Here is a 243,793-nt window from a genome sequence, read left to right on the forward strand (position 1 = left end):
AGGAGAGAGCACAGAGGAGTGCTATCAGTCAGGAGAGAGCACAGGGGAGTCCTATCAGAAAGGAGAGGGCACAGGGGAGTCCTTTCAGTCAGGAGAGAGCACAGGGGAGTCCTTTCAGTCAGGAGAGAGCACAGGGGAGTCCTATCAGAAAGGAGAGGGCACAGGGGAGTCCTGTCAGACAGGAAAGAGCACAGGGGAGTGCTGTCAGACAGGAGAGAGCACAGAGGAGTGCTGTCAGACAGGAGAGAGCACAGAGGAGTACTATCAGACAGGAGAGAGCACAGAGGAGTGCTATCAGACAGGAGAGAGCACAGAGGAGTGCTATCAGACAGGAAAGAGGACAGAGGAGTGCTATCAGACAGGAGAGAGCACAGAGGAGTGCTATCAGACAGGAGAGAGCACAGAGGAGTGCTATCAGTCAGGAGAGAGCACAGGGGAGTACTATCAGACAGGAGAGAGCACAGAGGAGTGCTATCAGACAGGAGAGAGCACAGAGGAGTGCTATTAGACAGGAGAGAGCACATAGGAGTGCTATAAGACAGGAGAGAGCACAGAGGAGTGCTATCAGACAGGAGAGAGCACAGAGGAGTGCTATCAGACAGGAAAGAGGACAGAGGAGTGCTATCAGACAGGAGAGAGCACAGAGGAGTGCTATCAGACAGGAGAGAGCACAGAGGAGTGCTATCAGTCAGGAGAGAGCACAGGGGAGTACTATCAGACAGGAGAGAGCACAGAGGAGTGCTATCAGACAGGAGAGAGCACAGAGGAGTGCTATTAGACAGGAGAGAGCACATAGGAGTGCTATAAGACAGGAGAGAGCACAGAGGAGTGCTATCAGACAGGAGAGAGCACAGAGGAGTCCTATCAGACAGGAGAGAGCACAGAGGAGTATTATCAGACAGGAGAGAGCACAGGGGAGTACTATCAGACAGGAGAGAGCACAGAGGAGTGCTATCAGACAGGAGAGAGCACAGAGGAGTGCTATCAGACAGGAGAGAGCACAGAGGAGTGCTATAAGACAGGAGAGAGCACAGAGGAATGATATAAGACAGGAGAGAGCACAGAGGAGTGCTATCAGACAGGAGAGAGCACAGAGGAGTACTATCAGACAGGAGAGAGCACAGAGGAGTGCTATCAGTCAGGAGAGAGCACAGGGGAGTCCTATCAGAAAGGAGAGAGCACAGGGGAGTCCTTTCAGTCAGGAGAGAGCACAGGGTGTCCTATCAGAAAGGAGAGGGCACAGGGGAGTCCTGTCAGACAGGAAAGAGCACAGGGGAGTGCTGTCAGACAGGAGAGAGCACAGAGGAGTGCTGTCAGACAGGAGAGAGCACAGAGGAGTACTTTCAGACAGTAGAGAGCACAGAGGAGTGCTATCAGACAGGAGAGAGCACAGAGGAGTGCTATAAGACAGGAGAGAGCATAGAGGAGTCCTATCAGACAGAAGAGAGCACAGGGGAGTCCTTTCAGACAGGAGAGAGCACAGGGGAGTTCTATCAGAAAGGAGAGGACACCGGGGAGTCCTGTCAGACAGGAAAGAGCACAGGGGAGTCCTGTCAGACAGGAGAGAGCACAGAGGAGTGCTGTCAGACAGGAGAGAGCACAGAGGAGGGCTATCAGATAGGAGAGAGCACAGAGGAGTGCTATCAGACAGGAGAGAGCACAGAGGAGTGCTATCAGACAGGAGAGAGCACAGAGGAGTGCTATCAGACAGGAGAGAGCACAGAGGAGTGCTATCAGACAGGAGAGAGCACAGAGGAGTCCTATCAGACAGGAGAGAGCACAGAGGAGTATTATCAGACAGGAGAGAGCACAGGGGAGTACTATCAGACAGGAGAGAGCACAGAGGAGTGCTATCAGACAGGAGAGAGCACAGAGGAGTGCTATCAGACAGGAGAGAGCACAGAGGAGTGCTATAAGACAGGAGAGAGCACAGAGGAATGATATAAGACAGGAGAGAGCACAGATGAGTGCTATCAGACAGAAGAGAGCACAGAGGAGTACTATCAGACAGGAGGGAGCACAGAGGAGTGCTATCAGTCAGGAGAGAGCACAGGGGAGTCCTATCAGAAAGGAGAGGGCACAGGGGAGTCCTTTCAGTCAGGAGAGAGCACAGGGGAGTCCTTTCAGTCAGGAGAGAGCACAGGGGAGTCCTATCAGAAAGGAGAGGGCACAGGGGAGTTCTATCAGAAAGGAGAGGACACCGGGGAGTCCTGTCAGACAGGAAAGAGCACAGGGGAGTCCTGTCAGACAGGAGAGAGCACAGAGGAGTGCTGTCAGACAGGAGAGAGCACAGAGGAGGGCTATCAGACAGGAGAGAGCACAGAGGAGTGCTATCAGACAGGAGAGAGCACAGAGGAGTGCTATCAGACAGGAGAGAGCACAGAGGAGTGCTATCAGACAGGAGAGAGCACAGAGGAGTGCTATCAGACAGGAGAGAGCACAGAGGAGTCCTATCAGACAGGAGAGAGCACAGAGGAGAATTATCAGACAGGAGAGAGTACAGGGGAGTACTATCAGACAGGAGAGAGCACAGAGGAGTGCTATCAGACAGGAGAGAGCACAGAGGAGTGTTATCAGACAGGAGAGAGCACAGAGGAGTGCTATAAGACAGGAGAGAGCACAGAGGAATGATATAAGACAGGAGAGAGCACAGAGGAGTGCTATCAGACAGGAGAGAGCACAGAGGAGTACTATCAGACAGGAGAGCACAGAGGAGTGCTATCAGTCCGGAGAGAGCACAGGGGAGTCCTATCAGAAAGGAGAGGGCACAGGGGAGTCCTTTCAGTCAGGAGAGAGCACAGGGGAGTCCTTTCAGTCAGGAGAGAGCACAGGGGAGTCCTATCAGAAAGAAGAGGGCACAGGGGAGTCCTGTCAGACAGGAAAGAGCACAGGGGAGTGCTGTCAGACAGGAGAGAGCACAGAGGAGTGCTGTCAGACAGGAGAGAGCACAGAGGAGTACTATCAGACAGTAGAGAGCACAGAGGAGTGCTATCAGACAGGAGAGAGCACAGATGAGTGCTATCAGACAGGAAAGAGGACAGAGGAGTGCTATCAGACAGGAGAGAGCACAGAGGAGTGCTATCAGTCAGGAGAGAGGACAGGGGAGTACTATCAGACAGGAGAGAGCACAGAGGAGTGCTATCAGACAGGAGAGAGCACAGAGGAGTGCTATTAGACAGGAGAGAGCACAGAGGAGTGCTATAAGACAGGAGAGAGCACAGAGGAATGATATAAGACAGGAGAGAGCACAGAGGAGTGCTATAAGATGGGAGAGAGCACAGAGGAGTGCTATCAGACAGGAGAGAGCACAGAGGAGTACTATCAGACAGGAGAGAGCACAGAGGAGTGCTATCAGTCAGGAGAGAGCACAGGGGAGTCCTATCAGAAAGGAGAGGGCACAGGGGAGTCCTTTCAGTCAGGAGAGAGCACAGGGGAGTCCTTTCAGTCAGGAGAGAGCACAGAGGAGTACTATCAGACAGGAGAGAGCACAGAGGAGTGCTATCAGACAGGAGAGAGCACAGAGGAGTGCTATAAGACAGGAGAGAGCATAGAGGAGTCCTATCAGACAGGAGAGAGCACAGGGGAGTCCTTTCAGACAGGAGAGAGCACAGGGGAGTTCTATCAGAAAGGAGAGGACACCGGGGAGTCCTGTCAGACAGGAAAGAGCACAGGGGAGTCCTGTCAGACATGAGAGAGCACAGAGGAGTGCTGTCAGACAGGAGAGAGCACAGAGGAGGGCTATCAGACAGGAGAGTGCACAGAGGAGTGCTATCAGACAGGAGAGAGCACAGATGAGTGCTATCAGACAGGAGAGAGCACAGAGGAGTGCTATCAGACAGGAGAGAGCACAGAGGAGTGCTATCAGACAGGAGAGAGCACAGAGGAGTCCTATCAGACAGGAGAGAGCACAGAGGAGTATTATCAGACAGGAGAGAGCACAGGGGAGTACTATCAGACAGGAGAGAGCACAGAGGAGTGCTATCAGACAGGAGAGGGCACAGAGGAGTGCTATCAGACAGGAGAGAGCACAGAGGATTGCTATAAGACAGGAGAGAGCACAGAGGAATGATATAAGACAGGAGAGAGCACAGAGGAGTGCTATCAGACAGGAGAGAGCACAGAGGAGTACTATCAGACAGGAGAGAGCACAGAGGAGTGCTATCAGTCAGGAGAGAGCACAGGGGAGTCCTATCAGAAAGGAGAGGGCACAGGGGAGTCCTTTCAGTCAGGAGAGAGCACAGGGGAGTCCTTTCAGTCAGGAGAGAGCACAGGGGAGTCCTATCAGAAAGGAGAGGGCACAGGGGAGTCCTGTCAGACAGGAAAGAGCACAGGGGAGTGCTGTCAGACAGGAGAGAGCACAGAGGAGTGCTGTCAGACAGGAGAGAGCACAGAGGAGTACTATCAGACAGGAGAGAGCACAGAGGAGTGCTATCAGACAGGAGAGAGCACAGAGGAGTGCTATCAGACAGGAAAGAGGACAGAGGAGTGCTATCAGACAGGAGAGAGCACAGAGGAGTGCTATCAGACAGGAGAGAGCACAGAGGAGTGCTATCAGTCAGGAGAGAGCACAGGGGAGTACTATCAGACAGGAGAGAGCACAGAGGAGTGCTATCAGACAGGAGAGAGCACAGAGGAGTGCTATTAGACAGGAGAGAGCACATAGGAGTGCTATAAGACAGGAGAGAGCACAGAGGAGTGCTATCAGACAGGAGAGAGCACAGAGGAGTCCTATCAGACAGGAGAGAGCACAGAGGAGTATTATCAGACAGGAGAGAGCACAGGGGAGTACTATCAGACAGGAGAGAGCACAGAGGAGTGCTATCAGACAGGAGAGAGCACAGAGGAGTGCTATCAGACAGGAGAGAGCACAGAGGAGTGCTATCAGACAGGAGAGAGCACAGAGGAGTCCTATCAGACAGGAGAGAGCACAGATGAGAATTATCAGACAGGAGAGAGTACAGGGGAGTACTATCAGACAGGAGAGAGCACAGAGGAGTGCTATCAGACAGGAGAGAGCACAGAGGAGTGTTATCAGACAGGAGAGAGCACAGAGGAGTGCTATAAGACAGGAGAGAGCACAGAGGAATGATATAAGACAGGAGAGAGCACAGAGGAGTGCTATCAGACAGGAGAGAGCACAGAGGAGTACTATCAGACAGGAGAGCACAGAGGAGTGCTATCAGTCCGGAGAGAGCACAGGGGAGTCCTATCAGAAAGGAGAGGGCACAGGGGAGTCCTTTCAGTCAGGAGAGAGCACAGGGGAGTCCTTTCAGTCAGGAGAGAGCACAGGGGAGTCCTATCAGAAAGAAGAGGGCACAGGGGAGTCCTGTCAGACAGGAAAGAGCACAGGGGAGTGCTGTCAGACAGGAGAGAGCACAGAGGAGTGCTGTCAGACAGGAGAGAGCACAGAGGAGTACTATCAGACAGTAGAGAGCACAGAGGAGTGCTATCAGACAGGAGAGAGCACAGATGAGTGCTATCAGACAGGAAAGAGGACAGAGGAGTGCTATCAGACAGGAGAGAGCACAGAGGAGTGCTATCAGTCAGGAGAGAGGACAGGGGAGTACTATCAGACAGGAGAGAGCACAGAGGAGTGCTATCAGACAGGAGAGAGCACAGAGGAGTGCTATTAGACAGGAGAGAGCACAGAGGAGTGCTATAAGACAGGAGAGAGCACAGAGGAATGATATAAGACAGGAGAGAGCACAGAGGAGTGCTATAAGATGGGAGAGAGCACAGAGGAGTGCTATCAGACAGGAGAGAGCACAGAGGAGTACTATCAGACAGGAGAGAGCACAGAGGAGTGCTATCAGTCAGGAGAGAGCACAGGGGAGTCCTATCAGAAAGGAGAGGGCACAGGGGAGTCCTTTCAGTCAGGAGAGAGCACAGGGGAGTCCTTTCAGTCAGGAGAGAGCACAGAGGAGTACTATCAGACAGGAGAGAGCACAGAGGAGTGCTATCAGACAGGAGAGAGCACAGAGGAGTGCTATAAGACAGGAGAGAGCATAGAGGAGTCCTATCAGACAGGAGAGAGCACAGGGGAGTCCTTTCAGACAGGAGAGAGCACAGGGGAGTTCTATCAGAAAGGAGAGGACACCGGGGAGTCCTGTCAGACAGGAAAGAGCACAGGGGAGTCCTGTCAGACATGAGAGAGCACAGAGGAGTGCTGTCAGACAGGAGAGAGCACAGAGGAGGGCTATCAGACAGGAGAGTGCACAGAGGAGTGCTATCAGACAGGAGAGAGCACAGATGAGTGCTATCAGACAGGAGAGAGCACAGAGGAGTGCTATCAGACAGGAGAGAGCACAGAGGAGTGCTATCAGACAGGAGAGAGCACAGAGGAGTCCTATCAGACAGGAGAGAGCACAGAGGAGTATTATCAGACAGGAGAGAGCACAGGGGAGTACTATCAGACAGGAGAGAGCACAGAGGAGTGCTATCAGACAGGAGAGGGCACAGAGGAGTGCTATCAGACAGGAGAGAGCACAGAGGATTGCTATAAGACAGGAGAGAGCACAGAGGAATGATATAAGACAGGAGAGAGCACAGAGGAGTGCTATCAGACAGGAGAGAGCACAGAGGAGTACTATCAGACAGGAGAGAGCACAGAGGAGTGCTATCAGTCAGGAGAGAGCACAGGGGAGTCCTATCAGAAAGGAGAGGGCACAGGGGAGTCCTTTCAGTCAGGAGAGAGCACAGGGGAGTCCTTTCAGTCAGGAGAGAGCACAGGGGAGTCCTATCAGAAAGGAGAGGGCACAGGGGAGTACTATCAGACAGGAGAGAGCACAGAGGAGTGCTATCAGACAGGAGAGAGCACAGAGGAGTGCTATCAGACAGGAGAGAGCACAGAGGAGTGCTATCAGACAGGAAAGAGGACAGAGGAGTGCTATCAGACAGGAGAGAGCACAGAGGAGTGCTATCAGACAGGAGAGAGCACAGAGGAGTGCTATCAGTCAGGAGAGAGCACAGGGGAGTACTATCAGACAGGAGAGAGCACAGAGGAGTGCTATCAGACAGGAGAGAGCACAGAGGAGTGCTATCAGACAGGAGAGAGCACAGAGGAGTCCTATCAGACAGGAGAGAGCACAGAGGAGTATTATCAGACAGGAGAGAGCACAGGGGAGTACTATCAGACAGGAGAGAGCACAGAGGAGTGCTATCAGACAGGAGAGAGCACAGAGGAGTGCTATCAGACAGGAGAGAGCACAGAGGAGTGCTATCAGACAGGAGAGAGCACAGAGGAGTGCTATCAGTCAGGAGAGAGCACAGGGGAGTACTATCAGACAGGAGAGAGCACAGAGGAGTGCTATCAGACAGGAGAGAGCACAGAGGAGTGCTATCAGACAGGAGAGAGCACAGAGGAGTCCTATCAGACAGGAGAGAGCACAGAGGAGTATTATCAGACAGGAGAGAGCACAGGGGAGTACTATCAGACAGGAGAGAGCACAGAGGAGTGCTATCAGACAGGAGAGAGCACAGAGGAGTGCTATCAGACAGGAGAGAGCACAGAGGAGTGCTATCAGACAGGAAAGAGGACAGAGGAGTGCTATCAGACAGGAGAGAGCACAGAGGAGTGCTATCAGACAGGAGAGAGCACAGAGGAGTGCTATCAGTCAGGAGAGAGCACAGGGGAGTACTATCAGACAGGAGAGAGCACAGAGGAGTGCTATCAGACAGGAGAGAGCACAGAGGAGTGCTATCAGACAGGAGAGAGCACAGAGGAGTCCTATCAGACAGGAGAGAGCACAGAGGAGTATTATCAGACAGGAGAGAGCACAGGGGAGTACTATCAGACAGGAGAGAGCACAGAGGAGTGCTATCAGACAGGAGAGAGCACAGAGGAGTGCTATCAGACAGGAGAGAGCACAGAGGAGTGCTATCAGACAGGAGAGAGCACAGAGGAGTGCTATCAGACAGGAGAGAGCACAGAGGAGTGCTATCAGTCAGGAGAGAGCACAGGGGAGTACTATCAGACAGGAGAGAGCACAGAGGAGTGCTATCAGACAGGAGAGAGCACAGAGGAGTGCTATTAGACAGGAGAGAGCACATAGGAGTGCTATAAGACAGGAGAGAGCACAGAGGAATGATATAAGACAGGAGAGAGCACAGAAGAGTGCTATAAGATGGGAGAGAGCACAGAGGAGTGCTATCAGACGGGAGAGAGCACAGAGGAGTACTATCAGACAGGAGAGAGCACAGAGGAGTGCTATCAGTCAGGAGAGAGCACAGGGGAGTCCTATCAGAAAGGAGAGGGCACAGGGGAGTCCTTTCAGTCAGGAGAGAGCACAGGGGAGTCCTTTCAGTCAGGAGAGAGCACAGGGGAGTCCTATCAGAAAGGAGAGGGCACAGGGGAGTCCTGTCAGACAGGAAAGAGCACAGGGGAGTGCTGTCAGACAGGAGAGAGCACAGAGGAGTGCTGTCAGACAGGAGAGAGCACAGAGGAGTACTATCAGACAGGAGAGAGCACAGAGGAGTGTTATCAGACAGGAGAGAGCACAGAGGAGTGCTATCACACAGGAAAGAGGACAGAGGAGTGCTATTAGACAGGAGAGAGCACAGAGGAGTGCTATCAGACAGGAGAGAGCACAGAGGAGTGATATGAGACTGGAGAGAGCACAGAGGAGTGCTATGAGATGGGAGAGAGCACAGAGGAGTGCTATCAGACAGGAGAGAGCACAGAGGAGTGCTATCAGACAGGAGAGAGCACAGAGGAATGCTATCAGACAGGAGAGAGCACAGAGGAGTCCTATCAGACAGGAGAGAGCACAGAGGAGTATTATCAGACAGGAGAGAGCACAGGGGAGTACTATCAGACAGGAGAGAGCACAGAAGAGTGCTACCAGACAGGAGAGAGCACAGAGGAGTGCTATCAGACAGGAGAGAGCACAGAGGAGTGCTATAAGACAGGAGAGAGCATAGAGGAATGCTATAAGACAGGAGAGGGCACAGAGGAGTGCTATGAGATGGGAGAGAGCACAGAGGAGTGCTATCCCACGGGAGAGATTCAAAGAGGAGTGCTATCAGACAGGAGAGAGCACAGAGGAGTGCTATCAGACAGGAGAGAGCACAGGGGAATCCTATCAGACAGGAGAGAGCACAGGGGAGTCCTTTCGGTCAGGAGAGAGCACAGGGGAGTCCTATCAGAAAGGAGAGGGCACAGGGGAGTCCTGTCAGACAGGAAAGAGCACAGGGGAGTGATTTCAGACAGGAGAGAGCACAGAGGAGTGCTGTCAGACAGGAGAGAGCAAAGAGGAGTACTATCAGACAGGAGAGAGCACAGAGGAGTGCTATCAGACAGGAGAGAGCACAGAGGAGTGCTATCAGACAGAAGAGAGCACATAGGAGTGCTATCAGACAGGAGAGAGCACAGAGGAGTCCTATCAGACAGGAGAGAGCACAGAGGAGTATTATCAGACTGGGGAGAGCACAGGGGAGTACTATCAGACCGGAGAGAGCACAGAGGTGTGCTAACCCACCCTTACTGACTTGACTTTGTCCATGCCTATTCTTCAGCTTGGACAAAGCCATGATTTTTTAAGCCATGATTTCTATAAAAAAGCAAATAAACTTTTCTTATGAAGTATATTAGAGAGGCTAATGTTTTGCCAAGATGTACAACATATAAAACGTTTTTGAATCAGACAGTGCCCATTTAAGGATAACATACAGTGGGGATCAAAAGTTTGGGCACCCCAGGTAAAAATTTGTATTAATGTGTATTAAGAAGCCAAGGAAAGATGGAAAATTCTCTGAAAGGCATCAAATTACAGATTAGACATTCTTATATGTCAACAAAAGTTAGATTTCATTTCCATCATTTCCACTTTCAAAATAGTAGAAAACAAAAAAATGGTGTCTGCAAAAGTTTGGACACCCTGCAGAATTTATAGCATGCACTGCCCCCTTTGACAGTGTCATGGATTGTTCTCAATCATCATCTAGGAAGACCAGGTGATGTCAATCTCAAAGGTTTCAAATGCCCAGACTCATCTGACCTTGCCCCAAAAATCAGCACCATGGGGTCTTCTAAGCAGTTGTCTAGCAAACTGAAAATAGTTGACACTCACAAAGCTGGATAAGGCTATAAGAAGATAGCAAAACATTTTCAGATGTCAATATCCTCTGTTCGGAATGTAATTAAGAAATGGCAGTCATCAGGAACAGTGGAAGTTAAATCAAGATCTGGAAGACCAAGAAAAATATCAGACAGAACAGCGCGCAGGATTGTGAGAAAAAATATTCAAAACCCACCTTTGACTGCACAATCCCTCCAGAAAGATCTGACAGACACTAGAGTTGTGGTACACTATTCCACTATAAAGAAATACTTGTACAAATATGGTCTTCATGGAAGAGTCATCAGAAGAAAACCTCTTCTATGTCCTCACCACAAAAATCAGCGTTTGAACTTTGCAAATGAACATATAGACAAGCCTGCTGCATTTTGGAAACAAGTTCTGTGGACCGATGAGGTTAAAATTGAACTTTTTGGCCGGAATGAGCAAAGGTGTGTTTGGAGAAGAAGGGGAACAGAATTTAATGAAAAGAATCTCTGTCCAACTGTTAAGCATGGGGTGGATCAATCATGCTTTGGGGTTGTATAGCAGCCATTGGCACCGAGAACATCTCACGAGTAAAAGGAAAAATTGATTCAATAAAATTTCAGCAAATTTTGGATGCCATAACTTGATGCCATCTGTGAAAAAGTTGAGGTTAAAGAGATGATAATTTCTACAAATGGATAATGATCCTAAACACACGTCGAAATCCACAGGGGATTACATCAAGAGGCGTAAACTGAAGGCTTTGCCATGGCCTTCACAATCTCCTGACCTCAACATAATTGAAAATCTATGGATAGACCTTAAAAGAGCAGTGCTTGTGTTACGCCGAGCGCTCCGGGTCCCCGCTCCTCCCCGGAGCGCTCGCTTCACTCTCCCCGCGGCAGCGCTCCGGTCACGTCCTCTGACCCGGGGCGCTGCGATTCCGCTGCCAGCCGGGATGCGATTCGCGATGCGGGTAGCGCCCGCTCGCGATGCGCACCCCGGCTCCCCTACCTGACTCGCTCTCCGTCTGTTCTGTCCCGGCGCGCGCGGCCCCGCTCCCTAGGGCGCGCGCGCGCCGGGTCTCTGCGATTTAAAGGGCCACTGCGCCGCTGATTGGCGCAGTGGTTCCAATTAGTGTGTTCACCTGTGCACTTCCCTATATCACCTCACTTCCCCTGCACTCCCTTGCCGGATCTTGTTGCCTTAGTGCCAGTGAAAGCGTTCCTTGTGTGTTCCTTGCCTGTGATTCCAGACCTTCTGCCGTTGCCCCTGACTACGATCCTTGCTGCCTGCCCCGACCTTCTGCTACGTCCGACCTTGCTTTTGCCTACTCCCTTGTACCGCGCCTATCTTCAGCAGCCAGAGAGGTGAGCCGTTGCTAGTGGATACGACCTGGTCACTACCGCCGCAGCAAGACCATCCCGCTTTGCGGCGGGCTCTGGTGAAAACCAGTAGTGGCTTAGAACCGGTCCACTAGCACGGTCCACGCCAATCCCTCTCTGGCACAGAGGATCCACTACCTGCCAGCCGGCATCGTGACAGGAGATCCGGCCATGGATCCCGCTGAAGTTCCTCTGCCAGTTGTCGCTGACCTCACCACGGTGGTCGCCCAGCAGTCACAACAGATAGCGCAACAAGGCCAACAGCTGTCTCAACTGACCGTTATGCTACAACAGTTACTACCACAGCTTCAGCAGTCATCTCCTCCGCCAGCTCCTGCACCTCCTCCGCAGCGAGTGGCCGCTCCTGGGATACGCTTATCCTTGCCGGATAAATTTGATGGGGACTCTAAGTTTTGCCGTGGATTTCTTTCCCAATGTTCCCTGCATCTGGAGATGATGTCGGACCTGTTTCCCACTGAAAGGTCTAAGGTGGCTTTCGTAGTCAGCCTTCTGTCCGGAAAAGCCCTGTCATGGGCCACACCGCTCTGGGACCGCAATGACCCCGTCACTGCCTCTGTACACTCCTTCTTCTCGGAAATCCGAAGTGTCTTTGAGGAACCTGCCCGAGCCTCTTCTGCTGAGACTGCCCTGTTGAACCTGGTCCAGGGTAATTCTTCCATTGGCGAGTATGCCGTACAATTCCGTACTCTTGCTTCAGAATTGTCCTGGAATAATGAGGCCCTCTGCGCGACCTTCAAAAAAGGCCTATCCAGCAACATTAAAGATGTTCTGGCCGCACGAGAAATTCCTGCTAATCTACATGAACTTATTCACCTAGCCACTCGCATTGACATGCGTTTTTCCGAAAGGCGTCAGGAACTCCGCCAAGATATGGACTCTGTTCGCACGAGGCGTTTCTTCTCCTCGGCTCCTCTCTCCTCTGGTCCCCTGCAATCTGTTCCTGTGCCTCCCGCCGTGGAGGCTATGCAGGTCGACCGGTCTCGCCTGACACCTCAAGAGAGGACACGACGCCGTATGGAGAACCTCTGCCTGTACTGTGCTAGTACGGAACACTTCCTGAGAGATTGTCCTATCCGTCCTCCCCGCCTGGAAAGACGTACGCTGACTCCGCACAAAGGTGAGACAGTCCTTGATGTCTACTCTGCTTCTCCACGTCTTACTGTGCCTGTGCGGATGTCTGCCTCTGCCTTCTCCTTCTCTACAGTGGCCTTCTTGGACTCTGGATCTGCAGGAAATTTTATTTTGGCCTCTCTCGTCAATAGGTTCAACATCCCGGTGACCAGTCTCGCCAGACCTCTCTACATCAATTGTGTAAATAATGAAAGATTGGACTGTACCATACGTTTCCGCACGGAGCCCCTTCTTATGAGCATCGGATCTCATCATGAGAGGATTGAACTTTTGGTCCTCCCCAATTGCACCTCGGAAATTCTCCTTGGACTTCCCTGGCTTCAACTTCATTCCCCTACCCTGGATTGGTCCACTGGGGAGATCAAGAGTTGGGGGTCCTCTTGTTCCAAGAACTGTCTAAAACCGGTTCCCAGTAACCCTTGCCGTAACTCTGTGGTTCCTCCAGTAACCGGTCTCCCTAAGGCCTATATGGACTTCGCGGATGTTTTCTGTAAAAAACAAGCTGAGACTCTACCTCCTCACAGGCCTTATGATTGCCCTATCGACCTCCTCCCGGGCACTACTCCACCCCGGGGCAGAATTTATCCTCTCTCTGCCCCAGAGACTCTTGCCATGTCCGAATACGTCCAGGAGAATCTAAAAAAGGGCTTTATCCGTAAATCCTCCTCTCCTGCCGGAGCCGGATTTTTCTTTGTGTCCAAAAAAGATGGCTCCCTACGTCCTTGCATTGACTACCGCGGTCTTAATAAAATCACGGTTAAGAACCGCTACCCCTTACCCCTCATCTCTGAACTCTTTGATCGCCTCCAAGGTGCCCACATCTTCACTAAATTGGACTTAAGAGGCGCCTATAACCTCATCCGCATCAGAGAGGGGGACGAGTGGAAAACGGCATTTAACACCAGAGATGGACACTTTGAGTATCTGGTCATGCCCTTTGGACTGTGCAACGCCCCTGCCGTCTTCCAAGACTTTGTCAATGAAATTTTTCGTGATCTGTTATACTCCTGTGTTGTTGTATATCTGGACGATATCCTAATTTTTTCTGCCAATCTAGAAGAACACCGCCAGCATGTCCGTATGGTTCTTCAGAGACTTCGTGACAACCAACTCTATGCCAAAATTGAGAAATGTCTGTTTGAATGCCAATCTCTTCCTTTTCTAGGATATTTGGTCTCTGGCCAGGGACTACAGATGGATCCAGACAAACTCTCTGCCGTCTTAGATTGGCCACGCCCCTCCGGACTCCGTGCTATCCAACGCTTTTTGGGGTTCGCCAATTATTACAGGCAATTTATTCCACATTTTTCTACCATTGTGGCTCCTATCGTGGCTTTAACCAAAAAAAATGCTGATCCCAAGTCCTGGCCTCCTCAAGCAGAAGACGCCTTTAAACGACTCAAGTCTGCCTTTTCTTCGGCTCCCGTCCTCTCCAGACCTGACCCTTCCAAACCCTTCCTATTGGAGGTTGATGCCTCCTCAGTGGGAGCTGGAGCTGTTCTTCTACAAAAAAATTCTTCCGGGCATGCTGTCACTTGTGGTTTTTTCTCTAGGACCTTCTCTCCAGCGGAGAGGAACTACTCCATCGGGGATCGAGAGCTTCTAGCCATTAAATTAGCACTTGAGGAATGGAGGCATCTGCTGGAGGGATCAAGTTCTCCTGTTATTATCTACACCGACCACAAGAACCTCTCCTACCTCCAGTCTGCCCAACGGCTGAATCCTCGCCAGGCCCGGTGGTCTCTGTTCTTTGCCCGATTTAATTTTGAGATTCACTTTCGTCCTGCCGATAAGAACATTAGGGCCGATGCTCTCTCTCGTTCCTCGGATGCCTCAGAAGTTGAACTCTCTCCGCAACACATCATTCCACCTGACTGCCTGATCTCCACTTCTCCTGCCTCCATCAGGCAGACTCCTCCAGGAAAGACCTTTGTTTCTCCTCGCCAACGCCTCGGAATCCTCAAATGGGGTCACTCCTCCCATCTCGCAGGTCATGCGGGTATCAAGAAATCTGTGCAACTCATCTCCCGCTTCTATTGGTGGCCGACTCTGGAGACGGATGTTGTGGACTTTGTGCGAGCCTGCACTATCTGTGCCCGGGATAAGACTCCTCGCCAGAAGCCCGCTGGTTTTCTTCATCCTCTGCCTGTCCCCGAACAGCCTTGGTCTCTGATTGGTATGGATTTTATTACTGATTTACCCCCTTCCCGTGGCAACACTGTTATTTGGGTGGTCGTTGATCGATTCTCCAAAATGGCACATTTCATCCCTCTTCCTGGTCTTCCTTCTGCGCCTCAGTTGGCTAAACAATTTTTTGTACACATTTTTCGTCTTCACGGGTTGCCTACGCAGATTGTCTCGGATAGAGGCGTCCAATTCGTGTCTAAATTCTGGAGGGCTCTCTGTAAACAACTCAAGATTAAATTAAATTTTTCTTCTGCATATCATCCCCAGTCCAATGGACAAGTAGAAAGGATTAACCAGATCTTGGGTGATTATTTGCGACATTTTGTTTCCTCCCGCCAGGATGACTGGGCAGATCTCCTCCCATGGGCCGAATTCTCGTATAACTTCAGGGTCTCTGAGTCTTCCTCCAAATCCCCATTTTTCGTGGTGTACGGCCGTCACCCTCTTCCCCCCCTCCCTACCCCCTTGCCCTCTGGTCTGCCCGCTGTGGATGAAATTTCTCGTGACCTTTCCATCATATGGAGAGAGACCCAAAATTCTCTCTTACAGGCTTCATCACGCATGAAGAAGTTCGCGGATAAGAAAAGAAGAGCTCCCCCCGTTTTTTCCCCTGGAGACAAGGTATGGCTCTCCGCTAAATATGTCCGCTTCCGTGTCCCTAGCTACAAGTTGGGACCACGCTATCTTGGTCCTTTCAAAATTTTGTGTCAAATTAATCCTGTCTCTTATAAACTTCTTCTTCCTCCCTCTCTTCGTATCCCTAACGCCTTTCACGTCTCTCTTCTCAAACCACTCATCCTCAACCGTTTTTCTCCCAAATCTGTTCCTCCCACTTCTGTTTCCGGCTCCTCGGACATCTTCTCGGTCAAAGAAATTTTAGCTGCCAAAAAGGTCAGAGGGAAAAATTTTTTTTTAGTGGACTGGGAGGGTTGTGGTCCTGAAGAGAGATCCTGGGAACCTGAGGACAACATCCTTGACAAAAGTCTGCTCCTCAGGTTCTCAGGCTCTAAGAAGAGGGGGAGACCCAAGGGGGGGGGTACTGTTACGCCGAGCGCTCCGGGTCCCCGCTCCTCCCCGGAGCGCTCGCTTCACTCTCCCCGCGGCAGCGCTCCGGTCACGTCCTCTGACCCGGGGCGCTGCGATTCCGCTGCCAGCCGGGATGCGATTCGCGATGCGGGTAGCGCCCGCTCGCGATGCGCACCCCGGCTCCCCTACCTGACTCGCTCTCCGTCTGTTCTGTCCCGGCGCGCGCGGCCCCGCTCCCTAGGGCGCGCGCGCGCCGGGTCTCTGCGATTTAAAGGGCCACTGCGCCGCTGATTGGCGCAGTGGTTCCAATTAGTGTGTTCACCTGTGCACTTCCCTATATCACCTCACTTCCCCTGCACTCCCTTGCCGGATCTTGTTGCCTTAGTGCCAGTGAAAGCGTTCCTTGTGTGTTCCTTGCCTGTGATTCCAGACCTTCTGCCGTTGCCCCTGACTACGATCCTTGCTGCCTGCCCCGACCTTCTGCTACGTCCGACCTTGCTTTTGCCTACTCCCTTGTACCGCGCCTATCTTCAGCAGCCAGAGAGGTGAGCCGTTGCTAGTGGATACGACCTGGTCACTACCGCCGCAGCAAGACCATCCCGCTTTGCGGCGGGCTCTGGTGAAAACCAGTAGTGGCTTAGAACCGGTCCACTAGCACGGTCCACGCCAATCCCTCTCTGGCACAGAGGATCCACTACCTGCCAGCCGGCATCGTGACAGCTTGACAGACAGCCCAGAAATCTCAAAGAACTGGAAGACTTTTGTAAGGAAGAATGGGCAAAGATACCTCAAACAAGAATCGAAAGACTCTTGGCTGGCTACAAAAAGCATTTACAAGCTGTGATACTTGCCAAAGGGAGAAGTACAAGATATTAACTCTGCAGGGTGCCCAAACTTTTGCAGACACCATTTTTTTGTTTTCTGTTATTTTGAAAGTGTAAATGATGGAAATAAAATCTAACTTTTGTTGAGATATTATAAGAATGTCTAATCTGTAATTTGATGCCTTTTGGAGACTTTTCCATCTTTCCTTGGCTTCTTTATGCACAGTTCACTACAGACTCGCAGATCCCTTTGTGTCTGCTCATAGCAGCGCATTGATGCTACAAGCAGACACGCAGGACACACGGGCACGGCAGAAACTCACTCTAGGGATGGTCATTGGCGCATCCACTGCATGAAATACGCTGTGGAGGCGCTAAGTGTTACCCTTCCCTTAGGATATATTCACACCTACAGTATGCTGCGTGTATGTGATGTGCAGGATTTGATGCTGCAGATTTCAATGTAAACTAATTGACTGGACACAGCTTTAAATCCTGTGCATCACATATGTGCAGGTGAATAAAAAATTTACACTTAAAAGGGTACTCCGGTGGAAAACTTTTTTTTTTTTTTTCTTATCAACTGGTGCCAGAAAGATAAACAGATTTGTAAATTACTTCTATTAAAAAATCTTAATCCTTCCAGTACTTATTAGCTACTGAATACTACAGAAGAAATTATTTTCTTTTTGGAACACAGAGCTCTCTGCTGACATCATGACCACAGTGCTCTCTGCTGACATCTCTGTCCAGAGTAGGAGAAAATCCCCATAGAAAACCTCTCCTGCACTGGACAGTTCCTAAAATGAACAGAGATGTCAGCATGTGGTCATGATGTCAGCAGGGAGCACTGTGTTCCAAAAAGAAAATAATTTCCTCTGTAGTATTCAGCAGCTAATAAGTACTGGAAGGATTACGATTTTTTAATAGAAGTCATTTACAAATCTGTTTAACTTTCTGGCACCAGTTGATAAAAAAAAAAAAAAAAGTTTCCACCGGAGTACCCCTTTAATGACGCAACTAAATTTGTACGAAAATCTGCTTGTGCAGGTCATATTGAGCAGACATTTAAACTCACTACCCGGTGGTATTACACACCAGCTAGGATAACTAAAATGTATCCTAATTGTACTTACAGGTGATGGAGGGGCAGCGGCGGTCGTGGAAACCTATTTCGTTTATTCTGGACATGTCCTAAATTATCACAACTAAAAAGTGATATGAGTTCCTTACTATCTATGCTCTCACAACAATCTATCACACTATCTCCTGAGCTATTCATACTCACAATTGGGTTAGATAAGATTAAAGGGGTACTCCCATGGAAAACTTTTATTTTTAAATCAACTGGTGCCAGAAAGTTAAACAGATTTGTAAACCACTTCTATTAAAAAATCTTAATCCTTCCAGTACTTTTTAGGGGCTTTATACTAAAGAGAAATCCAAAAAAGAAATGCATTTCCTCTGATGTCATGACCACAGTGCTCTCTGCTGACCTCTGCTGTCCATTTTAGGAACTGTCCAGAGCAGCATATGTTTGCTTTGGGGATTTTCTCCTGCTCTGGACAGTTCCTAAAATGTACAGCAGAGGTCAGCAGAGAGCACTGTGGTCATGACATCAGAGGAAAAATGCATTTCTTTTTTTGGATTTCTCTTTAGTATAAAGCCCCTAAAAAGTACTGGAAGGATTAAGATTTTTTAATAAAAGTGATTTACAAATCACTTTAACTTTCTGGCACCAGTTGATTTAAAAAAAAAAAAGTTTTCCACGGGAGTACCCCTTTAAACCGGACGTTAGAATCCCCATATGTCATGTTATTTTATCAACAGGATTAGCCATAGCAAGATGGAAGCCAGATGTCCCCACTATACAGGACATATATGCTGCCAACCTAATGTGGGGGGAACTATACTGCCAACTAATGTGGGGGAACATGCTGCCTACCTAATGTGGGGGGGAACTATACTGCCAACCTAATGTGGGGGGAACTATACTGCCAACCTAATGTGGGGGAACATGCTGCCAACTAAGGTGGGGGAACATGCTGCCTACCTAATGTGGGGGGAACTATACTGCCTACCTAATGTGGGGGGAACTACAAGGTACTGTACATTGCGGTAGAGGGGTAGTCTTATATGGCGAGTATATCCCAAACTCTACATTTTAAATGTAAAAGTTGGGGGTCGTCTTATACACGCAGTCGTCTTATACGCCGGCATATACGGTATGTGGGGGGGAGGGGTCCTACAGATACAACCGGCCCTTTGAGGGTGACCAAACTGCTGATGCGGCCCTTGATGAATTTGAGTTTGACACCCCTGCTTTAAATAGATGTGTAGCTTTATACATACACGTTGTACACATTGACTTATACACCAAAGGGAGTTCCTGGAGGAGCGAAAGCGACGACTGGACACAATCATACAAAGAAGCAAGTAGAAATAAGGTAACGTTAATTCACTAACTTTAAATTTTTTGGTCAATATTGATATGTTGGAGAAAACAAATGAAATAGAAGTCATACAGAAGATAAATGCACCGCTACTACTTTCAACTTTAACTAAAAGACAATCTACTCAAAAATTCTTTATGGATCCCCTTTCCCAAGATATATCTTACATTACATTATTGTTATGTTTATTCCCTTTGTTTTATGCACGGTTGTATGATTTTCTTAATAGTTAGGAGTGCATGAAGTAATGACACTCCTAATATTTGGGATTGTTTATTTGAAAAATTCAATAAAAATTACTTCAACTGCCACATATGTGCAGAATACTATTATGTGTGAATACACCCTGAGGGTACGTTCACACAGGTGGATTTATTTGCGGGTTTCCGCTACATATTTGAAAGTGGGCGGGCTCTTCTCGGCTGTCCGCAGCTGATTTTCCGTGCCGGTATTTCCGCTGCGGAAAATCCGCCGCAGACCCTACTGACTTCAATGGGGCTTGTGGCGGATTTTCCGCAGCGTAAATTCCGCCTCGGAAAATCTGCTGCGGAAAGCCGCGAAGCGCCTGCCCCCTTTCAAATACGCAGTGGGAAACCTGCAAATAAATCCGCCCATGTGAACGTACCCTCACGGTCTATTCACACGTACGGTATTCTGCACAGATTTAATGCGCAGGATTTCATGCTGTGTTCAGTCATTCAGTTTACACTGAAGTCTGCAGCAGAAAATCTGCGCAGAATTCTGTACATGTGAATACAACCTAAAGCTGAAATCACAATTAGTTTTGAGCAAGTCCTGGTCATGTGTGATAGATGACAAATCTCTATCATGGCCTAGGATTAAATTCACATGCTGCAGATTTCTTGTAGATAATTATATGACACAAGTATTTGGAGCTGTGTGTACACAATGGGACAGTCGCACCAGTTCCCGCACACTGCACCAAGTGAACACGATTTCAGGAAACAATCTACATTGCCCCATGGGCGGGGACCGAGCAGCAGGGGGCGGTGACTACCTAGATGCTTGTGGTCAGTGAGAAGGAGGAGCTAACCAGGGCACGCCTCTTATACACAGTCCAGCCTATAGCAGCAGCAGGAGGCGTGGTCCGCTGGCTGTCATGTGACCACGCCGTCCCGTGACCCGGTAGATGCAGTTGACAGCAATATGTTTCCGGGTACCGGCGCAGTGATGGGTGCGCGGCTTCTTCCAGTGTTCTGCCTTCTCGCCCTCTCCTCTCCCCGGTGCTGGGGTTACCTCTTGTCGGAAGGGGAGAACCCCTTGTATAGTAGTGCGCTGCTTCATGCGACAGCGGAGGAATCCCCGTACGGCTCCTTGTGGCCTTTACCGCAGGCGGTGCAGCAGTCCGCCGATGTCTACTACATCCCCCCGGTGGAGTTCAGCATCGTACACGGAGCCGGCTCCACCGCAGGGCCGCTGTGCTTCGTGCTGCAGGACGCCTTCCGGAGGTGAGTGCCGGGAAACCGACCCCTACCTGTAGTTTTTTTTCATTAACAGGTACACTTTACGGCAGTGGTGTCCAAACTGTCGACCTCCAGATATTGCAAAACTACAACTCCCAGCATGCCCGGACAGCCTTTGGCTGTCCGGGCATGCTGGGAGTTGTAGTTTTGCAACATCTTGTGCACTGATATATGGCAGCATTTTAAGGTGAAGTTCCACTTTTCTTTTTCAGCCTAAGAGGCCAAGTTATAATACAGTGTAATTAGCTTCTATTATGTCCGTGCGTTTCTTTGTCCCGTTTTCATGCACAGGAAGGACCCAAATGCAAAGTCTTTTTATTTTACTGTTGTCTCTGACCTTTCCCAGCATTCCATGCAGCCACAGACAATGTTAGAAGTTGCATGGTCACCAAGACATTGCAGTAGGTGGGTGGGAGGGTGAAAACTAGGGATCGACCGATCGATTTTTATTTTTTAGGGCCGATACCGATAATCTGTGGAGGTTAGGGCCGATAACTTATACCGATATTCCGGTATAAGTTATCGGCTATTTATCCCTCCCCCCCCCCCCCCCCCCCCAACACCCCCCAGACCCCCACCCAGGCGACGCTGCTGCAGATAGCGGGCGCTTTAAATCAATGAACTGCAGCGGCTTTTGCAGTCCCAGAGACCGCCGCCTGCTTCTCTCTCCCTGCCTGTCCTGGGGTCCTCCTGAGTCCTACCACCGCACCCCCCACCGCCCCGGCCAGAGACTGCTGCCGCCTGCTTCTCTCTCCCTGCCTGTCCTGGGGTCCTCCTGAGTCCTACCACCGCACCCCCCACCGCCCCGGCCAGAGACTGCCGTCGCCACAGCCCCATTGCCTCCCCCATTCCCAGCGTAACACAGGATGCCGCAGGAGCCAGAAGTAGTGCGGACCCCGGGAACAGGTAGTTTATAAAATCGGGGATGGGGGAGGCAATGGGGCAGCAGCGGTCTCTGGTGGGGGGGGTGCGGGGGGCATTATCGGATTATCGGCAAAGTAATTGCTGATACCGATAACATCCAAAATCGCGAATATCGGCCAAACCGATAATCAGCTGACCGCTAGTGAAAACCATTACTTCAGTAAGGCTATGTTCACACGGCGGAATTTCCGTGTGGAATTCTACATGGAGATTCCGCTGCAGCAGAGTCCCATTGAATTCAACTAGATTCTGCGGCGGCATTTCCACTCCAGATGATTCCTGTCCATTCTTTCTGCAGACTCCGCACGGAATGCATAGCTTTCTATGAGACGGCGCATTCCCGTGCGTTCTTAGCGTTTGCATGTTATTTTGGAATGTCCGACATGTGAACATAGGCTAAATCCTTTACACCCTGCTATTCACTGAGCCACGCCCCCTGGAGACCATGTGACTTATGACATTGTCTCTGGCCACATGGAAAGGTCAGTTAAAGGAAACCTGTAGAGGTATATAACTCATCTGAAGGATAGGGGATAGGTTTTAGAAGACGGGGTCCGAACTGGGGCATGTCTGTCCCCAGCATGACGCGTCGGCTGACCCCCCCCCCCCCCCCCCCCCAATATATCCTATAGAGATGCGTGTCAGCCGCCGTGTCGTACGGGGACAAAACGCTCCCTTCATGCGGACTCTCAGGCCCATATAGGAGATTGCGGGGGTCCCAGCCTTCGGATAGGGGTAAGGTATATACCACTACAGTTTTCCTCTAAATAAAAAACTGTCACTACAGCATTTCCTGTGCATGAAAATGGGACAAAGTGGTGCTCAGAGCGAATAGAAGCAAATGACACAGTATTATAAACTGGCATCGTGGGCTGAAACCTAGAGAAAAAATCTTAAATTCCCCCTTAATTTTCATATTATGGCTGCAATACCTGACCCCCTGATGGACACCTGAAGATCACATAGATCAATGGTCTATAAACTGTGCAGAACTACAACTCCTAGCATGCCCGAACAGTCTGGGAGTTGTACTGCAAGAGCTGGAGGTCCACAGTTTGGAGACCCCTGACTTAGACCGTATTATGGCCGCCATAAAGCCCATCCACAAAGCGCTTCCTTGTGACTTGCAGATCACGTCCTGGCTGTATTTATTTTTTATTTTCCTTCCAAAGCAGCCACACCCCGGCCACAGTGCATACAGCATAAAGACATGAGACAATTTTATGTGGTCTGAGGAAACCGTATCAACTACTGACTGAAAGAATAGGGAGGCATAGAGATTTCTTGTAATGTTTTTGTATTGTGTCCATGCCTTAAAGGGGTACTCCGCCCCTGGCATCTTATCCCCTATCCAGCCTGACATTGCATGCTATTCTGTAGTCTGTGATCTACAAGTACACCCAGATCCTTCTCTACCAGTGACTCTGCCAGTTTAATCCCCCCTAAGACATACGATGCATGCAGGTTATTAGTACCCAGATGCATAACTTTACATTTATCCACATTGAACCTCATTTGCCAAGTGGATGCCCAGACACTTAGTCTATCCAAGTCATCTTGTAACTTATGCACATCCTCTATAGACTGTACCGTGCTAGGTGTGTAGATGTCTAGGGGCGGAGTACCCCTTTAAATGGAAAGGGATTCCCATAAGGATGTATTATGTAATTGCCTCTTGTGTAATTCTGTGATATAGTAATGATTTGGTAAACGTGTACTTAATGCTGGCACACTTCAGGAATTATAATCTGCATATATTACCAACATTAGTGTAACAAAGCTTTCACGCCGCTTCTGACTTGTCATAGATACATGTGAGAAGCGATGGGGAACCAGTTGCCGAGACCTTCACCAATTTCTAGAACGAAAAGACAGAAGCACTCACCCGAACATAGTCTCTTTCGTGCTTGGAAAGCCTAATGCACATAATATGGACTGAGCCATAGTATCTTAGACACTGCACACTCAGCCTTCAGACTAAAACTGAGAGGAAAATGAGAACACAGCGCTTAGGTGAGTGCTCCTGTCTGTCCCTTCGTTCTAGATCAATAGGGGTCTCAGCAACTGGATCCCCATCGATCACAGCTCCTGACATGTCTTTATTAGGGTATGTTCACACTGAGGAATTTCCACGAGTAATTCTGCTTGCTTTTTCCTCTCCAAATCATTCAGCAGTGAAAATCCCCATAGAGCTGTGCAGAATTTCTGCCCCTCAGTTCACACTGAGGAATTTCCTCAAGCAGAATTCTGATGAGGAAGTCTATTCCACTTGAAGAAAGAACATGTTCTTTCTTTCAGGCGGAATCAGTGTCTTACTCCCATAGAGATCAATGTTAATTATTTTTTTTCAGTCAGAATAATTTCCATGCGGAAATGGCGCAGAATTGGCGCATGGGGGAAAAAAAAAGGAATATATATATTCATTTCCGCGTTTGGAATTCAACGCAAAATCTCTGAGTTCTTGTGGAAAAGTAACAATATTTTGAGGCAGAAAATTTCTGCTTGATTTCCGCCCCAATTCCTCAGTGTGAACATACCCTTACATGTCAGAAGGTGTGTGAAAGCTTAGGTACACTTGAATGCGTATCTTACTTTTTTTTTTTTTTTTTTTTTTTTTATTTGAAGGTTTTTGTTTTCAAACAATAAAAGGACTATGGGCAATGAGTCAGTCGTAGAAATAAAGCATACAAGTGGGCATAACCTGTCGACATAATGGTAATGGCTACCTCTGAGCTGCTCATTTATGTTTCAAAGGGGGATGTGTGGGAGGGAGGAAAATGGAATTGTGGGATCTGTAGTAAAAAAAAAAAAAAAAAAAAAAACAAGTCAAACAGGAAATACCAGTAAACAAAAAGCTAGCCACAATGTTATGGTTATCTCTCAACATAGCCATTTAGCCCCAAGACAAGTGCAGATCCTTCCTAAGCATGTCCATTACTGTCTGCCAGGTATGTACTAAAATCACCTTATGGTGGATAACCCCTTTAATTTCGTTTAACAGCTCCACGTCTGTTCCTAGGTTGTATGTGGTATGACAACTTGGCTCCATTCACTTCAATGGAACTGCAGAACCATGTCTGTCCTGGAGACAGATGGGGAGTGGTTTTTGAAAGAAATTACCTCTGTTTTATTGTTCCCGGATAACCCCTTTTAAGGGAATTACAAAAGCTTTAGGAATTGCGTAGGTTATCACATGAAGGGAATCTGTTAGAATCAACAGTGACCATTTAAAGGGGTACTCCGCTGCTCAGCGTTAGGAACAAACTGTTCCGAACGCTGGTACCGGCGGCGGGAGCTTGTGACGTCATAGCTACGCCCTGTGGGGTGTGATGTCATGAGGGGGCGTGGCTACCACGTCACGAGCTCCCGCACGTGTAAGTACACAAGGATGGTATAGTGAAACTGCGAATGGCTCATTAAATCAGTTATTTCTGTGTATTGCATGGACCAGACAAGTTTCCATGTATAAGAAGTCCTCTATACATTTTTAGTGACTGACACCCAAATGTTCATGTTTCTCCTATGTGGAGGGGTAAGCTGCAGTGGGACAGCATCTGGTGGTGAAAATCCAACACACCCGCCTCTTCTCCACCAACTTCATTTGCCAGTGGAGAGTCAGGAGGCTGCCATACACCACAGTTGGCAGAACCTGCAGACTTCTTTAGTCTAATCTGTATGGACACCTAAACAGAACTGGATTGTAAGTGGTTGACCCCTTTATTAGTATTTTTTTTATATATATATATATATATATATATATATTCATACAAGCAGGGGTTGTCAGTCTGATTGTCCCTAGGTAGGACCTTGTAAAGGGACTGTCATGTTTGCCTCTTTTACATCCCGTGTCACAGACTTCGGTCAACATGAGGTTTCTTTTTCTGGGTGTAATGTTATGGTGTAATTCTTTTGGATGTATAGTAGGGCTACTTTTTCCATACCTGTGACTATACTGAAGCAGAATGATAGTTGAGAAATAGTTCAGCTCAGTGCACAGTCTTGCGTCACATCCTACAAGAGAAAGACGTGACAAACCGCTCTCCCTGTAGAAAACCTGCTAGAAACCATGGAAGGAGGCCAGGTTTTTATTTTTCTTCAGTGTCGGCTTTATTACATATGATGAAATTGTCCGGGCTAATTTAATGACCTGTGGTGTGGCAATAAGACTCTGTTACTAGGTTTTAGAGGTATAAATAGCACTGGAATGGAGCTTTGAGCTCACAATTGATAACCTAGCGATACATATATGATAGCGGTTAGCCAGGCGTACATTCAGTCCCAATCTGTTCTGGTATTAGGAAGCAGTCCATGATATACTCAGTTTATCTTATCTTCTTACTACTTTTAAAAAATGTAATCCTTCCAGTACTTATCTGCTGCTGTATTCTCCACAGGAATTTATTTTCTTTTTGAATTTCTTTTCTGTATGACCACACTGCTCTCTGCTGACACCTCTGTCCATGGCAGGAACTGTCCAGAGCAGGAACGAATCCCCATAGCAAACCTATCCTGCTCTGGGCAGTTCCTGACACTTCAGATAGGTTAGAGGGAGATGAAACAAGTTATACCTGTCTCTTAGCTAATGGCTGTTTTTATAAAACCATGTTTTCTTTCCAAGCTCATGTGTCATAGAGCTGGTGCTGCCCTAAGTGATTGACCTAGAGGACTCTGAGCTAGAAGCCAAGCAAGAGGAGGTGGGGGAGGGAGCAGGCAGGCATGCATGCAGCAGCTCAGCTCGGCCTCTATGACACTTGATTTCAGAAGGAAGACGTAATTTTATAACTCTACAAACATCTTTCAGCGGAAATCATATATCTGCCCATGCCTGCAGCTCTGAGCATGGTAAAGAGCTGACAGATTCACTTGTAACACTTCTGGTGCCAAGAGGAAAGAGTGCACCTTACTGCACACTGCAGGGCTTCTGCAAAGAAGACCTGTTTGTTTTGCTTGTAGGAGAATATACAGGGTATGTCTAGCTGTTCAGGGGATTTCACGCAGCGCGAAATAAGCTGTGTATATGCTATGTGTGACCCTACCCTTAATGTTTAGAAAGGAATGGCATTCAGTAGCCTGGTAGAGCAGGGTGACGGCACCTTATTTCTGTAATCTGTAGAATTCATTTTTTATTTTTTTTTCTCTTTCTTACAGATATTACGATTATATGTTTGGATACAAACCATTCATAGACAGTGCTGTAAATGACATCGGTCCATCGGCCGGCCGGCTGGTCCAGCTACAGGTTATTCTAACTTCTGAACAGAATGAATGTTTTATATATCCCCACGTAAAATCAGATGAGTCGTGTAAGTATAATGTGTATGTTCTTCTGGCCTGATGGCGGTTGGTGGTAGGGGCGTAAAAAACACTGAATTGTAATTGAAGTTGCACTGTACAGACAATCCTTTATTAGAAATATTCTCCAGTCTTACGTACAGCTCCTGTGCAGACCGGTGTGTCTCCATGGTTAGGGCCTTAGTCAGCTGAACTGACCTGATGTGTAATACTGGACACTATACTGTAATAACGCAACCTTGTCCATGGCCTATGTTCTTGTGGTAAGCCTTGGGGGGTGTAGGGTAGTTGGGATGTTGTAGTAGATAAGGGGTTAATGTTAACCCTATAGTTCGTGACGCCAGGCTGAGGGCTAGTATGCTGAGGTAATTCTCTATCGCCGCCCTTCCCAGAAACGATAGGTGCGTGTAATAAAATGACTGAAGGTCCACAAGGAACTTGAACAAACTTTTACTTAAGTGCTTGCAGTACATCCAATGAACAATGACAGTCTCAGGCAAACAGTCTGTATATATCTCAATGACTGACAATTGTTGCGGACCTTGAATGATATTAAAAGTCTCTGAATTTAGGGTAGTTATTGCAGATCCGTCCCGATTTAGGGGATAGATAAGGTCCGGTGATCCTGCAGAGTGCGACGGGATTGATACACTCAGAAATTAGAAGTTATCGGCCGTCGCCGCAAGGTTCAGGCCTAGACTCACTGATCTCAGCAGCGCAGATGCTGCTTGCTTGCTTGCACAGGAACAAGAGAGCGAGAACATGGCCACCGCTCCCTTATATTGGCAGGGGGTGGGGTAATCTGATTGGTCCGAACATGTCATTCACTGTTACACAGTGTGATGGGATTGACTACGTCACAGGGACCTCCAAAGGTCCTCAAGCAGAAATACTATAGAGTTCACCTGACCACGTGACCCGCAGGTCCTGCTACGCTATGGGCAGGTAATTAACTATTTATTTACATTTATATAATCTTATACATCTAAATCCTAATTGGTTACTGCACAATTACCAACTGGATGAGAGGTGACTAGGGGTGAGCTAGACAATTGGGACCCCAACGTCCTAGGGACTCTGGCTATGGACACCCACAATAAAAGGTACCAGATAGGATACGGTACTGGGACACCACATTCTTTTCTTGTATAACTTTATTTTTGGTTCTTAACTTTCTCAGGCCCCTTTCACACTACCGTTATCACATGGTAGTGTGATGGCCGACAGAGAAAAAATACAACTTGTGTAGTCTTTGTCTCCCGCTGAAAAACAGCGGCGCCGTACGGACCCCATTGACTATAATGGGGTCCATCGGGACCTGCTGTTGCCTGTTGCCCCCAGTTTAGTCTGTCAATTCAATGAGATCCTGACTGACCCCTCATAAGTCAGGGGGGCTGTTGGGTGCAGGTGGATGTGAAGAGCTTAGGCCTTTCTCTGTAGTCCCTGCTGTACCCGCCATATTAAAGGGATTATCCAGGAAAAGAATTAGATAAACATCCCACACCTGTCCTCAGATTGTGTGTGGCATTAGAACTTGACTCCATTCTCTTCAATGGAACAGTGTTGCAATACCACACACAGCCTGAGGACAGGTGTGGCTCTATTTATTTATTTTTTTGAAGAAATCAGCTCTGTTTTTCTAATTCTGGATAAACCATAGATAGTCCAAGGATGTATGTCCTGCAGACCACTGCCTTTGTCCTGAACCTTGGAGTGTGACTTGTGGAGGAAGGGAACTGTTAGTTCAGTAACATCAAGCCGTCAGTCCATTAAGTGACCTCACATGGGCTTTCCTTGTTTTTTGCAGATAAACTGATAATCGATGATGATGGCGCTGTGTTACAGGCCAGTCAGGTCTGGGGTGCTCTGCGAGGTAAGTCCTTTCCCTAAATGTTTCATTGCTGATAAAAAAAATAAATAAAAAAGTGTCAAACCTGGAATCACTGATTGTTCTGTGTCGAGGGAAAGAAAAATATTACAAAAAATTATGGCCATGGCCTGATGAAGGGCTGTATATGTGCCCAAAAAACACATTGCCCTTGCACATTTTTAAGGTTTTTAACCCCTTAACGACCAAGGACGTATATTTATGTCCTTGGCCGGCTCCCGCGATATAACGTGGGGTCACGTGGTGACCCCGCGTCATATCTGGTCGGTCCCGGCATGTATCTGATGCTGGGACCCGGGGCTAATAGCGTGCGGCAGTGATCGCGGTGCCGCGTGTTATTAACCCTTTAGACGTGGCGTTCAAAGTTGAACGCCGCATCTAAACCGAAAGTAAAACCATCCCGGCTGCTCTGCGGTGCTGATCGGGACCACCGCAGTGAAAATGCGGTGTCCCGATCAGCTGGGACACGAGCGGAGGTCCACTTACTTGCGTGTCCCCTCGGCGATTGATTGCTCCAAGCCTGAGATTCAGGCTTGAGCAATCGACTGCCGATAACCCTGATTACTGCAAAGCTATGGTTTTGCAGGGATCAGGGTAAAAGATCAGTGTGTGCAGTGTTATAGGTCCCTATGGGACCTATAACACTGCAAAAAAAAGTAAAAATAAATAAATAAATAAGTTAATAAATGTGATTTAACCCTTTCCTTAAAAGTTCAAATCACCCCCTTTTCCTATAAAAAAAAATAAATAAAAATATATAAACATATGTGGTATCGCCGCGTGCGTAAATGTCCGAACTATAAAAATATATTGTTAATTAAACCGCACGGTCAATGGCGTGCGCGCAAAAAAATTCCAAAGTCCAAAATAACGTATTTTTGGTCGCTTTTTATATCATGAAAAATGAATAAAAAGCGATCAAAAAGTCCGATCAATACAAAAATGGTACCACTTAAAACTTCAGATCACGGCGCAAAAAATGAGCCCTCATACCGCCCATATATGTGGAAAAATAAGTTATAGGGGTCAGAAGATGCCAATTTTAAACGTATAAATTTTCCTGCATGTAGTTATGATTTTTTACAGAAGTACGACAAAATCAAACCTATATAAGTAGGGTATCATTTTAACCGTATGGACCTACAGAATAAAGATAAGGTGTCATATTTACCGGAAAATGTACTGCGTAGAAACGGAAGCCCCCAAAAATTACAAAATGGCGTTTTTTTTCTTCAATTTCGTCGCACAATGATTTTTTTTTTTCGTTTCGCCAAAGATTTTTGGGTAAAATGACTGATGTCACTGCAAAGTAGAATTGGTGGCGCAAAAAATAAGCCATCACATGGATTTTTAGGTGCAAAATTGAAAGGGTTATGATTTTTAAAAGGTGAGGAGGAAAAAATGAAACTGCAAAAAACTGAAACCCGTGGTCCTTAAGGGGTTAAGTGTTTTACTAATAAACCAACCTCAACTACAAACGCAAACGCCTTAAGAACCTTCTTTGGGTGAACTATGGTATTCCCCACTGCTGAAGAAAAGGACCTGAGTTAACCTGACGGGGAGGGGGGGGGGGGGTGTACCAATATATTATGCTTTGGTTCCCTCCAACTGAGCGCAAATACCTTTTTTATTTTTATGTTTTTGTATGTACTGGTTGTTCTGTTTAAGTTTTTGGCACTGTGATTTGCAAAGTTAGTGGATGGAAACTTATGATCACATACAAAATGATGGTTACACTTTCTTTTATAAAAGTTTTCCTCCAGGGGTCTCTCCTTCCAGATCTGACTTTAGGTATGGAGAGATGCAACAGCAGGTTGGCTGGTACACTTGTCAGGGCAGCTGTATGTCCTCAGCGAGTGTCATGCACAGGTCCTATTCTAATAAATTGTTGTGCTGACTGCTGACTTTTAACACCCTGGTTTTAGCTAGCTCCATACTTTTCACCCCCCCGACATATGATGGCCTTTTAATGACCATAGTAAGTTAAATACAGCATTTGGTTACAATGCTGCTAACTTTAGAATGTTGCGGCCATAAGAGTACAGAATAAGCTTTTCAGTGGAGCTGATTATTTTAACTGACCCGGAACTACTCTGTTGCCCCACTGTTGCGCACCACCCATTACAATGTGTAGTAGAGACACAGTGAGTGACAGTTTCTCACTGTGTCTCTAGATGTTTCCAAGTCTCCTGTCTGGTCAGCAGCTGCCCACCTCCTGGTGCAGCATCCTGCTGAGCCGACCGCCCAATTCTTGATTAGTCACTAGAGCAGACAAACTGAGTTCTATTGAATTCAATAGTATAACAGCTGTTTTGTTGGCAATATATATCATATAATTTTATGCATATTGTTCTTTATTCTTACTTTGAGTTGACATTACCATTTGTCTTCATATATATGGGCTGAATATACATTGGTTCCAACATAGAATGGTTGCCCCAGAACCAATAAATGTTGTATATTTTGGGACCACTGTACATGAAATGTCAGAATGTATTAAAAAAGGTAGTCCAGGTCACTTTTTTTTTTTTTTTTCACACAAAAAACACACCACCCTATATATGGGTTGTCCCTGCTATTGCAGTTTAGGCCCATATTTTTATATATATATATTTTTTTTCTCTAGGTGGGGAAAAAGCTGACCCCACTTTTCTAATTCCAGACAACTCCCTCAAATTAAGGATTAAAAACAGTGTGTGAACATGGACTTAATACTGTAGACAAGACATTAGTGTGTATGTGTGTGTGTGTATATATATATATATATATATATATATATATATATATATATATATATGTATGTATATATATATATATATATATATATATATATATATATATATATATATATATATATATTTATTATAATATAATATAATTTTTATTTTTATTTTTTTTCTTCTCTTAAAGGTTTGGAGACCTTCAGCCAACTGGTTTATGAGGACAGTGCTGGGGCGGTAAGTGATTTGATTATTTTGGACACTACTATTAGTAATCCCCTTTCCTATCTTTGCTAAAGGCAGTCTTTCCATTGAAACAATAATAAATGGGGCTGTCTTGTCGCCCTTTGATCCTTGTCACCACACCATGAAGTATGGTTGAAAATGTTACTGCAGTCTATTTCTTTTTATTTCAGTATTTTATAATTAGTTTAGATAATTAAAATGTATTTAAAAAGATAATGTACTAAATGTTTTGTGCCCTAGACTTGATTATGAAATATATATATTTCTTGTGTTTCCTTTTTAACTAGTTCCTTGTAAACAAAACCAAAATCGCAGATGCTCCTAGGTTTGCACACAGAGGAGTCCTGCTGGACACATCCAGGCACTACCTGCCTTTAAAAACTATTCTCTTGAACCTGGTGAGTCTTGTGTTTCTGTTATTCCAGGATACACATTGATTTATTGTCCATTGCTCTTTATGTATCATTTATCAGGCGGTATGTTTGGTGCTTTCATTATAGAAGCTATTGCAAAACTGGTAACATTTAAAGTATCACAGAAAAGTGGCCACACTAAGGGTGCATTCACACCACGATTCGGCTGGTAGATGTGAAAACCTGCATCTCATTCATTTGAGCCTATTGGATTCCGATAGTGACTCATTAATTGCCCCATATCCGGTTTTGTGACATGACTGAAAACCGTGGTATACTACTATTTTCAGTCTGGTTACAAAACTGGATACAGGGCAAAAATAAGCCTACAGGATTCACTATCTGTGCACAATGCACTGTATTAGTTATGACCTTGCCAAAATACGCAAGGTCGTAACCCAGTTCAAGGTCTTCAGTCTCCAGCGATTCCCTACTCTAACATAGACAAAAAATGACAGAAAACATTTAAAGTGTACCTGTTGCTTTAAAAAAAAAAACTTTTGACGTGTCCTAGAAACACAGACCACAAACAAAAATACAGACCTCAAAGACTTCACTAGAAAACTAGTCTGTGAAGTCTTTGAGGTCTGGATGATTGATTAGCACACCTTAGTGTATTGGTGAATATCCAGTGTAACCTTGGGCTTTGTAGTTGTGAGCTGCACACATACTTCTTTTTTACACATGTCCTAGAAACACGTCAAAAGTTTTGATTGGTGGAGTCTGAGTGTTAAGATCCCCCCCCCAGCCCATTAAGACCCCAGTTAGAATAAGGCAAAGAAATATGCAGTTGACCGGCACAATCCCATAGACTTACCTTGTAAGATTGTCCCTCTTAGCGTGCTCTTCTCTTTGCTAGGTCTAGGTATCGGTCGCATTTTGAACACTCATACCCAACTTATCAAAACATGTCTCTACAACATGCCGATGTTTTTTTTTTTTTTTTTAAGTGACCATACCCATTTAAAAGCAGTTGTATGTAGTTACTAATACAGCTAGAGCTCCACAATGACGAATCCATGTACAGCTGACATTGTAAAGAATGTTAAGGGTATGTTCACACATGAAGAGGAATTTCCACAAGTAATTCCGCTTGCTTATTCCTCTCCAATTCATTCAGCAGTGCCAAACCTTGTTGATTTGAATTGAATTCTGCTCCTCAGTTCACACTGAGGAATTTCCGCATGAAGACTGAACATATTCATTCTTCATGTGGAATTCGCATCTAAATTCCCATAGACTGTAATGTTAATACATTTTTCCGCCGAACGTGTTTTTGCGGGGAACTTGCGCAGAAATTCCACGCAAAAAAAGGGGTAATTCTAATTGGTTGTCGTCCAGCAAAAAAAAAAAATTACCGCCTATATTCCGTGCGGGAAAAAAAAAACAGTAATTCCGTGGCTGAATTTTTAAGCGAGGATACCTCGCCAATTCCTCAGTATGAACATACCCTTAAAGTTACAGAATGACACTGTCTAGACCAGTGGTCTCCAAACTGTAGCCCTCCAGTTGTTTTAAAACTACAACTCCCAGCATGCCTGTTTTGTCTGGGCGTGCTGGAAGTTGTAGTTTTGCAACAGCTGGAGGCACCCTGGTTGAGAAACGCTGCATTAGAGTCCTACAGTCTTAGTTCTAGTGGTGCTTTGCAGCCCTTCAATTACTGATAGTGTCCCAGCAGTACCGCTTGTAGCACCCAGACAGGTACTATACAGTAGAACATATATTTAATACAATCCACTATTTTCCTGAGTTAGAAAACTTCAAGTCCCAGCATGGTCTGACAGTTACAGAAGGTAAACAGCTGGTATTTGTAGTTTTCTTTTTTAAGCTATGTTTAAAAATTGTGCTGAATGGGCACAGTTTGGAGACCACTGGTCTAAAATAAAGCCACTTGCTGTGTTTGCAGGTATCATCTGATGGCCTGTTTAGGTAGGAATTTAATTGAAGAAAAACTCAACGACTCCCATTTTCTCCTATGGGAGTTATGGAAATGGAGTAATACGCTTTTTTATTTTTTAATCCCATCCACTGCAACCAGGCTGGATTGATCCATAGGAAGGCAAAAACACTTATGACTCTGTTGGTTGCCTCGTAACTCCGATAACTCCTTGGATCAGCATCCAACCTCTAGAATTCTAGTACCCATAGCTTATGTATATATATTTTTCATGGAAGGCATCCAATACACCCCCTCCTTGTGGAATAGGTTGTTTATCATACTGCATCTCCCAACTGTCTTACTAAGGCAGAGATCAGGAAAAAGAAGGAATCTGATGTTTTGGATTTGAAAATGTATGATGCTTTGTTCCTGAGAGAAATAAAGCACTTCCTTATTAGGCACATAAGCCGTTAGATTTCCTTTAAGGGTAGGGTCACACGTAACCGATCCGCAGCATATTTTACGTTGCAGATCCGCTTGTGACCCGACCCATATAGTGCCTCCTGCTGTTGCCAAACCCACCCGGCCCGCCCCCTTTCCTGTTCGCCCCGCCCCCTGGCCTGCTCGCAGCAGCAATCTGGCACTCCGAGCAGCCACACTGGGGGGCCTGCGAGTTGCCAAGTGCACTCAGACATCCTGGAGCAGCCAAGATGTCTGTGTACACTGCGGATGCACATGTGCAGTACACTCGTACATTGCGGCAACACCGCAATGTCTGAGTGCATTCGGCGACTCTCAGGCCCCCCAGTGTGGCTGCTCAGAGTGGCGGATTGCCGCTGTGAGCAGGCCGGGAGGCGGGGCTAGGGGGCAACAGCAGGACGCACAATATGGGTCGGGTGACCAGCGGATCCGCAGAGTAAAATATGCTGCGGATCCGCTACGTGTGACCCGACCCTAAAGGGGATTTTTTTTTTTCCATAATATCATGCTGTCTGGTCCTTGTGATTTCTCCCCGACCTGACTGCAGGGAGAAGCAATCTATCAATTAATCAATTAATGTTTAGAGGGGAGAAGCCACTAGAGACCACCGTGATGACTTGTGGTTATGGCAGCGCGAAAGTGATCGCATGTTCCTTTTAAGAATTTAACATATATTTTTTTTGTTTACATCTTGGGGATTTTTCTTTAATGGTTTTTGGTAATGGAAATCTTATTTATTTTCCAGAATGCTATGGCTTTCAACAAGATGAATGTTTTCCATTGGCATATTGTAGATGATCAATCCTTTCCCTACCAGAGCATCACCTTTCCAGAGCTAAGTAATAAGGTGGGTGAATTTAACAGGTTCTAAAGCCAAGAGAGATCTGCTGCTCATACTACACCTCTGTGTACAGTAATAGTCTAGTCCTATGGGATGGTAAAAGGTGGGATAGCCACAGTTGTCAAATAAGCAGGTAATGGGTACACTTACATGTACTTAATCTGCTGTGGATTTCAGGTGTTTAATCCACTGTGGATTTAATTTAAAGGGGTTGTCCAGTGAAAGAAACAACCTTTTTTGTATGGTGTCAAAAAGTATAATAAAGCAACTTACTAATATTATGTTGCTCATCATTTGAGCTGAGCTGTCTCCATTTGAGCTGAGCTGTCTGGCTTGTAGCTGTGATGTCTTGTCCCTACTCCCCTCTGTTTGCTGAAAACCAGACCATTTATGTGAAGAGGGGGAGCTCATATTTCCACTCCTTAGATTTTAAGGAAGCATGTAGTGTTTCTCGGTGAACCTGTTCTAATGTGACTGAAAGGCTTTCTTCTACCTTTAAAATCGAATGAACAGTAATATGAGCTCCACCCTCCATATTACTAATCTTTTTCTGAGCACATAGGGTGGGAGGGGATGCAGGGACAGTGTGACATGTTGTTACAGCTACAAGGTAGAGAGCAGAGCTGATAGGGGAGATCTGTGCCCTATGGCTAATATATTAGTAAGTTGCTTTATCATACTTTTTTACCACACAGAGCTCTTCTTTCAGATCAACATCAGAATAATATAACTATACATTGATATATAATTTTTAAACCACGGCCTGACATATTTGCTTTAAATCTAGGAGCCAGGAATTATATATTTTTTTTAATGACCAGTGTGAGATTTTTCAGTTTTTGCTCTGTGAGCTGCAGTTTATTGGTACCACTTGTGTAGTATTGACTTTGTTCACTTTTTATTAAATTTTGTTTCTGTGATGTGCGTTTGGAGGGTGTGTGACAGGAGGGGCAGCAGGTTGTAGGGCGACAGCAGTGACAGGAGGGGCAGCAGGAGGGAGAGTGACAGGTGGTGCTGCAGGGTCTTGGTGCTGGCTGGACAGAGCTGTAACATATGGCATGCTGCAGGACACCAGGCTGGGTATACAGTCCCACACATACATGACATCGCCCCCAGCACCCACCTGGTTGGCAGTGCTGGGTGTTCTTTTCCGGCCGCTTCCGGTTTCCCTTACCTACTGGTGACTCTGTCACAGACCCCTGAGAGGGTGGGAGGGAATCCCCGTTATTGCTCTGGCTCCTCTCCCAGTACATCACAGCCTCATGCATGCATTAGGGACACATAATCTGGAAGTATGAGGTTGCAAAGAAAGGCGGTGGTGGCACAGAAGCTTTTGTATGGAACGAGTTATCACTGGCAACCCCAGGGGCAGCACAGAGCAGCTGACAAAATGTAGGCGCCAGGAGGAAATTCTCAGTTGTCATGGTGTTGTGGTACTTAAGATTTGTCAAGCCATGGTGTAAATATATAATCACAGCTCAGCTTTCATTTTACTAGATCTTGTTAAGACATGAAAGCTGGGCTGTGATTGGTTGTTATGGGGAAATCTGACAGATCTGGACCATTGTGTTCATGTACAGGAAAAAGGGCTGTTACTTAGTTGGCCACAAATAAAAACAAAAACAATAGTCATGAACCTTTTGCTGCTGAGCAAAGTATAAAAGTACTTTCTCTATCGGCTCCATTGTGGGACACAGACCATGGGTGTATGCTGCTGTCTCTAGGAGTTATGACACTATGGCAACTAAGTCGGCTCCTCCCAGCAGGATATACCCGCCTCCAGGCCCTGAGCTAATCAGTTTAAGCTTGGTGTCGAAGGAGGTGGACATGGTCTGGAGTTCTCTCCAGACCAGGTATTATGTTTTATTATTTTCCTAGTTAGGGAATGTGTTAGATTTTTTATTCCATTTTCTTTCCTGTTTTCAGGTGGGGACTCAGGAACTGCGGCTCACTGTTTCCCCATTGCGATTGAGGGGGTACAGACATTGCGTATATGCGCTGTTAACCCCCTCTTGCCAACGGTCAGCGCCTGGGGTTGTACCTCATGGGTCCGGGGTCACCCTTTCTCCCTGCTCGCACATGGTAGCCTGGCATGATGCAGGTGATAAAAGCTGGCTGAAGACTTCATAGGAAGACTTCATGAGGTAAGTTCTTCTGACTGAGGTGAGTATATTTCCCTTTCTCCTTAGGTGCAGATTTGCAACATCTGGAGACCCTCAGTTTTTGGCCCACCTTTCTCATCGGTCTAATGGGGCTGGCCTGGACAGGGGGTCCTTTATTAAAAACTGGGGTGAGCAGTGGCAGTTTGAATGGGGCACAACTTTCTACACTTTATTCTTAAAATATATAATATAATATAGTGTGTGTGTGGAACGACTGTGTGTGTTTTTACATTGAAGCGGCTGACAGCCGCAGCGTTCTCTATGCGGGCACTCTGAGCGCCGGCTTACTTTCACTTTCGGCAGCGGCTGTTGCCGGCGGTATCTAGTCTGCTCAATTCCCCGCGAGCGCACATGCATTCACATGTGCGCTCGGGGCAAGGAGCGGGCACCATTACGGGACTTCTTGTTAATACTTTGGCGGCCCGGTGTGCTTTAGCTCCGCCCACCCAGGGCTGCCGAATCTTCTCTGGGCGCGTACTGTGCACCAATCAACGCTGTGCGCGCGATTATGGTGGCGGGTACAATCAGCGGTGCCCCCTGCTCCTAACACACCCCTCCCTTGCTATTGGCTGGCATTTCTCCTTTCTGACAGCCTGGAGACCACCACGGGTTTGAGTCCTGGGGTGGGACAGAGTGTTAGTGTTGTGGTTTAACTTTTAAAATAGGTCCATTGTGGTCTATGGTGATCTCAAGGCATGTGAAACAGTAAGATAAGCAGACTGTATCAGCAACACAGTGAAATGGAACACAGTCTTGGGTGAGAGAGGCCCAGAACGGCCTCCCTCTAAACAGTTAACTGGAGTGTTAATACTGTTAATGCTGTAACTCTAAACTGTCTGGTTCTGCTGAACCACTTGTTCTGCCTGCTCCACTGCTCCCCCAGACCCCCCTGCTACTCTACCCCGGTTGTTCTTCCAGACCCGGTGGGTTTGCCCGCCCCTCCAGCCTGGGTTCCCTCCCTCTCCCAGTCTATATCCCTCTTGGCTCAGGTCTCCCGTTGTGTGGGACTGCCTTGGAGAGTCCCTCCCTACACCAGCCCTCCAGAGGGTCCCGCTCTTCCCCTATTCTGACGCTCTTACAGCATCATAGGGGTGTGTCATCTGACTCATCCTCCGAGTCTTCTGGAAGGCACGGGTGCTTCCCTCGCAGGCATCGCCCCGTTACTCCGACCTGTAGCAAGAGTCACTCCTCTAGAGAATGCTCCCAGGGCGGTCGCTCTGGCTCTCCAGACCCGCGTACCAGGTCTCTCTTCCAGGGCCGCCTCACACGTTCCCATTCACCTGGAGAACTTGTGGAAGAAGTTTTGATTTGGTCTCCGACTCAGAGGACCGCACGGATGTGCCTAATGTGGTGTACTCAGTGGTTGCAGCCATAAGAGACACCTTCCACCTAAAGGACCCAGGAACTTCGGACGTGGTCCAGAAGTTTCCTTTCATCGTGTCCGACCTCTTCCAGGGCTGCCTCACCTCGTTCCCATTCACCTGGAGATCTTGTGGATGAGGTTTCTGATTCGGCCTCCGACTCAGAGGACTGCACGGATGTGCCTGATGTGGTGTACTCAGTGGTTGCAGCCATAAGAGACACCTTCCACCTAAAGGACCCAGGAACTTCGGACGTAGCTCCAGAAGTCCCCTTTCTTTGTGCCTGACTGGCACTCAAGACTTTCAGCTCTCACGCTGAATTTTACGCCCTGTGGGTATCCTCCTGAAGTCACCCTGACAAGAAGTTTCAGGAAATGAAGAAGGTTCAAGCGCGGTATTCCTTCGCCAAGGACCTCATTGCTCGGTGGACCTCCTCTCCAACTGTGGATCCGCCGGTCTCCCGCCTCTCTAAGGCGCCTACCCGGCCGTTGGCTGATGCGGCTGCCTTCAAGAATCCAGCGGACATGAAGGTGGATATTTTGGCAATCTCTTGAGGCAGCAGGTTCTTCCTGCTTTTGCTTCTGCCTGGGTGTCAAAGGCCCTTTTAGTATAGTCTTCCAACTCCGCCAGGGTAGTCTTCAAGATCCCTCCTGGAGGATTTATTTAATCTAGCTCTCCGATGCTCTGCAGCCGGAGATTTTTCTGTGTTCTACTTCCATGTGGAGTCACTGTGCTGCCTTTACCACAAGCTACCTGGTAGCCACCGTCCCTTCATGTGGCTTTAAGCCTGGAATGCGGACGCCACCTTCAGGAAGTGAGGCGACGGGCGGAAAAAGAGTTTATTACCTCTGGTAAGACTCACAGAACCGCTTTCCGTCGTAATTTCTCCTTCCAGTTTTGCGGACCTTTGGTACCAACAAAGGGTCCAGCCAGCCGCCTTCATGGGAAGAGGGCTCCTCTTTCCGATCCCATTCCTCCCGGAGGTCAGCTATCCATTCCGGCCGTTTGGTGGCCCCATCAGGCACCCGTAGGCCTTCCTTGGTCTGAAGGGTCGCCCCCACCCGCCGACCTCTCTCGGGTGGTTGGTCGCCTCTCACCCTCCGGAAAGCCTGGACATGCAGCTTCAGGCGAACGTTTTTCGAGGTTTATTCCAACCTCTCTGTGGTCTCCAAGAAAGGCGTTTCTGTTTGCCCAGTCTTGGTTCTCGAGTATCTCAGCCAGCCTCTTGCGTTCCCATCCCGAATGGAGTCTCTCAGTTCGGTGCTGGCGTCCATGGTTCAAGGGGAGTTTTCGTTCCTCGGTGGACATCAAGGATGCCTGCCTCCACTTCTCATTGTTTCCCGGTCATCAGCGGTACCTCCGCTCTGCAGTTCCAGACGGTCATTTTCTATTGTGGCTATCCATTTCGGTCTGGCGACTTCTCTGCGGACCTTTACCAAAGTCCCGGCGCCTGTGATAGCCTTTTTACGGACAACAGTTGTTTCCGTGATTCCTTATTTGGACTACCTCCTGATCTGAGCTCCAGCTAGGACCCAGATACTGGAGAGTCTTAGTCTCAACCTCCAGACCTTGTCTCACTTCGGTTGGATGGTCATTTGGGGCAAGCCCAACCACTCTCCTGGGGCTCCAGTTCGATGCGGCCTCTGCCCGCTTTCGACTCCGCCGACTCCTTTCAAGAGTCTGATGCCTTCGGCTCCCTGCTCCAGTTTCCATTCGCTTTTTTTTTGCATGGATGTCCTGGGTCGATTGGCGGCGGCCATGGAGGCCGTGCCATTTGCCCAGTTTAATCACCGACCTCTTCAACTGGTGACTTTCTTCCGGTGTGACAGGTCTCCATTGTCTCTCAGCCACAAGATCGTTCTTTCTCATCAGTCTTGTTGGTCCTATGGTGGCTTCGTTTTCCCCCTCATTTTTTTCGGGGGTGTTCCTTCCTGTCCATCCCTGCCAGTCTGTCAGGCTGGGGAGGTGTTTTCAGGGACAGCCCAGTCTGGGGTCCTGGGTCCCCCCGGAGAAGCTTTTTCCCCTTCAACATTTTGGGGCCTAGGGAAATTCTTTCTTTGCTTGCTTCTTGGGAATTTCCCTCCTGGGCGGAACTCAGGTTTCCGGCCATCTCTGTTATCTTCAGTCTGGCCGTCCCTGGGATGTGATCTTCTCGGCCGATCCTCAGTCGTCCAAGGCCACTGGTCCTTACATCCAGGGGTGTTTGCTGTGATCTGCAACCCCTGGGGTGCTCCAGGCGTGGACCTCTGCTTGTCCCGCCACAACCGAAGCGTTCCTCTCTTGGTTGAGCCTTGCCCTACCTTGTCTATTTGGTGGTCGGGCTTTGCCCTACCTTATCTGTTTCCTCCCTTTCTTCTCTTTTCGGGGTCTTGAGGAAACTCTCAGTGGGACGTTTCCGCCATTCTAGTGGCCCAGCCTGGGCCTGGTGGGCGTAGTACGTCGTCATGGTCAGGCTCCTGAACGACTTAATGTTACGCCTTCCCTATCGTCCAGACCTCCTATCTCAGGTCTCCTGTGCCACCCCTATTACAGTCTCTGCTTTGACGGCGTGGCAGTCGAGGCCGTGGTTTCTCTTCCCAAGTCATTCGCACCATGCTCAAGGCTCGTAAGTCCTCCTTGCCAAAAATTTACCTCTGTACCTGGCGGTCTTGTTTTAGTTGGTGTGAAGCTCAGGTCTTGTGTCCTGTTACCTTTTCGGCTTCCCGTCTTCTCTCTTTCTTGCAGTCGGGATTGGAACTGGGGTTGTCTCTTTTACCTTAAGGGTCAGGTTTCGGCCCTTTCTATTCTTTTCCAGCATCTTCTGGCTTCTAATTCTCATGTCCGGACCTTCCTTGCTGCCCCTCCTTATCGGTCACCTTCTCCCCCTTGGGACTTGAATCTGGTTCTGGTCCCTGCGCCTCCTTTCTTGGAAAGTGGTGTTTTCTTGTTGTTATCTCCTCCTTTCGGGGAGTGTCTAAATTGGCAGCTCTCTCCTGCCGTTCTCCGTTTCTGGTGCTTCACTAGGACAAGGTTGTCTTCCGGCCAGATCCTTCCTTTTTGCCTAAGGTTGTTTCGGCCTTTCATCTCAATGAGGACATTTTTTTTCTTCCGTCCTTTTGTCCCGCTCCTTCTCATTCTAGGGAGCATTTACTCCACAAACTGGATGTGGTTTGGGCTGTTAGGTATTACCTCTCTATCCCTTCTTCGTTTCGTCAGTGCGATTCCTTTTTCGTCCTTAAGGAAGGTCGTCGTAAGGGACAACCTGCTTCCAAGGCTACCACTTCTCGGTGGATCTGGTCTGCCATTTAGGTAGCCTATCGCTGTAGGGGGAAGATTCCTCCCTTCAGGGTTGTGGCTCATTCTACCCGTTTCTGTTGGGGCATCCTGGGCTCTCCAGAACAAAGCCTCGGCCTCGCAGATTTGCAAGGTGGCTACTTGGTCGTCTTTGCACACTTTCTCGAGGTTCTACCGGGTTAATACCGTCGCATCGGCTGATGCTAGTCTGGGCCGTAAACTGCTGCAGGCGGTAATGGAACAGTCGTCTGCCTATCTGCCCACCCAAGGGACGGCTTTGGTACGTCCCACGGTCTGTGTCCCCCAATGGAGCCGATAGAGAAAAGGAGATTTTTTAACACTTACCGTAAAATCTCTTTCTCGAAGGATCCATTGGGGGACACAGCTCCCGCCCTTTTGGGTTTCTCTTTGGTTCTCTGTCCGAGGGTGTGTTCAGTTATATATTTTCTTCTGGTTCTCGGACAGTTCGTGTTTTTTCCTTGACCTGTCGGTTCTCTCCTATTGCTCTGGTACTAAAACTGATTACCTCAGGGCCTGGAGGCGGGTATATCCTGCTGGGAGGAGCCGACTTCATTGTTGCCATAGTGTCATACCTCCTAGAGACAGCAGCATACACCCACGGTCTGTGTCCCCCAATGGATCCTTCGAGAAAGATAGAAATATCCTTTTTAGGTTAAAAAGATATAAACTCAATATGAACCTTCCATGTACACTGCACAATGTGAATACACTTGGGAAGCTTTTCAAATGTTTTGTTAAAGGGGTACTCAGGCCCTAAGACATCATATCCCCCTATCCAAAGGATAGGGGATAAGATGTCTGATTGTGGGGGTCCCATCGCTGGTGACACCCGCTATCTTGCATGCAGCACCCACCACTGGGAGCTGCACGCAGCGCTGCAGCCTCTGAGTCTGCCGGGTCAGGACTCGTGGGTGCTGCATGAGTGTGCGGGTCCCGAGCGGCAGGACCCCTGCTATCAGACATCTTATCCCCTATCCTTTGGATAGGGTGTCTTTGGGCCAGAGTACCCCTTTAATGCAACAATATACGAATACCACAATGAGGACACTTCTCTGGGAATGAGCTCTGGGAATGTCCCAGTTATGCTGAGTTAATGTGCAGAACTCTGTTATATTTGTGCTGCTTTTGCAGGGAGCTTACCATCCATCCACACACATCTACACTCTCACTGATGTCCGCATGGTGATCGAATATGCCCGACTCAGAGGCATTAGAGTTATACCAGAGTTTGACACTCCAGGACATACTAGCTCATGGGGTAAAGGTAAGTACTTTTCCTTGCTCTCTTTATTTTCTCAAATATTATATAAAAGGGAGCAGGGGGTGCAGTTGCAGGTGTTTTTTCTTTTATCTATCTCACTTATCCCATTAAAATAAAGGATTCTATTGGTTTAATGCCTGGGAGTGGGGCACCTGTATGCCCATCTTCACTATGTGGACAAAAGTATTGGGACACATACATGTTACATTGGCAGGAATTTTTGGACATCCTGCTCTAGTTCATTCCAAAGATGTTGGATGGGGTTGAGGTCAGGGCTCTGTTTGGGCCATTCAAGTTCTTCCACACCAGAATTACCTAGCCATGCCTTTATGGACCTTGCCTTGTGCACTGGGGTACAGTCATGCTGGAACAGAAAAGGGCTAAATCCAAATTGTTCGTACAAAGTTGGAAACAAACAATTGTCCAAAATGTCTTGGAAAGACTTCCCTTCTCTAAAATGAATAGGCCTAGTCCAGCCCATAACATTATTCCATTTACATCAACTATTACAGCTGGTACAGATCAGTTAGGCATGTAATGTCCTCCTGGCATTTGCCAAACTCAGACTCTGCCATCTCCCTCTTCATGTGACTGTTGGCATTGTGCTTGGTGATGGAAGGTTTTCATGCAGCTGGTTGGCCTTGGATACCCATACCATGAAGCTCCTGGCATGATGACACAGGTTTTTTGTTGTTTTTTTGAGCAAAGAAATGTCAAACTAAGTTGTTGTAGCGGTAGCATCCTATGACAGGACCACACTGACCTTCACTGAGCTCCGTATAAGGTCCTTTTCTATCACAACTTTTTGTAAAAGCAACTGCATTAGTAGGGGATGGATTTTATACACCTGTGGCAATGGGAGTGAAAGAAACATTTGACTTCAATGATTGAGGTGGAGCCAGATACCTTTGTCCAAATAGGGCATGTTCAAACGTACAGGCTCTGCTGCATATTTTCTGCAGCTGATTTTGCTACTCATTTAAGTTAATGGGTAGCAAAATTAGCTGCACAAAATATGCAGCAGATCCTGTACATGTGAAGGTACCCATTGTGCATGTTTAAAGGGGTACTCCGATGGAAAACTTTATTTTATTTTAATTTTATTTTTTTTTAAATCAACTGGTGCCAGAAAGTTAAACAGATTTGTAAATTACTTCTATCAAAAAATCTTAATCATTCTAGTACTTATTAGCTGCTGAATACTACAGAGAAAATTATTTTCTCTTTGGAACACAGAGCCGTCTGCTGACATCATGACCACAGTGCTCTCTGCTGCCATCTCTGTCCATTTTAAGAATTGTCCAGAGTAGGAGAAAATCCCCATAGCAAACATATGCTGCAATGGACAGATGTCAGCAGAGAGCTCTGTGTTCCAAAAAGAAAATTCTCTCTGTAGTATTCAGCGGCTAATAAGTACTAGAAGGATTAATATGTTTTAATAGAAGTAATTTACAAATCTGTTTAACTTTCTGGCACCAGTTGATTTTAAAAAAAAAAAAAAATTTCCACCGGTGTACCCCTTTAAGAAAATTATTATTTTTCACGGCCTTCTTACACTAGCTTGTAGCTAACAGGACATTGATGAATGTTTCTCAGTAGGTTTTTCTCATAAAATTGTCACTTAGCAAATATCTACATACACCTAACCTTTCACCAGAGAGGACTGCAGAGGTTAATATCTTGTATTCTTGCCTTTCAGGACAGAAAGACCTTTTGACACCATGCTACCAGGATGGGACACCCAGTGGAACGTTTGGGCCTATAGATCCAATAACAAATGAGACCTACAGCTTCATAGAGAAATTTTTCCATGAAGTCAGTAAAGTGTTTACCGACCATTATATCCATCTAGGAGGAGATGAGGTTGATTTCTCTTGCTGGTAAGTTCATTGATAGGGATAAATATGTAAAAATTCATCTTGTCAAGGAACAGGGGCTACAAGCCACCAGAATGGTTCCTGATGGATTTGCCCAGCCCCACCAGGGTTAATTGTCGGATCTGATTCTTTACACAGATTGGGAGATATAAATCGCAGTTTATGGTAATAAGGGAGCCAGTCTGTATCATGCTGCCTGTGATTAACAACTTTAATCCTCTTAAAATCTTAATGCATGTATGTTTGTAGACATTTATCAAAGGAATATTCCTTTTTAACCCCTTTAAGGACCCAGAGTTTTTCCTTATTTTTTTTTTCCTTTTTTTCTTTTTTGCATTTTTGTTTTTTCCTCCTTTCCTTTAAAAAAAAAAGATAACTTTTTCAATTTTGCACCTAAAGATCCATATGATGGTTTATTTTTTGCGCCACTAATTTTACTTTGTAATGACTTCAGTCATTTTACCCAAAAATATACGGCAAAACGGAAAAAAAATCATTTTGGGGGCTTCCGTTTCTACGCAGTACATTTTTTGGTAAAATTGACACCTTATCTTTATTCTGTAGGTCCATACGATTAAAATGATGCCATAATTATATAGGTTTGTTTTTGTCGTATTTCTGGAAAAAATCAGAACTACATGCAGGAAAATGTCTACGTTTAAAATTGTCATCTTCTGACCCCTATAACTTTTTTATTTTTCCACGTATGGGGCGGTATGAGGGCTCATTTTTTGCACTGTGATCTGAAGTTTTTAGCAGTACCATTTTTGTATTGACCGGACTTTTTCATCGCTTTTTATTCATTTTTTCACAATATAAAAAGTGACCAAAAATACACAATTTTGGACTTTGGAATTTTTTTGTGCGTACGCCATTGACCGTGCTGTTTAACAATATTTTTTTTATAATTCGGACATTTCCGCACGTGGCGATACCATTTTTTTTTTTATTTGCACAGTTTTTTTTTTTGTTTACACTTTTACTTTGATCAATGGTTTCTCATAGGAAACCATTGATCAATGATTCTGCCGCTTGACTGCAGTCATTTGGTGCAGTCATTTGGTGAATGGACACCAGGAGGCAAGGTAGGAGACCCTCCTGCTGTCCTACAGCTGTTCGGGATGCCACGATTTTGCCACGGACATCCCAAACAGCCGCGTCTAGAGGGTTAATAGCGCACGGTGCCGCGGCCCAGCATTATAGAACGGGAGCGGACTCAGGACGTACATTTACGTCTTGGGTCCTTAAGGGATTAAAGGGGTACTCAGGTGTAAAAAATTTTTTTTTTTTTTTTTTTTTTTTTTTCCCAAACCAACTGGTGCCAGAAAGTTAAACAAATTTGTGAATTACTACCCGTTTAAATGTCACCATTGTGAATAACAATTGAATCGATTCCTTTTGTATTTGTCACTAAAACAAAAAAAGTATACTATTGTAATTATTTTTAATATATTATTATAATATGTAAAACTCTTCCTCAGATTTCAAGATCTGGTTGATGTTTTCTGCTCATTTTATTGATAAGATTTATGAGTTGTTTAAGTTGGTTGCGGCTCTTTATGTTGAGGCTGATATTTGCCCAGTGCTGACAGCTCTGTGGAATATACAATCATATTGTGTTCTTACTCTTTGCAGGAAATCCAATCCCGATATCACCAAGTTCATGAGTGAACAAGGCTTTGGCACAGACTACTGTAAATTAGAATCTTACTATATTCAGAAGTAAGTTCTTTGTTATTTATTATTTATGATGTGCTGAGGAAGTTACTCCTTCTGCTCCGTGCTCTCTGCTTATTGCTGGGCCTTATGATTTGGGGGCTTAGAAAGTATTAGAGCATTCTGGATGTATATGACAGTACATGGACAGGTCTGAAGACCAACCCTTCATTGTAATGTAGATACATGTCAGGCATGCCCAGACATCACTTTATAGCTAAATTAAAGGGGTATTCCGGTGTAAAACTATTTTCCTCAACTGGCTCCAGAAAGTTAAACAGATTTGTAAATTACGTCGTCTGTTAAAAAATCTTAATCCTTCCAGTAGTTATCAGCAGCTGAAGTTGAGTTATTTTCTCTCTGATAACAGTGCTCTCTACTGACACCTCTGTTTCAGGAACTGTCCAGAGTAGGAGCAAATCCCCATAGCAAACCTCTCCTTCTCTGGACAGTTCCTGAAACAAGCAGAGATGTCAGCAGAGAGCACTGTTGTCAGATAGAAAATAACTCAACTTCAGCAGCTGATAATTACTGGAAGGATTAAGATTTATAAATCTGTTTAATTTTCTGGAGCCAGTTGATATGAGAGAAATAGTTTTTTACTGGAATACCCCTTTAAGCTTCTTTACCAGGCCAGTACAAACCTATGCTTTAAATCAAGTTTTTATGTTAACCTGTTCAGGACCCATGTCATACCGGTACGTCATGGGACCCTGGTAGTAATGGACCCATGACTTACATGTACGACTGTGGGAAAGCCACATACGGGGGCAAAAATGAGCTGACTGGAGTCAGCATCTCATTGAAATACATTACATAGGGGCCTCATACGGCAGGGATACGGGAGCGCCCGGTTTTAGCTCCCCCTGGCCGTATGCAGGCCAATATTGCCTAAAAGGGATGTGAACCCAGCCTAACTATGCCGAACAAAACCTTTATGCATGTCCAATAACATCTGGTGCTAATTTACACCTAAAATTTTTTTTTTTTTTTTTTTTTCCTTCTGCCATGCTCAAATTGTTGTGTTTGCAAATTAAGTGTATCTATACCCTGTTTCTAACTTTTTCAGAATATTAGACATAGTGTCAAAATACCAAAAGGGCTACATGGTCTGGCAAGAGGTGTTTGACAATCATGACAAGGTATGTTCTTCTAATAAGTCATGTATGTTACATTGTAATGGGGGGGTCCCCTTTCAGCTAGGATAAGCTATGTAGAGATTCTCTAGCTAGTTACATTGGGGGAGATTCATCAAAACCTCTCCAGAGGAAGAGTTGCTTAGTTGCCCATAGCAACCAGCCAGATCCCTACTTTCATTTCTCATAGGTGTTTTCAAAAATGCTATAGGCAACTCGGCAACTTTTCCTCTGGTCAGTTTTTGATAAATCTCCCTCTTTTATCTTTTTGAACCCCCCCCTTTCTGTTTTCTTTCACTAGGGATAAGAACATCTATAAATTTGTTGCTGGTCTAATTCAGTTCTTATTCTGACTAGAGAGTATGTACAGGAGCAGGGAAACTTGTCATAGACAGGAGTCCCTGCTCCTGTACACGGAGTACCAAAGGAGCAAGAAGTTCTGCACTTGACCAGACTCCCTGCCTTGTAATTCGCCCAAAGCAAATCCCCATAAAACTGGGAAATTTGAAGTGAATTCTATTCAGAGTTTGTTTAATGTAGTTTCGTAGTGGCTGCTGATAGACCAACCAATCCTATGTACACATACTAGTAATGGAATAACACACGAAATGTTGGCATTCTAAAATGGCGCTGCTTTGCTTTTTCTATCTGTTCGATATCCTGTAAACACTTCATCTAAATCAATGGTATTAACCTCTCTCCTGCCCTCATCATTTTATAAAGTGTGTTTAGGTTTTATGTAAAATACTTGTCATTTAGCCATGTGATCGGCTTCTAGACATAAAGATTTATCAACCTGTCTTAGGCCCCGTTCACACCATGCAGAATATCCTCCTGCTCAGTGGTCTCCAACCTGTGGACCTCCAAATGTTGCAAAACTACAACTCCCAGCATGCTCGGACAGCCGTTGGCTGTCCGGGCATGCTGGGAGTTGTAGTTTTGCAACAGCTGGAGGCCCCCTAGTTGGGGAAGCACTGCTCTACACAGTGACCATGTGTAGTCCTGGTCTGTGGCAGGTGTCCTTTCTATACAGGTGTCTATATTAGACTTGTGCCTTCTCGTTCCTATTAAAACTTTAATCTATTGCAATCTTTACAGATTAACCCTGACACTATAGTGGAGGTGTGGAAGGGAGAAAACTATCAGGAAGAACTGTACAAAGTGACAGATGCGGGCTTGTCTGCCATCCTCTCTTCCCCCTGGTACCTAGATTATATTAGCTATGGTCAGGACTGGCAGAAATACTACAAAGTTGAGCCACTAAATTTCAATGGTTGGTTAACATTTAAATCTTCATTTAATATCTTCTAATTTATTAATCATTTTGGCTTCCTTTAACAATTAACATCATTCTTGAGTTTATATTGTAATATACTTGGGCCACAAAGGTCACCAGATTTAGGACTGTCTATTTATTAACGCCTTCCTCGCATACATAAAGTAAATATACCACCAAGACGTCTTTTTCTCTAACATTAAATAATATAAAAAAATAAATAAAAAAAATTAGTTAAAGGGGTTATCCAGGAAAACTATATGTATGTGTATATGTATGTGTACGTGTATGTGTATATGTATATGTATATGTATATATATATGTATATATGTGTATATATATATATATATATATGTATGTGTATATATGTGTGTGTGTATATTTATTTATTTATTTATTTATTTATTTATTTATTTATTTATTTATTTATTTATTTATTCATTCATTCATTCATTCATTCATTCATTCATTCTCAACTGGCTCCAGAAAGTTAAACAGATTTGTAAATTACTTCTATAAAAAAAAAAAATCTTAATCCTTTCAGTACTTATGAGCTAATGAAGTTGAGTTGTTCTTTTCTGTCTAAGTGCTCTCTGACACCTGTCTCAGGAACCACCCAGTTTAGAAGCAAATCCCCATAGCAAACCTCTTCTACTCTGTGCAGTTCCCAAGACAAGCAGAGATGTCAGCAGAGTGCACTGTTGCCAGACAGAAAGGAACAACTCAGCTACAGCAGCTGATAATTATTGAAAGGATTAATATTTTTTAATAGAAGTAATTTACAAATCTGTTTTAACTTTCTGGTGCCAGTTGATATATATATATATATATATATAAAAAAAAGTTTTTTTCCTGGAATACCCCTTTAAGGTGGATTATGAAGAAAATTAACGAAGAAAAATTAATTTCAGGTTGACTTTTGGGTCACTTTTGTATGTCAGTATTATTGCAGCATTAGCCCATTTTCCTATGGAAAACAAGGTGATGGTCGCTCTTGCTGCTTCGTAGCCTAAGGTACAGATTCAACAGCTCACAGCTAAAACCGAAGGAGACAGACAGCAGGTTAGGTTCACACCACTGGTATTTGTTCTAGAACAAGAAACAAACGGCCATGTTGGGTTGGCTTCTCTATGAACATAATGGCACCCACTAGATCCAACTAACTTTAACCCCTTAAGGACCAGGCCAGTTAAATTTTTTGCATTTTCGTTTTTTTCCTCCTTGTCTTCTAAAAATCGTAACTTTTATATTTTCATCCACAGACTAGTATGAGGGCTTGATTTTTGCGCGACCAGTTGTCCTGCATATTAGCATCACTCATTTTACCATAAAATGTACGGCGCAACCAAAAAATACTATTTTTGTGTGGGAAAATTGAAAAAGAAAACCGCAACTTTGCAAATTTTGGAAGGTTTTGTTTTCACGCCGTACAATTTACGGTAAAAATGACATGTGTTCTTTACTCTCTGGGTCAATACGATTAAAATGATACCCATTATTATATACTTTTCTATTATTGTTGCGCTTTTAAAAAATCGCAAACTTTTTAACCAAATTAGTATGTTTAAAATCCTTCTATTTTTGACGACCTATAACTTTTTTTTTTTCTCTCCATATAAGCGGCGGTATGAGGGCTCCTTTTTTGCGCCATGATCTGTACTTTTTATTGATGCCACATTTGTGAATATAAAACTTTTTTTTTTTATTTTTTTTATTTTAATAAAATGTGACAAATCAGCAATTTTGTGTGTTTTACGTTCACGCCGTTCATTTTACGGGATCATTAACATTATATTTTAATAGTTCGGACATTTACGCACGCAGTGATACCAAATATGTGTATAAATATATATATTTTTTTTTACACTTTATGGGGGTAAAATGGGAAAAGGACATTTTACATTTTTTGGGGTGGAGGGGATTTTAAAAAAATGCACTTTTTTTTTTTTCTTTTTTTACTTTCATTTTTACACTTTAGTAGTTCCCATAGGGAACTATTTACAGCAATCCTTTGATTGCTAATACTGTTCAGTGCTATGCATAGGGCATAGCACTGATCAGTGTTATCGTGATCTTTTACTCTGGTCTGCTTGATGTCAGACCAGAGCAGAAGACCCTGGGAGACGGTCGGAGCCAGGTGAGTGGACCTCCGGCTGCCATACTGGATGATCGGACCCCCTGTGGCAGCGCTGCGGGCGATCCGATCATCCATTTAAAGTACCGCACTACCGCAGATGCCATGATCTGTATTGATCATGGCATCTGAGGGATTAATGACGGATGTCCGCCATTATCGGCGGGTCCCTGGCTGCTGATAGCAGCCGGGACCTGCCGTGCATGACGGGAGCCGGTGCTCGTGGTCATGGTGGAGCGTAAATGTACGTCATGGTGCGTTAAATACCATTGCACCATGACATACATTTACGTCCATTGTTAACAGGCCCTGTAAGGTCTCTGTCATGGCACCCTGCTTTTTGCCAGACATAATAGCATAGGTTGTTGTTAATGTCTATCATTTTTAGTGGAATCTATGATCGAGGCTTCTATTGCAGATGTAAACCTAGCCTAAAGTGAAATTGGGTTAAATCGCTATTCATAGCCTAGTGTTTGGAGACCATGCTGGGAGAAAGTATTGCAACATCTGGAGGTTTGTAGACCACTGGGATAGCCTATCGTATCGGATTGGGGGAGGCCTGACTTGTGACACCCCACATATCATCTGCCTGAAGAAGCACCCCATCCCGTTCACTGTTTACCAGCCACAATGCAATACATATGGTAGAAGCGGTGTCTGGTATAGCAGCTCATTCCTTTTGCCTTGACTAAGTGCTCGTTCACATTTGCATTGGAGATTATTGCAAGTACATTTTTTTTCCTTCTCAACTCCTGAAAACAACCCTTCGGCTCATCCTTGTCAGGATTCAATGCCCCTCCCCCAATAAAGATTTAAAGCCCCCCCTTTTGCCCATTTTAATAAAAATAAAAAAAAGCGTAAAAAATTATACATAATTAAACTTATTATATATCTCTGTATGCGTAAATGTCTGAACTATAAAAATATAATGTTAATGATCCTGTACGGTGAACTGTGTAAACGTAAAAAAAAAGTCCCAAATTTCTGCTTTCTGGTCATATCACATTGCAAAAAAAAATTATAAAAAGCGATCAAAAAGTCATACGCAAAAAGGATAATAAAAAAAAAAAATACAGATCATGGCGCAAAAATTAGCTCTCATACAGACCTGTATATGGAAAAGTTCGAAAGTTAGAGGTGGTCAAAATAGGGCAATTTTAATTTGAAAAGAAATTAAAAAAGAAAAGCACTTCCTCTGGAGCATACAGCAGCTAAGTACTGGAAGGATTAAGGTTTTTAAGTAGAAGTAATTTACTAATCTGTAACTTACTGGCACAGTTGATTTAAAAAAATAAAATAAAATTTCCACCGGAGTAACCCTTTACGTGTGGTACAGGCTCCTAACCACCCTATATGTTCTAGCTACACCGCAAATTATGCACTATAGCTACTGCCTTCTCTTCACTTTAGAATACAAATAAAAAATATGGCTGCCGGTATTGCAGCTGTGTAGAGGCGATATGACTAGATACCATCTATGGTTACAGTGGCGAAGTATATGTCATCATATGGTGTAAACTAACTTCATTCCATATGCTACTATATCGTCTCTCTGATGTCTGTGAGCCGAAATAAAGACGTTAAGCATTCATCCGAGCTGACCTCGCTGGACATTCCTTTCTTTATATGCTACTATTGTTTAGAAATATCTGGCTTTTCTAGCTTCTCTTCTTGGATGCCCTTGCCTTGTTGTCTTCGTTGAATTATTTTAGAATGTAATGTTTCCCTGTTACCCAGGTCCTCAGCAGCCACTCAAGGGCAGCGCTTTTTGTTCATTATGGGGATGATTTTTTCTGTTACCTGCAAAGTATTCCAGGGAAGTCTTTTCTTAAAGGGGTACTTCACCCCTAGACATCTTATCCCCTGGGGACCCCCGCAATATTGCATGTGGCACCCACCTGTTTCTTGTCCGGAAGCGCTGGAGGGTCTGGGTCACGACAACGGGAACGGAAGTCCGTGACGTCACGACTCCACCCCTGTGGGACGTCACGCTCCCTCTCATAGACTTGCATTGAGGGGACGGGCTGTGACTTTACACGGTGTCGTGACGTCACAGACTTCTGTTCCTGTGGTCGCGACCCAGACCCTCCAGCGCTTCCGGACAAGAAACAGGTGGGTGCCACATGCAATATTGCGGGGGTCCCCAGCGGCGGGACCCCCGCAATCAGACATCTTATGCCCTATCCTTTGGATAGGGGATGAGATGTCTAGGGGTGGAGTACCCCTTTTAACATCTCCATACTAGGTGTCTGGTTGAGATAGCAGAGGGTTTTTTGGGGCTTTGAGACCATACTCATATGTGTAGTCTTGCTTTCTTTGCAGGTGTAAGATACTTTATTAAATAAATGTTTAAATCCCTCAGTTGAAACCAGACACCGTTGTTGAAGTTTGGAAGGAAAGAGATTACCAACAGGAGATGTCGGCTGTTACGGCTGACGGGTTTCAGGTGCTTCTGACAGCTCCCTGGTACCTAAACCGTATTTCCTATGGTCAGGATTGGATTCAAGCCTACGGTGTTGAGCCAACAAACTTTAATGGTGTGTTCTGGTGCCTCTTTACTTCAACAAACCTTTCTGCATGTGACAGTTTTGAGAAATCAGTGGAGGAGCAGCAAGCTACGTGTTGTGAAACTATGGTTTATAATTTTGAGATTGTGCTACAACTTGGGAAGGGGAATCCTTAAAGGGCTATAGTGGCCATGAGGGCCCATGAAGGTATTGGGTGATTCCAGGTGACTGGTGCAGCCTTGTGGAATGGTCCAGGTGGGGTATTTGAAACTAGGACGAACAGTGGCTGGATATCACTTTGGTTCAACCTGATCTTGATGGGACCTTGGCTGTATATAAAAAGAAATATGGAAAGACAGCTCAGAGAAAGCTATGCCCCAGTTGTAAGGAAATAAAACAAAGTTCTTTATGGATGAAGAGCTATTAAGAGGGTGACCCTCTTGGGCTTCTTTCACACTGCCGTTAGTACATGGCAGTGTGATGGCCCGTTGGGAGAGCTGGGCAGAATATCTGGAGAAAAATTACCGTATATACTCGAGTATAAGCCGACCCGAATATAAGCCGAGGCCCCTAATTTCACCCCAAAAACCCAGGAAAAGTTATCGACTCGACTATAAGCCTAGGGTGGGAAATACATCATCCAGACCTCCGTTATTAACACCCTCATCATCATCCCCCCCCCTTCATCATCACCGCCTGTCATCATCCCCCTGTCATCATCCCACACCCCCCCTTCATCATCACCGCCTGTCATGATCCACCGGTCATCATCCCACACACCCCCCTTCATCATCACCGCTTGTCAATGTCTGAAGAGTGGTCTTCAACCTGCGGACCTCCAGATGTATCAAAACTACAGCTCCCAGCATGCCCGGACAGCCATCGGCTGTCCGGGCATGCTGGGAGTTGTAGTTTTGAAACATTTGGAGGTCCGCAGGTTGAAGACCACTGCGGCCTTTGTCATCATCCAGACCCCCCCCCCTTTAGTTTTGTACTCTCCTCCCCTCGGCGGGAAGTTGGGGTGAGCTGGTACGGGCCATCTGTGCTGCAGGGACCGTCCGGTGGGATAGTTGTTCCGGGCTGTCCATCTTCACCGGGGGGCCTCTTCTCCGCGCTTCGTCCCAGAATAGAGACTTTGCCTTGACTAAGACGCACAGGGACGTTGCGCATGAACGTCCCTGTGCATTGTCGTCAAGGCAACGTCACTATTCTGGGGCCAGGCCCGAAGCACGGAGAAGAGGCCCCCCCGGTGAAGATGGACAGCCCGGAACGACTATCCCTCCCCACCGGACGGTCCCTGCAGCACAGATGGCCTGGACCAGCTCACCCTAACTTCCCGCCGAGGGGAGGCGAGTACAAAACTAAAGGGGGGGGGGGGGGGGGGTTGGATGATGACCAAGGCCGCAGTGGTCTTCAACCTGCGGACCTCCAGAGGTTTCAAAACTCTGGACATGTCCGGGCATGCTGGGAGTTGTAGTTTTGAAACATCTGGAGGTCCGCAGGTTGGAGACAACTGATGGCGGATAGTTCACTCGAGTATAAGCCTAGGGGGGTGTTTTCAGCACGAAAAATCGTGCTGAAAAACTCTGCTTACACTCGAGTATATACGGTACTGCTTGTGCGGTCTTCTTCTCCTGCTATTCATAACTCTGCCTAGCAGCCCCCATAATAGTAAATGGGAGCCGGAGGGACCTGTTGCCTGCCCGTTGCTCCCAGTCATCCCGTCATGAGAATGGCCATTAATAGTCAGAGACAGAGACTTTTATGGCCGTTCTTGATGGGGAGCAACGGCAGTGTGAAAGTGGCCTTACATGTATTTTGAATTGCTCCATCTTCCATCACTGTGTAATTGTCATCTGTTCTATGGACACTGGCAATAGATGAACATTAAAGGGGTACTCCTGTGGAAAACTTTATATATATCTCTCCCTCAAAAAGACTACTTCTTTGAGAAGACCACCCCCTTATCCAGGCCAGATTTAGTGACCATTTTTTACTATGCTTTCTTTTAGCAGACCATCTCACTAGAAGAGCACTTTTATTTGTGCAATATTGGGTGTCATCTTAAAGGGGTACTCCGGTGAAAACCTTTTTTTTCTTTTAAATCAACTGGTGGCAGAAAGTTAAACATATTTGTGAATTACTTCTATTAAAAAAATCTTAATCCTTCCAGTACTTAGCTGCTGAATGATGGAGGAAATTATTTTCTTTTTGGAACACTGATGACATCACGAACACAGTGCTCTCTGCTGACATCTCTGTTCATTTTAGCAACCATGCATAGCAGATGTCTGTTAAGGGCAGCATGGTGGCTCAGTGGTTAGCACAGTGCTGGGGACTTGGGTTCAAATCCCACTAAGCACAACAATAAATAAAGCATTATTATTATAATAATGTCAGCAGAGAGAACTGTGTGATCGTGATGTCATCAGAGAGCCTTCCAAAAAGAAAAGAATTTCCTCTGTGGTATTCAGCAGCTAATAAGTACAAGAAGGATTAAGATTTTTTAATAGAAGTAATTTACAAATGTTTAACTTTCTGCCACCAGTTGATTTAAAAGAAAAAAGGTTTTCACTGGAGTACCCTTTTAAAGAGATGAGATATTCTCTATCATTTTCAAGACTTGGTTCAATAAAAGAAAACTATATATAGAGCCTTATTGTAACCTTAGAGAATTAGGCTGTGACTACAATCCTCTGTCTTGTGCATTTCATAGTACTGAGTATTTTATTATGGCCATGATGAGTCTGATCTACAAGTCTCTGCTTAGTTTACTGTGCACACAGGACCATGTATGTAAACTCTTTGTGAGGAAATATCTGCTTAGCTTGCTCTTGTATTCGGAATGTGAACCTTTGCACTAAGGACATGGGTGCCAATATGTACATGCTTTCTGCTATCCTTTTTTTGTGCTTTAGACTTGTCTTCAGTGCAGATTTAGTTTTTCTGTAAGGCCTCATGTACATATTATGACATATGTTTAATATGGTACACATTGAACAGTTGTCAACCTTTAGAGGCACTGTATGTACGTCCTATTTTACATGCTCCATACACAGCCCAAAAAATACCCAAACTGTCCTCGTATATGGTCTTGGAAACTCAAACTTATATAGGACCATTATTTGTGATAAATGTGATGTTTTATGTTATACCTGCTCTGTTTTGACTTTGTCGCCTTTTGCATGAGTAAAAACCATGGACACTGGGTTTGGGTGCACCATGTAAATATGGGAGAGGTGTATGTTTGCATGGACTAATGGATGACTCTTGGTGCCGCAGGGACCGCTCAGCAGAAGGAGCTTGTGATTGGCGGTGAAGCTTGTTTATGGGGAGAGTTTGTGGACGCTTCAAACCTCACTCCAAGATTGTGGTAAGTTGAGACCACATCTCTCTCCTTTTAAAGACTTAGTCAGTATAGGGTTACTAAAGTTCCATGATACAGCATTAATTGGCATTTTGGGGGAGATTTATCAAAATCTGTCCAGAGGAAAAGTTGCCCACAGCAACCAATCATCTTCCTTCTTTCATTTTGAAGAGGCCTTGTTAAAAATGAAAGAAGCAAGCTGGTTGCTATGGGCAACTTTTCCACTGCAGAGGTTTTTATAAATCTCCCCCTTTTAGGACTGAGTATGTAACAGAAGATAGTGAGAATTCCTCCTGCTTTTCTTGCCTTCTATATTTTCTTGACAAAATATCCAAAAATAATGTCTCCTGTTATATGTTGTAATGAAATCCACAACTACCCAAGAACCTGCAGTACTGATGCTGCTCTCGTTGCACAGGCCCAGAGCCAGCGCTGTTGCAGAAAGACTTTGGAGTAACAAGGATGTCACCTCGGTGGGAGATGCCTATAGCAGACTTATCAAGCATCGTTGCCGTATGGTCAGGTAAATCCACAGCTCTTCTCTACAAACTTCAGACATTATTGCCGTCATTATGATGATTACTACTTTATTGCCATGTGTATTATCTCCTAGAAAATGTTGCTTTAGATGATAGGCATTACATCATAGCACAATATATTTTTCTACCTTTTCTCTGAAGTTAAAAGTTCTAAGGTGGCACCCATAACAATCTTGCTGAACCTACAGTTGTGCTTAAATGTCTGCATACCCTTGGAGATTGGGATATATATAATATAATATATAATATAAAACATGAGCAAGCAGGCAAAACACTCTTATGGAATTGATATTTAAAATACATCTGCAGCGAAACCAACTTTTCTCGGTCACTCTTCATTTGGGGACACTTATACTGATGGGTATATGCTCTTGCCACTAGGAGGCGTTGACACTAGGAAAAAAAAAGTCGTCTGCGTCCTGGCAAGATATACCCGCCCACTGGAAGTGAGGTAATGAGTTTTAGCTATTGTCAGTAGGAGGCAAGACACAGGTCAGGGAGCTCCCCAGACCTGGTCTTTTTTGATTATTTTCTAGTAAGGGCAGTTTAGTTAGGTTTTTCCCTTTCTCAGGTGGGGGTTCAGGAGCATGGCGCTACCTGTTTCCCCATATGCGACAAAGGGGCATGGAACATAACAGTATGGGCCATTAACCCCTTATCTGCAGCGCCTGGAGGTTGTACCCTGGTTCCAGGTCCCCCACTGCCCCTGCTCGCCCCACTATCTTAGCCTGGTATGATGCAGCGTGGCCATAAGCTGGTTGAAGACGCCTGGGTGAGTATAAGAAGATGGCATTCGCAGGTGAGTAGATTACCCCCTCCCCATTCCTCCCCCCTTTCTCTTTAAAAAGGGACTCTGTCTTTTATTGGGAGCTTTATGTGTGGGGCTCACTCAGGTCCCTTGGGGGGGGGGGGGGGCTGTGTTTTCTGTGTACTAGGTTTTTTGGAGGACAGCCGCCGGCCCTTTGCAGCAGCTACCTCCGCAGGGGTTCTTCCCTGCTCACCTCTGAACTGCATTCTGCCAGCTATATTGGTTTTGCTTACCCCCCACTGTGGGGGTCAGCAGCACTCTGGGTGAGGGGGTTATGGCGGAACATGGCTCTGCCCTTCTTCTCCCCCCGAGCCAGCGCGTGATCTGGGAGGCCAGGCTGCTCCTCCTCTTCAGGATCAGGGGTTATGGCGACACGTGGCTCCGCCTTTCTTGTACCCCTGAGCCAGCGCGCGAACCGGGAGGCCAGACAGCCCCTCCCCTCCAGGTTCGCACACGCCACTGCTTCTTCTTACGACGGGTGCTTACGAGTGGGTGCGGCGGTTAAACACCTCTGTTCTGGCAGAGGGCCTGATGGGGCGACACAGTCAGTTCAGTCCCCCCCCCCCCATATGCCTCCAGGTATCTTTCCTGGGTTCTTGTGCAGGGTGGCTCAGGCACCTGCTCTGTTGCCTTAGTCTTTGCCCGGAATGGCTCTGAACATGGTTGGTTGTGTGTGCTTTTTACTTGCATTCGTAGTCACGTCTTGTATTTTGGCCAGCTCCAGTGTGCAGGATTCTGATCCCTCATGGGACACAAGTTGGCTCCTCCATACCGCAATGGGTTGTCACAGGGGCCCTGGGGGCTATGTCCACCCGGTACTTCGTCCCATGGCTGTGGGGCGGCATTGCCCTGCTCCTACAGTGCCTGGTGCACTTTGACATTCCCTCTTCCACAGGGGGTACAGGGATCAGGGAGCTTGGCATGGTCAGTACCTGAGTTTCATCTCTACCACCCCTTGTTTCCCCTCCACTAGGGGGACTATTTCGTTGAGCACTTTCTACTGCCAAGATGGAGCCATCTCTCTTTTCCCACTATATAGGTGGGGTACCTGACTGGGCCCTTGTTTTTTTTGTTGAGAGCAATCAACAGAGCTCTTTGCTGTAGAGCTGCAATGATTAATCAATAAAATCGATTAAATTCGATAACGGGAGTTGTTGTCGACGAGTCCCGTTATCGAATAATCGTCCGATTCGTTGTCCGCGGCGGCAGTGAATGAATGAAGCTAACATGTCCAGCATGTTGGCTTCATTCATTCACCGCCACCACCCAACATGTCCCTGCTGCTGCTCTTCTCCTAGCGCAATTAGCGCAGCGTCGGGACATGTCTATTCTTTGCTCACCTCTGTACCCGACAGAGATGAGCAGCAGATAATAGACCTGTCCCGGCGTTGCGTTAATTGCGCTAGGAGTAGAGCAGCAGAAGGGACATGTCGGGCGGCGGTGAATGGAAGTATCAGGCCAATACTAGCAATTTGCATGGTATCGGGGACTCGTTCAATGTCCCCGATACCAAAACCGATACCTGCTTCTCCCGTTCTCCCGTCCCATGGAGGAGCATGTGACACACACGTCACTCCACCTCCTCCCCCGCGACCCAGCGTAACTCTACGGAGGAAGCAGAGTGACGTGTGTCACATGCTCCTCCATAGGACGACATGATGCGGACGGGAGAACGGGGCAGAGGACCGCCGCAGGTGAGTGCTGTCTACAAGGGTGGGAGCTGCTGTCTACAAGGGTGGGAGCTGCCGTCTAAAGTGGGGTGGCTGCTACTAGTGTCTAAAGTGGGGTGGCCCTGCTGCCTAAAGGGAGGGGGGCGCCCTGCTGCCTAAAGGGGGGAAAAGGGTGCAATGCTCTGCACATACCCCCATCTTTATAGGAATACACTGCTATACACGGGGGGGGGGGGGGTGGGGGTGTGTATGTGCAGACTGCATAGCACCCTAGGTTCTGTAAAAGCACATACCCCCATGTGTATAGGAGTGCTATATGAAAAAAAAAAAGAAACAAAAAAAAGTAACTTGACCGCTCCCCCCCAATAAAAATTTGCTCCCCCTTTTCCTATTGCTATACAAAAAAGTAAAATAACTTTTTTTTCTTTTACAGATTTGATACTACCGTATGGCTAGCTGTCTGAACTATTAAAATATTAGTGAATCATTAAAATTTTATTTTAATAGTCCAGACAGTTACCCATGCGGCAATATCAAATTTATGCTGGGTTCTGTACAGGATCATTAATAATGATCTCCCTGCTGTTTTTCTGCCATGTCCCGTTGAATCGGTTTGCCTCTGGGTGGGGCTCTCTTGTGCCCTTTTCCATTCTTGTTTCCCAGCCACTTGGCCCTCTGTCTGGTTCTGTGTTCTTTGGTGTTGTTCCTATCTGCTGCTGGGATGGTTCTGGCCCATCTGGCTTCCTAGTCGACTTTTTCTTGTCTCTCTATATGCCCGGTGTGTCTTGAGTCTCTACAGAGGATGGTCCCTTCCTTTGGCATCCTAGTCCATCTCCTTGGACAGGGGATCTTCCGGGAGCTCAGTTCCTGGGCCTCGGCTGTCTCTGCCCAGAATCTCGTCCGCAGGCCTTGTGGACACGTGAGTTCGGTCTCTGGACTGATTCCCTTTCTCTGGTGGTTGTTTTTCCCAGAGCGACCAAGAAAAGGAGATTTTTCTGTACTCACCGTAAAATCTTTCTCATAGCCTTCGTTGGGGGGGACACCGCACCCACCCATTTCTTCAATTTTTGTCTGGATGATCTTTTCCGGTTGTGTGTTTTTTTTTTGTCTGGGATTCTTTTCTCTGGCCCTTCGGACTTGTTATTTGTTGGCTCCTCCGACTGGTTTGTGACAAAACTAATTACCTCACTTCCAGTGGGCGGGTATATCCTGCCAGGGAGGAGCTGACTTTTTTTTTGTTGTGCCAGCGCCTTCTATTGGCAAGAGCATATACCCATCAGTATAGGTGTCCCCCCCCCCCCCCCCCCCCCCCCCCCCCCCCCCCCCCAAATGAAGGCTACGAGAGATTTTACGGTGAGTACAAAAAAAATCTCGTTATCCACTATCCACAGGATAGTGGATGTGTCTGATTGTGGGGGGTTCGACCAATCTCCCAAATGGGGCCCCCGCATTGCTACTGAGGTCGACAGTACACCCCCTCCCCTTACAGCTCTATGGGAGAGGCGAGGAGGCACGGACGCTGCATCCCATGCGCAACGTTCGTGCAGAAGAATGCAAATGGTCTGGCAGCATATTCTGATAACATGTGAAAACTGATGGTCAGATGAATGCAGCAAGACTCTCTGTCTTTAGCGCTCACAAAGTTCTGAAATCTTTCTTGATTTACCTGACCTTGTGTTGGTATCAACAGCTTCTCAAATCTTCCACTTCTGATTGAGCAGTACTGACTTGCAAAGCCTCTAATGCCAATATTTGTGTATCCTTTTATCTTTTATGAAGTTCCGGAACCTTGTCACAGGTCTTTTCGGCTCCTCATGGCTCAGTTCAGTGCCTCTATTTAAGAACAGACTCAATTGGGGAGATCTATCAAAACCTGTGCAAAGGAAAAGATGACAGTTGCCCATAGCAACCAATCAGCTTTTTAAAATTTTTTAAAAGGCCCCTGGAAAAGAGAAGCAAGCGGATTGGTTGCTATGGGCAACTAGTCAGTTTCTTCCCTCAGCACAGGTTATAATAGGTCTCCTCAATTAACTACTTATACACAGACGCCAATTGCAATTTAAAAAGCCACAGATGTAGGAAATTCACCTTTGCCATTTTAACATGTTTGGCCAACTATGGGTTTATAAATGGCTTCATATGATCAATATCCTTAAAAGACAGGTGTCCTTTTATTTTTTATTATTATTATTTTTTTTGCATGTTCAGTCATCTGATCAAAAGTTGTCCCATATTTAACAATTGTGGAATATGCAAACAACTGTATGAACAACTTGAGCTACCATGTGCATGAACACTAATAAATGCTTATATTGTGATGTGTCCCTACAGCGGTCATAAAGTATTTCTTTACTAGAACTGATCAAAAGCCTGTGTGGTACTGGACCTTTAAGATAGTACCACTATGTGCAGGCACATGTCAGTTTAGTTTTACTGTTTGATTTATCACAGGCTATTGTTTTTGAAAGTCGATATATCTGCCAAACAGTTGACATTTTGATTGTGTTTTCTGTAGGCGTGGAATCGCTGCTGAGCCACTATATGTAGGATTCTGTGAACATGAGCCCAATCTTTAGATCCAGAAGACAGAAAGTGGAAGGAGGATGAATTGTGGACCAAATACAATGCACAAAGCTGTTCTGGGTGGCATTTTGTGATTACAGGGCACCAATCACAACATGGGATTTTTATTCTGTAAAGCTTTAAATCATTTGATTTCTTACTTTTTGAAAAAGTTGAATTGTAAACTTTATGTACAGTTTGATGTGATAAAGTCTTTACAGTAAACTGTGGTTTTAATGCTCATTTTACTAACAAACAACGATCAGCTTGAACAGTTTTGTGTCACCCTTAGGCTGGAATTCCATATTTTTTATTTATTTATTTTTTATCCTTTTGGCGTTTTTTCACTCTTTCAGCTCCTTGGCGGTTTTGCTAAATCGCAGCATGTTGAGCCTATGGCGTTTTTTCCCTGAAATCGTGGCATCTTACTCCCATAGAAGTCTATGGGAGTAAAGAAAAACGCCATGTAGATTTAAACTTTGGCGTTTTTTTTAGGTGGTTTTTTATTCTTTTTTGGACTTTTTTTGATCCAAAAAAGTGATGGAGATACTTTTATTTTTTTTATTTATTTATTTTTTAAATATTGTATTTAACGAAATGTATCTTTTTTCATAACAAAATTTTTAAACAGCGATCAATTTGTGTGCGGGCAGGGCACTAGAAATGTAGCAGACAATAATAAAAATGTAGTGTTTTTTACTTTTTTTTTTAATATATTTTTTTTATTAATTTTTTTTAAGGTAATACTAATACTCCCAGCATGGAACACACTGTACTAATTGCCTGTACTAATTGACAGATCGCCCCAAGTCTGTTGCAATCCTCCTGTATAATGTATAGATGCGGCCTGCACTCTTCTACTGTTGGAAATATGAATAGGTGTGTATATATGTCAGTGCAGGGGACCATAGAAGTGCGGCCGGCCGCATCTATACATTATACAGTAGGATTGCAGCGGGTGTCAGAAGTGACACACGCTGTGATCTTTCCTTAACTGCAGGTACTACTGCTCCCAGCATGGAGCAGTGTGTGCTCCATGTTGGGAGCAGTAGTACCTGCAGATCGTCCTATCTATTGCAGAGATGGAGTGGCTTTCTTCTGCACTCCGCATCTCTGCGGCCAGTGATATGAATAGAACATCACTCATTCATATTTCCCTCTGAGAGCAGCAACCATCCAGCCAATCCCCACTCTGGGCAGAAAATATGATTGAGTGATGTGAATTTCTATTCTAGTACAGAGCAGAGATGCGAGCGCATCTCTGCAATAGATAGGACAATTGCATCGGGTGTCAGGAGTGATACCTGCTGTGATCTGTCTATTAGTACAGGTACTACTACTCCCAGCATGGAACAACCTAAAAAAAAGAGAAAAAAAAGTGAAACACACACTTTTAAAAATTAAATTAAAATGTTGTTATAAAAAAATAGTTAAATACATTTTTCCCATCCCTACTGCATTTTTAATTTATTTTTTTTGGTACCCAACAAATTTTGAAGAAAAAAAATAAATAAATAAAAAAAAAAAAAGGGGCCCAAAAGTGCAATTTCCACTCACATGCAAAAACGCAAGAAAAAAAAAAACATCAGACGCAAGAAATTGCACTGGTGTTTTTTTTTCTGGCTTTTTTTTTTTCAGTGAAAAAAAATGCAGGAAAAAAAGAGTGGAATCCTAGCCTTATTCAGACAGAAGACTTGGATCCTAGCTGTTACCTATCCTGAAGCATTAAAAAGCTATAGAGGAAGACGTAGGATATGTAAAAGGAAAAAAAAAAAAAAAAAAACAGAAAAGCCGCAAAAATAGAGACAGAAAGATTTACTGCCAAGGAGAGTAAAACTAACCCCAAAATGTTCTTTAATTGTATAAATAGCAAAAAGGTTAAAAATGAAAGTGTAGGCCCTTTACAAAGTGATGAGGGAGAAATTGTAAACTGAGATCAGGAAAAAGCTAATATAGTAAACAAATTCTTCTCCACTGTATTCACTGAGGAAAATGAAATGCCAGGTGAAATACAGTGTGATAAGGTAAACTCCCCAGTACAGGTCACCTGTCTAACCCAGTAAGAAGTACAGTGCTGCCTACAAAAAATCTAAATAGAACACGGGGGTGAAATCCATCTGGACCTGGTGATTTGTCTAAGGGAGTTAAGGAAAGTAATAGACAGGCCCCCATTTCTAATATTCAATGACTCTTTAGTGACAGGGTCTGTTCCCCAGGACTGGCGCATAGCAAATGTGGTGCCAATATTTAAAAGTGACCCCGGGAATTATAGGCCTATTAGTTTAACCTCCGTTGTATGTAAATAGTTTGAGGGTTTTCTAAGAGATGCTATTTTGGAATATTTTGATAGAAATAAATGTATGACCCCAGCATGGGTTTATGAGGGATCGGTCCTGTCAAACTAACCTGATCAGCTCCAGACTGGACCAGGGGCAATCGCTGGATGTCTTATATCTGGATTTTTCCAAAGCATTTGATAGGGTGCCACGTAAAAGATTGGTACATAAAATGAGAAGGATTGGGCTGGGGGGAGAATGTGTGTAAGTGGGTAAGTAACTGGCTCAGTGATAGGAAACAGGGTGGTTATTAATGGTACTTATTCTGATGGGGTAACTGTTACTAGTGGGGTACCACAGGGGTCAGTTTTCTAGCAGATAATACTAAACTATCTGAAGTGGTCAACACAATAGAGGACAGTGCACTGTTACAAATGGATCTGGATAGGTTGATGGTTTGGGCTGAGAGGTGGCAGATGAGGTTTAACACTGATAAATGTAAGGTAATGCACACGAGGAGGAAAAATCTGGGCTGGTATTATGTATTAAATGGGTAAACACTTGGGACGACTGACATGGAAAAGGATTTAGGAGTCTTAGTTAACAGTAAATTTAGCTGTAGTGACCAGTGTCAGGCAGCTGCTGCCAAGGCAAATAAAATCATGGGGTGCATCAATAGGGGCATAGATGCCCACGACAAGGAAATAATTCTACCGCTGTACAAATCACTAGTCAGACCACACATAGAATACTGTGTACAGTACTGGGCACCAGTGTACAAGAAAGATACAGTGGAGCTGGAGAGGGTTCAAAGACGGGCAACCAGAGTAATACGGGGAATGGGAGGACTACAGTACCCAGAAAGATTATCAGAATTGGGGTTATTTAGTTCAGAAAAAAGAAGGCTTAGGGGTGACCTAATAACTATGTATAAATATATCAGGGAACTGTACAGAGATCTCTCCCATGATCTATTAATACCCAGGACTGTATCTATAACAAGGGGGCATCCTCTGTCTTGAGGAAAGAAATTACCGGCTTTCCCATTGCCATGACCGCACCACCTGAGACAATACCAGAGACCAAGATAAGGGTGGGATAACAGTTTGGAGAACCTTACTAAAAAAAAAAAAAGGATAAATTGGAACAGCTCCCCACATCCAACCTATAGTGGCAAAAAAAAAAAAAAGGGTGGGGAGACTACCAGGTGGCCGCCTTACAGATTTGGTCTATCGAGGTCCCTCTCCTCTTTGCCCAAGAGGATGCAACTGCACAGGTAGAGTGAGCCTTGAGACCAACAGGAGGAGAAAGGCCAGAGGAGACATATGACAAACAAATAGCCTCCCTAATCCATCTAGTGTCACTTCTAACACTATTACCCTTATTCTGTAAAAAAACAAAAAAAAAAAACTGGCAGGCAGGAGATGCTCAACCCCAAATGCAGTTGTGCATATATACTGGGGGAGCAGATCCTGCCCTTGTAGTCTGTTGCTAGGGGCGATCCCCAGCATAAAAATGCATACAATGGGGGATGCCTACAACAGACTAAAAGTACCACAATGGCATCCTACACCAGATAAATGGTGTGGATGTGTAACAATTAGAATACAATACAAGAATTTGTATTGCGTTGGTGAGCGGGCTCGGGTATGTCCTTCATATAAGGGGAGATTTATCAAAACTTGTCTAGAGGAAAAGTTGCCCATAGCAACCAATCAGCTCGCTTCTTTCATTTTTGAAAAGGCCTTTGAAAAATAAGCGATCTGATTGGTTGCTATGAGCAACTCAGCAACTTCCCCCTGGACAGGTTTTGATAAATCTCCCCCATACTGGCTAATGTCTCAATTTTAACATCAGTAGTGAGGGTTAGCCAATGTCATTGTTTATATCTACCACAGTAGTGCACCTAAATTCCTGTATTGTACCCTTATTCTGTCCATGGAATTGCACAAATAGTCTATTTGATTTCCTAAAATCTTTAGTTCTTTCCAAATAAGAAAGAGCACACCTCCTTACCTCAAGCATATGAAAGGACTTTTCCCTATTTGTCAGATTGCTACAAAATTAGGGTAAGAGACTATCTCCTGAGATAAATGAAAATTTGACACCACTTTTGGCAAAAATGCTGGGTCAGTCCTAAGAACTATTCTGTCATCTAGGATACGAGTGTATGATTCAAGGCATGAAAATGTAGCCATTTCACCTACTCTACGAGAAGAGGTAACAGCTACCAGGAGAGCAGTCTTCAAAGTCAGGTGTCGATGGAGATGGAGGAAACTGGCTCAAATGGTTCACCACATAACATATTGGGGGATATTTATCAAAGCTGTCTATGTCCCGCATCAATATAGACCAAACTACAGAGGATTAGGCCAGTCTATTGTGCGCCTAATTTATCAAAAGTCACACGGCTCTTGATAAATTCTGCGCACTGCTTTAGACTGTATTTAAACCTGCTCCAGCATGGTCTGACATTTCGGCGTACTTTCAGCTTATGCGACTTGTCGCTGAAAAGTCACTTTTGATAAATTCAGCACCAATGCATTTTTTCATCTAAAATAGACTAGAATGCATCATGTTCTAAAAATCCTCTAAAGCAAAAGTCGCAGAAAAGTCGCACATATTTAGACTGCGACTTTCTGTGCGACAAATTTAGACTGGAAAAACCAGTCTAAATACTTTGATAAATATCCCCCATTGAGACCTAAAGTTAAATCCCAAAGAGGAGTTTTAGAATCTGGAGCCTTTTGGTTGCCTTAAAGAATCTTATAATCCATGGATGACTAGCTATAGACTGAGTGAACAAAGATCCTAGGGCTGACACTTGTACTTTGAGAGTGGCTAACGTAATACCTTTTTCTAAACCTTTCTGAAGAAAGTCCAGGATTGATGCAATATTGGGTTTGTTAAAGTCCACAAAGAATGGGTCTATAAAATAAAAGTAAGCCTTCCAGATCCTGCAGTATATTGCTGAGGTCACAGGCTTCCTACTTGATTGTAATGTAGAGATGACTGAATCGGATAAACCTTTGTTTCTCAGAACTACCCTTTCAAATTCCATGCAGTTAGGTGCAGACTGTGAGTATCTGGATGGAATATAGGACCCTGAAACAAAAGATCCGGTTGTTCCGGTCAGACCCCAAGGGTCTGTTAATGAAATCTCCTGAAGGCAGAGAGACAGATTAGATGAGGGCTCTTAGTTGTACCCTGTCTATTTATAAGGGCCACAGCAGTTGAATTATCTGTAAGAATAATCTTAACCTCTTTCTGAGAGAGAGTGTGTCCAATTGTCTGCAGGGCATGAAGGACTGACAGTAATTCTTTATAATTAGAGGACTTACACTGTAAAGAAGATTCCCAGGGCCCCTGAAAATCTTGGTTACCAACATGAGCTCCCCAAGGACTAGCATCAGTTGTAACAATAGTGGGGTGCATAATTCTCCAATCTAACCCCCTTGATACGTTTTTTCTATCCTGCCACCAAAGGCTGCCACATCAGTCTCAGGAAACAAAATAAAACTTCTATCAAGATCTTCAGGTGACCCAATCCAAACTTTTAGAAGCTCAGCCTGAAGGCAGCGGGAATGAAACTGAGCCCAGAGCACTGCAGGAAATGAGGCTGTAAATAAACCTAATAAAGACCTTCCTTTCCTAATGGTAATCTTAGGGGAACACATAACTTCTTCCACAAAATTTACAATTTTATCAATTTTACTCTGGGGAAGGAAGGATTTTTTCCTGTATATAAACCAAAATAATGCCCAAAAATACTTTCTGTTGGGTTGGGGATGGAGACTACTTCTCCCAATTTACTATTCAGCCTAGTTTTTCTATAATTTTTTAAAGGTGCGAGAAACAAGAGACTGTACCTTTTTGAAGCTGAGTCCGCCACCAGGAGAAAATTTTCCAGGTATGGGATGAATATTCCTTCCTCTTCCCTTATGTGCGCTGCCATCTCTGATACCACTTTTGTGAAGATCCTTGGAGCTACTGAGATCCCAAAGGGAAGGGCACAAAACTGAAGATGCATTAGGTTGGGGCCTAGGTGCACCGCAATTTTTAGGTATTTTTGAAAGTCTGGATGTATGGGTACATGGAAGTAGGCATCCTTTAAGTCGAGTGAGGCCACGAAGCAATTTTTTGTAAGCAGGTTTACAGTTGATCTCAGTGTTTCCATTTTGAATCTTTTGTATTTTATAAATCTGTTTAGAGGTTTTAAATTTATAACTACCCAAAAGGTGGTGGTGTTTTTTTTCACCAGGAATAGTGTGGAATTGAATCCCTGACACTCCTGACCTGACGGTACCTGTACTAGAACCCCATTTCCATTAACAGAAGGACTTCTTATTGCAATGAGATCTGAACTATTGACCCTAAGGGATATTTGGTTGTGAGAAAGCGAATGGGTGGAAGGCTGCAAAATTCCCAGCGCAGACCGTTCTGAATGATGTCCAGAAACTGAGAACTGCCTGCAATTTTTTGCCACGCTGGAAAGAAACCTTGCAGTCTGCCACCCACTCGCAGGACCCAGTCATTGAGACCCTGTTTTTTTTTTTTTTTTAGGAGGGTTGGTTGAACATGAGGCCACTATTCTTTTTGGAGAATTTCCTGCACCCCGACTGACCCCTTCCTCTATTCTGGCCTCCACCTCTCCCCATGGAATAAAAGGACTGGTTACATCTGCTAAAGTCAAAGGGAAAACCTTTCTTCCTATCATTTGCTTTCTTAAGTATATCAGAAAGGACAGACCCAAACAAATGCTCTCGTTCACATGGGATGGCACATAAATTATTTTTTGAGGATACTTCACCTGGCCAGTTTTTTAACCATAATGCCCTTCTAGCTGAATTTGATATCTGCCCATGCTGGGGCACTAACCTTTAGAGCATCTGAGGAGGAGTCAGCTAAGAAGGCTACCCCCTTATGGATAGTGGGGATGGAAGACAAGAGCTGTTCCCTTAGTACTTTATTTTGTATGTTAGAGGCCAACTGATCTAACCAAACTAGGACAGATCTGGCCACAGAAGTCCCGCTACATTAGGTTTCAAGGCTGACCCTGAAGCTTCCCATGTTCTTTTAAGAAACATGTCCATTCTTTAATTCATTGGATCCTTAAGGGTCCCAATGTCTTCAAAGGTAAGCGACCCCTTCCTAGGAGATTTTAGAAATGGACACGTCAATTTTTGGGGGGTGATCCCAAGTTTTAGTTTCAGTGTCAGCAAACTGATACTTTCTCTTTAGAACTTTTAGGCAAAAAAGTATTTTCTCTATCGGCTCCATAGGGGGACACAGACCATGGGTATATGCTGCTGTCTCTAGGAGGCTTGACACTATGGCAACAGAAAAGTTGGCTCCTCCCAGCAGGATATACCCGCCTCCAGGCCACTGAGCTAATCAGTTTTAGCTTAGTATCTTAAGGAGGTAGACACTGGTCTGGGTTCTCCCCAGACCAGGTCTCATTTTTTGTTTTCCTAGGTTAGGGAAGTGTTAGTTTTTTTTTTTTTATTCCTTTTTCTTTCTGTTTTCAGGTGGGAACATAGCGTTCACTGTTTCCCCATTTGCGATTGAGGGGGCACAGGCATCGTGGATGTATTGTCAACCCCCTCTCGCCAACGGTCCGCGCTTGGGGTTGTACCTCATGGGTCCGGGTCCCCCTACCTACCTGCTCGTCTTGCTGTTACAGCTTGGCATGATGCAGGTGACAAATGCTGACTTCATTAAGAAGACTTCATTAGGTACGTTTTTCAGAGTAAGGTGAGTATTTTCCCCCCTTTTTTCTTTAGGTGTAGAATTGCATCCTCTGGAGGCCCTAAGTTTTTTGCCCACTGTTCTTTGTACTGGCACTACTGGGGCTGGCCTGGAGGGATTTTCCCTCCCTTTTCACTACAGGGGGATATCTTTATTATCTGGGCTGATCAGTGGTTATGTGAGCAGGGGCATGTTACAGTGTTGGGGCACAGTTTCGCGCGGCGCGACTCTTTCATCACTGCGGGCGCACACTGTGCCGTCTTACTTTCACTTTCGGCGCCGGCGGCGTCTTCGCCCACTCTGTTCCCCCGCGGGCGCATATGCGCTCAGGGCCGGGAGCGGGTGCCATTACTGTCAGCTGTACTTACTCGGCGGCCTTGTGTGCATTAGCTCCGCCCACCCAGGGCCGCCGGAGCTTCTCCATGGGCGAGAACTGGCCACCAATCAGCGCTGTGCGCGCACATAAGGTGTTGCAAGGGCCAATCACAGCGCCCTTGTACCTAGCACGGCCCTCCCTTTCCATTGGTCGGCATTTTCTTCTCTCTTTGACTACCTCGGAGCGGAGTTCTCCTCACAGCAGCTGCTCTGGGGACACAGACTTGGGTGAGACTGTTCCTTTTTTACTATGTCCGTGCCCAGAACTGTTCCTCCCTCTAAACAGATAACTGGGTCATTAATTACTTATTACACCTGTAAAAGCTGTAACTCAAATGTCTGGTTCTGCTGAAGCCACTTGTTCTGCCTGCACCACTGCTCCCCCAGACCCCCCTGCTATTTCTACCCCGGATGCTCTTCCAGACCTGGTGGGTTCGGCCGCCCCTCCAGCCTGGGTTTCCTCCCTCTCCCAGTATATATCCGACTTGGCTCAGGTCTCCTGTTCTGTGGTGACGGCCTTGGAGAGGTCCACCCTACGCCGGCCCTTCAGAGGGACCCGCTCCCCTTATGCTCCCCGCTCTCACAAGCGTACTAGGGGCGTATCCTCTGACTCATCCCCTGTGTCTTCTGGTAGGCATTGGCGCTCCCCTCATAGGTCTCGCCCCGCTGCTCCAACTGGTCACAAACGTCGCTCCTCCAGAGGATGTTCCCGTGGTCTCCGCTCTGGCTCTCCAGAGCCGCGTACCCGGTCTGTGTCTCCCTCCTCCAGGGCGGCCTCCACTCGTTCACACTCACCTGGAGAACTTGTGGACGAGGTTTCCAAATCGGCATCTGACTCGGCAGGACCGCTCGGATATGGATGACACTGAACTCATTGGTTTTTGCCATAAGAAACACCTTTCATCTAGAAGACCCAGGAACTTCAGACGTAGCTCCAGAAGTATCCTTGCATCGTGCCCGCCCAGCACCCAAGGTGTTCAGCTCTCACGCTGAATTTGACGCCCTTCTGGAATCCGCCTGGAGCCATCCTGACAAGAGGTTTCAGGAAACGAAGAAGGTTCAAGCGCGGTATCCTTTCGCTAAGGACCTCCTCTCAAAGTGGACTCCCCCCGTGGACCCACCAGTCTCCTGCCTCTCTAAGGCTACTACGCTGGCGCTGGCGGATGCGGCTGCCTTCAAGGATCCGGCAGACAAGAAGGTGAAGACCTTGGCAAAGTTTGCCCTCAAAGTAGCGGGTTCCTCCCTGCTTCCTGCCTTCGCCTCTGCCTGGGTGTCGAATGCCCTTTCAGTTTGGTATTCCCAACTCCGTCAGAGTATTCTTTCAGAATCTCCTCCCCCCCCCCCCCTCCCGGGAGGAACTGTCTGAACTAGCTCTCCAATGCTCCAAAGCTGGAGACTTTCTGTGCTCTGCTTCCATGCAGACAGCCCGCTGAGCTGCCTTTGCCACTGGCAACCTGGTGGCCCTCCGTCGCTCCATGTGGCTCAAAGCTTGGGACCTGGATTCCGCCTCCAAGAATTCTCTCACCGAGCTTCCCTATGCTGGTTCCCGACTTTTTGCCAAACACCTTGATGAGATTATCTCAGAGGCGACGGGCGTCAAGAGTTCCTTATTGCCTCAGAATAAGGCACTACTTCCCGTAGGAAGTCCTCTTCTTTCCGTTCCTTTCGGACTTTTGGTCCCAATAAAGGGTCTGGGCAGGTGCCTTCGAGGGACAAAAAGGTTCCCTCCTTCCGGGCGCGCCCCTCTTGGAAGTCGGACAACCGTTCTGGCCGTTTTGCGGACAAATCGGGCACCTGCAAACCTACTTCTGCATGAAGGGACGCCCCCCACATGCAGATTTTTCTCGGGTGGGAGGTCGTTTCTTATTCTTCTGAGACGTCTGGACCGCGCACATTCAGGACTCCTGGGTCAGGGACGTGGTGTCCAACGGATACCGAATCGAATTTACCTCCCTTCCGAGGGATCGATTTTTTTTTTTTTCTGTCCCAGGCCCCCCCCTCCTTCGCTAGCAAAGGAGTTTCGGGGGGCACTCCAGTGCCTTCTCATCCAGGGAGTCATTGTCCCGGTTCCTTCCAGGGAACGCTTTTGGGGTTTCTATTCCAACATTTTCGTGGTACCCAAGAAAGGCAGTTCTATGCAGCCAATCTTGGATCTTAAGTAGAGATGAGCGAACTTACAGTAAATTCGATTCGTCACGAACTTCTCGGCTCGGCAGTTGATGACTTTTCCTGCATAAATTAGTTCAGCTTTCCGGTACTCCGGTGGGCTGGAAAAGGTGGATACAGTCCTAGGAGACTCTTTCCTAGGAATGTATCCACCTTTCCCAGCCCACCGGAGCACCTGAAGGCTGAACTAATTTACGCAGGAAAAGTCAACTGCCGAGCCGAGAAGTTCGTGACAAATCGAATTTACTGTAAGTTCGCTAATCTCAAGTGTCTCAACCAACATCTTTTGACCCGCCATTTCTAAATGGAATCTCTCCGTTCAGTGGTGGCGTCCATGGATCAAGGGGAGTTTCTTTTTTCGGTGGACATCAAGGTTGCCTACCTCCACGTTCCAATATTTCCTGGCCATCAGTGGTACCTCCACCTTGCAGTTCCGGAAGGTAATTTTCAATTTGTGGCACTTCCCTTCGGTCTGGCCACTGCTCCGCGGGTATTTACCAAGATCCTGGCACCCGTGATAGCCCTGCTATGGTCGAGGGGTGTCCCAGTGATTCCTTACTTGGACGACCTCCTCATCAAGGCTCCTACCAGAGCCCAGAATCTGGAGAATGTGGCTCTCACTCTCCGGGCCTTATCTCGTTTCGGGTGGATGGTCAACCAGGACAAGTCCGTCTTTTCCCCCACCCAGTCTCTGGTCTTCTTGGGACTCCAGTTCGACACGGCCTCTGCCCGAATTCATCTTCCGCCAGACAAACGACTGACTGTCAGGAGTCCGCTCCATTCGGATGCAGGCCCCAGTCTCCATCAGTCTTTGCATGGAAGTCCTGGGTCGGATGGTGGTGGCCATGGAGACTGTGCCCTTTGCTCAGTTCCATTACCGCCCTCTTCAACTGGCGATTCTCTCCCGGTGGGACAGGTCTCCTGTCTCTCGACCGCAAGATTGTTCTCCCTTGACGGTCTCGTCAGTCTCTTCTCTGGTGGCTCCGCTTTCCCCTGCTTTCTCAGGGGCGCTCATTCCTTCCCCTCCACTGGCAGGTTGTCACGACAGATGAAAATCTGTCCGGCTGGGGAAGTATTTTCAGGGACCGGACGGTTCAAGGCCTCTGGTCTCCCCGAGAAGCCCTTCTCCCCATAAACATCTTGGAACTGAGGGCAATCCATCTTAGTCTGCTTCATTGGGAGTCCCTGCTTCAGGGCCGCCCTGTCCGTGTCCAGTCTGACAACGCCACGGCCGTGGCGTACATCAATCTGCAGGGCAGCACTCGCAGCTCAGCAGCCATGGCCGAGGTGACAAAGATTCTCCTCTGGGCGGAACTCAAGGTTCCGGCCATTCACATTCCTGGAGTGCTCAACTGGGAAGCGGATTTTCTCAGCCGGTCCTCGGCCGACCCTGGCGAGTGGTCCCTGCATCCGGAGGTATTCGCACAGATCTGCAACCTCTGGGGCACTCCAGACGTGGACCTCTTTGCGTCTCGACACAACCGGAAGATTTCTCAGTTTGTGTCGAAGTCCCAGGACCCCCTGGCCCTAGCCGTGGATGCCCTGGTGATTCCGTGGTTGGGCTTTGCCCTGCCCTATCTGTTCCCTCTCCTTCCCAGGGTCCTGAGGAAGCTAAAAGCAGAGGGCGTCCCAGCCATTCTCGTGGCTCCAGACTGGCCCCCGAAGGGCGTGGTACGCCGACGTGGTCAGGCTCCTGGATGACATTCCGTTGCGCCTTCCACTTCATCCAGACCTACTGTCACCGGGTCCCCTTTGCCACCCCAGTTTACAGTCACTGCATTTGACGGCGTGGCGGGTGAGACCGCGGTTTTAAGGGCCTGCGGTTTCTCTTCCCATGTGATTCGCACCATACTCAGGGCTCGCAAGCCCTCCTCTGCGAAAATTTACCACCGTACCTGGCGGTCTTATTTTCGTTGGTGCAAAATTCAGGCTTTTTCTATTCTTTTTCAGCGTCCTCTGGCATCCAATTCTCATGTCTGGACCTTCCTCCAAGGAGTGGCACATGCGGCCCCTCCTCATCGGTCCCCTTGGGACTTGAACCTAGTTCTGGGTGCCCTACAAGGCGCCCCTTTTGATCCTCTCAGGGATGTTTCCCTTCGCCTCCTTTCCTGGAAGGTGGTGTTCCTTATGGCTATTACTTCCATTAGGAGAGTATCTGAACTGGCAGCTCTCTCCTACCGTTCTACTTTTCTGGTGATTCACCAGGACAAGGTTTTTTTCCGGCCAGATCCTTCCTTTTAACCTAAGGTCGTTTCGGCTTTTCATCTCAATGAGGACATCGTCCTTACGTCCTTTTGTCCCGCTCCTTCTAATCCCAGGGAGCGTTTACTCCACAAACTGGATGTAGTGCGGGCTGTTAGGACCTCTCTCTCTGTCACTTCTTCCTTTCGTCAGTGCGATTCCTTTTTCGTCCTTACGGAAGGTAGTCGTAAGGGACAACCTGCTTCCAAGGCCACCATTTCTCTGTGGATCCGATCTGCTATTTCGGAGAAGATCCCACCCTTCAGGGTTTTGGCTCATTCCACCCATTCTGTTGGGGCATCCTGGGCCCTCCGCAACAAGGCCTCGGCCTCGCAGATCTATAAAGCGGCCACCTGGTCGTCTTTGCACACTTTCTTGAGGTTCTAAGAGATTCATACCTTTGCATCGGTTGATGCTAGTCTGGGCCGTAAAGTGCTGCAGGCAGCGTTGGTACAGCAGTCTGCCTGACTCTCTGCCCACCTAAAGGACGGCTTTGGTACGTCCCATGGTCTGTGTCCCCCAATGGAGCCGATAGAGAAAAGGAGATTTTTATGCTTACCGTAAAATCTCTCTCTCTCGAAGGATCCATTGTGGGACACAGCTCCCACCCTTTTCTGGTGTTCCTATTCGGTTATCTGTCCGAGGGTGTGTTCAGTTATTTTTTCTTCTGGTTCTCGGACAGTTCGTGGTTTTTCTTTTGACCTGTCGGTCTTCTCCTATTGCTCTGGGACTAAAACTGATTAGCTCAGTGGCCTGGAGGCAGGTATATCCTGCTGGGAGGAGCAGACTTTTCTGTTGCCATAGTGTCAAGCCTCCTAGAGACAGCAGCATATACCCATTGTCTGTGCCCCCCAATGGATCCTTCTAGAGATTTTACGGTAAGCATAAAAATCTCCTTTTTGTCAGGGTTTTCACATTCCTTAAGAATAACTTTAGAGATAATCTTGTCTATAGGAAATACTCTGTATTTTTTTTTTAGAATCAAGACCATCAAACATGATATCTTGAATAGACCTTGGTTCCCTGGGCTCTTCCATATTTAGAACTGAACGTACAGCCTTCACTAATTGATCAATGTCCTTAAAGGAAAAAAATGCTTTCCCTGAGGAGTCTTCCTGTGACTCCTCTCCTGAGTCCGCATCTGGCACAATAATACCCTCTTCTACAGAATCAGATTGATTTGAGACCACTGGAGTAGTGTAAATCAGTGACTACAAGATTAGCAGCAGGAGCTGTTAAATTCTGAATGGATGACTGGATCTCCTTTCTAATAAAATCCTGCATTTGTGCCAGAAGAGACGGAACTAAGGCTGGAACCTCCGATGTAATCAGCTTATTAATACAAGACTGACATGAAGCTTTCCCACATTCAGGAGGTAGTATTTCTTTACACGTTACATTCACAATTTTTTTGCCTTTTTGGAAGATTTCCTAGGCGCATCATCACCGTGCTAAGACCATAACTTAGCAAAGAAGTTTGTAAACATAGAAAAAAAATACACACTCAGAAACTGCCGGTACCGAAGATGGCATCTTTGCAGATGAGTCAGATGGAGTACACCTCAGGTTATCACCGCTGGTACTCATGCTGGAACACAGGAAAAAATCCCCCACTCTAATGCTGGACAGGTATGAATGACTGGCCAGCTCACCGCAGAAGGAAGAATGGCAGAGTCTCCTTTTAAATCTGCTGCCTCCTGGGCGCCGGAGGCCTGGCGTGTGACATCACATCCGCCCCCTTTGACCTCCAGCTTCCTCTCACATTGTCACTTGCCAGCAGTGAGGATGCTAATCCCCCCCCCCCCCCCCCCCCCCCATGCCAGCCACAGCCATTCCACAGCCGTCCACGCGACCGTGCTCAGATGCCAAGATCCTCCGCCAGCAGCCCGCCGCAACCCGCCTGCATACCAACAGCGGCGGCCATAGTAAATCTGTAAGTTAACCACGGGCTGCCAATGGAGGAGAGTGGGGGAAGGGTGGGAGATTTGAAAACAGAGGATAGAAGGTGAGCCTAGCTAAGATCCCCAACCAGGGATCATAAGGGATTCTCAGCCACCTACACCGAGGGGCCCAGCATAAAGAAATCCCTCAGCCATTTCCTAAAGCCCCACTTGAGACCAGGGCTCCTCCAGGCTTCCCATAGGGACAGGAAACCACTGAGGATGGAGAGGACTACCTTTTATCCTCCAGGGTTTCCTGTCCCTAGGGGCGGAGTCCCTCTCTCAGGTGGTGCTGTCATGTTGATGGGAAAAGGTTTCTACACCAGCACAGATGGGGGGGTGTTCTTTACTGTAAGAGCAGTGAGACTATGGAGCTCTCTTCTGGAGATGGTGGTCATGGTGAACTCAATAAGAGTTCAAAAAGGGGCCTGGGTGCATTTCTGGAAAGTAATAACATTACAGGTTATGGATAATAAATTTATAGGGACAGAACGTTGATCCAGGGATTTATTCTGATGCCATATTTGGAGTCGGGAAGGAATTTTTTACCTCTAGTATGAGGATTTTTTGCATTCTTCTGGATCAACTCAGCAGGGACTCATTAGGGATATAGGTAGAATTTAATGGACTCTGGTCTTTTTCAACCTTATAAACTATGTAACTTGTGCCATTTCATCAGCCCCCTGTAGCATTTTTTTTGCGGAACCCACTGTATGGGCTCTGACCGCCTGCAAGAACCTTATTACTGTCAACAATTTTTTTTTGTTTTTTTGCATCCCAATCCCTATGCAGGGTTCTACCTCCTGCACATGTGTGCAGACTTTAAATGTGTACACGTGCAACTTGTCCTTTTATCCGTCTGACCAATTTGAAGTAGGCGTTGAATTACGAAAGACGATATCGTAAGATTTATCCATGAATATTAACAACAACCAGACTGGTAGACTGTAGTTCTTTTTATATTTAAACAATAAATACAGTATAAAGCAGGAAAGCCAAAAACACCCGTAATGTTTATACAAGGTTCTTTTTCCGAAGAAGAGAATGCTGGTCCTGGGAGTTCATGGCTTCATAGTTGGATAGTTCTAGAGTAAAGGTGGCGCTTCCTGATGTTACTGAGCGCAGATCCGTAGAATAGCCCTGAAAGACATGCTTATGATGTATTAGTGCAGTTTTAAGCTTTAGACTAGCAATATTGAATTGTATGATACACTGGGATATTTTAATTTATGATCTATTTACTCTTATATCCATTAGACATCACTGAAGCCATTGTGGGCAGGTAGGTTAAACTGTTGGGGCAAGTTGGAGGTTCACCTTTTTTTTTAAAAGGAAACCTTTCATACTGCCTGAACCCCAAGTTATCAGGGTGGTCTTTTGTGTCTTGATGGATAGATCTTTCTACACCCAGACAGGAAGAGGCCACAAGGGGACACTGGTCTGAACATAGAAAAATATTGACTATATTTACCATCAGTTCAGCAAGTGGAGCAAGGGCTAGTACAACTTTATTATCTAAGCGGTCCTGTATTTCCTGAACATTTCCTCTTCTCTGGGAAAGGTCGGCCAAGACCCGGCTCAGGTAATCTTCCCCAATTGTGATTTCCAACCTCATCATTGGTTCCAGAATTTGCTTTTCTGCTGCCTTTAGCGCCTATGAAGAAAACAATGCAGAAGTGTAATATGAAGCTACATGGCTGAGAGGCCGTTTAAAACCCTCCAGCATTGGAGTAAAGTGCATACGTACTTTCTGCATACAGCGTGATACACAAGCAGACACCACAGTCATTGAGGTACCAGGCAGAACATTAACTTCATGTACAATCACCCCAACATCCTGCAGGGGGGAACCAAGCAAAGGACCTGGGAAAAAAACAGAACTGCTTATGAGCCATCACGTAGTATCACGTATTCAGCACACAATGGAATATGTTTAACCCCTTAAGGACGCAGCCCTTTTTCGCAATTCTGACCACCGTCGCTTTATGAATTAATAACGCGAAAACGCTTTTACCAAATATTCTGATTCTGAGACTGTTTTTGCATGACATATTCTACTTTATTTTGGTGGTAATTTTTCGTCGCTACTTGCATCTTTTTTTGGTGAAAAATCCCAAAATGTCATGAAAATAAATGTTATTTTTCTTCACAAATACAATCTGTCCACTTTATTTTGGCATCATAAAATGGACATATTTTTACTTTTTGAAAAAATTTGAGGGCTTCAAAGTAGAGCAGCAATTTTCAAAAAATTCATGAAAATTGCTAAATCTGAAGGGACAGATGTTACAGAACTACAACTCCCAGCATGCCTGGGCAGTCCAGGCATGCTGAGAGTTGTAGTTTGGCAACATCTGGAGGGCTACCGTTTGGGCACCACTGTAACAGTGGTCTCCAAACTGTGACCCTCCAGATGTTGCAAAACTACAACTCCCAGCATGCCCAGACAAATGCTGGGAGTTGCAGTTTGGCCTTACTAGTGTTGCCACAGTAAAGATCGTTTTACTTTCACTTTCAACCCCCCCCCCCAACGACGATTCCCTACCGGATCCAGGAGTCTCCAGCGAAGATCCCGGGTCCCCAGGAATCTTTTCCTGCAGGTACGGCCTCCATCTTCTTCCCACAATCCCCTCGACATCCAGGGGTGGGCAGAACGGGGGGTTGCCATGGCAACCCCCTGTCCTGCGCTGCCATTGGTCAGAACTCCGTTCTGCTAATGGCAGGGTATAGGAGGAGATCGCAGCTCTGCGACCTCACTCCTATCCCTTAGGCTCATAGGGGCTGTCGCTGACAACTCCGATCAGCCCTATTTTCCGGGTGATCGGGTCACCAGAGACCCGATCAGCCCAGAATTGGAGAAAATCGCATGTCTGAATTGACATGCGATTTTCTCCGATCGCCGACATGGGGGGGGGGGGGGGGGGGGGGGTTCTCAGGACCCCCCTGGGCGATGTGCCGGGATGCCTGCTGAATGATTTAAGCAGGCATCCCGATCCGGTCCCCAACCGGCTAGCGGCGGGGACCGGAATTCCCACGGGCGTATCCATACGCCCTCAGTCCTTAAGGACTCGGGATGCAGGGCGTATGGATACGCCCTGTGTCCTGAACAGGTTAAAGAATCTATAAAAATACAAGTGAAATATATATTCCAATTTTTAAGGAAGCCCAAAAAGGGGGACAAAACTTTTCCATGGCTTGAAAATTTCCGAAGATTTTACATCTCTAGACACATACAAAGCTGTCTCACCTGTGAGGTAAGAGCTGTGAATGCCATTTTCTATTGCTTCTTTATAGCTGTTCACACTAGACGACAGATTACCAGAATATTCAATGACTGGACTGTCATCAGATAAGGGTTTTACTTCCAGCTCTACTGTCACCTGGTGTCGGGTGTCGCCCATCGTTCTATCCAAGGTATCTATAATCATTAACAGAACAATAAAAAGAAATGCAACAGAATAGCTGACTACAAAACATCAATGCTGTGACTGGTGCAGGTTCAGCCAAACAGGGCGTCATCTTCTGCACCAGTCAGAGTCAGATGTATGGATGACTGACCGGGATCTGATCCTCTTTTATCAATGATTAAGCTTCACGACTGTTCTATAAGAATTCTATTTTCCCCCTCACGGTGTACAATAAGAGATTTCCTTGGTTTCTGACATCAAAGAGCAATAGTTATATTTTAACATTAATATCTAGTTATTCATCCTGTTTTCTACAAAGGCAATACATGTGGATGATCACTCCCAGAAAAAGCCTCCCTCCAGGTACAGAATACTCTTTTATTCGGTAATCTGAAGTGTCATCACACCAGGCAGGACCGGACAGCCTCTCTCTTGTGCTACAGAAGTGTATCCACTGGGAAGCCTGCTGTGCTGTACACAGGTCCTCCTTATTACCAGGTCCACAATACCTATTGCTGTACGCTGCTTAGATGAGTGGCTCTACCCTCTGCCCTATAACAAAAACATTACAGTATTCTCTTGTTGCTTGTTGCACGCTCTCTCTCTCTCTCTGCTTTACCAATATCAGGCACCAAAGCTACCATAACACTCTGCATTAACCTTGCACTTCGTAATTCTTATTGTGGTCTCCCCATCCAACCCTTTGTGTAACTTTCCTACCTTACCTGCTACAATCATAGAGAGACTGTGCCCTGGCCTTGAGTTAAAGAGTACCTGTCACCAAATAAACTGTTCTCAAATACCTCAGGCTATGTTCCCTAACTACTCCTAACACCACTCCAGTCCTTAAAAAAAAATGTCAGAGCTTTAAAAAGCTGTGTACCTTACCTTTTCTTCTTGCTCACATAGTGCAATTTCCCAGCAGGAGAAAGTGGGCGTTTCCCAGCAGACATGACATCACTGAAGCCTGCTGGGGGACCACTTCCGCCCTCACATAGTTGCAGTGCTGTGATGAATAGAAGACCTTAGGCTCTGTGCATGTTTTAGTCTGTGTTGCTATCAGTGAGGCTCTCCTGCAGCTTTCAGTCTATGTGGCTTTCTATGAGAATCTGTGGAGTTTTCACTTTCTGTGCACCTGTCAGTCAAGCTCAATGCAGAGAAACACTTCCTAAGTTTGGTCTCCTGCCAGGCCGAGAGAAGACCGAACTCACTGTTTTAATTGTGGCAGGGAACAGAAAAGGGCAGCCTAGTGGCCGTTTTTTATATTACATTTTAAACATGAATGGGAAAATGTCTGCCAATTACACAAGGAACACTTTATTAAAAGTTTGATGACAGGTACTCTTAACATTTTTTGTTATTATACACCTAGAGTCCCATCTGTGGAGGACGATCCCAAGGAAGATTTTAATAGCTTGTTTTAAGAGCTCATAAAAGACATTTGTCAGATGCATATTGCCCCTAATATAGGAGGATGCGTGCCTGACAAATTCTAAGTAAAGAGCCACACAAACCATTCAGCAATTGTTCATACAGCCTTGCCCACCCAAAAACTGAGCCGTGTAGCTGTAGTTATAGAAAACATGTGACCTGTTCCTGGCTTTGTATTCAATAACTGCAATTAAAAAACAAAATGTGTGAACACACCCTAAAAGGTGTCAAAAAAAAAGTACAAAGCTATTTGGTGCTCACATTGGAAAGCCATTATCTAATCTAAAATGACCCTTAGGCTATCCTCTGATATGTGAAAAGCACATGTAAAATGTCTACTAAACTGTACCTGACACACGGGAGGCACTGAGAATGGTTTCTCTATAGGCAATCTGAAGGGGTCCTAAGAATGTTTCCAAACCGTACTCCCTCCGGATGCGATCATGTATTATCTCTATGTGAAGTTCCCCCATTCCACAGAGAATTAGCTGCAATTTAGAGAAAAAACAGACAATTTTCAAAAACATTTTTAGAAATAGCCCTTAAGTTTGATGTATGAAACTTAAAGTGCTGCAGGCAAACACTACATCTATTTAACAACTTCAAAAGAACAAATGTACAAATGCCATTCAGAAGACCAAGAGAAGCTGGATAAACTGGTTTATGTGCTAGCAATCTGGAAAAACAATAGTCCAGCATAAAATACAATAGCTAATGTTGTTAAAAGTTTGTGCATTGTAAGGTCATGAGAGTTTGTGTTCACATCTTTGAAACAGAAATGGGTCGATTGAAGTATCTTGGATCTGGAAAACATTCAATGACCATGCTTACTTGTCCAGAGTCAGGGTCTGTCTTCACATTGAGGCTTGGATCTTCTAACTGGAGACATCTTAGTGCATTTTCTAAATCTAAGTGCAAACATAAGACGCACATGTAAATAACCATAAACACAATACTTTGTAGGTATCCACAAGAAATGCCAGGACGGCGCCACTATGTTTCTCAGCAGACCATAAACCGATCAGAGGACATTCACCACTAGGACACCCATAGGGAGTCCAGCAGAGGTGATCGGAAGTAATTAAGGAGAGACTTGAATAGCTAGCATGTAAAGACACAATGATTAGCATCCTGCACTCACCACTAAGTATTGGACTCGACACTCTTACATGGAGATCACCGGAGGACCAGGCTTCAAAAGGTAGGAGGGCGCTCAGAGACGACAAAGTCACCTCTGAGTGCCCACGTACCTTCTGAAGCCTGGTACTCCGGTGATCTCCATATAAGAGTGCTGAGTGCGATACTTAGCGGAGAGTGCAGGATGCTAAGAATACTTTGTGTGCACAAACAGAACAGCATAAAGCATCCCCTTTCTTGTTACAGTCTTTTATTGTCCTTCGACCTCAGTGACCAAAACTAACCTTTACCTTTTGGAATGTCACATTCTGATTCTTAGTAAGGTCTACTGGGAAAAGTTTTCTTTGTATTCCTTTACAATCTGTAAACCATATATAGGGAAAAATTGATATAACTGAAAAAAAAAGATGTCTCTTGTTATCTCACTTTGCTTTAGTAGGGAGCGGGCACGCATCCTGCAGCTCAGTTCATCCTCTAAGACACTTGAGCTTAGAAGGAACAATAGGATTTTATTTTACCATAAAATCTCTTTCTTATAGTCTTCATTGGGGGATACAGGTACCAAGGGTATAAGCAGCTGCCACTGGGAGCCTGACACTAAAAAAATTAGTTGGTCCCACCCAGCAGACTATACCTGCGCATTGGCACTAATCTTTTTAGTTGCAGCATAGTGTAAGGAGGAGGCAGACACATGTCTGGTTGCTCAAGACCAGTTCCAGCTTTCAGTTTTACCTAGTTAGTAATTTTCTTTCTACAGGTTTTCGGGATGCCGCTGCTCAGCGCCTACTCTATGACACTAGAGTTTGGAAGGAAAATAGGATTTATAACTTTTCAAAAAGCCATCGGCTAAGGGAGAGATAATTATCTCTTATCAGCTATCTGCAGATCTAAGCAAAATTGTGTCAGCTGTAAGGATTTACCTGGTTGTTTGGCTACAGAGGGGGGTTCAATAGTACAGAAGAAGACTGGCTCTGGAACCTCCACTCCAGCTAACACCAGGTGGTCCTGTGACTTCTTGTCCTTGCTCTTCTCCCCAGCTCGACCCGCTCTGCGAGCAGCAGCTGATGCAGATGCTTTAGAGGATACAATCGTGTCTCCGGTTCCAGTCTATGAAAACCAAAAGGTAAACCTCTCAATATGATGGTCTGGAACATTGAGCTTTGTGCAATGGTGGTTTTCAATTCACTTCTTACAGGTCTGTGTAAAGTGCAGATAATAACAAACAGTGCACGTTCTGTAAGTCTACTGTTCCACCACCCTGCTTGGTTCAAGAAGAATGTACTTAGTTCATGATACGTCCACTGTCTCATTCTTTCTGGCACAGGAAGTTCTGGTGAAGCATATGACTACATGCTTCCTGCCCTTCATCAGTATAAAGGTGACCTCAAAAGGATCTACAAAAGGCTGCACAGATCCAGCATTGTTACAGGGTGGCCACATTGTTTGTCTGACTGACTATCCAATGAATAATTACAAAAAGAAGCTCCATTGTAATAGTGGAGTTTCCTTTGATACAAGCTTATTACAAAAGGAACATTCAAAATGTATATTTTGGTTTTTAGCCCCTTTTCACGCAATCTTTGAGCTAACGCAGAATTCAACTTCAAGTTACACCTGCTATAAAGTGTAAATTGTAGTAAATTTGGTCCATCAGGGGCGGATGCCCCCATCACTCTAATCCTCACCTTCTCGACGAGCAAAAGGTTAAAAAAAAATGAGAGCTTGTACAAAAAATTGCACCTTTTGCCACTCTGCGTCAGGCACAGCCCATGATAACTCCCCACCCCCCATGTAGTATGCCACTTTCATAACGTATCAGCTGTTTGTATACTATCCATACTCACATTGGTGAAAGAATAAACACTTACCTGCTTAAGTCCTACAGTTAGAGCAATATTTCCAGGGGGCAAGGAGGAGATTTCAACCTGTTGATCAGCAAAAGGCAGGAGCAATCGACTCATTCTTTCCCTGTGTGGCACATAAGTAAAGGAGCAACAATGTTAACTTGGTTGTCCATTTCTATGTAAATAACACTTGGGGTATGTTCACACGGGCAGATCCCCAGCGCGTATTATGCTGCGGATCCGCCGCTGAAGGACCACTGTACGCTGCCTTTACAGGTGCCTGCTCGGAGTGGCAATACGCCACTACGAGCAGACACACTGCGATGTGCGATATACTCGCACATTGCGGCCTAGCTCATAGAGCAAGGGTAGCGGCCGCAATGTGCGAGAGTATACAGCGCATGCGCAGCGACTCGCACATCGCTTCAGTGTGTCTGCTTGTAGTGGCGTATTGCCGCTCCAAACAGGCACCTGTAACGGCATTGCACAGCGGTCCTTCAGCAGCGGATCCGAAGCGTAATACGTGCTGGGGATCTGCTCATGTGAACGTACCCATAGGGTAACTATTAGTAAAACAAACTTCTGATGTGTCACAGAGATATGTCAAAAGTTTTGATTATTTGAGGTCCATGTGCTGAGATCGGTGGGAGTTTCAGCACTCGGACTCCAACTGATCAAGACTTCGGACACGTCTTTATGTTAAAACTATAGTTAACCTTTAACAATACTCATTTTTAATTTTTTTTACGTATTAGCCTATGCCACAGCCCTTTTAAATAATGAAAAAAGTGACAAAGATCAAGAAGACCATGCAGTAAGTTTACATAATCTCAGTTCTAATAATAAACCTGTACAGTACAGAACTAGAGTCCTACTTTCACACAACTGCAATTTGTAACTTTCATCAATGTATGTATATGCTACAAGCCTAGAGTATACATGAGGGGAAAGTGTTTTATGTATGTTCACATTGAGAATTGCTGCCCAAAAATTCAGCTTAAGCCCTTGATAATGCCACTGTCTGTGGTAAAATAGGGGGTTGGGGAATCTGTTTAGTTAAGTTTTAATAATAACCTGCTAAGTCTCTTGAGGAATAAGTGGTTGTGGACTGCAGCCATGACACCTAAGTATCATTGTTCCACTTGCTTTGCTTTTGCTTTAAATTCTCTGTTTATACCAATGAGACCAGAGCGGAATTTGTCCGGGTTGAAATTCTCTATGTGAAGTGGCCCTTAAGTTGTTCACAAAAACCTTGCCCATCTGCAGCCCTCTGAACTACACCAGTAAGGGACCCTGTCATTAAAATCAATGGGGGCATCCAAGCAGGACAATGAGAAAAAAAAAGGTGGATATCACCTTTTCTGCATGGCTCCATGTCTCCCTTTGAAATGAATGGGAGTCTGCATTCTACGATGTTGAAACTAAACCCAAGTGACAGGATGACTAGGTCTGTACCACATTTCAGCTAAAGAGTAAATCTGTTTACTTTTGACAGCAAACAGATCTATGATATAACTACATACATGTTTTAACTTTATTTACATGATACTGCAATAAACATTTACAATAATTTCACAAAGTTTTGCATGTATTGTGCTGACTATCTTATACAGTGTTCCATAGTCTGTCCTTGCCAACCCACAAACAGAGAAAGGCCCTCAATATTGAAATCCCAGAAAAACCCTATCTTTAGGCTCTGTACAACTGCGCGCCATACATACAGTAGGGCAGCCTTTTCTTATTCACTTGAATGGTACAAGGCTGCAATACCCTGCACAGCTGCTGGAGTATATACTACGTGCAAACGTACAAAGCAATCTAAACAATTAAGAGAATGCAGTACTGGCCCGAGAGCCATGGTCACTTTAAAAAGGAAAAAACTGTCAGCAAGTTCACCAACACTAAACCCAATAGACTGGGTTATAGTGTGGGTGAACAGGAGTTCATACAGGGGTCATTTACTTTTTTTTTGGTCCATCAGCCACCAAGTTATGCCCCTGTAAAGTTCCTTTCTTCAGTGTATGATTAGCGCTTTCAAGGTTGGACCCCCGCCAGCCTCATGCACTGAAGTTTCTAAGTTGTTTGAATATTCATTATCTTCAACTCCACTTCCTAGTGACATGGAGTCACATATCCCATGAGAGCAGCCATCTGTTTGCAGAGCGCATGCGCATAAAGATTTTACCCAGCACTCACATTCTGATGACATGAGAGCTCTGAATACTGCTCTCACTCTGCGCAGTGCCACTGCGCATGCGCCGGTCCCTTGATACAGCCATAAGTCGGGAGTAGCGTGGCTTCAGTATCGCCGTACACACAGCATAATGCACAGAGCGCTGCGCTCAGGGGATATGTGACTCCACGTCAATAGGACGTGGCATTGAACATAATGAATATTCAAACAACGGGGGCGGGCATAAAGACTTCAGTGCGGGAGGCCAAAGCAGACGACCGGCGGGGGTCCCGTCTTGAAAGCGCTAATCATACACTGAAGAAAGCATATTTACAGGGGCATATAGTTAGTACGGTCGAAAAGGCATATGTCCATCAAGAACTCGGCATAACTCGGTGGCTGATGGACCAAAAAAAGTACCGTATATACTCGAGTATAAGCCGACCCGAGTATAAGCCGAGACCCCTAATTTCAACCCAAAATCCCAGGAAAAGTTATTGACTCGAGTATAAGCCTAGGGTGGGAAATACCTCATCCCCCCCTGTCATCATCCAGACCCGTCATTAACATCCTCATCATCCCCTTGTCATCATCCCACACATCCCCCGTTCATCATCCCCTTGTCATCATCCCACACATCCCCTTATCATCCCACACATCCCCCCTTCATCATCCCCTTGTCATCATCCCACACATCCCCTTATCATCCCACACATCCCCCCTTCATCATCCCCTTGTCATCATCCCACACATCCCCCCTTCATCATCCCCTTGTCATCATCCCACACATCCCCTTATCCCACACATCCCCCCTTCATCATCCCCTTGTCATCATCCCACACATCCCCTTATCCCACACATCCCCCCTTCATCATCCCCTTGTTATCATCCCACACATCCCCCCTTCATCATCCCCTTGTCATCATCCCACACATCCCCTTATCATCCCACACATCCCCCCTTCATCATCCCCTTGTAATCATCCCACACCCCCCCCCTTCATCATCCCCACACCCCCCCCCCCCCTTCATCATCCTCTTCTCATCATTCGCCCTCAGTGGTCTTCAACCTGCGGACCTCCAGAGGTTTCAAAACTACAACTCCCAGCAAGCCCGGGCAGCCATCGGCTGTCCGGGCTTGCTGGGAGTTGTAGTTTTGAAACCTCCGGAGGTCCGCAGGTTGAAGACCACTGCGGCCTTCAACCTGCGGACCTCCAGAGGTTTCAAAACTACAACTCCCAGCAAGCCCGGGCAGCCATCGGCTGTCCGGGCTTGCTGGGAGTTGTAGTTTTGAAACCTCCGGAGGTCCGCAGGTTGAAGACCACTGCGGCCTTCAACATCATCCAGCCCCCTCTCACCCCCTTTAGTTCTGAGTACTCACCTCCGCTCGGCGCTGGTCCGGTCCTGCAGGGCTGTCCGGTAAGGAGGTGGTCCGGTGAGGAGGTGGTCCGGGCTGCTATCTTCACCGGGGGCGCCTCTTCTCCGCGCTTCCGGCCCGGAATAGAGCCGTTGCCTTGACAACGACGTATCTGCGTCGTTGTCAAGGCAACGTGACTATTCTGAGGCCGGGCCCGAAGCGCTTAGAAGAGGCCTCCCCGGTGAAGATAGCAGCCCGGACCACCTCCTCACCGGACCACCTCCTTACCGGACAGCCCTGCAGGACCGGACCAGCGCCGAGCGGAGGTGAGTACTCAGAACTAAAGGGGGTGAGAGGGGGCTGGATGATGTTGAAGGCCGCAGTGGTCTTCAACCTGCGGACCTCCGGAGGTTTCAAAACTACAACTCCCAGCAAGCCCGGACAGCCGATGGCTGCCCTGGCTTGCTGGGAGTTGTAGTTTTGAAACCTCTGGAAGTCCGCAGGTTGAAGACCACTGCGGGTGGGGGAGTTCACTCGAGTATAAGCCGAGGGGGGTGTTTTCAGCACGAAAAATCGTGCTGAAAAACTCGGCTTATACTCGAGTATATACGGTAAGTGACCCCTGTATGAACTACTGTTTACCCACACTATAACCCAGTGTATTGGGTTTAGTGTGGGTGAACTTGCTGACAGTTTTCCTTTAACCCCTTAAGGACTCAGGGTTTTTCCGTTTTTGCACTTTGGTTTTTTCCTCCTTACCTTTTAAAAATCATAACCCTTTCAATTTTCCACCTAAAAATCCATATTATGGCTTATTTTTTGCGTCGCCAATTCTACTTTGCAGTGACAGTCATTTTACCCAAAAATGCACGGCGAAACGGAAAAAAAAATCATTGTGCGACAAAATCGAAAAAAAAACGCAATTTTGTAACTTTTGGGGGCTTCTGTTTCTACGCAGTGCATATTTCGGTAAAAATTACACCTTATCATTATTCTGTAGGTCCATACGGTTAAAATGATACCCTACTTATATAGGTTTGATTTTGTCGCACTTCTGGAAAAAATCATAACTACATGCAGGAAAATTTATACGTTTAAAAATGTCATCTTCTGACCCCTATAACTTTTTTATTTTTCCACGTACGGGGCGGTATGAGGACTCAATTTTGCGCCGTGATCTGAAGTTTTTATTGGTATGATTTTTGTTTTGATCTGACTTTTTGATCACTTTTTATTCATTTTTTAATGTTATAAAAAGTTACCAAAATACGCTTTTTTGGACTTTGGAATTTTTTTGCGCGTACGCCATTGACCGTGCGGTTTAATTAATGATATATTTTTATAGTTCGGACATTTACGCATGCGGCGATACCACATATGTTTATTTTTATTTTTTTTTACACTGTTTTATTTTTTTTATGGGAAAAGGGGGGTGATTCAAACTTTTATTAGGGAAGGGGTTAAATGACCTTTACTAACACTTTTTTTTTACTTTTTTTTTTTGCAGTGTTATAGGTCCCATAGGGACCTATAACACTGCACACACTGATCTCTCATCCTGATCACAGGCGTGTATTAACACGCCTGTGATCAGCATTATCGGCGCTTGACTGCTCCTGCCTGGATCTCAGGCACGGAGCAGTCATTTGTCGATCGGACACCGAGGAGGCAGGTAAGAGCCCTCCCGGTGTCCGATCAGCTGTTCGGGACGCCGCGATTTCCCCGCGGCGGTCCCGAACAGCCCGACTGAGCAGCCGGGATACTTTCAGTTCCACTTTAGAAGCGGCGGTCAGCTTTGACCACCACTTCTAAAGGGTTAATACCGCAAATCGCCGCGATCGGCGATGTGAGGTATTAGCCGCGGGTCCCGGCTGTTGATTAGCGCCGGGACCCACGCGATATGATGCGGCGCGATCCCGCTTCATATGGCGGGAGCCGGCGCTGGGATTTTCAACACTTCCAGTTGTTTTGTAAATGAACAATACGTACGTGCAGTTTTTACTCACATTATATACTGCTGACTGTTTGTAAATGAACAATACATACGTGCAGTTTTTATTCACATTATACACTGCTGACTGTGCCTTCATCGCTCCAGAATAGATTCGGACAAAGACCATGGGTCCACGTTGCCTGTCATGAACAACCTTGAATGCCAGAGCACACAAGTCATCCTTGTACCAGGACCTATAAAAGGAAATACACAAAGTATCCATGATTTCCAATAAACTTTCATTTCATTTTATAGGGGGACTTGAAAGGGACTGAAAGTTCTCAATGTCAGAAATGATTATTATTAAGTCAAGAGGCCAGAAGTCAGTCAAGTGTTTCTTCTTTAACCATATATTACATGGTACAAAACATGGTCCAACCACTTTGTCCCCCCACGATCTCTTGTAATGGGCCCCGGCTACTTACCCATCCTCGGCCCGCTCCGGTCCCCACCTTCCTGGACAACAGAAAGTAACGACACGCTCAGCCAATCACAGTCTGAGGTTGGACATCACTGCAGCTGGTGATTGGCTTAGCAGGCTGTCATTTGCTTTTGTCCAGGATGGTGAGGGCCGGAGCACGCCAAGGATGGGCAAGTTGCCAGGGCCCCGTACAGAAGATCCTGTGGCCATGGAACAATTGTGTGATAAGTTCAGTTCCCTGGAGAACTCCTTTAGGTATACATCAAAACTTTGATTCAGCCTGAACACTCTGCAGATCATGGTAAATATTTCTGTATTTCAGTTGAATTTTCCCACTATGTTCATGTAAGTGTTCATGAGAGTACAGTGTGCAGATTTATAGAATGTCTATGGGGTAAGTTATCATGGGATTTGGACAGGTTTTTTGCATTGAAAAGACAGTGAGAAATCACTGTAGAAGGTGAAATCTGTCTTTGCAGATGCCATGGCCAGGAATTAATCATTGAGATTTTTTCTGAAAAATCACAGAAAAAGTCGCAACCCCTCCAAAACACTGCAAATCTACATCAGCCCAAATCTGGCTTTCAAAACTGCCTTTGAACACAACAGGTTAAAAAGACGCACAAAAAGTTGCAAAGGAGGCACCATATAAAGGGATGTACTGAAGTAAAAAAAAAAAAAAAAACATGTACCCCCATATTTATCACATGCCCTGCACTATGTAATACATTTGGTGCATGTGCAAGGTGTAACAAAAAGTAACTTTATGGTACACAACTACAACTCCCAGCACCTTCTGAGTTTTAATAAACGTGAATAAGCCTCCCCTTTTCCCATTTTACAAATAATAAAAATATATAAACATATTTGGTATCACCACAGGCAGAAATGTCCAAACTATTAAAATAAAATGTTAATGATCCTGGGCAATGAATTGCGTAAACGTTAAAAAAAATACTAAAGTCCAAAATTGCTGATTTTCTGGTCACATCAAATCCCAAAATAATGCCAAAAAAAAAAAAAAGACCATAACATCATATACGCAAAAGTGCTACCGTTAAAAACTACAGATCATGGCACAAAATAAGCCCCATGTATGGAAAAATTAAAAAAGTTAGCAGATGGTCAGCAATGCAATACAGCACTTATCACTACCACTTTTAAACGAAAATAAAAAGTGGCTGTGCTGAGGTCATTTCTCCTAGCTATGTATTGCTCAGACAAATTTATCATATGCTCTGCGCCATGTCATAAATTTGACGCACGTCAGCACATTCACAGCTAAACATTAATTATGGTAAAACACGTCTACCACAGACAACAATGATAAATTCCCCCCTATGAGTCTTAGTATAACACCATACAAGTTGTCCACAGTGCTGAGTGCGAAGGATTGGCAGAACGCTTAGAACCATGTTACCGATATATGGGGCCTGGGTGGTAAGACTCCCACAGACATGTCAGAAGGTTGTAAAAATTACGTCACCCTTTCAGTACTTTAATGGGGAGAACCACCAGTACATATAACCGGCACTCACCCTAATAATAAACTTTGTATTGGTTGACATGATGACATGCTGTCCCTTTGAATGGCATGCAGTACCAATACACAGGGAATTGGAGTACAAATGTAAGGCTATCTATATGGAGAAGGTTTTAATTTATAGTCTAATTTGTACCTTTTTATTATTCGCAGGGTTGTTTTGACCTTAATAACCAAGCCACATGTTTTAAATCTGACTTGTGTCTCTTTATGTAGTAATATCTTTGTAATGCTTTTAATGATCAAAGTGATTGAGTGTTTTCGTGACATATTGTACTTTTTATAGCAACTTTTTGTTGCTATATAAAGCTGTTATTTTGTGAAAACTCTGAAATATTGTGGAAAATTTGAAAAATATGCATTTTTCTAGATTTGAAATTCTGTAGATGGCATTTACAGCATTCACTGTATGGTAATTATGTTAATTTTATTCTGTGGGTCAGTAATTATGGTGATTCCCAATTTATATTTATACATTTTTTTATGTTTTTTTACTTTTCACAACAAAATCCTTTTCCCCCCTATTCTTTAGGTTGCCATATTCTGACAGCCATAAACTTTTTGCCTCTGGCGCTATTTGTGAGATACATGCTACCTTGTGATCATTTTTATTCCACTTTTTTTTTTTTTTTTATAGTACACATCTTTGCTATTGTGTATATGTATGGCATTTATTTTATTTTTACACTTTTTTCTATTTATTGAAAAAAAAAACATTTTATTTTAATACTTTTTATTTTTGATCGCTGTTATACTATACTGCAGCATATTATAACTGTAGGTATACACTGACAGTTCGCCTGTAAGACCCAGTCTATGGGTGGACCTCACAGGCTTCCGTATATGGCAGGAGAAGGCATTGCAGGGTAGCTGATGGGGGACAGGGGGAGCCCCCTGTCAATCCTATAGCAGCACTGACCATGACATCTTGGCAGCTTTGACAGACAGCTGGCTCCCACCACTGATCTCCTGCGTCTTGAAGAGCAGGTAATCGATATGATGTGTTGGTACATCTTTTTCGTGGGAATGTACCCATATGTCCTCGGGAGGGAAGGAACTAATGTAACACAAGAAGCTCTTTAACCTTTCGTTCCTACTCCACCGCTCGTTAAAAAGAACCAAGAAATCTGTCAGTAACCGTTTTGAAATATGTGAAGATTTTTAGAACTTGCCAAATAGTATAAAATGTACTTACATGAAGTCATGGGAACAGTCTTCTGGTGAGGGTAAGTACAATGTGATGGCATCTAGCAGAGGCTGAACACCTTTATTCTTCAAAGCACTGCCACATAGCACTGGAACTGCTGAGCGAGCCAGAGTAATCCTACGAATAGCAGCCTGGACCTGCATAATACAGTGAATGCTTAATTCCTAACATTCATAAAAAATCTAAGTTTTTCTTCAGTTTCATTTAGAATCAACCAGAAAAAAAAAAAGATTTTTTTTTACTTTCCGTAAAATCTCTTTATCGAATGATCCATTGGGGGACACAGACCGTGGGTGTATGCTGCTGTCTCTAGGAGGTGTGACACTATGGTAATAAAAAAAGTCGGCTCCTCCCAGCAGGATATACCCGCCTTCAGGCTCTGAGCTAATCAGTTTAAGTTCCAGAGCAATAGGAGGAGACCAACAGGTCAAAGAAAAACCCAAAACTGTCTGAGAACCAGAAGAAAAAGCATAATTGAACACACCCTTGGACAGAGAACCAAAGGAAAATCATAAAAAGGACAGGAGCTGTGTCCCCCAATGGATCCTTCGAGAAAGAGATTTTACGGTAAGTAAACAAAAATCTCCTTTTCTCTATCGGCTCCATTGGGGGACACAGACCGTGGGACGTACCAAAGCCGTCCCTTGGGTGGGCAGATAAGCAGTCAGGCAGACGGCCAATCCACTGCCGCCTGAAACACTTTACGACCCAGACTAGCATCAGCCGATGCGAAAGTATGAACTCGGTAAAACCTCGAGAAAGTGTGCAAAGACGACCAGGTAGCCGCCTTGCAAATCTGCGAGGCTGAGGCTCTATTCTGGAGAGCCCAGGATGCCCCAACAGAACGGGTAGAATGAGCCACAACCCTGAAAGGAGGAATCTTCCCCTTACAGCGATAGGCTTCCGAAATGGCGGACCAAATCCACAGAGAAATGGTGGCCTTGGAAGCAGGTTGTCCCTTGCGATGACCTTCCGTAAGGACGAAAAAGGAATCACACTGACGAAACGAAGAAGTGATGGAAAGATAAGACCGAACAGCCCGAACTACATCAAGCTTGTGTAGTAAGTGCTCCTTAGGATGAGTAGGAGCAGGACAAAAGGACGGGAGGACAATGTCCTCATTGAGGTGAAAGGTCGAGACCACTTTAGGCAAAAAGGAAGGATCTGGCCGGAAAAACAACCTTATCCTGGTGGATCACCAGAAACGGAGAACGGCAGGAAAGAGCTGCCAGTTCAGACACCCTCCAGATGGAGGTGATAGCAACAAGAAACGCCACTTCCCAAGAAAGGAGGCGGAGAGACACCTCTCTAAGGAGCTCAAAGGGTGCACCCTGGAGGGCACTCAGAACCCAATTCAAGTCCCAAGGGGGAGAGGGTGACCGATAAGGAGGAACAGCGTGCGCCACTCCTTGAAGGAAGGTCCGGACATGAGAATTAGAAGCCAGGGGCCGCTGAAAAAGAACAGCAAGGGCCGAAACCTGACCTTTAAGAGAACTGAGAGACGACCCCAGTTCCAACCCCGACTGCAAAAAGGAGAGAAGACGGGGAACCGAGAAGGTTACCGGGGAGAAGTCCTGAGCTTCACATCAACGAAAATAACACCGCCAAGTACGATGGTAAATTCTTGCGGAGGAGGGCTTACGAGCCTTGAGCATGGTGTGAATGACTTGGGAAGAGAACCCGTGGGCCCTCAAAACTGCGGTCTCAACCGCCACGCCGTCAAATGCAGCGACTGTAAATTGGGGGTGGCAAAGAGGACCCTGAGAGAGTAGGTCTGGGCGGAGCGGAAGGCGCAGTGGAGCGTCGTCCAGGAGCCTGACTACGTCGGCGTACCACGACCTTCGGGGCCAATCTGGAGCTACCAGAATGGCGGGGACGTCCTCTGCCTTGAGCTTCCTCAGCACCCTGGGAAGGAGCGGAAGAGGAGGGAACAGATAGGGTAGGGCAAACCCCGCCCAAGATATCACTAGGGCGTCCACAGCCAGAGCCTGAGGGTCCATGTCCGGAGTGCCCCAGAGGTCGCAGAGCTGTGCGAAGACCTCCGGATGTAGAGACCACTCGCCGGGGTCGGGTGAGGACCGACTGAGGAAGTCCGCTTCCCAGTTGAGCACTCCCGGAATGTGAATTGCCGAAATGGCCGGAACCTTGCTCTCCGCCCAGGTGAGAGTTTTGGTCACCTCGGCCATGGCTGCCGAGCTGAGAGTGCCGCCCAGTCGATTTATGTACGCCATGGCCGTGGCGTTGTCAGACTTGACCTGGACAGGACGGGACTGAAGACGGGACTCCCAATGAAGAAGACAAAGAAGAATCGCCCGTAATTCCAATATGTTTATCGGAATAAGGGTCTCCTGGGGAGACCAGAGTCCCTGAACCGTCCAATCCCTGAACACCCCGCCCCAGCCCGACAGGCTGGCATCCATTGTAACAACCTGCCAGTGAAGGGGAAGAAATGACCGCCCTTGGAGAAGAAGGGGGGAGCGGAGCCACCAGAGCAGAGACTGACGGACCCTGCGAGGGAGAACAATCTGACGATCGAGGGACAGAGGAGACCTGTTCCATCAAGAGAGAATCGCCAGTTGAAGGGGGTGGTAATGAAACTGGGCAAAGGGTACGGCCTCCATAGTTGCCACCATCCGACCCAGGACTTCCATACAAGTGCGGATGGAGACTGAGACCTGGGTCCGAAGGGAGCGGACCCCCGACCGAAGCGCCAGACGTTTGTCCGGCGGAAGACAAATTCGGGCAGAGGCCGTGTCAAATCGAAGTCCCGGGAAGGTTAGAGACTGGGTAGGATGTCCCGGTTGATCATCCACCCGAAGCGAGTGTGGAGAGTGACGTCCAGATTCTCCAGAGTCTGGTCTCTGGTTGGAGCCTTGATGAGAAGGTCGTCCAGATAGGGTATCACCAATATTCCCCTCGACCATAACAGGCCCATCACTGGCGTAAGGATCTTTGTAAAGACCCGAGGAGCCGTGGCTAGACCGAAGGGGAGGGCTACGAATTGAAAGTGCCCCTCCGGGACCGCAAAGCAGAGGTACCGATGAGGGCCCGGAAATATTGGCACATGGAGGTAGGCATCCTTGATGTCCACCGAGGAAAGGAACTCCCCTTGTTCCAGGGACGCCACCACCGAATTAAATTCGGTAACCGTTGGACACCACGTCCCTGACCCAAGAGTCCTGAATGTGAGAGGTCCAGATGTCTCGAAAAAGCAAGAGACGACCTCCCTCCTGAGAAGAAACCGCGGGTGGGGGCCTCACTTCATGCAGAAGTGGGTTTGCTATTGCCCGATTTGGGCGCAAAACGGCCGGACCGATTGGAGTCCGACTTCCAAGACGGGCGGGCCCGGAACGAAGGAGCCTTCTTGTCCCGCGAGGGCGCCTGCCCGGACCCTTTACTGGAGCCAGAGGTCCGAAAGGAAAAGGACTTCCTTTGGGAAGTAGGGCGAGCCTTATTTTGAGGTAACAAGGAACTCTTACCTCCCGTTACCTCAGAGATAATCTCATCAAGGCGTTTGCCTAAAAGACTGCCACCCGTAAAGGGAAGCTCAGTGAGAGACCTTTTGGAAGCGGCATCCGCATTCCAAGCTTTAAGCCACATAGAGCGGCGAAGAGCCGCTAAGTGACCCACAGCAAAGGCAGAACAACGGGCTGACTGCATGGAAGCTGCGCACAGAAAGTCCCCAGCTTTAGAGCATTGGAGAGCCAGAGCAGATAGATCCTCTTGGGGGGATCCCGCTAAGATATCCTGATGGAGCTTTTGGCACCATTCCGACAGGGCCTTGGATACCCATGTCGAGGCGAAGATGGGAAGAAGAGAAGAGCCAGCTGCTTCAGAAGCAAACTTCGCTAAGGATTCTACCTTCTTGTCCGTGGGATCCTTGAAGGCAGCGGCATCTGCCAGAGGCAGTGTAGTCGCCTTAGAGATCCGGGAGATTGGTGGATCCACTGAGGGAGGGGAAACCAGGTTAGCAACAAAGTCCTTGTCAAATGGATAACGTTCTTGAATTGTCTTGATTCCCGGGAACCTCTTGTCTGGATGTTTCCATGCAGATTCCAGAATGTCTTCAAAGTCAGCGTGAGAGCTGAACCTTTGAGGTGCTGGCTTAGCACGATGAAAGGATACTCCTGGATTGACATCTGAAGATCCTGGGTCCTCTAAGTGAAAGGTGTCTCTTATGGCTGTCACCAATGAGTTCACCGTTGCAATTGAGTCCGAGCGGTCCTCTGAGTCAGATGCCGGCTCGGAAGACTCGTCCACCAGTTCACCAGGGGAATGTGAATGAGTAGAGGCAGTCCTGGAGGGGGGCGACCCTGACCAGGTACGCGGCTCTGGCGTGGCAGAGCGGCGACTCCGAGAACATCCTCTGGAGGAGCGATGTGTGTGTCCAGATGACAGGGGGGGCGAGACCCCCGAGGGGAACGCTCACATCTATCTGAAGACTCAATAGAAGAGTCAGGCTAGGCACCCCTAGTACGCTTGTGAGAGCGTGAAGTATGTGGAGACGAGGAGCAGGCCCCTCTCAGAGGTCCTGCGCAGGGAAGACCCCTTCAAGGCGGACACCACTTCCCGGGAGGCCTCAGCCACCGAACGAGAGACCTGGGCCAAGTCAGCCATATACTGGGTCAGGGAAGAAACACAGGCTGGTGGAGTGGCTGAACCCACCGGGACCGAAAGGGCATCAGGGGGTACCAGGGGGTCTGGGGGAGCGGTGGAGCAGGCAGGGCAAGTGGGCTCAGCAGAGCCAGACATCTTGGTATTACAGTGCTTACAGACAAAATAAGACACTGAAGTTCCAGGTTTCTGTTTAGAGGGAGGAACAGCTCTGGGTACGGACATAATGTGGGAAAAAGACAGGAGCTTTCTCACCCTAGTCTGTGTCCCCTGTCAACTGTAGTGAGGAGAACTTGCTCCATGCAACTAGAGTGAAGGAACAGGCCAGCCAATTGGAAGAGAGGGGCGTGCCTGAAGCAAGGCACTAACTAACTGACCCCTTCTCACTGAAAATCGCGCCCACGGCGCCGATTGGAGGCTGCTTCGTGCCTCTGAGAGCTCCCAGCCCTGTGGGTGGAGCTATAGACCGGCCGAGAAGAACTGTCATGGCGCCCGCTCCTTGTCCAGAGCGCACATGTCAGCCGCATATGCGCTCGGGGGAATAGAGCGGGCGGCCCAACGCCAGCAGAGACTGCCAGAGAAAGTGAAAGTAAGCCGGCGCTGAAGCGCCCGGCTTGTAGCAGCGCCGCGGCTGACAGTCGCATATAAGGCGCTGAGGACGTAGTCCCAAACACACACACACACACACACACACACATAAAGTGCCCCAGATATCTCACACACACACACACACACACAAAGTGAAGTGCCCCAGATATTACATGCCCCCTCAGGTGCCACTGCTCCCCCAGAATAAAAGTGCAGCCCCTGTATAAGTCAGCCCTATAGTCTGAAGATGGGCCAAAACAGGGGATCTCCAGAGGTTGCCAGTCCGTACCTATGGAGAAAAAGGGCGGGAAAGTACTTACCTCAGTCAGAAGAACTTACCTAATGGAGTCTTCAGTGAAGTCTTCAGTCAGCTTTAGTTTACCTGCATCACGCCTGGCTGCTATGCGCGAGCGAGGAGAGAAGGGAAATAGGGAAAGAAAAAGGAATAAAAAACTAACACGTCCCTATACTAGGAAAATAAAAAAATCAGAAAACCTGGTCTGGAGAAATCTAGACCATGTCCACCTCCTTCAGACATTAAGCTTAAACTGATTAGCTCAGGGCCTGAAGGCGGGTATATCCTGCTGGGAAGAGCCAACTTTTTTTATTACCATAGTGTCACACCACCTAGAGACAGCAGCATACACCCACTGTCTGTGTCCCCAATAGAGCCGATAGAGAAAAAGCTACTAGTTTTGTATCTTTACAGTGTCTTGAAATATAAGTCTCCACCACTGATGTGCTGATTGACAGAGCCATGTACACATTTCAGGAGACATGTGGTTTCCCAGCACCCAATCGAATAAATGTTCATTCCAAGAGGCGCTTCCAAAATTTGGCAAGTGAGGGTCAGTTTCACATTAAATATGATCGTTTCTCTGATTCATGGACTTTTGTTATGCTCTTTTCCCCCCTTTTTGTTTTCTTCAAACTCAGCCATATCTTTTATTTTGTCTTGTTAAGATAACATTTATTAAATACGGAAGCTAATGATTGGGGGGGGGGGAGGTTATTTTTTGTCACTTCCAATAGGTACCATGTAATGCTGTGGAGGCACTGCAGATAAAATAACACTTGCTGGCAGGTTCCCCCACAGTAACAGCTCATCACTGAGGATCCTAGCTGCAGGAAACCATGTGACTGAATTATTTTAACAAAAACACTGTTGTTCAAATCAGACAATCCCTTTAAGGCTGGGCCCTGGTGCCCACAGGAACACAAGTTACAGCTGCAAGAAGCTGTGTAGTGAAGATGCCTCTCCATACATTAAAATCTCTTTGTGTTAGTTGTGTATTATGCAACTGCTTTATGCTATGTAAAAACACTTCATAATCCGATGCATTTTCCCAATTCGGCATACATTGTTCATATGTCATCTAAGTCTATAAACCAATTTTGGAAAATTCAATGATAATGGGATATATACAGCCATGGCTGTAAATGTTGGCACCCCTGGAGTTTTTCTAGAAAATGAAGCATTTCTCACAGAAAAGGATTGCAGTAACACGTTTTGCTATACACGTTTATTCCCTTTGTGTGTATTGGAACTAAACCAAAAAAGGGAGGAAATAAAAGAAAATTGGACATAATGTCACACCGAACTCTAATTTTGGAAGGTTTCGTTTTCACGCCGTACAATTTATGGTAAAAATGACGTGTGTTCTTTATTCTGAGGGTCAATACGATTAAAATGATACCCATTATTATATACTTTTATATTATTGTTGCGCTTAAAAAAAATCACAAACTTTTTAACCAAATTAGTACGTTTATAATCCCTTTATTTTGATGACCTATAACTTTTTTATTTTTCCGTATAAGCGGCGGTATGGGGGCTCATTTTTTGCGTCATGATCTGTACTTTTTTTTTTATACCATATTTGCATATAAAAAACTTTTAATACATTTTTTATAATTTTTTTTTTAATAAAATGTATTAAAAAAGTAGGAATTTTGGACTTTTTTATTTTTTTTCGTTCACGCCGTTAACCGTACGGGATCATTAACATTTTATTTTAATAGTTCGGACATTTACGCACGCGGCGATACCAAATATGTCTATAAAAAAAAATTTACGCTTTTTGGGGGTAAAATAGGAAAAAACGGACGTTTTACTTTTTTATTGGGGGAGGGGATTTTTCACTTTTTTTTTACTTTTACATTTTTTTACACTTGAATAGTCCCCATAGGGGACTATTCATAGCAATACCATGATTGCTAATACTGATCTGTTCTATGTATAGGACATAGAACAGATCAGTGTTTTCGGTCATCTTCTGCTCTGGTCTGCTCGATCACAGACCAGAGCAGGAGATGCCGGGAGCCGCACGGAGGAAGGAGAGGGGACCTCCGTGCGGCGTTATGAATGATCGGATCCCCGCAGCAGCGCTGCGGGCGATCCGATCGTTCATTTAAATCGCGAACTGCCACAGATGCCAGGATCTGTATTGATCCCGGCACCTGAGGGGTTAATGGCGGACGCCCGCGAGATCGCGGGCGTCGGCCATTGCCGGCGGGTCCCTGGCTGCGATCAGCAGCCGGGATCAGCCGCGCATGACACGGGCATCGCTCCGATGCACGCGGTTATGCTTAGGACGTAAATGTACGTCCTGGTGCGTTAAGTACCACCGCACCAGGACGTACATTTACGTCCTGCGTCCTTAAGGGGTTAAACTCACCTGGAGCAAGTAACAGGTGTGGGCAATATAAAAATCACACCTGAAAGCAGATAAAAAAGGAGAGAAGTTCACTTAGTCTTTGCATTGTGTTTCTGTGTATGCCACACTAAGCATGGACAACAGAAAGAGGCTAAGAGAACTGTCTGAGGACTTGAGAACCAAAATTGTGGAAAAATATCAACAATCTCAAGGTTACAAGTCCATCTCCAGAGATCTAGATTTGCCTTTGTCCACAGTGCGCAACATTATCACGAAGTTTGCAACCCATGGCATTGTAGCTAATCTCGCTGGGTGTGGACGGAAGAGTAAAATTGATGAAAGGTGTCAATGCAGGATAGTCTGGATGGTGGATAAGCAGCCCCAAACAAGTTCCAAAGAAACTTGAGCGGTGCTGCAGGCTCAGGGAGCATCAGTGTCAGCGCGAACTATCCGTCGACATTTAAATTAAAGAAACGCCATGGCAGGAGACCCAGGGGGACCCCACTGCTGACACAGAGACATAAAAAAGCAAGACAATATTTTGCCAAAATGAACTTGAGTAGAGAAGATAGAGCTTTTTGGTAAAGCACATCATTCTACTGTGTACCGAAAATGGAATGAGGCCTACAAAGAAAAGAACACAGTACCTACAGTGAAATGTGTTGGAGGTTCAATGATGTTTTGGGGTTGTTTTGCTGCCTCTGGCACAAGGTACCTTGAATGTGTGCAAGACATCATGAACTCTGAGGATTACCAACGGATTTTGGGTCGCACTGTACAGCCCAGTGTTAGAAAGCTGGGTTTGCATCTGAGATCTTGGGTCTTCCAGCAGGACAATGACCCCAAACATACATCATAAAGCACCCAGAAATGGATGGTAACAAAGTGCTGGAGAGTTCTGAAGTGGCCAGCAATGAGTCCAGATCTAAATCCCATTGAACACCTGTGGAGAGATCTTAAAATTGCTGTTGGGAAAAGGCGCCTTCCAATAAGAGAGACCTGAAGCAGTTTGCAAAGGAAGAGTGGTCCAACATTCCGGCTGAGAGGTGTAAGTAGCTTATTGATGGTTATAGGAAGCGACTGATTTCAGTTATTTTTTCCAAAGGGTTTGCAGCTAAATATTAAGTTAAGGATGCCAATAATTTTGTCCAGCCCATTTTTGGAGTATAGTGTGACATTATGTCTAATTTGCTTTTTTTTCCTCCCTTTTTTGGTTTAGTTCCAATACGCACAAAAGGAATAAACATGTGTATAGCAAAACATGCATTACCGCAATCATTTTCTGTAAGAAATACTTCATTTTCTAGAAAAATGTCAGGGGTGCCAACGTCTACGGCCATGACTGTACAGTTTGGTGGACAACACAGAAACACAGCATCTCCACTGAACATTCCATGAATAGTTACTGTACCTGTTCTGCTGGTATGAGATTAAAATCCTCACTGTATTCTTCAAGCATTATTGAAGCAAAATCATCATCTAAATCTGCAATCTGCAAGTGACAGTATTTCAGGCGTTAGAAACATACACACATGCAATTAAAAAACTCTTATATAAAAGTCACTAAGCCTGACTATAAATTAGGGCATCTATTGGAAGAGTAAGATTAGGGTCAGGAACCTAGAAGAGACACTGTGACCAGCATTAACCACTTTAAAAAGGAAGTGACATCACTTTCATGCTGCCTGAACCATGAGTCATTGGGGAGGTCCCCAGAGGGTAAATCTCTTTACCCAAATGAAGAGATCAAGACATCAGGGCAGTCCTTAGTGGCTTCTCTTGCCCCACCAGAAGCCACTGGGGACCACCCTGATGACTTATACTATATGGTTTATGCAGCAGGAAAGAGCCATTAAAGGTTTCCTTTAAGAAAGTTCTCTCAACTAAGTAAGATATGAAATTCTCCACCAAGCACTTTTACAGAGGCCTGAAGTCTAGACACATTTATTCCTGGTAAGAAGAGGCAATGTGCAGGTATCTTTGTGATCACATACAGTGGGGCAAAAAAGTATTTAGTCAGCTGCCAATTGTGCAAGTTCTCCCACTTAAAAAGATGAGAGAGGCCTGTAATTTTCATCATAGGTATACCTCAACTATGAGAGACATAATGAGAAAAAAAAAAATAATAATCAAATTGTCTGATTTTTTAAAGAATTTATTTGCAAATTATGGTGGAAAATAAGTATTTGGTCACCTACAAACAAGCAAGATTTCTGGCTCTCACAGACCTGTAACTTCTTCTTTAAGAGTCTCCTCTGTCCTCCACTCATGACCTGTATTAATGGCACCTGCTTGAGCTTATTATCAGTATAAAAGACACCTGTCCACAACCTCAAACAGTCACAATCCAAACTCCACTATGGCCTGTCGAAGGACACCAGAAACAAAATTGTAGACCTGCACCAGGCTGGGAAGACTGAATCTGCAATAGGCAAGCAGCTTGGTGTGAAGAAATCAACTGTGGGAGCAATTATTAGAAAATGGAAGACATAAAAGACCACTGATAATCTCCCTCAATCTGGGGCTCCACACAAGATCTCACCCCGTGGTGTCGAAAGGATCACAAGAATGGTGAGCAAAAATTCCAGAACCACACGGGAGGCCTAGTGAATGACCTGCAGAAAGCTGGGGTCAAAGTAAAAAAGGCTACCATCAGTAACACACTATGCCACCAGGGACTCAATCATACAGTGACAGACATGTCCCCCTGCTTAAGCCAGTACATGTCCGGGCCCGTCTGAAGTTTTCTAAAGAGCATTTGGATGATCCGAAAGAGTATTGGGAGAATGTCACATGGTCAGATGAAACCAAAGTAGAAATTTTTGGTAAAAACTCAACTCGTCATGTTTTGAGAAGAAAGAATGCCGAGTTGCATCCAAAGAACACCATACCTACTGTGAAGAAGTGGGGTGGAAACATCATGCTTTGGGGCTGTTTTTCTGCAAAGGGACTAGGACGACTGATCCGTGTAAAGGAAAGAATTAATGTATCGTGAGATTTTGAGTGAAAACCTCTTTCCATCAGCAAGGGCATTGAAGATGAAACATGGCTGGGTTTTCAGCATGTCAACGATCTCAAACACACCGCCCGGGCAACGAAGGAGTGGCTTCGTAAGAAGCATTTCAAGGTCCTGGAGGGGCCTAGCCAGTCTCCAGATCTCAACCCAATATAAAACCTTTGGAGGGAGTTGAAAGTCCATGTTGCCCAGCGACAGCCCCAAAACATCACTGCTCTAGAGGAGATTTGCATGGAGGAATGGGCCAAAATACCAGCAACAGTGTGTTAAAACCTTGTGAAGACTTACAGAAAATGTGACCTAGGTCATTGTCAACAAAGGGTATATAACAAAGTATTGAGATTAACTTTTGTTTTTGACCAAATACTTATTTTCCACTATAATTAGCAAATACATTCTTTAAAAATCAGACAATGTGATTTTATGGATTTTTTTTCTCTCAATATGTCTCTCATAATTGAGGCCTCTCATCTATTTAAGTGGGAGAACTTGCACAATTGGTAGCTGACTAAATATTTTTTGCCCCACTGTATATGGTTTACACATGAGGTTGGGGTTTTGGACGGACTGAGCAGTATTATCTGCCTACCATTTATGTACATGTGCCCTCTTGAGTGTGGTTATATCCTCCTCATGTTTTTGTAGGAGGTTGCTCTGGTTAAAGCAATTTTAATTGTTTTTAATTGTACTGTGTGTTTTTTGTATCCATGTATTTGTGTAAATGATTTGCTAATAAAGATTAATATTTTATATAGAATCTATTTTGTTATTGATAGGTGTGCACTGCACTTTAGTATATCTGCTGTTTTCTTTTGTTTTCTATATAGTATCCTTGTGATCATGATCAGTGAGGGTGCCTGTGGCCAAACCCCAAATAATTAGCAAGTGATGGCATATTCAAGTGATATACCATCACTTGCTTAGGCTGAAATGCCCCTATAATATATTAAAAAGCATCTCCCAGAGATATTATTTCTTAAATGTTTTCTGTTATAATGCAGCACAATATACAGAAGAGAAAACAAAGTATAGGCTCTCTCATAGGTTCCTGTATACAGTCAAGGAGTTTCACCCTGATCCATATAGGAATTAATAGACAGAGCCCACACCTTACTTTCTGTTCTGTATTATGTTGCATTGACATTGACCTGTCTGTGATGCATTGGTTCAGGAACAAAATGGAGAAAATAACATTGTGCGAGGGGCACATGTTGCTAAGCATACTGCAGATGCCCCTTTTTATTGAGTTTGAGGGCTTTTCTCTGGGTTCAACAGCATCTTTGGAGCACATCTGAGTAGATCCTCTTATATATAGGCTCTAGTTTACGAGGAACCTTTTCATGGCAGATACTCTACCTCTGCTACAGTTGTTTCTCTCATTGACATACTGTATATTTACTTTAAAACTTTACTTGTTCTAATAAGCAATTTCTGGCTTCTTTGGCTGACTGCAGAAGGTCAACATCCGTTAAGTCACTCAAAGGTTTCCTCTGAAATCTTCTTCCATCATCTTCATTGGATTGTGGGTTCCAGCTGAGGGATTCCATGGTTACTAAATCAATCAGACCCTGGAATGATTTTTCCTCCCCTATAGGAAGCTGTATATGGAAAAAAATATATAAAATAGAACACCTACAATACATATAAAGTTAACAAACTCAAAGAAATTGTGCAGACTGAGAATGTCAAAAGGAGTATCGCAGTGCAACATAACTTATCCCCTATCTAAAGGTTAGGGGAGAAGTTAGATTTCGGGGGAGGGGGTAGTCCGCCCGCTAGGACCCCCAACGATCTCCTGCATGTGGCCCCGGCAGTCTGCAAGAAGTAGCCGTTTCGACCTCCGCAGAAAGCCATGTATGACACACCCCCTCCATGTATCTCTATGGAATACATGGAGGGGGGTGTCGGCCGCTGCTCTCCGCAGGGGTCGGGCACGCTCCCTTCCAGCAGACTGCCGGAGACCACAGCGGACACCCCCCCACGATCTATAACTTATCCCCTATTCTTTGCATATGGGAAGAGTTATGTTTCACTACAGAACACCTTTAATACCACATTTGTCTGACAGACATTTGTACAAACCATATTTGAAAGGTTTACAATTTTTTTTTATTTAATACCAAATAGTAAGTGACTCAAATAATGTGGTAGTATAAAGCGTTGCACTTCCTGAATTGCGGTGCATCGTATCTATTGAAAGCAAATGGGGTCAAGTTGTGACCCACAAGTGGCTGCAGCTAAGGTTAAAGGGGTACTCTCATGGAAAACTTTTTTTTTTTTCTTTAAATCAACTGGTGCCAGAAAGTTAAACAGATTTGTAAATTACTTCTATTAAAAAATCTTAATCCTTCCAGTACTTATTAGCTGCTGAATACCACAGAGGAAATGGTTTTCTTTTTGGAACACAGAGCTCTCTGCTGACATCATGACCACAGTGCTCTCTGATGACACCTAATAGGAGAAAATCCCCATAACAAACATATGCTGCTCTGGACAGTTCCTAAAATGGACAGAGATGTCAGCAGAGAGCACTGTGGTCATGATGTCAGCAGAGAGCTCTGTGTTCCAAAAAGAAAACCATTTCCTCTGTAGTATTCAGCAGCTAATAAGTACTGGAAGCATTAAGATTTTTTAATAGAAGTAATTTACAAATCTGTTTAACTTTCTGGCACCAGTTGGTCTAAAAAAAAGTTTTTCACTGGAATACCCCTTTAACTTCTAGTATTCAGCCATTGACTTTCATTAGCTGCAATGCTGTAGCACAACACAGTAATATTTGGTTGTGCAACGTGTCACAGCCAATGACACCATGTAGCCATAGTCTAAGGGCTGGTGCACACAAGCCATTCTACAGCTCAAAACATATTTTTATTGATAGCTTTCATACAGGAAAATTTAAGTAAAAAATTGTTCTAGGCTAGTTGCTTCAAGCAATAATATCTACCTCAAATGCTTCTCTGCATTTGAGGTAGATATTACAGAGGTCTATTAGATGAATTTTATTAGTATACATCAGTCCTTCAGCCAAAGGGAAGTCCTGTGCAGAACAGGGTCAGGCTGTCAGTGTAAAAACTAGATCCAGACTCATGACATGAAGGTCATTTACCAATTTGATTGCTTTACCTGTAACAATAAAGGTCTGGCTTTCAACTTCTCTTTAATGCTTTCAATGGAATAAGTAAGACTAAAAGAGGAACAAAGAAATGATATAAAATTGTTTGAGTTCAAATATGCTGCATAACACAACTAAGGGAAGACAAACATGATTCCCACTGCTACCGACACTGTACATATGTTTAAACTGTACATTTGTTCACTGACATTTGAAACAGACTGGGTCTCAGGAGTTATAAGCTGTTGAAATGCAAGGCAACGTGCTCCACTGCCTCACCGACCACCAAATCAGACTTATTCACTTCATTATAGTCTATTGGGAATGAACCAGGTTTGAGTAACAGCAAAGGAGTGAGCCTCTCACTTCACACAGCTCTAACTTACGATCATAGCAGGTCTCAGTGCAGAGTCTCGATGCAATATAAACTTTTGACATGTCAAAATTTGTTCCGAATGACAGTGACACTGTAAGTCCATATTTCACACTATTACACCATAATCTGTGCTTACACTCTATTGGAGGAGAAAGCACTGTTAAAGGGGTTTTCCCTTCTCTAAAAAGCACAGGATAGAGTACGTGGAATCCCCAAGAGTGCGACGTTCCTTCTCTGTGAGGTTTCCAAACATCCTAAATGCAGAGTTCCTGAGTACCTGTAATCGTCAGGGACGGCAGCAGTTTAGACCAGGACTGAACAGCTTGTTGTCCTGTGCATAGGAGATAACTTTTTAAGATATAAATAGAAATAATAAAGTGTGAAAGTTTACACAAAGGATAGTGCATAAAAACATAGCTTTTATTATGGTAGTTTAAAATATCCACCAAACTCAACGTGAGTGCCTTCACCAAATAAAATCTAATGGTTGATTAGCAGCCGAACTATCCTTCTAGGGGGAACTGCGAAACGTACTAGCCGAAGTGTTACGGCTCCCTGCAAAGCATGCAGGTTCTGCTCAGCGCAGCATATGGACTAGGAACGCCGAATCGTTGTGCCCCATTCCTTGTATGAGCACCTTGGAGTCTTTGTGGACCAAATGATTAGTCTCTCTAAGGGCCTGGCTTTACATACTCCTGAATATATCTGGATTAGAGTGACTGCTCTTGTTTCCATTTAGGCTTTCTCATTAGGAGCCAAGATATTTTATTGGTGCCCTAAGCATGTACATGTGAACTCTGTATATCCCATGTCTTTTTGCAGGTTATATCTACACATGGATAAACACCTACAGTTGTTTCCTAGTTTGCTTTACAGGTTATAAGTCATATGAGGCACTATATACATATGTCTGCTTTTTCTATCTACAGGAATTACTTATAACAGCATTTACAGTATGATCTTAGTATTTCCTTTTGTATATGCCAACCTGAGGAAGTCAGTCAGAATGTACTGATAGAAACGCGTTGTTAGGCCATATCTAATTGGCAGCAACCTTGTCTTTTTGGATATATTATAATTATCTGCTATATCCTATTGTAAATCCTGATATCAATGGTTCAGGTAATTTGTACGTTTGGCATTTCCCCCTAGAAGGATAGTTCGGGTGCTCAACCATTAGATTTTATTTGGTGAAGGCACTAACGTTGAGTTTGGTGGATATTTTAAACAACCATAATAAAAGCTATGTTTTATGCACTATCCTTTGTGTAAACTTTCACACTTTATTATTTATATTGACTGCAGGATAGATACCACCTAGCGTGGTTAATGGGACCTCCACATAGCCATTGTCATCATTAGAAGATATAAATAGCCAAGAAATTCCTATGATATTACTAATGAAGTACCTGGCTCCATTCTTGTCCATCTTGTTTATAAAACACATTCGTGGTACGGAATGCTTGTCTGCTTGTCTCCACACTGTCAGCGTCTGAGCCTTGGGGGTGAGAAAGATCTTGTAATTATGCAGATATATTGTGCTCCCACACCATGACATAGGACTAAGGGGTATTGATTATACTTAAAGAGTAGCTCCCACCATCCTTTTTTTCTTTTTTTTTTTTCTTGTCCCTGCCTATTGCCCATATATCCCTAACCCCCTCCCTGCCTTAATTTATTATTTTTTTACTATCTGAGAAATGCCTTTTTGTCTACCTGGTACTGTGCTCACTTACCAGGTAGACGACTTCCCCAAGAAGGCGTGACGTCACTGATGCCTGCTGGGGGGGGGCTGACTTAGCTCATCTATACAGGGTGCCTCCAGCTGTTTCACCACTACAACTCCCAGCTTGCCCTGACATCTATTGGCTGTCAGGGCATGCTGGGAGTTGTAGTGGTGAAACAACTGGAGGCAGCCTGTGTTGAAAACAAAAACTTTATGCCCATGGCCGCGACGCTACCCCAAACCCCGCTCTCATTCCCTCCCGAACCCCGCTCTCAGTCCCCCCGAACCGCGCTCTCAGTACCCCCTGCCCCCCGAACCCCACTCTCAGTCTCCCCCCCTCAAACCCTGCTCCCTACTCTCAGTCCCCCGAACGAAGTGCAGGACGACAGCAGCAGTAGCAGTGTATAACCCGGGAGGCGGGGTCGGCATATGAGGCCAGGGAGCCAATGCGCACATCCTCTGTTCTCAGCGCTCGCTCCCAGACGAGCGAGCGCAGCCTGACTGAATTAGGACCGATTGCCCGGCCAGCATCGGTCCTAATTCACTAGTGACGTCATGTCAGGCTGCAGCCGGCCAATAGGAGGGAGACCCCTAGTGGCTGTTTTTTAAATGTAAAATACACTATTTTAATGATTAAAAAAAATAATGAAAGTATATTAGAGATATGTTGTAATACATAAGTACTACAACATATAAAAAAAAAAAAGTTTGGTGACAGTGCCCATTTAAGGAGAGAACCCAAAAGGTATGTGGAGTCCTATACGCCATTCATGCTCCACTGGGAAAAAAAGATTTGCAAAGTAGCTCTTCTCCAAAACTCAGAAAGCTAGCTCTCTGGTGCCACCTTTTGGAAGTAGCTTCTCTATAACTCAACGCTTCACCCTTAGCGGAGCCTTGGTAATTGGTGAGTTCAGCCATTCATGACCCAAATAGTATAGTTAGCTTAAAGAGGACCTGTGGCCAGCCCAAAAACTTATATTTTACTGTTATTAACCCCTTAAGGACCAGGCCAATTTTTGTTTTTGCACTTCTGTTTTTTCCTCCTCCCCTTATAAAAATCGTAATGCTTTCGATTTAGCACCTACAGACCCATATAAGGGCTTGTTTTTTTGCGTCACCAATTGTACTTTGTAATGACATCACTTATTTTATAACCTATTATGCAGCAAAACAAAAAAAACTTATTTGTGGGGTGAAAAAATAAAAGCAATTTTGTCACTTTTGGGGGCTTCCATTTCTACGCAGTGTACCTTTCAGTAAAAATGACACCTTATCTTTATTCTGTAGGCCCATACGGTTACAAAGCTACCCAATTCATGTAGGTTTTATTTTATTTTACAACTTAGAAAAACATACCTTAATATTTTAAAGGGTAGCTCCCACCATCCTCTTTTTTTTTTTTTTCTGTCCCTGCCTATTGCCCATCTATCCCTAACCCCCTCCCTGCCTTTTTTTTTTTTTTTTTTTTTTTTTTTTTATTATCTTAAAAATGGCATTTTGTCTGCTTGGTAGTGTGCTCACTACCAGGCAGACTTCCCAGCAGGCACCACGTCACTGATGCCTGCTGGGGCCGACTTCCGCCCTTAGTTCTCCTGACAGGGTGCCTCCAGCTGTTTCACCACTACAACTCCCAGCATGCCCTGACATCTATTTGCTGTCAGGGCATGCTGGGAGTTGTAGTCGTGAAACAACTGGAGGCACCCTGTGTTGGAAGACACCCAGCCTCCGACCAATATCGCCCCTCCCCCCCCCCCCCCCCCTTCCTCACCTGTGCCGGACCATGAGCGGGGGTCCGTAGCAATCAACAACCGTGTGCCTGGCTTCCTGTAATGCCCGCACACTCTGTAAACTGTCTCTATGTTTCTGAAGGATTGAAAGTCCTCCAGACCAGAACCATAGAGAGAGTTACCAGAGTGTAGGAGCATGACAGGAAGCCGGGCACACGCTTGTTGCTCAGTGTGTGATGGGCCCTCCTGTAAATGGCGCCCCCATCTCCGTATAACGCGCTCCCCCCGGTAATGACAGGACACAGCTGCGAGGAGCAGTGAGGAGGCGGCGTATCCCCACTGGAGCCGCGGGTGTAAGGAGAGGTAAGAGCCACGTGCCTCCCTGCTGCAGGGAGAATATGCAGCAGGGAGGCGGCCAGTGTGTGAGTCCAGGGAGCCAATGCGCAGCCCTAGATTTCACTGTGCACCGCAGTGACTGAATTTTGACTCACTTGCCAGGCTCAAATGAGACGAAATTCTGTAGTGAAGTCACTGCCGAATGCATTCGGACACTAGGAGGGCGACCTCTAGTGGCCGAATTTAAAAGTGATTTTAAACTGGTTTAAAATCACTTCTTTTAATTAAACTATATTAGAGATATGTTGTAGTACTTAAGTACTACAACATATCAATTTTTTGATTTCATGACAGTGCCCATTTAATAGTTAGGACATGTACGCACACGGCGGTACCACATATAATTATTTTGATTATTTTACAGTAAAGGGGGGATTCAAAGTTGTATTAGAAAGGGGTTGATTACATTTTTTTAACACTTTATTTTATTTTTATTTATTTTATCTTTTGATATACTGATCAATGCTATGCCATAACATAGCATTGATCAGTGTTATCAGTGCTTTGCTGCCCCAGCCTGCAGAGCCTGGCTGGAGCATCAGAGTACCGATCGGACGGCGAGGAGACAGGTAAGTGCCCCCCCCCCGCTGTCCTCTCAGCTAATCAGGACTGTGTGGTCTCACTGCGATGGTCCCGATCAGCTCCGCTGAGCTGCCGGGATACTTTTACTTTCCTTTTAGACACCGCAATCAACTTTGATCGGCCCGATCGGGGGTGCCCGGCATTAAAATTGGGTACAGGCTGCCGATAGCAGTTGGGACCTACCGGGTTTGAAGCGTGCTCAGCTCGTGAGCAAGCTTTAAACCACGGCAAGGGGACCAGGGCATACAGGTCCCCAAGAGGTTAAATAGCATAGGGTGCTATTCTTTTTACAGTTTCGGAAGGAATATTTCCCCTCGTATGGAGCAATTGGCATCAGTCTCATAAGGGTTTTTTACCTTCTTCTGGATCAACACAGTAGGGACAATATAGGGATATAGGTTGATCTTGATAGACTCTGGGTTTTTTTCAGCCTTAAAAACTATGAAATATAATTTATTTGACAGTTTAGGAAACCAGTCAGATGGGTGTGAACCTAATTTTGATAATGGAAGTGAATATCAGGTGATGGGTGAGATTTTATAGTCAGGGGGTGTATATTAGGCATACAGGCTCCTCAATGTACAACATTCAGACCCCCAGAATGTATAATCCTGCCCATCACCTGACATTCACTCCTATTATTACAATTAAGCCCCTCCCATTTGACTGATTCCCTGAATTGCCAGACAAACTATAAACCTGCATATGTATCGAAGGGCGTATTAAGAAACTGTAAAATGTGTGTGATCAGGACACCCTAAGCTATTTCATGAAAGTAAAATCTGTGGTTTTGGTTGGTCACAGGTCTTCTTGAAGGAAAGCCAAGATGGCTGCATGGCCAAAAAGCAGGAATTCCCTCCCTGGTTCAAAACATAGGCAGAAGTAATATTCCTCCACATGCTATTACAGAGAATATATTCACATCCAGATGAGAAAGTTGTCTAGACAACCATATGCACACCTCCACACCAGCCGAAGCGTCAAACACAGCGACTGCTCCATCCAACACCCTCAATGAGCGCTCCACTTCTACAGTGAAATCCACGTGTCCTGTAAAAAATATAGTACATTGTTCAGAAGATGGAAGTCCATAGAATTCTTGTACATGATGCAACAGAAGCAACTTAAAGACAACCTGGAGTGTCTATCAAGTTGATCCTATGTCCATTCCAGTCAAATGTGACAGCGGCAGACTGAATAGTGATCCCACGCTCCCGTTCCTGAACCATAAAATCTGTCACTGTGTCCCCATCATCAACATCTGTAAACAAGAAACAGAACAGAATTGTTCAATGATGAAGAAGCCAATTCATACTTGTAGATGTAGAGAAATAGACAGATACATAGATAAATGCACAATGGTGCAGCAATCTAAAGGTCCAAAAAATGGGATTTTATTCAACTAATGTCACAGCAGCAACATTTCAATTCACTATTAGATTCATTTTCAATGTTGAAACATTGCTGCTATGACAGGAGTTGAATAAACTCAAGTATTTTTGGACCTTTGGAGTGCTGCGCCATTGTGATCGGATCTTGGATGCTGGCACTGACATAACTTTTGAATAGCTCAGTAGTACAGTGGTCCCTCAACATACGATGGTAATCCGTTCCAAATGGACCATCGTTTGTTGAAACCATCGTATGTTGAGGGATCCGTGCAATGTAAAGTATAGGACAGTGGTCTACAACCTTCGGACCTCCAGATGTTGCAAAACTACAACACCCAGCATGCCCGGACAGCCGTTGGCTGTCCGGGCATGCTGGGAGTTGTAGTTTTGCAACATCTGGAGGTCCGCAGGTTGAAGACCACTGGCATAGGAAGTTGTACTTACCTGTCCCTGCCGCTCCAGACTGTCACCGCTCGTCACCGCTGCCCTGGATGTCGCCCTCCATCGCTGTCACCGCATCCCCGACGATCCAGCAAGGCCTCTTCTTCCCCGGCATCCCGTCGCTGTCATCACGTCGCTACGCACGCCACTCCTATTGGATGACAGGACGGCGTGTGCAGCGACGTGATGACGATGATGGAGAGTATCGACAATGCAGGGGATCCCGAAGAGGACGCGCCGGAGCCCCGAGGACAGGTAAGTGAACATCAGCGGACCACACGGGGCACCGTAAACGGCTATCCGGTGGCAGCTGAAGCAGTCTGCGCTGCCAGATAGCCATTTATGCGATGGCCCCGACATACAAAAGCATCGTATGTTGATGCTGCCTTCAACATGCGATGGCCTCTGAGAGGTCATCGTATGCTGAAATTATCGTATGTCGGGGCCATCGTAGGTCGGGGGGGGTCACTGTACTGCATTTAGATAGATAATGAAAGTCTTCATCTATCTTCTGACTATATCGTAGTCAGTGAATTTTTCTTACCTCCAAGAGCACGGGTATAACCAGAATAATACAACATCCTCTCTGTTGTTGTGGTTTTGCCAGCATCAATATGAGCCATAATTCCTATATTTCTGATCCTGTAGTGAAGATCATACAGGGAATTAATCAAAACTTGTGGAGAGGAAAACGTACAAGAAACTACAGCAACTAAACCAGTTCAATCTTAAAATTTTTCTACAGCCGTCTAACTGCTGACACACCTCCCCCATTATTTCCAGAACAAGGAACAGAGTCTTTTCCCCCTGTCAACAAGAACCAAAGACACCTCTGAAAATGGAGCGGTCTCCCTTGAGAATGGAGTGGTGGTCAAATTTGCACACTGCAGTTCTTTTCTCTGAATGCTTTGCTCTGCTATGTTCAGCAGTTCCCAAAGAGAATTAACGGAGCAGTGGTACTGTTAGTCTATTAGTTGGTCAGACAATTTCTAAAGTTCACATACACTTAGCGATTATCACTATGTATATATGTCACTGTGGCCCTCGGCAGTCTTTTTAGTGAAGAGGGAGCCCAACACACACCATCTTTTGCTTCCTGCGGCTCCTTTTTGCAGCTATCGTGAGTCCCCGGCTTTGCTAAAGGCCAGACTTGCAATAGTTGCAGAGAGAAGATGCAGGAAGTAGAAGCCTATGTGTGCTGGCCCACTTTTCACTAAATAGGCTGCTGGGGATACGGAGGATGGACAACCAGGGAATGTGCTGCCCCTCCTATCTGGCCACAGGTAAGAAACAGGGTGGGGGATTAGCCCTTACAAGGAAAAAAAACAATTATATTAAAAAAAATATATATATTAAACGGATTTAAATATAAGAAGCTCCTCCTCTCAGCCCATGCAAAGCTCAGCATCTAGCCAACCCCACAACATACAATGCATCCCTTACCTAAAACACAGAGGACCTTCAAGTCCCATCCGCTCCCCTCATTAACTCCCCCCCCCCCCCTAATCTAATTCACAAATTATCTTCTTCTCCACTATCGGCCAACTAATCCATCATGAAAACAATCATTAGTCGCAGTCCTACTACTACTAAACAAAAAAATAATCAAACATGTATTAATAGTATGTTCTTCTCTTACTTGGATACTGGAGGAGTGATGATACTCCGCAAAGATTTAACATCACCTGAAAAACAACAGCAGATGAAGTAACTATAAGCATTTATTCCTGCACGGCCAAAAGGCAAAAAGCTGTCAATCAGCATTGGGTGGACGGCAGGATGGGCTGCTTATAAATATCAAGGAATGCCAAAAGCATGCACATCATTTACAGGACTAGTGTGAAGAAGAGAACAATCAGCAATACAAGGCACATCCATACCTCCTGGCATGCTGTAGTTCCTGAAATGGCCATTATGACGTCTTGGTCTACTGCACGGTAAGCGTTGTCTCCTACAGCAATAAATACACTGTTGGAGGTAAGAGAAAGAGTTATTTGCAAAGTAATTACGGTTCATTTGGTCACTTACGGTACCAATAACACCATATTGCTGACCGCTACAATATCTATCAAGGTACTATGTTGGATTGAGCAGCAAGCTGGGAAAAGAAGCAAAGAGCTGGGCACTTCTTCCAGCTATATTCATCGATCAGTTGGGGTCTGAGCACCGAGACCCCTGACCAATCAAAACTTTTGCTATGTCTTTGCAATGTTTTTGTAATGACAATAATGCTTTAAAATTGAGCTATGTAAGAACAAAGGGCCGTTTGTTCACTGAGATCAACTGAACTGCATTCACACCTAGTAATCTTTCCATTATGGTTTTCCTGACAAAAATACAGTATTTATCGGCGTAAAACACGCACCTTCATTTTCACAGGGAAATTTGAGAAAAAAAATGAATGTAAAATAAATTACTTGGAAGCTCTGCACTATATGCCTCATCATCCCCCCAACTTTGATTCCCCCCCGGCTCCTCAGATTAGTCCCCCCTCAGTGCCACATCATTCCTCCTCTTTTATGACCCCTGTGCCACATGTATCTCCCCCCTCTGATCCCGTGTGCCTCCTTTCCCCTGTGATTCCCCCTGCTCATCATTTCCCCCCTGCTCGTTAGCCTCCCTCTGCTCATTTCCCCCTGCTCATTAGCCCCCCTGCTCGCTATCCTCCCTGCTCGCTATCCCCCCCCCCCTGCTCGCTATCCCCCTGCTTGTTATTCCCCGCACAGCCTAGCAAGATCCGCCGCCTGACTTGAGCCTCCAGAGCGCAGCCAGGTAATGGAAAATAATAAATATAAAATGCAGAGCAGGGGAGAAGTGTTGGGCCGCAACAGCCGCTGCTGGTCACTGTTTTAAAGTGGCTGCGGCCGGGATGCTGATCTTTAACAAGCAGTCTGCACTTTGAATCAGTGACCAGAACATTTAATGGCGTATAACACGCAGGGAGGGTTTTTGCCATAAATAGAAGTTTTAAAAGTGCGTGTTATATGCCGATAAATACGGTACTGTGTGTACCACCAAAAGAGAAAAATATGGATAGTTTCTGGTTTATTTTTCATCCCAAATAACAGCCCAAAAACGTGTGTGTGCACATAGCATTATACCATACTAGCACTTACCTCTGGGTAAATAGAAGATTTTCCAAGCACAAATTTCAACACTGCTAACATCCTTTCTTCTATGTCTTTTACGTACACAGCATAACAGACTAGGAAACACAGAGTTCATCAGTAGAACCCTACAATATTTTCAGTGTATGTACAAAGCATATGTGCCAGCAAACCTCCCAGTGCAATATATTTGTGACGTTCTGGAAAGAAAAAAAGAATGATATATAGTTAGCCATTAATCCTGACTAAAGAAACACTGCACTCCTTTACATGAGAAAATAATTTAAATGGCCTGCCAGATAGGCAAGAACGGCCCGCATATGATTCTGATGTATGTACCCTCCCTGGTCTATGTAAATGTACTCTAAGGGTTGGGTCACACGTGTTGTATTTTGCGGAAAAATTTCTCCAGCTGATTTTGCTACCCATTGACTTCAATAGGTAGGAAAATATGCAGCAGAAAAATACGGCACATGTGACCCAACCCTCAGGCTGTGTTTACACTGTGATTTTTATTTTTGCACTTTTAACATATCACTTATGTTTTGATTGGTCATCTCATTTAAAGACAATCAAAACACAAATTGCAAGTTAAAAAGCAACAAAAAAGCACACTGTACTCTCCCTAGGATCTCCGCTAGCTGATTTTGTTAGCAGAGAAAGACAAAAATCACGTCATGGTTTTTTTTCTCTGCTAAAATCCTGCAAAGTCAATGGGAACTGTTGGGGATCCGTTGTGACAGACTCCATCCAGCCCCCTTATCAGCGCTGATAACGGAGCTGCCGAACCCGGATGTGAACAAGGCCTAGGGGAAAAAAAAAAGAGAGGGTTTTATTGCTAGAGAAACCAATGATGACAACTAAAACCACTGAAGAGGGCTTTAACCTAGAACAGTTAAAGAGTAGCTGCCACAAAATAAAACTTTTAACAGAGTGTTCCTAGTGTAATTAGCAGACACTTTCCCATTCACTTGCTTTTAAAATTGTCAACATAAATAAATATGTTTAGAATGTAATAGAAAAAAAAAACGGCCACTAAGTGGCTCTGTTCTGGTCCCTGCCACGATTAATACAGTGAGTTTGGTCTCCTCCAGGCCTGGCAGGAGACCAAACTCAGGAAGTGCTTCTCTGCACAGAGCTTGATTGACAGCTGCACAGGAAGTGAAAGCTCCACAGATTCTCACAGAAAGCTACACAGACTGACAGCTGAAGGAGAGCTTCACTGCAACACAGACTGGAACATGCACAGAGCTTGAGGTCTTCTATTCATCATCATGCTGCAACGAAATGAGGGTGGAAGTGGTCCCCCAGCAGGCTTCAGTGATGTCATGTCTGCTGGGAAACGGCCACTTTCTCCTGCTGGGAGATAGCACTATCTGAGTAAGAATAAAGGTAAGATACACAGCTTTTTAAAGCTCTGAAAACATTTGTAAGGACTGGAGGGGTGTTAGGAGTAGTTAGGGAACATAGGCTGAGTTAGTTTAGAACAGTTTATTTGGTGACAGGTACTTTTCAAGTTATATTCACACATCAAATTCCCTATGTTTAATAGTTTTTTTTTTCCCCAACGCAGATTTGTAAAACCTGGACTCTATTTAGCCCCATCCAAGAGTGACACCATAGATTAGTGGTCTCCAAAGTGTGGACCTCCAGATGTTGCAAAACTACAACTTCCAGTATGCCCGGACAGCCAACGGCTGTCCGGGCATGCTGGAAGTTGTAGTTTTGCAACAGCTGGAGGTACAATGATTGGGAAATACTGCCATAGACCTCCGCAAAGATTTTTCAATGGAAAAATCAATTTTCCTGAAATAATGTTCCATAGCTAGATTGGGGATGGTCTGAATTGGTCCCACTAGTGTGACCCCACAGATTAACATAAAGGAGACCCCAGCCCACTCTTTCACCCCATGTACGCTGCCCCTCCATACAGCTCTATGGACGGGGGGGGGGGGGGGGGGGTCCTGTTATAGCAACGTCTGAGGGCACCAGAGGTCAGACCATAATGATGTGGAAGTATGTGACAGTAATAAGTATAAGGTATTGTTACATTCTGTCACTCACTCCCAATAATACTGAACGGCTATTAGGACTGTGCGTCAAAGCTGAACGATCCTGACACACTGTAACGAACAACTAGACTGCACGTCTCACCTGTCAGGATAGCAGCGGCGTGTAGCTCGTACACCACGTGACCTTCATGCCCCGGACTGCTTTCCATCCCATGTGACGATGGGGACTGGAATGCGCAATGACGTCATTACGCAACCATAACAACGTTTTGGACCTTCTTCCCAGAATTCCAACCAGAGACTCTACCAATACCGCGTACCCTATTACTTGGTCCTATACAGGGATAATATAAGGTAAAGATTGAATATCGGTGTAATTCTTGTCACCACAGCGGACGTTATGGTCGTTGCTGTAGTTGGTATTACCCGGAAGTGACGTCACTTCCAGTCTGTGGGCGGCGCTTTCTTTTCACACTCTGCCATCTTGCTCGGTGGCCGTCGTCTCGGCCTCTGGGTCCCCGAATTACCATCTACTGATCCTCCTCGGGGGATAGAGGCCGATCCAGAAGCCGCACAAGAACCGCAACAGCCCAGAAGTAAAGAACCGCGGAGCCGCCATGGTAAGGACACTGCTGTGTATAGCCTGATGCCGGGGTGTTTACTCCATGTGCCTGCTCTGTATACAGACGGGAGACCTGCCTGTTGCTGCCTTATTTCTTTAGAGGATTATTACTACTTAGTGATTTTTACATCAGTGTTCCCCAACCTGTGGTTCTCCAGCTGCTGTGAAATGCCTTGTCAGTCAATGCTGTGGAACTACATCTCCCATCAAGCCCTCAAACCTGCTGCTGTGGAACTACAACTCCCATCGTGCCCTCAAACCTGGTGCTGTGAAACTACATCTCCCATCGTGCCCTCAAACCTGGTGCTGTGAAACTACATCTCCCCTCGTGTCCCCACAGAGGTTTCTATGAAATAACTCCCATAGTGCCCAGAAAGCTGACGCTATAAAACTACAACTCCCATCGTGCTCACAGCTGATGCTGTAAAACGACAACTGCGATCATGCCTTGACAGCCCATGCTGCTAAACTACAACTCCTATTGTGCCTTCCGCTGTCAGGGCATGATGGGAGTTGCAGTTTCGTAGCAGCCGGATAGTAACAGGTTGGGGACCCTGATTACTTGTACTTTGCAGATTGATTATGAAAATGTATCCAGTGTTTATAAATATTGGATCAGATCCTTGGTGTGAAGGAATATATAACATCCTCTGCTTATGTGGAACATCACGCAGTGCTTCGTTGTGAATTGTTCTTTTTGGTTAGTTTTGTTTTTCAAAAATTCTCCAAGTTATTAAATATTCATCCTCTTCTTATATTGAAGCCACCAGGCGCATAATGCAGGATGATGATTTCTTATTCACAGGGATTACAGTTTTGGTTTTTTACTTTTTGTTAATGAAGAGAATTAAAGATGGGTGAATAAATTCTGTCTGAGAGAAATTTGTTTTGAATTTCCCAAAGATGTGATTTATAAAAAAAAAATTATACCATAGAGCAAGTCTCCCAAAATGGTGGGTACTACTAGCCCTACAGAGCCACACTTAAAGGGTGACTCTCATTAAAACAATTTTTTGCTATTGCACTCCTTATGTTAAATAAAAAATATTTCTAATATACTTTGTTTAAAAATGTTCTGTTTTATTTGTGCTCAAAAAAGCTCAAGAGCACATATGCACTGAATGTAACACGGACACACACACACACACACACGCACTGCGCCCTCTGAATGTAACACGGCCACACGCACTGCGCCCTCTGAATGTAACACGGCCACACACACTGCGCCCTCTGAATGTAACACGGCCACACACTCACACACACACACTGCGCCCTCTGAATGTAACGCGGCCACACACACACACTGCGCCCTCTGAATGTAACACGGCCACACACACACACACACACTGCGCCCTCTGAATGTAACACGGCCACACACACACACACACACTGCGCCCTCTGTAACACGGACACACACACACACACACTGCGCCCTCTGAATGTAACATGGCCACACACACACACACACACACTGCGCCCTCTGTAACACGGACACACACACACACACACACACACACACACACACACACACACTGCGCCCTCTGAATGTAACATGGCCACACACACACACACACACACACTGCGCCCTCTGAATGTAACATGGCCACACACACACACACACACACTGCGCCCTCTGAATGTAACATGGCCACACACACACACACACTGCGCCCTCTGAATGTAACATGGCCACACACACACACACACACACACAGCGCCCTCTGAATGTAACATGGACACACACACACACACACACTGCGCCCTCTGAATGTAACACGGCCACACACACACACACACACACACACACACACGCACACACACACTGCGCCCTCTGAATGTAACACGGACACACACACACACACACACACGCACTGCGCCCTCTGAATGTAACACGGCCACACACACTGCGCCCTCTGAATGTAACACGGCCACACACTCACACACACACACTGCGCCCTCTGAATGTAACGCGGCCACACACACACACTGCGCCCTCTGAATGTAACACGGCCACACACACACACACACACACACTGCGCCCTCTGAATGTAACACGGCCACACACACACACACACACTGCGCCCTCTGTAACACGGACACACACACACACACACACACACTGCGCCCTCTGAATGTAACATGGCCACACACACACACACACACTGCGCCCTCTGTAACACGGACACACACACACACACACACACACACACTGCGCCCTCTGAATGTAACATGGCCACACACACACACACACACTGCGCCCTCTGAATGTAACATGGCCACACACACACACACACTGCGCCCTCTGAATGTAACATGGCCACACACACACACACACTGCGCCCTCTGAATGTAACATGGCCACACACACACACACACACACACACAGCGCCCTCTGAATGTAACATGGACACACACACACACACACACACACTGCGCCCTCTGAATGTAACACGGCCACACACTCACACACACTGCGCCCTCTGAATGTAACACGGCCACACACACACACTGCGCCCTCTGAATGTAACACGGCCACACACACACACACACACACACACTGCGCCCTCTGAATGTAACACGGCCACACACACACACACACACACACACTGCGCCCTCTGAATGTAACACGGCCACACACACACACACACACTGCGCCCTCTGAATGTAACACGGCCACACACACGCACACACTGCGCCCTCTGAATGTAACACGGCCACACACACGCACACACTGTGCCCTCTGAATGTAACACGGCCACACACACGCACACACTGTGCCCTCTGAATGTAACACGGCCACACACACGCACACACTGTGCCCTCTGAATGTAACACGGCCACACACACGCACACACTGCGCCCTCTGAATGTAACACGGCCACACACACACACACACTGCGCCCTCTGAATGTAACACGGCCACACACACTGCGCCCTCTGAATAGAGCTGGGCGGTATGACCAAAAATGTGTATCACTGTATTTTTGTAAGTTATGGCGGTTCCACAGTATTTAATGGTATTCCCCCCCCCTCCCCAATCATGTGACCCGTGGGCACTGCTTCTCTAACAACCCCTGAACCGGTATACCGCCCAGCACTACCTCTGAATATAATTCTACTATATACTTTAACCCCTTGACGACCACGGACGCAAATGTACATCTTGGTTTGGCGGTACTTCGCACACCAGGACGTACATTTATGTTCTGTGTATGACTGCTCGCATCGGAGTGGTCCTCGCATCATACACTGCAGGTTCCGGCTGCTATCAGCAGCCGGGGACCCGCCGGTAATGGCAGACATCCGCGATCACGCAAATGTCCGCCATTAACCCCTCAGATGCCGTGATCTGTACAGATCACAGCATCTGCGGCAATGCGCACGTTAAAATAGATGATCGGATCATCTGCAGCACTGCCGCGGGGATCCTATCATCTGTAATGGCGGACGGAGGTCCCTTCACCTGTCTCTGTCCGTCTCCCGGCGTCTCCTGCTCTGGTCTGAGATCGAGCAGACAAGAGAGGAAGATCACCAATAATACTGATCAGTGCTATGTCCTATGCATAGCACTGAACAGCATTAGCAATCAAATGATTGCTATAGATAGTCCCCTATGGGGACATAACAAGTTGAAAAATGTGGGGGGGAAAGGGGGAAAATCCCCTCCCCCAATAAAAATGAAGTTTTTCCCCATTTTACCCCCAAAAAGCGTTAAACCCTCGCATCCTCGCTCTCACATCGCCACCATCACGTCACTACGCACGCCGCTCCTATTGGATGACAGGACGGCGTGCACGGCGACGTGATGACAACGATGGAGAGCGCCGGCGATGCAGGGAATCCCGAAGAGGACGGTCCGGAGCCCCGAGGACCGGTAGGAGACAATCAACGGGGCACCGTAAACGGCTATCCGGCGGCAGCTGAAGCAGTCTGAGCTGCCGGATAGCCGTTTATGCGATGACCCCGACATACAAAAACATTGTATGTTGATGCTGCCTTCAACATGCGATGGCCTCTGAGAGGCCATCGCATGTTGAAATTATCTTATTTTGGGTGCCATGGTAGGTCAGGGAGTCACTGTATTTGGTATCTCCGCGTGCATAAATGTCCGAACTATCAAAATATAATGTTAATGATCCTGTACGGTAAACAGCGTAAACGTAAAAAAAAATTTAAAAGTCCACAAATGCTTCTTTTTTGTCACATTTTATTAGAAGAATAAGAAATTAAATAAAAGTTTAATATATGCAAATGTGGTATTGATAAAAAGTACAAATGACGGCGCAAAAAATGAGCCTCATACCGCCCTATATACGGAAAAATGAAAAAGTTATAGGTGGTCAAAATAGGGCGATTTTTTGATTACTGATTTTGTACAAAGTTTGAGATTTTTTTTTTTTTTTTAAAGCGGTACAAAAATATAAAAGTATCTAGCCATGGGTGTCATTTTAATCGTATTGACCCACAGAATAAAGAACACGTCATTTTTACCATAAATTGTACAGTGTGAAAACAAAACCCTCCAAAATGTGCAAAATTTTGGTTTTCATTTAAATTTCCTCCCTAAATGATGGTAGCCAACGCTTACTCCTCTGAAGCGAGCACAGCTCCCGTGCTCGCTTTAAAGCCACTTAAGGCATTGGGGCGTACAGGTACACTCTGCGTTCTTAACCACTTAAGGACTCAGGGTTTACCTGTTCGGCTGCATCATAGCGGGTCGGGCCCGGACCCATGGCTAATAGTACGCGGCATTGATCGTGGTGCCGCACACTATTAACCCTTTAGACACGGGCATTCAAAGTTGATCGCCGCATCTAAAGTGAAAGTTAAGTACTGCCGGTTAGCTCAGTGGGCTGTTCGGGGCCGCCGCAGTGAAATCGCGGTGCCCCGAACAGCTGGCAGACACAAGGAGGGTCCCTTTACCTACCTCCTGCATCGCCGATCACCGAATGACTGCTCAGTGCCTGAGATCCAGGCATGAGCAGTCAAGCGGCAGAATCATTCATCAGTGGTTTCCTATGAGAAACCATTAATCAATGTAAAATTTCCGAATTTTAAAAATATATAGTTAATTACACCGCACGGTCAATGGTGTAAGCACAAAAAAATTCCAAAGTCCAAAATAGCGTATTTTTGGTCACTTTTTATTTCATGAAAAAATTGATAAAAAACGATAGTCAGAGCAATACAAAAATTGTACTGCTAAAAACTTCAGATCACAGCGCAAAAAATGAGCCCTCATACTGGCCCATATGTGGAATAATAAAAGTTATAGGGGTCAGAAGATGACAATTTTAAACCTATACATTTTCCTGCATGTAGTTATGATTTTTTCCAGAAGTGCGACAAAATCAAACCTATATAAGTAGGGTATCATTTTAACCGTATGGACCTACAGAATAAAGATAAGGTGTCATTTTTACCGAAAAATGTTCTGTATAGAAACGGAAACCCCCAAATTTACAAAATTGCGTTTTTTTTATCTATTTTGTCACACAATGATATATATATATTTTTCCGTTTTGCCATTACAAAGTAGGATTGGTGGCGCAAAAAATAAACAATCATATGGATATTTATATGGATATTTTTATGCAAAATTTAAAGAATTGTGATTTTTTAACCCCTTAAGGACACATGACGTTCTCATACGTCTCCATTTCCGAGTCCTTAAGGACACATGACGTATGAGAACGTCATGTGTTTTACCGGCCCCCCGCAACCATCTGGAGCGGAGCCGGTCCCCGATGCCTGCTGAAATCGTTCAGCAGGCATCGGGGCATATCGCCCAGGGGGGTCATTATGACCCCCCATGTCGGCGATGGCCGCAGATCGCTGTACAATTCAGTCCAGCGATCTGCGGCGGATTCCGGGTCAATCGGGTCTCCGGTGACCCGGAATTATTGGCTGATCGGGGCTGTCAGAGACGGCCCCGATCAGCCAGAGCCAGCAGGGGTGAGGTGGCACTGGTGCCACCTCACGATCGCCCTGATTCGTCGGCCGGATTACTCCCGCAACCCGCTCCGCCCCTCTTCCGGAGGACGTGAGCGGGTGCGGGACGTGCACCCCTGGTGCTGGGGACCCCGATCCCCGGCGCCCCTGTTGGGATCGGGGCCCCAGGAGCAGCGGCGGAGACGACGAGGGACTGATGTGATGCGGCTGGATCGTTGGAGGTGAGTGACAGCCTCCTGCTGTTGCTTAGCAACAGCTCCCAGCATGCAACAAGGGCATGCTGGGAGCTGTAGTTATGCAACATCAGGAGGCAGACCGCCACAACTCCCAGCATGCCCTTATGGGCATGCTGGGACTTGTAGTTTTGCAACAGCTGGAGGCACATTCTTTCTATGGAAAAGTGTACCTTCAGCTGTTGTGTAACTACAACTCCCAATCAGCTTAAGTGCATGCAGGGAGTTGTAGTGGTGCATCTGCTGGTTGCATAACTACAACTCCCAGCATGCCCGTTGGCTGTCGGTGACTGCTGAGAGTTGTAGTTTTGCAACAGCTGAAGGCACACTGAGTTAAGTAGCAAACCAGTGTGTCTCCAGCTGTTGCATAACCAGTACAATCCCCAGCATCCCCAGCCAAAGTAGTATGCCTCCAGCTGTTGCATAACTACAACACCCAGCATGCCCTTCCGCTGTCCGTACATGCTGGGGGTTGTAGCTTTTGCAACAGCTGAAGGCACACTGGTTGCAAAACACTGAGTTTGTTACCAAACTCGGTGTTTCACAACCAGTGTGCCTCCAGCTGTTGCAAAACTACAACTCCCAGCATGCACTGATAGACCGTACATGCTGGGAGTTGTAGTTTTGCAACAGCTGGATGTTCTCCCCCCCCCCCCCCAATGTGAACGTACAGGGTACACTCACATGGGCGGAGGATTACAGTAAGTATCCGGCTGCAAGTTTGAGGTGCGGCAAAATTTCTGCCGCAGCTCAAACTGCCAGTGAGAAACTACTGTGAACCCCCCGCCCGTGTGACTGTACCATAAAAACACTACACTAACACACAACAAAATAAAAAGTAAAAAACACTACATATACACATACCCCTACACAGCCCCCCTCCCCAATAAAAATGAAAAACGTCTGGTACGCCACTGTTTCCAAAACAGAGCCTCCAGCGGTTGCAAAACTACAACTCCCAGCATGCACTGATAGACCGTACATGCTGGGAGTTGTAGTTTTGACACAGCTGGATGTTCCCCCCCCCCCCCCCAATGTGAACGTACAGGGTACACTCACATGGGCGGAGGATTGCAGTAAGTATCCGGCTGCAAGTTTGAGCTGCGTCAAATTTTCTGCCGTAGCTCAAACTGCCAGCGAGAAACTACTGTGAACCCCCGCCCGTGCGACTGTACCCTAAAAACACTACACTACACTAACACAAAATAAAATAAAAAGTAAAAAACACTACATATACACATACCCCTACACAGCCCCCCTCCCCAATAAAAATGAAAAACGTCTGGTACGCCACTGTTTCCAAAACGGAGCCTCCAGCTGTTGCAAAACAACTACTCCCAGTATTGCCAGATAGCCGTTGACTGTCCAGGCATGCTGGGAGTTTTACAACAGCTGGAGGCACCCTGTTTGGGAATCACTGGCGTAGAATACCCCTATGTCCACCCCTATGCAAGTCCCTAATTTAGGCCTCAAATGCGCATGGCGGTCTCTCACTTTGGAGCCCTGTCGTATTTCAAGGCAACAGTTTAGGGCCACATATGGGGCATCACCGTACTCGGGAGAAATTGGGCTTCAAATTTTGGGGGGTATTTTCTGCTATTACCCTTTTAAAAAATGTTAAATTTTTGGGAAAACAAGCATTTTAGGTAAAAAAAATATATATTTTTTTACATATGCAAAAGTCGTGAAACACCTGTAGGGTATTAAGGTTCAAATTATCCCTTGTTACGTTCCCCGAGGGGTCTAGTTTCCAAAATGGTATGCCATGTGTTTTTTTTTTTTTTTTTGCTGTCCTGGCACCATAGGGGCTTCCTAAATGCGGCATGCCCCCAGAGCAAAATTCGCTTTCAAAAAGCCAAATGTGACTCCTTCTCTTCTGAGACCTGTAGTGCGCCAGCAGAGCACTTTTCACACCCATATGGGGTGTTTTCTGAATCGGGAGAAATTGGGCTTAAAATTTTGGGGGGTATTTTCTGCTATTACCCTTTTTAAAATTGTAAAAATTTTGGGAAACCAAGCATTTTAGGTAAAAAAAAATATATAATTTTTTACATATGCAAAAGTCGTGAAACACCTGTAGGGCATTAAGGTTCACGTTACCCCTTGCTACGTTCCCCGAGGGGTCTAGTTTCCAAAATGGTATGCCATGTGTTTTTTTTTTTTGCTGTTCTGGCACCATAGGGGCTTCCTAAATGCGGCATGCCCCCCAAAAACCATTTGTCGCTCCTTCCCTTCTGAGCCCTCTACTGTGCCCGCCGAACAATTAACATAGACATATGAGGTATGTGCTTATTCGAGAGAAATTGGGTTTCAAATACAAGTAAAAATTTTCTCCTTTTTATCCCTTGCAAAAATTAAAAAATTGGGTCTACAAGAACATGCGAGTGTAAAAAATGAAGATTTTGAATTTTCTCCTTCACTTTGCTGCTATTCCTGTGAAACACCTAAAGCGTTAATACACTTACTGAATGTTTTTTTGAATACTTTGGGGGGTGTAGTTTTTATAATGGGGTCTTTTATGGGGTATTTCTAATATGAAGACCCTTCAAATCCACTTCAAAACTGAACTGGTCCCTGAAAAATAGTGAGTTTGAAAATTTTGTGAAAAATTTCAAAATTGCTACTGAACTTTGAAGCCCTCTGGTGTCTTCCAAAAGTAAAAACTCATAAATTTTATGATGCAAACATAAAGTAGACATATTGTATATGTGAACCCAAAAAAAATATATTTGGAATATCCATTTTCCTTACAAGCAGAGCTTCAAAGTTAGAAAAATGCTAAATTTTCATTTTTTTCATAAAATTTGGGGATTTTTCACCAAGAAAGGATGCAAGTTACCATAAAATTTTACCACTAAGTTAAAGTAGAATATGTCACGAAAAAACAATCTCGGAATCAGAATGATAACTAAAAGCATTCCAGAGTTATTAATGTTTAAAGTGACAGTGGTCAGAATTGCAAAAAATGCTCCGGTCCTTAAGGTATAAAATGGCCTGGTCCTTAAGGGGTTAAAGGTAAGGAGGAAAAAACAAGTCTTTGAGGGGTTAACACACATACATTAACCTCACTCACCTTTTACCAAATTCCATATAAAAAATATTTAAACATAATAAAAATAAACCTATTTAGTATCACCGTGTACGTTATTGTCCGATCTATTAAAATATAACATTATTTATCCCGTATGGTGAAAAGCATAAACATAAAAAAATACCAAACCCCAGAATTGCATTTTTTTTTTTTTTATCACATCATATTTTTGTTTACATTATTTCATTTGAAAAATGGGGGGGGGGGGGGGGGAAGGGGGGAGATTCAAACTTTAATTCGGGAAGGAGCTTATTTACTATTATTCGCTTTTTAAAATATATTTTATTTACAATTTTTTTGCCCCAATAGGAGACAATTACATGTGATCTTTTGATTGCAAACACTGAGCAACGCTGCGCCATAACAAAGTATTGATCAGTGTTATTGGCGGCACTCTGCTTCTTCTGTTCCTGTGGTGCAGATTCCCCAAATAAAACTATAACTCCCAGCATGTTGCACTATATAGTTGTATAGGTTATGGTGCAACATGCTGTGAGTTGTAGTTTTGGGCTTGCTGCAGAGCCATAGGCTGTGTCAAGGAATGCTGAGAGTTGTAGTTACTGACTGCAATGCCCAGCATGCCCTGATACAGCCTGTGGTTCTGCAGCTGGTGCCCCTACCTAGACGCCCCCCCCCCCCCCCCCCCAATAACACCACGAGGGACTACAGAGGCCTCCGCTATGCCACTGAATACAGGTATAAATACTGTATAAACGCCACACTGTTATGTACAAACTATACAATGAGGCTACGTAGTCGCTGCTCATCATAGTTGCCAGCATTTGAAAGTATTTACTAGGGACTCTTCAGCTTAGTCTGATTTGTAGAGCTGTAACTTGCCATCTGCTAAGGTTTGCCAAAATATAATTTTTTTTTTTCCTGAATATTCCATGTTTACTATAGTGGGAGAACAGTATAGAGCAGGCATGCACAACTTTGCAGAAGCGGGGATGGCAAAATATAAATCGGCTACACTCCTAGGGGCCGCGCTCACTTTGTGTGCACTGTGTGTGGATTTACTTCTTGACTACACTCACTGTGCACTGCATGTATGGCTGAACATACTTTGATACACACATTATACATACAATCATTATACACACATTATACATACACACATCATACCTCTATACACACACATTACAATCATTATACACACATCATACCATTATACACACATCGTACCTCTATACACACATCGTACCTCTATACACACATCGTACCTCTATACACACATCGTACCTCTATACACACATCGTACCTCTATACACACATCGTACCTCTATACACACATCGTACCTCTATACACACATCGTACCTCTATACACACATCGTACCTCTATACACACATCGTACCTCTATACACACATTATACATACAATCATTATACACACATTATACATACACACATCATACCTCTATACACACACATTACAATCATTATACACACATCATACCTCTATACATACATCATACCATTATACACGCATCATACCATTATACACACATTATACACACATCATACCATTATACACACATCATACCATTATACACACATTATACATACAATTATACATACACACATTATACCTCTATACACACATTATACATACAATTATACACACATCATACCTCTATACACACATTATACCTCTATACACACACACATTATACATACAATTATACACACATCATACCTCTATACACACATTATACATACAATCATTATACACACATCATACCTCTATACACACACATTATACATACAATCATTATACACACATCATACCTCTATACACACTCATTATACACACATTATACATACACACATCATACCTAAACACATCATACCTCTATACACACACATTATACATACAATCATTATACCAAAACAAGGAGAAGAGAGCTGTTAAGATATATCAAGGGAGTGCTATATTGCTAAGACATAAGCACCTCCCCGTCTTTTATTTGAGTATGAGGGGGGGATATGATAAACGTATATAAGTATATTAATGGCCCATACAAAAAATATGGAGAAAAACTGTTCCAGGTTAAACCCCCCCAAAGGACGAGGGGGCACTCCCTCTGTCTGGAGAAGAAAAAGTTTAGTCTCAAGGGGCGACACGCCTTCTTTACCATGAGAACTGTGAACTTATGGAACAGTCTACCGCAGGAAAAATTAACAGCTTTAAAACCGGATTAGATACATTCCTGGAACAAAATAACATTAATGCTTATGAAGAAATATAAAATCCCATCCCTTCCCCAATATCGCGCCACACCCCTACCCTTTAATTCCCTGGTTGAACTTTATGGACATATGTCTTTTTTCGACAGTACTAACTATGTAACTATGATAGTTGCAACTCAAATAATAGGAATTACTCCCTTAGTCATCCATTACTGGTGACTAGTTCACCCAACGCGTTTCTGTCGCCTTTTTAAACAACGTCATCAGGGGAGTTTAACAGAACATTAAGAGTTACTTAAAAGTAGTATATATGCCAGAGTCCAGTGACCCATCAGACAATCAGATTATTTATAATTCTTCTCCACTACTGCCACACATGCTCTCAATCAAGGGGATATAATAAACCATATGGGTATGCCACTTTTAAGAGTTGAAGTCCTCAGCCAGCAGGGGTTTAACCTGCAAAAGATAGAAAATAACAGCCAACAAGACGGGCAGCAATCATATATATGTGCCCCCTTCCAGGTAGTGTCATAAGCACAGCATTGCTCACTCACTTATAACCCTCCAGCTGGTGTCCCTGAAAAACAAAAACCATATCCCTTCTCAGTATTCAAATCCTCGGGGAAGTTCCTGCAGAGAAACAAACAGTCTCAAAACCGGAGTTACTCACAGTTCTGAGTCTTCATGTAGAATATGTCGGCAGCGCGCACTCTCGCAGTGGTGAAGAGACCGGCTGACTTCCAGCCCAGCGCGCTGCCGGGGAAGACGGCGTCTGACGTCTTATGCAGCGGGACCGCTACGTCATGTCCGATGCGCCCACCCTGCTTCCCTAGGTGACACGTCCCTGGGCGGTGCATAATCAGGGATGTGGAATTCCTATCGCCCAACGCCCGGGACTAGCAGTTTTGGGCGCCGGGCAGGTGAATTTGTCCGGCCCTTAGCCCGGCTTCGGGCAAGCAGGGCTGGACCTGACAAGTGCGGTGGCGATCTGCAGTCTGCATGGAGCGGGCTCCATACTCTGCCGCCTCCGACAATAAACTGTGTCCTCCGAAGCAGAGCAGGGGAGGTGAGAATCTGTGTATTTGTCTTCTCTCCCCTGCTCTGCAGACGTGCGGGGGGAGATGAGGGGACGTGGCTTCTTGCTCCCCGTGCAGACCTGTGTCCTCTGTCTTCACTACAGATTTGCAATTTTTATAATATCCCATAAAAAAATGTTAAAAAGCGATTAAAAAGTCAGATCAATGCCAAAATGGTGCCCATACAAAAAACATTATGGCGCAAAACATGAGCCCTCATACAGCCTGGTATGCGGAAAAAAAATAAAGCTACAGGGGTTAAAAAATGGCAATTAAAAAAATTATAAGAAGTTCAGAATTAGTAAAACATGACGTAAACGATACAAATCTGGTATTGCTGTAATCAGGCGCCTAAAGTATAAAACTAACATGTTACCTCAACCACAAGGTAAATGGCGCAGAAAAGAAAAACACCAAATCTGCAAAATTATCTTTTACTATTTTAATTTCACTTCCCTTAATATATATATATATATTTTTTTTTTTGGGGTTCAGAGAATGTTATTGAAAAATTAAAAGGTATCATTATAGTAGGTAATTATGGCTATTATAGGGCGAGGAGGAAAAAAAATTAGAGCGTAAAAGCGAAAATTGGCCCGGACAAGTGGATCGTCATGAAGGACAAGTAGATTTTGCTCCATTTTAGTCCCGTGGACAAGTAGTTTTTTATAAAATTTCCACACCCCTGATAGTAACCAGCACACGCCGGGCGTGTATTAACTATTAGCGGTCCATGCAGAAGGTCAGTAGATACATTAGCTTGGTCAATTAGATATGTTTATTGGCTTCTGTGTATTATTATGGAGAAACTGATAGGTATCACAGTCAAAGCACTTATTATGCAACACTTAAGTTGAAATCAAGAAAACGAAAGTGCTGCCCGCAGGGAATTATGAAACTATTTTTTTATATATGCTTATGCCATAGGTGGTACAGAAACAATCTATAAATAGGTATACACACTTAAGAGTAGATTGTATGGTTAGAGTGGCTGTTACACAGGACCTGATTGATATCCATATAGACAATTTAATGGAGGTGATATACATATATATACAGACCTTTACACATATGTATAGATAAAAAGGTGCAAGCATTATCTCAGGGTGGGATTAGGATATATGGGCAAAACAACCCTATTTAGGGAGGTGGATGGTATGAATCGGGGCCCTAAATGAATATTGATACAATCATTATACATACAATCATTATACACACATCATACCTCTATACACACATTATACATACAATCATTATACACACATTATACATACACACATCATACCTCTATACACACATTGTACGTACAATCATTATACATACACACATCATACCTCTATACACACATTGTACATACAATCATTATATACACATTATACATACACACATCATACCTCTATACACACACATTATACATACAATCATTATACACACATTATACATACACTCATACCTCTATACACACATTATACATACAATCATTATACACACATTATACATACACACATCATACCTCTATACACACATTGTACATACAATCATTATACATACACACATCATACCTCTATACACACATTGTACATACAATCATTATACATACACACATCATACCTCTATACACACATTGTACATACAATCATTATACATACACACATCATACCTCTATACACACATTGTACATACAATCATTATATACACATTATACATACACACATCATACCTCTATACACACACATTATACATACAATCATTATACACACATTATACATACACTCATACCTCTATACACACATTATACATACAATCATTATACACACATTATACATACACACATCATACCTCTATACACACATTGTACATACAATCATTATACATACACACATCATACCTCTATACACACATTGTACATACAATCATTATATACACATTATACATACACACATCATACCTCTATACACACTCATTATACACACATCATACATGCACACATCATACCTCTATACACACACATTATACATACAATCATTATACACACATCATACCTCTATACATACAATCATTATACACACATCATACATACACACATCATACCTCTATACACACACATTATACATACAATCATTATGCACACATCATACCTCTATACACACATTATACATACAATCATTATGCACACATTATACATACAATCATTATACACACATTATACATACAATCATTATACACACATTATACATACAATCATTATACACGCATTATACATACACACATCATACCTCTATACACACACATTATACATACAATCATTATGCACACATCATACCTCTATATACACACACGCGCACAGGCTGGTGCAAGGATTTTTCCCACCCTAGGCAATAGCTAGTTTTGCCGCCCCCTTGACTCTTCCCATTGGCTCCGCCCCTTTAACACACCCAACCTTACTACTGGGGTGACGTAACACGCAGTAACAAACCTTCTCTGCATGTAATCTCCTTATTACTGGGTTGATGCACTGTAACAAACCTCCTCCTCATGTAATCCCCTTACTACTGGGGTGACATGCGACCTCCACTCCAGCGCAGCGCCGCACTGCCCCCTCCACAGCATCACAAAGGTCCTTCCGCCATAATTTCCTCTATCCTGCTCAGCTCTGCCCCTAACATGTGACTAGTCACATGATGTTGACATTTTCACAGGTCCTATACCACCAGCATTATGAAAGCCGGCTGAGGAGGATGGGTAATGTGACAGTGCTGCGCTCCTGATAGAGGAGCACAGTGCCGACAGGGTTGTCTTAGGGTAACAAGAAATAGCAGCGGGCTTTCACTGATTGAAAGTGTATGAGCGCTTTGACAAAGCGGGCCTAAAAGGATATTCAGAAAACTTGCTAATCTCTAAGAACTTGTCCTAATAATAACTTACATTGAAGTGATGTGTACTGAGGTAAATAAAGTTGAAAGTGTCCTGAAAACTGAGACAACTGGTATCAAACTAATTTAAAATGTAATGTATTGTTTGCTTCAGGGTTTTCTATTGATTTACCAGATTTTTTTAAATTTTATTTGTACTTTAGCCTCAGAACGAACATATTGAGTTACACCGAAAGCGGTATGGTTATCGCTTGGATTACCATGAGAAGAAGAGGAAGAAAGAGAGCCGTGAGGCTCATGAGCGGTCACAGAAAGCTAAGAAGCTCATCGGTCTGAAGGCCAAACTGTACCACAAGCAGCGCCATGCTGAGAAGATCCAGATGAAGAAGACGTAAGTGCCTCTTATCTTCCTAGGCAGACAGCCATGTATAATTATAACATATTTAGTCAGTCTATTTCATACAGCAAGTGTGTGACACTACATTTTATTTACCCAAAGCCCCCCTGGCTAGAACATCCCCTTTATGCACTTTTGCTGTGTTCTTGGATTGGGGTAAAATCAATAGAAATTTGTTGTGACACCGGGAAATTACTCATGGGAATTGTCACATATTGGAGATTTTGGTGGTGACTTTAACAAGATTGAAAATGCCATATTATTGAGGAATTGTATAGACATCCCCCCTCCCCCACGTAAACACATACATACTCACATGGGCCATGTCCCTCCTAGATAAAATGAAAGGCTGCGTGACAACCATTAGAAAAGGTCATTTAAACAATGGGAAATAGAATATTTGCACTGGTTACTGTATGTAAGAATGTGTGGAAAGTGATTTTTTTTATTTTGCTGCCTCTGCAGATAGCTTACTGTAAATGGCTTTATTATTCAGCCAAGGGAGAGCTGTATAAAGTAAGCTCCCCTAATGGTAGAGGCAGAAATCCAGACTTTCATCAGTTAAAGGTTTTTTTTTTTTTTTTTTACTTAAAGGGGTACTCCGGTGCTTAGACATCTTGTCCCCTATCCAAAGGATAGGGGATAAGATGCCTGATCGCTGGGGGGCGGTAATCAGACCCGGAGCAAACGCGGGGACTGATTTATAAACGGGGTGCCGCGTGCAAGATCCCGGGGGTCCCCAGCGGCGGGACTCCCGCGATCAGGCATCTTATCCCCTATCCTTTTGGATAGGGGATAAGATGTCTAAGCACCAGAGAACCCCTTTAAAAATGTAAGTAAAAAAAAATATATATAAAACAAGCCCATGCACATAGGCAGGGACTGCCCAGGTGATTTTTCAGCCCCATTCCCAGCCTATTTTAACCCCTTAAGGACCAATGACGTACCGGTACGTCATTGGTCCTGCTCTTCTGATATAACGCGGGGTTACACAGTAACCCCGCGTCATATCATGGCGGGCCCGGCGTCATAGTGAAGCCGGGACCCGCCTCTAATAGCGCGCAGCGCCGATCGCGGCGCCGTGCGCTATTAACCCTTTAGCCGCGCGCTCAAAGCTGAGCCGCGCGGCTAAAAGTGAAAGTGAAAGTTCCCGGCTAGCTCAGTCGGGCTGTTCGGGATAGCCGCGGCTAATCGCGGCATCCCGAACAGCTGACAGGACAGCGGGAGGGCCCCTTCCTGCCTCCTCGCTGTCCGATCGCCGAATGACTGCTCAGTGCCTGAGATCCAGGCATGAGCAGTCATCCGGCAGAATCGTTGATCACTGGTTTCTTATGAGAAACCAGTGATCAACATAGAAGATCAGTGTGTGCAGTGTTATAGGTCCCTATGGGAGCTAGAACACTGCAAAAAAAAAGTGAAAAAAAAAGTGAATAAAGATCATTTAACTCCTCCCCTATTAAAAGTTTGAATCACCCCCCTTTTCCAATAAAAAAAAAAACACAGTGTAAATAAAAATAAAAATAAACATATGTGGTATCACCGCGTGCGGAAATGTCCGAATTATAAAAATATATCATTAATCCGCTCGGTCAATGGCGTGCGCGCAAAAAAATTCCAAACTCCAAAATAGTGCATTTTTGGTCACTTTTTATATCATTTAAAAAGTGATCAATAAGTCCTATCAATGCAAAAATGGTACCGTTAAAAACTTCAGATCACGGCGCAAAAAATGAGCCCTCATACCGCCCCATACACGGAAAAATAAAAAAGTTATAGGGGTCAGAAGATGGCATTTTTAAACGTATTAATTTTCCTGCATGTAGTTATGATTTTTTCCAAAAGTCTGACAAAATCAAACCTATATAAGTAGGGTATCATTTTAATCGTATGGACCTACAGAATACATATCAGCTGTCATTTTTACCGAAAAATGTACTACGTAGAAACGGAAGCCCCCAAAAGTTACAAAACAGCGTTTTTTTTTCAATTTTGTCGCACAATGATTTTTTTTTCCGCTTCACCATAGATTTTTGGGCAAAATGACTGACGTCATTACAAAGTAGAATTGGTGGCGCAAAAAATAAGCCATCATATGGATTTTTAGGTGTAAATTTGAAAGAGTTATGATTTTTTAAAGGCAAGGAGCAAAAAACGAAAATGCAAAAACGGAAAAACCTCCGGTCCTTAAGGGGTTAAAAAGTGCAGCTTTTTAGAGTATATTTTTGCTGGTTGGAATGAGGGAGTCTGTTCATTTTTCAAGTTGCTAGTGGTTCGACTTGCATGGAGAATATTACAGGTTCCCTTTTAGGCTGGGTTCACACCACGTTTTGTTAAATACGGTTCCCGTATACGGCTGGGAGGAGGGGGCGGGGCTTAATCGCGGCGCCCGCACTCAGCCGTATTCGGGAACCGTATTTAATGTAAGTCTATTAGCCGACCGGAGTGAACCGCAGCCTCCGGTCGGCTTCGTTTTCGGCCGTATGCGGTTTCCCGACCGCGGGCAAAAACGTGGTCTACCACGTTTTTGCCTGCGGTCGGGAAACTGCATATGGCCGAAAAAGCAGCCGACCGGAGGCTGCAGTTCACTCCGGTCGGCTCATAGACTTACATTAAATACGGTTCCCGAATACGGCTGAGTGCGGGGTGCCGCGATTAAGCCCCGCCCCCTCCTCCCAGCCGTATACGGGAACCATATTTAACAAAATGTGGTGTGAACCCAGCCTTACTCAGTCACTGTGTTAAAGGGGTACTCCGCTGCTCCGCCCTTGGAACAAACTGTTCCGAATGCTGTAGCTGGCGCGGGGAGCTCGTGACGTCATAGCCACGCCCCCTCAATGCAAGTCTATGGGAGGGGGCGTGACAGTGTCACGCCCCCTCCCATAGACTTGCATTGAGGGGGCGTGGCTATGACGTCACGAGCTCCCCGCGCCAGCTACAGCATTCGGAACAGTTTGTTCCAAACGTGGAGCCCTTTTAAGGAACAAAGGGATTTGTAGCTTTGTAAGAGGAAAATGGCTTTCTACTCTGTGTAAAGGTGCATTATGAAATGATCACATGCGGTTTTTGATGTGGAAAGAAATGCTGTTTTCTCCTAAAAACCACACATGTTGACCATGTGACCATACCCTTATACTGCTGTTTCATTCAGACAGTCTGCCGCTACAGTGTCTAGTAGTATAATGAAAAGTATAAGCCTATAGTTACACATCTTTTTGTTGATGATCTCTAGAATTAAAATGCATGAAAAGAGGAATACCAAGCAGAAGAACGATGAGAAGACACCAGAAGGAGCTGTTCCAGCTTATCTACTGGACAGAGAAGGGCAAAGTCGAGCTAAAGTTCTCTCTAATATGATCAAACAAAAGCGAAAAGAGAAAGCAGTAAGTGATAGATCAGTGCACTGACTGGTGACGCCTTTCATCAATACTAGAATTGTTCCTGCAGCATCACTTTATTTTTTATTTTATTTTTTTTTAGGGTAAATGGGAAGTTCCTCTCCCCAAAGTCCGGGCTCAAGGAGAAACAGAAGTTCTTAAAGTTATCCGTACAGGAAAGAGGAAGAAGAAGGCTTGGAAGAGGATGGTCACCAAAGTTTGCTTTGTTGGAGATGGATTCACACGAAAACCTCCCAAATATGAAAGATTTATTAGACCTATGGTGAGTCCATAAGAACAATGACACTTTGTAATATTAAGGAAATGATTAGTACAACAATTACAGGAAAACATTTAAGTGCTTGCACAAGTGCTGTGGCCTCTTCAGTGGACCCCCCCACACTAATATAATATTGATGACCTATCCTTAGTGTAGGGCATCTGTTGTTACAGGCTGAGTAACCCCTTTAAGACAATTGCTAATGTGTTTTTTTTTTTTTTTTTTCTGTAGCATTATGGGACTGTTGAATGCTGGGTTTATACATAGGGGATGCTGGTTTAAGCGGTAACCTTGTAGAATGTCTTGATGAATTGCTAGATCTATGGCAACAAATCTATATATAGTGAAACATCTTTGAGGCGACCACCAAAAATTGCACAAAACGGGGGTCTTTCAGATGGGTTGTATTCTTAAAGAATGCATAAAAAATGTGAAACTGTAAATCTGGTGACTTCGACCTTATTCACGCTAAAAGGCATTGCAATTGTAACTGGACTGTAAAGGTCAGCACCTCCATATGTGCACACTATAGCTCCCCACCAGTACAGCACAGTCTCTGCATTACTGCTGCAAGTTCACTTCTACCTTGTTACAGAAACTATAAATCTGTCACAGAAAATGTGGACTGTATAAAGGGGTGGTCTTTTAGAGAAGTTTCACTGTACTCCAGCGTTAAAGGGTCCTGACAGCGGAGGTTACCAAATATATAGAAATTTTGGATGTGTATTAAAGGGGGTACTCCGCCCCTAAACATCCTATCCCCTATCCAAAGGGGCCCCCCGCACGATCTCCGGTCGAGCACCGCAGCGTCCTGAACACAGAAGCTTGGAGCTATTCATGTCTATGGGAAAGAGCGTGATGGCTAGTACAGAGCCGGCACACCTCCTCTAATAGACATGAATGGAGGAGGTGTAGTTTCTGTGGTCGCCCGTGATCCGGCATGGAGTTGGGTTGGCGCATCAGAGATTGGGGGGGTCCCAGTGGCTGGACACTCGCTGTCAGACATCTTATGCCCTATGCATTGAATAGGGAATAAGATGTGTAGGGGTGGAGGACCCCTTTTAAGTTTTCCAGTAAGAAGGTGAAACTTGAAGATGAAAATGGTGCAGAATAAAAGACTAATGTGATTTATGCTACAGTCTCTGTTGTTCTCTCTTGTCTTCTGTGATTTCATATTTCTGGAAAAGAAAGCACCGGATGCAGTATTAGGACTTTTACGCTACTATACTGCATTGTTGTTGTTATGATTATAACTTTAACACATCATAAATTTCATCTTGATCTCAATTTGTATTGTGTGTTTTTCCAGGGCTTACGTTTTAAAAAGGCTCACGTGACTCATCCAGAACTCAAAGCCACATTCTGCTTACCTATCCTGGGAGTAAAGAAGAACCCGTCATCACCGCTTTACACAACTTTAGGGGTCATCACAAAGGGAACAGTCATCGAGGTGAATGTTAGTGAGCTTGGTCTAGTCACGCAAGGAGGCAAAGTTATATGGGGTAAGATTTCACTTTCTAAAAAGCGGTGTATGCCACATGAATACGTTTTTATATTACATTAGAAATAAAGTAACCTAATATTTTTTTTGTTTTGTTTTAGGAAAATATGCACAAGTTACAAATAATCCTGAAAATGACGGCTGTATTAATGCAGTTTTGCTGGTATAATGTTCTCTTTGAACATGGACTGGATTCTGTTCTAAATAACAAGGCCCACATTGGGAATTCATCTTCTGCTGAACTTCATAATAAAGTTTGTGTTGATAAGTCTTTAGTGTTTATTTCCTTCAGTTTAGGTTCTATAGGTTTTACATAGAGCTTTAAATGGAGCCAGCTGCTGCGGATAAAATGCCTGGCTTCCCCAGCAATAATCAGTCCAAAACATGTAGTAACGACAGCTCACCCAGATTCGCCTTCACACCTGTGCACGGACCTGCCGCTCCCACCCCCGGCTTCACAACAGAGCAATATCAAGAGGAAAATGTCCAGAATCCAGGTTGAAGTAAAACATGGTATTTCTTTATTGGATAACTTGCTTAAACATGATGATAACTCTGACACGTTTCACGCTTAGTCAGAGTAAGTGACTAAGACTAAGCGCGAAAGTGTGCAACGCATCAGCGTTTTTATCGTGTTTATGCAAGTTATCCAATAAAGAAATGCCCTGTTTTACTTCCACATGGATGCTGGACATTTTCCAATGATATCCCCAGCATTAACAGTCTGTTACCAGGTAAACCTAAATAAAAAATAAGACAAAATAATCGCACCACACCTGTCTAGTTTGTGTGTGGTATTGCAGATTAGTTCCACTGATGTGAATGGAGGCAAGTTGTAATACAACACACAACCTGGGGACAGTTGTGGTGCTCTTTTAAGTAGAAATGTGCTCTGTTTTTCTATTCCTGGATAACCCTTTTGTAAATGTATAACCTAATCATGTAGTTCTTGGCTGCATTAAGTACTGCATATGTACTATAGATCATTCTCCTCCACAATTCTTCAAACTACAGAACTTAAAGGTCAATATGATAACTATACTTACCTACTCCTGATCTGTGGTCCTATTTGTCTGTTATGTTTAATCGGCGGCAGGCTTGGCACAGGGCCTGCTTGAGGTGGGGTCCATTGATATCAGTGGGTAGCTAAATCTGCTACAGCAGATTTGCAGCAGAAAATATGCACGTTAAAACGTACCCTTAGGGTGCATTCACACAGGCGTATTTGTCAGCGGATCCGCTGACAAAGGCCCCTAAAGTGCTGCCTTCTCTGTGCCTGCTAATAGCGGCAATCCTACGCTACCAGCAGACACACTGTGAAGTCCGAGTCACAGTGTATCCGCACATTGCGGCCGCTCCCCCGGCTCCCTGAGCTACACAGAGAGCGGCCGCGATGTGTGCGAGTACACTGCAGGGTAACTCGCACATTGCAGTGTGTCTTCTGGTAGCGGCGGATTGCCGCTATTAGCAGGCACAAAGAGGGCAGCACTTTAGGGGCCTTTGTCAAAATACGCCCGTGTGAATGCACCCTTAGCGTAAGTTCACACAGGCAGATTTTTCATTGCCAAAAATATGCAGCCTCAACTGGGAATGCTGCGGAATTTCCACCACTAGAAACTCCAAGGTTCCCGCCCATGTGAGTGTACCCTTAGGCTTCGTTTCCACTTTGCAGGTTTACAGGAAGGATTTATAATTCTCCCTCATGGATTCACTTCTGGTTTTTGCAGTGGCAATTTTTTTTTTAATATAAATTAACTACCAATTGGAAATCCAGCCTAAGTGTAGGGTCACACTTAACAGATCCACAGATGCGGATCCACCAGTGACCCGACCCATAGTGTGCCTCCAGCTGTTGCACCGCCACCTGGTCTGCACCGCCACTCCAAGCATCTACACAGGGGCATGCGAGTCACCGAGTACAACTGCGCATGTGGCTGCTCGGAGCAGGGCAACAGATGGAGGCACAATATGAGTCAGGTCACTGGCGGATCCGAAGCAAAAAACGCTGTGGATCAGTTAGGTGGGACCCTACCCTAAGGGTATGTTCACATGTGCGTATTTTCTGCTTCGGAGATTCCACTGACGAAAATCTGCTGTGAGTACACGGAAACCCCGCTCCTTTTCAAACTCGCAGAGGGAGATCCGCTGTGAGTTTGAAAAAAATCCGCTCATGTAAACGAGCCCTTTAGGGTACGTTGGAAATCCGCACAAAAATCTCTTGTGTGAACGAGCCCTAAGGGTACGTTCACATGTTTTGTATTTTTGCTGCAGATTTAGCAAAATCTGCAGCAGAAAATACGCATGTGTAAACGCACCCTAAGGGTACGTTCAGATGAGCGGATTTACAGAGTTATTTTATGTTGCGTATCCATCGCTGAAGGACCTCTGGACGCTGCCTTTACTTTCCCCAGGTGAGTTTAAAGGAGCATCACATGCTTGAAACAATCTTATTTTTCCTCAATTTTGAAAGGGTGATAATAATTTTGTCCAGCCCATTTTTGGAGTTTTGTGTGACATTATGTCCAATTTGCTTTTTTTTTCCTCCCTTTTTTGGTTTAGTTCCAATACACAGAAAGGGAATAATTATGTGTATAGCAAAATGTGTTACTGCAATCCTTTTCTGTGAGAAATATTTCAGCGACAGGGTGTTGTGTGGGCTAGCCGGCTGCTCACTGGGCTCATTACTCAGACCAGTGTTTCTCAACCAGGGTGCCTCCAGCTGTTGCAAAACTACAACTCCCAGCATGCCAAAGGCTGTCCGGGCATGCGGGGAGTTGTAGTTTTCCAACAGTTGGAGGCACCCTGGTTGAGAAACACTGACTCAGACTAATACCGTGTGTAATAGGGCCCTAAGGCCTGCACTACAGACTACTGCATTTGGTCAATGTGCAAAGAATGTCAAATTGGGACTTTCAGACAAATCACAGGTACTTATAATTGACCAGTTAGAGGAACTTTAGGGCCGTATATGATACCTGCAAGACAATCACACAAAGTATGGCTTATGTGAAGGTTTATACTGATGATCACTGCAAGTGTAGCTGCTGCAACCTCCAATGGTAGCGACTGGATCAACCAAATATTTCCCTTGTAGTGGGTGTCATGCCAAGTCCACTAGAGTCTGAGATACTGTTTGCAAAAACAATGGTGTCTTGAGAAGTGACCTGAATTCTTACCACCTCTACGATGTCCGTATCTCCTCATAGAGGTGAGGCAACTAATTTAAATGAACTGTCTTTTTGTTTTCTCCCGTGTGACGTAACTGTACTTTGATGTCCTAATAAAGTCCCTCCTCGTTTGCCAAACCAAGGGTGAGTGCTTTTTCGTCTCATTTCTTCGTACACTATATTTTGACTTTGTTTTCTGAAGAATGGCCCCACCCCCCTGTCCCAGCCCTACTAGGACATCCTCATTACACCACTCCTAGAGTTATCCCTAACAACCTACACTCTGGTGCCGAGAGTCACTTTCTCCCTGTCTCTAATTTAAATAAGCACTTGCCTTTCATAAAGACAGAATATATTGGTAATATTTATCAGAGATATAGTATTAAAGTCAGTCATACACAATTTCTGGGAAAAATAATACTCAAAAGTAGCTTTACTTGGTCAATAAACTGGAAAATGTTCCTGTATCACGAACCCTTTCCCAGGCATCCATCATTTAACACTTGTGCTTTTTGTTGGAGTCGGACACATTGGTGCCACTGTGTGTAAAGTAGTAAGAAACATGACTCATGTAAAACACACACAAAACACAAATCGAAAAAATAACATGAACCAGAAAACTTTTAAAAGTGAACAGATACAAATGTCTGTGACCTATGTTGCACAACTTTTATAGAACGTAAAAAAAAAAAATCTAAATTTATCCTGCTTTACAAATATTGTGTGAAGAACATGTAGGTTACATACTACCATCAGCTAAGCTGATAACTTGGCTCTCCTCTTGGGTGGACCTTTGTAGCCCCTGGCCTTCCTGCGCAGACCGCCTCTTCTCTCTGCTATGGGGGTCTCTGTTTCCACCTCTTCTGAACTGCTCTCACCACCTTTCTCTGTAGATTTCTGAGCTGACTGATCGGTCTCCACAGATCCTTCAGATTGTCCAGAAATGCTCCTTTGTCCATCAGATTGGTGCTGCAATGCTACATCCTGAAGTTCAACCACAAGAAGAGGACCTTGCCGGAGAAGAGGCAACGCCTCTGCTGTAACATGAACTGTTGTTTCTTTAAGGGAACCAGTGTCCATGGTAGATGTTTCGTCAGATGTTGGACACTCTTCTGCAGAATTGCCCTCAGTGTAACCGGGAAGACCATTATCTGTTGGGTCCTCACATGGTAGACCTGCTTCAGTGGATGTTGCTGCCATTGTCGCTTTAAATTCCTCATCTTGTATCTCTGTTTCTTCAGTTATCATGTTTTCATGTGAGATTGTCTCTAGATCATCTGGATTAAGGACCTGCAAAGAGTTATACAAAGAAATGTTACAGGGCCAACTCCAGTAAACTTTCCATCTATGCACAAAATCATGCCAAACGACAGGGGTCTGTGTAACTCCCAGAGATGTTAATGCGATCTTACATGTTACCTTTGTGGTACATTGTTCATGCAATTTCCATTAAAGTCGATGGAACTAGTGGAAAATGTGCAAAACAGCCCGCTCAGCAGGTTTAAGCACTGTGTCAGACTTGTATTGGATTAAATCTTTTGTTACAATGTTCCTCCATTTGATAGCAGTTGATTTTTAACATATTTGTAAATCAAATTTACCAAAAATTACTCAGTTCTAGTCTTTGCCACTAAATGTCTTACTTTTCTGCAGTGTGCTTTCCATTGACAGTTGTTAGGCGCAATCTGTCTCAAGTAACAATAACACAGGAAGTTGGGGGCAGTGATTAGTAGCCACACTGTGCATTAAAAAGCCTCTCTCATCTATAACCACCCATAAAGTTCTAGGAAATGTCCCTACTTTTGTATGTGCACATTGCTGCCTCCTGAATGTAATCCTGCTTCCTTTTATTATGCCATTATCATCGGCATTTCAGTGCTAAGTGTAGCCCCTTCCTTGCCGTGCTGCTGCAGTTTAATTTCTGATCACATAGCACTTTGAAAATCCAGTGCATCCATAACCCCTGCTCCCACCCATATGCCATCTGTAGTAGTGTACTGTAAATCATCCTCCAGAACAGTGCCAGTCTGTTTAATTCAGTACACTTGCACTAGCACTATGGCATTGAAAAGCAAAGAGGAGTAGGTGATGTTTTTAAAATTCTTTTTAAACATAAGAAAGGGAACCTGTAAGAAGATTTTACCCTAGATAACTGTTAGCAACATGTTGTTATAAAGGGTAAAGTCAGTGTTTCTACCATACCCCAATGTCCTAAATTGCATCCTTCATAATGCCGAAAATCACTCTTCAGAATGTTCTGTGTCATATGTTAATGACTCCCAAGTAGTCCCCTGGGCGTGCTGAATCTTCAGGTAGTCACAGCTGCTCAGAGCTGTATTCACTTGCATCGAGGGTGCGGGGCTATGACGTCACACGCTCCTGGCGCCGGCTCCAGCGTTTGGAACAGTTTGTTCCAAACACTGAGCAGCGTGATTTATTTTAGGTATACTGACTGCTGATGGTTTTTATTTGTCCCTATATGTTTTTCTAAAGGCTCTGTGCTTCCTGATGGATTAAATTAATTTATTTTGGTGTAATGTGGTCATTTGTGGCCTCTAGGGGTCTTCCTTTTTGGACCAGGCCGCATTCAGTCTCACCACATGCACACAGGGTTTGGCAGGAGACCAAAGTCCAGAAATGCAGGCAGTACATCGGCTATGCACAGCTCTCACTCTCTGTCAATCAAGCAGGCAAGAGCGAGCTCTGTGCACAGCACGCAGGGCACCTTATCTACATGGCCCCTGCCTAACTAAACAAAAATGTTGTTATATTATTTGTGAAAACCCACCAATGTTAACTTGTAGGCAGCACAGCGCAGCACGGCAGGTCCCAGCTCCGAAATTCCTCCTCCCTGTGTAGCACATGCAAAACAGAGAGGAGGAGATTCAGGAGCAGCCTGACATGCCATAGGCTGCCTCATCTATGTGCACTCCTGAGGTGGAGTGCAGCATAGATGAGAGGGCAGAAGTTACACCCAGCAGGGTTTCAGATGATGTTGTGCCTGCCGAGGAACTCCCCCTCCACCTTCTCGGAGCTTAAACAAAGTGAGCAGGCAACAAGGAAAAAATTATGGATTTAACAGACAAAAAACTATTTTTTAAAGCAGGAGAGGTATGAGTAGTTGTCTAATAGGTTAGTGACAGATACTCTTTGAGAGTTTTCCCTAAAAATGTAATTCCTGATAATACAGTAGAAGAAATGTGACATGTATTTTGTTACCTTTGTAATTTAGATTGAATAATCGGACACCTACTGAAAGTTATAAGGTCTGAGCAAAGATAATGGCTCCATACATGTGTCTATGCCGTGCCAGAGCCATCAGTTTCTGCTGCAAACCCTTCATGTGTGAGCCATACAGACTGAACTGAAGATCATTAGCATGGAGCCATGCACTGCATATGACACTGTATAACGCACTGAATTCTCTAATAGTTGACATCAATAATATAGTATGAGCAAAATACATTCTGTATGCCTCTTTGAACATTCATAGTTAAACCCAGAGGCTTAGGCTAAGTTTCGACTTGTTTTTTTTTTTTTTGTGGCGTTTTTTTATGGTGTTTTTTGCCTTTGAGTGGAAATTGCATTTTTGGCCCCTTTGAGTTTTTTTCAAAATTTGTTGGGTACCAAAAAAAGCATGTAGTAGTGATGGAAAAAAATTTACTTAATGAAATTTGTATTTTTTATAACAAAATTTTTATAAATTTTTAATAAAGTGTGTGTGTGTGTTTCACTTAATTTTTTCTCTATTTTTTACATTTTTTAGGTAGTACTACTACTCCCAGCATGGAACAGACTGTTCCATGATGGGAGTAGTACTTGTACTAATAGACATATCGCCCCGGGTGTCAGTCATGACTCCCAATGCGATCGGCCATAATATAGCAGAGATTCGGAGCAGCTCCATAAAGCGCTCGCATCTCTTCTCTGTACTCCGGCCAGTGATGTGAATGGAACATCACTCATTCATATTTTCCGCCCAGAGTGGGGATTGGCCGGATGGTTGCAGCCAATCACCGCTGTCAGGGGGAAATGTGAATGAGTGATGTTATATTCATATCACTGGCCGGAGTACAGAGAAGAGATGCGGAGCGCAGTAGAAAGCTGCTCCATCTCTGCAATAGATATGATGGTTGCAGCGGGTGTCAGGAGTGACATGCGCTGTCATTTGTCCTTAACTGCAGGTACTACTGCTCTCAACATGGAGCACACTCTGCTCCATGCTGGGAGCTGTAGTACCTGCATTAATAGACAGATCGCAGCGAGTGTAACTTCTGACACCTGTTGCGATCTGTCTATTAATGCAGGTACTACAGCTCCCAGCATGAAGCCGAGTGTGCATGTTGGGAGCTGTAGTACCTGCAGTTAAGGAAAGATCACAGCGGATGTCACTCCTGACACCCGCTGTGATCCTCCTGTATCATTTATAGATGCGGCCGGCTGCTCTTCTATGGTCCCCTGCACTGACGTATATATACACATATTCATATTTCCCACAGAGAGTTGTGATTGGCTGGAACCATCTGGCCAATCACAGCTCCCTGCGGGAAATATGAATATGTGTATATATACGTCAGTGCAGGGGACCATAGAAGAGCGGCTGGTCGCATTTATACATTATACAGAAGGATCGCAACCAACCCGAGGCGATCTGTCAATTAGTACAGGTACTACTACTCCCATCATGGAACAGTGTGTTCCATGCTGGGAGTAGTAGTACTACCTAAAAATAAAAAATATTAAAAGTCAAAAACACACACACACACACACTAAATTTTTATTATTGTCGGCTATATTTTTAGTGCCCTGTCTGCACCTATAAATTGATCCCTGTTAAAAAATTAATACAAATTTTGTTATAAAAAAGATACATTTCGATAAATAAAAAATACAATTTTTTCCATCACTACTGTATCTTTTTTTTATTATTATTTTTTTAATGGTACTCTACTAAATTTTATTAAAAAAGGTATTTCCATCACTTTTTTGGATCACTAAAGTCCAAAAAAGAATAAAAAACGCCTGCAAAAACACCAAAGTTAAAACCCACATGGCAGTTTTCTTGGCATTTTTTCAGGGAAAAAAATGCCATAGGCTCAACATGCTGCGACTTTGCAAACCCGCCAAGGAGCTGAAAAACACCAAAAAAGAGTGAAAACCGCCAAAAGGATTAAAAAACACCAAACTGAAAAAATGCAAAGTGGAAAAAAAAATCTTAGTTTTTTCATTGATTTACAGCTAACATCTGTCTGCAGCATTTTTTCCATGAAAAAATGCCATGGGGGCTGTTTTTTTGGGCAAAACGGCAAAAATAAAACCAAGTGGAAACTTAGCCTTATACAGACCCAAGACTGGGTGTACATACAACTAACCCAGATATATAATTCTGTCGGAGATAAAAATGTGTGCTGCAGATAGATGAGCTGTAATTGGTTGCCATCTATTTGAGGCAAAAATCAGACACATTGATAAATCTGGGCCAGTGTTTTATATATATTAATGGACATGGGATAGAAAACAAAAAAAAAAGATATACAGTCATGGCCGTAAATGTTGGCACCCCTGAAATTTTTCAAGAAAATTAAGTATTTCTCACAGAAAATGATTGCAGTAACACGTTTTGCTATACACATGTGTATTCCCTTTGTGTGTATTGGAACTAAACCAGAAAGGGAGGAAAAAAAGCAAATTGGACATAATGTCACAGGGATGTGGAAATCCTATCGCCCGACACCCGGGACAAGTAGTTTTGGGCGCCAGGCAGGAGAATTTTTCATAGATTTAGCCCTGTATCGGGCGAGCAGGGACAGACCGACTTCCCCCTTATTTTTCTTTAATGCCGGTGTGAGGTGCAGGAGCCGATGCAAGTCTGCACCTCACACCGGCGCTCAGGGTGTATGGAGGGGGCGGCGGCGGCCCCCAGCTGATTTAAGTAGCCAGGGTCCGCTGCTAAGAGAACCCACCCCGTGCCCAAGTCTGTCCTCCTTCACACACAGAAATCCTCCCCGTGCAGTGCAGTCTGTCCTCCTCACACATAGCAGTCATTATGGAGGTGAAGGAGCTCTGCACGGACGTCCTCTTCCCCCCCCGCTCTGTGTTTTCCCCATGCAAACTTGCAGCCTCTCCGTGGTAGATGAGGTCCTGTGGAGACAGAGCAGGGGGAGGGGGATGGGGCTGTGTGTGGGGAAGGGAGCTGTGTACCGAGCTGTGTACGTCCTCGCTCTCCCCCTGCTTCTTGTGTAATGTAGTGCGGGGGGGTGTGAAGCTCAGGTGAGGAGGCCGAGTATGCAGGCGGTGGGAAGGGTGGTTGTATATGTATGTAATGTATAATTAGGGGGGGGGGTGTATCAGCGGCGGGTGTATGTATGATGTGTGCATATGTATGGTGTGAGTGTATGTGTGATGTGTGTATATGATGTGTGTATGTGTATGATGTCTGTGTATATACGATGATGTGTGTATGATGTCTGTGTATATATGATGTGTATGATGTCTGTGTATGATGTCTGTGTGTGATGTGTGTATGTGTATGATGTCTGTGTATATGTGTGTGATGTGTGTATGTGTATGATGTCTGTGTATATGTGTGTGATGTGTGTATGTGTATGATGTCTGTGTATATATATGATGTGTGTATGATGTCTGTGTATATATGATGATGTGTGTATGATGTCTGTGTATATATGATGTGTGTATGATGTCTGTGTGTGATGTGTGTATGTCTGTGTATATGTGTGTATGTGTATGATGTGTATGTGTGTGATGTGTATGATGTCTGTGTATATATGTGTGTGATGTGTGTATGTGTATGATGTCTGTGTGTATATATGATGTGTGTATGATGTCTGTGTATATATGATATGTTTATGTAATGTATGATGGGGGCAGCGGCGGGTGTATGTATGATGTGTGTATATGTATGGTGTATATGTATGGTTTGAGTGTATGTGTGATGTGTGTATGATGTCTGTGTATATGTGTGTATGTGTATGTCTGTGTGTATGTGTGTGATGTGTGTATGTGTATGATGTCTGTGTATATGTGTGTGATGTGTGTATGTGTATGATGTCTGAATGTGTGTGATGTGTGTATGATATCTGAGTATATGTGTGTGATGTGTGTATGTGTATGATGTCTGTGTATATGTGTATGTCTGTGTATATCTGTGTGATGTGTATGATGTCTGTGTATATATGTGTGTGATGTGTATGATGTCTGTGTGTATATATGATGTGTGTATGATGTCTGTGTATATATGATATGTGTATGTAATGTATGATGGGGGGCAGCGGCGGGTGTATGTATGATGTGTGTATATGTATGGTTTGAGTGTATGTGTGATGTATGTATGATGTCTGTCTGTGTGATGTGTGTATGATATCTGTCTGTGTGTGATGTGTGTATGTAATGTATAATGTGTATGTGTATATGTAATGTATGATGGGGGGCAGTGGCGGGTGTATGTATGATGTGTGTATATGTATGGTTTGAGTGTATGTGTGATGTGTGTATGATGTCTGTCTGTGTGATGTGTGTATGATATCTGTCTGTGTGTGATGTGTGTATGTAATGTATAATGTGTATGTGTATATGTAATGTATGATGGGGGGCAGTGGCGGGTGTATGTATGATGTGTGTATATGTATGGTTTGAGTGTATGTGTGATGTGTGTATGATGTCTGTCTGTGTGATGTGTGTATGATATCTGTCTGTGTGTGATGTGTGTATGTAATGTATGATGTGTATGTGTATATGTAATGTATGATGGGGGGCAGTGGCGGGTGTATGTATGATGTGTGTATATGTATGGTTTGAGTGTATGTGTGATGTGTGTATGATGTCTGTCTGTGTGATGTGTGTATGATATCTGTCTGTGTGTGATGTGTGTATGTAATGTATGATGTGTATATGTAATGTATGATGGGGGGCAGTGGCGGGTGTATGTATGATGTGTCTGTATGTATGATGTATGTATGTAATGTATAATATGGGGGCAGTGGCCGGTATGTGTGTATGTTTGATATGTGTATGCATGTAGGTTTTGTACAGGGGCGGATTGACAAGTGCTGCTGCCAGTTGTGCTAATTTTTTTTAAATTTATTTTCAGTGGTTTCTGGCCACCCACACTAAATTGCACCCCCAGAATCCCACCCCCTTCATACTCGCCCGACGACCAAGAGCCCCACGGATGCACGCAAACATGCCCCGAACCAAAACTACAACTTCCAGCATGTTGCACCATAACCTAAACTGTAGAACTATAAAGTGTAACATGCTGGGAGTTGTAGTTTTGGTTGGGGTCAGCTGCAGAGCCATAGGCTGCATCAGGGCATGCTGGGTGTTGTAGTTATCTAGTAACTAAATGCAACTTCCAGCATTTTCTGACACAAACTGGAGAAGCAGAACACCCGCCCCCCCGCCCCGTAAAACAGCACTGACTGAAAAATATTGATTCAAATATTTTAAGAAGTGCGTATATCTGTGAATAAGCCCCTTTCCGAATAAAAGTTCCGATAGTAAATGGTTCCGATAAAAACTACAGATCACGGCACATAAGATTACCAAGATTACCCTCGTACATCCCTGTATATGGAAAAATTGGAGTTATAGGGGGTCAGATGGGGGGGGGGCTTGCTTCGGGTGTACAAGGAGCTGGCAACAGCTTTCCCGCCGCCAATATCCTGGCATGCTGCGATCACCGTGGCCGGCTAATGATACCAATAGATCACCGCTGTCAAAGTTGTCAGCAGTGTCTAAAGGAATCTTATATCCATCCCTGGTGGTCTAGTGGGGGGGATCGTACTATTTTGGTTGAAATTATTTCATCTACCAGGACAAGTGGATTTTCTTGAGGGACAAGTAGATTGTGTTCCGCTTTAGTCCCTTGGTCAAGTAGTTATTTTTTTTTTATTTCCACACCCCTGTGTCACATCAAACTCCAAAAATGGGCTGGACAAAATTATTGGCACCCTTTCGAAATTGTGGAATACACACAAAGGGAATAAACATGTGTACAGCAAAACATGTGTTACTGCAATCCTTTTCTGTGAGAAATGCTTCATTTTCTAGAAACATTTCAATGGTGCCAACATTTACGGCCATGACTGTATGTTTTTTTTTTTTCTTCTTTTTTCTTTTTCTATCCCATGTCCATTAATATATATAAAACACTGGCTACATAGTTGCCATTGTGTCTCCTTCCAGTCCACAGCTGCTCGTCTACTCTTCCTGCTTCCGAGATGAGATGTCAGAGCAGGACCTGCCCATTCAGCCAATCACTAGCCACCGTCTTGGCCACTGAATACCTGAGTGGGCAGGACTTGCTCTAACAACCCATCTCAGAAGCAGGACGAAGAGACACAATGGAAACTATGGAGGACCAGCATATGTAAGTATGCCCTTTTTTTTTTTACCCCAGGCCCAGCAATATATATCTAAAAAATGTATACTGGGATACTTCTTTACCCCCTTAAGGACCGGGGGTTTTTCCGTTTTTGCATTTTCGTTTTTTGCTCCTTGCCTTTAAAAAATCATAACCCTTTCAATTTTGCACCTAAAAATCCATATGATGGCTTATTTTTTGCGCCACCAATTCTACTTTGTAATGACGTGAGTCATTTTGCACAAAAATCTACGGTGAAACGGAAAAAAATCATTGTGCGACAAAATTGAAAAAAACAAAACGCCATTTTGTAACTTTTGGGGGCTTCCGTTTCTACGTAGTAAATTTTTCGGTAAAAATGACACCTTATCATTATTCTGTAGGTCCATACGATTAAAATGATACCCTACTTATATAGGTTTGATTTTGTCGGACTTCTGGAAAAAATCATAACTACATGCAGGAAAATTAATACAATTAAAATTGTCATCTTCTGACCCCTATAACTTTTTTATTTTCCGTGTATGGGGCGGTATGAGGGCTCATTTTTTGCGCCGTGATCTGAAGTTTTTTACGGTACCATTTTTGCATTGATAGGACTTATTGATCGCTTTTTATTCATTTTTAAATGATATAAAAAGTGACCAAAAATGCACTATTTTGGACTTTGGAATTTTTTTGCGCGTACGCCATTGACCGAGCGGTTTAATTAATGATATATTTTTATAATTCGGACATTTCCGCACGCGGTGATACCATATATGTTTGTTTTTATTTTTATTTACACTGTGTTTTTTTTTTATTGGAAAAGGGGGGTGATTCAAACTTTTAATAGGGGAGGAGTTAAATGATCTTTATTCACTTTTTTTCACTTTTTTTTTGCAGTGTTATAGGTCCCATAGGGACCTATAACACTGCACACACTGATCTTCATCATTGATCACTGGTTTCTCATAAGAAACCAGTGATCAATGATTCTGCCGCATGACTGCTCATGCCTGGATCTCAGGCACTTAGCAGTCATTCGGCGATTGGACAGCGAGGAGGCAGGTAGGGGCCCTCCCGCTGTCCTGTAAGCTGTTCGGGATGCCGCAATTTCGCCGCGGCTATCCCGAACAGCCCACTGAGTTAACCAGCAGCTTTCACTTTCGGTTTTAGCCGCGCGGCTCAGCTCTGAGCGCGCGGCTAAAGGGTTAACAGCGCACGGCGCCGCGATCGGCGCTGCGCACAATTAGCAGGGGGTCCCGGCTTCACTATGACGCCGGGCCCGCCGTGATATGATGCGGGGTTACCGTGTAACCCCTGCGTTATATCAGGGGAGTAGGACTAAAGACGTACCAGTACGTCCTTGGTCCTTAAGGGGTTAAATCAACAGTGAGGGTGTATTCGCTACTCAAAATATTTCAGAAAATCCAAAAAGTTAGGCTGTTACCAGCTATTAAATCTTGCAGAACTGTTGGTATGTTCAAAGTGAGGAAATTCCACACCTCGCCGAATTTCCTCAGTGAATCTGCACTGTAAAAAATGGCCTGGAATTGGTGCTTTTTCGCACTGAATTTTTCACAGAAATAAATGTTGAAATTCAAAGTCTCATTGATAATGAGCTTTTCTGTGTAAATTCCACCAAAAGAATTGGAATCTCCAGAGTGTGAATGAGCCCTTAAAGGGGTTATCCAGGAAAAAACTTTTATATATATATATATATATATATATATATATATATATATATATATAAATCAACTGGCTCCAGAAAGTTTAAACAGATTTGTTAATTACTTCTATTAAAAAAAAATCTTAATTCTTTCAGTACTTATGAGATGCTGAGGTTGAGTTGTTCTTTTCTGTCTAAGTGCTCTCTGATGACACTTGTCTCGGGAACTGTCCAGGGTAGAAGCAAATCCCCATAGCAAACCTTTTCTACTCTGTGCAGTTCCCGAGACAAGCAGAGATGTCAGCAGAGAGCACTGTTGCCAGACAGAAAAGAACAACTCAACTTCAGCAGCTGATAATTATTGGAAGGATTAAGATTTTTTAATAGAAGTAATTTACAAATCTGTTTACCTTTCTGGAACCAGTTGATATAAAAAAAAAAAAAGTTTTTTTCCTGGAATACCCCTTTAATGTGCTGCCAAAAATATGCACCAGACATATGTAACTGTATGGCTCTATAGCTGGGTAAGTCTATTAATAGGCTAAGTGCTAGCTAAAGAGAGGCATATCTATAGTGTAGGGTCCGTCCCAAATAAGGTCACCTTACTGTGGTGGGATAATACACACTATTTTTTCTATAGCAGTATTGCAATGTGAAACCGGTTACATTACACATATATCTTAGTGCTAATAGTGTGCTGCTGAAATGTTCTTGTTTGTATTTTGTATTTCAGCCACAGCAGTGTACACTTGTATACTTTACATCTATCATAGTTGTGTGAGATGTGACGACCAATGTATTACTAATAATACTACAATAGAATAAAAACACAGGAATTATCCAATGGAAGCAAACTGATCTTCAGCCTCTACGTCAGTGGTCTCCAATCTGTGGATCTCCACATGTTGCAAAACTACAACTCCCAGCATGCCCGTTTTGCAACATCTGGAGGTCCAGAGTTTGGAGACCTCTGCTCTATGCCTTCCCTTCACTCCTCTGCCTCCAATACCTTCCTTACAACATGTTCAGCCCTACAAGTTTTTAGCTGGCATCTTACATGGTACACCAATCACTTCTGATGGTACAAATCACATTTTCATTGTGAAGCACACTATACAGGGCTGCTGGTATGATTTCACGTGACATAGATAACAGCAGCTATATATATATATATATATATATATATATATATATATTCCCAACCTGTGGCTTTACGGCTCTTTCTAAATGACACCTATCATGCCCCTATAATGGGAGATGTAGTTTTTGTAAACAGCTGAATTAGTGTTTCCCAATCAAAGTGCCTCCATCTGTCGCAAAACTACAACTCCCAGCATGCCCGGACAGCCTTCGGCTGTCCGGGCATGCTGGGAGTTGTAGTTTTGCAACAGCGGGAGGCACCCCAGTGTGAAATCACTGATTTGAAGAGTGGCTGACGTTTTGCATCACAGCACATTCAGGGTCATGAAATACTACTAGGATTTTATTTTAAATAACCAAATACAATATTGTATTGATCCCAGTCTTAAGCCAGCGGTGGGCACTGAGGGCCGAGGAAGTTCCTGGGCTGGATCATGCCCCCTTGTTTGCCCGCCTCCTCCTGCAGGGCACCCAGCGCATCTTCTATGGTAGTGTCTGAGATATCTCCATCCATCTGGGCCAGGTATTTGTAGAGGAATAGAAAAGTCTGATATGGGATGCGGGCGGCGCCCCCCTCTGGGTCCTGGGTCAGGATCTCGCAGGCGTACTTCAGGGCTGTGGTGATGCTGCCCCCCAGGGCACTGCAGGCCAGAGCCAGGAACTTCATCCACTCCACCTCTCTGCCCTGATGGTCCAGCTCCAGGATGCTGAGCAGCTGGGCATGGGGCAGGCACAGATCCTTCCACCTCTGCTCCACCTCCTCCACAGGGACGATCACCCGGGAGGCCAGCTGTCTGTGCAGAACCCTCAGCAGCCCGGGGGTCAGCCCAGTGTCCGTCTTCTGGGTGGCCACCGGCATCTCCACCCTCTCCTTCACCGGCAGCGGCTCTCCTCTGGATAAACTGCTGAAGTACGCGGCCGACCACTGCAACACGTCGTGGGGCTGGGTCCGGATGGCGGCCTTGGTGAACTGCTTCAGCAGGTCCGGGAGTTCGGGTGGGATGTTAATCTGCTGAGCGCAGAACATGGTCTCTGGGAGCGGCATGGCTGCACACCGGGACCGGACACCGAGACACAAGCGACGCAAACTGTTGTAACTTAGCGTCCTCCGTTACCAGGTAACCGCTTCCAAGGCAACGCGGTTACGGAACTTGCGTCAGGCACGTAGACCTTGTGAGGAAAACGTGCAGTGATTTTAGCGACACCACATGGCTGAAAGTGGCACTGCAGCTTATATAGAAAATACCAATATTGTGTGATGAATGATATTTATATGTCATGTATGTGTGATAATATATATATATATATATATATGTATTATATCTTATATAGAAAATACCAATATTGTGTGATGAATGATATTTATATGTCATGTATGTGTGATAATATATATATATATATATATATATATGTATTATATCTTATATAGAAAATACCAATATTGTGTGATGAATGATATCTGTGTCATGTATGTGTGATTATATATAATATATATGTATTCTATCTTATATAGAAAATACCAATATTGTGTGATGAATGATATTTATGTGTCATGTATGTGTGATTATATATATATATATATATGTATTCTATCTTATAAAGAAAATACCAATATTGTGTGATGAATGATATGTGTGTCATGTATGTGTGATTATATATAATATATATATGTATTATATCTTATATAGAAAATACCAATATTGTGTGATGACTGATATTTATATGTCATGTATGTGTGATTATGTATTATGTATATGTATTCTATCTTATATAGAAAATACCAATATTGTGTGATGAATGATATTTATGTGTCATGTATGTATGTATGATTATATATAATATATATGTATGATATCTTATATAGATGTTATATATGTATATCTATGTGTCATGTATGTATGTACATATATAATATATGTATGATATCTTATCTAGAAAATACCAATATCATTGTGTAATGAATGATATATATGTGTCATGTATGTGTGATTATATTATATATATATATATATATATCTTATATAGAAGATATCATTATCATTGTGTAATGACTGATATCTATGTGTCATGTATGTGTGATTATTTTATATATATATATATATATATATATATATATATATATATGATATCTTATATAGAAAATACCAATATCATTGTGTAATGACTGATATCTATGTGTCATGTATGTGTGATTATATATATATATATATATATATATATATATATATCTTATATAGAAGATATCATTATCATTGTGTAATGACTGATATCTATGTGTCATGTATGTGTGATTATATATATATATATATATATATATTATATGATATCTTATATAGAAAATACCAATATCATTGTGTAATGAATGATATCTATGTGTCATGTATGTGTGATTATATTATATATATATATTTATATATATATATATATATATATATATATATATATATCTTATATAGAAGATATCATTATCATTGTGTAATGACTGATATCTATGTGTCATGTATGTGTGATTATATATATATATATATATATATATATATATATATATATATATTAGGGATCGACCGATATCGTTTTTTTTAGGGCCGATACCGATAATCGGTGCAGGTTAGGGCCGATAGCCGATAACTTATACCGATATTCCGGTATAAGTTATCGGCTATTTAACCCCCTGCGACACCGTTGCAGATCATTGATTTAAAGCGGGCGCTTTAAATCAATGATCTGCAGTGGCTTTTGCGGGGCCATAGGCCGCCGCCGCCACCACCCGCTTCTCTCCCCCTACCTGTCAGGGTGATCCGGGCCATCCATCCATCGTTCCTGTAGCGTCCGGGGGCGTTCCGGGTGGAGGGTGGTCCGGTCCGGGCTGTCCTTCTTCTCCGGTGGTCATCTTATCCACTCCGGGCAGGCTCCGGCCTAGTACGCTGCATAGACGTCGCTGCGCAGTGACGCCCGTGCACAGTGACGCACCTGACGTCACGGCGTAGCGGCGTCTATGCAGCGTACTAGGCCGGAGCCTGCCCGGAGTGGAGAAGAAGACCATGGGAGAAGAAGGACAGCCCGGACCGGACCACCCTCCACCCGGAATGCCCCCGGACGCTACAGGAACGATGGATGGATGGCCCGGACCACCCCCATTACGGGTAAGTTAAATTTTTTTATTGACTGGGAGGGTGGGGGAGGGGCCCGACCGGTATAGCGGTATGGGAAAAAATCCACACCGGTATACCGCCTAGCATCACGGTGGGGGGTGCGGTGGGTCGGCGGTGCGGTGCGGCGGGTCGAGGGGGGTGGCGGTCGCGGTGCGGTGGGGGCGGTGCGGGGGGGGGGGGGGGGGCATTATCGGCTTATCGGCAAGATAATTGCCGATACCGATAATGCCCAAAATCGTGATTATCGGCCGATAATATCGGCCATACCGATAATCGGTCGATCCCTAATATATATATATATATATATATATATATATATAAATATATATATATATATGATATCTTATATAGAAAATACCAATATCATTGTGTAATTAATTATATCTATGTGTCATGTATATATATATATATTATCTATTTACATCATAATGTAGAAACAGAGCTGGTCTAGTCTTTCAGTCAGTAGTATGACTTGTCTCACTTTACTCACAGTAGAACATTTGTCTCCAAACCGTGGACCTCTAGCTGTTGCAAAACTACAACTTCCAGCAGGCTTTGACAGCTGTTGGCTGTATCGGCATTCTGGAAGGTATAGTTTTGCAACAGCTAGAGGGTCACAGTTTGCAACACTACAACTCCCAGCATACCCGGACAGCCAACGTCTGGGCCTGTTGGGAGTTGCAGTTTTGTGACAGCTGGAGGCACACAGTGGTTGGGAAACACTGAGTTAGAGAATGGCAATGCAGTGGAACTATACAGCGGCAGGTGAATGAAATTCCAGCATTTTAAAATTCATCTGGCGCCACAAAATAATCTTTATACCCCTAGAGGTATTTTGATAATATACAGGGTGGGCCATTCATATGGATATACCTTAATAAAATGGGAATGGTTGGTGATATTAACTTCCTGTTTGTAGGGAGACCTTGGGGGCCATTAAACTGGCCCATGACGACCAATCCACTTTCCAGGAAACTGTTCATCTAGGAATGCTCGGACCTGACACCCATAATGTGGTGAGGCACCATCTTGCTGGAAAAACTCAGGGAACGTGCCAGCTTCAGTGATGAGGCAAACTTTTATGTGAATGGTGAAGTTAACAAACAAAACCACCACTATTGGTCTGACACTTACCCACATTGGATAGATCCCTCCAAGACTGTTGGAACACAAACATTGATGGTATGGTGTGGTATATGGGGTACAAAGATAGTGGGGCCATTCTTCATCAATGGAAACCTCAAGGCCACTGGATATGCGAAATTGCTACATGATGATGTGTTTCCCTCTTTATGCACTGGAGCTGGCACGTTCCGAGTTTTCCCAGCAAGATGGTGCACCACCACATTATGGGTGTCAGGTCCGAGCATTCCTAGATGAACAGTTTCCTGGAAAGGGGATTGGTCGTCATGGGTCAGTTAAATGGCCCCAAAGGTCTCCCGATCTGACCCCCTTAGACTTTTATCTTTGGGGTCATCTGAAGGCAATTGTCTATGCTGTGAAGATACAAGATGTGCAGCACCTGAAACTACGGATACTGGAAGCCTGTGCTAGAATTTCTCCTGCGGTGTATATAGTAGTATATAGCAGTGTATACGGATACTGGAAGCCTGTGCTAGCATTTCTCCTGCGGTGTATATAGTAGTATATAGCAGTGTATATGGATACTGGAAGCCTGTGCTAGCATTTCTCCTGTGGTGTATATAGTAGTATATAGCAGTGTATACGGATACTGGAAGCCTGTGCTAGCATTTCTCCTGCGGTGTTGCTATCAGTGTGTGAAGAGTGGGAGAAGAAGGTTGCATTGACAATCCAACACAATGGGCAGCACATTGAACACATTTTATAAGTGGTCAGAAACTTGTAAATAACTCATGAAAGAATAAAGTTACATTAAAACCAATCACATCATTGTTTTTCTTGTGAAATTCCCAATAAGTTTGATGTGTCACATGACCCTCTTCCTATTGAAAAAACAAAAGTTGGATTCAAAATGACCGACTTCAAAATGGCCGCCATAGTCACCACCCATCTTGAAAAGTTTACCCCCCCTCACATATACTAATGTGCCACAAACAGGAAGTTAATATCACCAACCATTCCCATTTTATTAAAGTGTATCCATATAAATGGCCCACCCTGTACATCAGAAAGTGGTTGCCAATCACCTTCATTCATTGTGGCAGTCATTTGTACTGTCTATCAATACATTTTCTGACTAAATTACATACTAAAAAATACTAAAACAACAATATAGCATGAAGAACAACGCCAGATTTCTACATCTCAAATCTTTTGTAATACTTGTGCATGGACCAATATTTTATCATATTTAGAGATGCATGTCACCTGTCAGGTTGACAAACTGTTTTAATGGAAAATTTCAATAAAAAGTTATTTGAATAAAAACCAAACACCATTCCTAAACTAGACACATCCATGCTATAATGCTGCAGTGTGAACTAAGGCGTACTCATTTCAGCCTCAGTACCCATGGTACATGCACATACTTTTTCCTGCCTACTTTGACACCAGTACCTTGGCCACCACAGTTACCAGCATTATTCTGTTCATATAGTTACTGAAGTACAAGATGTCTTACGTACCTGATCAGGAAATGAGTCTTCAAAGGATTTCTCCAAGTCCATATTAACTGAAACCAGAGTGGTAAGAGACTTTCCATCACTATCCCCTGGTTCTAAATTGGATTCTGTATCTAAAGCTTCTCTTGCTACTTCATGTGCATCTACCAACTGAGGCTCAAAGATTTCCTTGGTGATATCACCATTCACTGGCTCCAATTCCACCTGTGAAAATCCAAATATAAGGGACTATAACTATTACATTTTACTTTATGTATCTTTACTTTTAAACACCTTCTATAAAAAAAAAATAGGGCCATCCAGTCATTTGTCCAGACATGTCAAAAGTTTAGATTGCATCGGGTCTCATTCCTTAAAACTCAAAATAACTATGTGAAATGTGTGGCAGCACTTTCAGTCCCAGCATTCACACATGATAGGGGATAAGTGTCAGGCAGTGGGGAGTCTGACCGCTGGGACCCCTCAAGAATGGGGATTTAAAATGGCACCATGCATGCTGCCTCTCCATACATTGTCTTTCGGGGCACCGGAGATAGCCAAGTAGTGTACCTGGCCATCTCCAGCATTCCCATATATAATGAAGAAAGTGGTTTTGTGACCTGACACGGACCTGGAGATTGCCTTTCGAGATTGCATGGGGGGCCCAATGGTCAGACACCCCCTCCAATGATCTGAAACTTACCACCAATGCTATATATCAGAAATACATGTTTTAACCTGTTAGGGACCAAGGGCGTACAGGTATGCCCTTGCATCCTGGTACTTAACCCCTTTAGGACCAGGCCATTTTATACCTTAAGGACCGGAGCGTTTTTTGCAATTCTGACCACTGTCACTTTAAACATTAATAACTCTGGAATGCTTTTAGTTATCATTCTGATTCCGAGATTGTTTTTTCGTGACATATTCTACTTTAACTTAGTGGTAAAATTTTATGGTAACTTGCATCCTTTCTTGGTGAAAAATCCCAAAATTTGATGAAAAAAATGAAAATTTTGCATGTTTCTAACTTTGAAGCTCTCTGCTTGTAAGGAAAATGGATATTCAAAATATATTTTTTTGGGGTTCACATATACAATATGTCTACTTTATGTTTGCATCATAAAATTTATGAGTTTTTACTTTTGGAAGACACCATAGGGCTTCAAAGTACTGCAGAAATTTTGAAATTTTTCACAAAATTTTCAAACTCACTATTTTTCAGGGACCAGTTCAGTTTTGAAGTGGATTTGAAGGGTCTTCATATTAGAAATACCCCATAAAAGACCCCATTATAAAAACTACACCCCCTAAGTTATTCAAAAAAACATTCAGTAAGTGTATTAACCCTTTAGGTGTTTCACAGGAATAGCAGCAAAGTGAAGGAGAAAATTCTAAATCTTCATTTTTTACACTCGCATGTTCTTGTAGACCCAATTTTTGAATTTTTGCAAGGGGTAAAAAGGAGAAAATTTTTACTTGTATTTGAAACCCAATTTCTCTCGAGTAAGCACATACCTCATATGTCTATGTTAATCGTTCGGCGGGCGCAGTAGAGGGCTCAGAAGGGAAGGAGCGACAAATGGTTTTTGGGGGGCATGCCGCATTTAGGAAGCCCCTATGGTGCCAGGACAGCAAAAAAAAAACACATGGCATACCATTTTGGAAACTAGAACCCTTGGGGAACGTAACAAGGGGTAAAGTGAACCTTAATACCCTATACAGGTGATTCACGACTTTTGCATATGTAAAAAAAATATATATTTTTTTTACCTAAAATGCTTGGTTTCCCAAAAATTTTACATTTTTAAAAAGGGTAATAGCAGAAAATACCCCCCAAAATTTGAAGCCCAATTTCTCCCGATACAGAAAACACCTTGCATGGGGGTGAAAAGTGCTCTGCTGGTGCACTACAGGTCTCAGAAGAGAAGGAGTCACATTTGGCTTTTTGAAAGCAAATTTTGCTCTGGGGGCATGCCGCATTTAGGAAGCCCCTATGGTGCCAGAACAGCAAAAAAAAAAAACACATGGCATACCATTTTGGAAACTAGACCCCTCGGGGAATGTAACAAGGGGTAACGTGAACCTTAATGCCCTACAGGTGTTTCACGACTTTTGCATATGTAAAAAAAAAAAATTTGTTTTACCTAAAATGCTTGTTTTCCCAAAATGTTTACATTTTTAAAAAGGGTAATAGCGGAAAATACCCCCCAAAATTTGAAGCCCAATTTCTCCCGATTCAGAAAACACCCCATATGGGGGTGAAAAGTGCTCTGCTGGCGCACTACAGGTCTCAGAAGAGAAGGAGTAACATTTGGCTTTTTGAAAGCAAATTTTGCTCTGGGGGCATGCCGCATTTAGGAAGCCCCTATGGTGCCAGAACAGCAAAAAAAAAACACATGGCATACCATTTTGGAAACTAGACCCCTCGGGGAACGTAACAAGGGGTAATGTGAACCTTAATACCCTACAGGTGTTTCACGACTTTTGCATATGTAAAAAAATATATATTTTTTTTACCTAAAATGCTTGGTTTCCCAAAATTTTTACAATTTTAAAAAGGGTAATAGCAGAAAATACCCCCCAAAATTTGAAGCCCAATTTCTCCCGATTCAGAAAACACCCCATATGGGGGTGAAAAGTGCTCTGCTGGCGCACTACAGGTCTCAGAAGAGAAGGAGTCACATTTGGCTTTTTGAAAGCGAATTTTTCTCTGGTGGCATGCCGCATTTAGGAAGCCCCTATGGTGCCAGGACAGCAAAAAAAAAACACATGGCATACCATTTTGGAAACTAGACCCCTCGGGGAACGTAACAAGGGGTAATTTGAACCTTAATACCCTACAGGTGTTTCACGACTTTTGCATATGTAAAAAAAAATATATATTTTTTTACCTAAAATGCTTGTTTTCCCAAAAATTTTACATTTTTTAAAAGGGTAATAGCAGAAAATACCCCCCAAAATTTGTTAGGCAATTTCTCCCGAGTACGGCCATACCCCATATGTGGCCCTAAACTGTTGCCTTGAAATACGACAGGGCTCCAAAATGAGAGCGCCATGCGCATTTGAGGCCTAAATTAGGGACTTGCATAGGGGTGGACATAGGGGTATTCTACGCCAGTGATTCCCAAACAGGGTGCCTCCAGCTGTTGTAAAACTCCCAGCATGCCTGGACAGTCAACGGCTATCTGGCAATACTGGGAGTAGTTGTTTTGCAACAGCTGGAGGCTCCGTTTTGGAAACAGTGGCGTACCAGACGTTTTTAATTTTTATTGTTTTTATTGTGTTTTTTACTTTTTATTTTATTTTGTGTTAGTGTAGTGTAGTGTTTTTAGGGTACAGTCGCACGGGCGGGGGTTCACAGTAGTTTCTCACTGGCAGTTTGAGCTACGGCAGAAAATTTGACGCAGCTCAAACTTGCAGCCGGATACTTACTGTAATCCTCCGCCCATGTGAGTGTACCCTGTACGTTCACATTGGGGGGGGGGGGGGGGGGGGGTGGCGGAAATCCAGCTGTTGTAAAACTACAACTCCCAGCATGTACGGTCTATCAGTGCATGCTGGGAGTTGTAGTTTTGCAACCGATGGAGGCTCCGTTTTGGAAACAGTGGCGTACCAGACATTTTTCATTTTTATTGGGGAGGGGGGATGTGTAGGGGTATGTGTATATGTAGTGTTTTTTACTTTTTATTTTATTGTGTGTTAGTGTAGTGTAGTGTTTTTAGGGTACAGTAGCACGGGCGGGGGTTCACAGTAGTTTCTCGCTGGCAGTTTGAGCTGCGGCAGAAATTTTGCCGCACCTCAAACTTGCAGCCGGATACTTACTGTAATCCTCCGCCCATGTGAGTGTACCCTGTACGTTCACATTGGGGGGGGAACATCCAGCTGTTGCAAAACTACAACTCCCAGCATGTACGGTCTATCAGTGCATGCTGGGAGTTGTAGTTTTGCAACAGCTGGAGGCACACTGGTTGTGAAACACCGAGTTTGGTAACAAACTCAGTGTTTTGCAACCAGTGTGCCTTCAGCTGTTGCAAAAGCTACAACCCTCAGCATGTACGGACAGCGGAAGGGCATGCTGGGTGTTGTAGTTATGCAACAGCTGGAGGCATACTACTTTGGCTGGGGATGCTGGGGATTGTAGTTATGCAACAGCTGGAGACACACTGGTTTGCTACTTAACTCAGTGTGCCTTCAGCTGTTGCAAAACTACAACTCTCAGCAGTCACCGACAGCCAACGGGCATGCTGGGAGTTGTAGTTATGCAACCACCAGATGCACCACTACAACTCCCAGCATGCACTTTAGCTGTTTGTGCAAGCTGGGAGTTGTAGTTACACAACAGCTGAAGGTACACTTTTCCATAGAAAGAATGTGCCTCCAGCTGTTGCAAAACTACAAGTCCCAGCATGCCCATAAGGGCATGCTGGGAGTTGTGGTGGTCTGCCTCCTGCTGTTGCATAACTACAGCTCCCAGCATGCCCTTTTTGCATGCTGGGAGCTGTTGCTAAGCAACAGCAGGAGGCTGTCACTCACCTCCAACGATCCTCGCTGCATCAGGTCAGTCCCTCGTCGTCTCCGCCGCCGCCGCTGCTCCTGGGGCCCCGATCCCAACAGGGGCGCCGGGGATCGGGGTCCCCAGCACCCGGGGTGCACGTCCCGCACCCGCTCACGTCCTCCGGAAGAGGGGCGGAGCGGGTTGCGGGAGTGACACCCGCAGCAGGCGCCCTGATTGGTCGGCCGGTAATCCGGCCGACGAATCAGGGCGATCGTGAGGTGGCACCAGTGCCACCTCACCCCTGCTGGCTCTGGCTGTTGGAGACCCGATTGACCCGGAATCCGCCGCAGATCGCTGGACTGAATTGTCCAGCGATCTGCGGCCATCGCCGACATGGGGGGTCATAATGACCCCCCTGGGCGATATGCCCCGATGCCTGCTGAACGATTTCAGCAGGCATCGGGCACCGGCTCCGCTCCAGATGGTTGCGGGGGGCCGGTAAAACACATGACGTTCTAATACGTCATGTGTCCTTAAGGACTCGGAAATGGAGACGTATGAGAACGTCATGTGTCCTTAAGAGGTTAAGGACCAAGGGCGTACCTGTATGCCCTAAATCCTTAAGCGGCTTTGAAGCGAGCGCAGGAGCTAAACTCGCTTTAGAAAAGTGAGTCGCCTATCAGTAGCCAGACACTCACTGCTAATGACAGGCAGCGGCAATTCCGCCACTGCCGGCCATTAACCCTTTAGACGCTGTGATCAAGGACGATTTTTTAATAGACGTAATTTATAAATCTGTTTAACTTTTTGTTTTCCACTGGAGTACCCCTTTAAGGCCAAAATGATCCATGTCCTTAATAATATTATAATATTCCTTTAACATTTACTTTTATTACTAAAATCCTGTTGTTTGCCTAAGGGTAAATTCATATGCTGCAGATTTGATTTCAGACATTTGCATATCGTTTAAGTCAATCCTATAGATCTAAACATAATTGCTTCTGCAGAGTACATCTGGTTTCTGCACGCTCCATTTACATAAATAAGAGTGCTGCAGAAATTTGAGCAACAAATCTGCCAGGTGTGACTTTAACCTAAGACCTAACCTCTTCAGGACGTAGGGTGTATGCATATGCCCTGCATCCCGAGTCATTAAGGACGTAGGGTGTATGCATACGCCCGTAGGAATTCCGGTCCCCGCCGCTAGCCGGTTGGGGACCGGACCGGGATGCCTGCTGAAATCATTCAGTAGGCATCCCGGCACATTGCCAAGGGGGGACCCCCCCCCCCCCCCCATGTCGGCGATAGCAGAAAATCGCATGTTAATTCAAACATGCGATTTTCTGCTATTCTGGGCTGATCGGGTCTCTGGTGACCCGATCGCCCGGAAAATAGGGATGATCGGAGCTGTCAGTGTCAGTGAGCTGTCAGGGGTGTGTGTCCAGCCTCATCCAATCATAGCTAGTCTCAGCACTCCAGGCTGCACTTCCTGTGTTTGGGCTTCGGTCCTAAGTCTGTGTATGAGATGGGGGAAAATGTGCTCTTGAGCTTTTTTAAGCACAAATAAAACATAGAAAACTTATTTTTTATTTTTTTTACCCGATAACGACCATGGACGAGTATAGACGTCCAGGTTGGCGGCCGTTCCGGCACCTGGACGTCTATACTCGTCCATGCTTCTCGTGGGTGCTGCCAAGTGCACCCACAAGATCGCGGCAGGGACTCGGGTGTAACACACAGCTGGGACCCTGCAGCACTGCCGGGAACGAAGTCAACTTCGGTCCCGGCAGTTTAACCCTTATAGCCGCGGCCGGAAGTGACCGCGGGCTGTAAGTATTATGACAGCGGGAGGGAGCTCCCTCTGTCACCCCTGCAGCACCCTGCAGCGCGATCGCGGGGTGCTGTGTGTAATCCCCGGTGAGCGGGGACCTGCGTTACTGCCGGGACAGAAGAAAACTTCGGTCCTGGCAGTTTAACCCTTACAGCCGCGGTCAGAAGCGACCACGAGCTGTAAGGAGTTTTGACAGAGGGAGGGGGCTCCCTCTGTCTCTCTCCTGTAGCACCCCACAACTATCGCAGGGTGCTGCTGCTTACCTGGGCAGCCGGGGGTCTTTACTAGGTCTGCCCCGGTTATTGCCTGTGAGGACGTGCCTGATATGCTGCCTGCTAGTGTAAAACTAGCAGGCAGCATATATCTGCAATGCTTTGGAATACTAAGTATTCCAAAGCATTAAAAAAAGTGAAAAAAAGATAAAATAAATAAAAGTGTAATAACAATAAGTATAAAAAAAAGTGTAACAAAAAAAAGGATGAAAAAATAAAATACAAATACATTTATTAAATAAATATAGAGAAAAATAAAAATTTATGTGTAGGATCACACGGCACACATCCGCAGCATATTACGTGCTGCGGATGCCCGCCAACAGTCACAATAATGAGCTCCCTGCTGCGGCTGTCTAGCTTTGTGTGTACTCTAATAGCGTCGGATTTCCCGCCAGAAGTCATGAGTGGACACACTGAGCTACCCAGCCACAGCAGTGATCTGGCCCTTGTGACTGCCAGGGGGCATCCGCGGTGTGAAATATGCTGCGGATGCGCTCTATGTGACCCTACACTGCGTCCCATTCATACTGCGTTTCCGCAGTGTTAGAGGTATCCGTCAGCATCATGTCAAAAAGAGTGATGCTAACGTATACTGTAGCATCTCCATTCGTTTCTGAATGAGACGGTACAGTATACATTGGCATCCCTTTTTTGACATGACAACGGACACCGATACTGCAGAAACGCAGTATGAATGGGGACTATTCATATAATGATGCCCTGAAAGCCAAAGGGGGCTCCTCTCTTTTGGGGTTCTACCACGCGGCCAAGGAACCAAATATGGCCTAAGCGGGGGTATTTCCAAACACGGCCGAGCAGCTCAATAAAATATAGGGCGCATTTCTTGCAATATCAGTAGCGATGTACAAAAAAATATGTCCCCCAAATTATGCATTTGTGAAAAATTGCAAATTTCGAATTTTTAACACTGACTTTGTAATAATTCCTGCCAAAAAACTATGGTGTTAAAATACTCACTGTATTTTAGCGAATACCTTGAGGGGACTAGTTTTTAAAATGGGGTCATTTGGGGGGTGTTCCTATGTTCTACTACCTTCAAATTTCTGCAAACCTTGCATAGCACATAAAAAAAAGATGTACTTTTCAAATTTTCTAAATTTCAAGTTAAATTGTTAGGCTTCTAATTAATTTAAAATGTTAATTAAAACAAAAAAATGCTGTCAAAATAAAGTAGACATCTGAAAGTATAAGTTTCATAAACTATTTGGTCAGGAAGTATAAATATATGAAACCTATTAGTGTTAAAATAGCAAAAAATCTAAATTTTTAAAAAAATGTCATGATTATTTGCAATATATAAAAATAAAATGATATCGGCTTACTTTTACTATGTACATGAAGGACAACTTGTGACAAAAAAAACAATGTCAGAATTATCGTGATTGGCAAAACGTTACCAGAGTTATTCTCTAATAAAGACAGACATCCCCGATGTGAAAAAACAGGCCTGGTCTTTCAGGGGCGAACAGGTTTATTTGTATTGGTCCTTAAGGGGTTAAACAAAGTAACATAGTTCATAAGGTTGAAAAGAGACCAGAGTCCATCTAGTTCAACCTATATCCCTAATGAGTCCCTACTAAGTCCCTACTTTCTAAGTACCGTATATACTCGAGTATAGGCCGAGTTTTTCAGCACGATTTTTCGTGCTGAAAACACCCCCCTCGGCTTATACTCGAGTGAACTCCCCCACCCGCAGTGGTCTTCAACCTGCGGACCTCCAGAGGTTTCAAAACTACAACTCCCAGCAAGCCCGGGCAGCCATCGGCTGTCCGGGCTTGCTGGGAGTTGTAGTTTTGAAACCTCCGGAGGTCCGCAGGTTGAAGACCACTGCGGCCTTCAACATCATCCAGCCCCCTCTCACCCCCTTTAGTTCTGAGTACTCACCTCCGCTCGGAGCTGGTCCGGTCCTGCAGGGCTGTCCGGTGAGGAGGTGGTCCGGTGAGGAGGTGGTCCGGTGAGGAGGTGGTCCGGGCTGCTATCTTCACCGGGGAGGCCTCTTCTAAGCGCTTCGGGCCCGGCCTCAGAATAGTCACGTTGCCTTAACAACGACGCAGATGCGTCGTTGTCTAGGCAACGGCTCTATTCCGGGCCGGAAGCGCGGAGAAGAGGCGCCCCCGGTGAAGATAGCAGCCCGGACCACCTCCTCACCGGACCACCTCCTCACCGGACCACCTCCTCACCGGACAGCCCTGCAGGACCGGACCAGCGCCGAGCGGAGGTGAGTACTCAGAACTAAAGGGGGTGAGAGGGGGCTGGATGATGTTGAAGGCCGCAGTGGTCTTCAACCTGCGGACCTCCGGAGGTTTCAAAACTACAACTCCCAGCAAGCCCGGACAGCCGATGGCTGCCCGGGCTTGCTGGGAGTTGTAGTTTTGAAACCTCTGGAGGTCCGCATGTTGAAGGCCGCAGTGGTCTTCAACCTGCGGACCTCCGGAGGTTTCAAAACTACAACTCCCAGCAAGCCCGGACAGCCGATGGCTGCCCGGGCTTGCTGGGAGTTGTAGTTTTGAAACCTCTGGAGGTCCGCAGGTTGAAGGCCGCAGTGGTCTTCAACCTGCGGACCTCCGGAGGTTTCAAAACTACAACTCCCAGCAAGCCCGGACAGCCGATGGCTGCCCGGGCTTGCTGGGAGTTGTAGTTTTGAAACCTCTGGAGGTCCGCAGGTTGAAGACCACTGAGGGCGAATGATGAGAAGAGGATGATGAAGGGGGGGGGGTGTGGGGATGATGAAGGGGGGTGGGGATGATGAAGGGGGGGGGGTGTGGGATGATTACAAGGGGATGATGAAGGGGGGATGTGTGGGATGATAAGGGGATGTGTGGGATGATGACAAGGGGATGATGAAGGGGGGATGTGTGGGATGATGACAAGGGGATGATGAAGGGGGGATGTGTGGGATAAGGGGATGTGTGGGATGATGACAAGGGAATGATGAAGGGGGGATGTGTGGGATAAGGGGATGTGTGGGATGATGACAAGGGGATGATGAAGGGGGGATGTGTGGGATGATGAAGGGGGGATGTGTGGGATGATAAGGGGATGTGTGGGATGATGACAAGGGGATGATGAAGGGGGGATGTGTGGGATGATGACAAGGGGATGATGAGGATGTTAATGACGGGTCTGGATGATGACAGGGGGGGATGAGGTATTTCCCACCCTAGGCTTATACTCGAGTCAATAACTTTTCCTGGGATTTTGGGTTGAAATTAGGGGTCTCGGCTTATACTCGGGTCGGCTTATACTCGAGTATATACGGTATATTAGAAATATTTTTTATTTACCATAAGGAGTGCAATAGCAAAAATTAGTTTTAATGAGAGTGACCATTTAACATATCTCCTATCCAGAGGACAGGGGATAAGTAGCTGATTGCGAAGAGTACGACCGCTTGCCCCTGCAATATCCTGAACAGGACTCCGCCCTGCTCAGTCAGGAGTGCATGCCGTCTACCTCTGGACAGCATGTGCTCTCCATTTATTTAAATGGAGTGTGTGCCATCTAGAGGTAGACAACACGCACTCCTGACTCAGCGGAGTCCCGTTCAGGAGATTGCGGGGGGGAGGGGGTATAATGACTACAATCGGTCAGACCCCAACCCCCCCTCGCGATCAGTCACTAGGGGATGAGTTCATTCTGGCTGCAGTACTCCTTTTAATAACTGAAGCACTTCTATGCAAATAAGGTACCTGTAAAGACCTTTAAAGGGGTACTCCACTGCCCCAGCATCGGGACATTTAGTTCCGGACGCTGAGTGTGGGCTGGGGGGTCTTGAAGTCATGGCCACGCCCCCTCAATGCAAGTCTATGGGAGGGGGCGTACGCCCCCTCCCATAGACTTGCAATGAGGAGGCGTGACATGACGGCACAAGGGGGACGTGGCCGTGATGTCACGACCCCGCAGCCCCCACCCAGCTTTCGGAACTAAATGTTCTGGACGCTGGGGCAGTGGAGTACCCCTTTAATTATACTTATGATATCCATACCTGCTTGTTCTCACTATGTTCCTCTTTCTGAGACTCTTGAGTGTCACAAAACATGTGCTCCACAGGCTTCGCTGAGATCTCCTCCTGTAGCTTGGTCATGTCACACTCATCCTTGTCCTCTGCAAGCTGTTGTATAAGCTCTTTGAAGTTCTCCACTATCTGTTCTTTAGAATCCAGTCTGCAACCAAAACAGCACAATAAAAAAGCCACCAAAATCGACAGGGTTATACAAGAGGGCACAATAACCCCCATACTAAATTCAGAAATCCCAAATAACATATTTAGAAATGTTTCCTTCTAAAACAGATAACCCCTTTATGTAGCAATCTACAGTTGGGAGTCAAAACCAGTGGTTGTGCACCGAAATCCGCTATTACTTCTTGGACGGGATATCAGGGCTGGCGCTCTTCTCCTCCACTACTTCGGCAACTTTCTTTCCAATCTTTGGCCGCTTGAGCTGACTGCTTCTTGTGCGAGTGGAAACAGGGGTTACATCATGTTCTGGAATATAGATGGAATTATCAAGTATGATTATTTGCTTGTACCAGAGTTATTCTATATCAGCTGCATATATACTAGCTGAAATGTTATTCACGCCCCCTCCCATAAACTTGCATTGAGGGGGCGGGGCATGACATCACAAGGGGGCGGAGTTGTGACGTCACAAAACTCTGGCCCCGTAGTTATCACCCTTCAGACACGGAGCGAACATTGCTCTGTGCAGCTGCCACAAGTGGGTGTCTGCATGAGAGATTGCGGGGGTCCCCGGCGGTGGGACCCCCACGATTAGACATCTTATCCCCTATGCTTTGTATAGGGGATAAGATGTCTTATGGCCGGAGTACCCCTTTAAATATGTGAATATGGTTCTGTGATTCTGTAACTTCTCCTTAATCCCATGCACGATGCATTATTAATTTCCCTCTCTTTTTTACATACACTTAGTTCTTTCTCAGTTACTATAGTAGGAAATCTTTATAGTATATAGAAGATCGTTACCATCAGTTGTGCCGTCCTCAGCGATCATAACACTTGTCTCCTCATCTGGTTGTACCTGAAGTAAAAGACAACAGAATTATAAAGACATCCATGAGTTATACTGATTATGAGAACAAGCTGCAGGGTCTGTAGTACATACCACAAAGTCATATTGTGGGGCCCTTTCCAAATGAAATGGGTTTCCCTGGAGTTGCAAACTGCTTATTGACATTCAAGCACAAGAGAGGTTAATATTTTCTAATGTAAATTACGGCAGATTTATCAAACCCTCCCTACCTTTACTGTCATAAGGCTAGCATTTAAAATTTTCCTGTCATTCTCCATGCAGTATAAATGACATGTTATCTTTATTCTGTGGTTCATACAATTGCAGCAAAACCTAATGTATTTTTTTTTTTCTCCCAGGCGTGCACCGGAGGGAAACTGATGCTAGAACTGATACCATTCATTTGAATGGGACAGTTCACAATCATCCAGTGTCTCAAATTTGACACCGGATGGTTGGACACGCCGAACAGCACCGGACAGGGGAACGCAGTGGTCGTATATATACGTCCATACATACATCCATTTGCGGCAAGGCACCACATAAAATTGTAGACTTACCCACTGCTGGAATAGGCTATAAGACCATTGCCAAGCAGCTTGGTAAGAGGTTTACAACAGTTGGTGTGATTATTCGCAAATGGAAGAAACACAAAATGTCAATGGGCAAATGTACAAAATCAACAGGGGATCAAATATTTGTCATAATGCCACCTTCTATTTACAGGCACCAAGAACTTTGTTTTTGAGATAGTGTTGATAATCCAACCTGTGAGTTGGTGTCCACTATCGGAGTGTCTTCCTTTTGGTCAGTCTCTGAATCCTTCTCGTCTCCTATCTGGGATTCAGCTGGTGGTAACACTGACTGCTGTTCTGTAGACTGAGATACTTGATCGTCTTTGGCAATTTCTGTATCTGGTGGAATAAACAGAATGAGATCAACTATTGTTCATTCAAATGAGCTGCAAAAAACATCTGCTCTGGAAGACCAGCATGCCTTTGCCTTACATGGGACAGCCCACCGATCTCAATAGGAGTTTGTGCAATGCTTCATTTACCCCGTGTTGACACGCTAACAGTTGTTTGGTTTTTGCCATGAAAACTACGCTGATTTTCGCAGCAAAAAACATACAATGTTGTGGTCTGAATTCTTACTCAAAGGAAGGCATGGGAGCACAGCAGAGAAGTGATATGTCATAAAGATATAACCATATTTAATACATTTAGGAGCGGTTAAAGATGTTCCTGGTTAAGGAGACATATCCTTGTGAGAAAACATTTTTATTATGCATAAAAAATATAATCAAAAAGTTACAATCACTAACATAGGCAACTACTCTATTCAATTATATATGTACTTTATGTATTTTACCCAATAATCTCTGTGATTCTCTTTTTATAATACTTGTGATAAGAGTTCTCTGGAACCAATGACCAACTCCTTCAACCTCCCATAGCAGCTCTTGGTCTCCAGGGTACTTGTCTAAATACTGCTTGCAGGCTGAAATACAAAGATATTAGAGCAATGAAGGAAGACCAAGCAATGCACAGTAATGTTAAACATAGACTTATCGAAAAAAATACAAAAGCTGTTCAAAACTTTCACAGGTAATGATTATAGAAAAACTCTGGGCAAAACAATGTTACTTCTAGGGCAGGGCCTTAGGGGGTGGTGCATGACAAAGAAAAAATAATCCCTGTCTCCTGCAACAGCCTCAGGCCCAGCACCAGACATAACAAATTGGAGCAAAGTGGAGTTTTACCTGGAGCACTCCTTTCAAGAAAATAAATCTAACTTTGTTCAGTCTACCAAAAATGAATATGATGCCAAGAATGAAATGTTTTTTATTGATCCTCATCCTAGAACACACAGGTTCAGCAGCTGGAACCCCTGGCATTCAGCTGTGCCAGTACCATCTGCGAGAGAAATGTGGTGCTACAGATGACCATTCAAATAAATGGCTGAATATATAATATATGGGCCTGCTTAGCTCTCTAGAGAGGGAGTCACCAATAGGACCCATAAAGAGCGGGACTGTTTTCTCAATCTTGCCCCACGCACTGCTGCTTAAAGGACAATCTTCACTGAAATATCACTTATCGCCAATCCGAAGGATAGGGGATAAGTTATAGATCGCGGGGGGTCCGAGTGCTGGGGCCCCCCAGGATCTCCCCCCCCCCAGTATGCTGGAAAGGGGTCATTCCATTCCCGCATGATGCGGCGGCCGATACGCCCCCTACATGTACCCCATAGCGATACATGGAGGGGGCGTGTCTGCCACGGCTTTCTGCTGGGGAAGAAACTGCACTTCCTGTAGACTGCCGTGGCCCCGTACAGGAGATCCCGGGCGCCCCTGCCCTCGGACCCTCCGCGATCTATAACTTATCCCCTATCCTTTGGATAGGGGATAAGTTATGTTGCGCTGGAGTACTTCTTTAATTTCTGACCATTACCACCCACTGGCGCAACCACCTGCGTGTCCAATCCCACCTGAAAACATTTTTTCACATCCTGTGGCATTTCACAGGTTTGCAGGACTGCGCAGGATTATGAGGGACCTGCTGTATGTACTGTGACCACCCTCTCAGCCCACTCAAAAATTAAACCACCGGCTCCCACAAGTTTCATATCGGGTACTGCAGGACCCACAGGATCACAATCCCAGTGTAGCCATCTAGCCCCGTAATAAAACTTTTGTTTATAAGACTCTTTATAGGACATGTGGACAAGGGCTGTTCTAATGAGACAACACCTTTGGGGTACGTTCACACAGGGCAGATATGCTGCAGACTTCTCACAATGGATTAGTGTGAGGAAAATCTGTATCACATAATAGTAGTGGAAAAGTGGATATGCTTGTAGAAAGTTTACCTAAACATTGTAGAAAATCCATGCAGTAGTTAACCCTTGGAGCAGATTTTAAATCCACAGCATGTCAATTTATATTGCGGATTTGCTATAGATTTGTTGCAGATTTTTCCTGTTGACTCCAATGCTGAAGTCAAAATCCGCAATGCAAAAAACTCTGCAGGCCACAACTGTATTTTGTTGTTTAATATTTTCGGCAGCTGTGGGCACCAGCTTGATTTGGTAATAGTCAGGTCGGCACTTCCGTCTATAGTGGTGGTGTACGGGGTGGGAGCAGACCAGTATATGGAATAGAAACCCAGTAATGACCAGTAATGCAAAAATCATGTAGATTTATTGATCCATAGTAGAAATAGTAACATGAAGGACACGTTTTGGCATATTGCCTTCCTCAGCTCGCCGAGCGAGCTGAGGAAGACAATATGCAGAAACGCGTCCTTCATGTTAGTATTTCTACTGCGGGCACCAGCTTGGGCACCAGGAGGAGAAAGGACTTGGGAGTGGTAAGTAAGTTACAAAGCCAACATAACAGCTTCCCTTCAAATAACATTTCTGCTGGATTAGCACCAAAAGGGTTCATAAATCACAAAACAACCAGAAGCACGTTACCTGAAAACATTAAAGATGACAGAGGATACCTCAGCCCAAGTGCATCTTCTGTGAAACAGTCAACAAAATCTTCAAGCATCTGTAGTACAAAATCTTTCCCGCAAAATCTCTTCCTAACAAACATGGTGTCCAGAACTGGGAGGGTGTAGCTTTGTGTTAGATATGCTGAGCACCCACTTCCTGGTAAATCAATCACAAAAATGTATAAAATATAAGGATATTTGTATAAAACATTCTATACTGCCAGAATAATTTAGCATTCATGACCTGGTTTTGTGAAGCAGTGAAATGCAGTTTGCTGGGGTTTTTTGTTTTTTCAGAAAGAACAAATATGGGCAGATGTATCAGTCTGTCTGAGACAACGACTGGAGTGATCTGTCCGTAGCAACGAATTTCAGCTCATCTTTTATGTCTTACGGGTAAAGTGAAACCTGAGCTGTGATTGGTTGTTATGGGCAAATTAAACAGATTTGTCTCAGGCAGATTGATAATTCTGTACCCATGTGTGAAATCAGCCTAAATCCACCCTAAATTCAAGGTGAGGTGGGGCCACCACTTTTTCCTCAGTCACTTCTGTATTGAATTCCACAGATCAGAATATGGTAGATAAGCTAATAAAACACATATTAACTATATTCCATCTGAAAAAGAAATACTGACCCGAAGGCTTCACAGAATAGAATCCAATAGCTTCTCCTTTCCTCCACAAAATCTTGGCAAAGTCTGAGCTGCTGTGACACAAGAAGGGAACCTCATTCCTCTCCATTTCTTTCTTTCGATATATAATTCGATTAAGCACATACAAAACAATTCTTTCTCCAAGTGACCTGACCTGCAAATAAAATCCATAAATGTAAGGGTGCATTCACACAGATTTTATGCTGCAGATTTGCTTCATCAGATTTTGCTACCTATGCGGATCTGCTGGTGAAGGCCCCCTCTATGCTGTCTTTACATGTGCCTGCTCGTAGTGGCAATACGCCGCTACGAGCAGACACACTGCGATGTGCGAGTCACAGTATACTTGCACATCACGGGAGCTCTCTGCCTAGCTCAGAGCAGGGAGAGTGGCCGCGGTGTGATGCTACCAGCAGGCACATGTAAAGATAGCATAGAGCGGGCCTTCACCAGCGGATCCGCAGCGTAAAATAAGCTGTAAATCAGCTCGTGTGAACGTACCCTATTGAAGTCAAATGGCAGCAAAATCTGCTGCAGCTAATCTGCAGCAAAAATACGCACGTGTGAACGTACCTTCAAGGAACATTCTTCAAAGTTAAGCTTTTCATATGGCTTCATGGCTATTTGTGTTATCTATATTAACTCAGAGTAAACTGAAGCATCTGGGCACCACAACTTGTAACAAGATTCCCAACTAGGATACCTCTTACTGGTATTCCTAACATGGTGTATTTCTGTGAACCTCAACAATTAGCTGAAATATATATGTGGAGATCAAGCATCACAGGGGGAAAGAAAGGGGTACACAGTTTTTTACTAGTCTTTATGGGGCATAGGTTTTAAGTGTACAAGTTTATATAATATTTGTACCTGTGTATACACTCTATACACTTTTTTTTATGTTTACCGCTACTGGGCATGATATTGCTATATATACATCACATGTGTGATTTTTTTGGGCCTAGCATAAGCAAGGTTTAGTAATAAGTAATTCACTTATATGCCCAAATTTATCAATCTGCCTAAAACCCTAATTGTCTGATTTTTCCCATAACAACCAATCACAGCTCAACTTTCATTTGTTAACGAGTTCTTGTAAAGTGAAAGTTGAGTTGTGATTGGTTGTATGGGAAAAAACTGAAAATAAGGGTTTCAGGCTGATTGATAAATTAGGGCCATAATGTATACCCGTGCACATCATGTAATGCTTTTAACTGCATTGGGTCTCCAGGACAGCAGTGTTTACTGTTTACTTCCTCCCATAGCCTGCTATTTTATTGGTATTTTTACAATGTGATTAAATATTTTATTTCTTTTTTTTTTTTTGTCATATAGGAATAAATAATACAAATATATATTGTTGTATTAAAAACAAAAAACAAAAAAAAAATACACAAAAAATATGTATGCATATAATTAAGGATGTATACTGCTTACACTTTCGGTTTATATAACAATAAGCAGTCCGTGTAAAACCGACATAAACATGCCGAGTATGTTCTTTATAGACACTCAAGCTTTGGCTAATAGGTACAAGTGAGAATGTGGGCCCCCTCTAATAACTTAAAAATCATGTAATAGGGTACAATATTTAAAAATGTCTCTTTTAATCCTGACTACCCATTTATGGGGAATATGAGACTGACTTGCAGACTATGACCTATTTCTTACCTGTTGCAGCCCCTCTCGAGAAGAGTTTGAGGTCCTAACAATATCATCAATTGTCCACCATTGGTGAGCAAGATATAGCGCCACAGCTGTGGAGGAAAAATAAATTATAGAGAACTGGATAGATATTATTCTGTATGATATATATATATGTGGGGGAAAAAATTCTGCAACATTCCCTGGGATCTTGAGAATGAAACCCAAGTCTCTTATGATTAGAGCTAAGAATAATGTATGACACTCTTTTCATTGCCTATGGAAATGCCAGATAGCTGAGTGCTGTACTTGCAGATATCTGGCATTCCAATAGACAATGAATGGCCTCGCACATCCGGCATCCCTCACTCTATTCCCATGGAAGACTTGGGCCCTATACTTAAATGGGCACTGTCAGATACAAAAACTTTTGATATGTTGTAAAGCATGCAAAACCAATAGGTTTTGCAATTTCTTTCATTCGAAAATTTTCAGTATTTCATACTGAAAAAGCCAGTCAAACAACTGCCCATCCCCCTGCCTGCTTGGGCACATACTAGTCCTGCTGTGTCCATGCGTCACCACCTATGTCATGGACACACTTCCTTGATTGACAGCTGTGAGTGCAGGGCTCACAACTAGAGGAAAAATCCTCCCACTGTCAGCTTGTGTCCCGCTACTGTCAGTGAGGACAAGCTGGGAGTTGTAGTTTTGCTAATGCTAGGGGAGATGTGAGCAGACAGCATACTGAGGGAGGGGGCGGAGACCTGCACAGTGAGGCCACGCCCCCTCCCTTTGAGAGGAATTCAGACTAGTGAGCTAAATTAAAAGTGTAATAAAAAAAATAAAGGTGCTAGACACATAAAAATTAGATGTACATGGTCAGGATTAGGTACTGAGTGATATATAAAAAAATGGGTTTTTTTTTGTTGGATCTGACGGGTACACTTAGAAGCTTTTAGCTACTGGACAACCCCCCCCCCCCCCCAACATCTCACACTTAAATACCCCTTCATCAGAAAAGTGCAGAAGCCCAGGCAATAAGGCTGTCCCAATAATAATGTAGAAAAAAACAAAATTAAACAATTTGCAATCAGAAACTGTATATGCTTCCTGTTAAAGCTGGCTGTAATCAATGAAAAATTGTAGGTAATAAATGTCATGTTATTTATAATTATAGATAAAGTAGATTAGTTAATATCTTCATGGCATCCGGATTTATAAATGCTATAATTGACACTATTACAGTCAGCAGATCCGAATAGTTAAATAATTCCATAATTGTAACTTTGGTGTCCATTTCAACTAACAGATATAAAGTCAATAAAGTCATTACACAATGTCCTACCTGTCAGAGGATCTTCTGGAGCAAACAGAGCCAGAACTTTGTGTGTCTGATCTCCTCCATAAAGTGGGACATACCCTACGGTACTAAGACTGATCGGTACCTGTAAAGAAAAACCATTAATGGTCAAGTTACGTCACTATTGTTTGACATGGTTTCCTGCTTCAGCTAATGGAGGACACATAATTATTGTAAGGATGTCTTACAGGGGTACTCCGCTGCTCAGCGTTTGGAACAAACTGTTCCGAACGTTGGAGCCGGCTGTCATGCCCCCTCCCATAGACTTGCATTAAGGAGGCGGGGCGTGACATCATGAGGGGGCAGGGCGATGATGTCACCAGCTCCCGATGCAGGCTCCAGCGTTCAGAACAGTTTTTTCCAAACACTGAGCAGCGGAGTACCCCTTTAAGAGATATTTTGGATAAGGTTGTCTGACATTACACAATGCAGACTAGGCAATTCCTAAAGCAGGATCGCTTGCTGGTACAGATATGCTGATATGTGTCATAGAGACTTCACTGTGATCCACTCAAGTCCATAGGAAAATCTTTTAAGTGCAGAAATAGGGGAATCTTTGAACATATTACCTCGCTTCCATCCCGCGATGATAAATATTCTGGGTTATCAGGGTCAGCACATCGGAGATAAGCCAAATAATCCTCCGATAGGCTCTCCAGCTCTTCATGGCTACAGTTCTCCAAGATGTCGGCAGGGAAGGCCATTCCTGCAAATAATACAAAACGTGTAATGTGAGAATCAAATGCTGACACAATGAGTGATCTAAACCTAAATGAAAAAACGAATTTCTTACAAAGAAAAAAACATCAATACAATTATTTTATGTATAAGGCATAGTACATAAACAATATTAAATGGACAATATTGGTCAGAAAGGTCACAAAACCTTACTAACTTCCAGCAATTTACATTCAACCTCTTGACATGCTATTTGTGCATCTGAATCATTGTTCACAGATTAGATTATTCTCCTCCAATGTAAAGTCAGTCTCACACACAGTGACTTGTGTGTGGTCCTATACATCTTAACATGAGGTTTCTTCCTCCCTGATGGACTGGATGTCACACATCACATGTCCCTTCTTCCCTTTCCCCCGTCTCTGGAGCAATTTCCTAGCAGCAGATCTGTTTTCGATGTGAAGACAAAATAATGAAAGCACTTCTTTACACATTGTAAAACGGCGCATGCAGGCACCTGCGATAGAGACAATGCCCGTCAGAAGAAAGAAGAAACATAGGAACTGTAACAATTCTACCCACAAGCCCCAGCAGTGTCGAGACAAAGGTGTTGTACAGAGCTGGGTAAGGCTACGTTCACACTAGCATCGGAGCTACATTTGTGAGCTCGTAAACCCTGTTCATGCCAGAAAACATTGAGCTGAACGATTCGTTGCACAACGGACACCAACAGGTTCTGACGGGTCACAATGGCTTTGAATAGGTTCTGTCTGTTTTTTATCTGGCATCCGTTGTTTTGCAGGATTTGACCAGCTTTTCAATGCCGAATACACAGTATAGGGTAGTAGAGTAGAGTATAGGGTAGACTATATTCCAATTTCTGTATTATCAATGGACTTCAGCATGTGCTTTATACTGAGGCTGGTCTTGTTCAGATGGTCTACTGCATATAAGCACAAACTCACCAGAATATGAGCAACACATTGCTAAATATATACTAAGGCAACAATGCCCCAAAGAGGATATCTTGGTGATCTATTTTAAAGGGGTTGTCTTATGAATACAATGCCTGACCAAATGCACTAATAGGATGGGAATGGGAAACCAAGATAGTGAGCCACTTCTATGAGTGAGAACTGAAAGCTACTCCATACTAGCACCTCTTATTCTGACAGACTCAATCCATCCTTGCATTACATGGGTGGCCATTCATCTAAAATTCATACCAAGTAATACTAAATTATGCAGGGGAAATGCCTGTCTGGCTAAGGCTTTCAGTGGTAAAGTTAACTGTTTGCCAGGGATTGCTGGAAATAGGACCCAGTGCAAACAGATGGTCGCCCAGGGGGTGCATTTTGAATGTGGTTATCTTGTTGGGGACAACCCTTGCAACATCAAGTAAATTTAAAGTATCCGATATGTTATGTTATCACCTTACAAAACCTCACAAGTCCACCTCTTAACCTGGGGCATATCACCACACTCTTCCTATACCATCTACCATATAATAGAGCCAGGACATATTTCATGCATGGGACATCCATGCTCAGGAGCACAGTATGGTGCCAGGTTGATCAGGCGTGATTGTACTTTTCCCTAGTGACTAGGAATGCTGCTGCGGATCTGTATGACAGTGACTTGGTGTTGTTACTGTCTGCCAGCTTGTCAGTTTTAATACATGTCACATCATCCGTGCTCACAGACAAACTCCCTCTGATAGGTCCGGGCTGATTCTGCATGGATGAGCAAGTTCCATACAGCCTTGAGCAAATCTACTCATTAAAACTCTCATGCAGAAAGGATATTGAAGTGGAAAAGAATGTCCAAATAAAACAAAAAATGTGCCCTGTTTGCTTCCCCGAAAACCAAAAATATGCAAAAACATGGGAACTGTTCAGAGTATCAGAGGATGGGAAAATAGGAAGATTGAAAGCTACAAGAAAGACAGATATCTAATAACTGTCATCTGAAAATGATTTTTACCATATTGGATATTTCCTCCAATATTCACTATGTATGGGTCCGTTCTTATCACAGGCTATTTTTTTCAATTGGGCTATTGGGGTACAAACAGTCAAACATTTGGCAACACCTCTGTGAAAGCATGATATGAGGCGGATGACTTTTTAACATTCAGGATGTGCAGGTAGCCCTTGGCTTCCTCCCATTCAGTGATGACTTCTCATCTAGCTACATGCCAAATAACAAGGCTCTGCTGCCTAAATGCCTCCCGAAACACCCAGTTCACAGGGTGTGCGGACGCAGCAAACAGCACCCCATACTCTAGTCTGGTTGAGCTGAGCACCCACAGTTCCCAACTTATCCTAGAAATCCTACAGACACCTTTATTTAAAGAACCATAACAGGTTAAGAACAGCTTAGGCCAAGTTCACATTAGCATTGAACTCCATTCAGAGAAGCTCCTCTTACAAAGGCCGTTCAAGTGATGGATGTTGAGCAAAGAAAAATATCCTGCACGTCCTAGTTTTAATACACTCAGGTTCTGGGACAGTCATCCTTTCAGCAGTGCTGAAAAGTACAATTGAAAAGAGAGGTGCGCTCCTAGTGAAGTACTGCAATTTACTAAAATAAGCTGTGCAAAATTATGCACCTTACCATATGGTGTTGTACTGAGAGTACAACACCTTGATGAGCATGTAGATTCGCTGGGAGTGTGAATTCAAAGAGGTGGCTGCCTCGGCGTCCTTGACCTTGACCTCCAGGTCCGGTACAAGAAATCACGAAAAAAAAAATATAAAAAATGGAGACTTTCCGGGTGGCGCCTTCCTTGAAAATAAGATTGCCAAGATATAAACAGGCAATTTATTAGTAAAGATGCAAATTAAAAGTTACAAACCCGAACCGGGTTCTTCGTCAGGCAATATGTGTTACAGTCATAAAAACGAGCCAACTTAAATGTACAGACATTGAAGTGCTGCCGTGTCACCGGATAATAGGAAAAGGCAGATACGTAAAATGATAAAACATCGAATATGGATATTAGACAGCCCAATAACATAAAATAAAATGAAATAGAATAAATATACATTTAGCAAATGTAGAGTTAAAGTGGGGTTTAACCCCTTAAGGACGCAGGACGTAAATGTACGTCCTGGTGAGGTGGTACTTAACGCACCAGGACGTACATTTACGTCCTAAGCATAACCGCGGGCATCGGAGCGATGCCCGTGTCATGCGCGGCTGATCCCGGCTGCTGATCGCAGCCAGGGACCCGCCGGCAATGGCCGACGCCCGCGATCTCGCGGGCGTCCGCCATTAACCCCTCAGGTGCCGGGATCAATACAGATCCCGGCATCTGCGGCAGTTCGCGATTTAAATGAACGATCGGATCGCCCGCAGCGCTGCTGCGGGGATCCGATCATTCATAACGCCGCACGGAGGTCCCCTCTCCTTCCTCCGTGCGGCTCCCGGCGTCTCCTGCTCTGGTCTGTGATCGAGCAGACCAGAGCAGGAGATGACCGATAATACTGATCTGTTCTATGTCCTATACATAGAACAGATCAGTATTAGCAATCATGGTATTGCTATGAATAGTCCCCTATGGGGACTATTCAAGTGTAAAAAAAAATTTAAAAGTAAAAGTAAAAAAAAGTGAAAAATCCCCTCCCCCAATAAAAAAGTAAAACGTCCGTTTTTTCCTATTTTACCCCCAAAAAGCGTAAAAAAACATTTTTTATAGACATATTTGGTATCGCCGCGTGCGTAAATGTCCGAACTATTAAAATAAAATGTTAATGATCCCGTACGGTGAACGGCGTGAACGAAAAAAAATTAAAAAAGTCCAAAATTCCTACTTTTTTAATACATTTTATTTAAAAAAAAATTATAAAAAATGTATTAAAAGTTTTTTATATGCAAATGTGGTATCAAAAAAAAGTACAGATCATGGCGCAAAAAATGAGCCCCCATACCGCCACTTATACGGAAAAATAAAAAAGTTAGAGGTCATCAAAATAAAGGGATTATAAACGTACTAATTTGGTTAAAAAGTTTGTGATATTTTTTTAAGCGCAACAATAATATAAAAGTATATAATAATGGGTATAATTTTAATCGTATTGACCCTCAGAATAAAGAACACATGTCATTTTTACCATAAATTGTACGGCGTGAAAACAAAACCTTCCAAAATTAGCAAAATTGCGTTTTTCGTTTTAATTTCCCCACAAAAATTGTGTTTTTTGGTTGCGCCATACATTTTATGATATAATGAGTGATGTCATTACAAAGGACAACTGGTCGCGCAAAAAACAAGCCCTCATACTAGTCTGTGGATGAAAATATAAAAGAGTTATGATTTTTCGAAGGCGAGGAGGAAAAAATGAAAACGTAAAAATTAAATTGTCTGAGTCCTTAAGGCCAAAATGGGCTGAGTCCTTAACCCCTTCCCGCAGAATGTCATATATAAACGCCGGGTTGTGCAGTGCGTTCGCGCATCCCGGCGTTTATAAATGACATTCAGTTAACCCGGCGATGCGCAGCATTGCACGGGTTAACTGGCAGAAGTCCCGCTGTTTCCAGCAGGGGACAACTTCTGCTTCACCCCCAGGACCATCAATTGATGGTCCTGGTCAGCGATCACTGTGATTGGTCCCTGTGGACCAATCACAGTGATCTGGGGTGAAAGTTCAGATCCCCCGCACTGCCCGCCCCTGGAAGTCGGGCAGAACGGGGGACGAAGGCTGCAGGGGCTCGCGGGGACCTGCGGCACACGTGGGGACCGGCGGACTTACCTGGAGCAGCGGCAGGACCGAGGAGCAGCGGCAGGACCGGCCACGTGGACGAGCAGCGACGGGACCAGCAGGTAAGTATGTAGTCCTCAGAAGCAGCAGTGAAGATCTTCACTGCTGCTTCTAGGAGTCTGAAAACTACAACTCCCAGCATGCCTAGACAGCCTTTGGCTGTCTGGGCATGCTGGGAGTTGTAGTTTTGCAACATCTGGAGGGCCCCAGTTTGCAGACCATTGTATAATGGTCTCCAATCTGTGCTCTTCCAGCTGTTGCAAAACTACAACTCCCAGCATGCACTGACTGTCCAGGCATGCTGGGAGTTTTAGTTAACCAACATCTGGCCCTTCAGATGTTGCCGAACTACAACTCCCAGCATGCCCTTCAGCTGTCTGGGCATGCTGGGAGTTGTAGTTTTGCAACAGCTGGAGACACACTGGTTGGGAAACATTGTTTCTAACTCAGTGTTTCCTAACCTGTGTGCCTCCAGCTGTTGCAAAACTATAACTCCCAGCATGCACTAAAAGACCATGCATGCTGGGAGTTGTAGTTTTGCAACATCTGGAGGGCCCCAGTTTGGAGACCATTGTATAATGGTCTCCAATCTGTGCTCTTCCAGCTGTTGCAAAACTACAACTCCCAGTATGCACTGACTGTCCAGGCATGCTGGGAGTTTTAGTTCAGCAACATCTGGCCCTTCAGATGTTGCCGAACTACAACTCCCAGCATGCCCTTCAGCTGTCTGGGCATGCTGGGAGTTGTAGTTTTGCAACAACTGGAGACACACTGGTTGGGAAACATTGTCTGTTTCTAACTCAGTGTCTCCTAACCTGTGTGCCTCCAGCTGTTGCAAAACTATGACTCCCAGCATGCACTAACAGACCATGCATGCTGGGAGTTGTGGTTTTGCAACAGCTGATGCAAGCCCCCCCCCCCCCCACCCCGCCACCCCCGTGAATGTACAGGGTACATTCACATGGGCGAGGCTTTTACAGTGGGTTTCTCGCATCTTGAGATGCAGCAAATTTTGCGCTGGGAAACTCGCTGTAATCCCCCCGCCCATGTGACTGTACCCTAAAAACACTACACTACACTAACACAAAATAAAATAAAAAGTTAAAAACACTACATATACACATACCCTTACACAGCCCCCCTCCCCCAATAAGAACGTCCGGTACACCACTGTTTCCAAAGCAGAGCCTCCAGCTGTTGAAAAACAACAACTCCCAGTATTGTCGGACAGCCGTTGACTGTCCAGGCATGCTGGGAGTTTTGCAACAGCTGGAGGCACCCTGTTTGGGAATCACTGGCGTAGAATACCCCTATGTCCACCCGTATGCAAATCCCTAATTTAGGCCTCAAATGCACATGGCGCTCTCACTTTGGAGCCCTGTCGTATTTCAGGGCAACAGTTTAGGGCGATATATGGGGTATCGCTGTACTCGGGAGAAATTGCGTTACAAGGTTTGGGGGGCTTTTTCTTCTTTAACCCTTCATGAAAAGGAAATGTTGGGGTCTACACCAGAATGTTAAATGTGTAAAAATTTTTTATTTTTTACACTAACATGCTGATGTTGCCCTATACTTTACATTTTCACAAGAGGTAAAAGGGAAAAAAGCCCCCCAAAATTTGTAACGCAATTTCTCCCGACTACAGAGATACCCCATATGTGAGTGCAAAGGGCTCTGGGGGCGCACAACAAGGCCCAGAAGGGAGAGCGCACCATGTACATTTGAGGTGATTTGCACAGCGGTGGCTGATTGTTACAGCGGTTTTGACAAACGCAAAAAAAACAAAACCCCACATGTGACCCCATTTCGGAAACGACACCCCTCACGGAATGTAATAAGGGGTGCAGTGAGAATTTACCCCCCACAGGTGTCTGACGGATCTTTGGAACAGTGGTCCATGAAAATGAAAACTTGTACAGCCCACTGTTCCAAAGATCTGTCAGACACCAGTGGGGGGCAAATGCTCACTGTACCCCTTGTTACGTTCCTCAAGGGGTCTAGTTTCCAAAATGGTATGCCATGTGTTTTTTTTTTTGCTGTTCTGGCACCTTAGGGGCTTCCTAAATGCGACATGTCCCCGAGCAAAATTTGCTCTCAAAAAGCCAAATATGACTCCTTCTCTTCTGAGCATTGTAGTTCGCCCATAGTGCACTTCAGGTCAACTTATGGGGTACCTCCATACTCAGAAGAGATGGGGTTACAAATTTTGGGGGGTATTTTCTGCTATTAACCCTTGCAAAAAGGTGAAATTAGGGGGGAAACACACATTTTAGTGGAAATTTTTTTTTTTTTTTTTTACATATGCAAAAGTCATGAAACACCTGTGGGGTTATAAGGCTCACTTTATTCCTTATTACATTCCTCAAGGGGTCTAGTTTCCAAAATGGTATGCCATGTGGGTATTTTTTGCTGTTCTGGCACCATAGGGGCTTCCTAAATGCGACATGCCCCCCGAGCAAAATTTGCTCTCAAAAAGCCAAATATGACTCCTTCTCTTCTGAGCATTGTAGTTCGCCCATAGTGCACTTTAGGTCAACTTATGGGGTACCTCCATACTCAGAAGAGAAGGGGTTACAAATATTGGGGGGTATTTCCTGCTATTAACCCTTGGAAAAATGTGAAATTTGGGGGGAAACACACATTTTAGTGAAAAAAAAAATTTTTTTTTTTACATATGCAAAAGTCGTGAAACACATGTGGGGTATTAAGGCTCACTTTATTCCTTGTTACGTACCTCAAGGGGTCTAGTTTCCAAAATGGTATGCCATGTGAGGGTTTTTTGCTGTTCTGGCACCATAAGGGCTTCCTAAATGCAACATGCCCCCAAAAACCATTTCAGAAAAACGTACTCTCCAAAATCCCCTTATCGCTCTTTCCCTTCTGAGCCCTCTACTGCGCCCACCGAACACTTTACATAGACATATGAGGTATGTGCTTACTCGAGAGAAATTGGGCTACAAATACAAGTAAAAATTTTCTCCTTTTACCCCTTGTAAAAATTTAAAAATTGGGTCTACAAGAACATGCGAGTGTAAAAAATGAAGATTGTGAATTTTCTCCTTCACTTTGCTTCTATTCCTGTGAAACACCTAAAGGGTTAAAATGATGACTGAATGTCATTTTGAATACTTTGGGGGGTGCAGTTTTTATAATGGGGTCTTTTGTGGGGTATTTCTAATAAGAAGACCCTTCAAATCCACTTCAAACCTGAACTGGTCCCTGAAAAATAGTGAGTTTGAAAATTTTGTGAAAAATTGGAAAATTGCTGCTGGACTTTGAAGCCCTCTGGTGTCTTCCAAAAGTAAAAACTCGTCACTTTTATGATGCAAACATAAAGTAGACATATTGTATATGTGAATAAAAAAATTTTTTATTTGTAATATACATTTTCCTTACAAGCAGAGAGCTTCAAAGTTAGAAAAATGCAAAATTTTCAAATTTTTCATCAAATTTTACGATTTTTCACAAGGAAAGGATGCAAGTTACCACAAAAATTTACCACCATGTTAAAGTAGAATATGTCACGAAAAAACAATCTCGGAATCAGAATGATAACTAAAAGCATTCCAGAGTTATTAATGTTTAAAGTGACAGTGGTCAGATGTGCAAAAAACGCTCTGGTCCTTAAGGCCAAAATGGGCTTGGTCCTGAAGGGGTTAAGGGGTTAATAACTTTCTTTATGCAGCGCTGGAGAACTCCAGAAAGTCCCAATTTTTATATCTTTTTTTTTTTTGTAATTCGATTCGGCGCAAAAAAAAAAATAAGCATAGCCTAAAAGGACATGGAAAAATGACTGTTACATATGTTAGTGCTCACCTTCAGTTACAAAAGGTACACTGGGTTTCAGTTTGCAATTTTAATTCCTTCATTTATTTTCAGACCCCTGATAAGCAGTTTGCAACCAGTTTCTAGAGTAGTAATTTATTAACTTAACTGGGCACTCTCATTAAAACTCATTTTTGCTATTGCACTCCTTATGGTAAATAAAAAAAATATTTCTAATATACATTGTTTAAAAAAATGAAGTTTTCTATGTTTTATTTTGTGTTTAAAAAAGCTGCCACTAGGTGTCTCCCTACTTGTACAGACCACATTTCCCCCCATCTTTTGCACAGACTTTGGACTCCTGCTCGCCTGGAAGAAGTCCAAACACGGGAAATGCAGTCTGGAGTGCTGAGGGGTGTGTGTCCAGCCTTATCCAATCATAGCTCCTCACACTTAACTGTCATTTGCTGTTGTGAGGAAGGAAGTTCTCCCCTGTATGGCTTCAGATGATGTCACGTCTGCTGGGTAACGCCCCTTCCCAGTCTGTGAATCTGACTGTGCTGAGCAGAAAATACAGAGCAATATCAAGGTAGAAAGCTAAAAATAATAAAAAATAAAGGCAGGGGGTGGTTTATCATGATGGGGGCAGTGAACTGGGAGGATTATAAAATATATCAAGTTAATGAGAGGTACTCTTTAACTTTTTTTTTTTTTATGTCCACTATTCACAGTAAATACCAATAACTTTTGTTCTTTTGTCAGTGTGATCACGGCGATAACAAATCTGTAAATAGCTTTTGATTCCAACTTGAAATACTGGGAGAATATAGTGTGGTCAGATGAGAGCAAAGTGGAACTGTTTGGATGCCATAATACAAACCATGTTTGGAGGTGTAATGGTACTGCACATCACCCTAAAAACACTGTACCAACAGTGAAGTTTGGAGATGGAAACATCATGGTGTGGGGCTGATTTTCAGCAAATGGTTCTGGCAAACTTTGCATAATTGAAGGAAGGATGAATGACCAAATTTACCGGGACATTCTAGACAAAATGCTGCCATCTACCAGGATGATGAAGATGTAACAAGGGTGAACATTTCAGCAAGACAATGGGGGGACTTTATCAAGAGTGGTGTAGGTGAACATCTTTTTACCCGTTTATTTTGTGGTGTTGGAAATGTGTACATGTGCCAAATTTATTAAATAGTGCAGGGCATGGTATTGGTTCATGATGCTGGAACACATTTTTTACTTCACCTGGTACCCCCTCTGTGACTTTTTCTGAGACTTTTTAACCTGTGCGCCAAAATATGCAACTTCTTAAACAATCAATTTACAGTCAGTTTTGTAAGTCAAGTCTGGACTGGGGAAGATTTGCAACAAATTAAGGGCTTTGCGACAAATTGTGCAACAAATTGCTAAGATTAATTCTTGACCACTGCAAAACGTTAACCAGACTATGGCATAGCTACACTACATTAGAAAAACTTCTAAAGCAAAAGTCTCTACTAAACAGCAACTGAGACAACTTGTGTGACAAATAACACTACAGAAACAAGGTAAAACAAATGATAAATCGCCCCCCCCCCCCCCATTCGAAGATTTCAAACACACAGCCAAGGAAACTCTCATATGGTTTCAAAAAAAGGAAAAAAGAAAATAAAGCTGCTTGACAGTCCCAGCCAATCACCTGACTTAAAGGTTAAACAGATTTGTAAATTACTTCTATTAAAAAATCTTAATTCTTCCAGTACTTTTTAAGGGATATATACTACAGAGGAAATGCTTATCTTTTTAGATTTCTCTGATGTCATGACCACAGTGCTCTCTGCTGACCTCTGCTGCCCATTTTTGTCCAGAGCAGGAGAAAATCCCCATAGCAAACATATGCTGCTCTGGACAGTTCCTAAAATGGACAGCAGAGGTCAGCAGAGAGCACTGTGGTCATGGCATCAGAGAAATCTAAAAAGATAAGCATTTCCTTTGTAGTATATAGCCCCTAAAAAGTACTGGAAGGATTAAGATTTTTTAATAGAAGTAATTTACAAATCTGTTTAACTTTCTGGCACCAGTTGATTTAAAAAAAAAAAAAAAGTTTTCCATGGGAGTACCCCTTTAAATCCAATTGAAAATGTATGGAAAAAACTGAAGATCACAATTCACAGAAGAGGCCCACAGAACCTTCAAGATTTGAAGATAGTTTGTTTGGTAAAATGGGTCAAAATCCCACCAGAGCAATGCATGCAGCTAGTTCTCCATATAGGAGGCGACTTGAAGCTGTTATTACCAACAAAGGTTTTTGTACAAAGTATTAAATTAATATCAGTAAGCATGATCTATGCTTTTTCCCTCTGTCATTTCACATTATTACACATAACTTAATTTTGGAGCTTATTTGTTTTGGTTTCTTTGTATGGATGGATTACTTGGGTTTTTACCAACATCTGGTAAACAATTCATGTGAATAGCACCTTTAGAAATATATTTAGTGAGAAAAATGTGACGTGTTCTAAACTTATTTCACCTGCTGTATATAGTCTTACAGCATCAAATCCAAATCTTCTGGGCAAAAGTGACTGGGGTGACATGAAAAAGCCTGCATATTGCATACTCTCACTCCCTTGATCCAAATCCATGTGTGTTTCTGGGAATTAGGGGGCTGCTTTAGAGTATTTTACCCCATTTATCTACATTATTGTTAACAGTCATCTATTGGTGTGAAAAACTCACATGGGAGGACAGGGGTCTTAACCTGGGAACTTTTTTGTCTAATAAACAACTGGCTCTCAAATGAAAATTTCCTCGCCCAAGATAACTACAGTGGGGATCAAACGTTTGGGCACCCCAGGTAAAAATTTGTATTAATGTGCATAAAGAAGCCAAGAAAAGATGGAAAAATCTCCAAAAGGCATCAAATTACAGATAAGACATTCTTATAATATGTCAACAAAAGTTAGATTTTATTTCCATCATTTACACTTTCAAAATGACAGAAAACAAAAAAATGGCGTCTGCAAAAGTTTGGGCACCCTGCAGAATTTATAGCATGCACTGCCCTCTTTGCAAAGCTGAGACCTGCCAGTGTCATGGATTGTTCTCAATCATCATCTGGGAAGACCAGGTCATGTCAATCTCAAATGTTTTAAATGCCCAGACTCATCTGACCTTGCCCCAACAATCAGCACCATGGGTTCTTCTCAGCAGTTGTCTAGAAATCTGAAACTGAAAATAGTTGACGCTCACAAAGCTGGAGAAGGCTATAAGAAAGCAAAACGTTTTCTGATGTCAATATCCTCTGTTCGGAATGTAATTAAGAAATGGCAGTCATCAGGAACAGTGGAAGTTAAAGCAAGATCTGGAAGACCAAGAAAAATATCAGACAGAACAACTTGCAGGATTGTGAGAAAAACAATTCAAAACCCACGTTTGACTGCACAATCCCTTCAGAAAGATCTGACAGACACTGGAGTTGTGGTACACTATTCCACTATAAAGAGATACTTGTACAAATATGGTCTTCATGGAAGAGTCATCAGAAGAAAACCTCTTCTACGTCCTCACCACAAAAATCTGCGTTTTAACTTTGCAAATGAACATATAGACAAGCCTGATGCATTTTGAAAACAAGTTCTGTGGACCGATGAGGTTAAAATGTAACTTTTTGGCCGGAATGAGCAAAGGTACGTTTGGAGAAGAAGGGGAACAGAATTTAATGAAAAGAACCTCTGTCCAACTGTTAAGCATTGGGGTGGATCAATCATGCTTTGGGGTTGAATTGCAGCCAGAGGCACAGGGAACATCTCACGAGTAGAAGGAAATAATGGATTCAATAAAATTTCAGCAAATTTTGGAGGCTAACTTGATGCCATCTGTGAAAAAGCTGAAGTTAAAGAGAGGATGGCTTCTACAAATGCATAATGATCTTAAACACACCTCGAAATCCACAGGGATTACATCAAGAGGCGTAAACTGAAGGCTTTGCCATGGCCTTCACAATCTCCTGACCTCAACATAATTGAAAATCTATGGATAGACCTTAAAAGAGCAGTGCGTGATAGACCACCCAGAAATCTCAAAGAACTGGAAGACTTTTGTAAGGAAGAATGGGCAAAGATACATCAAACAAGAATTGAAAGACTCTTGGCTGGCTACAAAAAGCATTTACAAGCTGTGATACTTGCCAAAGGGGGCAGTACAAGATATTAACTCTGCAGGGTGCCCAAACTTTTGCAGACACCATTTTTTTGTTTTCTGTTATTTTGAAAGTGTAAATGATGGAAATAAAATCTAACTTTTGTTGGCATATTATAAGAATGTCTAATCTGTAATTTGATGCGTTTTGGAGATTTTTCCATCTTTCCTTGGCTTCTTTATGTACATTAATACACATTTTTATCTGGGGTGCCCAAACTTTTGATCCCCACTGTAGCTTGTAAGTTGAAAAAGTAACAGCGCAATTGATCTCAGCTTCCATGCAGTACAGAGCTCAGTTCCCTAGACCACTGTGATCATGATATAAGATGCTTGGCTTATACTTGATCTATAAGATCCCTATTTATTAGCTAAGAATTCAATAATTGGATATTTAAAGAGAATCTGTCACCTGTAAAATCATTAACGAACCATCAATAATGTCACATGCACAGATGCCTTAAAGGGGTACTCCGCTACTCAGCGTTTGGAACAAACTGTTCCGAACGCTGGAGCCGGGAGCTCGGGACGTCATAGCCCTGCCCCCCTCATGACGTCACGCCCTGCCCCTCAATGCAAGTCTATGGGTGTCAAGCCGTCATGCCCCCTCCCATAGACTTGCAATGAGGGGGCGGGGTGTGATGTCATGAGGGGTGGGGCTAAGACGTCAAGAGTTCCCGGCGCCGGCTCCAGCGCTCGGAACAGTTTGTTCCAAACGCTGAGCAGCAGAGTACCCCGTTAAGGAAAGAATACATGAAATAAATTTACAATTTGGTAAAAAAAAAAAAACACTCTTTTATGCTGCACTGACGTGTCAAAGAGGTGTGGCCCAGGGGTCTGCAGTGCCCTCTGATTGCAACTCTCCATTAACTCCCCTTTCTCTGCCTGTTTGATAAACAGATGCACCCAAACTCTCATTAAGGCACATGCGCAGTGCGTTTGCCAGGTTCACTGTCTCGCCATGCATGTGCTGCAATCTGCAATCATGGCATTGTGCAGGATTTCCACAGGGCTCAGCCCTTGAGGCCAAGCCCTGTCTGTATCAAACAATCTGAGGGTGGGAAATCACAGAAAAAAGGTGTTGCAGCCCGAGGGCACTGCAGACCCCGGGCTTTACCTTTGTGACACTTCAGTGCAGCATGAAAGAGTGTTGTTCACCAGATTAAAAACACGGACAGCAAAAGTAAAGTATTTCTTGTATTACCTGCATTATTGTTAAAACCTCTGTGACATTGTTGACAGCTTGGTAATGATTTTGCAGGGGACTGACGCACTTTATAGAAATTCCTTTCAATTCATTTTTCTAACAGCGTATTATGTAGACAAATAGTAAATGTAAGATACCCAAAAAGCTCCTACAATGTACGTCCTACGCATACAAATATAGATTACACCAAAGACAATAGCGTACTGAGGACAGTAAATTATGAAAAAGTACTTTATTAACATAAATGCAAAAATTCACCAACATTTAAAAAAACACAAATACTGCATGTCAAGGTCCAACAAATGCTGAGAGAACCAGGGGGCAGGGCACTGAAGTGTCAAAGCACTGAGATACCAAAGGTATATAGAGAATACAATAATGCCAATTCACTATACTAATGAATGAGTGTAGTGCCTATATATTAAATAGTGGGGAAAAATTCCCATACAGAGGCCAAGTATGTAAACAAGGCACACAAAAAGTAAGTAATAAGAGGCAGGAAGCGAAAACAATGGCTTAAGTAAAAAACCTAAAACAATGCTAAGACATATACAAAGCAAAATATACTAACCAAGTGGAGAGGAAATAAAGTGCCTGCCGCCCGCCACGGGTGGCGGGTGGCAGGCACTTTATTTCCTCTCCACTTGGTTAGTATATTTTGCTTTGTATATGTCTTAGCATTGTTTTAGGTTTTTTACTTAAGCCATTGTTTTCGCTTCCTGTCTCTTATTACTTACTTTTTGTGTGCCTTGTTTACATACTTGGCCTCTGTATGGGAATTTTCCCCCACTATTTAATATATAGGCACTACACTCATTCATTAGTATAGTGAATTGGCATTATTGTATTCTCTATATACCTTTGGTATCTTAGTGCTTTGCCACTTCAGTGCCCTGCCCCCTGGTTCTCTCAGCATTTGTTGGACCCTGACATGCAGTATTTGTGTTTTTTAAATGTTTTTAAATGTTGGTGAATTTTTGCATTTATGTTAATAAAGTACTTTTTCATAATTTACTGTCCTCAGTACGCTATTGTCTTTGGTGTAATCTAAATCGTAAATGTAGCCTGATATGACACTTGTACTGCTCACTGTAACAACGTCTCTGCTGTCAACTTTTCTACAGTTAATCTGACGGCAAATAACGTAATCCTGCTTATCCGAATCAAGTCAACAGGCATATACTGACCTACATTACAGCAGCCGACCCGGCTGAGAGAAATTCCAATAAAATTGGATTACCAACAAACCCACGGGAGGAAACTCTCTATGTTTCTGTGTCACAATTCTTAGTAGCACATGAACCTTCCATTATGCTAGTGAATAAGAATAAAGCTTTTCACATTTCACTTCAATGCTGTTTTCAATCAAACTGTACACACAGAACCGTGCTTTGTGCAATGCTGGTTCCTACATCTCTAATTTATAGCGGGGTTTAGAAAATAATATATGCTCATATATCTGCAATACATTCTGCAAACCATACAAATATACCACTGTACACCACTGCAATTTACAGGATCCTAAAGGGGGCAAAAGAAACAATTGGAGTGAAATATGTTTTTGTTTAGTTTAGTTAGTACAAGAGAATATAAGAACCATTGTAAAATATATTGGAGAAATATAGAGAGAAAAATGCTTCTTTCTCCCATGATTAAGCTTCTTCCCTCCTCCCCCCCCCTATTCTGCTAAAACCTTCTCTGAAAATCAGCTCAGCTTTGCCCTGTGTCTGCATGTCAAGAAATACAAGACTTTAGAGGGGGGGGAGCTCCACTTACCAGCTCTGGTAGAGCTGCAAATTTAAGATAAAGCCTGCAGAGCAGAACTCTGTTGCAAAAAAAAAAAAAAACATATAAAAGTTATATATTGCCCAGAAATAGTGCCGCTCCTAATGTACACACACAGGGCAGCTTATCTAGAAAATTCACCTGAAATGACAGGTATGATTTAAAATACATGGGGGGGGGGATTAAATACTGCTGCATCAATGTGCCAGTCTCTAATAGATTCAGCGACAAGAAATGCACACTAGTGATAACATTTCCATTGGCTACAATCAGCTTGGACCAGGCAACTCATTGACCAAAACTTTCCAACCTTTTTTTGCTCAGAAAGGTGTTAATAAATTTCATGGACTAGGTGCAACCCTACCAGACATACTGTATATATATGCGTCAAAAGAAGTTCCCTAAGAGTTTCACAAACATGGCATTTAGCACAAACAGAAATTCTTTTAGTTTTTATACCAGAATACTGTCATAAACACAATAATAAATATGGACCTTTGACATACACTCAAACTGACATTCACTGAAATTTCAGAAATGTGCCTTAATTTATGGAAACTGCCTAAAGCTACAGTATAGTATTACTGTTTACAGTCACGTGCAACTACAGCAACAGAGAAGAGATGGATGGAAAAAAACAAACAGCTGTACAGGGCTCTGTTCACATCACATTTGGCCAGGTATAAGACCTATGCAACTTTATTACGTGTATTTGGCCAATGACTCTAATTGTATAAAAAGCTCTCATGTATGTGTTGATTGTATTCCAAAAGAATACCCTTTTGCTATACCCTGAACAAAAAAAAGCTTGAATGTTAGACCTATATGCCAAAAGAGTATCCCAAAGTATACACCAAACATAGTACCCCAACATGGGTTAGGGTAAGAATCACTTCGCATGCAATCCACATCCTCAAAAAAACCTTTACATTTGTTGCATCCTGACGCATACCATCCCCCATATTGAGTGACTGAATGGTTTATAACCTGACTTGTTTTATCACAACCCTTGACAAGTCATCATATAACCCAGGATTATTGGGGGTTAGGTTGCACTATATATTCTGTCAGGGCATCACGCAGCTTCAGATCATTCAGCCGATTCTTATGTTACTTCTAATACTAGGACACACTCTCCCTTATCTATCTACGATTTTACGTTCAGCGTTTCATGTGGTTTTGCTATAGTCTTCTATGGTTTTGCTGAGCTCAGGATTCCTCCGGCTCCATTGCTGTCTCAGAGATTTAACAACCTTCCAGAAGCTACATTTACCCAATCTGTTTGACTAGACTGTTTTGTACACGTGATACATTTAGGAGATTAGGAAGAGCATCATGGTAGAACTCTGCAAAACTGCTACCAATAAAATGAGATAACAATAAGATATTCTCTCCTAAATACCAGAGACTAGTGAGAACAAACATTGGAACATAAAGTTTGTAGCTTCAAATAGATGTTAAAGGGGTTATCCAGAAAAAAAAAATCTTAATCCTTTCAGTACTTATGAGCTGCTAAAGTTGAGTTGTTCTTTTCTGTCTAAGTGCTCTCTGATGACACGTGTCTCGGGAACTGTTCAGAGTAGAAGCAAATCCCCATAGCAAACCTCTTCTACTCTGGGCAGTTCCAGAGACAAGTAGAGATGTCAGCAGATAGCACTGTTTCCAGACAGAAAAGAACAACTAAACTTCAGCAGCTGATAATTATTGGAAGGATTAAGATTTTTTAATAGAAGTAATTAACAAATCTGTTTAACTTTCTGGAGCCAGTTGATATAAAAAAAATGTTTTCCCTGGATAAACTCTTTAATGTACAACCCGGATTTCAACCATGCTACAATGAAAGGGGAGAAATCTGCAACAAATCCACAACATAACAGACATGCTGCAGATTAGAAAATCTTTAACACGTAACATCATTGTTACAAGCGGTAAATATGTGCACCATGTGGATGAGACTTATAAAACATGTAATGCACTGCGAATCTGCAGGCAAAATCCAAATCAATTCTGCCATGTGTCAATTCACTCTATGATTGGCCATACACATCAGACACCTAAATCCATTAATTTTAGCAGGAACGGCCAAGCATCCAATCTTTATGGGGTCCTCTGAACATTTTCTAGGCATCTGCTATCAGGCATGAGGAATTTCAGCTGCCCTATTCTTTTGTTTCCAAATACATGAACCGCCATCAGAGGTGTCTTGCAGTGGCTCTCTCCCCTCTTCAAAACACATAAAGCCAGTGATTCAATGAGTTGCAGTATGACATGGTGGACCCCAGAAGCAGGAAGAGCGGATCACACTGGGGCCGAAGCAGGACACCGGAGGCAATACGGAAGTGCAGAAGGTGAGTAGAGGTTTATTTTTTTTTGCATAACTCAGTAAAAAAAAAAAAAAACCCTCCCGCAGATAAACTGTAGTGCAAAAAACTGTGTCATGAAGCGTTCTGTGTCCCGAACAGCTGATGAAAGTGCCCTCCCGCAGATAAACCCTTTAAGTGATGAAAATGCCTCACTTTTGCATCTGTGAACATATAGTTGAAGTGACTTGCTAAAATGCTCCCGTTTTGTCACATCTGTCCAAGGAACATTCTCCTAGAACAGTGATGGCGAACCCATGGCACAGTTTGCCAGGCGGGGAGGAGCGGAGCATCGAGGAGGAGGACACGTGCTGGCCGGCATGGTAAGTTATCATGGTAAGTCATCTTCAGTGCACTGTCCACCAGAGGAGCGGTGGACGGAGCACTGTGAGGCAGTACACAGACATACAGCCTCCAGCCATACACTGTATATGGCTGAAGGCTATATGTCTGTGGGGGAGCTATACTGCACCTAATGTGGGGGAACTGCAACCTAATGTGGGGGAACTGCAACCTAATGTGGGGGAACTACAACCTAATGTGGGGGAACTATACTTCCAACCTAATGTGGGGGGACCTATACTGCCTACCTAATGTTGCGGAACATACTGCCAACCTAATGTGGGGGAACTACAACCTAATGTGGAGGAACATACTGCCTACCAAATGTGGAGGAACTACAACCTAATGTGGGGGAACTATACTACCTACCTAATGTGGGGGAACATACTGCCTACCTAATGTGGGGGAACTACAACCTAATGTGGGGGAACATACTGCCAACCTAATGTGGGGGAACTACAACCTAATGTGGAGGAACATACTGCCTACCAAATGTGGAGGAACTACAACCTAATGTGGGGGAACTATACTACCTACCTAATGTGGGGGAACATACTGCCTACCTAATGTGGGGGAACTACAACCTAATGTGGGGGAACATACTGCCAACCTAATGTGGGGGAACTACAACCTAATGTGGAGAAACATACTGCCTACCTAATGTGGAGGAACTACAATCTTATGTGGGGGAACTATACTACCTACCTAATGTGGAGGAACTACAACCTCATGTGGGGGAACTATACTACCTACCTAATGTGGAGGAACTACAACCTCATGTGGGGGAACTATACTACCTACCTAATGTGGAGGAACTACAACCTCATGTGGGGGAACTATACTGCCAGCAAAACACTGGACTATTCTGAAGTGGCTTCTATGAGCCCTGATCTGGATCTTACGGAACATCTGTGGAAGGAGCTGACACATGACGTCTAGAGAAGACACCTTCACTCCTGAGACAGCTGGGGCAGGATCTTACGAGAAGTGGGCCAAGATATCTGGAGAAGTGCAGAAGTCTCATTGAGAGTTACAGAAATCGCTGGATTTCAGTGACTGCCTCAAAAGGTTGAGCAACCAAATATTAAGTTCAGGGGCCATCATTTTTGTCCAGGACAGTTTCATTATTTTGTTTTTCAAAATGCTTCTGTTTTTCTGAGTATCAACATTTTTGTCCACGTCTACATAGTCCATATTTATTGGCTATATTATTGGTTTGGTTTGGCGTGGTTTACATATTTTAAGAGAAACTGTCACTTCCAAAAATCTTTGACATGTCATAGAGACTTTTTACACTTCAGTGTGTAGGCGATCTTGTTTCCAATATGACAGAACATTGCTCCGGCTGATAGAAACCTGTCAAGTCAATGGAAAAATTAATGAGTTGGGAATGTGACGTCACAGCACACGTATGTCACACACCCAAATTGCGCAGAATTCTCCAGTTTAAAGGGGTACTCTGCTATCTGCATTTGGAACAAACTGTTCCGAACGCTGGAGATGGCGGCGGGAGCTCGTGATGTCATAGCCCCGCCCCCTCATGATGTCACGCCATGCCCCCTCAATTCAAGTCTATGGGAGGGGGCGTGGCAGCTGTCACACCCCCTCCCATAGACTTGCATTGGGGGGGGCGGGGCGTGACATCATGAGGGGGCAGGGCTATGACATCAGGAGCTCCCGGCGCCGGCTCCAGCACTGCCTGGAGCATTCAAACTGCTCTGTCATAGTAGAAACAAGATCACCACAAAAATGAAATATAAAAAGGAGAACATTTTTAATTACCTAGTATTGTAGATTCAGTGAGGATACTAGAACAAATACAACTATGATATTCATATTTTACATTATTCTGAAGCATATTTCATTTTATGCATTTATTTTCATCCTTAATCGATAAAAATGTAAAACTAAATATTTAAAACCAAATAATTAAATAAAATAAGTCACACAATTTTACAAAGTGTAAAACCTGCCTTATTGTAACAGAGTTTTAGTACATAGTTTCACCTCATGATTTGTGATCATAGGCCAATAGAGGCATTGGGGGAGATTTATGAAAACCTGTCCAGAGGAAAAGTTGCCAAGTTGCCCATAGCAACCAATCAGATCTCTTCTTTCATTTTTAAAGGGTAGCTCCCACCAAGTACTATATAATCTAATATGTCCCTACCTAGTAGTAATCTAGCCCTAACCCCCTACTAATCGCTTTAATAGAGCAGATTTAGTGCTTCTAAATCTGCTCTATAAAGCAGGGCAGGAAGCAGCAGGCGTGACGTCACTGATGCCTTGCTGGGCGCTTGCTTCCGCCCTCACATCGTCTATGCATGAGTGTTTTATTTATCTAATAGGGTGCCTCCAGCTGTTTCCCAACTACAACTCCCAGCATGCCATGATTGCTATTAGCTCTCAGGCCATGCTGAGAATTGCAGTTGTGAAACAGCTGGAGGCACCCTATTGTCTAATGTCATAGTGTCACAAGAATGCCTCCCGGGAGCGCAATCGCTACCATCACCGCTAGCGGGGTCCCTGTGCCCACTAGCGTTGTCAAATGTGCCCCCCGCGAGCGTGATCGATACCATCACCGCTAGCGGGGTCCCTGTGCCCACTAGCGTTGTCAAATGTGCCCCCCGCGAGCGCTACCATCATCGCTAGCGGGGTCCCTGTGCCCACTAGCGGTGTCACAAGAATGCCGAGCGCGGCTCTGTTCCCCGTCCCTGTCAGCTGTCAGGGTACGGGAATAGATTTAAAAGCCTTGCGCTCGGCTAACGTAGTACTGCTAGGAGCCTGGCGTTAGCCCTACGCTATTTGCAGTACTACGTTAGCTGTGCGCGAGGCTTTTAAATCTGTTCCCCGTATGGCACAGGGACAGGGTAAAGGGGGCGGGCGGGGGGGGGGGCGTGCGCGCGGGGGGGCGGCGGGCGGGGCCGTGCGCGAGGCCAGTGGAGCTGGCCAATGCGCGCAGCCCCAGCTATCAGCGTGCTCGCTCTCGCCTGTTTGATTGACAGGCGGGAGCAAGCACCGCAGTGCCTGAATTTCGACTCATTGTCAGTCTTCAATGAGTCGAAATTCAGTAGTGACGTCACTGCTGAATGCATTCGGCCACTAGGAGGGCGACCCCTAGTGGCCGAATTTAAAAAGTGATTTTAAACTTGTTTAAAATCACTTTTTTTTTATTAAAGTATATTAGAGATATGTTGTAGTACTTAAGTACTAAACATATCAATTTTTGTACTTCATGACAGTGCCCATTTAACAAGGCCTCTGCAAAATGAAAGAAGCCATCTGATTGGTTGCTATGGGAAACTGGGAAACTTTTCCTCTGGACAGGTTTTCATAAATCTCCCCCATTGTGTACTGGTGGATGGATGTTTGGAATTTTGGGACTGACCAGAGTGTCATTTGTGATTTTTTGGTTAGATATACACATGAGCCATTTCCTATAAATAACATAACAGAATGTAAGAAAAAAAGTTAAGGTTTTGCTTACATTTTGGCTTTTGTTCATATAGGATGTCACAACACAGCGCTGGATCCATTGTATGATGCCTATCAATGCGTGACAGATCCCAATGACTTAAAATTGGGTTTACCAAGGTTTTGTTGCTTTGATGACAACAACAGCTATATGCTGCGCCATTCTTACCACTAAATATCCCCAAATGATAGAGCCTCTGATGGCATGTTGAATGGATCCTATCTAGCATATGCATTTTCTAGAAGGTTCACATATAAATAAAAACATATGAAAAATGAGACCTACACATGGCAGAAACTCAAATGAATTATCAAGTAGAATTCTCACTTCTTATCATTTCAGAGATCTACTGTATAATATTATAGCTTAGACCTGGGAGGGGCAAAAAAGAATGAAAAGCTAAAACCTGTATGTCTCATACAAAATACTTATTGCCCAGAGATGCAGAAGTGTCAAAAAAAGTGAGTGCAGCGATACTTTTATTATTTCCCCAGGCATTCTGCGCACCAATTACTATGCATGAAATGAGGAAACTCCTTCAGAAATGAATATGTCTACATGAATTGACAAAGTCCTACAACCTAGTATGTAAGACCAGCGCAGATATCATTACCGAAAATTCACATTTCTCCACACACACTGCAGTTTATTTTAGACTCTTAAAGGGGTTATCCAGAAATAGAAAAACAGAGCTAATTTCTTTCAAAAAACGCTCCCCTTCTGTCCCTTGATTGGATGTGGAATTATAACTTGGCTCCATTAAAGGGGAACTCTGGCAGAAACAAGTGGAAAACAAATGTTTTCAAATCAACTGGTGCCAGAAAGTTATATAGATTTGTAAATTACTTCTATTTAAAAACCATAATCCTTACAGTACTTATCAGCTGCTGTATACTACAGAAGAAATTGTGCGGTTCTTTCCAGTCTGACCACAGTGCTCTCTGCTGACACCCCTGTACGTGTCAGGAACTTTCCAGATTAGAAGCAAATCCCATAGCAAACCTCTCCTGCTCTGGTCAGTTCCTGACATGAACAGAGGTGTCAGCAGAGAGCACTGTGGTCAGACTGGAAAGAACTTCACAAATTTCTCTGTAGTATATCTGTAGTATACAGCACTGATAAGTACTAGAAGGGTTAAGATTTTTAAATAGAAGTAATTTACAAATCTGTTTAACTTTCAGGCACCAGATGATTTGAATTTTTTTTTTCCACCAGAGTACCCCTTTAACTTCTATGGAACTGAGCTGCAGAACCACACCCAAATTGGAGACAGACGGGGAGCGTTTTTTAAAAGAAATTAGCTCTGTTTTTCTATTCCTGGATAACCCCTTTAATAAACAAACTGTCTAAAGCCCTGTGTCACCGAGACTGACCAATAAAACCAGTGACAGGAAAATACAGTAGCAAAATTCTGTGTTAACATACCCTAAAGGCGGGTTCACACGGCAGAATTTAAGCGCACATTCCACACATTTTCCTGATCAGGCGGCGCTAGTCCCATTGATATCAATGAGACTCTGCTGCAGGGTAATGTCCATGCAGAATATTGTGTGTGGACATTCCGCACAAATTCCGCTGTGTGAACATACCCGAAGGCTCTGTTCACCCATGTTGTCAAAGCCATTGTTTTTACAGGCTCTATGACAGATATACCTGAGGCTATGCTTGCATCAGAAAACTGCAGTACATCAAGGGATTATGGCAGGATATCTGCAAAAAGGTAAGTCAACATATAGCGCAGCGTAGCCTCAGCATGTCTGTAACCTGTAATGGACCAAACATAGTTAACTACTGACAACTTTTGATCTGTTTTGTAAAAGTATACTATTGAAGCACTCAAAAGTGCAGACCCATAAAAACAAACTGAATGTAGCCACCAGTCTGCATGCAGTCCATTAAGGCCTTGTTCACATCTTGTTCTGTGAGCAGAATGTTTTTCTCCACTAAAACAACCGACACCTGATAATAATGCAACGGACCCCATTCAAAGTCAATGGGACCACCAGGGACCGAGTCATGTCCTTTGTGGTCACTCGTGTAGCTGAATATATCCTCTATCCTGTATAGTAAAAGGGGTACTCCGGTGAAAACCTTTTTTCTTTTAAATCAACTGGTGGCAGAAAGTTAAACATATATGTAAATTACTTCTATTAAAAAATCTTAATCCTTCCTGCACTTATTAGCTGCTGAATACTACAGAGGAAATTCTTTTCTTTTTGGAATGCTCTCTGATGACATCACGAGCACAGTTCTCTCTGCCGACGTTATTCTAATAATAATAATAATGCTTTATTTATTGTTGTCCTTAGTGGGATTTGAACCCAAGTCCCTAGCACTGCAAGGCAGCAGTGCTAACCACTGAGCCACCATGCTGCCCTTCACATACATCTTGTCACGGTTCGGCTGGCTGGAGGTGGATCCTCTGTGCCAGAGAGGGATTGGCGTGGACCGTGTCGGTGGACCGGTTCTAAGTTGCTACTGGTATTCACCAGAGCCCGCCGCAAAGCGGAATGGTCTTGCAGCGGCGGTAGCAACCAGGTCGTATCCACCGGCAACGACTCAACTTCTCTGACTGCTGAGATAAGCGCGGTACAAGGGAGTAGACAAGAGCAAGGTCGGACGTAGCAGAAGGTCAGGGCAGGCAGCAAGGATCGTAGTCAGGGGCAACGGCAGGAGATCTGGAACACAGGCTTGGAACACACAAGGAAACGCTTTCACTGGCACAACGGCAACAAGATCCGGCGAGGGAGTGCAGGGGAAGTGAGGTATAAGTAGGGAAGTGCACAGGTGAAGGTACTGATTAAAACCTGATGCGCCAATCAGTGGCGCACCGGCCCTTTAAATCGCAAAGACCCGGCGCGCACGCGCCCTAAGGAGCGGGGCCGCGCGCGCCGGGACAGCACAGACGGGGAACGGGTCTGGTAAGGGAATCGAGATGCGCATCGCGAGCGGGCGCGTCCCGCATCGCGAATCGCATCCCGGTTGGGAACATTATCGCAGCGCACCCGGTCGGCAGGTCTGACCGGGGCGCTGTGAATAAGAGAACGCTGTGAGTGCTCCGAGGAGGAGCGGGGACCCGGAGCGCTCGGCGTAACAGTACCCTCCCCCTTGGGTCTCCCCCTCTTCTTAGAACCTGAGAACCTGAGGATGAGACTCTTGTCCAGGATGTTGTCCTCAGGTTCCCATGATCTCTCCTCTGGGCCGCAATTCTCCCAGTCAACCAAAAATAATTTTTTACCTCTGACCGTCTTGGATGCCAGAATTTCCTTCACCGAAAAAACGTCAGAGGACCCGGAAACTGGAGTGGGAGAAACAACTTTGGGAGAGAAGCGGTTAAGGATGAGTGGTTTAAGGAGAGAGACATGGAAAGGATTGGGAATACGGAGAGAAGGAGGAAGAAGGAGTTTGTAAGAGACAGGGTTGATCTGGCACTTGACTTTGAAAGGACCAAGATAACGTGGTCCCAGTTTATAACTGGGGACACGAAAGCGGACATACTTGGCGGAGAGCCATACCTTGTCTCCGGGAGCCCTCCAGAATTTAGACACAAATTGAACGCCTCTATCCGAGACGATATGCGTGGGCAACCCGTGAAGGCGAAAAATGTGTATAAAAAATTGCTTCGCCAACTGAGGTGCCAAAGGAAGACCTGGAAGAGGGATAAAATGTGCCATCTTGGAGAATCGATCAACGACCACCCAAACAACTGTGTTGCCATGGGATAAAGGTAAGTCAGTAATAAAGTCCATACCAATCTGAGACCAAGGTCGTTCAGGAACAGGCAGAGGATGGAGGAGACCAGCAGGCTTCTGGCGAAGGGTCTTGTCCCGGGCACAGACTGTACAAGCCCGCACGAAATCAACAACATCAGTTTCCAGGGTAGGGCACCAATAAAATTGAGAGATGAGTTGGATGGATTTTTTTATGCCAGCATGGCCTGCGAGGTGAGAGGAGTGTCCCCACTTGAGAATCCTGAGGCGCTGGCGTAGAGAGACGAAGGTCTTCCCTGGAGGAGTTTGTCTGATGGAAGTTGGAGAAGTGGAGATCAGACAGTCCGGAGGAAGTTGCGGGGAAGCTTCCACTTCAGAGGCATCTGATGAACAAGAGAGGGCATCAGCCCTAATGTTCTTGTCAGCAGGGCGAAAATGAATTTCAAAGTTAAAACGGGCAAAGAACAACGACCACCTAGCCTGGCGAGGGTTCAGCCGTTGGGCAGACTGAAGATAAGAGAGATTCTTGTGGTCAGTGTATATAATAACTGGATATTTGGATGCCTCCAGCAGGTGCCTCCATTCCTCAAGCGACAATTTTATGGCTAGTAGTTCTCGATCACCAATGGAGTAGTTTTTCTCCGCCGGAGAGAAGGTCCTAGAAAAAACCCCACAAGTAACAGCATGCCCGGAAGAATTTTTTTGTAGGAGAACTGCTCCAGCTCCCACCGAGGAGGCGTTTACCTCCAATGAGAAGGGTTTAGATGGGTCAGGTCTGGTGAGTACGGGAGCAGAAGAAAAGGCAGTCTTGAGATGTTTGAATGCGTCTTCCACTTGAGGAGGCCAGGACTTAGGGTTGGCGTTTTTCTTGGTTAGGGCCACGATAGGAGCCACAATAGTGGAAAAGTGTGGGATAAATTGTCTGTAATAATTGGCGAACCCCAAAAAACGTTGGATAGCACGGAGTCCGGAGGGGCGTGGCCAATCCAATACGGCAGATAATTTATCTGGGTCCATTTGTAGTCCCTGGCCAGAGACTAAGTATCCTAGGAAGGGAAGAGACTGACATTCAAAGAGACATTTTTCCATTTTGGCATATAATTGATTGTCCCGAAGTCTCTGAAGAACCATGCGGACATGCTGGCGGTGTTCTTCTAGGTTAGCAGAAAAAATCTGAATATCGTCTAGGTAAACCACAACACAGGTATATAGAAGATCACGAAAAATTTAATTTACAAAGTCTTGGAAGACGGCAGGGGCATTGCAAAGGCCAAAGGGCATAACCAGATATTCAAAGTGTCCATCTCTGGTGTTAAATGCAGTCTTCTACTCGTCCCCCTCCCTGATGCGGATGAGATTATAAGCACCTCTTAAGTCCAGCTTAGTAAAGATGTGGGCACCTCGTAGGCGGTCAAAGAGTTCCGAGATAAGAGGTAGGGGATAGCGTTTTTTTACAGTGATTTTATTAAGTCCGCGGTAATCAATGCAAGGGCGTAGGGAGCCGTCTTTTTTGGAAACAAAAAAAAAATCCAGCTCCGGCAGGGGAGGAGGACTTGCGGATAAACCCCTTTTTTAAATTCTCTTGGATGTACTCCGACATGGCTTGAGTTTCCGGAGCAGACAGAGGATAGATTCTGCCCCGGTGTGGAGTAGTCCCAGGGAGGAGGTCAATAGGACAGTCATAAGGCCTGTGAGGAGGCAAAGTCTCTGCTTGTTTTTTGCAAAAAACATCAGCATAGTCCAGATAGGCCTTGGGGAGACCAGATAACGGGGGAACCACAGGGTCTTGACTGACAGTACAGGGGGCAGGCTTAAGACAGTCCTTGTGGCAAGAAGTGCCCCAGTTCTTGATCTCCCCGGTGGTCCAATCAAGGGTTGGGGAATGGCGTTGAAGCCACGGTAATCCAAGAAGAATTTCTGAAGTGCAGTTAGAGAGGACCAGAAATTCAATTTTTTCGTGATGGGGTCCGATGCACATTAAGAGGGGTTCCGTGCGGTAACGCACAGTACAGTCCAATCTTTCATTATTAACAGAGTCGATGTAGAGGGGTCTGGCGAGTCTGGTCACCGGGATGTTGAACCTGTTGATGAAAGAGGCCAAAATAAAATTTCCTGCAGATCCGGAATCCAAGAAGGCCACAGCTGAGAAGGAGAAGGTAGAAGAAGAAATCCGCACAGGCACAGTAAGACGTGGAGAAGCAGAGTTCACATCAAGAGCTGTCTCACCTTTGTGCGAAGTCAGCGTGCGTCTTTCCTGGCGTGGAGGTCAGATAGGACAATCCTTCAAGAAATGTTCGGTACTGGCACAGTACAGGCAAAGGTTCTCCATGCGGCGTCGTGTCCTCTCTTGAGGTGTCAAGCGAGACCGGTCAACTTGCATAGCCTCCACGGCGGAAGGCACAGGAACGGATTGCAGTGGACCAGAGGAGAGAGGAGCCGGGGAGAGAAACCGCCTCGTGCGAACAAAGTCCATATCCTGGCGGAGCTCCTGACGCCTTTCGGAAAAACGCATGTCAATGCGGGTGGCAAGATGAATAAGTTCATGCAGGTTAGCAGGGATTTCTCGTGCGGCCAGCACGTCTTTAATGTTACTGGATAGGCCTTTTTTAAAGGTCGCGCAGAGGGCCTCGTTATTCCAGGACAATTTGGAGGCGAGAGTACGGAATTGGATGGCGTAGTCGCCAACAGAAGAATTACCCTGGACCAGGTTCAGCAGGGCAGTCTCAGCAGAAGAGGCTCGGGCAGGTTCCTCAAAGACACTTCGAATCTCCGTGAAGAAAGAGTTTACAGAGGCAGTGACAGGATCATTGCGGTCCCAGAGCGGTGTGGCCCATGACAGGGCTTTGCCAGACAGAAGGCTGACTACGAAAGCCACCTTTGACCTTTCAGTTGGAAACTGGTCCGACATCATCTCCAAATGCAGGGAACATTGCGAAAGAAAACCACGGCAAAATTTAGAGTCCCCATCAAATTTATCCGGCAAAGATAATCGGAGGCTGGATGCGGCCACTCGCTGCGGAGGAGGTGCAGAAGCTGGCGGAGGAGATGATTGTTGAAGCTGTGGTAGTAGCTGCTGTAGCATCACGGTCAGTTGAGACAGCTGGTGGCCTTGTTGCGCTATCTGTTGCGACTGCTGGGCGACCACCGTGGTGAGGTCGGGGACAACTGGCAGCGGGACCTCAGCGGGATCCATGGCCGGATCTACTGTCACGGTTCGGCTGGCTGGAGGTGGATCCTCTGTGCCAGAGAGGGATTGGCGTGGACCGTGTCGGTGGACCGGTTCTAAGTTGCTACTGGTATTCACCAGAGCCCGCCGCAAAGCGGGATGGTCTTGCAGCGGCGGTAGCAACCAGGTCGTATCCACCGGCAATGGCTCAACCTCTCTGACTGCTGAGATAAGCGCGGTACAAGGGAGTAAACAAGAGCAAGGTCGGACGTAGCAGAAGGTCAGGGCAGGCAGCAAGGATCGTAGTCAGGGGCAACGGCAGGAGATCTGGAACACAGGCTATGAACACACAAGGAAACGCTTTCACTGGCACAATGGCAACAAGATCCAGCGAGGGAGTGCAGGGGAAGTGAGGTATAAGTAGGGAAGTGCACAGGTGAAGATACTGATTAAAACCTGATGCGCCAATCAGTGGCGCACTGGCCCTTTAAATTGCAAAGACCCGGCGCGCGCGCGCCCTAAGGAGCGGGGCCGCGCGCGCCGAGACAGCACAGACGGGGAACGGGTCTGGTAAGGGAATCGAGATGCGCATCCCGGCTGGGAACATTATCGCAGCGCACCCGGTCGGCAGGTCTGACCGGGGTGCTGTTGAATAAGAGAACGCTGTGAGCGCTCCGGGGAGGAGCGGGGACCCGGAGCGCGCGGCGTAACACATCTGCTATGCATGGTTGCTCAAATAGACAGCGATGTCAGCAGAGAGCACTGTGCTTGAGATGTCATCAGTGTTCCAAAAAGAAAGGAATTTCCTCTGTAGCATTCAGCAGCTAATAAGTACAGGAAGGATTAAGATTTTTTAATAGAAGTAATTTACAAATATGTTAAACTTTCTGCCACCAGTTGATTTAAAAGAAAAAAGGTTTTCACCAGAGTACCCCTTTAAGCATATAGGGATAGAACACTGTTCTCCCATTTCCCATAATCTGCAAGGTCAATGCTTGGGGATATAGTTAAATGTAATGTATGATACTTTTGCTGTTATTTACAATAATATATATCAATAAAGAATCATCAGGTCACTTCTCAGAGAATACAATATAACTGATAAAAAAATATTTAAGAAACTGTATACAAAAAGATCAATAAGCGTACAAGTGTTTCCAGTCCCTCCGTACAGCACCTAGGAATGTGATATATCATTGCTCAAAAGGCCCGATGTTAAAAATAGGTGTGAAAGCTCATTACCTCGCTGCCTCCAGACTAAAGGACGCAATGATTTCAGCCCTTGTCTTGTCTATCCTGTAATTCCTGTAACTGCGCTCTAACATCTGACTATTTTTTATATGCCTTAATCTCAGCAGTCATTTTATCCTGATAACTGTTATTTGGCATCGTAAGTGCCAGCTACAGCTTCAGTCGCTGTGTTGACTACTATAACACAAATCACCTATACCCAGAGGTGATAGAGATTCCTGCATGCTGCACGCTCATAGGACGGGGTTGGGCACTATCTGGCAAGATGTTCCTGTCTTTTCTGAAAGTCTACCTATCTTTTTTGCATTATTGGTACATACAAAACCCTGAGCAATATATAGTATTAGGAGACCACGACATCCGAGTAGGTATCCAGTAGGTTTGATGCCGCCATCTCGGGCTGTGTTACACTGTGTGCTGTGATAGAGGGAAGGGAGCGGCAGGGGGAGAAATGACAGCGCGCAGCCCTGCACTAACATCACACCAACAACCAAGGACAGAAGAATAGACTCACTACAGGAAGCAACATAGGGATCAAAGACATACAATGCATCTGGAAAGTCTTCAGACCCTTTCACTTTTTTCACATTTTGTTATGTTCTGGTTTTGTGGTAAAATAAAAAACAAAACCCAGTGTTCTCCATGATTCTGCAGTCAATACCCCATTAGAAAGTGAGAACTGAATGTCAGATGCAATTACAGTCTCCTGTATTCTTAGATATGATACCACAAGGTTTGCACACCTGGATTTTCTGCCGTTCTCATCTGTAGAGCCTCTCAAGCTTTGTCGGGTTGGATGGGGACCTTTGGGGGACATTCATTATTAGATCTCTCTGGAGATGTTCGATTGGGTTCAAGTCAGGGCCACTCACGGACATTCACAGAGTTGTCCCTAAGCCTCCTGTGTTGTCTTGGCTGTGTGCTTAGAATCATTATATTGTTGGGAGATTAATCTTCAGCCCAGTCTAAGGTCCAGAGCCCTCTGGATCAGGTTTTCATCAAGAACATCTCTGTACTTTGCTTCATTCAGATTTCCTTCAACCCTGACAAGTCTCCCTGTTCACCTGCTGAAAAACACCACCACAGCATGATGATGCCACCTCCACCTAGTGCTGGGCGGTATACTGGTTCATACCGAATACCAGTATGTTTTTTCTGTACGATATGAATTTTTCCTATACCGCATTACCGGTCGTCCCCTCCCCCCTTCGAATGAATGAATTATCAGCAGCAGCGCTGCGCTGTCCCCCACATCTGGGAACTAATCATATGTTACCCGCAGGCGCTGCTATCCCCGTCCTCCTGTGAGCTGCTAGCGCTTTAAATGAATGAGTTGCGTGCCGCGGCGCTGGAAATGATTAAAGGACATCTGTACTGATTAATTTTACATATTCCTGTGCCCGGGCTGCAAAAATAAACAAAATAAACTTTGACTCCCCTTCCTACATTCCCCCGTTGCTCTGGTATCGGCTTCACGATCCTCCGCTACGATCCTCATGCTGCTTCCTGGGGACGGGAACGTCACAGAGCCGTCAGCGTATCACTGGCCGCAGCGGTGTCCCGCCTCGGCCAGTGATAGGCTGAGCGCACTGTCATGTAAGGAGCCGTTAAATATTGTGGAACCGCCATAACTTGCAAAAATACCATGATGTACATTTTTGGCCATACCGCCCAGCACTACCTCCACCCTTCACTGTAGGGATGGTATTGGGCAGGTGAGGAGCAGTGCCCGGTTTTCTCCAGACCTGATGCTTGGAATTCTGGTTAGAAGTTGAATTCTGGTTTCATCAGACCAGAGAATCTTGTTTCTCACAGTCGGAGAGTCCTTTAGGAGTTTTACGATAACTTTAGCTGGACTTTTTTTGTGTCTTTTACTAAGGAGAGGCTTCTTTCTGGTTACTCTGCTAAAAACCCAGATTGTGGAGGCTGCAGTGATGGTTGACCAGAGTGACCATTGGATTCTTGGTCATCTCTCTTACCAAGCCCCTCTCTACTCAAAGAAGAGTCCTGGTTATTCCAAAATTGTTTCATTTAAGAACTGTTATGGCAGCTGTGCTCTTGGGAACTTTGGGGGAGATGTCCCGCATCAATATAGACCAAACTACAGAGGGTTAGGTTGGTCTATTGTGCGCATCATTTATTAACCCCTTAAGGACTCAGCCCATTTTGGCCTTAAGGACTCAGACAATTTAATTTTTACGTTTTCATTTTTTCCTCCTCGCCTTTTAAAATCATAACTCTTTTATATTTTCATCCACAGACTAGTATGAGGGCTTGTTTTTTGCGCGACCAGTTGTCCTTTGTAATGACATCACTCATTATATCATAAAATGTATGGCGCAACCAAAAAACACTATTTTTTGGGGAAATTAAAACGAAAAACGCAATTTTGCTAATTTTGGAAGGTTTTGTTTTCACGCCGTACAATTTATGGTAAAAATGACGTGTGTTCTTTATTCTGAGGGTCAATACGATTAAAATGATACCCATTATTATATACTTTTATATTATTGTTGCGCTTAAAAAAAATCACAAACTTTTTAACCAAATTAATACGTTTATAATCCCTTTATTTTGATGACCTCTAACTTTTTTATTTTTCCGTATAAGTGGCGGTATGGGGGCTCATTTTTTGCGCCATGATCTGTACGTTTTTTTGATACCACATTTGCATATAAAAAACTTTTAATACATTTTTTATAATTTTTTTTTAATAAAATGTATTAAAAAAGTAGGAATTTTTGACTTTTTAAATTTTTTTTCGTTCACGCCGTTCACCGTACGGGATCATTAACATTTTATTTTAATATTTCGGACATTTACGCACGCGGCGATACCAAATATGTCTATAAAAAAAGTTTTTTACGCTTTTTGGGGGTAAAATAGGAAAAAACGGACGTTTTACTTTTTTATTGGGGGAGGGGATTTTTCAAATTTTTTTACTTTTACTTTTACATTTTTTTTTACACTTGAATAGTCCCCATAGGGGACTATTCATAGCAATACCATGATTGCTAATACTGATCTGTTCTATGTATAGGACATAGAACAGATCAGTATTATCGGTCATCTCCTGCTCTGGTCTGCTCGATCACAGACCAGAGCAGGAGACGCCGGGAGCCGCACGGAGGAAGGAGAGGGGACCTCTGTGCGGCGTTATGAATGATCGGATCCCCGCAGCAGCGCTGCGGGCGATCCGATCGTTCATTTAAATGGCGAACTGCCGCAGATGCCGGGATCTGTATTGATCCCGGCACCTGAGGGGTTAATGGCGGACGCCCGCGAGATCGCGGGCGTCGGCCATTGCCGGCGGGTCCCTGGCTGCGATCAGCAGCCGGGATCAGCCACGCATGACACGGGCATCGCTCCGATGCCCGCGGTTATGCTTAGGACGTAAATGTACGTCCTGGTGCGTTAAGTACCACCTCACCAGGACGTACATTTACGTCCTGCGTCCTTAAGGGGTTAAAAGGCGCACGGCTCTTGATAAATTCTGCACACGGACTTCGGGATCTATGCTTTAGACTGTATTTAAACCTGCTCCAACATGGTCTGACATTTCGGCGTACTTTCAGCCGATGCGACTTGTTGCCAAAAAGTCGCTATTGATAAATTCAGCACCAATGCATTTTTCCGTCTAAAATTTTCAGAATGCATCATGTTCTAAAAATCCTCTAAAGCAAAAGTCGCACATATTTAGACTGGGACTTTCTATGCGACAAATTTAGACAGGAAAAAACTGTCTAAATCCTTTGATAAATCTCCGCTTTAAGTGTAGCAGAAACTTTTCTGTACCATTCTCCAGATCTGTACCACCACACAATACTGTCTCTGAGCTCTACAGGCAGTTCTTTCCCCATTGGTCAGTTTTTGTTCGGATATGCACTGTCAGCTGTGAGACCTTATATAGACATGGCTGTGTCTTTCCAAAACCTGTCCAGTCAATAGAATTTCCTACAAGCGACACCAGTCAAGGTGTAGAAACATCTCAGAGATTATCAAGAAAAATGGGAGGCCTCCGGAGCTAAATGTCAAGTTTAATAGCAAAGGATCAGAAAACTTATGTCCATGCAAAATTGTTGCTTTTCCTTCTAAATAAAACTGCAATAACTTTAATGCCATTAAAATTAAAGGGGTATTACCTTCTGGGAACAAGGGTCACCCACCTGAGCTGCTTTACACAATTTGTCATTACTTTAATGGGAACTGCATAAACAGCACTGCAAGCTATTATGTTTTTGTAACTCCAATTGAAGTCAATGGTAGTTACGCAAATTATGTAAAACAATGAGCTCAGCTGTTTTTAGCACCCTGACCAGGACCTTAGAAAATGGCTTCCTCTGACTATTCCCATCCAATCTGATAGACCTTTAAAAGATCTGCAGAGACAAATGGCAGAAATACCCAAATCCAGGTGTGCAAACCTTGTGGCATCATCCACAAGAAGACTGGAGGCTGTAATTGCTGCCAAAGGGGTTTTAACGATGTACTGAGTAAAGGGTCTGAATTCTTATTTAAGTGCAAAATTTTAGTTTTTCCTTTTAAATAAATTGGCCAAGATTTCTAACATTATTTTTCACATTCTCATTATGGAGTATTGACTGCAGAATGATGGGAAGGACCTAAATATTTTATTTATTTTAGCACATAAGACCACAACATAACAAATGTAAAAAGGGTCTGAAAACTTTCCGAAGGCAATTTGTGGGGAAACTGACCAATATGAATTGGGAAATGGAGTCAGGCACCTCCGTTCTCTCAGATCGTATTTAATGCCATCCATGTTTTACATCGCCATCCAATAAGAAGTATCCCATAGTATGCAGGATTGGAAAAACAGAAATAATTTCAAAACTACAGCTCCCAGCATGCCCCCACAGCCTCCGGCAGTCCTGGCCTGCTGGGAGTATAGTTTTGAAACAGCAGGAGGCACCATGGTTGGGAAACACTGCTTTAGGGAGTAACTTTGCAAGATACAAAAACCCCTTTAGGGTACGTTCACACAAGCGGATTTTCGCAGCGTATTTCACTGCGGATTCACTGGTGAAGGCCCCGCTCTATGCTGTCTTTACATGTGCCTGCTCGTAGTGGGAATACGCCGCTACCACCAGACACCCTGCAATGTGCGAGTTGCAGTATACTCTCATATCGCGGGAGCTCTCTGTCTAGCTCAGAGCAGGGAGAGTGGCTGCGATGTGCGAGTACGCGCGCATATCGCGGCAGTGTGTCTGCTCGTCACAGCGTATTGCCACTACTGGCACATGTAAAGACAGCATAGAGCGGGGCCTTCACCAGCGGATCCGCAGCATAAAATACGCTGTAAATCCGCTCGTGTGAACGTATCCTTATGAAGTGGATTTTTTCTGCCCACTCCTTTATATTGGACCTTTGGGGCCCCTTAATGTTGTTGTGCCTTTGCTGAATCAGTGATAATGCCCTCCTTGTCTGCTCTGTGGGTTTTGTGGTGCACCTGCCAGGTTTGTAGTTGAGCCATATATTCTTTAATATTGTTATAATGGATTTAATGATGCTCTGTGGGATGCTCATAGTTTGTGGGGGGGTTTTATAACCCCGATCTCTACTCCACAATTTTTCCTTTTACTGTCTGGATGCTGCTTGTTTTTTATGTTGCTTTCTTACTGGTGTTGCAGGGGTCACAAGAGTGTGTGCACACGGGGTGACTGCATTCCGCTTAGGGTAAGTTAACACCAGCATTTAGCTCCATTCAGAGAAGCTTAACTGGCTGAGTCCATTCAATCTATGGGACGTTAGCAGAGGAAAAAATACCGCAAGCAGTCATTTTTTCTCTGCTCAACTCTTGCAACAGACACCTGACGGAAATCTGATGGACCCCATTTACACAACTTACACAACTTCCTCTGTAGTATACAGCAGCTGATAAGTACTGGAAGGGTTAAGATTTTTTAAATAGAAGTAACCTACGATTCTGTTTAACTTTCTGGAGCCAGCTGATATGAAAAAAATAGTTTTTCACTGGAGTACCCCTTTAAGGTAGTAAAAAGTAAAATTTTAATATAGGTGAGTGCCAATGATACTTTGCTACAATTTTTTCTTGCTTAACATTACTTTTTATTACATTTTGCACCCCTATCAATGTGTTTTTTACTCTGGATCGTTGATTCACATTTCCCATCAGTGCTGAGGTTTATGGCTTTAGAAGTAGTGCCACCTGCTAATTTTTTCTGTGCCTAGTGTTAAAGGGGTACTCCGGTGTTTAAACATCTTATCCCCTATCCAAAGGATAGGGCATAAGATGCCTCAGGGATGTGGAATTTCTATCGCCCGACTCCCGGGACTAGCCGTTTTGGGCACCGGGCAGGTGAATTTGTCCGGCCCTTAGCCCGGCTTCGGGCAAGCAGGGCGGACCTGACAAGTTCGGCGGATCTGCAGTCTGTATGGAGCGGGCTGCCGACTCCTGCCCGCTCCATACTCTGCAGCCTGTATCCTCCGAAGCAGAGCAGGGGAGATGAAAAGCTGTGTACAGTATCTGTCTCCTCTCCCCTGCTCTGCAGATGTGCGGGGGGAGATGAGGGGGCGTGGCTTATTTCTCCCCGTGCAGACCTGCGTCCTCTGCCTTCACTCCCCCCAGCTGTAGCTTCGGAGAGCTGAGGGGAGGAGGCACGTCTGCACGGGGAGATGCATGCGGCGCTCTGCAGTATGTATGGAGCGTGCTCCGGACTCCTGCCCGCTCCATACTCTGCAGCCCCCGGCTGTTCTCAGTAGCCGGGGGCCGCCGCTAATAGCCATGGCTGGCTATTAACCCTTTAGATCGCCGCTGTCAAAGCTGACAGCGGCGTCTAAAGGGAGATGTGAATGCTCCCTGGTGGGCTAGTGGGGTGGATCGCCCCCCCCCCCCCCCGCAGCGCGATCGCAGGGGGGTGATCCACTATGGAGGTAGCCGGAGGACTTACCTCTGTTCCCTGCTGTCCCGGCTCTGTCATTGATAGAGCCTGGCTGGACCAGGCTCTATCAATGGATCACAGAGCACACAGATCAATGAGTTCAATAGAACTCTATTCATCTGTATGAGGAATCTAATGATTCCTCATAAGTCTAATAAAGTGTAAATAAAATAAAATAAAAAAGTTTTAATATAAGTTTGAAAGACACATTAACCCAGTGGTCTTCAAACTGTGCCCCTCCAGATGTTACAAAACTACAATTCCCAGCATGCCAGGACAGGCGTTGGCTGTCCGGGCATGCTGGGAGTTGTAGTTTTGCAACATCTGGAGGGCCACAGTTTGAAGACCGCTGCATTAACCCCTTCCATGTTAATAGTTCAAATCGCCCCCTTTTCCTATATAAAAACATGCAAACATAATAAAAATAAACATATTTGGTATCGCTTCGTGCGTAATTGTACAACCTATTAAAATATAGCATTATGTATCCCGTACGGTAAATGTAAAAAAAATACCAAACCACAGATTTGCAATTTTTTTAATATCCCATAAAAAAAAGTTAAAAAGCGATTAAAAAGTCAGATCAATACCAAGATGGTACCGATACAAAGAACTGATTATGGCGCAAAAAATTTGCCCTCATACAGCCTGGTATGCGGAAAAAAAATAAAGCTACAGGGGTTAAACAATGGCAATTAAAAAAATTTGCAAACGTCCAGAATTAGTAAAACATGACGTAAACGATACAAATCTGGTATCGCTGTAATCAGGCGTCTAAAGTATAAAACTAACATGTTACCTCAACCACAAGGTAAATGGCGCAGAAAAGAAAAACACCAAATCTGCAAAATTATCTTTTACTATTTCAATTTCACTTCCCTTAATATATATACAGTAACCCCCCGACCTACGATGGCCCCGACATATGATAAAATCGACATACGATGGCCTCTCAAAGGCCATCGCATGTCGATGTCAGCATCGACATAAGATGCTTTTATATGTCGGGGCCATCGCATTAACTGCTATCCGACAGCGCAAAATGCTTAAGCTGCTGTCGGATAGTATAGTGTAATGTGCCCCAGCAGGTTCGCTTACCTATTCCCGATGCTCCGGGTCCACTTCGCGATCCTCCGGTGTCTTGCACATCTTCTCCAGGGTCCGGGCCTTGCTTTCCGGCGTCGTTATTACGTCACTACGCACGCCGCGCCGGCGCAGCAGCGTAATAACGTCACCAGAAAGCGAGGCCCGAACCCTGCAGAAGATGCGCAAGACACCGGAGGATCGTGAAGAAGACACCGGAGCAGCGGGACAGCATCGGGAGCCCCTGGGACAGCAGTGGGAGCGGTGAGGACCTGGTCCGGAGCGACGGGGACAGGTGAGTACAGCTTCCTATACTTTACATTGCACGGATCCCTCAACATACGATGGATTCGACAAACGATGGGTCGTTTGGAGCGAATTACCATCGTATGTTGAGGGACCACTGTATATATATATATATATTTTTTTTTTTTGGTTCGGAGAATATGTTATTGAAAAATTAAAAGGTATCATTATAGTAGGTAGTTATGGCTATTATAGGGCGAGGAGGAAAAAATCAGAGCGTAAAAGCAAAAATTGGCCCGGACAAGTGGATCGTCATGAGGGAAAAGTAGATTTTGCTCCATTTTAGTCCCGTGGACAAGTAGTTTTCTATAAAATTTCCACACCCCTGCTGTCTGACCACAGGAGTCCCGCCACTGGGGACCCCCGGGATCTTGCACGCGGCACCCCGTTTGTAATAAGTCCCCGGAGCGTATTCGCTCCGGGACTGATTACCGGCGACCACAGGGCCGTCGGCGTGTGACATCACGCCTCCGTGACGTCACGCTCCGTGACGTCACGCTCCGCCCCTCAATGCAAGCCTACAGGAGGAGGCGTGATAGCTGTCACTAATTACATACGGGGTGCCGCGTGCAAGATCATGGGGGTCCCCAGCGGTGGGACTCCCGCGGTCAGGCATCTGATGCCCTATCCTTTGGATAGGGGATAAGATGTCTAAGCACCGGAGAACCCCTTTAACCTCTTAAGGACCCAGGGCGTATGGATACGCCCTCACACCCTGGGCCTTAAGGACCCAGGGCGTATCCATATGCCCTGGCGTTTTCCGGTCTCTGCCGCGCGCCAGGCAGAGATCGGAACTGGATGCCTGCTGAAATCCTTCAGCAGGCATCCAGCGCAAACGCCGAGGGGGGCCATGTAGGAAATCGCCCTTGCGATCTGCGGCGATACCGGGCTGATTGGGTCTCTGGGACCCGACCGCCCGGTAATTTTGCATGATTCCGGCTGTCACAGACAGCCAGGACCATGCTAACGTATAGGAGCGCGGTGACAAACCGGCCACCTCCTCCTATACCCTGCGATCTGTCGGTTAGTTAACCGACCAATCGCAGGAGGGGGGGCAGTTACTTCCTCCCGTCCTGCCCGGCCCCTGAAAGTCCGGAGAGGACGGGAGGAAGACCGGAGGACGCGGCGGGGGACGGGGGAGTGCTGGGGACTGGCCCCGGTACTTACCTCGTCCCTGAAGACCCGGATCCTGGCAGCCGAGACGGCGGCGGCGGCGACAGGTGAGCAGATCTTCAGCCGCGGTCGGGCCCTTTACAGCAATGCACGTCGCCGTAAAGCGACATGCATTGCTGTAATGGGACCCTGTAAACTACAACTCCCAGCATGCCCAGACAGCCCTTGGCGTCTGGGCATGCTGGGAGTTGCAGTTTTGCAACATCTGGAGGTCCACAGTTTGGAGACCACTGTGCCCTTCCAGATGTTGCAAAACTACACATCCTCAGCATGCCCTTACTGTCCAGGCATGCTGGGAGTTGTATTTCTGTAACATCTGGCCCTTCAGATGTTGCAGAACTACAACTCCCAGCATGCCTGGACAGTTTTGGCATACTGGGAGTTGTAGTTTTGCAACATCTGGAAGGGCACAGATTGGGAACCACTGCATTAGTGGTCTGCAAACTGTAGTCCTCCAGATGTTGCAAAACTACAACTCAAAGCATGCTGGGAGATGTAGTTCGGCAACATCTGGCTCTAAAGATGTTGCCGAACTACTACTCCCAGCATGCTTGAGAATGCTGAGAGTTGTGGTTTTGCAACAAGAGGAGGCACACTGGTTGGGAAACATTGTCTGTTTCCTAACTCAGTGTTTCCCAACCCGTGTGCCTCCAGCTGTTGCAAAACTATAACTACCAGCATGCATTGATAGACTGTGCATGCTGGGAGTTGTAGTTTTGCAACAGCTGGAGGTCCCCCCCTGTGAATGTACAGGGTACATTCACATGGGCAGGGGCTTACAGTGAGTATCAGGCTGCAAGTTTGCGATGCAGCAAATTTTGCGCGGCAGCTCAAACTCGCTGTAATCCCCCGCCCGTGTGACTGTACCCTAAAAACACTACACTACACTACCACAAAATAAAATAAAAAGTAAAAAACACTACATATACACATACCCCTACACAGCCCCCCTTCCCTCCCCAATAAAAATGAAAAACGTCTGGTACGCCACTGTTTCCAAAATGGAGCCTCCAGCTGTTGCAAAACAACAACTCCCAGTATTGCTGGACAGCCGTTGACTGTCCAAGCATGCTGGGAGTTTAGCAACAGCTGGAGGCACCCTGTTTGGGAATCACTGGCGTAGAATACCCCTATGTCCACCCCTATGCAAATCCCTAATTTAGGCCTCAAATGTGCATGGCGCTCTCACTTTGGAGCCCTGTCGTATTTCAAGGCAACAGTTTAGGGCCACATATGGGGTATCACCGTACTCGGGAGAAATTGCCTAACAAATTTTGGGGGGCTTTTTCTCCTTTCACCCCTTATGAAAATGTGAAGTTGGGGTCTACACCAGCATGTTAGTGTAAAAAAATAAATTTTTTCCACTAACATGCTGGTGTTGCCCTATACTTTTCATTTTGACAAGAGGTAAAAGGGAAAAAAGCCCCCCAAAATTTGTAACACAATTTCTGCCGAGTACGGAGATACCCCATATGTGGGCGCAAAGTGCTCTGGGGGCGCACAACAAGGCCCAGAAGGGAGAGTGCACCATGTACATTTGAGGTGATTTGCACAGGGGTGGCTGATTGTTACAGCGGTTTTGACAAACGCAAAAAAAAAAAAAACACATGTGACCCCATTTCGGAAACTACACCCCTCACGAAATGTAATGAGGGGTGCAGTGAGAATTTACACCCCACTGGTGTCTGACAGATCTTTGGAACAGTGGGCTGTGCAAATTAAAAATGTTGTACAGACCACTGTTCCAAAGATCTGACAGACACCAGTGGGGGTAAATGCTCACTGTACCCCTTGTTACGTTCCTCAAGGGGTCTAGTTTCCAAAATGGTATGCCATGTGGGGGTTATTTTGCTGTCCTGGCACCACAGGGGCTTCCTAAATGCGACATCCCCCCCCCCCCCCCCCCGAGCAAAATTTGCTCTCAAAAAGCCAAATATGACTCCTTCTCTTCTGAGCATTGTAGTTCGCTCGTAGTGCACTTCAGGTCAACTTATGGGGTACCTCCATACTCAGAAGAGATGAGGTTTCAAATTTTGGGGGGTATTTTTTTGCTATTAACCCTTGCAAAAATGTGAAATTTGGGGGGAAACACCCATTTTAATGAAATTTTTTTTTTTTTTTACGTATGCAAAAGTCGTGAAACCCGTGTGGGGTATTAAGGCTCACTTAATTCCTTGTTACGTTCCTCAAGGGGTCTAGTTTCCAAAATGGTATGCCATGTGGGTATTTTTTGCTGTCCTGGCACCATAGGGGCTTCCTATATGGGACATGCCCCCGAGCAAAATTTGCCCTCAAAAAGCCAAATATGACTCCTTCTCTTCTGAGCATTGTAGTTCGCCCGTAGTGCACTTCAGGTCAACTTATGGGGTACCTCCATACTCAGAAGAGATTGGGTTACAAATTTTGGGGGGTATTTTCTGCTATTAACCCTTGCAAAAATGTGAAATTTGGGGGGAAACACACATTTTAGTGAAATTTTATTTTATTTTTTTACATATGCAAAAGTCGTGAAACACCTGAGGGGTATTAAGGCTCACTTAATCCCTTGTTACGTTCCTCAAGGGGTCTTGTTTCCAAAATGGTATGGCAAATATGACTCCTTCTCTTCTGAGCATTGTAGTTCGCCCGTAGTGCACTTCAGGTCAACTTATGGGGTACCTCCATACTCAGAAGAGATGGGGTTACAAATTTTGGGGGGTATTTTCTGCTATTAACCCTTGCAAAAATGTGAAATTTGGGGGGAAACACACATTTTAGTGAAATTTTATTTTATTTTTTTACATATGCAAAAGTCGTGAAACACCTGTGGGGTATTAAGGCTCACTTAATCCCTTGTTACGTTCCTCAAGGGGTCTTGTTTCCAAAATGGTATGGCATGTGTTTTTTTTTGCTGTTCTGGCACCATAGGGGCTTCCTAAATGCAACATGCCCCCAAAAACCATTTCAGAAAAACGTACTCTCCAAAATCCCCTTGTCACTCCTTCGGTTCTGAGCCTTCTACTGCGCCCACCGAACACTTTACATAGACATATGAGGTATGTGCTTACTCGAGAGAAATTGGGCTACAAATATAAGTATACATTTTCTCCTTTTACCCCTCGTAAAAATGCAAAAATTGGGTCTACAAGAACATGAGAGTGTAAAAAATGAAGATTGTGAATTTTCTCCTTCACTTTCCTGCTATTCCTGTGAAACCCCTAAAGGGTTAAAAGGCTGACCGAATATCATTTTGTATACTTTGGGGGGTGCAGTTTTTATAATGGGGTCATTTGTGGGGTATTTCTAAGATGAAGACCCTTCAAATCCACTTCAAACCTGAACTGGTCCCTGAAAAATAGTGAGTTTGGAAATTTTGTGAAAAATTGGAAAATTGCTGCTGAACTTTGAAGCCCTCTGGTGTCTTCCAAAAGTAAAAACTTGTCAATTTTATGATGCAAACATAAAGTAGACATATTGTATATGTGAAAAAAAAATTTAAATATTTTGAATATCCATTTTCCTTACAAACAGAGAGCTTCAAAGTTAGAAAAATGCAAAATTTTCTAATTTTTCATAACATTTTCACATTTTTCACCAAGAAAGGATGCAAGCTACAATTTTTTTTTTTACCACTATGTTAAAGTAGAATATGTCACGAAAAAACAATCTCGGAATCAGAATGATAACTAAAAGCATTCCAGAGTTATTAATGTTTAAAGTGACAGTGGTCAGATGTTCAAAAAATGGCCAGGTCCTAAGGTGTAAAATGGCTGGGTCCTTAAGAGGTTAAAGCAATAACACCTGAAATTTAAACGAGGTTAAAGCATAACTCCGCCGTTAGTTCAGCAGCCAGATACTTGTTTAAGTATCCCAACAACTTCGTAGACCGAGACTACAGCTATCGGGTTACGGATTTGCCAGAATCCCATTGACTAGCATAGGACTTCTGGTAAATCTGTATTCTGATCTCTGTAGTCTAGAGCAGGTCTCGGGCTACAAAGTTTAAACTGGTATCCTGCCTCCAGAGCATCAAAGTTATGCTTCAGGGTTGGGTCACACTTGCCATATTTTTCGGAGTATTGGCTGATGGGTATTTTCCTACCCATTAAAGTCTATGGTTAGCAAAATACATGCTGATTTTGCGAGCCATTGACCTCAATGAGTAGAAAAATACACAGCAGCAAATATGCAGCAACATTTGTCCCATATGACCGTACCCTTAGGGGGTTTAATGTCCTTTTTACAAAGCTACACAGTGACAAGTAAAATGTTTTCCAAAAATGTGTTTCTCCTAAGCTGGCCACCAATCCAGTGCCATCGGCAATCTGGAGTTCTGTGCTCTGGCCAGTGATCGGCTGCACAATCCTAGGCTCAGTGAATGGGGACATCATCCTTGCACTTTTGCCAGGGACTCCAGAGTGTCAGCAGTTCTGGGCTGGTGGCGAGCTGAGGGGTGAGTATTGATTATTTTTCCTTTGCACCCCATTCCTTGTCTCTTTGTAATTATGAGTCCAGAAAACCCCTTTAAAGCACAACTGTCCCTTTACCCCTCCCCCCCCTCCACCCCAGACTACCCACATGAGCTTACTGTTGTGAACACATGTAATGCAGCTATACTTTTGGCTACACTTCTGGCTGCTTTATCAATGCGAAAATAATGTTTGGACAAAACAAAAAAAAAATAGAAAACAAAAAGTGTAAAATAAAATAAAACAAATGAGTGTAAAAAAAGGGACCACGACGACTGGCCCGTGTAAAGGAAAGAATGAATGGGGTCATGTATCATGAGATTTTGAGTGAAAACCTCTTTCCATCAGCAAACACACCGCCTGGGCAATAAAGGAGTGGCTTCGTAAGAAGCATTTCAAGGTCCTGGAGTGGTCTAGCCAGTCTCCAGATCTCAATCCCATAGAAAACCTTTGGAGGGAGTTGAAAGTCCATGTTGCCCAGCGACAGCCCCAAAATATCAGTGCTCTAGAGGAGATCTGCATGGAGGAATGGGCTAAAATACCAGCAACAGTGTGTGAAAACCTTGTGAAGACTTACAGAAAACGTTTGACCTCAGTCATTGCCAACAAAGGGTATATAACAAAGTATTGAGATGAACTTTAGTTATATTTCAGACAGGAGGCTAATATCTTATGCATTAATCTTTCTTTATTAATGCCCATAGCAGAAAAAATCAAACGTTTACTTTTAACGTATTAAACAGAAAAAACTTTTCAAACTACAATTCCCAGCAGTCCCCTGGGGTCCTTTCGGCCAATCCTAGCCCTGAAGACTCCTATAAAAGGGACTGCTCTCCAAGACTCCTCCTCTTTCTTTCTGCTCATAGCACAGATAAGTATATGCTCTTACATGATTATTGTTTGTGTTAATTTGCGAGTATATTTACACAGTCTAATAAGCGTGGTGCCCGGAATTTCAGTACGGACACTGCGCTTCTATTGCGTTTATATATTGTGTTTATATATATTGTGTTTATATTGCGCGGTTATTGCGCTTATACTACCCCCTTCTTTTTTTTTTTTTATATATAGTTTTTCTCCGAGCGTTAATCCGCACATCGGGGCGGTCATTGCGCTCGTTCTTTGCCCCAGATAAACGGTGCCATCTTACCTGGGCGCCATCTTGTCACGTCCTTCTTCTCCTGCCGCGTCTACTTCGCGCACATCGGACGGGCGGAGGGGCGGACGCTCCAAGGGGCGTTTCTTCTATTCCTCCAATTACAGCGCTTGATGACGCTGTCTCGCGAGAGTACGTCTCTAGGCTCTGTGTTACTTCCCACCGCATCGCCAGTTCAGAGCGAGCGGTGTGGAGAATAGGAGCCTGAGCAGTAAGGAGCGCCTTATTAGATTCCCCGTTACAACCTATACATATATATACATTAACTTTATATATATATTAATTTTATATTAGATCATCAGGATTTATTCCTCTCTATCTCTATATATACTATACCCGGGTTGGTACCTAACTTACTAGTCTAGTGGGTACTGTACTATACTTTGTTATACCCCATATTGTTACAACCATGTCTGATGAAGGTAATGCCCCAGGGATGGAGGCTACTTCTGACACAGCACACTTTATGAGCGCTGCTCAGATCCAAGAGCTTATCAACAAGTATGTCCAGGCAGCTCTAGCATCTGCTGTGCTACCATCTGGCTCTCAACAGTCACTACCCTTACTACCAGTTCCACTAACACACAGCGCTGGCTCTATGGTTAAGAGGTAAAGCCTCACAAAAGCGCAAACACACTGTGCTTGCATCCGACTCCCCGGCAGGGGAAGAACAATTTGTGCCCCGGGCAGTACCTTCCTCGGACTGCCGACCCACACATCCTTCCGACTCATTCCGACCCTCGGGCCTCGAGGAGTTAACTAACAAGAGGCATAAGGCCGCCAGACGGACCAAACCTAATTCTTTCGTGGACTCTTCTGAGGAGGACTCCTCCGCGGAATCTGAGTTGTCTGACATCCCTGAGTCTGTCTCTGGAGAAGAGGATGGTGGGACTATGGCGTTCTCTACAGACGCTAACCCTGAATCCCAGGGCGACATCATACTGGATTCTCTCGGAGAACCCTTCTTTAACCCAGACGCGATTTCTCATCCTCGCTCTGGGGACTGGGCGCCCCTTCCACAGGTGTCAAATTTTATAGAATACTGGATCCGTATGTCCCCTGAGAGATCCAATAGAAATAAGCTGAGGGCGGAATTCCCCAGACCATCAATTCCCAAAAAGGTGACTACCACCCCCGAGGTTGATCCCATCTTAATGAAATACCTCACGAAATCTGGCAAGTACGCCAAAAAAGGAATAGAGCGATCCTTTACATCCATACAGGACCGTTTACTTGATGTTCTCGGTCCCCTTACTAAAATTCTTAATCTGTCCGAACAGGCGGCTGCAACCAGCCAACCGGTGGATTTAACCCAGCTCAGGGGTTGGGCCCAACACGCAGTGTGTATGTTGGGTTGCGCCAATACCACATGCTCAACTGAGGAGCGCAGGTCTATTCTCATGAAACTAGACCCTCAATTATCGCATCTAGCGGAAACCGAACCGGGACCCTCGGCTAAGGGCATGCTCTTTGGTGATAACCTCATCAAAGACATTAATAAGTTTGTGGGTCTGTTCACCAGTTTAGACAAGGCCCAAACCTCATTAAAGAAGTCTGGTCTCTCGACCAAAATTTTCTCCAAGGCCGGCAGAAGTAGGGGCCGATCTGCCGGCCGGTCTTACTCCTATAGGCCAAACCCTAGAGTTCCTGCACAGTACGCCCAGGCTCCTCCACCCTATCCGCTGCCAGTGGCACAACCTGCGCCGTTCTTTCCCCCTCGAGGTAGGCCATGGAGAGGACGTGGTGGCAGAGGCTATCCCCGATCCCGACCATCCATTGGTGAGTACCACAATTCAAATACATCATCACATTCCTGTGGGGGGCAGATTGAAGTTTTTTACCCACGCCTGGTCTGCGATTACGGCAGACGCGTGGATTCTCCATATGGTGGTGGGATACCAGATAGAACTCCACTCCATACCGGAGCTGAATGTAATCCCGTTCCCCATACAGTTTTCAAACTTAAACGTTGCTCTTATAGACAACGAACTGCAAGATCTTCTATCCAAACAAGCGGTCATAGAAGTTGATCCCCTCTCCCCGGGATTCGTCAGCAACCTCTTCTTAGTCAAGAAGAAAGGTGGCGGATTTCGCCCAGTGATAAATCTACGAAATCTAAACCAACACGTAGTGTACCGACACTTCAAAATGGAAGGGGTTCACTTCCTGCGAGATCTATTGTGGCCGGGGGACTGGCTTGTCAAGGTGGACCTAAAGGACGCCTATCTTACCGTCCCTATCCATCCGTCCTCTCAACGATTTCTGCGCTTCCTCTGGAGAGATCGGATGTGGCAATTTACATGCCTCCCGTTCGGCCTTTCATCCGCCCCATGGTGTTTCACCAAGTTGTTGAAACCAGTGGTGGCATCCCTACGAAGCAGGGGCGTACGACTGATCATATACCTAGACGACCTACTTATCATGGCTCGTTCCAGAACTCAGGCCACCATTCATTGACCATCTCGATTTATTGACCAATAATTGATTTATTGATTCATTAAAATCTCGATTTATTGACCAAATACTCATTTTTCATCATAACTTGAGGGATATAAGTTATGCATATACAAGAACACTTCTATATACAATGTCAGGGATATAAGTTATTCATATACAAGAATACTTCTATATACAATGCCAAGAGAATACATTGTGGTTATACAAGAACGCTTCTATATTCACAACTTATTTCCAACACCGAAATCCTTCGGCAAACCTGCGCTGTCACCACTGAGGACAAAGCAGTCCGCATGTAATTCTGAACATGCTGATTCTTTCGGCACATTCATTTTTTTCACAGAATTTTCCACCGCTAAATATCGGCAGTGTGAGTGGGTCAGCGGAAGACTCATTCACACTGGTGCCAGATTAGTGAAGCGGAATCTCTAAGCAGAATTCCTGATCAGAATTTTGTGCAGAGATTTTGTAGTGTGAACATACCCTAATTAGAGTGGGCATATAGTGACCTATATTATACTTATATATGATGCCAGACTGAGTAATCAGAAGAGGGCACATGATGCCAGTGCAATAAACCAAGGGCACATAGTAATACTTTAATAAATGATGCCAGACTAAGAAATAAGATGTGGGCACATAGTAATACTTTTAAGCATGATGCCAGCGCAATAAACCGTGGGCACACAGTAATACTTTAATAAATGATGCCAGACTAAGTAATCAGATGTGGGCACATAGTAATAAAACCGTGGGCACATAGTAATACTTGTAAGCATAATGCCAGTCCAATAAACAGTGGGCACATAGTAATACTTGTAAACATTATGCCAATGCAATAAACCGTGAGCACATAGTAATACTTGTAAACATAATGCCAGTGCAATAATACATGGGCACATAGTAATACTTTAATAAATGATGCCAGTCCAATAAACAGTGAGCACATAGTAATACTTGTAAACATGATGCCAGTCCAATAAACAGTGAGCACATAGTAATACTTGTAAACATGATGCCAGTGCAATAATACATGGGCACATAGTAATACTTTAATAAATGATGCCAGTCCAATAAACAGTGAGCACATAGTAATACTTGTAAACATGATGCCAGCGTAATAAACCGTGGGCACACAGTCATACTTTAATAAATTATACCAGACTAAGCAATCAGATGTGGGCACATAGTAATACATGTAAACAATGTCAGTGCAATAAATCGTGAGCACATAGTAATACTTGTAAGCATGATGCCAGTCCAATAAACAGTGGGCACACAGTAATACTTGTAAACATGATGCCAGTGCAATAAAACATGGGCACATAGTAGTACTTTAATAAATGATGCCAGTCCAATAAACCGTGGGCACATAGTAATACATGTAAACAATGCCAGTGCAATAAACCGTGGGCACATAGTAATACTTGTAAACATGATGCCAGTGCATTAAACTGTAGGCACATAGTAATACCTGTAAACATGATGCCAGTGCAATAAACCGTGGGCACATAGTAATACTTGTAAACATGATGCCAGTGCAATAAACTGTAGGCACATAGTAATACTTTAATATTTGATGCCAGCCTGAACAATGTGACGTGGGCACATAGTAACATCTGTGGGCAGCTTTTCAATAGTAATACAAATAGAATCCTATGTTTACAAAACATCATAAAGTGAACACAAACAATCTACATGTGTCAGGGATAAACATTTATCCAAACAGCGCCATGGCATCTATACCACACTCCAGTATTGTAAGTCTCAGTTACATCCTTACAAAGGACACTTATCTCTGCAACATTTCTAAAATGGAGGTTTGCAGGAGTCGGTGCTGTTTGCATGATACAATATTACAAATGCCAGAAATGAGGGAATGTAAATCAGCAAAAAATAAAATAAAAAATCCTAGTGTAACAAAGGCTATAAAGAGCCCTGCGGCTTCCCTGGGGATCTGCCAGCAGCATCACATGCACATACATGATGCCAACACACATGATGCATTTATACATTGACATACAAGTGGCAGATACACATTCACACACATAATACATGATCCATACATACATCACACATGATCTCTGCACACGTCATCCATGCACACACATGTAACACATATGACACATACATGTTGCACACATCCATCATGGTGGTGGGGAGGACAACATGACTCATGGCAGTGACAGGAGGCGCCATACAATTCCTCCGCACACAATAATACTATTCCATAGCAGACCTGAGCCCTCTCCCTGCCCAGCACCCTCCTTACCTTATTCCCACCTAATGTGATCTAGGAGGCAGTGCGCTGTGTGCCCGGGCTAAGGCGGGATTAGGAGGTGGGCGCTGATGATGATGATTATGAGCAGTCACACCGGGCACTGCCAGCAGCATCACTCACCTCCACAAGGTCTCTCCTCCCTGGTGCTGTGTGCTGGGGATGATTGGCAGTGTACAGTCTGCTGCCCCTTCCCCTCTGACGTTACCGAGCACTGCCCCCACACGTAGTGTCCACGGAGCTGTCACCCTCCCGGCTTATGTAACTGCACTGCTGCCTGCACCGACCTCCCTGCCTGGACTGCTGCCTGCACCGACCTCCCTGCCTGCACTGCTGCCTGCACCGACCTCCCTGCCTGCACTGCTGCCTGCACCGACCTTCCTGCCTGCACCGACCTCCCTGCCTGCTGCCTGCACCGACCTCCCTGCCTGCACTGCTGCCTGCACCGACCTCCCTGCCTGGACTGCTGCCTGCACCTACCTCCCTGCCTGCACTGCTGCCTGCACCGACCTCCCTGCCTGCCCTGCTGCCTGCACCGACCTCCCTGCCTGCACTGCTGCCTGCACCGACCTCCCTGCCTGCACTGCTGCCTGCACCTACCTCTCTGCCTGCACTGCTGCCTGCACCGACCTCCCTGCCTGCACTGCTGCCTGCACCGACCACCCTGCCTGCGCTGCTGCCTGCACCGACCTCCCTGCCTGCGCTGCTGCCTGCACCGACCTCCCTGCCTGCCCTGCTGCCTGCACCGACCTCCCTGCCTGCCCTGCTGCCTGCACCGACCTCCCTGCCTGGACTGCTGCCTGCATCTACCTCCCTGCCTGCACTGCTGCCTGCACCTACCTCCCTGCCTGCACTGCTGCCTGCACCGACCTCCATGCCTGCACTGCTGCCTGCACCTACCTCCCTACCTGCACGACCTCCCTGCCTGCACTGCTGCCTGCACCGACAACCCTGCCTGCACCGACCTCCCTGCCTGCACTGCTGGCCTCATCTGCCGGACATTGCATTGCACTACATCAGTGTTTCCCAACCAGGGGGCCTCCAGCTGTTGCAAAACTACAACTCCCAGCATCCCCGGACAGCCTTGGTCTGTCCGGGCATGCTGGGAGTTGTAGTTTCGCAACCACTGGAGGCCCCCTGGTTGGGAAACACTGCATTACATGGTGACGAGGGATGCAAATTTTTCTTGCATATTGGAGGGTACTGTGTTATATGCGATTTTAGGAAAATGCCTGGAGTAGGAGATGTGTCACTGTATAACTAGTGTTGGTCAGGAGTCTGGTAAAGCTGGGTGACAATAGAGGAGCTATTTCTGAATAGGTGATGTGTCACTGCATAAATAGGAAAGCTAGAGGGCAATAGAGTAGTGTCGTAAAACCAGGTAATCTCCAGCTGTTGCAAAATCACAACTCCCAGCATGCCTGTACAGCCTTTGGCTTTTCATGGCATGCTGGGAGTTGTAGTTTTGCAGCAGCTGGAGACAAACTGGTTTGACAACACTGCAATAGAGACACTATGCCAGGAGTAGGTGATGTGTCACTTCTTAACCACGATTGTTTAGGAGTCCGAGAAAGCTAGTTCACAATAGAGGGGCTATACCTGGAGTAATTGATGTGTCAGTGCATAACTAGTGTTGGTCGGGAGTTTGGGAAAGCTAGGTGACAATAGAGGGACTATAACAGGAGCAGGTGATGTGTCACAAAATGAGTTTTTACCAAAAAGTTCTACTTTGGTTTCATCTGACCATATGACATCTCCCAATACTCTTCTGGATCATCCAAATGCTCTCCAGCAAACTTTAGACAGGCCCAGACATGTACTGGCTTAAGCAGAGGAACACATCTGGTACTCTATGATTTGAGTCCCTGGTGGCGTAGTGTGTTACTGATGGTAGCCTTTGTAACTTTGGTCCCAGCTCTCTGCAGGTCATTCACTAGGTCCCCTGTGGTTCTGGGATTTTTGCTCACCATTCTTGTGATGATTTTCACATCACGGGGTGAGATCTTGTGTGGAGCCCCAGATTGAGGGAGATTATCAGTGTCTTGTAGGTCTTCCATTTTCTAATAATTGCTCCCACAGTTGATTTCTTCACACCAAGCTGCTTGCCTATTGCAGATTCAGTCTTCCGAGTCTGTTGCAGGTCTATAATTTTGTTTCTGGTGTCCTTCGACAGCTCTTTGGTCTTGGCCATAGTGGAGTTTGGAGTGTGACTGTTTGAGGTTGTGGACAGGTGTCTTTTATACTAATAGCAAATTCAAACAGGTTCCATCAACATCTTAAGGACCAAGGACGTACCGGTACGTCCTGAGTCCTTTTCCTTGCTATAACGCGGGGCCACGACGTGGCCCCGCGTCATAGCGGGACGGGCCCGGCCTCTAAAAACGTCCGGGACCCGTGGCTAATAGCGCGCAGCATTGATCGCAGTGCCGCACGCTATTAACCCTTTTAACCATTTCGCCGCGGCGATCCCGAACAGCCCCCTGAGCTAACCGGCAGTGATTTACTTTCACTTTAGACGCGAACTTTGAACGCCGCGTCTAAAGTGAAAGTAAATCACTGCCAGTTAGCTCAGGGGGCTGTTCGGGATCGCCGCGGTGAAATCGCGGCATCCCGAACAGCTATAAGACACGAGGAGGGTCTCCTATCTTGCCTTCTGGTGTCCGATCGCCGAATGACTGCTCAGTGCCTGAGATCCAGGCATGAGCAGTCAAGCGGCAGAATCATTGATCAATGGTTTCCTATGAGAAACCAGTGATCAATGTAAAAGATCAGTGTGTGCAGTGTTATAGCCCCCTATGGGAGCTATAACACTGCAAAAAATAAGTGAATAAAGATCATTTAACCCCTCCCCTAATAAAAGTATGAATCACCCCCCTTTTCCCATTTAAAAAAAAAAAAAGTGTAAATAAAAATAAACATATGTGGTAATGTCGGAATTATAAAAATATATAATTAATTAAACACAGTCAATGGCGTACGCGCAAAAAAATTCCAAAGTCCAAAATTGTGTATTTTTGGTCACTTTTAAGATCATGAAAAAATGAATAAAAAGCGATCAACAAGTCCGATCAATACAAAAATGGTATCACTAAAATTTTCAGATCTCGGCGCAAAAAATGAGCCCTCACACTGCCCCATATGTGGAAAAATAAAAAAGTTATAGGGGTCAGAAGAGGACAATTATAAACGTATACATTTTCCTGCATGTAGTTATGATTTTTTTCAGAAGTAAGACAAAATCAAACCTATAATAGGGTATCATTTTAATTGGAAGGACCTACAGAATAAAGGGAATGTGTCATTTTTACATTTACTACGTAGAAACAGAAGGCCCAAAAAGTTACAAAATGGCTTTTTTTTTTTCAATTTTGTCTCACAAGGATTATTTTTTCCGTTTTGCCGTAGATTTTTGGGTAAAATGACTGATGTCATTACAAAGTAGAATTGGTGGCACAAAAAATAAGCCATCATATGGATTTTTAGGTGCCAAATTGAAAGAGTTATAATTTTTTAAAGGTAAGGAGGAAAAAATGAAAGTGCATAAACGGAAAAACCCCTGGTCCTTAAGGGGTTAAAGGAGATGTCCGGTGCGGACTATTCCATCCTGCCCTGGCTGCAAAAAAAAGAGAAAACAAACTTTCACTTACCTTACCTACGTTCCCCTGGAGCTCCGCAACAGTTGATCGGTCGGCCGGTTTGTCTGCTTCCTGCTTCCCTTAGCCTGGGACGTCACATGCCACTTCAGCCTATCACCGGCCGAAGCGCCGTGTGACATCCCGGGCTAAGGGAAGTAGGAAGCAGACAGCCTGGCTGACCGATCAACTGTTGGGGAGCTCTGGGGGAACGTAGGAAGATAAGTGAAAGTTTGTTTTCTCTTTTTTTGCAGCCAGGGCAGGATGGAATAGGAATAGTCCGCACCGGACATCTCCTTTAATATATGTAACGAGTGGAGGACAGAGGAGACTCTTAAAGAAGAAGTTACATGTCTGTGAGAGCCAGAAATCTTGCTTGTTTGTAGGTGACCAAATACTTATTTTCCACCATAATTTGCAAATGAATCCTTTAAGAATCAGACAATGGGATTTTATGGATTTTTTTTATTATTATGTCTCTCATAGTTGAGGTAGACCTATGATGAAAATTACAGGCCTCTCTCATTTTTAAGTCGGAGAACTTGCACAATTGGTGGCTGACTAAATACTTTTTTGCCCCCACTGTACATGTAGTCACTTATATGGTCTGCAGAGCCTGTGTTGAGCTGAGGTCACTAACGTCTGTGTACAGTGGTTTGGTTTATTCAGTATCAGTATGGTAGTATTATCCTGTTACTATGTATGTGTGGTTTAACCCCTTAAGGACATAGGGCGTATCCATACGCCCCCGTTTCCAAGTCCTTAAGGACCGAGGGCGTATGGATACGCCCTGAGCATTTCCGGCCCCCACCGCTAGCTGGAGGGGAGCCGGAGCCGGATGCCTGCTGAAATCGTTCAGCAGGCATCCCGGCATATCGCCCAGGGGGGTCATTATGTCCCCCCATGTCGGCGATTGCCGCAGATCGCTGGACAATTCAGTCCAGCGATCTGCCGCAGATTCCGGGTCAATCGGGTCTCCAGTGACCCGATGACCCGGAATTACTGGCTGATCGGGGCCGTCAGAGACTGTGCTACTGGATCGTTGGAGGTGAGTGACAGCCTCCTGCTGTTGCTTAGCAACAGCTCCCAGCATGCAACAAGGGCATGCTGGGAGCTGTAGTTATGCAACAGCAGGAGGCAGACCACCACAACTCCCAGCATGCCCTTATGGGCATGCTGGGACTTGTAGTTTTGCAACAGCTGAAGGCACATTCTTTCTATGTAAAAGTGTACCTTCAGCTGTTGTGTAACTACAACTCCCAGCTTGCACAATCAGCTAAAGTGCATGCTGGGAGTTGTAGTGGTGCATCTGGTGGTTGCATAACTACAACTCCCAGCATGCCCGTTGGCTGTCGGTGACTGCTGAGAGTTGTAGTTTTGCAACAGCTGAAGGCACACTGAGGTAAGTAGCAAACCAGTGTGTCTCCAGCTGTTGCATAACTACAATCCCCAGCATCCCCAGCCAATGTAGTATGCCTCCGGCTGTTGCATAACTACAAGACCCAGCATGCCCTTCCGCTGTCCGTACATGCTGGGGATTGTAGCTTTTGCAACAGCTGAAGGCACACTGGTTGCAAAACACTGAGTTTGTTACCAAACTCGGTGTTTCACAACCTGTGTGTCTCCAGCTGTTGCAAAACTACAACTCCCAGCATGCACTGATAGACCGTACATGCTTGGAGTTGTAGTTTTGCAACAGCTGGATGTTTCTCCCCCCCCCCAATGTGAACGTACAGGGTACACTCACATGGGCGGAGGATTACAGTAAGTATCCGGCTGCAAGTTTGAGCTGCGGCAAATTTTCTGTCGCAGCTCAAACTGCCAGCGAGAAACTACTGTGAACCCCCCGCCCGTGCGACTGTACCCTAAAAACACTACACTACACTAACACAAAATAAAATAAAAAGTAAAAAACACTACATATACACATACCCCTACACAGCCCCCCTCCCCAATAAAAATGAAAAACGTCTGGTACGTCACTGTTTCCAAAACGGAGCCTCCAGCGGTTGCAAAACTACAACTCCCAGCATGCACTGATAGACCGTCCATACTGGGAGTTGTAGTTTTGCAACAGCTGGATGTTCCCCCCCCCCCCCAATGTGAACGTACAGGGTACACTCACATGGGCGGAGGATTACAGTAAGTATCCGGCTGCAAGTTTGAGCTGCGTCAAATTTTCTGCCGCAGCTCAAACTGCCAGCGAGAAACTACTGTGAACCCCCGCTCGTGTGACTGTACCCTAAAAACACTACACTACACTACCACAAAATAAAATAAAAAGTAAAAAAACACTACATATACACATACCCCTACACAGCCCCCCTCCCCTCCCCAATAAAAATGAAAAACGTCTGGTACGCCACTGTTTCCAGAACGGAGCCTCCAGCTGTTGCAAAACAACTACTCCCAGTATTGCCAGATAGCCACTGACTGTCCAGGCATGCTGGGAGTTTTACAACAGCTGGAGGCCCCCTGTTTGGGAATCACTGGCGTAGAATACCCCTATGTCCACCCCTATGCAATTCCTAATTTAGGCCTCAAATGCGCATGGCACTCTCACTTTGGAGCCCTGTCGTATTTCAAGGCAACAGTTTAGGGCCACATATGGGGTATCGCCGTACTCGGGAGAAATTGGGCTTCAAATTTTGTGGGGTATTTTTTGCTATTACCCTTTTTAAAAATGTAAAATTTTTGGGAAAACAAGCATTTTAGGTAAAAAAAAAAATTTTTTTTTTACATATACAAAAGTCATAAAACACCTGTGGGGTATAAAGGTTCACTTAACCCCTTGTTACGTTCCCCGAGGGGTCTAGTTTGCAAAATGGTATGCCATGTGTTTTTTTTTTTGCTGTCCTGGCACCATAGGGGCTTCCTAAATGCGGCATGCCCCCAGAGCAAAATTTGCTTTCAAAAAGCCAAACGTGACTCCTTCTCTTCTGAGACCTGTAATGCGCCAGCAGAGCACTTTTCACCCCCATATGGGGTGTTTTCTGAATCGGGAGAAATTGGTCTTCAAATTTTGGGGGGTGTTTTCTGCTATTACCCTTTTTAAAAATGTAAAAATTTTGGGAAACCAAGCATTTTAGGTAAAAAAAAATAAAAAATTTTCACATATGCAAAAGTCGTGAAACACCTGTAAGGTATTAAGGTTCACATTACCCCTTGTTACGTTCCCCGAGGGGTCTAGTTTCCAAAATGGTATGCCATGTGTTTTTTTTTGCTGTTCTGGCACCATAGGGGCTTCCTAAATGCGACATGCCCCCAGAGCAAAATTTGCGCTGACCTGTAGTGCGCCAGCAGAGCAATTTTCACCCCCATATGGGGTGTTTTCTGAATCGGGAGAAATTGGGTTTCAAATTTTGGGGGGTATTTTCTGCTATTACACTTTTTAAAAATGTAAAATTTTTGGGAAACCAAGCATTTTAGGTAAAAAAAAAATATTTTTTTTTACATATGCTAAAGTCGTGAAACACCTGTGGGGTATTAAGGTTCACTTTACCCCTTGTTACGTTCCCTGAGGAGTCTAGTTTCCAAAATGGTATGCCATGTGTGTTTTTTTGCTGTTCTGGCACCATAGGGGCTTCCTAAAGGTGACATGCCCCCCAAAAACCATTTGACGCTCCTTCCCTTCTGAGCCCTCTACTGCGCCCGCTGAACAATTAACATAGACATATGAGGTATGTGCTTACTCGAGAGAAATTGGGTTTCAAATACAAGTAAAAATTTTCTCCTTTTTACCCCTTTCAAAAATTCAAAAATTGGGTCTACAAGAAAATGCGAGTGTAAAAAATGAAGATTTTGAATTTTCTCCTTCACTTTGCTGCTATTCCTGTGAAACACCTAAAGGGTTAATACACTTACTGAATGTCATTTTGAATACTTTGGGGGGTGTAGTTTTTATATTTGGGTCTTTTATGGGGCATTTCTAATATGAAGGCCCTTCAAATCCACTTCAAACGTGAACTGGTCCATGAAAAATAGCGAGTTTGAAAATTTTGTGAAAAATTTCAAAATTGCTGCTGAACTTTGAAGCCCTCTGGTGTCTTCCAAAAGTAAAAACTCATAAATTTTATGATGCAAACATAAAGTAGACATATTGTATATGTGAACCCAAAAAAAATATATTTTGAATATCCATTTTCCTTACAAGCAGAGAGCTTCAAAGTTAGAAAAATGCTAAATTTTCATTTTTTTCATCAAATTTGGTGATTTTTCACCAAGAAAGGATGCAAGTTACCATAAAATTTTACCACTAAGTTAAAGTAGAATATGTCACGAAAAAACAAACTCTGAATCAGAATGATAACTAAAAGCATTCCAGAGTTATTAATGTTTAAAGTGACAGTGGTCAGAATTGCAAAAAACGCTCCGGTCCTTAAGGTGAAAAAGGGCTCGGTCCTTAAGGGGATAATTATTTGTCCATTGTATGGTGTTGTTGCTGGTGCCACTGGACTGTGTATAGTGGTTTTATTCAGTATCAGTATGGTGGTATTATCCTGTCACTACATGGTGGTAATGGTACTGGCCATGGTATTGGGCAATTATTTATCCCTTGTATAGTGGTGATATTGCTCTGTCTATAGTGTTTTTATATAATAACAGTATGAAGGTATTAGCAGGAGTAATATGTCATCCTGGTGTGGAGGTATTATTTTGGGGGAGATTTATCAAAACCTGTCCAGAGAAAAACCAATCAGATTGCTTCTTTCATTTTTGCAAAAGCCTCTAAAAAATGAAAGAAGCGACAGGGTAATACTAAATATTTTATATTTATCTTTGTTTACATTATTTTATTTGGGAAAAGGGCTGTGATTCATACTTTTATTATGAGAAGGGGCTTATTCACATTTTTTAACACTCTTTTCAAATTTTATTTACAATTTTTTTGTTGCTATAGGGGACTATTAAAGGAAAACTGTCATATGTTTTCTCCCGCACTATCCACAGTACCTATGGATAGTGCGGGAGACGCTAAACATTTTGATTCCTACGTTGCCCGGATCCGTTGCGCCGTTCGCCCATTATAGCAGTTTTTCGGTATATTCAAATTCAATTCAAATTAGCTGCTAACTGGTACGGGCGCGGTTACTGCCTTCATCTGGCACTGTGACGTAACCGCTGCCCGGCCCGCAGCACCGCACGGCTAATGAATATTCATATATTGTCTTACAATCTCCATCTCATCCCAGCTGAGTCCCGGACGATTCTGCGCATGTGCAGGATTTCTAACTATACCCGGAAGCGTTATATATGAAGTTAAGGAACATCCAATAAGGCAGTGATGAAAAAATAATATATAACTTTTATTCTGATTCTTTTTTAAAATAAGAGAATTAAAAAGTCCATAGCTAGCAGTATAGTTGGTCAACAGAGGACCATGCTCATGAGATGGGTATAGGGTAACAGGTGAATACCTATATCTAAATAGTCCTACCTCATCCTAGGACTATCCCTCACTACATTTAGTGTGGTGGGGGTGGGGTTTAGTGATTTCCACTCCCAGGTGGTTAGCCAATTAATCTCTCATACTCCTGTCCAACGCGTTTCTCCCACTTGTTTTAAGGGTTCATCAGGGAACCGAGGAGGGAATAATAGGTTACCAGTATATGATCATATCACACAAGGGTACATAGAAATAGGTATATATGGACTAAATTAAGATCAGTAGTTAGTCAAGATCAGTAGGTAGTCAGATACAGACCAGATAAACACTAGATAAAAGGGATGGATATGTCAGTCAGTCAGTCACTGGCAAGTTGGAACCACAGTTAATGTCCAGATTGGTAAGTTTACAGTCCGGAACAGTCATACAGAGTGATGTGTACACCGTCAAAAAGTCCAGAGTCAATCTGATAACCGCAAACCACCATGTCATAACTTTAAATTGAGTAATACATATAGATTATCTATATATAACACCACAGCCATATAGGGTATGTGGTGTCACATCCATGTAGATTCCAATATTGGCGATAGCACAGAGTGATTATTACTTCCACACAGGTATATAGTAACACTCAGGTTCTATGTATAGAGATGAACTGTGAAGACATAATTAAACAAAAGATGTGTTTGTATAAGACATGTAATCAATAATATTACATATGTCATAATATTACATATTATGACATATGTAATATTATTGATTACATGTCTTATACAAACACATCTTTTGTTTAACCCCTTAAGGACATAGGGCGTATCCATACGCCCCCGTTTCCAAGTCCTTAAGGACCGAGGGCGTATGGATACGCAATGAGCATTTCCGGCCCCCGCCGCTAGCCGGAGGGGAGCCGGGGCCGGATGCCTGCTGAAATCGTTCAGCAGGCATCCCGGCATATCGCCCAGGGGGGTCATTATGTCCCCCCATGTCGGCGATTGCCGCAGATCGCTGAACAATTCAGTCCAGCGATCTGCGGTGGATTCCGGGTCAATCGGGTCTCCAGTGACCCGATGACCCGGAATTACTGGCTGATCGGGGCCGTCTCTGACAGCCAGAGCCTGCAGGGGTGAGGTGGCACTGGTGCCACCTCACGATCGCCCTGACTTGTCGGCCGGATTCCCGGCCGACCAATCAGGGCGCCTGCTGCGGGTGTCACTCCCGCAACCCGCTCCGCCCCTCTTCCGGAGGACGTGAGCGGGTGCGGGAAGACGACCCCCGGTGCTGGGGACCCCGATCCCCGGCGTCCCTGTTGGGATCGGGGCCCCAGGAGCGACGGTGGCGGCGAGGGACTGACCTGTGCGGCGGCATCGTGGAGCAGCAGCAAGAGGTGAGTGACAGCCTCCTGCTGTTGCTTAGCAACAGCTCCCAGCATGCAAAAAGGGCATGCTGGGAGCTGTAGTTATGCAACAGCAGGAGGCAGACCACCACAACTCCCAGCATGCCCTTATGGAGGCACATTCTTTCTATGGAAAAGTGTACCTTCAGCTGTTGTATAACTACAACTCCCAGCTTGCACAATCAGCTAAAGTGCATGCTGGGAGTTGTAGTGGTGCATCTGGTGGTTGCATAACTACAACTCCCAGCATGCCCGTTGGCTGTCGGTGACTGCTGAGAGTTGTAGTTTTGCAACAGCTGAAGGCACACTGAGTTAAGTAGCAAACCAGTGTGTCTCCAGCTGTTGCATAACTACAATCCCCAGCATCCCCAGCCAATGTAGTATGCCTCCGGCTGTTGCATAACTACAAGACCCAGCATGCCCTTCCGCTGTCTGTACATGCTGGGGGTTGTAGCTTTTGCAACAGCTGAAGGCACACTGGTTGCAAAACACTGAGTTTGTTACCAAACTCGGTGTTTCACAACCTGTGTGTCTCCAGCTGTTGCAAAACTACAACTCCCAGCATGCACTGATAGACCGTACATGCTGGGAGTTGTAGTTTTGCAACAGCTGGAGGTATTTCCCCCCATGTGAATGTGCAGGGTACACTCACATGGGCGGAGGATTACAGTAAGTATCCGGCTGCAAGTTTGAGTTGCGGCAAATTTTCTGCCGCTGCTCAAACTGCCAGCGAGAAACTACTGTGAACCCTCCGCCCGTGCGACTGTACCCTAAAAACACTACACTACACTACACTAACACAAAATAAAATAAAAAGTAAAAAACACTACATATACACATACCCCTACACAGCCCCCCTCCCCAATAAAAATGAAAAACGTCTGGTACGCCACTGTTTCCAAAACGGAGCCTCCAGCGGTTGCAAAACTACAACTCCCAGCATCCACTGATAGACCGTACATGCTGGGAGTTGTAGTTTTGCAACAGCTGGATGTTTCCCCCCCCCCCCCCCCCCCAATGTGAACGTACGGGTACACTCACATGGGCGGAGGATTACAGTAAGTATCCGGCTGCAAGTTTGAGCTGCGGCAAATTTTCTGCTGCAGCTCAAGCTGCCAGCGAGAAACTACTGTGAACCCCCGCCCGTGCGACTGTACCCTAAAAACACTACACTAACACAAAATAAAAAGTAAAAAACACTACATATACACATACCCCTACACAGCCCCCCTCCCCAATAAAAATGAAAAACGTCTGGTACGCCACTGTTTCCAGAACGGAGCCTCCAGCTGTTGCAAAACAACTACTCCCAGTATTGCCAGATAGCCACTGACTGTCTAGGCATGCTGGAAGTTTTACAACAGCTGGAGGCACCCTGTTTGGGAATCACTGGCGTAGAATACCCCTATGTCCACCCCTATGCAAGTCCCTAATTTAGGCCTCAAATGCGCATGGCGCTCTCACT

The 243,793-nt window shown here is 44.7% G+C and overlaps 5 protein-coding genes across 13 annotated transcripts; 2 read left to right on the top strand and 3 right to left on the bottom strand.

Moving 5' to 3' along the window:
• Positions 1–20,181: 20,181 nt before the first annotated feature.
• Positions 20,182–63,132, top strand: HEXB (hexosaminidase subunit beta). Of its 2 annotated transcripts, none has more exons than XM_056539979.1 (14): positions 20,182–20,539; positions 26,627–26,781; positions 28,578–28,643; positions 31,569–31,615; positions 31,912–32,022; positions 35,142–35,243; positions 43,186–43,318; positions 45,015–45,195; positions 46,828–46,914; positions 47,978–48,050; positions 53,817–53,991; positions 57,244–57,334; positions 57,747–57,851; positions 62,861–63,132. In XM_056539979.1, the coding sequence occupies exons 1-14, from the start codon at positions 20,238–20,240 to the stop codon at positions 62,919–62,921; spliced, it is 1,689 nt and encodes a 562-aa protein (XP_056395954.1). In that variant the 5' UTR covers positions 20,182–20,237; the 3' UTR covers positions 62,922–63,132. The 2 variants fall into 2 exon arrangements, with proteins under 2 accessions (XP_056395954.1, XP_056395945.1); XM_056539970.1 differs by lacking the exon at positions 53,817–53,991 and adding an exon at positions 49,143–49,317 and having other exon boundaries at positions 20,186–20,539.
• Positions 63,133–78,594: 15,462 nt separating this feature from the next.
• On the bottom strand, positions 78,595–120,190 carry GFM2 (GTP dependent ribosome recycling factor mitochondrial 2). Of its 5 annotated transcripts, none has more exons than XM_056539992.1 (21): positions 120,053–120,190; positions 117,908–118,098; positions 116,672–116,759; positions 116,431–116,476; positions 115,336–115,433; positions 114,095–114,220; positions 113,921–114,009; positions 109,938–110,026; positions 108,164–108,224; positions 106,453–106,638; positions 103,436–103,516; positions 94,154–94,302; positions 91,048–91,188; positions 85,497–85,596; positions 84,549–84,735; positions 83,323–83,399; positions 82,841–82,979; positions 80,901–81,071; positions 79,401–79,516; positions 79,125–79,307; positions 78,595–78,793 (listed from the first exon to the last, which is right to left on the bottom strand). In XM_056539992.1, the coding sequence occupies exons 2-21, from the start codon at positions 117,956–117,958 to the stop codon at positions 78,668–78,670; spliced, it is 2,304 nt and encodes a 767-aa protein (XP_056395967.1). In that variant the 5' UTR covers positions 117,959–118,098; positions 120,053–120,190; the 3' UTR covers positions 78,595–78,667. The 5 variants fall into 5 exon arrangements, 3 of the variants coding, with proteins under 3 accessions (XP_056395967.1, XP_056395972.1, XP_056395982.1); XM_056539997.1 differs by lacking the exon at positions 120,053–120,190 and adding an exon at positions 119,963–120,045; XR_008847894.1 differs by lacking the exons at positions 78,595–78,793; positions 79,125–79,307; positions 79,401–79,516; positions 80,901–81,071; positions 82,841–82,979 and adding exons at positions 83,919–83,989; positions 84,361–84,424 and having other exon boundaries at positions 83,335–83,399.
• A 183-nt stretch (positions 120,191–120,373) lies between these two features.
• On the top strand, positions 120,374–141,774 carry NSA2 (NSA2 ribosome biogenesis factor). Its single transcript, XM_056540083.1, has 6 exons — positions 120,374–120,530; positions 136,155–136,342; positions 139,578–139,728; positions 139,826–140,005; positions 141,312–141,504; positions 141,605–141,774. Exons 1-6 carry the CDS (start codon positions 120,528–120,530, stop codon positions 141,670–141,672), a joined length of 783 nt encoding a protein of 260 aa, XP_056396058.1. The 5' UTR covers positions 120,374–120,527; the 3' UTR covers positions 141,673–141,774.
• A 3,499-nt stretch (positions 141,775–145,273) lies between these two features.
• Positions 145,274–232,194, bottom strand: FAM169A (family with sequence similarity 169 member A). 4 transcript variants are annotated; one of them, XM_056540018.1, is made up of 13 exons: positions 232,038–232,194; positions 181,964–182,100; positions 181,380–181,479; positions 180,059–180,144; positions 178,370–178,541; positions 177,710–177,889; positions 175,604–175,732; positions 175,001–175,146; positions 174,187–174,241; positions 173,565–173,688; positions 173,188–173,365; positions 162,602–162,802; positions 145,274–145,960 (listed from the first exon to the last, which is right to left on the bottom strand). In XM_056540018.1, exons 2-13 carry the CDS (start codon positions 182,096–182,098, stop codon positions 145,427–145,429), a joined length of 2,040 nt encoding a protein of 679 aa, XP_056395993.1. In that variant the 5' UTR covers positions 182,099–182,100; positions 232,038–232,194; the 3' UTR covers positions 145,274–145,426. The 4 variants fall into 4 exon arrangements, with proteins under 4 accessions (XP_056395993.1, XP_056396002.1, XP_056396013.1 ...); XM_056540027.1 differs by having other exon boundaries at positions 231,909–232,043; XM_056540038.1 differs by lacking the exon at positions 232,038–232,194 and adding an exon at positions 202,496–202,601.
• ROPN1L (rhophilin associated tail protein 1 like) lies at positions 157,154–157,999 on the bottom strand. Its single transcript, XM_056540094.1, has one exon. The coding sequence runs from the start codon at positions 157,886–157,888 to the stop codon at positions 157,229–157,231; it is 660 nt and encodes a 219-aa protein (XP_056396069.1). The 5' UTR covers positions 157,889–157,999; the 3' UTR covers positions 157,154–157,228.
• Positions 232,195–243,793: the final 11,599 nt, after the last annotated feature.

This window comes from Hyla sarda, chromosome 1, assembly GCF_029499605.1.
Source record: "Hyla sarda isolate aHylSar1 chromosome 1, aHylSar1.hap1, whole genome shotgun sequence".
Taxonomy (NCBI): domain Eukaryota; kingdom Metazoa; phylum Chordata; class Amphibia; order Anura; family Hylidae; genus Hyla; species Hyla sarda.

Excerpts from the sequence above, each read along its gene's own strand:
- HEXB (XM_056539979.1), top strand. The coding sequence starts at position 20,238 with ATGTTTCCGGGTACCGGCGCAGTGATGGGTGCGCGGCTTCTTCCAGTG. Across the intron at positions 45,196-46,827 it reads GAGGTTGATTTCTCTTGCTG|GAAATCCAATCCCGATATCA; the intron begins GTAAGTTCATTG and ends TACTCTTTGCAG. Across the intron at positions 57,852-62,860 it reads CATCGTTGCCGTATGGTCAG|GCGTGGAATCGCTGCTGAGC; the intron begins GTAAATCCACAG and ends TGTTTTCTGTAG.
- GFM2 (XM_056539992.1), bottom strand. The coding sequence starts at position 117,958 with ATGTTAGCAGTGTTGAAATTTGTGCTTGGAAAATCTTCTATTTACCCA. Across the intron at positions 83,400-84,548 it reads CTCTGTAGCCAAACAACCAG|ATTTAGAAAATGCACTAAGA; the intron begins GTAAATCCTTAC and ends GTTTGCACTTAG. Across the intron at positions 79,517-80,900 it reads TCACAGCTCTTACCTCACAG|GTCCTTTGCTTGGTTCCCCC; the intron begins GTGAGACAGCTT and ends TTTTTTTCCCAG.
- NSA2 (XM_056540083.1), top strand. Across the intron at positions 140,006-141,311 it reads AAAGATTTATTAGACCTATG|GGCTTACGTTTTAAAAAGGC; the intron begins GTGAGTCCATAA and ends GTGTTTTTCCAG. Across the intron at positions 141,505-141,604 it reads AGGAGGCAAAGTTATATGGG|GAAAATATGCACAAGTTACA; the intron begins GTAAGATTTCAC and ends GTTTTGTTTTAG.
- ROPN1L (XM_056540094.1), bottom strand. The coding sequence starts at position 157,888 with ATGCCGCTCCCAGAGACCATGTTCTGCGCTCAGCAGATTAACATCCCA.
- FAM169A (XM_056540018.1), bottom strand. The coding sequence starts at position 182,098 with ATGGCCTTCCCTGCCGACATCTTGGAGAACTGTAGCCATGAAGAGCTG. Across the intron at positions 180,145-181,379 it reads TCCAGAAGATCCTCTGACAG|CTGTGGCGCTATATCTTGCT; the intron begins GTAGGACATTGT and ends TTTCCTCCACAG. Across the intron at positions 178,542-180,058 it reads CTCGAGAGGGGCTGCAACAG|GTCAGGTCACTTGGAGAAAG; the intron begins GTAAGAAATAGG and ends TTTTATTTGCAG.